We start from the raw sequence: 243,179 nt of genomic DNA on the forward strand, positions 1-243,179 counted from the left end.
TTTAATCTGAAATTCTGTGCGTATTGTGGCACCTGCTGTGAAAATAACCTTCTCCCTCTCAGTGACATTAAAGACAAACGGCTTTTTTTTCTGCATGCCTTTAACACACTTGCTATCATGATAAGGCTGTGTTGCAGGTGTTGCATTTTCGATTTTTAAAATGATCAGCCCATACTATTTTCATAGGTCTTGAATTCATCTCGACATCAGCACAGTTTGCCACTAATCACATGCTTTGCATTGTTTCCCTAAGATTGGATTGATAGTAAAGTGATTTTCATTCACAACCCTGAGAAGAATTATAAACTTCCTCACTAGCGGCAGACCAGACCAAAAGTATCAAAAGATAGGGCCATAGGGATCTAATCAAATGGTTGTATTTTATGGAGGGGCATTTTTGGCATACAGGGATTTTCTGCTTTGTCATTCTCTACAGGATTTCCCTGTGCTTGGGGAAAAGAATTCCTATTTGTTTCCTCCTGAGCAACTTCCTCCCAAAAAGGCTGCTCAAACAATGCATCCGCACAGCTGGCTTTTTATTTTAAAGTAATCCCTAGGTGGGTTTTTTTTTGGAAATACACTGATGACACTGATATGGCTCCATACATGTTTGTATAATATTTGTTGAACTGTGCTACACAGCTATATATGCATTCCCTATCGGTCAAATGCTGTTTGTATCAGTCTTTTGAGTCTCTATATTATATATATGTAAAATAAAATCTTCATGCAAATTCAAATATCCATCAAAAAAGGAAAACCCGGCCATACATATGCTTTTGTTTGTATGCTGTCTCGAGACAGATTGACCTATAATGATGCCACAATCTTGGTAAGGGTTTCAGCTACATTTCAGGGATTGTCATGTAACCCAGGGAATCTGTTTATTGCTGTCCTTCAAATACTGAGGACAGAAAATAAAAATACATCTGAGTCCTCAAATGCCACTAACAAGAAGAAGAATCTTTTCTCATTAAATAAACAAGTCTGTGATGCTGGATAATGTTGGCAGGGTGGACATATTTAGCAAACAGTCGATGGCAAATACATCCTGAAATCCTGAAATACTACTTCTACTGATGAAACAAACCCCTTACAGGAAGGAAAAAAGTACTAGCAAGAAAATAACAATTCTCCGTGTTCAACAGCAAATTCAAAGCTGGAATTAATATCATATTGTTGACTCAATGTCCAAACCAATTAAATGATTGATCAGGTGCGCCTCCTTCCGAAAAAAATGCAGCAACCCTGCATGCCAGGGATGGTAAAGGGAGAGAGGAATGTAAACATCATGTAATTTCAGGTTAAACAGTTTGTGAAGCTCTGTTCAGCTTGAATGAACTTGAAAAAACACTGGAAAAAACTAAAGATGTTAATAGTACGGTGTGACTTGAATCAGTTTACAAACTCTCAAGGCCTTTTTCCGGTTGCAGCAATTCAAGCGATCTCTTCTATAGGATGATTAGTTGCACCTGCCTTCAACCAAACACAGATGTCCATCTAATCTAACAAGGTGGGGAAGTGGGGAAGGTTATAAAAAGTTTCATGGTAATTTTCTGACTGGCTTTAATGTTTTAATTTTGTAACAGCTGAAGTTATGGAATTTGTCATTAAGTAAGTTTCAAAGTTGTTGTTTTTTTTTCCTTTAATAAGTTACAGTACCATTGATTATCAAAGCAGAGACTAACTTTGATGTCATGTCTAGATTGTTGCTGTTTTCACTGGTTGCTGTAGGAAGACATCAAGTAAATGGTAAATGAATGATTCAAATGAGATTATTTCATTGGTTGTATGCATAGACTAAAACATGTGCCTTTTAGCCTACAGCACTGAATCTGAGAATAATGAAGAGAAAGAAATGCTGGGTTTCAGCCATCACCCAGCCATCTACCAAACCTGGTTACCAGTGGAGCCCAGCTACCCTCTTCGAATGCCTCAGGTGCCCCAGCAGCGTGATTACCCCCTCCAGGTCCCCAAGGAGCCTCGGGTGCCCAAGCAAAATGCTAATCCAACCCAGGTGTCCCAACAGCACAGCTACCCAACCCAGGTCGTCCAGGTGCCCCAGCAGCACGGCCACTCGGCCCCAGTTGCTGTGGTCGCCAAGGTGCCCCAGCAGCACGGCCACTCGGCCCCAGTTGCTGTGGTCGCCAAGGTGCCCCAGCAGCACGGCCACTCGGCCCCAGTTGCTGTGGTCGCCAAGGTGCCCCAGCAGCACGGCCACTCGGCCCCAGTTGCTGTGGTCGCCAAGGTGCCCCAGCAGCACGGCCACCCGGCCCCAGTTGCTGTGGTCGCCAAGGTGCCCCAGCAGCACGGCCACCCGGCCCCAGTTGCTGTGGTCGCCAAGGTGCCCCAGCAGCACGGCCACCCGGCCCCAGTTGCTGTGGTCGCCAAGGTGCCCCAGCAGCACGGCCACCCGGCCCCAGTTGCTGTGGTCGCCAAGGTGCCCCAGCAGCACGGCCACCCGGCCCTAATTGCCCAGGTTGCCCAGCAACACGGCCACCCGGCCCAGGTTGTCCAGGTGCCCCAGCAGCACGGCCACCCGGCCCAGGTTGTCCAGGTGCCCCAGCAGCACGGCCACCCGGCCCAGGTTTTCCAGGTGCCCCAGCAGCACGGGTACTCGGCCCAGGTCCTCCTGATCACCAAGGTGCCCCAGCAGCACGGCCACCCGGCCCCAGTTGCTGTGGTCGCCAAGGTGCCCCAGCAGCACGGCCACCCGGCCCCAGTTGCTGTGGTCGCCAAGGTGCCCCAGCAGCACGACCACCCGGCCCTAATTGCCCAGGTTGCCCAGCAACACGGCCCCCCGGCCCAGGTTTTCCAGGTGCCCCAGCAGCACGGCCCCCCGGCCCAGGTTTTCCAGGTGCCCCAGCAGCACGGCCCCCCGGCCCAGGTTTTCCAGGTGCCCCAGCAGCACGGCCATCCGGCCCAGGTTGCTCGGGTCTCCCAGGTGCCCCAGGAGCCCCAGCAGCGTTACAATGTTCCCGAGGTGTCCCAGGAGCCCCAGCAGCGTGGCAATGTTCCCAAGGTGTCCCAGGAGCCCCAGCAGCGTGGCAATGTTCCCGAGGTGTCCCAGGAGCCCCAGCAGCGTGGCAATGTTCCCGAGGTGTCCCAGGAGCCCCAGCAGCGTGGCCATGTTCCCGAGGTGTCCCAGGAGCCCCAGCAGCCCCAGCAGCGTGGGAATGTTCCCGATGTGTCCCAGGAGCCCCAGCAGCGTGGCCACCACCAAAGGCCCCGCTACCGAGCTAAGAAACCAGGGTACATGGGCCAGTGGCCCAAGAGGCCTCGATACCTGCCTAAGAAGTCAAGCTACCAGTCAAAGCAAACTCGGCAACCCAAACAGGTCAGTTAAATCAGTTTGACATTCTTGTGAGTAGACTCTTTGATTATCCAATTACAATTTTTGAAAGAATTAAATATATATATATATATATATATATATATATATATATATATATAAATAAATTAAACTTTTTGTCTTCTAGGCACAGGAATAGTGAAGAAGTGGAACCTCTTCATTGGCCTGTTGAATTAAAATGGCTTACTATAGTTTTGACTTGTTTCTTTTTTTTTAAAGGAATAATTATCTAGCTTGACATTTAGCATTGAGGTGGTTTTACTGTTTTATCTGAGTAGCAAAGTCCTCAATTGTGAATGGGTGTGTTATTCATAGACTCCATGTTTGCTGTGTGCCCCTGTGGAGAACAGCTTATTTACCACAGGACTGCCACCAGAGAATGTGAAACTTGCATCATGTAGTGTGGATTTATGGGTAATTTGGGTCATTAATTTAGTTACATGTGCTGTGATCCTGCTAGCACCAAGGTATATTTTGCATTTGGAGCTCTTGGATACTTGTATTAATTTTAGAGATGCTAATAGACTAACCTTTTATTAAGCTTTTGTCATGTAACCAGTTAAAATGGTTCTTTCAAATCTCATCTCCTGAACGCATCAAATTACAGAAGTTTAGTGAAAAAGTGCATCTGGACATGAAAATCACATTCAAAGTTGAACAAGGCTAATTGAAGACTGTTTAAGTTCATATGCTGGAAAATGAGACGTATCTTCCAGTTAGATACTGGATTAAGCCGCTTTCAGTTGTCCTGCAGAGAATGCAAGTGGTCAGTCACATTTGTTCCTGGTTTTACTTTACTTTAGCGCTGTATTTAAGTTTAGCTAATTTCTGTGCTTAAAAAATGTTTTCGTTTTTCTAAACTTCAGATGTTCTGGTAAACTTTGCTTATCATTTATTTTTTAACAGCTGCCTCGAGTCAACTTCTTGATTCAATTGTGAGGGCGATTAATAAAGGCATTCATTAAACACTAAGTTTAGTTTTTTTTATTTTTTTTTTATATAAACACACAAAGCACTCATGACATTTGAACACTGTGCTTATTCATACAAGTATTTCGTCAAGATGGTACAGTTGTCTATTGATGATTCGTTTTTCTTTAATGTTTCTTCCTTCCGTATTCCAGTTCTTCACATTCTAAGATTTAGCATAATTTAGATGGTTTTAAAAACCCTTGGTTTTTGTGTTGAATATTTTCATATTTTGCAAAACAATGGGGAGCATTAGGACCCCGAGGCGTGGAAGGCGATCTCCCTCCGTCTCAATACTGATTTGACGGCTTGTAGTAACATTAGTGAGAGGGGGTGTGAGACGGAGATTGTGAGGCTGTGCGCTGTTTGGCAAAATTGCGTGGTTGTTTGACAACAGGTCCACTGCGATGTCTGTTAAACAGATCCGCTCACCGAGTCGTCTTTAACTGGATAAGCCCAAGATAACGTTTGGATTGTTCCACTTTAGTGTGTTTTCGGAGGTATAGTAAGGCCATTAAGTTCTAAGAACATCCCTCGACTTACTTTACTGCCTGCCTGCATGTAGTCATACTGCACTGGAAGTCGAGACGCGCACACGTTCCGATTTTTATTCCTACACTGGCTCAGGACTCATCAACCCCATCAGCTCACTGAAAAGTTGGCCCTTACGTTGTGATTCCGTTAGTAATCGCAAAAAAGTAAGAGAGACGATATGTCTCTGAGCAGAAGTATCGAATTTGAACACTTTGAGGAGCGAGAGAAACTACACCGGACACCGAGGACTAACTCGGGCTCTGGGTCTCAGTCTGGCTCCAGAGGCAACGGTCTGGTCCCCAGCCCTGCGCATAGTGCACACTGTAGTTTCTACCGCACACGCACTCTTCAGTCTCTCACGTCCGAGAAAAAAGCCAGAAAGGTGCGGTTTTATCGCAATGGTGACAAATACTTCAAAGGACTGGTCTATGCCGTGTCGGCCGACCGGTTTAGGTCGCTGGATGCGCTGCTCATGGAGCTCACGCGGTCCCTGTCGGACAACGTCAACCTTCCCCAAGGAGTCCGGACCTTGTACACATTGGACGGAGGCAGGAAAATCGGCAGCCTCGATGAGTTGGTGGAGGGTAGGTTTTTGGTGGATGTAACGGCCACAGTTTATGATTCAACAATGCAACTGATGTGTTAGATTAGATACAGATATAATCTAACACAATAATACAGATTATTGTCTGAATGTCCAATGAAAATGAACAGGGCAGATTTAAATTTGAAAGGTTTGCTGTTGATCGTGTGTTTTGACGGAATGTTGGTACACAGTCAAAGTTTTAACTTTGAAACTACAGTAGGCTATTGACACATATAGTCATCTTTTTCCTTTATGCTTGCAAGGCAGATCCTTTCATGCATCGTGGTAGATGCATTGACATAACTGCCCTGACATGTTTGACCCAGTGCCATGCATGCAGACAAGCACACAGTGCAGCTTTCTGGACGGAGTTCTGTCGGTGTGCATGGCTGTCAGTTGGACTGGACTCACCCCTCTTCCGCTCTTTGCATCTGTGAACTTATTTGGGCGTGAAAGTGCTCTGTGTACCACTAAGTACGTGTATGCCTGAAAATGAATATGTGTGTGTGTGTGTTGTTGCAGGGTTTACTGGTTGTTTAAAGCTTTCATTTTTATCTCACCCTTGAGGCTTTAGAGATTAAAATGTCTCTCCCACATCCTGTATGTGTTCATTGTTTGCAATTCAAATGTGAATACATAACTTGGAAATATGACTGGACATGTAAATTATTTTGATGGGTAGTAAGAAGGTTGAGGAGCCTCTAAACAAATTTTATGACAAAGACAGTTGTGCACCTTTTCTACTGTGGTGTTCTCTCTTCAGTCAGTGACCTCTCAGTAACTGGTTAATTGTCAAGTCCAGCCATTCAGCATCTGTCTGCACCATAACCTGCCTACAATCCTTTTAACACAGGAAGGGTAGGTCACGTACTTGGGTCACACATCTATGATCTGGGGACATCTTAATGCAGTCATCATTCTTATGTACTGGTCTATTATTGTCATTTTTGATCTGGTCTATTTTAATCTATTTAATCTTTAAAATCCGCCCAAATTTCAGCCTCTGGGTCATACTCATCCTTCCACCTGATTACCAGAGAAACCAGCAAAGATTGAGGCCAACTCCTGATCTAAATTCATCACTTATTTGGCAGAAAAAGCTAAAACTTGTTTCCATGTGCCGCCTCTTCCTCTTGCTGACACTGAAGTCTTTTTTTTATTTTTATTTGTTTTATTAATTGGTCAGTTTACCTCGATCACAGAAAAGTTCTTCACATGACACCAGAACATGGTTACAGCAGATTCATTAAAGCTGGATACTTTAAGAGATGAGCTGAAAAATTCTGTTGATCATTAGCACGCTCTATGACAGAAACATCGGTTTAAATTATCGATAGGATAGTGTACAGGCTAAACTCGTGTGTAGGATGTTAAGTTTGTTGCAGAGCCCCTCAGTGTGCAGGCGGGTCCAGCACCAGTGACTTGTCCTTGTGTATTCACCCATCTAATAGACTGAGATGGAGAACATTACTGTGCTGCTCAGCACTCTGCATCCATTCATTGATTTGAAGCCTGCTGGGACTCTTTTGTGTGAAAACCTAATCAAGCACTATTCACATGTGTACCCCTCATGACTGGATGGAATTACTGAACCTACCAGTCAAATTGAACTGTTTTGCTTGTGGAAGAGAACACATGAGGTATAGCCAGTCTGGGGCTTTTTGAAGCCACTCATTCAAGAATATCTTTAAAAACCTGTAATTGCAGAAGTTCATGCTGTATGGCTGAAACGTGGATTTATCGTGGTCTGCTGTTGTGCATGCTAGTTCATTGTCACTGTTAATTTGGGACAGTTAACAACTTAGCCACCATTATTGTTATTTGTTAGACCTGTGCTTTTCATGCAGTGACACGTCCGCATTTAAAAAATGTGACTGTTTTGCAGACAGCAGCCTCGTCGAGTCAGAATATCAACACAAAAATTGTGGCTGTTTTCTGACGCGGCTCTGGTTTTGGATTGGTGACAGCTTTGAGAACAGTGCAGTAAAAACTGCCGGGCAGGATTAACGGCCCTGTTAACGGTGACCCCATCTGTTCCCCACATGAGGACAGCAGCCAGAGACGGGTAGCTAAGGTTCCTGTCACATTTACTGAGAGACTTTAGGGAATAAACCTGTCACCAGTCACCATCTGAGGGCAATTTAGTATTCTGTCATTTTCTCTCTGATAAATGATGGCCTCAGTTATACTTTGTTTTCATATACAGCCACAGCTCTGTCCCCCTCAGCTGTGGCCTAGGCTTTTAATTAGCTTTTGGTTAATTGCAGGCTTAATAAAACCTGGTATCATGAGACACACTGCTTCAGTTGGCCCTCTTATGCTGCAGCTCATTTAGTTGTCCTGACACACATCGAGTACCTGTTTATTTCACTGATGAGATCACATTCCTTTACTTGTTGTGGGGAACACTTTCGTGGGATGATATTAAATCTAAATATTTGCCTCTACAACTAGCATTTGTGGACAGCTTGATTGTATTGCAGCTCTTCTAGTAGATCTACAATATGCAGAGTTCTTACATTGACACAGAGATACAGCCATGAGTAATGTAATGACTATTTCAGCGCTCCGCAGAACATTGGCTCCATTACATTTTTTCCAGTGCTGGAAAGACTTAATTCAACAGTTTTTCAGTTTCATGCTTTTTTTTCTTGTCATTTTCTTGGTAAGGTTTGTCTAAAACTCTGTGATTTATGGCCTGTAATATTTTCAGTATATTCAACATGAATATTATATGGAATATGATTAATTTCATATCTGCAAAGTAAAAGTTAAGTTTGATCCATGGACAGTTAGTTTTATAGGGTTCGTGGCGTGGTGAAAAATAGTTTTTCACTCTCCTCTCTGTCATCCTGGTGGAACACAGCGGCAGAGTGGATACTGGTGTTCCTCATTTACAGACCAAGCCCCTGTGCATGTCACGCAACTTTCTTCTTTAGGGGAAATATTTGAATGCAAGTGTGTTCAAATGGAATGCTGGCCGATAAAACAAAATGCTTTGCTTTGGAGGAAGGCCAAAGCAGCAGCTCAGTTGCCAAGAGGGAGAAAGGACAGTATTACACTGCCTCTCAATGCGCTTTTTTACTTCAGCTGAAGAATGTCAACTGTTTGTCACTCAACTGATATGTGGAAGCAGTAGGGCAAGCAATGTATGTAAGGTTAATTAGGTGAAAGATGGGTGCTTTTATCGCAACATTTGTTATATATAATGTACACAGTTTAATCAAAGTCCCACCTTTATAATAAAAAGACTGTTCAACTCTATTAGAGATAGCATTCAGTGACATGCAGTACTGTATCATTTTTTTTTAATTCTTTACCACACCAAACTTCAGGTTTTGATAATAAAAAAGCTTTCAGAATTAGTGCAACATAATACAAAGTCTTTATTTATCTATAAAAAAATTTTTAAAAAATTGCTGTAAGTAGAGAAAACCTAAATCAAACGAATAGTAGATGTGCCTGACCCAGGCTGGGTTCATGTACACATTTAATGGTTCATGGCTGGAAGGTTCATTCAAGCATCTAAAGAAATATTCCAGTCTGTGGATTTAGGCTGCATGACTTGTTTCTGTCTATTCGTATAATCACAGACTGAAAATGATGTGTAGATCGGAGCTCTCTGGGGAGCTAGATTCCTTATCTTCTTAACAGTGATAATAGTTCTCATTGACTTTTGCATTGTGAGCTTGTTGTTACGCTAATAGATGAAAATAAATGTATTGTGCCAAATATTTTATTTTATTTTTTTACTGCCCTTAAAGTGGTCACTGTTTGTCTGAGATTTTTTTGTTTTGAATGTCTACATATAACTTACTTATTTCCTTCTCTAGGTGAGAGTTACGTGTGCGCCTCCAATGAACCCTTGCGACGTGTGGATTACTCCAAAAACGTCAACCCCAACTGGTCAGTGGGCAGCAAGACTGGTACATCACGCTCTCTCACCTCTCTCATCCCACTTAAGAGTGAACTCCAGCGTGACTTTATCAAACCCAAGCTAGTCACAGTCATCCGCAGTGGCATGAAACCCCGCAAGGCAGTTCGGATACTGCTCAACAAGAAAACTGCACACTCCTTTGAGCAGGTGCTTACTGACATCACAGATGCTATCAAATTGGACTCTGGAGCTGTGAGAAGACTGTACACCTTGGAAGGCAAGCAGGTGAGTCAGATGTATGCTTGTTACAGCTCTGGTAAATTAACACACCGACTTTTGAAAACCTAGACGGTGAAATTAGGTATTTTTCTGTTCTTGTTAACCCAGGCTGTCACTTACCAACGTTATATTCAGGAACCTTACAGTTGAAAGAAGTTGGACATATCGTTTTCATTTGGATGAAACAGGATGATGTCCATCTGAGAACCAGATGGTGCTGGATGGGGCTTATCTCTAAAAACCACTGTGATTTATACATTTCAGCTGTGTCAGCAGTCTAGGTGATTACACTCTATTCAATCATCCATATATCATCTATATATATATATATATATATATATATATATAAAATGTTTCCCTTTGAAATTCTCATCAAGGGCTTCTCAGCATTCGGAGACTACATCAGCTTGAACACATGGTGCCCCTCATGAAAAAGATTTTCATTCACATCTCATCTGGCAGAGTTCATAGATGATTATTATTAACATAAAAGCGGTGTGGAATGGGTTTTTCACTGATCAATGCTGATTGTTTAAAGACCAGGGCAGATGTCACCTTGGTGTCTCTTTCTGGATCGGATGAAATGCAGCAGTTAAAACATTAATGAGACACAACAATGCTGAATTATTTACTTAACGCTCTTAGGTTTGCATTCCTGCTGTTTACTTAAGTAGATCTAGCCTACAAAAAATAAAAAATAAAAAAAATAAAAAACTTGTGCAGTAAAAAGTAGAGCAACCTCTTGGGAATCATACAGCAGCATTCATCAACAGACAGTGATATATCCTCAATCCTAACTCATTACTAAAAGAGAGATTTTTTGAGGTGAGACACCACCTCCAAATGGCATTGTTCAGTGGCTGTTCAGGATATCCAGTATAATTTGCTGATCAGATATTTGATTATCAATATCTTTAGAATATCAGTTGTATTTTCCCATTTCTTTGATCATGCTGCACGTGTCAGTGGATTTCTTGGTTGATTTGCCTGTTAAGTGCCATGTTAGCAGTAAAATCACGTGTTTGTGGTGTGACAAATGTTAAAAGACAGAAATGGGAAACTTGTGTAGCCAATGAGTAAAGCCTCACACAAGCTGCATTAAAATTATACCAACTCTTTTGACTCTAAAGAAGTTTAAACTGAGAATCAAAGCCTGCCAGCCAAAGCAGCTGATATTTTTTTTATTTTTTTTTTTCCCTGTGAGCCAAGAGGAATCTTTCTGGCCTGGGAAGTCCAGACCAGTGAGTCATGATAACTGTGATCCTTATCACCCCTGACAGCACCATCCCAGCTCTGTTTCTGCCAGGCAAGCACTGCACAGCTTCTGATGACTTTTTATGATTATGTAACAGAAGAAACCTGTATTGAAATGCATTATTTTAGCTTGAAGCTTCCTGTAATGGGTGGTTTTGCATCTCATGTCAATTAACAGGGTTAGATAGTGACACTTCAGGTGGTTTGTTATGACAAAAGATAATCTGTTCAAAAAGAGTGTACTAAGATAAAACTTCATGATTCACAGCTGTCCACATTAATGTTGTTCGACTCCTTTTAAAAGATTCTCCACTATGGTTAATTTGATCTGATATCTGTGACAAATAGTGTTGATGTGTCTCTGTTTTCAACTCGTGGTAAATTCCAAGTATTCCAAGACTCCAAGTCATGCAAAGCAGCTGCCTATCCCTGGCATTTTATGCTCCATATTGCCAGGAGGAATGTATCATTCGACTTTACTGGGTACACCCACATACTGACTTGATGTGTCTGCCCTTTATTATCACTCAGGTTTACATGGTTAGTAATCATTAAAACACAGAAAAGGCAGGAAGTGTATCAGAAACAGAAAATAAGTTAATGAGAATAATTTTATTGGCAATTTGGCTTGTTTTTATATACACTCACCTTTTACTGTGTTCGCAAAAAGATGGAAACCTGCTGCATGTACTGAGCACCTGGGCCCAGTTCAGTCAAGTTGAGTAATATACATGCAGGAGTGATCCCTAAGTGCCCTATCTGGATGTGTTAGTTCAGCTTTCAGAGCTTTGATTTCATATGATTTTGGTCAGACTAGCACAGTAACACTGTTAATTTGTTTCTAATGTCATGTAAACTTGCTTTTTGTGTGTGTGAATATAACTTTGGTTGAAATGGTGAAATCAAAACTGACATGCTCCTTTCAGAGGTAATTTATACTGAATTATCATGATCTTAATTCAGGGATGTTATTCATGTTTTTCATTTGCTACGTTTATCTGTGCATGTTATGTCCTGGTTAAAGTAGTTTCACACAAAAACCCCATCTTTGGCGTGCTACGTTAACAAATTGAACAGATTTATTTATGCCTACAGTTCTGCTTTGCCCACAAATCGTCTATGGTCATGTTGTGTGGTCAGAAGCAAGACTATAAAGTCCCACTATTATTTATCTCTTTTGTTCTTATTGCTTATAGTGATTTGTAAGAGCAACAGCAAGGGAAAAATCCCCATCCACACAGCCGCTTAGCTCCGCTCGTGGTGCTTTTGGTCAACCATAATGTTCTTATATCAGCAATTCTGTGCTCGTTCAACCACCAACATAACACCAAAATTTGTGATATGGCTAAGTGAATTCAGCAGCTGTTGGAGAAAATCGTGCTTCCCTAAAAGGTTTTAATATATCTTAAATAAATCATTTTACTGGTTGTTTACAACAGCACTACAACACAACTCGTGCTGTGGCTGTTTGTCAGTCAAGCTTCTGACGCTATCCACTACAAGATTTTACTGGGTAATCACTTCAGATAGCACATACAGTCCTTTTATTCCGCCTCTTTTGATGGATTATTTCTGCTCTATGCTGGAGAATAAAACCAACCATCCATCAAACAGCCCCAGTGAAGTTTTCCTCCATCAGATGAATGTTGATGGAGCTGAGAGTGTCTGACTGAGCTACATTTAGTGATCAGCATTAAGGCAAGGCAATTTTATTTATAGAGCACAATTCATACACAGGGCAATTCAAAGTGCTTCAGAGCTACATAAAATCACAAGAAGGCAATAAAATCATGAAAAAGAAATAAAAAATAAAATAAAGAAATTAAAAACCCATTAAAATAATCATTAATTAATTAAAAAGCAAACAGTGCAGATAAAATACTTTCAGGTGTCATATGCACAGCTAAATAGAACTGTTTTCAGCCTGGATTTAAACATTGTCAGAGTTGAGTCTCACATCTTCTGGAAGACTGTTCCAGATTTTAGGAGCATAAAACTGAAACGCAGCCTCACCTTGTTTAGTCCTGACTCTGGGCACCAGCAGGAGACGCCTCCCTGAGGTTCTCAGAGCCCGAGTTGGTTCATATGGCTCTAACATGTCAGAGATGTACTTTGGCGCTTGACCATGAAGAGACTTGTACACAAGCAGAGCTGTTTTAAAGTCTATTCTCTGAGCGACAGGAAGGCAGTTCAGAGACCTGAGCACTGGACTAATATGGTCGTATTTCCTGGTTCTAACAAGAACAAGAATTAAATGGAAATGGATATGCAACAGATTTTTTGCTTTTTCTATATTTACATTTAAGGCTTAAATGCAGTATAATGCAGCATTAAAAGCCTGTAATTCATAAAAATGTTTTATCAGCTGCTGGCAAGTCATGAAACTTGTTATTTCAGTCCTTTATTAAGTGAAGCAACAATTATAACAGCAGCAGGATCCAGGAGTGATTATAGTTGCCATCATTTCTGATGCAGTATATGAACTGACCTGCATGTGTTTAGGGTGGCTCAGGTCTTAGTGGGGGTAAAAGCAACTTTTTCTTTCGACTCGTCACGCTCTCTTGGCTTAAATAGGATTTACTCAAAATTGGATTGAATCTAAATTAGAGGTTTAACCCAATAAGCCTGTAACCTGATCCTGAGACCAGAGCTGGACACACGATAACACCCTGTACATCGTGATAGAAGTCAGTTTCAGTGACTGAGTGCTTCCTTTAACTTAAACTGAACCTGCTTGCTGTGTAAAATAAAAATAAAATTATCACCTGGAGAACTGAATTAAAGGGATAGTTTGCCTCTTTTGACATGAAGCTGTATGACATCTCATATTAGCAATATCATTAATTAAATTTGACTTACCCCCCTACCTTACGAAGGTAGAGAGAAAATAGCGGCAAGCGATTGTGAGGTCTGACTTTTTCTGGATGAATGATTTTGTGATGCAAATGTATTACTCTTTTGAATGCATATTGTTTTGAGAAGCAAAACGCTTTATTTTTTAAGCCCCAGCCAACTAGCCTGACTACCTTCGTCAACGCCAAAACTCGGCTGGAACTCGGCTCACAGGACGCAGCAGGGGATAAGAAAATGTTCATAAATAATATTGCTAGAATGGGATGTCATACAGCTTCATGTCAACAGAGGCGAACTATCCCTTTAAAAGATAGTAACTTTTCTCACATGATTGAAGTCGAACTCTCCCAGTGCAAAGAAAATGTGATCATCTGACAACTAGATATGTTTGGAGCATCATAATGGAGCCTCTCCACTTTTTAATATGAATGGGGTGGACTCTCAGTATGATGTATTACACTTCAAGAGTTACACAAGAAAATGATTTCCAAACGATTAAAAAGTTGAATCAACACCACTTTGAAACACTTTAAACTCTGAAAGCTGAACTCTGGGATCACCACGAAATTCTGATTCATTGCAGGACTGTTGTATTTGACTGCATTAGTTTTGGCCAGGAGTGCCTACTGAACTGGCAGCTTGAGTGTACATGGGCAGTTCATGTGAAAGCCTTGGTATTCATCAAGTTTGAACAAACTCCATAGATCCTATAAAAGGAATCCTAAAGCTCTTCACTGTCATTCACACCCCTAGACACATGCAGACTTGCACTCTCCAAATGCCTTCCAGCCACAGCCCACCATCTGCTACTTCAAAATCATATCAGAAGTCCCAGCCACCTGGTCTGCAGGCGCTGCAGCGTCCCCCTGATACACTCACTCATACACACACACAAACACAAACACACACACACACACACACACACACACACACACACACACACACACACACACACACACACAGGGCACACACAGAAGCACCCTGACTGGGGCATTGGTCACCAGATAATTAGAACTATAAGCTGGAAAGAAGGGTTAAAGTGCAGCTGTCAGGTGTGTTTGCGGGCGTGTGTTCATGGATGTGTAAGCGTGGCTGGGAGTGCTTGCACAATACACCTCTGTCCACTCTCTCTTTCCCCTCGAGTTAAAGCTGCTCTTCAGACTGACTATTAATTGTTGATCTTGGTTATCAGGGCCAGCAGAGTCAGCTGCTGCTTTTCAGAGAAAACCCTGTTTTACATCTCAAAGCTGAGCGGGCAGGCAGAAAATGAGATTTCCTTATTTTCACTGTTTCATAGATGCATTCATTATTTGGGAAACAGTCCAGTAGTTGCTACTTTTTTTCCTTCTTTTTAAATGGTAGATTTCACTCTGAAATGGTTCGAAGGAACTGTAGAAAATGTGGCAAAGAGACAAAGGATCCATGTGATAAAACGAGGTGGGGGCATCAGTTTGTTTTTTTCAGATTACATATATTTCTGAGTGAAAGAGGAATATACATTTCTATAAACGTACTCTACATGTTGAGAATGTATGTCATCAGTACTGTTTGTTAAACAAAAAATACCAAATTTGGTGTGAGTAGTGCCACTTTTGCTTGAATTTAGAATAATGCATCAGGCTTTTGTAGAGGACGTCTTCCTAGACTGACATTTTAGTTCACTTTTTTTCTCACATATTTATTCTCTGTAGTGCTGACAGCCTTTGTTTTCTCCATGTAATCTTTGTTGGTTACAGGTGAATTTAATTTCCTTCACCCGTTCGTTATCACTATGAAATTTAATGCTAAATACACACAATGGGTATTTTACACACTCAGGCAAAGGATACATGAATCAGATGGTCAACTTGGAACATGGTCACATGCACCTCTCCTTCAGAGCTTGCTTTTTCAAAAAAACCTATGAACAAATGAAGGGCAAAGCACAGCCCATCCAGTGCCTTTTATTTGTTGCAGCACTCTGATCGGGGAAAGCTGGATTCAGTCCAGAGTTTGTTCCTGCCTTTTACCTGATTTAGCCTTCAGCTCTGTGTGACCCTTGCACGCAAGTAAGGAACGACAGTCTGTGTTGTACTGCTATTAAAACATTCCTGATCAATGTTATATCGTGAAACCGCTTTTTTTTTTCCATGGGTAAATACTCAGCCGGTTGTGTGAGGTAATTATTGATTATTAATAATAATAACATTCACAAAGGTTTAGAGCACAAGGCAGAATAAAATGTCAAAGTGTGTTAAGTTCTTGTGTGTAACATTTAGGGCTATTATTGTTGTGCGCCATTTTTCTACAGTATCCCAGAAGAGGCTAATCAAACACTGGCTTGAGTGGGCCTTTTTCGTATTTTTTATTCTTTTTTTTCCCCTGCAGCCGTCTTTTTTTATTTTTTAGTTTCTCTACGTTCTCGGAAGAAGAGCGTGAGGGGGATGTTGTTCATTTGGTTGCCCTCTGCAACATTGCCATCCTGCTTGTAAAATAAATCATATCATCGTCTGCCTGTTGAAGAAAAATGAACCTCGGTTTAAAAGTGAAGGTTTCTGAGTCTTGGTTTCCGGTACATAATTCATGTTATCATATCAAGAGCGAAACATTCATAGCTGTAGGCTGTAACATTAAGCCCCCTGTATAAGCATTTAACATTTCAATTTACATGCATGTCTAAGCACTCTGGACTACAAGCACTTTGAATCGCCTTGTAGTTGAATTGTGCTATACAAATAAACTTGCCTTGCCTTGCCTTACAACCCTGCCTATTTGAGGAATGAACTTTCCTGCCAACCTGTCCACCTTACCTTTCAAACCTAAATGCCTTTAGTTCAAATTAAATAGGACTAAAGGAGTGCTGTTTAAATAAATTAAATAGCTACAGCTTGTCAAACCTATTTTGAAAAACTTATTTGAAATGCTACGCATTTTGTGAAGCAGTCCCGAAGAAACTGTATCAAACATGGTTTTACAACATGTGCCAGCAGGATAAAGCAGGGAAGGCTGTTACGGCCAAAAATGTTTTTTTTTTTTTTTTTTTTTCCCTTGTTCACATAAAAGCTGTCAACAATGGTGCAAATACAATGGCAGAAAGCGCGGGATAACAAATAATCACTTTGAAAATGTTGACTTTTAAACATATGTTTTTCTTCACTTCTACCCCTCATTAGTGAAAAACGCATTTAGAAATTTAACCAGACTGCAGTTTGATCATTCCATTGCCACATAGATGCAAGACGGATACGAGAGGTTTATCCACAGTTTAGATAAGAGCTGGATTTTAAACTAACTTTCAAGTAATAATGTACTTGGTTTAGTCAAAGATGTGGCAGCTGATCAAATTATTTACTTTATTTTTCATTTATTTTTTACTCCGTCCCCTCCTCTTGATGATATCAGCAGATTTCACCCTCGTACGCATGAAAATTGGTGAAAAATCCTGAAATAACTCTGCCTCGCACAATCCTTTTCACTTATTGATGCTATCGAGATGACAGTCTGTCTGCCCATTAGTGGTTGGAAACAGTACCCGGGTCATTGGGACTGCAGGACTGAAATGTTCGTCCGTCTTAAATCTTTAAAGGCTTTTTCAGTACACACAGAAGCCAGGAACGGGACTGGAAATGGGACTCTGGACTTTTTTGCAGTAGTTGATAAAACTTTATCCTCTATAATAACCTGCAGATAGTTGCATGCCTGAACTGTTCGGCTCGATTTAGTTTTCTATCCCTATGACTTTTCTTCTCATTTCCAAGCCTCAAATGACGGTCCTGTAGAAATGTTAGACAAAGATTTAGCGACAAGTGTATTAGTAATTCTGTATGTTCGCATTGTGCCGAGCAAAAATTGAAGGTCATTGACAGGCTTCAATGCTGCAGCAATTTATCAGGGCACAAAAAGATATTCGTGTCCTTGCTGTGCAAGAACAGCCGACTGATACCTCTCAACAGGCTATAGCACAGTTTTTAGTTTTTTCACATTTTATACATTTTCCATGTTTATCATGTTACAACATAATCCTGTATGCGAGTATGGATTGTCATAGCTTAGACTTTTACCATTTAGGGGAATAGATTTTTGTCTTTTGCTTTAACAAAAAAAAATACACACTGTTGTTTTTTTCATGCCAGTAGAAAACTCTGAACTGAGCATTTGTCTGCCTGTCATGGTAAATCTGAAAACATAATGATAAGACTTCAGTCTATTAGGAAATGAAAGCAATCAGTCAACTGGAAACCCAAATCATTCGGAACAACAAAAGTAGCTAACAAGTAAATAACTCAACCCAGGTTTAACTGTGCATTCAAATGGAGTATTACAAGAGAGTACAAATAATTGAAGGCTGCAAAGAACTGACTAAATGGATAGCAGAGGAGAAAAATGCTGAAATGCTACAGATTAGTAGATTTATGCATTATCTTGACACCACTCGTGAGAATTTGCTTTTGCTTATAAATTTGCTGTTTCCATAAGATTACAGACCGTCAGCTATAAAATGCTGGATAATATCTATAAAACATCCACTTTCTTACATCCACATTCTTACATGCATTAGTGAAGATTACTGACAGAAAGTTTATGAATAGTTGCTCTTATCGTACCATGCAGAACAGTAACTACGATTAAAGAAAGACAAAACAGGTCATGGATTGCTGGGTTTTGTGGCCTATAGACATAAGTGGAAGGTGGATGTTGATTAGTGTGACGCTGATGCTCTTTGGCATCATCTCAAATTACACTCTCCTAATGATGATGGCCTCCTGGCCCCAATTTTCTTAACCAGCTCCGGTTTTACAATACATGTGCTAATGGGGTCGTGCTGCTCTGTTATTGTGTGCCAATAGTCACCTAAATCATTCTCACCTTTTTTAGCATATTGAAGTTGACAATTTCCTGTTGTCTGATTATTCTATTGGCAGGACAATGGTAGTCTGGTAGTTACAGAGAGGCTGTGGATAGTTAGCAAATAGCAAGGCTGTTTCACTCTCTGACTAGCTAAAGGCAAGGCCACACAGGGGCCTCATCTGCTTGTCAGGCTCGAGCTGTTTCAGTGTGAAACTGTCTGGTTTAAATGCAGACATTTAGGTCAACAACCATGAAATTTGCATGCCCACCTATTGTTCTTTACTGTCATTAGCATGCAGCACCAGCTGACACCAGTGCAGGGACACCATCCAGGCAGGAATATTCCCCCCTTTTTTTTTTTTTTCAGTGATACGGTTGTTGTACTCGTGAATTCAGTTGTTTCTTTATGTACCAAAATCTTATTAAAAATGACTGCACCTCACTTATATTCTTCATCCTCTTTATTCAGCGTCTCATGCAAGTAACTGCAGCTGATTATGTCTGCTCTATACTTTGGATCTCTGTTATACCATCATGGAAGGAGGATTCTTTCTCAAATGAAATTGAAGGTCTAAACAGTTTCCCCTACATTGTACAACCCATCTTTTTTCTTTTTCTTTGTTTGCAGTTTGTTTATCGTTTCAGTCGAACCCGTTAAGATAAGAATATTAATGAGTAATTGATGGCCAAAAAATATCTACTTTATTGTATTTTTGAGGCAAAAGTACTGTGCTGCATTGCGCTGGTATTCTGCACTGATGAAACAAACAGGAAAACAAAAAGCTGGCAGGCGACACAGAGCACAGTCAGACAGAGAACCCCCCCCCCCCCACACACACACACACACACACACACACTCTCTCTGCCCCCTCCGGATCTGTCAGCTGTGCAGCGCGTGTGGAGGCCATAGACTGGGAAGGGCATCCATTATATGCAACGTGATCTCAACTGCTTGTTTTGTTTTGCAGTCCCTCGTCTTTTCTTTGCAGCACTTTTTTTTCACTCTTCCAGAAAGAAAGTTGACATCACGGTTAGGCCACAACTAAACCTCAGCCCACAAGCTTGTTTGTCTATTTCAGTTTAATCATGCAAGACAGCCTGCTTTAGCAGACTCATGTTTAGAGTTTATGTAGGTCCTAGAGATACTGACAACAGAAGAGATGGATCTGTCACTGCTATTGGAGTTTAACGCATGGATTGAGAGTACTTTATGTGAAGTTGAGCTGCCAATGGAGGAAAAAATAAATAAATAAAAAAGATTTAACCTCCAGTGGGTTTTTTTTCTAGAAGAAATTCTAGAAGTCACTCCTTGTAATTACTGTAGGTAGAGTTATCTCCTGAAGCTTCCCTGGGCCACTGTGTGTGTTTAGATTTATATGAACAATTTTTTCCATTTTTTTCTTCTACAGCTCTTTTGTGAGCATACATTTTTGAGTACACTTGTATATGTGTGTATGGTGTTTATCACTTCAGAAGATAGAAGGATATGTTTGAATTCATGCTGCTTTTATTCTGCAGAAAACCTCTGCATCTTCAGGTGAGACCTCTTTGGGTTAACACCATGAGGCGTATTAAAAACCTGCAGGAGAGTAACAGTGGCATGCAGAGGTTTTAAAATGAAACCTTTCCAAAATTTCTAAAGATGAGCTGATCTCATAGAACTGTCGGTTAGATTGTTTGAAAGTGAATTCAAAGCCCTTCATTTCACTGCAATAGACCCTCAATAATATTCGACAGACCCTGGAGTGGTAGTGCAAATATGACCATTTGAAGAGTCATCAGAGATTAAAGCTTTCCTGTGTCCTCATAAGAAACGTAAGCAGTGGGAATGCATTTAGGAAACATCTCATGTGGACTGAGGAACACCTATCCAACTCTAAAGCACTGAGGTGGATTGATGATGCTTTGGGCAAGTGTTTCAGCCAGTGGCATGTCGAGACATCACACAATCTATTTTTTTCTTCTTTTTAAAAAAAAAAAAGAAAAAAAGAAAAGTGAAGATGAAAATAAATTGTCTTCTGCAATTTGGATAATGACCCTAAACACACCCCTAAATTCACAATGAACTATTTCATGTGGTGCATACTGAAGGTTTTCCATGTCTCTCAGTCCCCTGACCTAAACATCATCAGGAATCTGTTTGAAGACTTCCACAGAGTGGCAGTGCTTTTAAGTACTTTTCCAAAAAATATCAGTAATATTGTGTTTTATAAATCTGGTAATTTTTTAGATGCTCGGTTATTGACAGGAGCTATAAATTAGAAACAAGTTACTGTCTTTGTTCAGTGAGCAAATCTGGTTTGGTTCTCTAACATCTGTTGGGCTGCTGTGTAATGTTTCTGGAAGGGAAAACATTTGGAATTTGTTTGAAACAAAAAAGCTAAATGTTAGAAGCTGGTCAATTGGCTTGATCTAGAGAATCCACTGTAGTGAATTAACGTAACCATGGTCTTAGGTTTCTCATTGCTCATTTGCGTGCTGCTGCTGCTTTGTCTTGCCTGTTACACGTGTTTGAGATTTACCGCTCTAATCCAGAGGAATTAAACTGTCTCAGGGAGCTGCCTCTGAGTAAGAGTTCAAAGTTAATAACCGGGTTGGCTTTGGCTCAAGCATCACCCTGGCAGACTTAATAGGCATTTCACTACCTACATATTCCTAAGTAAGTTATTGTTTAAGTGAGAACTTAAGCTTATTGAAACCATAGACATTTAATCTATGTGAAAGGTTCTTTTACCTTGTAACAGAATGAGTGTGTTGTGAAGACTTATCCTTCCGAGGCAAGAGGCTGAATCTTGATCTGCTATTTTAATTCTTTCTTGTTGGACCCATCATTGGTCTGGGGGTGAATAGGGTTTATGTATTATAGCGATCACTTCCATTTCGCTAAATACTCAGCCCCTGCCCTTGTGCATTTGACTACTCTTTGATAATTCCATGACTTAAAATCTTTGTGCACTAACTTTAAATTGTGTATACTGTGGATAACTATATGGTTACTGGTTTGTTTTTGTACCTCAAAAATCAAAATGTGTCTTTTTTTTTTTTTTTTTTTTTTTAAAGTGGATTTGAATTTCCCAACACATGTTAAGGCCTTTGTCTTGCGTTTCTTCTGTTGCCAAGCGTAGCGGGGGCAGAAAATTCAGCAGGCTAGATGGAGGACACAGACGGATGGTGAGAGCAAGAGAAGGTCAGACATCTGAGGGGAGGGGGAGTGTCGCATCATGCAGGGCAAACTTCAGTTTAGCCCGAAGAAATGACACTCAGCCAATACAGAGCCCTGGAAACAGTTCACTTCACTGATCGGTCAAGACAGGGCCTACAGGAGAGGGCTGGCAATTGTAGGCCATTGGCTGTTTATCCTGGCAGAGGTTGACATGAGCAAAGGCAATGAGCTCTGACGTTCAGCAGCTCCTTTTCATAGATCCAAATTTCCTGTCGTGCTTAAGAAAATAGTGTGTTTTCATATTTCATTCAGCTCACGTCAGTGTGACTCAGTCAGTTTTCTGGCCTTATTGAACAGACAAATTGAAATGAATATGCAATTTTCCAAAACTACTTGATAGTAATGCTGAATTTGCTGTTGAAAACAGACAGCAGGGCACAGACTGGTGAGGAACGGCAATGAATGAGTCACAGTGCACCGTGCAAAAGTTTGTAGTTGTTGGAATAAAATCACAAGTAACAAACCATGGTGACATTATAAGTTGGTCTGTTAAAAATAATGTGAGAGTCTAGTTAAAAGCACTTAATTTTTTATTAATGCAGTTGGTTAATATAACTTAATATAATATAGGGTTAGTTAAGGTAAAAAAAATTAACCTCCATTTATGTTTAATGCTTTGCTTCATCTGATTGTGGAGCTGGACAGTATGCTTTCTTAATTTAGATGTTTTTGACACTGCAATGTCTCCAAATAAAATGAAAATTTGACATCTTAAGGGAAGACATGAATGCTCACATAATCTATAACCATAAACAGATCATGCCTTGGCTGTCATCTTTGCAACAAGAGCTAAACACGCCAAGTATCTTCTCCACCTAGCTTGTGATATCTTTTTCTCTCATTTCATCTGTTCCCCACAGTGTAAGCAAAGTATCTGTACAACCTAGTAAGAAGTCAGGATTGGTTCCTCCAATAGTCTCTATGAAACACACAGGCTGTCTCACTTCATCTGTCTGAGACTGTTGAAGCAAGACGACTGCTGATTTGGCTTATGATATATCTTGTCACTCAAAGGTTGTTAACTTGATTTTTATCAGATGTGGACTTGATCGAATCACATTTAAAGGCTTGCCACACAATTCTGTTTACACTAATTGGAACCAGTCTCTGTATTTTGCAGTTTACAGCGTTTTAAATCCAGTGTCTGTGGCCACACTGTTTTACTTTTGTTAGAACTGAGGAATGGATGACCTGCAGCAAAGTAGATGGATGCAGCCCTTGGTTAAAAAAAAAAAAAAAAAAAAAAAACCTAGGAAGTGTCGGAGAAAAGTTTCTAATGCTCCAGATAAAAGCTAAACTCTGTTTTTAGGGGAAGGATTACAGTCTTAAAAAGAAAGCAGTCCACGGCTAGGACAAACACGGATTAGCAATGGTGTGGCATTGATCGTCATAAGCATAAGCCAAAGGCACGTGCAGACAGTGTTTGTGTAATTACTCTCTGCCAGAAAGAGACAAAAATTCCATTTATTTATAGAATTAATAAAACCAAAAAAAAAAAAACAAGATCTTTTGCTATAGGGTGACCTGCCACACACTATGTAATGCAAAAATAAATAAAACGGTGTATTACTGGCTACTATTCATCCACCATTACCTTCACGCTCAAAAAGAGCAAAACAGCTGTCCTGGTTCTGTCGGTGTAAAACTGGCCTGTTTAGCGACCGGAGGAGACTTCAAGTACCTGCTGCACTATGTTGAGGACAAGTCCAGCATACACAACCCTAAAAACCTCAAATCAACATTATTACGCTTTGATTTATTTTTGCTTGGATGCATAGCATGCCAGTTTGTGAGCTTGGAAATGAAAACTTTCCACCCGACACTGGGAAAGTGATTTTCCCATAATGTTGAAACTCATCAAGGTCCCCTGACTGCTGATGTCATCCCCGTTTGTGGTGTCCGTGCCAAGGGACACTGCTTACCTCAGCTGTCTCTTGTGCTGCTGTCTCACTCTGTCCTTAATAAAGTGACTCGCAAGCTCCGCATCTCTACAGCTTGCTGAGTGAAAAAGACAGGAGAGTGTCGTCATAGAGGGCAGTATGTGGATACAGGTCAGAGCTCGGTGAAAAACCTTGCTTGGTGTCCGCTTGTAAGACTCTTTCACCAGGATGACTTGAACCACACAGTCCATTTTCAACACATGGGTTGGACTCCCCCTGTGGGCTGTTGCTATGGTGATCCTAACACCTGTGCCCTGACAGAGGAGTGTGTTGATCAGCTGCCAAATTCAAGCCTGCGAGCTTGTCGAAAGAGAGGAGTTCAATCCATCTATGCCAAAGCGGATAATCTGCAGCTCGATATGGGTTCATGCTGTACAGACAACTGTGCCTCTCCTTTCATTGTGTTGTATGTGTTATCAAATTAGGAGGTCATATCTTTGCTTCAGATTTTTAAAAAGGGCATGCTATGGCCATTAAATAGTGTTCTTCATTATTCATGAGAATGCCATAGATACTGAGTGTTGTTTCATATTTAATTCATGCCGCATGAATGTAGGACATTACAGAGGTGCCGTGTGAAATGACTTGGAACAGATTTGTAATTCACTGCAATCGATCAAATACATTTGCGGCTATAGTTTTCACTCCGCTGCCGTCATTTCCCACAGGCTTTACCTGTTAATTGAACTTTTATTCCATTATGGACACTGTTTAATGTTTATATTCCTCAGTAGCCATTTAGCTTCTCTGAACCACTCATCTCCTAATCATCCTGCACACACTCAAAAAGCCCAGTTTTCCCCCACTGTTTCGACCCCCAGTCTCCCCTTGAAGATCCATCTGCCCACAGGCTTCAGCCATACTGTACTCCTCCTCTTACTGTCAAATATATATATGTGTGTGTGTGTGTGTGTGTGTGTGTGTGTGTGTGTGTGTGTGTGTGTGTGTGTGTGTGTACATAGAGTAGATAAGCTCGCCAATGTGAGGGTGCGCATGTGCGTGGTGGGGAGTGGGATAATGAAAGGATATTTCGCTCTTTTGTCTTCCTACTTGTCCACCTACAGCAACAGAGGGATAATCAGCGCTTGTGCGTGTGTGTTTGCGTGTGGGCATGACAGAATGTGGTTTAAAAGTGACTTCCGTTTCCATCTCCAGGTTTTGGGGGGTGGGTGTAAAGCAAAGACCGCACAGAGTTGCAGAAAAATTGACGATCACAGAGTGAGACAGAATAGAAAAAGTGAGACAGATCACTCTGCGGCACAGACTCTTAACTGTACTGCTTCCCCATCATTCTGCATCGACTTCGCAGGATTCTGGATGTCAGGGTGTTTGAGGGCATTTTGTTATACTCTGTGTCCCTTTGCCTATCACTCATATACAAGAATTGCTCACTCATTTCATTCTCGTACTCAACACACAGACTGATTTTTATTGGTCTCTTTGATTAAGCTGACTGCAGATAGCATTGCTACAGCTACACAGCTAAAACCTGAACTTTACAGAACCATGATGCAAGATAATGCAGAATCATTTTTAGTTTACTGGGTCTCGCATGTTTGACAGAAGTAAAACTGAACCAAGCCAAAACAAACAAGAAAAAAACTTCATCATCAATGCATTACAAAGGAAACTGGCGTCGATGAGATGTTAGACTGCCCCAAGGATTCTGGTTCACGTTGACCTAAATGTTGAACCTAAACGTTAACAACAAAGTCTCAGCTCAAGAGCTACTTGCTTGTTCGTTTGTTTAGCAGTAAGACGGTCATTATGTGATTCCGTTAAAAGCTAAAACGAACATTTTCTTTTTTTCCTTCTTCTTTCAGATTATCTGCTTGCAGGACTTCTTTGGGGATGATGATGTGTTCATAGCATGCGGTCCAGAGAAGTATCGCTATGCACAGGATGACTTTCTGTTGGATCACAGTGGTAAGGCTTCCACAGCCTTTAAGACTGGTAGGCTTGACTAACTAAACATCTGTTTGTGTGTGTTTGTGAATAAGCTTTAGTGTTTCTTCCCTCTCCCGTTCTTCCCTTGAGAGTCTTTTCTTTTGCCAATCTGTGTGGAGTTCAACTCTTCTTTATTGGCCTGTTTGGTCTATTTGATATTGTTTCTTTTAATTCCAACTGAAAAAAATCACATGTAATGACAAGGAACAAGCCGAAAATATGGTAGCGAGACAAGAGGGTATACTCGAGAGACGAGTTGATCTTGCTGAAACTATGTGAACTGGTCATGATAACAGACCTTTACATATACATTTTACATTAAACTATTAGCTTGGTTTTTAAACATATTAGGTCTGGATGCAAAGAAGATGTCCTCGTGAACCTGCTGCTGTTCCTCTTTGGTAATAAACAGCATAGGGGGCTCAGTATGCTTAATCACAATGAGCTGTGTTTGTGTTCATGCTCTGTGCTCTATGTTGTCCTACGCTACGCTTACTCGCTGTTTGGCAACACCCCTTTAGTGTGCAGACACCCCACTTGAAAATTTGAAAAAACACAAGTAGCATGTGACCTCTTTAACTTGCAGATCTACTGTCCCTTCACTAAGCTGGAACCACCTCAGGGGAAGGAAAGGGGAGCTTATTATAGTTACAGTCGGATGCACTGACATCCTGTTTAATATTTGTGTTGTTTTGTCAGGTTAACGAACAACAGGGAGGCACATCCTAACACACACTGTGTTAACTGCCTCTGAGGATGAGTAGCAGCAGACTGCTCATATTCAGAAATAGTTTGCCGCTTTTGTCCCACTTAAACTTGGTGCTCCACTTATGAGAATTAGGTCTTTGAAGGAACAAAAAAAGGGACACTGTGCTCCTACTTAAGGTACAGGAGCAGCTTTTCCTTTTGCAGAATGGGTTAAAGTTTACGGTTGAAACAAGGCAAGTGGAATTGCTAAAAGTTTGTTCTCGTCCTTACTTCAAAGATATGTTTGGGTTGTTAATTTTGTAACTATTTTTTTGCCCCAAGTCAAAGGCATCAAACGCAAATCAAATTTTCTAACGGGACATCTCTATTTAGATTGCCGTCGCTCTCATCGCTGATCTTGCCAGTTGTCCCCAAAGTAATTCCAGTGTCTATAGAATAATCTTGTTGGGGGGCGGTCGGTGACGTAGTGGGTTAAGCAGCCGCCCCATGAACAGAGGCTACAGTCTTCGCTGCGGCTGGCCCCGGTTCGAGTACCGGACGGCCCTTTGCTGCATGTCTTCCCCCTCTCTCTCTGCCCCCTGCTTCCTGTCACTCTCCAACTGCCCTATCATTAAAAAAAGGCATAAAAAGCCCCCCAAAAAAAGAATAATCTTGTTGGAGCGGTAATCAAACAGAATGAAAATGTTTTAAGTTCTTTTTGAGTTCAAGAGTTTTGATGTAAGTGATTTCAGGTGGATTCTTAGAGATCGATTTGGTTTCATGTTGTTTCATATGTGCCAAAAATTGTACCACATTGCATCGGTTATGACATACCCTATCACCTACCAATCTGCACAGATCAGACAGGCAGAGTTTGGCTTGGTTGAAGAAAAAAAAGTCCACAAATGTGCAGATATTAATGATCACTTTGCTTTTTTTTTGGTATATTTTCAGTAGCAATTTTAAAAGAAAATTGACAATAGTGGCAGCATATATAATGGGTTATCTATTGTCATGTGCGTTTCAAGGTGTCTGGAATAACCTTGTTGTCTGATGTGTTTCTTTGCTGTCTTTCTCTTACCATAATTATGTGTTACTGTCAGCATCCATGAAATTAACACATTCCTGCAGCCCGTTTTTTTGTGATTAATGCCGCCACATTGGCTCAGTTTGGTGAACCTAAGTGAACTCTTTTTTTTTTTTCCAGAATGCAGAGTGTTAAAGTCCTCGCACAGCCGCTCTGCTACCTCAAACCGGGCAGCTAGGAGCCCTGGACCTTCTCGACGTAGCAAGTCTCCGGGGGCAGGTTAGCAAGGCGCTGTGCTTTCACAAGTTAGAAATCAGCAAGAATGTGTCCATGACAATCATGAAAATGTTATATTTATGCACTGACAATAGTACAGCTGAAATTTATTTGAGTTGATATGTGAAGTCTTGCAAATAGTTAAATCATTTGTGTTAAAATATTTTTCACGTATGGGAAAAAAAAAACTACACAACTCATGGCAAAGTAACACTGTAACCACATTTTTGGTTCGCTCACTAAGCTATATCAGAGATGATAACATTATGCTGAACAAATGATGTTCTACAAGTCACTGCATCAATGTGATTGCCAGTTTGGAAAGGCTGCAGCTTGGTTTTGCATTGTTAATTCAACTAGATTTAAAGTAAATTGAAAGAATTGAAGTATAATGGGTATAATAAGTATATTTTATTTACTTTTTCTGTGTTCTGCTGTGCAACTGCAGCAAGGCGACCTGTCCACTACTCCACCAGTCAGTCTCCAATCAAGTCCCCAGGTGAGGCAAGAACGTTGCTCGTTTGTCCCCTAAATTATCAAATGATGTAGGTTCATTTGTGGTCTGGGGTTAAACTTTAGAGGGCATCTTAGACCAGTGATGGCTTCTCTAAACCATCTTAGAAAACTTTTTTTTTTCTTTTTCTCTGACCAGGTTTGCCCTGTGCACATGTGATGTACAGTCCCTATATTGAAAGCCTTAATGTGAGCTGCGTGTTAGCAGCTCCAGCTGCTCCTGTGCTCAATCTGTAACTACACTGGAGGAGTTGAGGCACAGATTTGCCCTGAAGGCCACTCACTGTCCCTTTTTTGCATAAAAGAACATTGAACACTTGTGTGGACACAAGTGGCATAATGGCCTGTGTGTAAGTCAGGCACAAAAGACACGTGACTGAAAGATGAGGGTGAAAATACTTCTTTGTAGTCACCATTGTCGAGAGAGTGCAAAATAAATGCAGCTGTTACTTTCACAACTATTGATTGAGGAGAACCTTTTAGGATTAAAAGATAAACTTTGACTTTACAACGAAATTAAAAGTCTTGAAAACTGTGCTAAAGACATAGCTGGTAGGCAGAGGGAAATTACTTTTCTTAGCTCAGCATTTCATGCAAATGAAGGACTTTGACTTAAAGTGTAACTTTAAGTCTCTTTATTTGTGGCAGCAAGGAGGAAGGAAGGAAATACTCTGTTCTGTAGAGAATGGATCAGACAATGGAAGCTTTCCTCCATGCTGTGTCTTTGTCTCTCGTTTGAACCACTCAAACAGAAACAGTACAACATCTGCTGGAAATGAAAGACATTTACAATATTCTGCAACTATGATGTTTGCAATTTTATTTCAAAACTTTTAATCTTTAATCTCTTTTTTTCTATTTTTTGCTTACTTTAAGTTCACGTGGTGACTATTCTGTCAGAACAGTGTTGGCCAGAGTTATTATTATTTGCAGTCTAAAAACGACCGTACAAGATGACCTTATTGGGGGAATCTTTAACCTTAATGTTAACTCAAGTTATGAAAAACAGTTGAAATCACAACGTGACTTTTTCTCTACTCTTCTATGTCTCCTTCCTTTTTCTCTCTTCAGTAAATGGTATCTCAGCTCCCAAGTTCTCCAAGTCCTCCACTCCTTCTCCCACCAGCCCCCGAACTCTCAGTTTGAAGGTAGGACAGTGCATCACATTCACCACATACTCTGAATACACAGCCGTTGTGCTCACAAGCTGTAACTGCACTGAAAAAAAAACGATGATAACCATTGGACAGTTGACAGTGCAAAAGAAATATTTAAGAAACTGAGGCTAAGTGAGATATTAGTAATTCTGAACCATTTGCATGCTTTTACTGACTTTTGCTTTTTTTATGTGTAAATCCACTTGAATGGCATCAGCAAAACGAATGGCAAATGACCTGACACAATGCATTATGAATTTACCCTGAAAAAAGATTCTCCTTACATTCAGTGTGATGAAAACTTTTAAAAGTTTAAGTAACCTATATCGTTGACACATTTTCTACCCTGCAGCCTTCTTTCCAGCATATTTCTGGTGCCTCGCTGCTTGAAACGTTACCACCACATCCTTAATGGAATAGCATAAATACATCATTATCAGTCCAGCTCTGCGACCTGACAGACCCACGGTTTCATTTTTAAGTGTGTCGAGTTGGTGTCATTAATGGTCTTGTTGCTAAGGAGGACATAAGGCATGACTGCACGACCCACTTACAAGAAAATAAAATCTGTGTCATGTGAAGCTATCAAGCCACTGACAGTTTTGTCTGACCCATCCCCTGTGCTGTTGCTTTACGATGTATTTTTGGAAGACTTTGAGATACTTATCTGATTTCTTGATACTTTGCTCTGTAAACTGTGTGTTACTCTCAAAATAACTATTTTAAACGATCCAGCCGGCTGGCAAACTTCTCCGCAGTTGCACCATTCCTCTATCAGCCCAATCAAAGACTTATCATTCCACATTAACCTGGCACCATACTATTTTTTTTTACAAGTTACTATTGAGGAAACACAAGAGTGCTAATGACATACTGCGGTCCTCACCCTTGCACTTCACTGAGGCAGACGGGTAAAATCATTTATCAGAGGAAAAAGCTTTTTTATGTATCAAGCCATAAAAGGGACCTTTAAGCAGTGCCACCTTTTCTTTGGTCCTGAGAGCTTCCTTTTAAACTAAATAATAGATCTTTACCTTAAGGTGATAGAGGTTATAGTGCAATAAGACAGAGAAATACAAAGCAATACAAAAATGATAAAAACGATTGTCTGATTTTTGGCTAGCATTTATTGCTGACATTTCAAAATATAGCCATTGTATGCTGAAACTGCCACTGCTGTGCTTTGCAGAAATGACACTCTTAACAAATGAATCATTGATTTATAGCCATAATGGTTTTATGTGTGGTGTAAGTGGATCTGGAGGAGCTCTGCTCCAGTAGCTCTGGCACCTTGTACTTTTTGAAGGGCAAGATTATTTCAGGTCTTCGAAACTATTAGAATGATAAGTGCATTTATTTTTGGAATAACGTGCAGGCCTGGGAAAAATGTTGCGTTTGGAATATGTCCCCATAAATATATTCGGATAGTTTAAGTGGGAAAAATAACAACCGGTAACAATTCAAGCTTAAAACTTGCGAAACTGTTTATTACATCCTTTTTATGCGGTCCAAGCCACTAAAATGGGACCCACCATGAGTGTTTTACCCATGTGCAGCATTATCTGTGGTTGCTGAGGTTGCCGAGGTTATTTTCCCCTCTGTTTTGTATGAGTGTTGATGAGGCCAATTGCTCATCTATATTTCTGTTTTTTGTTGCGTCCCGCAGATCCCTTCATCGAATCTCATCTCCTCGCCGAATGTAAATGGCTCTCTAAACAACCACCAGGAGCAAACCAATCAGCTGAGTCCAGAGGGTACATTCTCTTCTATGTTCTTCTGCACAGCATGTGGCCCATTAATTCAGTCTGAAACCTGGTTGAGTATTTGCCAATGCCTAGTTATATTAAAGCTGTTGCCTGTTGTAACCTCTGTCTCTCCTTGGCAGTTAACGGGAACCAATTCTTGCCAGCCTCAAGCATCTTAGAAAAATACAAGATTGGCAAAGTCATCGGAGACGGGAACTTTGCTGTCGTCAAGGAGTGTGTGGAGAGGTAACACCTTAAAACTGGGAATGTTGAAGGCAGAGTTAGCTGTAGACTTCTTAGAATCCATTGAGTCCGTTCTTACACAGTTAATGAAATATGCTTCACACGTGCTCACTGCCCATTTTGGGGGTCTTAAGTCCTGATGACAGACATTGTGGAGATAAAGATATTGCTCAGATAGAACCATACAGTGATTCATTAGCCGAGTCGATTTCTGCCCAAGTAGACGGGGGTTATTGATGATGATCAGAGGAGGTGTGCAAAGTGTGTGTGTGCTCACATCATGCACCTTCCTGGAAAGACGGCTGAAGTTGAAAACAAATAGTGATGATTACTTTGTGTGTTTCTTACCAAAGTACATTACAGGTATCTTTAAATCCTATTTTCTGCGTGGGCATTAGCAGATGGAGCTTTTTAGTTTTGTGCAAATATTGTGAGTTGATAGGTTTGTGGTTTACAAATGCCAAGAATGAAACTGGTGCTCCTATTTGTTGAACATGGTGTTAACCAATGCGCCTGTTTTATTCCTCAATTCGTCCATTTACACCAAGCAGGTGTGCTCTTGTTTTTGTCTTTTTCCTGGTGCATTGCTACGTCTTGCAATGTGTGTTCTCAAGCCAAGGGCTCATGTTTCTGGTTTTAAAGGATAAGGCACAAATATTACCTCAGCTCAACGAGGAAAAAAAAAAACTGTGGTGAGCATCTTCACACCTTGCTGCAGTGATGTAAACAGCTGTGTTGACTTTGGTTACTCTGATGTGTGGGTGCGGTCTGTACAGCAGGGGAATCACTGCTCCTCAGCCTACACTCTTAACCTCTCTTATGTGCACTTGATTTAAATCAACGATTTTATTGCATCTTCATGCCTGTTTTTATTGCTATTTCTAATTGCACTGTTTCTGCTCAGGTCCACTGGGAAGGAGTTTGCTCTCAAGATCATCGACAAGGCCAAATGCTGTGGAAAGGTTTTGCTCTCACTCTCTCATCCTAATTTACTCTTTCAATATTTCAGAGCTACACACACACACGCACGCACGCACGCACGCACGCACCCCTGCACGGAAGATTGTTAGTGTTCCACTGTGCATTATTAACACCTACACACAGCTCAGTATCACCTGTGTGTCTCTGATCCTCCCAGCTGGTTCGAGTTTGTCATTTGTTATTCATTCCCTGACTCAGGTTATTGTCCCACTTTTAGACACAATGACAAGCAGCGACTTACACGCTCTCTATGCCAGTTCAGATCCCATCAACAATAGCCGCATTCGGACAGAGCAGTTCTAAGAACGGTCCTCCTCGAATTTCGTTCTAATAACTGCCCTTCCTCAGGGGAACTGTTTCAGTTTGCATTCGCACATGAGTCGGGACCTTGATAGGGACTGATGCGATGCAACCGTCTGCGACAGCGACGAGTTACTTTAGCGCCACATTCAACAACAAAACAAAACCTGCGAAAAGTAAGGAGAGAAGAAAAAACACCACCAAGAAGCTTATATGGAGAGCGGAGAGGCCACCGAGTTCATGGTCTGCATGATGGTGATATTAATCATGGACGATCACATCGGGCGTCTAATATCGAGGCTGGAAGAGCTCACAGAGAGAGTCAGGATCGAGAGCAGGCGATACTTCTTCATTTCATGAAGGAAGGAGAGCAGAGCACCGCAGACAAAGGAGACGACGTGTAAGTTTAACTTATTAAACACGCGCCGGTTGTGTCCGTGTCGTATGAGGAAACATTTCAGCCGTGACAACATGACAAGGGGCGTAGCTACCGACCACCAAACACCTACGTCAGATGTGTTCCTATAGAACCCAGAAAAGACCCAGCCTCGGAGAAGGAGCTAAAATGGTTCCAGGAACTGAGGGCGATGGTCCTGAGTTCCTGTATGTCCGAATGCGGGAAAAAACGGCCCCGTTCCTGAAAAGGTTATAAGAACTGCCAAAGGTTCCTACAGTGCGAATGCGGATGATGTAGAGTCTATTCAAAGTAAATATGATGTGCTGCTGTATTCTGTTACTTATTAAACTTGAACCGTTGTGTGTTTCCAGGAACACCTCATTGAGAATGAAGTTGCTGTGCTGCGGAAGGTGAAGCACTCCAACATCATCATGTTGATTGAGGAGGTGGACACTCCCTCTGAGCTGTGTCTCGTTATGGAGCTCGTCAAGGTGCACTTCCAGGCTGAATTGGAGGCTAATACTGGTGCACTCTCATCACCTCTGTGTGTTTTGACATGTAACCTCTGCGTTGACTTTTTCACAGGGAGGGGATTTATTTGATGCCATCACGTCATCGGCCAAATACACGGAGAGAGACGCCGGTATCATGGTCTACAACCTCGCTGAAGCTCTGAAGTATCTGCACAGTATGGACATAGTCCACAGAGACATCAAACCAGAGAACCTGCTGGTAGACATGCTGCACATGCACTCTTTAAAAAAATAAAAATAAATTAAAAAAAAAAAACTTTTTTTTTTTTTTTAAGAAATCCATCTGATCCGTGGGCTTCAACCCAGTATTCCATTTTAGGTGTTTGAGTATCCAGATGGCACCAAGTCGCTGAAACTTGGAGACTTTGGCCTGGCCACAGTAGTGCTGGGGCCGTTGTATACCGTGTGTGGCACTCCTACATATGTGGCTCCAGAAATCATTGCTGAGTCGGGGTAAGTTGGGCTTTTTGGTTGAAAGGGAATCACTGGGGAAAGTGATCAATACTATATATGTTATATTTACATCAGAACTACAGCAGGTCCATCTTTCTGCTATGCTGTGTTGCATTTGGGTGCATGTAAATTAAACATTGTGTATTGGCATAAATGAAGCAGCACATTCATGTGACAGCAGAGAAGGTTGTTGTATACTCACTTGTGAAATAGTACATTGAAAAAATAGTTTCCTTTGTCAAATGCCCCCCCTCCCTTGTTTTATGTTGAGTCAGTGGTACTGTATTTGGAACAACGGGAAGATGGATGATGCCAAAGTATTTTGTACATCCTGTAACCTTTGCGGTCTTAATTCTCTCTCCTTCTCTCCACAGCTATGGTTTAAAAGTGGATATCTGGGCTGCAGGTGTGATCACCTACATCCTCCTGTGTGGCTTCCCCCCATTTAGAAGGTACGTTTTTCTGCTGACCTCTGCCAAGGACGGTATGTGGTTGGAATGGTTTGTTTGTGTCTTTGTAAACAAGATTCCTCAAAAAGTTATGATCACATTTGTATGAAAACGTCACCAAGGTTTGGCCATAGCCTAGCTAAGAGATGATTAAGTTTTGATTTTGATCCAGAATAGGAGGTTTGAAGTCTTTGACTGCTCTTGTTCTTGTTCAGAAAAGCTTTTGTAGTATAAACCTTTTAGACATATCTGCATTATTTGTCCATGGCACCAAGTGTAGTAATAAACAAAAAAGTTGCCTCTGAAATTTCTTATGATCGAGATTTATGCAACATTTTTAGTAAGCCTCAAACAGGGTAATGGAAACTAGTGTGGTGCAAATTTTTTTGTGAAGCAGCCTTTCAAATTGTTGCTAAGACTCACTCTGCTGCTGGATGGAAACACCGGCTAAAGTCTGGTTGGCCTTTGAATTACATTAATGGGGGAAAAAAAAAATCCATATGTTGCACATCATGGTTATTAAAATAACCACAGAATAATGCTTGATTTAAAATTAAAAAAGGTAGACCGTTGGTACTGCCAAACCCAGGATTGCAGACTGCTGAGCTGTTACAGTATATTCAGTTTTTTGGATAATTTGCCCACATAAGTATATATAAGTCACAACATATATGTGACATCCAGCAGTTTATTTCTTTAAGGATTATCTTCATAAATGTTGAAGTTATTCCAAATCACAGACTGATTCCAGGTCACTATCTGCATAACCATAACAAGTAATTCTGTTACTAATAATAATTAATGTTTAAGCCTAACGAATAACTTTGGATTATCATTTCTCTAGTGCGTTGAATTGTTGTGTCGATGCACGCGTGATAAATAAATAGACAAACTCTGGGGTATTCAAATACTGATTCACTCGTCAATTATCTTTGCAACAGCCACATCTTTTGCGTGAGTACTGTATGCCAATAATTCTTGCTATGTGTCTCTTTGTATGTGTGTGTTTCAATATAGTGAGAATAACCAGCAAGAGGAACTGTTTGATCAAATCCTTCTCGGGCAGCTGGACTTTCCTAGTCCTTACTGGGACAACATCACAGACTCAGCTAAGGTTTGCACCGCTGACAACACACTTTTATTCATGCTGCCTTTATTAGCCCTACAGTCTATCGATCCTATTCTTTCTTTTTACAGGGAATTTAAAAAAAAAACAGTGCACGATCTAATCCCAAACATTAAACTATGCTGAGTGAATGCCGTAACCAAAATAAGTCTAAAAGTGGTCTGCAAATGTTGTCCTTTAAGCCCACAAACCATGCGAACACGCATAGTTTACACTCCTTTAATGATTACTGGCTGCTGAGGGCCACAGCTCTAAATTAATGTCATGTGTTAAGGTGACAGCTCGCTCTCAGCATGTTAGACCAAACTGCTAATTAAACCCACTTCTATAACCGTGGCCCTGTCAGTGCCAACAAGTGCACGGTTATCAACTCCACAGCATGAAACGGTGTATAGACACAGAGATATGCTGATGTAAAACCATGAGCTGTTGATTTATCTTAAGACCACGCAGTTTACTTCTTTGATGGCTGATACGTACAAGCATGCTAATAATTTCTTTACACTTTCTGAAGCAATCCAATACAACGGCTTTCTTTTTAATGCATTGTCAACTATTGGCAGTGACGGTGTTTTTCAAGGCTTTATGATATTCAAAAGTGCTCCAGTGTTCTCTCATGTATCTTTAAGTAGTGTACAAAATACCGCATGTTAAGTATTTAAACTGTGGAGATCAGTCATTTTCACAAGCAATGCCTCAAATTACCATAAAGTGAGTGATCACTTGACTCTCTGTGCTTCACTGCGAGCAGCAGGGAGAAACTGTTTTCTGCAGTTATAAAGCCACTGGGCCCTACCGAGCCACTAACCCAATACACACTGAAGTAGTGATGGTGGATGGGAAACACAGCGGAAGATTTGGCAGCAAGATATTTCCCTCAGGGTATGAAGGAGACCAAAACAGAGATCAGAGAAGAATGTAATTGAAACTTTACAGCATACTAAATATTTAACATAAAAAAATTCATCAGGCCGCCACAGAAAATGTCACTGTGTTGTTTACAGCTCATTAAACTGCCCCCATTGGCCATCCAAAAGTTAATGCCGTTTCAAACTCCTGTTTATTGTAGCGATGACACTCTAACACTGTCGCAGCTTTGCAACAGACAAAACTGATGGCGATAAGAGTTAAAGAGCGTTTGGGTGAGATGCTGGGCTGAACTGGCACTGCGTCGTTGCAGGAGCTGATCGGAAAGATGCTGCAGGTCAACGCCGAGGCTCGGTACACGGCACAGGATGTCCTGTCACACCCATGGGTCACGGTACTCTACAGCACTGTTTTCTTTTTGTTTGTTTGTTTGTTTCCCTAAAATATTGTGAGACTTCTGTGCATTGACACAGTCTCCTGTGTGGAAACGGCATGTGCATGCAGGATGATGCAGTCATGGAGAACAACATGAAGATGGAGGTGACAGGTAAACTGAAGACGCACTTCAACACAGCACCAAAGCACAACAAAACCCCAGCTGGAGTGTCGGTCATTGTGGTAAGCAGCTAAAAGCATCCACAGCCCAACATGTGAACAGTCAACTATTATGTTTGGTGCCAACTCTTTTTAGATTTACTGCTATAGATACTACAAAGGTCGATGACCCCGTTTAAGTTTTGACGGGAGTCCAATCAGTGGGTTAGGGTTAGGAAAAGATGCCTGCAGATGACGATGAATGTTTGACCCAAATACAGAAAATTGCATCCCTGTGTAGTGACTTTAATGTCCTTCTTAGTTTCTTTGAATTGCTTATACAAAAATAATCATCCAAAAAGCCATCCGTGACAAGTTATAAGCAACTTATGCTGCTGTAATCATGTCAGATTGGATTTAAGAGATTGAAAAAATGGATAAACTTGGAGACTGGACAGTCTCCTCATCCCCGTTGTAGTCACGTCCTTCCTCCTCGCCTGTTTGCATCAGTACGTCCACCTCTCCTCATCTCATCAGGTCACACCACACCATCCCATCCGGCTCACGCACATTCTTCAGGCTCTGACGTGAAAGATGGGGGGGGGGCTCTGTGATTCTAAAGATTGGTTTGATGCTCTTCTTGATATAAAGAGCCTAATTTTGCTGTGAATCTCGTTTGGCAGTTTGGGGTGTAAATGCGAGCCACATCCACGGCTCCTCCTCTTCCTCTCCATCCTCTTCTTCTTCCCTCATCCTCACCCCCTCCCTCACACCTGAGCCAGGACAACAGGGGACGCCTGGAACTGAGAGCCTGGTACACACTTCATCCTTTTCCTTCCCTTCCCTCCTCTCTATTCCCCACCCCCTTCGCCTCCTGCCTCCTGCCTCCTAACTCCTGTCTTCCTCTGCAGCCATCGCCCTTCCCCTCACCCACTCCTTGCCCTCCCTTTCTCTTCCTCTCCGTGACATTCTTAAGCTCTCGCTCCTCCTCTTTGGCAGCTCGCCACTGTAACTTCTCTTGCTATGTGGATCTTGCTAACATTTATTTGGGTTGAGCTGACTCTTTCCATACTCATCACTCTTCTCCTTCACTTGCATCTCACTATTTGTATTGACCACAAACTTTAATATAACCTGACAAAAACAGAATTTTGAGAGTATTTGTTTAGTTTTATGACAGCATGTTTACACTAATAATGCAAGCTAATGCAAGACTGGTGCAATTTGCCTCCCTCTCTGTTATTATTAATTTAGTCAAGAACAAATTCCAATGGCTTAAAGTCAATTATTTAATTATTATATTATAAATCTGTAGATGGATACTGAGGAGTATTTTGCATTAATGATATTGTGGCACCACCTTGAGGAGAAGAATACAAACTGCACAGGCTCGGCCTTGGAATCTAATTTGCAGCAATGGACGCAAAGTTGCTTTGTTGCCTCCGTTGTAACATTCTCGAGCACGTTTGATAGGATACAACTAATTATTCTGTCTTTTCTTTGTTGACAAATCCAAACGTAGGGTAGAGCCAGACAGTTTCATGAAAAATTATTCAAAAATATATGAAATCATGAGTATATTTCAATGTTGTTTTTTGTTTCTTTCTTTATCAACTACGCATTAAATATGGTTTTGATCTTTATCTAAGCCTGGCAACTAATAGCACAGTAACAGCTGTGCTTTTCATGTCTTACCAGAAAAAGAAGTGTGTGACCATTCATACAAGGCGAGATTTGAAAAGTTTTAAATAAAGACCTTCAAAGTGTAGTTGCTGACAGAGTTCACACTTCTGAAAAGAGACCTGTTGGTGTGTGTCATGCCATGATCACAGCAACTTTCACAGGACTTAGGAAGAAGTGTAATAGGGATGCCTGAAGTTGAAAAAGACAACATAAATCTCTTGCTGTTCACTTGACTCCACAATAATGTTGAAAAAACAGAGAAAGCTCAGAGCCCCAGGGGTGGGGAGACAAATATCGCACCCAAAGCACAGCACAGAACATGCTTAAACAATTTCACATGTGTCCGCTACAAGAAAAATACTGAATTGGTCATTTGTTGATGGAGGGACGCCTCGAATGAAACACCCGCTCTCCAGATAAAAGCGTTGCAGCTGGTCTCAAGTCTGTGAACAACACCTAAATGACAAAAGAGTTCTTAACCTATTCAAGACGGTTTGGCTACGAGTGTGAGAATCCGGCTGCATCATGTGAGCAATCAGTTTAGGTATCCTGGAAATTCCAAAGACTCATTTGTTGCATCTTGCATCTGGCTATTGATAAACAACCCAGTTTATTTTTCCTTATGTCATTACATGGCATTGTTAACAATACAAGAAACTACAGAATATTACTAGATTTATCTCATCTAGTGGATTCCAGCACACATTATGGAAATATAGCATTGCTCTCTGCTTGAAATGATCCTTCATAGATAGTCTTGTTTGTTCCAACTCAGTCCCCTTGAATGTAAAATGTAATTTGGTTTGGAAAAACAAAACAAACGGAAGTAGCACTGAGCTGGAACAACATCTGTCCACTGGCCGTCATGCTTGTTGTGTTGACTTTGTTTTGTGAAGCTGTGAGTAAGACTAGTCTTTGTCCCTTTTTGCTTCTTTTCCTCTCCCTGCATTTCGTCCCTCTGATTTAGCTCCAAGGCAATGGTATGTACTAACACTTAACCCTTTGCGCTGTCTGTTCTGCCGCTGGGATCCAGCAATAGGGCAAAATGACAAATGCAACATTTACTTAATTTTGGCTCGTGGTCTCCAGAATGTATCATTTGAACATTATAATTCCTTATACAAAAATAACAGTTAATGATGCTGTTGAATGAGAAAGTAAACGTTCCCTTTTTCATTTGCCCTTTTCGCGCCGATAGAGAAGCACTTTGATTTTCCTTCGTGTGGTCAGTCTTTGCAGAGCATTGCTTTTTTTTTTTGGTATCTTTCAATTATTGATGTTCATTTCCATTAGCTTGTCCTCATCATGTGACTCATTAAGCTCACTAAAATGACTAAACTGGGTCAGTAGGAAACGATAGGAAGTATGAAAAGACAACATTTCATTACTCACTGCAATAGGAAAAGGAGGTCTGAATTCAGCGTAGATTGACTGTCATATTTGATTCCGAGTAATCATTAACTTGTGGTTTGCCTGTCTGCTTTGTCAGAACACAGCTCTAGATAAGGAGACGCTTCAGCTCACCATCCGCCGTTGTTCAGGACAGACAACAGTGCCAAGTTCACTGGGCAAGAAAGTCCCATCTACTCTCCTGGACAAACCAGCTTCTCCAACCAAACAGGCATCATCTGCCACTTTACCAAAATCTACCGAGACTGCTTCACCTGAGGCACCCAGGACCTCAGAGACCGCTGAGCCTGATGCTCCATCCACCTCTAACCCTCCTGGCTCTCATTCCCCAAATAACAACCAGCCAATAGCTGCTGAGCTCGATCAGCCTCCCTCCGCTCCTGTAAGTTTGCTGCAGTTCTCCCCTTCTCCCTCCGCTGACACACTACCCATCTCCTCCCCTCCTGAATCGGAGATGCCCTCATCACTCTTGGCTGTTCCCTGCTCACCTTCAGAGCCTACTTCACCCTCTGATCACCCTCTTTTCACTTGCACGACCCCTTCTACACCAGCGTCTGGTCCCTCTCCTTCATCTCCCACCAAACCCAACCTAAACCCCTCCTCTCCCACCGAACAGGCATCCCCCTCCCCTGTCTCCCCCATCCAACCTGCTGTATTCTTCCCGCTCTCTTCCCCAACAAAGCGAGAGCCATCCTCCCCCTCTTCCATCCATCCGACACTTTTTCCCTCTCCTCCTTCCACACCTCCTGCCGGCCCTCCTTCTCCTAGCCCTCTACTAGCTGAAGAATTTTAGGAGAAAATCTAAATTCCCAGTTGTCCCAGTCTAGCAGCCGCTCCCCCACCCTTCCCACAGCCCCATGTGGAATGAAAAGGCTAAACCACCACATTGAGCATTTCTTAGAAGCTGTAAACTGAGCCAGTGACTGCTGTATGCACAGGATTTCTGCTCTTTCTCATTTGATCTTTTTGTGAGACTCTATCTACAAGATAGTCTGATTGTATGTATGTTTTTATTTATTCATGGAGGATGAGGACAAAGGGAATGAAGTGAATAACACTGTTCTGAGTGGTTTGTCTTTTGAAGTCAAATATTAGTCACACTGATTTCTTTTTGACAGCCTGTTGACCATTTGTAAATATTCAGAACCAACGCACCCCATCATGAACCCTCTTGCTTTAGTAGACAGCACTGTGTCCCTAACACAGATTTTTAAGCATATCAAACCTGTGTCTGAACTTTCCCCGCTAGATACCAGTATGCATTCAAGTGTGAGGGTATACGGTGGGTGGACAAAATACAAGGGTTGTTAACTGGTAAGTGTAAAGTAGTTAAGTAAAAAAAATAAATAAAAAATCTATTTGTGGTAACCATTTCAGTAAAAGGCCTCAGATGAGCAACACCACGATGTAGTACAAATTGACAAAAACTAAGCCAAAGTGTAGCAGCAGCGTGTTTTAAAAATAAAAAAAATGAAATGATAATTTAATTGACCCCTTTGACCCCAATCTGATTGAAATGCTGTAGCAGGACCTTAAAAGAGCTGTACTTTATGGAGATGCCCACAAACTTTAATGAGCCGTAGCAAAATTGCAAAGAAGAGTGGGCCAAAGTGATGACATCATGCAGACACCAAGTCCCTCGGGTTGCTGCTGCTAAAGATGGTTGTAAAAGAATCTGAAAAATGGGATTTACCCCACTTACAAATCTCCTGTTCATCCTCACCCAACCCTTTAGATTTTACCTTGGAAAGCACTCTGCAAGTGGTACTTCATAATGCGTGAACATGGTGGTGGGTGTCTGAACAATTTTATCTGGAGAGAAGTTAATCATTCAAAATACAGTAACTTGAATACCTATTGTAGAAAACCAAATGCACAGTAAACAGTGTCAGGAAGACTTTATTCAATCGGTGCAATTTTATTTTCTAAAAGTTTATTTGTTGCAGCACTGTTTGTTCATCCACTGTACCACGTGCTGACCTCTTCACTCATAGGATGTATTATTTGGCATCACTACTGTATCTGTAAATAATCCGAGGCAGCCGAGATGTCTGCGGTTTCCCCGTGTGTTTGAGCCGTCCTCCTTTATTGCATTTGTACAGTACATAAAGAGAGCCGGTAGACATTTAACCGAGCCACAGGTTTGCTTTTCATCAGCCATGATTTTCAAATACTTACAGCTTCAGATAAAGCACATAGGACTCGCACTCCCAGTATGCTTAGCTGGCTGCGTGGAACTAGTCAACACTTTCCCTTCAGTATTCAACTTGCGTTTTTTGATGTGTTGGATTCATAAGAATGAGTGTGTTGCTATGGTGATAAGTATACCAGATCACTGGCTAACAGCTCATAGCTTAGTGATCAACCAGCTAGGCTTAAGACTGTCCCATATTCTTCCTTAGTTATTGCCATTTGCATGAACCACCCCCCCCCCCTTCATAAGACAAAACCATCTTACATCTAAAAAGTCAAGCTGGTACAGTTAGTCTCTTCTGTAAAGTAGAGGAAAGTGGATTTCGTATGCTTTGTCACAGCGATTTGTAAAGGGAAATTTGTATGAAAAGACAGTTTAATGTGTCAGACTACACAAATGGTTTGTATTAGGTATAGATCAGCTGCTTTTGATGCCCCACTGTTTTGGAACAGTCGAGCAAAAAGTGATAACTGCAATAAAGACTTCAAACCAACATGTGTTTGTGGTGTGTACCTGAGAGAGCGGGACACTAGAGGGTGCTGTGTCATTTTGCTCACGCCTCATGAGAAAACAAAACATTGACCATTCAAGTTATAAAATTCCTTTTTATTGTCAGAACTCGGCAAACAAAACACTCCAAAATGATTGCAAAAAAATTATTATTGAATTAAAGGTCAAAGTAGTTCCCACATAACTGGAGATTCAAACCAAACTTTAAAGAAAGGAATGTTTCCTAAAAATCAAACATTTAAAGTGGATGCTTTTTAAAACAGTGGACCTAAGGAATATGTCTTTGTGTGATTTAAACATCTGCGATGAAAAGAGAAATGAACAGAGACGGGGAAGTCCTCCTTTTCATGGCCCTAATCGGTTCTTTGGAAAACAGACTCAGAGGACTTTAAGGTGAGACGTCTCAAACCTCCCACTCTGTCCCTCAAACACTTTTTCTTCAGGATTCCTCAAGGTCAGAAAATACAATTCATTGCTTATTCAGTCATTTACGAAAGACATGTGAGAGTTGACTCCTTGAACCAAAGCAGGGTTTTATCACCACCGATTCTGATGTTTTAAGTGTTAAACAGGTTGAATAAACTCATGCATGGAAACGTAATCTCTAGGCAAGCACAGAGGGAGTAGACATCTTAAATATGGAGGACTACATTTAAACATTACATATATAGATATTTATATAAATGTATTTTCCCTCTTCACTTATCTGTCAAGTATATATATATATATTTTTTTTAAGTAGACATTTTGTATCTACCTGCTGTGTTGCCAAAACGGGGAAAAGCATGTTTAAGTGAATGATAGCTTAATAAGTATTCCCTACAAACACACCTACTGGGAAAAAAAAACAACAAAAACAAATCACTCACCCTCAAAGTACACAAATATTTGGATTTTTAAGTCTCCAACTCCCCACAAATCCCTCTTATTTTCTGGAGGAGATGAAAATAGACTCTTACAGCTAAAAATAGATTTGTTTTTAACCGTACAATAACATAAACCCCCACCTTAAGATTTATATGAAAATTTTCTATCAGATCTACAAAATATAGCAATGCCCTTTTTAAAAATAGTTTGATTCTTTTACTAGAACAGGACAGATTTTTTTTTCATTTTTCCTCCTTCCATTGAGTTACATTCAGGATATCAGGTTATAGACAGAACGGTGGCTTTAATAGGAGCTCACACTTCGCCACATCGGGTCTTTGTCAGTCACGTTGCTGCAGTTTTCTCCTCAGTACCTGGTCTGGTACTCGTGATGCCACCTGTTGAAGTCGTTGTAGAAGAGTACGATACTTCCAGATGCCATGCCGGTTATGATGCACCTGGAGGAGACATCAGGACAAATTTCTGTTTTATTCAGGCTTGTGAGCGTTTAAGTACATTTGTTTTGATTTTCACTTTTTTACTTCCGTCTACTTATTCGACAGGTAAGAAAACAAAACTTGTTATCTCACAAGAAAACATTGTATACAACAGTTAAAGGTTTTCATCGTCCTTCTTCTATATTAGGACGTCAGCCACAGGATAATTAATAACCAGGAGCTTCCACACTACAGAGACAGCACTGGAATTCCTTCTAAATACCAGCCACTGTATCCTCCATTACAGTAAAAGGCAAATACGGACCAGATCAAAGTAGAAGAAGCAAACTCTTATAAATATTATTTCATAAAATACTTTATTTGAATTTGTTCAAGTGGTTTCACGCATGAAATACCATAAAAACTTCCTCTGCTGGGACAATATGTAAACCTCTGTTTCAGCTTGTTACTGGATTAATCCGCCTCAATGCGATCTTTGTTGGAATATCTTATTTACAGGAAGTTCTATACAGTGTATAACTTTGATTGATCATCAAATTCTATCTTGGAGGTTCAAACATGTTGATGGGATTAAAGGATCTACATTTGGCTGCTTAGTCATAGTAACCTAAAATTATGAGGCCTCTTTACACACCAGAGTTAGTCATAGAGTTCCAGGGTTCTGTGCTTGGACCTCATGGGGTAATATTTTTCACAGAGAAAAACGCCCTCAGACTTCGAGCTCACTTGTGGTTCAAAGAGTTTCCAAAAGTAGAATGGGAGGCAGTGCCTTCAGTTATCAGGCCCCTCTCTTGTGGAATAGTTGCGTGAGGGCTGATTAGCATAAATCGTGAGTGTAATGGACTCATGAGCAAAGGGCGTGTTTTTCCGTCTTTTCTATTATCTTAGCATGACAAAGAAATGGTCATTTAATGTCCCCCGAGTCTCACTTAATGCACAGACTCCTTTTTTTCTTCTTTTCGTTTTGAACCTTTTCTCTGGTAAAAGATGGAGATTTTACCTTTGGTCATGCGACATGGCCATGGAGCGGATTCCTGCGTCACAGCCAGGGTAAGTGAAGAGCTGTTTGAGGTCATGAACCTGCCAGACAGATACGACACCTCCATCCCCACCTGTCAGGAGATACTGACCATCTCGACTAAGAAGCATAGCCTGCCGGAGACCAAGAAAAAAAAAAAAAGTTCATGATTAACTTGCTTGCAAGTGACATTTATTATAGCTTTTATATTATACGTAGTTCACAGATGGAGATCGTGTACCAATGGTACTGTAACTTCAATAATCAATTATAAACTGTCCCTCAACCACAGGCATGAATAGGCCTGGTGTTCTGTCGTCAGATTATCTGAGTAAAGCTCAAACTATCAGGTTGTGAGAACAAAAGATCCAACATTCTGTACACAGACCTGGACTTCTCAACAAAGATGGCTCCCCACAGTTAGGCTCAGAGATTTACTCATCTCATCTGCTTTTCTTGCAAACTGCAGCAGCTGAATGGGTCCCTCGGGAATCAGATGTACACAAATCAAGTCCTGTGCTGGAGTCTATTATGGGCACTGTGCTTTGTGGAAGCTAAAACTAAAACAGTCAGGAGCATCAATCAGCGAGTAACTGTAGCTGATGAAATGACGAGGCAGAATGTAAGTTCTAAAAGCAGAAAATGACACTAAGAGCTTTTGTCGTTTGTGGTTTTATGACGCTGAGGTCGGATGTCTTTCAGCCGCGGCCCCCTTTGCAGTGATTCAGCAAGAGACACTTCAATCATCAGGAGCATGTGTGTTGAATCAGGCTCGCATTAAATGGGAAAAGGAAAGTTAAAGGTGGAACAAGTCATTTTCAGGAACTTGATTTGATCTTAAAACAAACAACCCTTCACAAACAGAAAAAGTGCAGGCTAAACTAAGCAAATGGTTTTTATTTGGGGGGGGGGGATTCCACACCAGGCTTCTTATTCTCACCATGCACACACAAGTTTGCAAGTAAAGGCCCCCCTCGCACATACAGATACATTAACGTACAACAAAGTGCTCACATGCTGCCTCAGGCAGCAAGTATAGTTTCAGCCTAATTGCTAGTTGGATCATCATTCTTGATGCCTGAGAATAGAGCATGACTGAGTGCAGCGCTGGTTTGATTTGTGTGGTGTGTGTAGCACAGTAACTGCCTGCAAACGTTAAAGGAGAATTCCGGCATTTTTACAAACATACCCCATCTGTTGGAGACCAAGGAAAGTTTGCCAAAGGGAAAAACGCGAGAAATTTTCATGCCCGCTGCGCAAAGTTGTCCAATTGCGCTGATTTCCATGAAAGCGGGCTCTATCGGACAAGCTTTAAACCTTTCCTGGGGCTCTTAACGTGTATCAAAATACTTTTCACCGAATTGGCCGTGGTGTCAGTAGCAATACAATTCAACCCAGGGGCTAGGCCTAACCATACCATTAGCTAGGACAGACATGATACATTTTGAGATTTCAAAAACAGCGCACTTACCTTTCTCAGCTTCCGTGTTCCACAGGCGTGCGCACAAATTAATTGATCGCCGAAGTCATACACTATAGTATTCCAAAATTGTCTTTTTGTCCACCAAAAACGACCCTCGGGAACCGAACTACACATTGCCATGTTTGTTATTGTTTCCTATCGAACAGCTGACTCGTTTCAACACCCATTTTCGCCGTGATGTCATGACGTGTCACATGACTGCTGGAAGGAGCGCACCTTCGCCCATTATTCAGCTGCAGGAGATAAGAACCCTCGGGATTTTATTGGAAGCAATTTCGAGATGGATAGTTCGTCAGATTCTGATGTTGGAATGGACGAGTTTGATGGTCGGGGTTATCTTTTTGAACCAGAATACACAGATGAAGAGTTGTTGGCACAAGATGCAGCGAGGATGGCTCAAACCGATGATCCAGAAACGGGAGCTGCTGCTAGGTTACGCATTGGGGAGACATGGTGGCGCAGATGTGGACATTGTATTGCACTGACCACAGAGGAAGACAGTACTTTGGAATACTATAGTGTATGACTTCGGCGATCGATTAATTTGTGCGCACGCCTGTGGAACACGGAAGCTGAGAAAGGTAAGTGCCCTGTTTTTGAAATCTCAAAATGTATAATGTCTGTGCTAGCTAATGGTATGGTTAGCCCCTGGGTTGAATTGCATTGCTACTGACACCACGGCTCCACTGCCCTCCCTTTCCTTGGTCTCCAACAGATGGGATATGTTTGTAAAAATGCCGGAATTCTCCTTTAAGCAGCAACATATACCATGTTCATTTCAGCCAGTTGTGGGACAAAGAATGCAACTTTGATGCGGCACTGATCAGATGACAGCAGTTAGTCATGTTGATGTGCATCTGATGAGCCCAACGTTTACTCTTCCTTTAGATGTGTTTTTAGTCCTGAGGAAAATATCGGGCTTTTTATATCCCAAAAACTCCAGTCTCTCGTCAAATTAGCCACTTATTTTGTTTGTCTGATGCTTGACTTCAGGGATGCTGTTATATCCAGATTCTAGCTATCACTCCCTGAATGTGTGGTAGAATTATTCATCCATGCCTTCATAACCTGGCAGTTAGACTACTGCAATGAAATCCTTTTTTTTTTTTTTTTTTTTTTTCTTTTAAGCCACACATTCACTGCCTTCCAATCAAATCACTTACCAATGAATCAATCCCTCTGACGTCTTTCACCGTTACACCCCATCCTAGATCCTCAGGGCTTCTAACATTAGCCACCTGTCCATTCCTCACACTGGACTGTTGGTTTCCAGAGACGGAGCTTTCAGTGCTGGAGCCCCAATCCTCTGCAATACTCTCCTGACTAATATCCTTAGTGCCTCTTCCCTGGACATGTTAAAAAAAATGACTCACTCCTCAAACACCAATAATTCCCCTGTGATGATAATCCAACTTAGCCCAGCGTCACCACCTGAGGTCTATCTCGTAAAAGGCGCCGTATAAATTCATGATCATTATCAGCGGAAAGTGCATCCATCTTTTCTGCAGAACAGATACACCTGCAGCGGCCCGAAAGAAGGCAGAGCAACTGGGATTTGGGCCAGGAAGTCTCAGGCTGTGGAAAGAAGGTAGATGTATGCATTGGTTTGTGGACTTCTGTTCTGAAACCTTGAACATGTCATTTGGCAGAGTCGTCTTGGGTTTTGTGCGGTAATAGTGAATCTTACCTACAGTCATAAACGGGGAAATTTGTTCTACAGTCTAAAGCACATTGCGTTGCCTGTGGTATGAAATGCGCTATATAAATAAAGATGCCTTGCCTTGCCAAAGCTCCTTTTTTTTTTTTTTTAAACCAAGCCGTAAGCATGTAAAGAATGGTTTTGTAGTCAATTGGGAATTGACTGGTTTTAGTATTCAGCAACGAGAAGAAATTTGAGGAACTTTTGGCACTTGTTGAATTGAACTGCCTTTACAAAGGAAAAACAGCCAAGACAAACTGCACATGTGGGTGATGTTTTTCATGATGGTCATATGATAAAAATGTTCAGAGGTGCAGCTTTCTTAATGCTTTACCAGGTTGTCAAAGATGGTCATACCTTAGAATTTTTTTGGGATATACACAGTACAGCTCACTATTTAACAGTTAAAAAAGGAGTACAGAATTATTTTGCAGTTACTAGGCAGTCCTAATATACTTGTGTATCTACTAATGGAGTTCGTGACCTTACTGAGCACTGCAGGAGGCAGCAGAGCTGGCAGACAAGTCAGCTCGGCCAGGTAGGAGGCTGCTGACAGACATTATAAATCAGTCCTTAGTCACTGGGCGGTCAAACAAAATGGCCGATGGCTCTGTAGGGGCTAAGATGGCTGCCTCAGCTCAGATGTCTAAAAAATGACTCCAGCAGAAACACATGCACTCTTCATGCCCATATTTTCTACTTTTTTCAGAGAACAGTGGGTGGATTCTGGGGCTGGAAAAGGTAAAATGTTTAATTTATGGCGCTGTTAATCCCTCAGTTACACTGACACAGGCAGTGAAAGAACTGCTGGGATGCTTACACTGCACCAGTTACACCATAACTTAAAAGAATGTAATCCATTCAGTATGGCCTCTGTCACCTGATTCTGCTATTAGACCAGGATGCCGACTGTTAGCTTGTCATCTAACCTCTGACTCCAGACCCCTATAAAGTCACAGTGCATACATTCTTACTCTCTGTTTCCAAATGTATGCTGCAGGCCAGGACAAACACTTATTTATCCCAGAGTCATACTGTGCTGAGACTCCACGGGCTAAGAAGATTGATTCTGGTTTTTTCACGAGTGCACTAAATACTGTTGGACCGGTAGGGCGGAGCCAAGCAGGTTGAGACTCTCACAGCCTCATTTCAAGATGTTAGGATTTTCCTAATGCCATCTGACATGGATGGAATTTACAACAGCCGAAGAGAGCTGCCGAGGCCGGCTGCTGCCTGCCCCGTTCCCAAGCTTCATCTTTAGTGGAAACTCTGGGAAAACTACAAAGCGAATCTAAAAACGTTGTTAGTGTCTTTTAAAGACATAATAAAGTTCTCAGAAACCTTGAAACTAAACACTTGTTACTCTCACAGTGCTGGTAATGCGCTCAATCAGTGTTTCAGTGTATTTGTGGCTTTGTAGACGTGGGCTGGTTGGCAGGTTGAGAGCCAGGGCAGAAAAGGATTTCTTAATAGGAAACAGGCGTGCGGCTGTCTGTCAGAGCTAGCTTACATTTCCCAGGCCAAACCGGAAACAAACGGCCTGGAAACCAAAGGCGGTAGCTGCTATCTTGTGTCACTCTAGCCACCAGGGAGGAAATATGGGCAATGGGGAATGTGTCGTCCAGCGCTGGAGGGTAGTTAATGGTGTTGGTGTCCAGGACTGACCACTCCTCTGGAATGTTTTCCACCACTGCCGCAATTTGACCTGACAACAGAGCTCCGGATCAAAAGAACCATTTCCTCTGCTGAATGTGGGTGAACAGGGAAAGAAAGATGTAAAGTCTCAGTTTGTCCCGAGGCACGCTGACCTTCACCTCACTCGCATCTCAAACCGAAACCGAGCCTTTAATCAGTGAGAGGACTTTCTGCACAGATGTGGTGCAGACATACATATGCAAGTGCACTCTCTAGTGTACGGTCATTTCCTCACCTTGATGCCGTCTTCAACCTCCATGTGTCCGAGCAGTTTCCCATTGACACTGAAGAGACAAAACTGTCCCTTGTCATAACAAATCATGCAGTGACCCTCAGTGGAGGACTGGATGAGTCGTGGTTGCAGGCAGTGCTCTGGGCCCTCAAGGGTTCGCAGCAGGTCCCCATTCATAGAATGGATCAAACAAGGACCCTCTACACACAAACATTAAGAGAAAAAGTTAGCCGTTATAAAATAAACTGTTGTGCACGTTTTATTTCCTGCAAGTGTTACAATTTAGATTAAATGAATACATAAACTGTATACGTGCAATGTACTATATACATCATGTCAATCTACAGCATTTGGCTGAAATGTACACTGTGCTGCACATGTGTCGGCCACACGTATGTTCATTAAACACAGCCCTGTTTCCCAAGGAGTTGAGACGCTGTTTGGAGTGAAAACAGAATGCGGTGGTTTTGCAAATCATTTAACCGAAAACCGTGCATGAATTTCTATTCATTTTGAGTACAAAGAAGTTTAGACAAGCACAGCAATGATTACCATTAAAAAGAAAAGAAACACCTGGTGAAATGTCAAACAAGCAACAGGTCAGTAACACAACTACTGTAGGTACTAATAAATTAAAAAAAAAAAGAGCATCTCACAAACTTTGTTTGAAAACTGTCCCGTCGTCTGACACACAATCAAAATTAATCATGATCACCTCGTCTTTAGGAGTAAAGAGGAGAAGGACCATCGGGCTGGTTAATGCGCACCTCAAAAAGCAGACGCATATTATCAATTTTGAAAAATGTTGCTGTATGAGATACAAAAAGAGCATCTGTTTTTCAAAGACAATCGTCGCTCTTTTTTTCAATAAATGACATATCCTCATACTCCTTCCAATTAATTAAAGTTTAAAGTTTAAAATAAGTTTAAATGCTTTTTTATTATTATTTATAATTCAGAAAATATCCCAGTTTTTAAAAAAATCTTTTTTCTTTTTTCTTTTTTTTTTTTTAGAAATAAGGCCGCACTATGACTGCTGACTTTGCATGTACTCCCAATAGAGTGGCCACTGAAGTTTGTGTGGAAGCCATTTGTCCTCTATCGTGTGTGTCCAGTCATCATTTCTGTAATGGTCAAACTAAGAATAATTTCCAATACATTTATTTCACAATATAGACCTATTCCGAGACACGCCGCCTCACCTTTACAGCCACTGATGACGAGACCCAACTCGGCACAAACGCTCACACAGGTCACCTCGCAGTCATGGCCTGTCAGGATAGCCCTCGGTGTGGTAAATGCTGCTGGGAACACACAAACACAACAGTGTTGCAAACCGTCACATGTGATACTTCTTTATGTTCACTAGAGGGCGCAAAAGACAAAACAAAAAAACACAAAACAAAAAAAAACCCACGCACTGATTGATGGAAATCACCAGCTAACCCTGGCATAAGAAGTAAGATTAACATGTAAAAATAATGACAAACATATCAAGGTATTTGTAAATTATATGTAAAGCATCTTTACATAAAGTCAACACTTTGAGGCTTGTTTGTCATGCACACACAAGCGCTCCCGCTACAGAAGTTGTCCCTGACAGTCTTCCTATTTCTAAAACCTTCTCCCCATGACCGCCTTCACTTGATCCAGATGTTTCTGCATTAAACAGGCAGAAAAACAGAAAACCAGAGCAAGAGTAAGTTATGGTCCAAGTTATGAAATCTGTGTGATTTTTGTTTTGGTTTGAGCTGTCAGGGCAAGTGACAACACGAAATCGGCTGTTATTTCTCCATCTGTCTTCTCTGCCTGCGAGCGAACACTCATGCATGCACAGATACGTGGAGCTTATTTTCGGTGTTGTTACTGTAAATAACATTATTCTTTTACAACTCAAGATGGATTAATGATCGGGGCGGTCGCTGTAACTTAAACATCTGGCCAAAGTGTCAAAGTTTTGAGTTGGATGACTCAAAAGTACACAAAGGTATCTGTGATGTAAAACAGAGGAGCAGAGCAGGTCCGCAGTGCGAGTCTGAATGTATATGAAGTCGAAGACTTCTGTTGTCGTTCAAGGGGTCTTATCTTCACTAACCCCAACCTTTCTCTACTCAAGGTCAGTTTCAGCTCAAAAAGTTGAAAAATGACTATTTGTATGTTTAACTTGTCTACATTTGTGTGTGCACCAACACCAAATGTCTCCAAAGCAACGCGGTTACCCCCGTTAAATCGCTCAAACGTTTTCACCGACGTTTCACCAAAATCTTTGCTTCTAAACCTCTAAAGGCTTATAAACAATGTTTTCTTCTTCAAATTTTTCAATTTGGTTTCTTAATCCGATTTCTTAAATTCTATTAGACGACATATGATTCAATGCAGGTTCACCGATGAGACGGGCTACTTCTCCCAAAAAGCTGCAGCTACTGTAAACTCCTAACCAGATTTAGCAGAAAGACTGTGCTTCCCATATTGCTCACTTAACACTCTTGCAAAAAGGCAAAACAAGAGGGAAAGTTACATAGATGCACCATTTCAAATCAATGTGAACGTGACAGATTGCAAGAGCATACTTAAACAATAATAGATGTAAAATTATGGAGGAATCCTCTGTAGGCAAGTATTGGAATGAACAATTTGTTATGATAGCAGTTAGTAATAATCTACATTTTATCCATTTAACATTGGCACAGAACAAACACGTGACCGAAAAGGCAAGGAGCAACAGAACGATGTTGGACTTTACTCAGTGAAGATCTATAAAGCAAAAGAAAAAAAAAAGAAAAAAAAAGAATAAACTTTATCAGCTTCTAGACTCCACCTGCCATTTGGTTTAAATTAGGACCACATCTGATTACAATCTAATACCTGTACATGACCAGAGCTGGGACATTGAGGGTATCAGCTATCTGTGTGTGTCACTGTTGTGATACGTGTGTGTGTGTGTGTGTGTGTGTGTGTGCGCGCGCGCGCGCGCGCATATATCTGTTGCTCGTGTTGAAGGGATATTAATCTTTTAACACAGTCCCATTCTTCTAACTCAACTTTATATTTACAGGCCTAACATAATCTAAATTTAAAACAAATAATGATTAGGCCTTCGTAGTTACCGTTAAGGTAATACTCCAGTTAATAAATGTAAGTCAAGGTTTTGCCCTCTTTGAACAGGTGAAAACATTACTCTGTTTTGTGTGTGACTGTACAATTCAGCAGTCAGGTAATCATTCAGCCCACTAACCCATTTAATATGGCTCGGAAAACTTGAACATTGCAGCACACTGAGTATTCTTTAAAAAAAAAATTTCAGTCATTAAATAAATACATAAAAACAACTGAATGCAGCAGCACTGCAAAAAAGAAAAACCCAGACAAACAATAGAATTGTGTTTTCAGGCATATAGGAAATCATCTTCAGCTCACGTTTAAAAAATACTCTCAATTTAACTTAACCCTTATTATCTTTATATGTGCATAACGTACAGCTGTGGACGAAGTCTGTAGAGTAAACACAGCGATCTGTGATCAGAAAGGTGTTTAAATGAATAAAACGACAAGGTGGAAAACAGATGTGAAACATGAGTGAATGAATACGGTTTAAAGTAGCAGGCGGTCAGTAATGCATGGAGGTGATTGGTTAAAAAGAGCAGGTGTGTAGCTGATTAAATCCATGCAGGGTATTACTGAGGTACACACAGAGCCAAGGAGGAGCTTGAGATGGTTGATTTACAGGCTCGATCTATAATATAATCATTGGGTTAAACGTGATGACTCATCTTTCCTCGTCACTTTCACCAGTGTTTTAACCACAATTTTAACTCTAAAATTTAACAGTATAAAAATTATCCCATGTCAAGCAGACAACAGCGTTTCAGTGTAGACACACAAGTTAAGATCGCTCTCAGTATGTATGTATGTATACTTACAGCAGTTTATAATTAAAATTAGATGGCGGCAAACAAGGGTTTCACACTCGCCTTGTTCAATAGAAATAGTATCCATAGTTATTTGGATTACATGATGATTTGGCTGGCTGCTTCTAATTTAATGTAGAAACAAAGTGAAAAGTAGATGAAAAGACTCAGGTGGCGAGTGGAGAGCCAAGTCATAATCAATGAAAATCAGCATTTGCATTTTTATACAACATCGATAATAGCACATTTCACAGAGAAGTGTTAATGCTTTTGAACACTATTACCTGATTATGGGATGGGCTTTGTGGCAGAACTGTAGTGTTAAGTCTCCAACAGTTTTAACTAGATAGACCTAAAAGTGTGCTGAAATCGCTGAAAAATATCAACTTTGCACATCACAGAACTACATCGACTGATTTACATTTGTGTGCAAATGTAAGTCAATGCTCTAACAACAAAATACAAATACACTTTTTGTCATTTAAAGCTGTCAGTTCTTTTAAGATAAATGAAACGTAGTTTCAAGCAGAAAAGCCACAATGTACTCGTTTCCTCTATTTTGCCAGCAGATGGCAGTAGCATCTGTGAAATCTTCCTCGCTTCCATCAGGAACCAAGAGTGCATAGGTCAGTGTGGTCATGGGCATATCAGCCATTCAGATACACGCGTGTCAAGCTTATGAAGTGTGTGGGATGTCCACAGATCATTACGAGCGAAAAGAATTTGTGTGTTTTTGTGCGCACTCATTTAAGTTTATGTGCTGATTTTAGCTTTCATGTGTTCGGGTGTTTGGAAGCAGAATAAAGAAAGTCTGTCGTCTGTCTGCATTTTGTGAGCATATATGTGTGCGCGCGCTTGTGTCTGTGGGCGTGCTGCGGAGCTTCATGTCTGGGAGAGCCTTCTGCGGTTTGGGGCAATGTTGCATCATATTGTGGTGGTGAGAGGATGAGATGACGAGTGCATGGTCTGCTCCTCCAGCTTTAGTGTGGTAACTACCACCGAGTCAGCTGATGTCAGGCTGACACAAATGCACTAAAGCATAAATATCTATGGAAAGTATTTTTCATAAAAATCAGTAAAAATTAGACTAGTTTTTAGAAATCAAGATGTTAAAAATGATTAACTATGGCATGATATCATTATCTGTATTTGAGTTCCCACATTAACATTTGTTTCTAGACTGTGACTATAGTTTGGTTTATGTTTATCAACCTGAAATTGATATATATACATACATACATATATATGCGTAAATGCATGGGTGTGTGTGTTAAATTTATTTATTATTTTTTTATTGATTCCAAAATGCCATATCAGTGCAACTGAGCTGAGTCACAATCCTCTTTTGTATGAAAAACACAATGTTGATTATTAACCAAATCACAATTTGTCATAAATTTCATCCCATTTGTAATGGATCACTTAACAACATGTACATCTATCTAAGCCAGCCAAATTAGCACCAAGAAGGTTTAGAACTGAGCAATGTGTGTGCAATGCTTTGATCATAGCTAATGCCATATGTTATGGTAACGCAAGGGAGGCCCATGACATTTTTCACTTTTATCGACTCGCATGACCCCGTGGCCCTCAGATGGTGGTGAACTTTCATGTGCCGGCCGACGACCCCCAACATCACATTTAACGTCTCTAAGTGGCCCTCACTTTCACTCACATTAAAGACAGATTCTCACACACACACTCAGACACACACATGATATCTGAAAGCAGAAACACACACATGCAGTGCAATCTAAAACACATTATCAAAAGCTGTTCCTGGTGTGACAGTGTTGCGAAATCCAATCTGTATGCAGGAGGCCTGGCCAGGTCAGACGAAACTAGTTGTTACTTTACAGAGGGAGGCCGTAAATCACACAGTCACAACTGTCTGGGAGAGTGAGCACTCAGAGAATACCTCTGTGTGTTTGAGTGCGTGCTGCCATATTGGGCTCGGTACTCACTGCCCGGGCTCTCTCCAATGCTGCTGTGCTTCCCGTTCCAGTACCACAGCAGTAGGGTGGCATCCCTGGAGCCTGACAAGACGTAGCAGTCTCCTCCAATGTATGACTCGGAGCGAGCGAGACACGTCACCACATCTCGATGCCCAAACACTATCTGAGTCAGTTTGCCTGTAAACAGCACACAGATGGGAAACATGTTCATCGAAAATAAAGCCGGTAAACAAAGAACAGCACAATGCATCTTAATACGGATAAAACATTTAAAAATACAGAAATATGGTTACAACAAATAAATTAACATCCGGCCTTGACAAAAAGCTTGTATTTATTGTTAAACATAACTCTCAACTTGGTGGAGTATGTTTGACGATCACCTGCCTGCTTGACTGGCTGATCCACATGAGATCAGACTTCTGTTAATCCCAGACAAGAATAAACACTTGCTCCAGCTTCGGGAGTGTGTGTGCGCCTGTGCACATACAGTGTACTCCATGTGTATATGTAAAGAGGCTAATTGCTGTCAGATTTCGAGACCACAACTCCACTGTCTAGCTGTCTAATACTCATTATGCTCCTCATAGTGTGACCTCTGCAGTCAAACAGTGGATAGTTTGCAGCACATGATATTTCTGTCTGGGTGTCAAAATCACCGTCCGCTGGGTCATTAAGCTGTTTCACAATGAAATGATGGGGTTTATTATGAAACTGGGCGGGTCGCCGACTTAACTTCCAAAGAAGAAAAGAGACATCAAAGATGTGAAATGTTTGACATTTTTATAAACAGTGAGAATAAGTAAAGATGGCTGCTGCAATAATAGCTACCATGCACCTCATATTAAACACATGGTCCTCTGCTCACACACATGCATGCACACAGACAAATCGAACTGGATGTGTGCATGCTGGCGTATGAGGCTGGGTTTTGTGCATGTGTACCAATCAAGTCTTGTAATTGATAAAATCCCCCAGTTCTTTAACCTGGGGGAATTAGGGACCTGGGTGGCAGCTGTTGAACGTGTGCGATTAAACTGTGTTCACGTTCCAGTCGCACACCCTCGTGGCAGTCACACAATAGAGCTATCTCTGTGCTCCCGTCCCTCCTCCCCTCCCTCCTCCAGAAAAGACGGGGAGGGCCTGGCTTGTAGAAATTGAATTGGAGGGTGTTGTATAGATGCATGTAGCATTCTGAATGGAGCTGGGGGGGGGGGGGGTTAGTGAGCAGAGATGAAGCTGCAGACACTTTCATTTAGGACCCCTGACCTGATGGTATTTTTCTGTGCAACGTTTGCACTGGATATGTGTACGAAAGAGGCAAATCAGTGGTGTTTGAGCATATATGGTGCTACAGCGGGAAAACCATAACGTACTGTGTATTGAAGTAAATAGAGTATTTCAATGTTTATATGCCATGTATAAATGATAACTAGACTGCAATTATGCAGTACTATTCTTATACATTAAAAGTCATATTCACATTGATACACTGTACATACAACACTTTTGTTCTAGTGAATTCATCCAGTGCTTCTTTATTTCTTTATTTTGTTTTTTTCACAGTTTTCAGTTTTGTGCTTTGCAACAGTTGGACATGCAGACTGCAGATGCTGAAAATTGAACCATCGAATTTCTCACCAGGAAAAGCAGCTGTAACCACACGACTAACATGAAACCAGAGTTTGATATCAAAGCTGAAAGAGGTTTTCATAAATTATGCAGAACAGTGCTAAAATGTACTGTATGGGTGTTGGACTACAAAGAACTGTTGAAAGCTATCATCTGGCAAAATAGGGGGAAGAAATACAGTTAGCCCTACTATGGTGTTACTGTTTTGCTAACTGAAAGGATTATATTAAATACTTACATTCTGATAGCTAAAAGCAGCAGTAAATTTCACTACCATGTGTAATTAAAGTGTTTTGGTCTTTCTAAGCTAAACGTCCTCAGGATGGTGCTAGAGGGAAAGCCGATGGTGGTTTAACTCGCTTATAAAAAGGTTAATTGCACAGTTTTCCAGCTTTTTAAAATTTCTTCATTTTTCTAATGTAACCTGGAAATTCCCAAAGAGCAAATTCTTATTTACAATGATGGCCTTCTGAATATCTGAGAAAAACTAAATGGGAATGGAGTTTACCTGAATAATATGATGATAATTGTACATCTCATTTTGGCACAGATTTATTCATGTTGAAACAAAACTGTAACATGTAAACACATGGTGAGCCTAATATTCATATAATGCTTCAATATGCACCCTCGTTGTAATGTAATATCCCGATGTTCATGGGTTGCTCCGAAATGAAAAGACCTTTGACACCACCGATGCCATTCACTGCCATTCACTGCTTCTCCAGTTAAAAGAAGCGTTTTAAACTGCATTAGTGATGCAGCACACTGTACCTGAGTCAGTGGAGTAGACCCGAAAGCTCTTGTCCCAGAAGCCACACAGAAGGATGAAGCGGTTGTCGGCTGTGATGACAAAACACTGGGAGCTGATCTGAATGCTCTGATCCAGCAGGTCAGAGATCTGACGACGATGAGTGCCCACGTTACTGGCTGAACGAGAAAAAGCAAACAGAGGCTTACGTGTTGAAAATTCACAGATGCGCACAGAAGTATGAGGCTTACAGTGTGATCCAACAAACACTTTGCTGTTTATACAGTATATCAGCTATTTTCAAAGAGCTCACACTTTGATGCACCTCCACTGAAGCTTCAGTGCAAAAAAGATTTGTGAGAGAATACATAAAACATCCCGGAGATTAAGTTTATGTGGACTTCATATTTTCCATGAGAGTCTGAGAGCCTGAGTAATGTCAGAGTGAGCATAGTCTTCACAAAATATGTACACCACTCCAGTCAGAACAGACACAGGAAATTCATCTCGGTTGTCTGATCAAGCACAGTTAGTTAGAAAGCAAATTTATTTGACATACTCTTTTACACAAGAGCTGTCTTTTTCTCCCCTTTCTAAAGAGATATGTCAATTGTCTTCCTTATTTAATGGGGTCAAACACACAGGGGAGCAGGTGAAACCTGGAGCGTCCAGTGTATCTGCAGTAGCTAACATTTCACCCAATTTTTAACATCTCCCAGAGCCACAGATGGTTCAACACTCATCTTCAATTTACTGTGTTTAGCTCAGACTCCTCTTGGAATGCAAACAGTGTAAATATATTACTGACAAGAACAAAACTCCCAGCTATCTCCCCCAAAATGTGCACACGCTCCCACTAATGGAAAAAGTACATTATTTAGAACACGATGATGGCTTAGTGTTAGAATTTATTACCAATGCGCCTTGAGAGTAAATGTCAAATTATGAAATAAATAAATAAAAGATATACGGGAAAATTAATCCTAAAAGGCATGTTTTCATACGTACTCCACCAAATAACACACAGCCACTGAAACGCTCCTGTGAAAACATGCACTGAATGCGTAAATAGTGGTGGTAGGATAAGATTTATTTTATTCTGCCTGAGGGCCACTGAAGCAGAGAAGTACAGCACTGCATGTGTAGATAAAGATGAATATCTGAGTATCAACCCTGGTTATTTTCAAAAGTCAAGTGTTTCGGTGGGGGGGTGGAAATAGTCCTGCGAGGCTGAGAGTGACCACAGCTTTCAGAGAAAAAACAGCCCTCTTTGCAGATGTGCGTGAGATTGCAAGAAACCGCAGAAAAAGCATCGGAGGTGGGAGCAAACAGGAAAAAAAAAGAAAAAAAAAAGGGCTTGTCCTCACTGCACTGCCGGCGCATCCCATACATCACTGCAGCTCGGCACTCTTCTCCTGCTCATCAACAAGTCGTGAAGGATGAGAGGCGCCCATATTGTCCTGACAGCCATCCGCCGTGCATTCTCAATCACACATTATTACCACATTCATATTCATTTCCACTGACACGCGTCCTTTCCCTCCGCTCAAATTAAACCAAAGAAGATGCATTCAGGGAGGGAGGAGAGGGACGACGGAGAGAGGGTGAAAGAGGGGGAGTTGATGATGAAATGCTGGCCTAGGCCACAGCTCATTGCATTCCAATTTGCATGCAAATGGTTTAGTGTGAGAGCATGGCCTATATCATGACGAGTGAACTGGGGTAGAGGGAGGCTGAGAAACAACTCTAATCTACTGTCCAGGGACACAGCCCTGTAGCCTGCCATGAGTCACCAAGACGCCAGCAGGATTCATACACAAATCCACACAAAAACTCATTTCATGCATATATAAGCTCACACTCAAGTGTGTGTAGATTCTTTAACACTCATAAATGACAGCATACCTATCAGAGGGTCAATTTCCACAGGAAGTTGGTACTGCTGCTCTGCTGAGCTCTGATGACCTGACAGAGAAGAAGATGGATTGGATTAATATTGTAATTGAGTGGCCTTGTGAAGTAGATGCTGGATTTGAGGTCATTATACCACACTGAAAACTATAACAATAAGGTCATAAAGTGACGCACTGGCCTAAGAGTTCTTCCATGAATTATATAGCAATTATGCCAAAATGCTTCTAAGGCTACAGAGAACATGAGGCACTAACATAGCTTTTTTTTTTTTTTTGCCCATCAAACTCAGCATTAAATCCAAAGGTATTGGAAAACAAAAATTGGAAATCTTTGTAATAAAATTTGTCATTATTGTATATTTCATATGTGCTATTCTTTTTAATCAATCTATTAGTAATAGTATTGCAATTCATATTAACAATGGATCTTTATGATTGACTAACAGACAAGTCAAGTTTCATCCAACTTATTTACCAGACTTGTTGATCAACTTGCTGCTGACCCATTAATCTCTTACCAAGTAATCTCTTCTGCACCACTTTAATGATTTAGATATCGTAAACAATCATTTTTAATGATCGATAAACACTACAGTGTGTTTATTAGCCTTTTATTACACCTATTCAAGTAAAAAAAAATGTGACTTGCTTCAAACCCACTGACAATTCTTACTTTTATTCCAGCACATTTTACTATGAGACATAAGAAAAAGCTTGAGTCTGCACACCTTTAATTCTAATGGCAACATTATGATAAGTCGAGTCAGTGACGTGCATGAATGACATTCAATTGAAAAGGGATCAGTCTTCACCCATGTGAACTCTGAGATATCAAATTTAATGTATCTTCTAGGGCAGGATGGATGTTGCGTAAATAAGGTTTCGCAAAGTGATCAGCCGATGTATGAAGGTGGACGTGAGCTCTAATCCCGGCTGCTACATGTGTCACATTTGATACTGCTGTCTGGTAGACACAGTCAACTGTCTCCCAAATCAACGTCCATCCGATAGGGATGTGATGGATCAATCCCCATATAAATTAGACATTTAAGTACTAATCATTAAAGACAGATGAACAGAAGAAGTATGAAAGATAGCATAACAAACTGTTAAAGAAAAGAGATTTGTATCTTTTTGAAATACCATACAGATGCAAAAAATAAATAAAAAGATCACAGTTCGGTTTCTGTTTTTGTTAAAACAAAGAGCACGAACACCTCAAAATGTGTGCACGGGCACCAGCTTCTCACCTGACAAGCCATGCCACTTGTTGACGGCAAAAAGGCGGTTGGCAGTGACGGTGATGATGCCGGATGACGTCAGACCCGACTGAGTGTTGGCTGCTATGTGCGTCACAGGAGAATTGGATGGGAACTTCAGCACCATGATCACATCCTGCTGCATCTGCTCCGTGAACATCAGCGGGGTCTGTAGGAGAAGATACTGTTCAGGCCCCCGGGACAGATGACACGATGAGGGGAAGAGAGGGAAAAGAGCACAGATATGGAGTGGCAAGCAAAGAGAGAAACAAAAAGTTGAAGGAGGCAGCCCCGTTTGGATGCAGTGAGGAAGAAAAAACAGAAAGGGAGAAGGTAGAAAGAAAGTTAGAGTTAGAAGCAGAAAAGGCACTTGGCAGTAGTTAAGCAGTATAAGTTTGAACAGAAAAAGCAAGAGGTTGTTTTTGACACAGTACTGCGGCGAAATTAGGAAAGCGAGGAAAATTCATTTTGGATTTCACACACAGTTAAAGAATTCCAAATATAGAAACACTGGAAAGCGGAATGAAGATGAAAAGGCATTCTGTTCAAGTCTCCGTCCACTCAAAAATGTGTTATTATGAGGAGGAGAAGTTCTCCCCTTCTCTTTTCACGTGGAATACATTTTCAACAGTTGACAAAGAACTGCTCAGGAAAGGGGTTGTAAATCTTAAAAGTTCAACTTCAGCATTATTTTATCTGGACATTGAACTGGAAATTGTAAATCAATGGCTGCTCACAGAAACTTCCCATGCAAACCTAAAAACCACAGTTCTTAAACCCCTTCAGAATACCGATGTGAACTATAACAGCATTGAGTAATTTCAGGTCAGTCTCAAATTTACCTTTCATGGGCAAGATCATAGAAAAGTTGGCGTCTGTACAACTCGGCAGTTATCTGAACACGAACTGCATCTCTGAGAAATTTTATTTCACATTCTGCTCCCATCACTGCACTAAAACTAATGGTATAAATAGTCAATGATCTCACAATGACTCAAAGATAACGCATCTAATGCTTCCAGATGTAAGTGCTACACAAGATGATAGCGACATTGTGTATGGACACAATTCCTTCAGTTACCCACAGAGGAAAGGTTTTGAATTTATCTTTTAATTAAAAGGAAACGATTGTGTGGGCCAGCCAAGCACCAAGAGAAGGGACCAGGTAGAGCTGGGACAGTGCTTGCCTAGATAGACTTCTGCAAAGGTGCTATGGTAAAGCCTAAGATATGAAACCAGGAGACTGGCCCAGCTTCGCACCAGTATCAGCAGAGTCTCTATATGTATTGGTGTTGTGGTATGAACTAATGAGTTTGATGAATATTTGCTATTTGCAGAGATGGTCAGTGATACTGACGACAGAGGATACACAGCATACTCTAAAATCATTTTAGGGCTTTCTTTTTCTCTTTTCTCTCTCAGGACAAAGCTTCAGTCAATTTATCTGATATGCTGGCTGAAAACGTGGCTCTGAAATCCTCTTTCAGGCAATCTGATTCAGTGAATACCTTCAGAACACTTTCAGGCTTGCGTTAAGACTTTTTATTCAATTTATTCAGGTTTTATCTTTTCTTTTTTTTTTTTTAAATTGCATTTATTATCCATTGAACGTGGTGCTGCACTTTCTCTCTGAACTTTGCCATAGACATAGTTATTAGTCTAACTAATTACAGCCTATAAAATGTCTTATATCCAAGCCCAAAGGGACTTCTTTACGTCTGTTGTCTTTTAAATAATTTAATCCCCACTGATATCTAATTTAATACAATAATGCGCAGAAAAAAATGTGACTCCAACATTTGAGATGCTGAGGCGACTCTTCTTGAATAATAAAATTTATCGGTTGTCAAGCCGTACTTCTTTGAGGCCTACCATCAGCTAAATAGTCATTTAAGCCAGCCCTCTGAGCTTTTTGGATCAAATTTTATATCGTGCATTGATTTAAACTTGTTTTTATTAATATACTGCAGGAGAGAACATGTCATAACAAACGTCCTTTCATTGACCTTTCAGACTGTTTCCTCTGCTTAGACAAGGTTTAGTACCATTTGCAAAGTGTTTGTACTAAGCAGCTTGAACAGAAAGCTATTTTCCTCCTTGCGTGTAAAGAAGAGGAACATCAGTGTTAAACATCAGGAAAAGACCCGAGTAAATCCAGAGCGTCTGACAGCTAACCAGAAGCACTGACAGTATCATTACCACCAGCATGGGCAGATGCCGACACTCTGACAACACACTTGCGTGAGAGAGAAAGGAAAGAAAGTGGAGAGTAAGATCATGTAAGAGAGCTGAGCATTCTGAAGGAACAGAAAGCTGTGGGGGGGGGGGTTAGAAATGTCTCTGAAAAATGTTGTCTGAATAGTATCTTTTGAAAACTATATGTGGTGGAGTTAAACGTAAAAAAAGAAAAATTCATAGGAATCATTCCATACAGTTGGGCAGTGGATTCAAAGCAATATTCTGAGTTTGTGTATGTGTGTGCGCTGGGTGGTTGTCCACAGCCAGCTGTCAGCGCCGCAGGGACACCACACTAATAGGGACCCATGGGACCTTGGCCCATCAGAAGCAGGCACACTGGCTGTACTCGTCGGCCCTTAAAGGGCCATCACTTCAGAACTTCTGCTAACTGCTCTCTTTCTGATCTCCTCTGTTTCCAGCTCAGGTGGAAAACCTGGCTCAAACCCAGGTTTCCAGCATGAAGCTTTGCCTTTCTCCTTAAAACCTCTTACCAAACGCACATGCACAGAAACGCTTGTGATCTCTCCTTTCACACACACCTCACTAATGATGAGAGAGGGGATGATTTCAAAACCAAGACTGTATTTTCCCACAGTGGGACAAGGAGAAAGGGAGCACAGGAGGTAAAAGAAAATGATGAAAAGAATAAGAAACAAATTCTAAGATGGACTTAGAAGTTGATGGAGAGCAGACCAGAAATCAAAGATGAAATACTAATACAGGAGCTTAGTTGGCTTCCGAGCCCTCTTTTAAAAACATTTCTAGGTTATTTATTAATATCCGATTGTGCAGCACTCACCACTTGCATGGCTGAGCTTCGAGGTGGGTGTGGCTCAATGAGCAACTGACATGGGGTCTGTCCAAAACTCCTGATCTGGGACTCGACAGCCTGAGGAAAACAAAAGGAGGAAAGAAACTGTAAGACATCTAAACCTCATTTGGATGGGGAAAAAAAAAAGATTATAAAATAAATTATCCCCCAGTAAATGCTATAACAACACCAGACTTTTAAACATACTTTTTCATTGTCTTTTGCTCACACACATTAACGCACAACCACAGATTTATCCTCAACAGCCACACAGAATCAGAGGAAGGCTGGGCAGGCGGGCTGGTGTGCTTGGTTAGGTGGTGTTAATGAAGAGGTATAGGACCATAAATGTCAGAGCAGACGCCAGCTGAGCAGCCTCTGGACATCATCACACAGCTCACTGTCAGGCCAACTAACATGGGGTGGGACACACTCACTTTACTGATGTATAAGGCTTTGTTTTGGTCAGGTAATAGATCAATCCAAAAATGTTTTGCAAAAATATATATATATATGTGTGTGTGTAGATAAAATATCCCAAACTCCCTTTTTAAAGCACAGAAAACACTGCAATACATCATTGGAAATGTGTTTTACAACATTAAGTTGACTTAAAACTATCATGTGTATCATGTGACGCAGACAGTACTGATATAGTTCATAAAGGGGACAGGCAGGCAGACAGAAAATGACCAACACAAAATGATGACAGACTCATCAGTATGTTGGTATGCTCTGTGACTGCCTGTGTGGGAGTGACAGCTTGTGTGTGTAGGCTGAGGCGCTTGAGCCTGACTTGGCGTAGACTGGGAATGAGCTCATGGTTGAGGCCTGCATATGGTATTTCCATGAGAAAAAGGTTGGGAAATTAGTCAGCTCTTACCCATTGTCTGAAACTAACCAGAGAGACAGAGAGGAGTGATTTTCACCTTCTATCACATGGTTTCCTCACCAAATTAGGGCTGAGAATCAAGCTCTACATTTATTTTGTTTTGGGTTTTTTTGAGGACACAGAGGATATCATTGCATTTGCAATCAACCATAAAAGTATATATAGTGTATATAACTTTTCATCTGAATTACAGTCAATTATTCCAGTGAATAAAGCTGTAAAAATGTACATCACAGTTAGTTAAATCACAGTTTTCACAACGTGATGAAAATAATTTAGCTTTGCTTTAAAGGTTGTGGCTTCAAGGAACTGTAGGACGGAGTTATTCCCTTTCTTATAATAAAGGATGGTCCAGTGTTTCCTAAGCTGAAGGGGATAGTTCGGAAAGCACTAAAGCTTCTTCAGATTAAGAGAATTTAGAGACTTGTAACAGCTGTTATAATGGCTACCACTTAGAAACGTCAAGGTAATTTTGCTATATTCTATTCAACTGGACCCAAAGTGTTTATAATTGTGTGTTCATGCCAAAAGGGCACTATTCTGAACAAACTCAGATCTGATGGGAGATGCGTTTATGATCCAGTACTGGGTGATTTACATTTTTTAAAACTGGTCTGCAAGAATGAATAAAAGCATTATAAAGAAAGATGCCGCAATGATATCAAAGACCAGAGCACCTCGGAGCGGGATCTTAACGCAGATCACGATGGAGGGTTGTAACATTTTCCATCCCATCCACAGTTAGTGTGAGAACGTCAGTGCATCATTCAAGGTCAAAGTGCCACTCTCCTCTGACTGTGAGCGAGAGCATTTTGCTTAAGCTAATGTGTGGAAGAGACTCCTCAAAGGCACTCAACTTATCTTCATTAAGTTCAGATCTGACATTTACGAGGCTGTGGAACGGTAGAACGTGCCGACCTAGACTCAGCCACTTTCCATCCCTATACGCCAATGCAACGCTCAGGTGATTATACGAGGGGCCAGCCACAAGGCCAATCTCTTTCGGAAGCGCTGGCCCGTGTCTGATGAGGGTTTTCTGAATTCTATACATTTAAATGACAGAGACGCCCTCAGCTGAGATGTCTCACCATGTCCTTTGATTTACTCAGTCAGTTGACAAGATGGATCTCCATGTAAAACATTGTGCTTTTATGCAAATCAAATCCAACAACACCGATTCTTGTGAATAGAATTGAACAATGAATACAGCAGGCTGTGTGGCATCTCAGCTTTAAATGTTGATCTTAAAAATAAGAACATTTAACAGAGTGGAGAGCTCATTATCCAAAGAAAACAAAGTAGCGAGTCTTATGTTGGGTGAGTGACTTTGGCAAAGTGTCAAAGCAGGTTCACTCGCGTCGGCTTATTTCACGTCTTCTGCCGAATTACGCAAACGCTGTACAATTCAAACAGGGCTCTGGGTTTTGTCGCTGGTGTGAGAGGCTTCGGGGTTTTCCATAATCATATGTGAAAAAGAGGGAAGCCCTGTATAAGTTTGAGAAGGCAAGTCAGGGTGTGTTTCTCTTTATACACCAAGAAGCAACCCAGATGTGCATGCAAGCCCTGCACACGAGGACATGAATGAATCTGCACGCAATGTTTTGTTGGATGGGGGGGGGGGGGGCAGGAAGTAATCATGGGCCTGAAAAACATGGCAGTGGTATCCAGAGCAGTCAGTAGTCTGTGCTAAGATATTCCAAACTTTCACCCCGGACTGAAATGCATGCATAAACACACAACTGTGGGCATTTATGCTGATGAGCACATAAATATACAAAAAGAATACACATGCCAATAAATGAATGTATACACACACATGTATGTACAAACATTTTCCCGAATGAGCCATACAAATGTCTGTGTGAGTGCATTATAGCATCAGCAAACCAAAAACATAGATCCCACTAACCCAGTCTCAGTACACACAAACACTTGGATTTACACACATCTGTGAACCATCCCCCTGCCATTGAACTGCCCCAGGGCCTGTCTTAATGCAGCCTAGCCTGGCCCAGGCCACAGCTCAGGCTGAAACAGTTGTCACTCAGTAATGACAGACTCTGGGGACACTTTCAGACCCAAAACCCTCAGTCTCAAAGCCCCTGCAGCCCTCATCCACCCCCAGCTCCCAGGCATGACGAGGCCCAGGCCTGAAACTCTGCTTCCACCTTCTGCCCAGACAGAGCACGTTTCCTTCCGCACAAACACAGTTGACGGAGAGCTTTGGATTAGCTCACAGGGGTAACGCTGCGTTTGTTTATTTAACTAATTAAAGTGCTCAGACTGAGGGTGTTTTGAGAGGTGAAAAGCAGCAGAATGGAATCACAGCACCAGAGAGGGAGAAGCAGGAGAAAACGACAAGCCCTTTTCATCTTTCGGCAGCGGAGCAGTCTTTAACGCTTTATTGATATCTTATAACCGAATGAAGCAGTTGGTAGATTTCAGCTTCTGAATTTCACTGCCACTCCTCTGTGACATGTTAGAAAAAAATGAAACAACACCTTGGTTTTTGTGACCAACAGAGTTACTGAAAGCCTCCCTGCAAAAGTTTCCCCCACTGCACACCAAAGGAGTTTTTATTTTTCTTTGTTCAGAATGTGTTATGCAGTATTAATGTCAGAAAACAGTTAGTAATGATTGAAAATAAAACCACACAACACAACACCAAAACTACAGTTGTAGTGTGTAGATCCAAAATTGCATTCCAGCAGTTAGCAGGGTGCTTGAGGGTGCTATATTAATACAGCTCATATCACGTGCACCTGCCTCTGATGGCTCCCTGTATGCTGGTAGATTAATCAATCCCACAGCTTGGCAGAAATAGTGGACTATCAGGGATCCAATTTTCTGCCGTGTGTGTGTGTGTGTGTGTGTGTGTGTGTGTGTTAACCAGAAAAATGGGTAATGGGATGAGTGTTAAAATGACCGGTGAGCCCAGATAATGAATCTGCATGCGTGTGTGTGTGTGTGTGTGTGTGTGTGTGTGTGTGTGGGGATAAAGGCCAAAGCACATCTGGATGGGAATTAGGGTGAATGAGGTGATAAATCAAAGATGTACCCCTGGTGCCCGCGATGCTCCAGTCACTGAGCATGAAGGGCAGCAATACAGCGGAGGCAAGAGGCTGTTTGGCCACTTGATATACACTGAACTCATCTCCATTTAGATCTGAATGCCAAGAGGAGTCTTATTTATTACAGAACGAGTCTTGTTTGTTTGAGTCTTGGTAACGCTAATATTATTCTTGACACTTTAAAGTGAAGCTAAGGGAACAAAATGACGTTGCTATAAGAAAGTCAGATGGGCAACAATTATCTTGTTATGCATCTGCTCTTGCTTTTTCTGGATTTCGATATTGCAATGTCATATTCCCACATCTTAGCAGTTATGCTTCAAAGCCGGTAGAAATGGTTACAGTAAGAGCCACAATGTAACAAACTGCAATTAACCTTTAATAGAAACGCAGTACAAAGCCTTTTTTCATATGCTTCGACAACAATAAAATAGAATACAGCCCCTCTTGGCACTAAAACTTAATGTCAAAAAGGCTGATGGGAGCAGGGTCAATTGGCCTTGCTGCCGGCAAGCCGCCTTCAACAGCAGATTGGTGAAGTTGTCAGGCCAGTGATTGGCTGCTGGCGAGCCAGCTGTGTTTTTCTTTACAGCGCTGTGTTTTGTGTGGTTGCTTTCGGGCAGGCTGGTGTAGCTCGTGTGTGTGCGGCAGTTCAAAGTGGTGGAGATGAATAATGAATGAAAGCCAAGGAGGAGGCTTTAAGGCGTTAAAGTGGAACACTTGGTGGAGTGCTTTCAAAAGGTATCACATGAAAAAAAGGCTTTGCTCAGCAATACCTGCCAGCAGATTGTTAGCTTAGCTCTCCCGTGCCATTCAGCAAGCAATTTAACATGGCTAATGGCATCAAAAACATCCCTGAAATACAGATGCAAAGAATGGTGAGATGCTTTTATAATACAGTCAGATTAAGTATCCATTTGAGAGAGCTCAAGTGTACTTACTGTAATAAGGTATGACCCCCTTAGTCAGCATGATCTGCCGCAGGAGCTCAATCAGTGAGCATTAAAGAGTCTGTGTACATGCATGAACACTTTCATGTAGCAGCCTCACCTCTCTGAGCATGGGGTCATTGATGGAGCTGAGGTTGACTGCACCTTCATAAGTCAGATAATAGAACACATTGAGGGCTCTGGTAGCCTCAGGTCCCTGCTGCTTGTAGCCAAAAATCAAGTCGATCCACTGGTGAAGCTGGCAGGACACAAACTCGCTCTCCAGAGCCTGTGACAGAAGGAGAGGACAGAGGATTATAACATTGTAAATGTCAGGAGATGCATGCCATTTAAACACCATACTCTGAAAAAATGCTGCCCCCCAAACACACCGTTGATCCAATTAATGAACAGCAGTTATTATTAAAGACCCTCAAAGGTGAATTCCTGAGAGAGAGCAGAATATTCTGCTAATTGTTCTTGTGGTAGAATCTGACGATGATTTCTATAATGAGAGGAATGCACTATGTATCTGTATCTGATCATAAGGGAGCATCAAAACTCTAGTAGCTCATTAGGGAGCCATTTCAGCTTCTGTCTTTGTTCTTTTCTCTGCTGCTTGTGAGCCGATAAGAGCACCGTGCTGCTCGCCTGCGGACGTTTCTGCGTTGCCACAACGCTGAGATCCAAGCCGTTTTCTCTCCTCATTAGTTGGCAAAGGAGGGAAAAAACATTTATGTTTCCTCATAAAAATAGGCAATTGTGTTAATTTGTGTAAAGCTGTCGGCTCACAAAAGCTCACTAAACACAACCAAATTAGAATGAGGCAGCCCTTGATTGTCATTGCTGCCTTGTGTCACATTAATTTGTGACAAAACATTAGCCTGTGCTGCACTTAAATGGCAATTTATATCATTTAAATTTTTTACTGCTGATGCCAGTGCATCCTTCACTTAAATGTGACTTTCTGACAGGTCATTTTGCATCTAATTTGTCCCCACTCGCTTAATTACAACTTTCAGCCAGGGAGGACAGCAGCTCAGGTATGAAGGTGCTGTCAACGCAGCGTCACAGTGCTGACTGAATGTTCGCCCCGGAACTGATGAGTCGCTCAACAATAAAAGGATTTAGCTGATGACACAGGAGGAGGAGGGTGGGGTCAGAAAACAAATATCGCAGGGTCCAATGCATGGAAATGGAAACAAACTGTTTTTAAGTTCACAAAAGGTTTAAAATCCCTCGAGTATATTCAGCTTAATTAAGGATTTTAAAGAGAAAGATTCTAAGCATTTGGACACTTTCCCACGCACAATGTATGATGTCTGCATTCTGAAAGATTTAAAAAAAAAAATCTTAAAAAAATAAAAAATTGTATATTCCTCCAGTTCTTTCATGTATAGAGATGTTTGTCACTCAAGATATGTAGGATATAGAGTACATTAGCCATTAGTGAAATATATATGCATTTAAAAAACTTTTTAACACTTTGATGCCACAAAAATCTGACCAATAAGCGTGCGATTCAGGATTGGGGCGCAGGCAATACTCAGTATTAAGCACCAAAAAGCTGACATTAAACATCTAATTATGTTCTGCTTTATTTATTGCTTGAAGTATTGAAATTTCTCAATTTATTTCAAACAATACCCAGCCCTAGTCTGGGTTATAGACGACCTTGTCTGTAGACTCCATACACTTTGATATGTTGCAATAATTCTCCACTTAAATTCACAAGATGTTCTGAAGGCCTACCATTTGACAAAACAATCAGGGAAAATAGTTAGTTTTAACTTTTACTGTTAAAGGCTTGTAGTTTGGCTACTAATGCTGAACCAAAACAAATCTGACCTTTAGTAAATACAGAGCATCCTTACACAGTCCAGACTCCAGATCTGTCTGCCTCACCATATTCACACAATGTTAGCGTGTCACAAGGCAGTCCTTTCTATCAATGTTACATTATAAGCCAGGAAAACCTTCTTTATTTAAACTCCCTTTAAGAGTGGTCAAAGTGTGGTTCAGTCGTGCATGCAGGTCGTTGGTGTCTGCGTGTGAGTGACAGAAAGATCAGTTCATTATGCACTAGAATTGACCTTTGACGGGCCCTACACCCCCGTTTCTAAAACTAAAGCTGGGACTGATGGGCATTTAATGTGCACTGCAATCAACTGTCAATCAGCACGGGGAAACAAAGAGCAACCATGTTACTGCAGCTCTGTCTCCAGAGGCCCGCGTTATGTAAATCACTCGCATGTACCATTTGGAGAGAGAGTGGGATGCAGAATAAGTAAGCAATGGAATAATACGGTTGTGTAATTGTTGAATCTGTTAACATCTGTCTAACAAAAGGCTCAACACTTCTCTTTGACTGAAGTCTATGATGGAATACAGCCTCAGTGGACTGCTGGAGAGCTTAGCGATTCAAAGAACAACTGCCTCAGCCTGTGGATATGTTGTAACACACCTTAATAATGGTACTTCAAAGCCTTTCGCTCTGGAACATCAAAAACAGCAGTGTTACACTGAGAGACTGGGACAACAAAAGATGTTCAGATGCAAATAAAACAAGAATTTAGATGTCTTAAATCAGAAACACTCCTGACATGAGCAATCTCAATTTAAAAAATATCATTCGGATGGGCCAACAGCCAAAAAAGTAAAATTGGTATATTTGTGAATAATGTACAATTCATTCATTGCCATTTCTTTACGTGTTCAACCATCAAACGGTAAACATGGATTAACAGCTTAGTATATTCCTCTCTTCGAATCAATTAACTTTTATGAAAGATGTTATACAAATTGTAGTGAAAAGTACCAGATTTGCCAAAAGGCTGTAATGGAGTAGAGGTTTTAAGTTGCAGAAAATTAAAACAGTGTAGGTACAACAACAAATCTGGGCTGAGATTAGATATTTTAGTGATGTCTCCTAAAAAACCTACATTGGCCAAATACTGCAGTAAATGACGTTAAAGCGGAAATCTGTACATTTAAGACTTATGTTCAGACATTCTTGTGATTGGGTGCCACTGATGGGGTAGGGAAGTTTGAAAGCACCGAGGAACACACGTCTGGTATTTGCACTTTTATTGTAAAACCCTAAATCATCACCAACTTTGTTCTTTAAGTTAATTTGAACAATTTCACAACAGTGTACGGTGAGATGTGGGTGAACACAATTACAGTATTGTAATGGCATTTCAATAAAAGACGTGATGAAATTATTGATGGTATCAAAATGTTCTAATCATATCAAGATGTATATGGAGCTGGAGTTATTTATTATAATAATTAATAATTATTATCTGTAAAGTCCAGAGATTAGGGGTGTTCCAATTAAACTGCGAAAAAAAAGTGTCAAGTGAGCAGGTGTGCCAATGTTTCCTCGCGTGGTGCCACACTGTAGAAATGTCTGAGCAGAAGGTTGGGGCACGTAGCAGATTCCTGAGGTGGGATCTGGTGCCACTTCAGGAGAACCAGGCTGGATTATTGATGTGCCAATTAGCAGCCAGTGTGTGCGTCTTCCCCAGCCACAGGGGACTCTCTGATAATTAATGAATAATTTAGCATGCTTTTATGTAAATGCTGACAGGGGGTAGAAGTCACTCTAAACCCACGTTTCTATTGTTACAGATTTGACGAAGTACACCTTTGAAGTGCGAGGGGTCCCCCTTTGTTGTGTGCTGTGATTCGGTTCCAACGGCAACAAAAAATTTGGAATATTCTCCAGTGTAGAAGACTGATTCATTTATCCTAATCATTTTTCCCGCATAAAAGCCAACATGTATTCAAATACACATAACTACATACGCGCTCTCTCTACAGAACATGTTTATTTTGCTTGTGTGCCAATTTGACGGGCTGTGATGTGAATTCCGATGAAAATGTATCATAACGAACAAGCCTCATCTGTGTGTAAGTCTCAGATTACTTTGGTTCGCTCCTTTGTGAGACATCTGTAGCTTGAGCGTGGACTTGAAGCCTATAAAGAAAACCAAAATCGCTAAGAAAAAGTAGTTATAATTAAAAAAAAGACAGCTTGACTATGTGTCTGTCAATATGTTTTCGCTTTAAAGGGAGTTTTAAAGACACATTATCCCAATTTGAGACATCACACAAGAGACACCAAGTGATTGCAATTAACCAGCTGGTGGACATTAAAGCAGGATCACGGAGTCCTGAGAGGCAAACCGAGAATGCCTAATCCCAAATCAGTAACTGGAATAAGGTTTTTTTGGTTGCAGGTGGGAGATTTATTGTTACTATTTATATAATTCACCTCCTTTCTGCTTGTTGCAATGATCTTTGTCTGCTTTAAAGTAAAAAACATCTTCCCAGGCTAAAGGCCTGCACTGGACCCATCAGTGAAGTTTCTGTACCTCGTTGTGGTTTGCGGTTAGCTTTATGATCTGGATTGAGCTGGATTTCACTTCACTCTTAACGAGGTGACAGTGAGCGCTTTCCTTCTCCCCGCACTGGTCCTAAAAAACCCTTTTAAAGACTTATGGAAAGCTGTCTGTAAGGATGTTAAAACATCACTTAACAAATCAATCCTCTCATTTGCATGCCATTGCCACGAGTGTCTGTCACTAATGGTGTTTAACTGAATGCACGTGTTCAATGCAAAGTGTCGTCAGTGTCACTTTTTCCTTTCTTTTTTGTCAGGTCTGTATATATTAGATCTTTTAAAGAACAAGCTGGTCAAAACATGGATCAAGCCATGTTCTGTCATGTCTTTCTGTTGTGGCTTTTAATCCATCTAATCCGTGCGCTTCCAAAAATACAAGTTGTTCACATACATAAAGGGTAGGTGGGGAAAAATACGAGGTGAAACTAAGTTGAATGAAAATGATTTATGTAGAAAAAAAATAATGAACAGGAGTTTGCTGATGCCAACATCCTGACCCTTATTTCCCTAATTCAGTTTGGATCCTTTGTTATTTACTTCTTCCCCCATGGTTATCAATGAGTGTTTAAAATCGCGCATGTGTTTAGTATACGAGACATCATTATCTTTAATGGAAGCCAGACTATTCTTCCTACTTTAATACAACTTTAATATCTCTCTCTTGTTTAGATTCTCTTTTCATCATCCAAGTTCAACAGCCGCCTTTTATTTTCCTGTCTACTTATTCTCTCACTTTTAATGCCGCTCCTCTTTCCCTCGTGCCTTCTACAAGTCATCCGATCCTTTAGATCAACTCCTCTGGATCTGCTTTGGCCTGAGGTTGACAAGCACTCTGATTAAAGGGCTTATTTAGCTCGCTGCAGATGAGAAGCCGATTGTCATTTTGAAGCAGACAGAGGGAGGCTGGAGAGAGAGAGGGGCCCAACATGCGAGAGGAAAGAAAAAAAGCAATAGATGACGTAAGGAATGAGATCTTTAGAGCAGCCACGCAGCTAACGAACCATTTCCTTTATTCTCATATTCGCACACACCAACTCGAGCCCAGATGTTACTTCAGTTCCATCCCCCTTCCTACTCAACTAATTAGAAAGGTCACAACTGTGAGAGTTCTGGCTGAGGTTCAATGGAGGCGCTCGCTGGCAAGTGGAACCTGAAACTCTAACCCCATCTCCTCCCATCTATCTTCCCCATCTCTTGCCCACTCTAAGAGAAAGAATATCGTGTTATCGGGTGAAAAAAGAAGTAGAATGAGCAGAGATTGTGAAACAAAACAAACACGCCTTTGAGGATTTTGTCTCATTTACAGCTCAGACAGTGAGGCAAACGTTACCGGTTGCGTGAGCTGCTTTACCCAAAGTTTTTGGGTGCACTTCTCTCAAAGTGAGGAGGAAATAATGATGCGGTTGTTTCTTTTCAGCTTCAACACATGATAGTAAGAATGCGATGCATTAGAAAGGATAATCTGTAAACATGTAAATGTGTGAAACATAGGACAACTATTAAAGCTGCTTTCTGATGGAAAATATACAATTAAAAAAATTAGGAAAATGCTTTCACGAGGGGGAACCGAGAATAAGTCCACTATGATTTAAAAAAAAAAAAAAAAAAAAAAAAAAAATGGCAACGGAGAGAGACAGAACTGCACTCAAAAAGGCCCACAAGCTGGCAAGTGCCATAAGACAAAAGCATCAGGTAAGCAAAAGCTTAGTCAGCCGTCGGATCTGATTCAACACAGAAACAGCGTGAAAGGCTCCAAGTGAAGTAAAGTAATATTTGGTTTGCTGTTAAGAAGAGCAGAATTGAGTCGGCTTGTAGCCCTGAAAAATCGGATTATCAAAGGTGTTTGCTCACGTAGAGCTGCAGCTGTGCCGTATGAGGAATGAATAAAAGGCAAAAATAATCATCAGATCCTACAGAAATCTTAAAACACTATAAAGTCTAAGGTTTGGACACAGAGTACATACGCATTCAAAATGAATATCAATGGAATAAATTGGGAAATATACACAGAAACAATTACATGTGGAAATATTATAGATTAGAATATTATAAACAAATGACTGAAAATAGTAATTTTCCTTCATTTTCACATTTACTTTTTTTTTTCCATTTCTGTACATTGTGTAATAATAAAAAAATATATATATTTTCATACATTATACATAGAAATACTTTTTACTTTATTTATTTATCTTTTAATAATGTCATTTGTAGCTCCTTATTTCCCCCCTTATTATTTTACATTTAGTTTCTCATTTTCTACCATTTTCCCTTTTTGATCCGAGTTACAGTTGGCTTCCACCCCCTACCCGTCTACTACAACTACCAGTACTACTACCGCTAAAGAAAGGATAAGGGGGAAAAAAACAGGATGAAAAATACAACACATTACATTCAGTGAAAAAATAGAAGAAATCAAAATAAAATAATTTCCCTACATTTTGTGATAAATTCACTCTTTTTTTTTAACTCGTCTATATGTCCGTATTTATCAATCTTCTGTATATATTTCCTCATTTATTCATCCCTTCACGGGTTCAATCTTTTTTGTGACAGTCCTGTTGCTTCATATTTAAAAGGGCATCACAGTTAACTTTGGCAGATACTAAATGATTCACTGTTCGGAGGAGTGCAGCAGAAAGGGGGAAGGACAACATTAGTAAGTATTTCAGCAACAGTAGATCATCCAATTTCTCAGGCTCTTATTAGCCTCCTCCATTACGTCATTGAAGAGGAGGCTGAAGAAGAGGAGGGGGAGAAGAGCAGGATACAGGGGGAGGCGAAGAATAAGGGGGGACAGCTCATAAAACACTGAGCACACAGTAAACATGTCTGGTCTTATGCATGGCAATACCCCTACAGTGAGCGCTGTTTAACATTAGCCAGATAACCCCCCCAATGCTAGTTTTCATCCTAAAACACAGCTTTCAGTGGAGACACACCAGGGGAATGGATTAGCGCTAGCCTAACATGGTAAACCATGTTTTGTTATATGAGGCCACGCTGGGCTAGGCGACATAAAGATTTTCACTTACTCAGTCATTCACAAGTGAATAAGTACTCGCAGTGGTTTACCTCAGCTCACACATGAGCTCCACTGGGGTTACATTGAGAAGATGCGGAGGCTGGTGGGAACAGCCTGGTGTAGCTCCCAGTGGCTGTCTGATCTAAGAGTGCTGTGGGGATGAGAGGTGAAAGTAAACAGTCATGATCTTTGACTTTGTATAGCTGGTGGTCTAAGCTTCGGATCCATTATGGTAGCTATACGTCTTGTGGGAAAAAATGTGGGACATGCTTTTGTCCTGTGTATCCCACTGTCAGTCATATTTCAAAGATAGAGTCGCTGGGTGAATGCGCACATCAACAAGTGTCCCACAGTATTTCACCACCGCCGATAATACTTTTAAACTGTTCTCAATCGGCAAAAACAGCATGTGTAACAGCCTCTCACAATGACTTAATGGTGTTCTGGTAGGGTGATGGACTACTGATTATGACTAAGTTTGTGTAAGTGTGAATGGCTGTCAGCATATAGAGCTGACGAACTTCAGAGAAACACCTTCAAAGTGCTGGAGTGTGGAGCTTGGGGGGTAAAGGTGATTTTGCTCCTGTTTATATGACACTTGTCTTTTAGCAGCCGTGTTAATGTACCTCTGCAGGCAGGATTATTGCAACGCACTACCGCAACAGCTGTAAGGTCAAACGTGAGACTCCATGAAACAGACTTACGTCACTGTTCCCTGCAAGAATAACTTTTGAACACAAGTGAATTAGTTTTATCTGAAGGTACAGGAAAACGCATACAATCACGGAGCAATTAGAACCTGTCATCCGATTGCAGCTAAACTAAGTTTAGGCCAAACCCCTCATTTGAGCCTCTAATCAATTTTTTCTTAAATTTTTCTGTTGGCTGAGCGTCAATGATACATCTGATCATGAATTAACAAAGGGTGATAATCCAAAAAAGATGCTCTCCATAGTAAAGAGTAGTATTAGGAGACATTTCATGGGAAAGCTTCATAGGTTGTCAACTGGCCGATGACTTAAAAGCAGTAGTATCAAGTTCCACGCTGCCATTCTGGTCTTAAAAATTTCAAACTCCATATATAAGTACCAGGCATCACCGAGCAGTTACAGATAAGACCGTTAGGACTAAGCTACATTGCATATTAGCAGCCGTCAGACTGTGTGTTCTGCAGTGTGAGAAGATTATTTGGAACATGTTAATGCAACACTGTCCCATACGGTTAAATTGTGTTTTTTTTACTTACCGAGAACAAACATCAATATCATCGTGTGTGTATTATTAAAAGATCCAAAATAATGATTTTTAGCTTTTTTAGGAATATTTTCATCATGGTCATCAACACTGGTATATAGAGTGTTGGGTCTTTATTCTCCGCAGGGCTGACACTACATTTCCTCGTTCCACTGTTAATACCTTATAAGATAAATAACTGTCAGCTTCGTGTGCAGTAAAACTCGCTAACATTTTGATGGAGGCGCAGTGAATGGTTTTCATTTCAGCAGATTCCATTTTGATCTTGCAAAGGGACACTTAATTAGGATGCAGCTACAGATGAAGAAGTCTCTACAGCAGATACCAAACTAGTTTGCATATATTTAGTATTTACCACATTCCAGGCATATGCCGTCCCTTCCTGTAAAAGGATTGATCTTGCATGTGTATGTCACAGCACAGGCATCAAAGGTGCATGAAAAAAAGATTTAAAAAATAAAAATCAAGAAAAGTTAAGTCTCCTTTGTGTTTGCATCCTGACTTACATTTACCTAATATCACCCCAATGCAACAATAGGGTATAAACTCTACACATAATCACTGGGAGGCATTTGTGTTCTTGTCTGAAAAATTACAAGCTACTCTGGCATCTATCAGCCATAGAAAAGAGATGTGCTTGCAGTGAGAGCACATGTGGTGCAGACCTGTGGTCAAGCCACTCAGAATCAGCTTGTGACCCATCACTCAAATGGCTTTGCCCATTCCATGAGAAGTAGTTTTGCTGGTGTCTCTGTAACTGCTTTGAGTGAGCAGATGCTTTATTGTGGGGAGAAACAAAAAAAAATCAAATAAAATCATGTGCTGCCTCTCAATGTGTGTGGCTGGCAGCTCTGTCAACAGCACTACAGGAGCACAGATGACTGAAAGGAACCAAACACGCGAAATATGGCCCAGCAAATAAGCACAGTTGAGTTCAAATGAATGAGACGGTGCTTTGTTCAACTTTGTACAAATCGCTGCATTACTTGACTAAATCCAACATTCAACTTCACCCAATAGCAGACTGCTACCATAAGAGAATGTGGTTTAAGCTGCTGCTGATCTACAGCACTGATAAACGACTGACACGTGACGACACAGACACACAGATGTGCAGACAAATAACATAACATTTTACGCATGTAAACGCATGCTGTTGCATTAATAGTTAGCAGAGCTGAGAGGTTAGATGTAGTTATATATAGTGGAATGTCACAGGGGATGACAGAGCCTTGAGAAATTTAGTTATCTGTTGGAGGAGGGATCAAGTTCTTAACCTCTCCTACGACCTCCTGGTAAAGACAACAAGCAGCCCCTGATCTCTGTGGCATGCCGCCTCAAGACCCCAGCGTCTCTTCATGGATGTGTGTGTGGCTGTGTGATGGACCAGGAAAAAGGGAGCGTGCCTTTACAAGCAAGCCTTTAAGTATACTGTAGGCACTTCAGTGTAGTTGTGGTGCACGCTTATCTCGAAGCGCTGAGGTGCTTAGTCTCCAGCAAGTCTGTCTAAAATCCAGCTATTCCTCAGCATATCAAACTTGTGGTTGTGAAGTGGAGCCCACGGTGTTGTGTAAGCTGTGTAGATACACACTTGCAGCTAATCTGTTGCCACGCAACACACTTCTTGCTAAACATTAGTGATGAACTATGACATTTCCACCAGCAGAGCAGTATAAACCAGGCTACAGTTTGATGTAATGTTTATATCTTCAAGATCTTTTTTTTTATTTAAAAAAAAAAAAATAATAATTTATTACCAACCACACAACTCTCCCTCACAACAACAAAAACAAGCCGGCGTTTTGCACGGCAACCTTTACTGAGAGAGGCTTTTAATGGCCTCTCCAGATTGAGCCCTAATTAGCTGTTAATCATCTAAGGCTCATAACCAGAGTGGAGACAGCAGGCATGTGTGTGTTTATGGCATCCGCGCATTAGTGTGTGTTTGCGTGTTCTCTCCTGCTGTCTATCCTTGTGTTGTGAGGCCATTAGCAGAAGAATTGCGAAGAGAGCCAAACAGTCCATTAACTCCTTCGCTCTTCCTTTCTCCCCTTCACCATGCTCATCTCTCTCGCAAACAGCACCACAGTTGCCAGCTGACACCCTCTAATGTCAGCTATCTGTCATGACCAGAGACCTGTCCACCCACACATGCCTCCCTACACCTTGTCATTGGTCTGTGATCTCTACAACTATACAATTAGGATTCTCATGATGGTAAAATTAACAGGGTGAATGGAAATTCACAGCATTACTGTATGTTAACTGATCAAAGTCAACGTTTTCATAGAAAATATTGCAAAGTCTGTCCACTAATTGTCAGTCTGATGAATAATTTGAATAATTTCAATTGGGCTTGGCTGCATGTAGGATCAATATGTCAACTTGCACAAAATAGAGAAAGAGGCTGCAGACTGAAATATTATCAGCCTGGGAGCGGCATGCAGCAGGTATCTAGTATGAGTGCAGACTTCTTGCATCAGACCAAACTGCCTCAGCAGTAAATTAGGCACAGAGGAAAGGAGCAGAGGAAATTGTGGGAGCGAAAGGAGACGAGACTGAAAAGCCGCTTTGTGCTTACAGGAGCCAAGCGCATATATGCAGATATTCTATCCGTTAGATTTCTGCAGAGTTACTGTGATGACTGATCTTCAGTATATACAAACAAATTATTCGAATGATGTTTTGTTTTTTTCAAAAGTGAAAGAATTTCACCACAGTGTAACTTTGATGTGCACTTAAACATTTATGGCATAACTATCATACTAAATAATAGATATTTCTTATTGTTGAATGTTCTAGCCATGACTCTGTTTTGTTTATAGAGGTTCAGGATAATAAATGCAGAGAAAATGTTGCCTAAGGTGAGTAAAACTATTACAGGAAAAAAAAAGGACCAAGACATCGTTCAGAGTGCTGAACAAAATGAAAGGCAGTATTCAACATAAAAATCATTTTACCTTCTAAATGAGACAAAATAACTATGAAAACTGTGTAGAATGAAATAGAGCTGCAACTAACATTTAAAACAATATTCTTCTATGTCGGTTGATTTTCTTCAATTTATTGTAGATTTGGCACAACTGACATACTGATTTGTTTCTGGACTACATGACAAGTCAAAATTCCCAACATCCAAATATCTCCTAATCTTTTGCACCACAAATTACACAAGTCCTCAGTCCCTAAAACAGCAAGCCTCTACCACAAGGGTCCCCTGATACATCCACATTAGCCTAGAGACCGCTCTGACAGCCAGCAAGAGAGAGGGAAAGTGTGTGATTAATGATCGAGTCACGGTCATATCAGCAGGCTGGTTAACAGACCCCACCACAAGACTACACAGGTCATAGAGCACAGCCAGCCTCATCAGCACCCATTACCACTGTGGGTACACATCACACCCAAAGCTACAAATGTTGTTACCCGAGGAAAAAAAAAAAAAAAAAATGAATGGAAAGGGAAATGTAGTCTCTGAAATGTAAAGACAAACACCAGATTTATTTGGATATTAATTCACACTTAAGCCATTTCTTAACCCACGCAAACAAGACCAACTCGTCCTTTGAGTGTCATAAAAATGCACAAAATCAACAAATCTGTAGATGAAAGACTAAGAGTACAAATGATAAGCAGTGCAAGACATCAGAAAAAGGATTTTTTACCTTCAAGAGCAGAACATTCACTTTGATCCAAATAGTTAAGTTATTCCAGAGGCTAGCTTGTACGTGTTGTGTATGGCAGAGGAGAAAACATCTAAATGGTAATACAGTACACAATATGCACAAATATGCACTCTGTTTGGGACTTGAGCTGACAGGAAGAGGAGATCAAAGAGACACGGTTGCAATCACACACAGCAACATGCTCCAGCTGTGTCTCTGAGAGATGGTGAGGTGGATAGGGATACTAGGTGAGGCACTACTGGATCACTCTGCCCACAAAGCAAAATCTGAGAGCTCGGGTAAGTCAGAGAAATGTGAGGGCTCAGGTAACAGGAAGAACTGAGTGGCTCAGGAAATAACACTGTCTCTTTAAATTAGCACTCCCAGCTAAGGTTGAAAAGAATGAACTTAAGTCAGTCTGGGTTATGTGACATGAAAGACACACAGGTGCATGTAAATGGAGTGGGTTGAAGCTAGCAGTAATTCAAGTCCTGCTCTGCTAAAAATCAAGTTTTAACTTCATCAGTCGTCCATCAGTCATCAGTTCTTGACCGACTGTTTCTGCTTGGGATCTGTGTATTTTGTGTGTCTTACCTGTCGGTTAATGCGCACAAACTCCTCTGGGTTTTTGGCCCAAGGTGGAAGATCCACATCAGAGACTACTGTGCCATCCTCCATCAATCCCAGATTATAATTATTGGTGTTGACAAACATCTCAGGTAGATAGTAGAACTCTGGAATCAGCTCCTGAGTTGGCACAGAACAGGGACACGAGGGAACTTGCTTAGTTGTTAATTACAGCACAACAAAGAAAAATCAGATGCGAACATCCTAACTGTGATACGATCTTCAACAGTTATAGAATACACAGGTCACACAGGTTAAGTAGTAATGTTGAAGGAGAGAAGGAAATTCCTGGAAGTTCTGAGAAATCTGTAAAAGACTGGAATGCTTATTCTGACCTAAAAACACATTTTTGCCCTTTTTGGAAGGGGGGGGGGCATATTTAATGCAGATCTTAAAAGGGAAAATCACAAATTTACAAATGAGACCAGGCCGGCTGCTCAAATTAGATTTTAAGGTGTCCTTTATGTGACTTACAGACACAGAACAATGTAAAGGTTACCCCGAGTAACCGAAGTGATGAGAAAAATCCATCCTGCTATCAGCAATTATCTAGAGGGCAAAACAAGGAATAACAACACAATCTGCGAGTCCAGTGGCAATTCAGGGGTGAATTTCTGAGCAGAGAAAAACTACTGTAACAAAACGATTTATCAAGCCGTGTCACCAGCAAAGCCACATAATTATAGAAACCAATGTATGTACCACGGCATCATTTACAGATGGGCTGATGACACAAATCAGATCAGTCTCAAATTGCTGTGAGGACAGTCTGCCTGAAAAATATGACCTAATTAATGTATCCGATTTGTCTGAAAAAGAATTACATTTTTTAATGCGTCATAATGGTCAGACTGCAATCATTTCTCTATTGAGCGATTCTTCGTAAAAATGACATCTCGGGTAAAACCCTCCAAAGAGTGTGCTCGTCTGTAGTTTTTCAGTATTTGTATATGTTTGTGTTCTTTGTATTAAAGAAGCAAACAAAATAAAAGTTTTTCCCCCTAATTTCCCCCCCTTTTCTTCTTTTTAAACTGACAGAAAAAAGAAAAGAAAAAAAAAAGTCGGTGAAATTTTGTAAATGTGCCGATTTTATTTGGCTGTCCCAAACAATAAAACATATTTTCAAACTGCAGGGAAGCGAAGAGAAAGGCACTTATGACAGAAGATGTAACCTTATATGTTTAGTCATTCGTCATTTTCAACAAAGCAGAACTTGCGGCAGTGAGTATAAACATTAAGATTGAGTTTGAGCTTCCAAAACATGGAGATGAATCAGCGTTGCCCTCCAGGCTCTCACTGTAGTGTTACTGTTGTTTCCATGTTTCTCCAAACACAAAGCAATCAGCATACAAGGATGCTTCATTTCTGGCTGCATGCAAGTCATAAAGCAGAGTGAACACTTAACATTGCTCTCCTAATGTCTTTCTAAGAACTTTACAACACATAGAATTGCTTTACTCTTACATTAAAGTGGGGAGTATATATGCCTGAAAATATGGCATAAACATAGAAGTACAACACTCAACTGAGTTGTATGGAATAATTAGTCCAACACTTAGACACAATAAGATGGATTAAATGATCAATTGACAGTATTTGTTTTGGAGACCTTGTATAAAAAAAAAGCTCCTTTGACCACATGTGATGACTGACTGTTCCACACAAGAGACACAGTCATGCTCACAATCCATCATCAGACAACACACACCTCGCCTCCCTCAACAGGCTGCAGGGGAACATTCAAGCGCTTAACACTGAAACTTGAGGAAGCAGGGCATGTGCGACGTGCTCTCTAAATATACAAAGAGACACAACTCAATAAGAGGACTGGTATCAAATTAGCTGCTCAACATTTCCACCTCTCATTAATGGGGTGAAAACATCCAATCAAATGATCAAGCAAACACACAGGTTTAAAACAACACAAGACTTCCTCACTTCTGAAATGTCTCCACTCCACAAAACTTGACCTAAAACTAAAGGTCGACCTCTTAACGAGGCCTCTGGCTCACCCAGGTTCACTGGCTGCAGCCTGCTGTAAATTTGAGCAGGAGGCAGCTTGACGCACACACACACACACACACACACACACACACACACACACACACACACACACACACACCCCAACAAAACCTCGTGGGCTTTACTCGCTAACACTCAAGCCTGCCTAGCATGGACCATTATGTGCAGTGGCCCCTTTGCTCCAGCCTGGTCAGAGGCCAGCCCCTCTGATCCCCAATCCTGTCCTGTCATGGGTCACTGGAAGGGGCTCTGGCCCCTGGGCTCTCCTGCTACACTTCCACTGTTGCTACCTCTAACCCCTCTGATGCCTTTGGGCTGAGGCTAGAGGTCAGGGGATTGGGGATGAGAGGTCATTGCAGCGTCACCCAGGCTAGAGAAACATTGAATCTGGGTGTTGTAACCCATTATCACCCCTTCTTTAGCAGTGGCATATGAAAACACAGGGACCTTTTGCCCTCTGGCAGGGACAGAGATTTGCCATCAATGGCCCCAACACTAAAGCTAAATGGTGTACTTAGCATACCAAATTGATACATCTCATCCCTAATTCCTCTGGTGCTTAGAACATGAATGTGTGCATCCAAGTAGATAAAGTCGACGGACTTTCATTCAAAAATGTTACAAATTCAAACTGAACTAGGAAACAAACTGATGTGGTCCAGATTTTCCCTTTGTTTTGATGTGAAGTTGAGCTCTCACAGTTTGATCCACATTGACAGGTCTAGACTGAAAGAGCAAACGAGGGCTGTTGTTGGGCTTTCGCAATCAAGCATTGGCCAGCTACAGAGTAACACAATCCATATGTTTTATCAGAGCTAACTTGAGGGGGGTGGTAAATGCAATCAAGCGTCAAAGCCCCCAACACCACTGCTGTTCCCCTATCCAGTGACCCAGTGCCAGGAGAGCAAGCAAAACCCAGCTTTGACAGCAAATGTCTGACTGTAGTTGTAAATGTTTTAGGAGAGCAGTTAAAGTGTGCACTGGGGGTTCGAAGGCCTTCAGTATGAGAATGACCTGTGCTGTTGCAGGGCAAATCCAAAAGCTCAGCACAGTTTGGGGGCCCAGTGGGCAGCGATTCAAGTCCATGTTATAGCTGGCTGAATCTGAGACAGACGGCTGAGACAGATGAGGATTAGTCTAATGCTTTGATCAGAAGACCAGGAAGCTTTCATTGCATGGGGACAAAGATTGGTACTGACTGGACACTTCTCTTTGGAAACCTTTTTCTTCTTTGTAAGGATGCTGAATGGGGATTTATTCTCCTGCAATTTATCTTTTCCAAGTACTCTTTCAGGAATATTTTTAAATCACATGTGTGCATGGTTACATGTGAGCAGTACCTTTACATCAGATGTGTCTCTCTGGCAGTTCCTCCAGGCCCTGGAGACTGAGGAGAAAGTGCGGTCAGCGTGGTCAAACTTCCCCCCTTGGAAGTTAAGGAAGAACGTGGTGAAGGGTTCCTGTAAAATAAATAGAATAGGCTATGAATCTGAACTGAGCAGTCTACTGCTACATCAGGCATTGCCCAGTTGTGGGAGTTTGCCCTGCAATAAAAACAGGTGCCAATACAGCACTCAGTCAACAGATTAGACTCAGAAACAAGTCTTTTTACACAACTTCAAACAAGCTGGAAAGCAACAATGAATGAGGAAAATAATAATCCCAGTGAGCATATTAAGTCAATACATGTGTTCTACTAATGCATTTCTAATCATGTATAACCTTGTTAGGACAGATCAATAACTATCTCTCTGACGCAATAGCCCCCAAATGACATGGATACAATATGCCACACCCCAGCTATAAATGAATACAGCAGATAGCTCCTGGAATGACGTAAGCCCCATTTGTTTAAAAGTGATTGACATTAACCACATGGCCTCTCATTACATTGTCAAAACATCAAAACAGGTTTACATGCGTGGGAGTGTTCCACAAATTCCACATATAAGCACAAATTTTTCAGAACTTTGCAATTAAATCTTCATTGTTATGGCTGATCTTTAAGTGAGAGTTACAAGTGAGGGTTACTGATCAAGTGGCTTAAGAATAAGCTGGCTAATGATGTGCAGGGATCAATGTGGTAACTCTACTGGGAGTCGCTGAGACAGTGAGCTACTGGGACAATAACAGCAGAAAACTGCATGTTGGAGAAACTTAGTAACCTCCCTCTCCCTTGAGTGCAGTATGGAAAGATTGATTGCATGCATTTAACAAAAGGTACCAAAAGAGAGCAAAATGTGCACTGCACTGCATGCTCTTCAAAAATTAATCAAAGCTCATCCCAGATCTTTTGTTTTTCATGCTGAGAATGTGCTTAACATGAAGGTCAGATATTTATCAGATAGAATTTTAGCTCATTCATCATCATTTGAAGGTAACAGAAAATGTGGTTCATATTTGACAACAGATGAGCAACATTAAGGGCATACAACATTAATTTCATATAAATACATCCGTTTATGGCAACATGGGCCTGATTCAGAGCAGTTAAATGACAACATGGATATTCATGAGTACATTTATTAAACTATGTGAATTACTGTTGAATACTTATTATTATTCAAAAAACAAAGTAGAAATAAGACCTTTGTGTTGGTCTGTGGTATTTGTTTCTAAGGGTTTTACTGCAATCAATGTAGGAATGCTGCCATTAACAATTGCTCTTAATTACAATATGTATTTGGATAAGTGTCAATATACTCTGCACTTACAATACGCAGCAGCCACATCAAGGTGAAACTGGAGGTGGAGTAGTGTGTGCCATAGTGGAACTTGGGCACTTGATCATCTTCCCAGGACTCGTATCGGTCTGAAAAGAATGCTGCCCTCTTGGGGTTCAGTGCACCAATAGGCTGTAAAGAATAAATATGAAACAGAAACACATTTTCAAATAAGAAAACAGCCCATGACCTTGTCTGACTATAGCTTCACATGAAAGCACTGATGAAGGCAAACTAGACTGTGCAGGCGGAGGAGGAAGGCTGCACGGAATTTTACTGTGAACACATTTAGGGACCACTCCTCGAAGCATAATAGTTGCTCTGGAAATGAAGCTGGCAACCGCTGTGTAATTTCAAATGAATATTAGATGATGTTTCCCTTCAGACAGAGATCAATCCTTTCCCTCAGAGTGCTTTTTAGAGGCTGTGAAACGGAGCCCTGCAGCTGTAGTCTGTCAGAGAAAACTAATGTCCTCCAATGAAAGAGTGCCTACAAGGAATATCAATAGTAAGGCTGTAGGTGCCTTTAATTTCTGCTTTTATTAATCTGGAACTAATACACTGGTCACAGGGACGATTTTCAGTACAGAAAAATGTTAAGATTGAATTAATTTTCTATCGCTCTTCAAAAACTAATAACCCTGTGCTTGACTATTATTTAAATGCTCATTTATAGAAATCACTTTCAGGCGGGCTCAATTTTTATTAGTCTTGTGCTGGATGTGCCTCATTCTCTCCATCCACCCTAATCCCCCCACCAACCATCATTTCTTTCTAACACACACACACACACACACACACACACACACAGATCAATGGTAATGGAATGAATGGAATGATGGCTTTTTGAGGATGAGAGCCTTGCAGGGTGTGGATCAATTGGATCTCTTTCATATTATAGGATGCCCGTCACCAGCAAGTCAGGCCAGGTCTTTGATATTGATCTGTGCTATTGCTACTGTTCTGTGTGGGTGTAATGTGCATGCATGTGAACATGTATTTGTGGAGCGGCCGTGATATCGTATATGCAGCGCTGACTTGTTTTTTTTCCCCTTCCTTTTTAATAAGTGTGCATATTCTAGATTATTTCATGAATAAAGCTCTTCAATGTGTGCAGTTACAATGTGAAACGCCTTGTGCTTCCACACTCTGCAGCTATATGTTGACATTGATACACTGTGGGCTTCCTCAGGGCCACTGGGGTGGGTGAGTACACACAGTGAATTATACATCACACCCATTGGTCTGATTTATAGCTCTAATAACAGTCGGCTCATTAAAAAAAGAAAAGGGAGAGGAGGCATATAAAATAAAAGAAAGACTGAAAGTGCCACAGTGACAGAGAGAGAGAGAGAGAGAGAGAGGGAGAATTGTGTGCGAGTGCATGGGGGGGGCTGTTGGTTTGCTTGATCCCGACATTGTTTACTGCTGTAAATTACTGTGGGGCCAGCGCTCTCAGCTTACAGTAGCTACAACTGAGCGGCATTGACGGCGCCGTACATCAGGGGGGCGGCTGATGGACCGCCTGCTGCAGCTCCACCACAGATTGGCTTAATATGTCGCGGCACACAATTGCGCTCTGATGAGCGCACAGACAAATGAACCAATCTCATAGCTTTAATTAAAGCAAAGAGCAAGCCACAGAACAAAATTGGGCCATTGTTTTGAGGAGGTAAACATCAGAAAATTAATACTGGATTAGTTTTAATCAGTTCTTCATCAAGAAGGAAGATGATGATGATGCTCTGATGAGATATTAACAGGAAATAGTTAAGTTCAATGAAAACAAGGAAATGCACAAGGTCACAGAAGACCTCAGATATATCCCTTAACAATTCAACACTATTACTCTATATAGTCTGATTTTTTGTTTAAAACTGCTGGTGTACAACACCTACAGTAGAACTAATAATGTCTGAGGAAAAAAATCCCAATCCCATTATTAAAAATGAAACCATAGTATTTCTACTGTAAATTTAAGTATGCATCAGGACCTAACAAGGTGTTGTAGAGAGCTTCATGCTGCCTGTGTATTAACATATACTAAATGCCTCAAGTGATATATTTGTTCAATACATATCAGTCAATTAAGTTAATTAAAAAAATGTTCTCAGTTGAAGAATAAAGATGTATTCATAGAAAGTCACTAAAGAACAATCAGCAGCTTCCTGAAAACTATTGTAAGAGCATGACGCAGAGCCACTTTACTTATAAAACAATAACGTGTCACCTCTGATGAAGTCTAATGGTTTACCAACAGCATCACTTGGACTCTGAGTCATAAATCAAATGGGCATTTCGAACAGTGTTTATGTATAATGTCCTATTTAAACTCTGAAAATAGTGCAGAGGGCCTGAGGGATAAACACATGGGGCACGTATGGCAAGATCAATACACCATTAGCCAATATGGCTGCGAGGAGCAGGTTATAGCACAAAAGGTACAGAGAAAAACTCGATACGTTCTATCTATAGCTGCTGCTGTGTAAACGTTGACTACATAATAGATAAACTATTATTTTAATTGTTTGTTGTGCTTCATTAAATGCCATTCGACAACCGCAAGGATGACAATGCTTTTGTCTTTTAAGCGCCATCGCTTGTAGGGGACCTCGGCTCTTGGACTGAACTACTCAAGTAGCTCTGGCTCATCAAATAACCATCCTCTTGCACATCAGTTAGACTATAAGCATACATCTTCTTTGAGTTTTTGCAAGTCACTTTCTAGCATTCGTTTGAAGTGATTTAGCTGTTATTATTGTGTTCTGAAAGGTGCTGAACACGCATCGGCTGCAGGAATTCAGCTCCATGTCGCTTTGCATTCCAACAGCTTTCCATATGTTGGACAAACGCATTTTTGTGGAGAAATGTATGACAGTTTAGTGAAATGGGGTAAAACTAGGTGGAGGAATAAAAAAGAAAAAGAAAAAGAAAAAGGGAGAAAAAAAAAAACAGAGGAGAATAAGATCACTTGGTTCCGAGCGCTTATCGTGACTACAATGTTATCTCGGGGGTCGGCGTTTGATGTCAGGTTGAGGTTAGAGTTTATGATAAGAAAGTCCCTGGGGTCAGACTGGCTCTGGTAGGAGGGGGATATAAATTCTGTGTGGCCTCTGTTGTGCTGGCAATGATGACAGTGTGTGACACACATGCATTCATGGCAATTTGGCTTCTCAATGTCACCGGAGGCTTCACAGATGACCTGTTTCTGCAAGAGACAGCCAGCAAAGTGACATACTGTAGGACAGGGATAAGAGAGATGTGGAGGGTGTGAAACAAGTGAAACATATGAGACAGAAAAATGAAACAATGAGAGGAAACAAAGGGGTTGAGGACAGAAAACTAAGCTGCATGTTGGTGAGTGGTGCAGACACACATTAAAGAAAACTGTAGGCAGCAAAGCAATATCTTGCAAGGAAAAGAAACATGGTGTACAAAGGATTGTAGGTGGAGGGGGTTGATTTTGGGGGGGGGTACACAGCACTGCTTGCCCTTTTCCAGACACGGCCCAGTAGTCATACACTGATATCACACACGTCAACAACATGAATAAAACAGATGTAATAAAGATTGGCCCTGTTCCCTCCCCTCCTTCTCTCTCTCTGCCGCAGTTCTTCTCTTTGAAGAAGAAAGAAATGCAGGAACGGCAAATGATGATGTTCTTCTTTTCTTATAGTCTCTCCTCCTCTTTTCTTTTGCTTTCTGATCGTCTCTGTTTCTTCTCCTTTTACCCAAATCTCCACCCCCCTCAGTCGCTAAGTCCCCGAGGCTGCGAGGCTCGACTGAGCACAGAGACTGAGCTGTCCAAACTCTGTGGCAGTGCAAAGGAGAAGCGCAGGAAGCTGAAATGAGCCAAGGAACCCAAAGAGGGCTGCGTGTTTGAGTGTCTGTGTGCGTGATGGTGTGGCAAATACGACTGTCACATTTCAGCCTACTGGGCGACATCAAGGCAGATAAACAAAGGAATTACGCAGCCTCGTACAGTAGGCAAAGCTACGCAGGGAGGGATAAGACAGAGGAGCAGATCCAAAGTGAAAAGAAGACTCGAGAGAACTAAGGGACAAGGTGTTGACAGCCGAATCTGTATGACAGAGCAATGTGAAAGAAGTGTGAGAGGATGGTTCACTTTTGTTTCATATCCATGATATTTGTTTATAATCTATAATAATATTGTACTGTATCGTTTGCTAGAGATTATGTATCTTATTGCCAAAGGACTTCCATGAGAGTTTACCTACAGCAGGTCTGTGATTATGGTAATATCAGAATTATAAGCCCTAAAGTTGTTGCCTGAAAAGAATTCATTTGAACACAATTCATACAATCGATATTTCTTCATGGGGGAAAAACTACATTTCCATTCATTCTTGTGTAGGACTGAGTCCAAAACGAAGGGGCAAATTCAACTGTATGACAGCATATGAATAGCTGCAAATGGATATGAGAAGGGCCAAAAACAAAACAATTATTCACTATCGTGCATTTTCTCTAACATATCTCTGGTCCATTACCGCAGGCTTCTCTGTTTCCAAGGCTGATTTATTTAGTCATTTTGGTTCTAGCAGCTTGACAGGTGTTCCATCTTATCACTCCAAAACTAATCCTCTGTCCTCCCACCGACGGACTGTTCAATCCAGCGAGAGGAGCTGGTAAACTGGGGAGAAGATTTTTTTGGCTCGGTGTCTGCATGTGTAAAAGTGAGGGAGTTAATGCGCGTAAATAACTACATGTCCACCTACAATACGGGGGAGAATCTTTTAAGCAGTTTCAGCGGCCCAAGTGTGTGTGCAGTATTTATGTGCCAGGGAGCATCTCATGGCAGGTTTCATTGTTTCAAACCCGATCACTTGATGCCTGGAGCTACCAGGGAGTAAACTGCACCTCCTGATGTGTTGTGAAAGGTCAAACTTGAAAAGGTTTCAATCATGAACTTTGATTTATGAATAGCAAATGATAGCTAAAATAGAAATTGGGAGTTAAAGACTGTGAGCACGAGGGGATAAATCTTTCAACTGCAGCTGGTTGGGATTGTCTCCACCAACAAATTCAACTACTTATCATACAGATGACCCAAAATACAACTACAGCTCGAAGAAATTTGCCACTTTATCACTCAAATTATATGTACACACATATAAATAGCGCAACTCAGAAGTTCTGACACACTGCTTTTTTATTCAAATCTATTAGGTAGGTGTGTGCAAACTTTTGACTTGTACTGTATATACCTGTGTGAATTACTACAGATTATCATCATAGATTAGCAGTGATACAATACTAATTGATCGCAGTGCCTAAAAAGAAACGTACATTTTAACTTTGCAGAACACCCACAATGCTTCAGTGATTAGATGATATGCACATATGCAGCAATAGCTATTAGCCACCAGTGATTTAACAACTGCAGCAAAACTGTGATCAATGGCATTTAAACAGCAACTTAAGTTGCTTTAGGAAATACACACACACACACACACACACAATATTTGCTATGTTTTATCTGCCTTCTCTGTCTAAGCCCAATAGAGGAAGAGAGGATGTGCGTTTTACATCTTACCTTCGACAGATCTCTGAAGTTGCTTGGCAGAGTGAGGTCAAGTTCTGATGAGTCATAGTTGGTGATGACCCAGGGGAAAACCGGGTACTGGTTGAGGTCATTAAAGGTGCGACCTACACAGAAGACAGAAGAGCAAAAGACAAATATTATTGGTGAGCATGTGGCACACTCCATAATAACATGACACAGGGATTGGGTGGTGTCCTCACCAGAGATGGTGTTGAGAAACATCAAGTACTCGAAGTTTGAGATCTCACGCCGTTGCCAGCGTTGAGTCATGTTGGATGCCTTGAAGAGCTGCTTGGGAGTCGCCAGAGAAATGCGTCTACAGGGAAAAAAAGACAAAAAAACATCAAACTGTTGTATGATCGACAAATAGAATGAAGCAGAACAAAGACAGTCGCCATTTCACAAGTAAAGCAGACTGCAAAAAAAAAAAGCCTCGTTGCAAACAAAGGTCTTTGAGTGGAAAATCTACTAAACTCACAGTATTGCTAATTAAGAAGACAAATGTGCATTAAACCGGGTTCAACCACATGATTGTGTGCATGTGCGCGCACACACAGCCCAAGAGAATGATGTATGCTGTAGGACAAAAACAAATGACCCCCCCAATCCAATTAGAACAAAGGAAAATGATGGGATTAATCAATGTCAGGGTGTGAAATTATAGTCATTAAGGCTCTCAAAAAATGTGGATAATCTTACTTTTCAAATACAAATATACTGCAAGACAACTTTTATAATGTTGCCATCCAAAAGTGTGGATTAACAAACTTTTGAACAGTTTCCTGTTTAAAAAAAAAATAATTTGAACATTTAAAGGGGAGAAAAGATTCCACACTATACTGAGGGGTGTATTAAAAGCACGGGGATTTCATTGAATGACAATGGCCATACTCGTGGATAATGAGAATAGTTGTGGACATGAAATAAATTTGTGCTGTGTTGGCTCTATGAGCTGATGTGTCTGCTGCTCTGTACCACTGGAGAGGCAAGGTAGCCTGCAAACTGGCTTGATTAATGAGCCAAACAAACACACACATACTCGTGGGAACTCCAACTCTGTGTGTTATACATACAGACACGCACACTCCTACATCTACACTGGCTCGTTACTAGATCCCCTTTCTCACTTTCATTTGTTGCCGAGGTCCCACTGTTATGTTCCATTTCCCAAATTTTGAGTCACAAATTCGTCACATCCACTGAAGAATATTCCCAATCTAATTGGGTTGATTACAACAAATGTATTTTGTCCTTTAAATTAACATAAACGGTCTTCATCGTGTCCTTGAAGCGTTGACATTGTCACAGCAAACTCTGTGGAATTTGTATTACCGACAAAAATAAAATAATAAACCTTTATGATGATATAATAGTAGAAAAATAATAGAAAAATAGTCTGCAAGTTAACAACGCCTTAGTCACAACAATGTAAAGGCTACATCTTTATTTTCCATATATTCCGTTTTTTAAATCTGCTCTGATGTGGAACCATGAATAAAGTGTTAGAACTGGGAGAGTCAGCCAAAACTGATCTAACCTGGACTGTGGAAGGCCAAAGTTGGTGCCCACCCCAATACGAGGGAGACTGTGAACCACCTTCTTTACTGTGGCTGCATCTGGAAAGTTGAACATGACTGCGGCTGTGGAGAAGCACAAAGAAAAGTCCGGTTATAACAAGGATTACCTTAAGGGACACAAACCAAAGTCAATAATAAAATAGCAAAAAAGTGCGTGTGCAGATACAACACTATTGCAATAACGAGGTGAAATGGTCACATATAATTATGGGTACTGTCTCACTTCTGTTTGCCATGAACAGCTCCAGAGCCGTGTTCTGCAGCAGGTACCGTCTGGAAAAGACGGCCCGAATCTCCGTAAACAGCCATTTTCCATGAAGACCCTCCGTATAGGTTAAAATCTGGTAGACAGGAGAGGGAAAGAGAGGGCAATGAACGGGGGGTGAATTGAAAATTATTCATTAAAAAAAAAAAAAGAGTGAAAAGCAGAAAATTAAAAAAAGTGAACGTGGAAGATTAGAGGATTGAGAGGGAGGGGAAGGAAGAGCAGACAGAACGTGTGGGTTTGCTCATTTTTCACACAGCGATGGCACGGTGGCCTCTACAGCACGATTAATGTCTTATATTGATCAGCCTCAATGAAAAAGAGATCCCTTTAGCAAGAGAATGGGCACAATTCAGCTGGAGGGACTGGAGGAAATGTTCAGTTGACTAAAAGATAATAAATTTTCATGTTACTTTGATATGACAGAGTTACAGATAAGAGTCTATTTCATGCTGAGCATCCGATCAAAACTTGTGTATTTCCACAGAGGTAACCAACACAGAGGTCAGACAATATTACGCAACCTTGCTTCACATTTTAAAATGGTCGGATGATTTGGGCTTAATCTGTCCCCGTGGAGATCGCAGTGGCTGTCAGAGTGACTTGTTCTGATGCCTTTCAGTGCCTGACAGACCCAGATGCTTAGCCCTGCCCCTGTGATTCTTGCTCCTACTAATCCAGCATTTAGGTTTGCTACTAACCTACTTAGCACTGCTTTGTTAACTAGGCTTTTATTTCACCCTCGCTTTTACTTTCAAAGGCGTCTGCTGGCAAGGGGGCATGAAGTGATACGGTAGGAAGGTAAAACACTTTGGGCTGTCACGCTATGGTTCAGAGAAGTGTTATTAATCAGAAATATTCAAATATGAGCTGGCAACCAAGGTCTAGTGTTAAGTTAAAGGAGCTCATTAAAAGGTAAGGGACAGCAGAGGCAAACAGCTGAGACCCTTAACAGGACAGCATCATCCTCCCCGTCTCTCTGAGGAGTAAGACCTGCCTGCATCACAGACTCGCTTCAAAGTCTCTGGAGTTCAATTAAATGTGGATTAGTGGCTTGGAAAAGCTGGCTGGGGCTGCAGCCACTGCCCTCCCATCTTCAGACAGCTGTACCAGACACATGAGGGTCTTGCCAGCCCGGAATCAAGGAACAGGAATTTTCATTATCACGGAGAGGGTATTTTGTGATACAAGGTGGTAATACTTCAATGATTTATTGTAATGCAAATAAATGGAACATTATAATGGACTGTATTTTCTTGGCAAGAAAGCAAACAAGTTTACGATGCTACGTTATCTTAGCATAAAGACCAAATGAAAAGAGCAGCAGCTCTTAAAGTCCATTGCCCTTATACTGTTTGGATTATTTTGGAGAAATTATTCTCTTTCAAAATGTAGGTGCAGAGATAATTTTACTGTTACTAAGACGACATGGAGACAAACTTACACAGGCACAAAAAGACAAGCAGATTTAAAACATAATCAAACAAACTCCGAGATTAGCATGGATATGTACAGGAGATCCAATAAGAATGCAATAAATGTGACAAGTTGCAAATCGTGAAAATATCTAAAAAATATGTATACTCACTGCAACAATTTAAAAGTTTGGTCCCATCACGAGTCAAATTATGTCATATATTTAGTCTAGTTTAAAAAAAAATTGTGTTGAGCCAACACACAAACTCACAGCTTGGTGGGGGAACGCTGCTATACAGAAGAACTGCAGATACATGCAAACTAACCTGACATCAACCCATTTGCTTTTATTTTGAAATAATCTCTCTAGATTTATTGGTTACAAATAAAGTTCTTGCTCTCAGCTGTGTAATGAATGAGTGCTTGGAGTGTAACCTTCTGGGAGACTTATTTTATCCCTGGGACTACACCCAGATCTCACATTGGATGTCTAGAAGATGTCCACCGCTGACCTGATGAAGCTGCTGTCCCTGATTCCGTGGACAGATATGACAGCAGAGGAGGCAGCCAGATATCATATTTCCCCTACGCCCATGAATCTCCTGGATCGCTGTAAATAGCACTCTATGTTCCCAAGATCATTGTCCCCATCAACAGTACCCTTTCCATTGCAGATGAAAAAGCTGAGTGGGCGACAACCAGCATGACAAACTATCGGGGGTGTAATGCTTTAGCTGTTCTGACCACGTCTGGACAAATTACAGTGGTGTGGAGGTTATTGTCCGAGATGGAGTTATGGCTGCCTCAGATTCCTCTGTGATATATTGGAATGGAGGAACTGGAGCGGTCAGGTTCACAGATATGACAAAGCCACAGTAGCTGAGTGGGAAGGCCACGCCTGTCCTGCATCACATTTGAATTTATATGAAAATGAGAAAAACATGATAAAAAAAAAAAACTTAAAGAAAAAGGACGTGATAAGAGGGAAAATATGACAAACCGTTCCACAAATGGCCATGTTATATTAATCAGACGCTCCAACCTGAGGGACTGGGTGAGTATGAAGCACAGTTTTATTGATGTTTTATTTCAAGTGGAACAATATCCATGGATTCAGCTCTTGTGCACTCCAAGATCAATTTCCGAGCGTCACGCGAGAGGACACAGCCAAACAGAAAACAAAGGAACGGCTCTCGATTGCGAGGCTTTCTCTCTCAGTCTCTCCCTCCTCCTCTCAACCTGTTTGTGCGGCGAGCTGCTGCTCATTTCTGAAGCACTGTCGTTTGTCTTTGTCAGACACCCAAAAGACTGCAGAATGAAGAGGGACATATGAAGAGGGGTCGGGTGACTGAGGCTACGGTGTGTAACCACACACACATGCAAAAAAACTGTCACCACTGGATCTGGTAGATAGTACGTGCCATTGAACCCTTTCCATAACGCCTCGCTTTCCAAACCGAGCCGCCTTATCCAAACACAGGTAATGTCACGTGGTTAGCGATATTGTGACACAGACGAAAATTTAATTGAAACTGAACTGGATTAAAGAAGAGTAAAGGAAGCAACTATCAGGAACGTGGTTCAAGATAGATGAGGCTCTCAACTGCCCGCGCTGTTGGGCAGACTGAATGCGCGTGTGTTTCTGGGCTGATAAGAACCTTGGATTGGAGAGCAGAGAAGCCACTGCCAGTTAGCAATGATGCTTATTTGTCATGAAGTATGAAAAAGTACAATAAAAATAAAAAAATAAAAATCAATTGTGCCGCTTTCATGCGTATAAATTATAAAATGACGCATAAACAGTGTTTGATGAATGGCATATGCATATTTGTGCGTTCTGCTTAATGTGCTGTGCATCCTTGGGAGGAAAAAAAAAAAAAAGGTGATTGAAGTTCAATTTGTTGCCTGTTATTAAGTATTTCCGCATGAGTGCCTCAGTTAAAGGATAATGGATGAGGGATTTATTATTACCTTTTGGTCAAATGAAGTGGTGTGGGAGATAAGGTGATGAAATTAATGAGCGGGAGGAAGAGAGGTGATCCATCAACATCAGAACAGAGATGAGAGACAAGTGTATTACAACAACTTGAAAGAGTTCATAAAAAAAAAAACAAAAAAAAAAACACATGGACTTAGTATGTAGGGTTGCATATTGCCTTTCCTTTCCCTAAAGTCATCTCTGACGCACTGCCCAACATGCAACAATGCACTTGCGCACGTCACAAAATTACTGCAAACAACAGAAGTCTGCCAATTTCGAAGACTTCCATCGAAAAAAAATAAACTGACCTTTTCCCCATTCAAAGGCCACATATACAAAATAAACCAACGCATATACTTTATTTATATCAGTGCCACGCTGTTTGTTACAATTTCTCAATTGACTGAACACAGAATCAAGCAATCTGCAATAAACAGAGTGTCAGTCAACCGAGGCACCAACAGCACTTTTACTATAGCAGCAAATGAGAAAGAAGGAGCACACCAACACACGCTGACATTTAATGGCTTTTTGACACACTAATCTATAAACTATAACTCTCATAAACTCCTCTACTCTTTCCCTGTTCCTTACTCATATTCACCCACCCACCCACCCACCCACCCACACACATCTTATCCCCCACCTTCCTCTATTCCAAGCTGGTAAACAAGGCCTTGTCACCCCCCATCAGTAAATGAGTTCATCGGACTAACGAGCAAGCAAAGGGCCCTGACACACTAACAAGGGTCTGTTGGCTATCTGCGCCTCTGGACCAATCAGGACTCTCATCACCGTTGACACAAAGCCTCCTCGAGCCCTCTGGAGCCAATTAAGACAGATTTTACTTCAGAGATTGAGTGAAGGCAAGAAAGAAAAAAAAAACAAAGATAAGAGGATGGGAGGAGGACAAAAGAAGAGAAATTTTCCTGGAAAGAGAGATGGAAAGATTCACCTATGCATTTTCCTTTTCAAGACTTCTGCAGAAACAGCACATGCTTCAGTCAAAAGCCATTGCTGGTACAATGTGTACAGTTGGTGGGGTGTATCTGTAGCTATGTTAGGTGTGAGTTAATCAAGAGCTTCAAAAGGAAACAATGCTTCCTCACCATAAGAAGCTAGAATCATATGACTTTAAGACAGTGGAGTCACATGACTGTGGCTTTCACACTTCAGCAGCTCTCCTTAAGCCCTAGTGTCCAAAGCAAGTTTATGTTTTAACTGACTGCTAACAAGACGACGAAATATGCTTGGGTTTGATCTTTGAGTCCAGAGAAAAAGGCACATGTGCAAGCATATAAAAATTGGAAATAAAAGTACCTTAAAAAAGTTAAGAAAATCATACAGAATTCACCTAAATATTACTTTTCCATTATTCTGCATTTTCAGAAATAAAGTCGTTTAGTTTTGTGAGGTAAGTTAGGTAAGGTCATCAACACCATACTCATGCAATATCTATTCCTGGACACCATTTTGCTAGCCTACAGCTTCAAAGTGATGAAAAGAAGTAACTGAAAGAAGTCAAACTTAGAAACTGGGATGGTGCTAAACCAGCTCATTCAGATGTTGGTTACTGAATCAAACAGCTTTTACTGAGTATTTCACTGTCAGGCAGCTTATGACAGTCAGAAAGGACATTCAAAAGGGTTAATACAGAACACCGAGGTGATAAGTGCCATTAGCATCATCAGTCCACACGTACAAATATCAGGGTGCTTGCTCTTTTTCCAAATGAAAATTCCAGACTTTTTTAAAACATAGTTTTTTCCCCCAAGACCTTAACTTTATGTACTTGTAACTTGTGTGCCTACTGCCTACTTCATTGGTTGAGATTGTACCAACTGTGTTTATTAGAAATGTTAATTTTTATAGGCTAGTATTCAATGAACAAATGCATTATTCACAGTAAATTATGCTTTTACTGATGAAAATGTTTCAAAACATGAAAATCACAAGTACATGAATTTCACATCAAACAAGTGTCACAAAAACTATCTATAAAAAAAAATGAATGGATGGATGAATGTATGTAGAATTCAGTCTCTTCACTCACATCTCATCCCATTAGGCTAATACAGTACGTGAGCAGTTAGTAAAATGATAGTTTTATAGCCTACCTTCCTATTTATTATTTCACAATGCCTTTGAGCATACTGTAAAATTCTACCATACATTTATTTTCCATACTTTATTAAGACTGTCACACAAAAGTTCAAGACTTTTTAAGGTCTGGAAAACAGTGCTTCAAAATTCCATACTTATTAAGACTTTCAAGACTTGCGCAAGCACCCTGAAATATCTATGCAAAAGGATCCATTGGACCGGACTGGTGAGGATACCAAAACACAATCCTTGTGGGCAAGCAGGTGGGAAATAATTCCTGCTTTGTCCATCCAAAAGTTCTAGTGTCTAAATAATCAAAATAAAAAAAAGAATTAAAGGCAGCCAATTCATACATTTTGGTATTCATAAGCTTTGATACTTTGCTAACCGTTTCATAACTATCCCAGAAGTTTGTAATACATTGACAATAATGTCCCTCTGAAATCTAGAGGTATGAAAGTATCACCTATCGAAAGAAATGAATATTGAAGAAAAGTAAAACTACAGATAAATCAGAACAATTAAGAGATTTTGTCAGTACAGTCGGGGATTTAAATCAATTTCAATATCAGACACACTGTCATGGCTCCTGCTTTGCAAAGCAAAGCAACGCACCCAGAATTGAAGTCAGCAATGCAAGATGTCACCCAATAAAAAAGGGAAAGAGAAACAAATAAGTTTAATGCCTGAAATGTGTGTGAGATTCCTGCCTAAGTCTGACTGTAAATGAGAGAAAACAACACATTTTAGTACAACTTGTTTTAGTACAACTTGTTTTAGTACAAGTTGAAAGTCCCACGATGAGAAAATTTAGTTACTACCCATTTCTTTTTGTCATTGCTGTGGCTTTTTTTCTCATCCCAATCTGCAAGGGTAGTGTTAGGTGACATACCGTTAATAACAAAGCCAACAGTTGGCGAGCGTTCTTACAGCTAATTCAGGCTAGCATCACCCCCAAAAATAGGTTTACACATAGGCTACCCCTGCAGTAAAATTATTACACTAGTTTTTATTTCTTAAAAAAAAAAAAATACACAGAATATGCTGGACTAATGAGCTTAAAATTTTGTTTGTGGAAAAAGCCAGACTAATACACTTCCTGCTGGCTATAGCATCCTATTTACAGCATTTAAGTATTTTTAAAAACAATGTTTTTTTTAAATCATTGTAAAAATCTTACTTTTAATTTTAAATTTCTATATTAATATGCAGTCAAACATATCTATTATAGTGAGTTAATATAGTTAATGTTTCAACACCAGTAGCTCAGGGAACTTGCTTCCCCCAGTGATTGATAGGCCCAATTGTTCGACTATCATGTAACTAATTCAAGATGTAATCACTGGTCACACATAAAGCTCTGTTTGTCTTGAGGGAAGTAAAACAAACAAAGGTAGAATAAAAAAAATAATAAACACAACTACGAAGCAGTGCTGGAGTGCGAGAGAATTAAAGCAAAATAAACAAGCCCAGCTTGCAGCAAGTGTAGGGTAATGAAGCCTAAAGGCTCAAAGTATTCAACTCCAAACATCACCCAGCAAGAGTTTGCACTCCCTGAAGAAACTCTCCTTTGAAAGGGTCTTTGGGGCCACTTAGTCTGAATTTAGTATAATAAGGATTAAACCCCTTTTTGGCCCTTTTCACTGTTTGCTAACAGGTTAGCCTTTTTTTCCTTTTTATGTCTGCTTAGCCTTTTTAAAGTAGGGACAAAAAAAAAGGGTCTTGTGTGGATTTAGGGAAATGCTGCAGTGGTCTTGGGGTTAATTGGCAGTGAAGTGAAAACTTCAGTGCATTAACTCATTAAACATTCAGCCCTGGGCATAAGCTGTGAGGACAAAAGCCTTAGAGGAGCCCGAACACATAAGATACCAGAGCGGTAAAATACAGAAAAACACCAATTGTGATGCTATGATGGATGTTTATGAATGTAGAATTCATAATGAAAAATAGAAGTTACGACTTAAAAGGACTATGTCGCAGGTTTGACACCAAAGGACTGCATGAAATACAGCATTAGCTTTCAAGGAATGCTAAAGGTAAAAGACTAATAAGTTCTTTATAGTTATACTTTGTTTTGTTTAAATCGTTTAAGATTAGGGTTCCATTTTGCGCACCATCACAGCTAGAACTGGGGTCACAAAGGGCACAGTTGGTGGCTCAAAGGTGATGGGTAACAAAGGACGGATAAGGCTACATAAGAGAATGGAAAGGGAGTGTGAAATTCAGGAGACATCCATAAATTGACAAGGAATCTTTCTGTTGTCTTTGAGCTATTTGAGCCAACACTGTGTGAAACTTTTAGATTAAAAACACATTTAGGTTTGAATCAAATTCATTTGGACTGTTTAATTAATATGACAAAAATAAGCAATAAAAAAATATCAAGTTTGTGAAAGGATAGAGCGCATACGGCATCTTAGACACCAGTGAACCTTTTGAGATGGGATTAAAAGAGTTTAAATACATTCTTTGATTTGTCAAGCACATCAGTAAACACTGGAACATCAAGAAAAGGTGGAAATGTATGGATATGCTTTTCACTGATATTCCGAAAATCAAGGAGACAGCCCAGAGCCACCAATGAAGCTCAGGAGCTGTCCGGGACTCACTGCGATTGGTCCCCTGCCCGACCATAAGCTACCATAGCTAACATCCGACAGGTTAAGATCGCTGACCGGTTCCTATCACATTCTCCCCGCTTTCCCTCAGTCTTCCATTTTGCCATTTAGTGATGGATAGGCTTTTCTCGGGTCTGTGTGCTAGAGTAAATTCTTTTCTAATCCGACTATTGTCATCAGCTTAAACGGGTGTGGGGTGAAGAGAGCAACCCTCATGGGGAATTCAGGGCTGGTTGTCCAAAGCAAAAGAAGGGGGACAGAACAGGATTGTATAAGAGAGGGAACGCTGAGACCTCTGAGAATTTGAGTGCGTCTCAACTGGAGCTACATGTTTATCAGCGACACACAGTTTGAGTTTGCTGTTGGTTTAATTATTAACCAGATTATAGTAGATGTCTGTCTACCATCTATTTAGTTTGGAGCCATCTTTCAATTGGAAGCTATGGATAGCGATGTTATAAACTATCATAGTTACATATTCTAACCATGTGAAGCAAACTTCGCTGATTATTATTCAAATATCTCAAAGCAACATAAGCTTGGGTTTGGAATAATACTTGAACACAGCTGGGGAATTTTCAATTAGTCTGCTTTTATCTCTCCATGAAATCTAAATGAATATCTGTGACACTTGTGGTACACAGTAGGCATGCTTAAGTGGCTCAAGAAAAAAAAAAACACTTATTATTGTGTTAGTCTGACCAAAGCCGGACTTTTAAAATGAATGGAAACGCGTCCGATTGAAAAATCATACAAAAATCGAGCTTCTCAAAACGGGAACAACATGCCAACCGTCACAGGGTTGGGGATCTGATCACTTGTGCACGTATACGCTCAACAAAGCATTACAGCGCAAGTGTAATACAGTAACACAACCGGATTCAAGCCGAGCTCTAACCATCGCTTTACTTGGCTGTAACCATGCTGTATTTTAAATGACTAAATGACACAATTTGTGCAATTTGCTACTGGTGTCGTAAATTTGTAAAATAACTGTTTTCTGATCGCGTACATCTGCTTCATCTGGAAACAAAGCATTAGAGAGTAGTAACAGGGGGAAAGCAGAAACTTCAATCATTATCTGACAGAGGCTAAAACACAAGATACACTGAGGTGGGTGGCAGTTAACGATAATTACAAGTGCATTTTTCATATGAAGTAGGCCAGTGAGCCCTTCAAAGAAAATGAAATCATCTAAGAGGCTCGAATGCTTTATTATTCAATTTACTTTGCCTCAGCATTTTCTTTTACCAGACAGATGAAATACATTTGTAATTGCTGGTGTGAAATGTTTTTTTTTTTAATTTTTTTTTTTTACATGAGCCATAAAACAAATGGGAGGGAAAATCTCTGATGCAAGTTAAAAAGGTGTGCATCACGTTTATTTAATGAGATGTTAATTCAGCAGGATGGATGCCTGTAATCGGAAGTTATTTATCAGTAAAGACTGCCTGCGCATTAGAATTCTTTTGCATTTATACTGCGTCTTATTTTACAGTCACTCTCCAACAGAGCAGGAATAAAGCTGCACCACGGTAATCAGTCTCGGATGAGTAAGTTATAAACAGAATATCCTGAGCTATTTCAACTGGAGTGAAAAGGTCATAACCAAAATGGATCTGGAGGCACCAGAATTCCCCAAACACCGTGTTCTCCGGCACATGAGAAGTCTTAACAGAGCACACTTGAATATAATCAACTTACCTTAGAAAAACAAACAGGTCGTTAAAATCATTACTTTTCTGGGGAAACAACCATCGTAGTGAACACGATTTCCCAGATGAGCCATTTTGCCTCTGTGTTTATGAAGCACTAGAGAGGAAGCTCAACAACACATTGACTCACATTTTATGACTTGTGAATGTGGTCTTATCATTGGAAATGCAGCAGAAAACTCTCTGACAAAACAAAACCACATTAACAATTCCAATATCCAACACGTGAGGCTGGACATCGATCTTTCAATCAGAATTCACCTGACCTCAGCTGAATAACACAGGCTTGTGAGAACAGCAGGTACACAGGTGCCGATTGTAATATCAGTCGCCTACCAGGCAGACTGGCATCCATAAACAGGCCTATCCATCAGGCTGGTGTGTTGCCTTTGACACTTGTGTCAGAGGCAGACGAAGGGAATAAATGATGGAGAGAGGGGATCAATCATGGAAGGGAGGGGAGGCACCTGCCCCCTGACTGGCTCAGTCAAGCCCAGAGATGGAACATGATGGAGGGGCTAGGCTCAGGTGCAAAGAGGGGGCAGAAGCTCTTTGTCTGGAGATGCTTGGTTAAGTGAGAGCCAGGTCTTGGTCGTAGTGGTCTGTGGTTGTGCTAAGGTCCAAAGTCAGGTCACATACAGCATGGTTGTTTGTGAAAAAAGATGGGGGGGTAGTTGTGTGTGAGATGGGAGAGCAATTGGAGGAGAGACATTAGTCATCATTAAGCAGTGAGTCTAATGGTTCTTTATGTAATTACCAATGTGGTAGCTGTCTTTCCCTGACCTGTCCTTCCTGGTTACCACTCCTTGTTGAGATTATTTGGCCTGCTTTGCTCAAGATTTACGGTTTACATCTTTGAAAGCGGGAAAAAAAAAATAGTCAAATGTGAAAAGGAAAACGGTTCAAATGGATTAAAAGAGAAAACAAGAAAAAGACAAAAAGAAAGAGGTTTAAACAAAAAAAAAAAAAAAAAAAGACAATGCATGTGACCTGCAGTAGCTCTGTGATTATTTAATTAGGAAAAGTAATGCATTTAATTATATGCTACAGTGGGCAGGTTTATAGAATATTTCATGGTAATCCACCCAATACTTCAATCTTACTGGAAGTCAACCCTACTGTGGGACTACAAGAACAGCTCGGCAATCAGAATCGGCAAGATCAAACCTTTGATTGCATATAAACATTACATAGAACCAAATTTAACATCTGATGAGATATTTTGGTCTGGATCAAAACAGCATACCAACACAGCCAATGACAATAAAAGCTGTGCAGTAATTAATTAACGAGTTTTTGTTCCATTTCTCGTAAATGCTCTACATTTAGCCAAAATAGCCACAAACGATATCCCTACAGAATGAGCTCAACATCACGAATATAACCTCACCTGAACAACTGAACTGTAAAATCAGCAACTACATCGAAACGGTCTACGTGGGGATTGCGTCTCAAAGGTCGGGCAACTAGAAGTGCAGTGCATGTGCACTTTGAAAGAGAGAGCGAGAGGGAGATGAAAAGAAAACAGGAAATGAGCAACTGGAGAACAGAAATGCACATCAGGAGGATTGAAAGCTTTAACAAGGACTTGTCTCGTATAATTTACTAAAATTATTTCTACGTTTTTTGGGAAATTGAAAACAATCTAAAAGGATTTTGACAATCCATGCTATCCATCTTTTGCAAGGAAACATTTCAAGTCTTCCAGGTGCTGTATTTACTGTACTTGGAAGTCAGGGAGGGGAAAGAAAATGGGACAGAAAGAGAAAGGAGGTCATCGTAACCTATCACTCAACTAGTTGTTGCCGTAGTGTGGCTGAGCGATTTATTGACCATCTCAGGAAGCGCTCTGTCAGCGTGGACCAATAGACTAGAACAGAATGAAGGAGGGATCTAAGGAGGGAAGGAGGCCAATATGGATGAGTGAGAGGATCTGTTTCCATGGGCTCATTGATAATGACATACCTGCTCAGCCTGTCTGTTGGTTCTATAGCACACACTACTTATGTTCTAACTGGAAAATCAATAGACTCCTCTCTCAGAGACCCCTTACTGCCATGGCTCTTTGTGATTGGCAGCTCCAGTCGAAGGTCGTCCCTGGCGACCATGAGGGTTTGGCGGAGTGAGCAGCGGGGGTGAAGGGGGTGTGGTCACAGCAGTTTGACGCTTTAGGGAGAGCTTAACGATATGGGGCTGGTAGCTACATAACACCAGGGTGGTTTTCTTTGACTGAATGACCATCCATTCAGCCACTCGGACTAACCCTGGGTAGCTGTCAACGCCCCACTAATTAGAGTTACCACTGTCCTCTCAGTGGGGTTTTTAGCACTGTATATTCTACATTTCCACAACCTTTGGAATGAATTCCTGATCATTATTTCATGGTGCTTCTCCGACTGGCTCGTGGCAGAGACTTTTTCGCAAACACAGTGAGGATTGTCCACTGCACATCACACACTGCTGAAGCTCTGATACTATCCCATCCTTACTCGATAAAGGATTTCAGCTGCTCAGCAGTTCAAGGCCTCCTATGTTGTATTTTTCATTTTAAAATGGACCAAATGTTTTGAGTGGGTAAAAGGTCTGGACTGCAGACACCAGTTTAGCTTTCCTTGAGTTCTCTGAGCCACGCTGTCTGAAAATTCCAAGAATTTGCTGACAAGCAGAAACTTTACGTGAAAGAAAAAAATAAATGCTAGTTGGTAGCATGTATGGGACTCAGCATTTATAATGTTATCCAGCATGTGCAAGTTACCTCTCCCTTGTTGATTAAGGTACCCACATATCATCAAAAACGTTGTATTTAGTTCAATATGAATTGTTTTCAGAAATGTTCCTGAGCACTTAGTGATTTTTTTACCACAGAATAATACCTGTTAGTAAAGCAGTGTTGCCCGAGGGCCTGAAGATTAAAGACGTTCATTTGCTGGGTTTTCACTCACTTGTGAAACTCAGACACATTTCCGTAGACTGGTTTAAAGCAAATAAATTAGGCTGTGAAGTGTCATTCTAGGCTACACTGCAAGTGGCTGTGCTTCAGTAGAAGAAGTCTCTGTCCTAACATGAAGTTAGACGAAAAAAAAAAAAAAAGAAAAAAGAAAGAAAGCTTCCTTGGAGAGCTCCACCTCAGGGATTACTTTGGTCTCTGGGAATATCTGAGATACTATATCATATCTGGGAAGATGTCAGTTAGTTACACACACAGTTAATTGTCTGCCGGCTCGGCTCAGACCATAAACAGCGTGCGAGTCACATCATTTTTTTCTTTGACACGTCAGACGTGATTTGCAAAGTAGTTTCTACCCCACCCCCCATATAGAGCCTTTCTTTTTTTAAACAGGCAGAAAAAAAAAAAAAACCTCAAGTGAGTGTAAACTTTGTTTGTCAAAATTAGTGGAATCCACCCATCCATCCATCCATCATCTACCGCTTCTCCGGGGATTGGGTTAGATTAGTGGAAGTTCTTTTCAATTTCAATGTTTCAGTTGTAGAATCAATCCACCAGGTTCGCCTCTACCTGAATATTTTTTTTTTTTTTTTTTTGGGGGGGGTTTTCATGCTTTGAAAGAAAAAAATATTTCTCACTTTCAATATTTGATCGAATATGGAATTGAAATGAACTGCAAACCAACGTATTCGTTATTTATTTAGACAATATTTTCAATAACAAGCTCAAGTTGGCACGATCGTCGCCCTCAATCTGTAAACCTCAGATGCCAACTAACTTGCTGTTAAAGTACAAATGGAAAACACATTTGTATTTGTATACTTTCATTACATATGTTCCAGTTCTCCGTCTGTTGCCGCAGCTCTTAAATCAGCGCTTTGATAATTTCGCAGCTTATTATATTTTCCAGCTGCTCGCAGCTTTTTCGTTACGGTGAGTAGTGAGTTGTGTCCACGGAAAACTACAAGCATTACTTAAATGTACCTGCTGCTACTCCCAAGTATCGATTTGACATGTCCCTACTGTAACAAAAGGGTATCCTCAAAACACAGACTAACACTGAGATAGTGTGTAATACAGTCCAATTGTACTGAAGCAATGGGAGGGCTATAGATATCCTCCAATAAGGTTTTTTGCAGACACTTCTTTTAACCAATCAGCTGGAGGGATCGAGCAGGTTTCACTTCCTCATACATGCAATTTTAGCAGTCTCGAGAAGTGCCTCTGCAACAATAACTCCACATTCAATATTGATGGCGTGTGTCTAAACACAGAGAGGGTGCTGCTAAACACAGACTCGCACACAGGCAGGAGCACATCTGCTGTGCGGCTTCATCTGTTCTGCTATCTGCCGAGCAGATGCAGAGGTCTGCCAGGCAATTAGTTGCCCGAGATGATTTTCTTTGAGTCCTCTGTGGAGCCGGCAGCTGGTTCCATACGGGTATGGGGGACATCGGCGAAGTGTGTGAACAAGAGCATAAAAATGTACTCTGCTGGTTCACACGTGTGTGTGGATGTTAGTTGATATGTACACATGCATGCGTGCGTGCGTCTGTGCATGTCTGCCTCTCATGTTCCCAGAGAAATGTGTAATCTGCAGTAATATTCCTTTGTCTCGTCCTGCATGGGAAAGCACAAAGTGGCACCTGCTGTCAATTAGAGTTTTATTTTGTGCTCGTTTCACGTAGACCAAATTCCGTTTACTGGAGATTCATGTTTAAGATTCACCACTCACATAAGGTCAATTTAACCATGCCACCCATTCCATAAGATCCTCTAAAAAGTGCTCAAACGACTCATTTCTGACTTTGAGATTGTTCTAATAATTGTAAAGGTGAAGTGTATGAATTCAGAAAAAAAAAACATGAAAAAAAAAGGAAAGACAAAGAAAAGTGCAGACAGAGGGAAAAAAAATGAAGGAGTGAGGAGGCTGTTCAAGGGCTGGCACAGAATTGCAAAGCCACAAACACTCATGAGGGGATAAACTGGAGTCACGCAGGCGTAGATCAAAGAAACCCCTTTGACATCATCCTGATCTTTCCTGCAATCAATATAAACGAGAAAGAAACTTCTCAGCAACCACAGATAATGCTTAATGTTTTCAGGACATTTTCAGAGGAGAAGACGAACGAGCAGCCACCGGTTGGTCTTTGTCATCAGCTTCTACTCATGGTGTCACTAAAATATGTGACAAAAAAGAAATGGAAAGAGATACAAATGCTAAAAACCTCTGCTCCCAACATTGTCCCAGCAGGGTGCCAACTTTGCTTCCGTTTACCACCATTAATCTGTGGTGGGCAGTCAGCCACATGTTACCGCAGGGATGTGCATTTTATACAGATAATGTAAATATCCCTATCTGAGATATGGCAGACCTTTGCTTATCTACCTCCAAAATGTATTTCAGAAAATCCGAGCAATTTGATTCATTCCATTAATCATGATATTATACAAATGAGCACAGCGGCCCAAGAACATATTCGGATCAAAGTATCTTGTAAAGCTGTGTTTTTATGTTGCCATATATTTCATTAAGCTGCCGTCAGAATGTCCCTCATAATATTTGGACACTTGCTCTTCAAGCAGCGCAGATTCATCTCTCGGGGGGCCATAAGTCTGATTATAAACAGTCATCCTGAAATCAAACAGCCTGACATTTTTTCTCATTTATTTCATCTTCTTTTTACATTCCAAGGCCACATTAGGGTAAAAAATGAAAAATAAATAAAACTTTCTTCCACTGCATGCTAAAGGAAGAAATTCCAAATCTCATTTCACAATGAATCAAGTTTTGTGGAGCCAGGTGTTCATTTTCTCACCAGTCTCTGTACATATTATTTTAGTTGAGGACATTGCACTGAAGTTCGAACTAGAGCTCGCATCAAAATCAGACGTCTTGACATATCAGATATGTTCCCTTTTAAATGTTTTCCTGTTGAGGAGGAGTTCATCTGACACTTAACCTCTTCCTTGACCCGAAAGTTCATTTAACTGTGTAGGAAGTCATAATGAACATAAACTGTGTACAGTGCTCATCCCGAAGTCATCGGAGCAGCTTTCCCAACCACGCAATGCCTTTCTCCTACATAAAAACGCATTCCTTTTGCAGTCTCAAGCAAAACCAACAAGCCTTATAATATTTCACACCAAATAACACAATATAAACATGTAAGCTGGAGTTACTTTGCACTCCTCAAAAGCCTCATTCCCACTGAAGGAAAACGCTGCTTGACGAAGTCCAGAGGATGTGGCAACTATGAAGAGGGGAGTCATTCCTCTTTCCTCTTTCTGAAATGTTTGTGGCTTCTTTCAGACTCCTTTGCATAGTTGGCTACATCGTATCAGTAAGTAGGCTTTTTTTGGAATTCATTACTGAATCAATATGCGTCCTTATCTAAAAAAAAAAAACGAGTTTGGAACAAGTGTCAAAGTTTATTATGTGGTTACACATTTTTTAATTCACGAGGAGCTTTAGAGAAGCCCGTTTCGAAGTTTAGAAACCTCAGAGAAAAATGCTGCTTTAAAGCAAGTGGCTGAAAAACATTCAGAGCACTTCCCACTGCCAGTGTGTGCAGGCAGCTTTAATAGGCCTCACTGTAGGAGAGCAATGCTCACACCACGAAACTCAACGAGATGCAACTTACTGCATTTTCAGATAATCATTTCACAGGACGCGCCAACAATCTCTGTCATTTTATTGCGTAGGAAAACTATCCCAGTTTCAGCCTAAAATGTAATGTAGTTGAGTTCTAAACAAAATAAGTAAAAAGCGTATCTAAATTACAATTCCAAAAACCTTTTGCACAAAAGAGACATCAAGACTTCCAAATGTCCCCTAAAAAAAATAAAGAAATAATTACAGCAGAAGCTCAGCGACCTCGGCAACATTGACTGAAATAGATGATGCCTGGATTGCACAAGTAGGGCTCATGCAGACTGTCACGTGTGGCTTTCACTGCAGGATTTTATTTTTCCACCATTCTCACACGTGTAAATATGTCTCACGCCACTGCCCCTTGTCTGTAGGAGGATGTAATGGCTCCTTTAAGTTCTCCAACCTGAAGTCCGTCTGACATGAGTGACTCCAACTACAACCTAGAAACCCCTGCTTAAATTATTCAGCATAGACCAGGTTAATGGCGAGAAACTCACGAGCAAATTAACGGGTGTGTGCGTGCGAAGGAGAAAGGGGTGGATCTGTGGTCAAATGTCATCTGAACTCAAAACAGTATGCGACTACTTATTAATTAAAAAAAAAATTAAAAAGCCAACATTTTCTCAAATAATCTATTTGGTTTTTAAAAAATGATATTCGGTGGATAAAACGTAAATTCGTTGGATCAATTTAGCTGATCGTCTAACGCGATCTGAACGCGTACTGAGGCTGGGCTGCAGGTGCATTCCACACATTTACCGTTTTATACGCACATCGACAAAACTACGTTTATCGGCGGCATTCAATATTCACTCTTCATTCAAAATAAATTGCAATTTCACGTGGATTTGGTGCATCTCTGGATGAAAACGGAAATAGTCATCTCATTCGAAAATGAATAAAAACAGGTGACATAAAGGCTGCATTGCTTTCTTTTTAAAAAAAATTTAAAAAAAAACAAATAAATGGACTCAACAGACGATACCTGGAGTGAGACGTCTAATTGGAAAAGCAGAAAACGCACTGAAATCCATAAACGCACAAGTGTTCCTAAATAAACCAACGCAACCTTGGTTTGTATAATAACTGAAGAGCCCCATAAACCGTAGGGAAGAAAATCTGAATCTAGTCAGCGAGGGGAAAACGTCACTATTATCGGCCTTTCTACCGGTGGTAAAAAACGAAATTAAACAAGTTCATTTAGGAAATAGAATACATACAATTAAAAGACAGACAGCGAGAGACTCAGCGCAACACGAGCAGCTCTAAACTTTAGGATCGCAGCTGAAAATCTCACAATCTTCACAACGGGGCCAGTTGAAACGGTGCGTATAGAACAACACTAATCTTCAAAAGACTGTTTTGTTATTAGCTTAGAGACTGGTACGTTGTGCCTGTAAAAAACAAATAAAAATCCAAAAGGTTTGTGTTCCCCTGTGCGGACTTGGAAACAGCGGGCAGCGCCGCGCGCTCAGCCGCGCCTGAGCCGGACTGGAGCTCCGCTGCAGGACCGTCTCAGTCTGCCTGCTCCGATTGGCTGCCCGCACTGACAGCTCCGCACATGATTGCAGGAACAGAAGCCCGACCCCCTTTCACTCTTCTAAAGGAACCATTCATAAACTACACAAGTCCACCTCAAAGCTGAGTGAGGAGGAAAAGTGAGCGGGGGCGCAGAGGAGAGACTAGCATCAAGAAGACATGAGCGCTCACACACGGCGTTTTTAGTCTTTGGCGTCTCCCACACAGGACACGGATGCTAACCAAGAACCTGAATATGAATCGTCTATAGTCGCGCTGGAAGTGCTCACGAGTTGGACTGATATTTAGCAAGCTACTACGTTGCATCCCTATCCGTTTCCTCCTCCTCACACTGACGTCCATCCGCTGCAAAAAGCAAGAAGGGGAAAAAAAAAAGGAAAAAAAAAAAAAAAACTTTGATTACACATTTCTCCTGTACGGGAAGCATTTGCCTCTGGCTTTACCGGTAAGCATTGGATCCGTCAACTTACTGCGACTCTCCGGTGTACAGCCCGGACCTCTGCCCAAACATGATAGCGACGCAGGCAAAGCTGGTTTACCAGCTAAACAAGTACTACAACGAGAGATGCCAAGCGCGCAAAGCGGCCATTGCGAAGACTATAAGGGAGGTTTGTAAAGTGGTGTCGGATGTCCTGAAAGAGGTGGAAGTGCAGGAGCCCCGGTTTATCAGCTCGCTCAGTGAGATAGATGCGCGCTACGAGGGGATGGAGGTCATCTCCCCAAATGAGTTCGAGGTGGTGCTTTACCTCAACCAGATGGGGGTGTTCAACTTTGTGGATGACGGCTCTTTGCCCGGCTGCGCGGTGCTGAAGCTGAGTGATGGCCGCAAAAGGAGCATGTCTCTGTGGGTCGAGTTCATCACCGCCTCGGGCTACCTCTCAGCCAGAAAGATCCGATCGAGGTTTCAGACTCTGGTGGCACAGGCCGTGGACAAATGCAGCTACCGTGACGTGGTAAAGATGGTAGCCGACACCAGCGAGGTCAGGCTGCGGATCAGGGAGAGGTATGTGGTGCAGATCACCCCCGCCTTCAAGTGTACTGGGATTTGGCCCAGAAGCGCAGCTCAGTGGCCCATGCCCCACATCCCCTGGCCCGGTCCTAACCGGGTTGCAGAAGTCAAAGCGGAGGGCTTTAACCTTCTCTCCAAAGAGTGCTACTCCTTAACGGGGAAGCAGAGCTCAGCAGAGAGCGACGCCTGGGTCCTGCAGTTCAGCGAGGCCGAGAACAGGCTGCTCATGGCCGGCTGCAGAAAGAAGTGTCTGTCCATCCTGAAGACTCTCAGGGACCGTCACCTGGAGCTGCCGGGACAGCCACTCTACAACTACCACATGAAGACTCTGCTGCTGTACGAGTGCGAGAAACACCCCAGAGAGACGGACTGGGACGAGTCTTGCCTCGGTGACCGACTGAATGGTATCCTGCTGCAGCTCATATCCTGTCTGCAGTGCCGCAGATGTCCTCACTACTTCTTGCCAAACTTGGACTTGTTTCAGGGAAAGCCTCACTCAGCCCTGGAGGCTGCTGCGAAGCAGACTTGGAGACTAGCGAGAGAAATCCTCACCAATGCGAAAAGTTTGGACAAATTATAAACCGGTCATCGAGGCAGCGCCGAGGGACATTTTTGGGATAAAAAAAAAAACCAACAACAACAAAAAAACTTAAGACTATTCTCCAACTGAGTCTCCAAGAAATGTGAAAAAAAACAACAACAACAGCGTTGACACAGCGATGCAGCAGCAAACCACGAAGCAGATCTTTTTTTCCCAAATGAAGCAAATTGGGCCACTGCCACAGAGAAAGTTAAAGGTACATTTTCGATAAATGTAACACATTTCAGTTGTTAAATGTTTTCACAAAGTGAAGAGACTTTTATTTAAATATATGCACAAAAAACCGTTGAGTCAAAAGAATAAATTGTAGCGTGCCAAGTTAATTTTTTTCATGATGTGACTTAAGAAGAAATGTTAATAAAATGTTGCAAATTAAATTAAAACTTGGCCTCGTGTTTTGACGTGTTTTGACAGCTGAGGGGACGAGTAGATCTGTTGCTTGGTCCATTCTCATGGTCTCGTGGAGATAAAAACAGAGGAGCTATTAAACTATGCAGAGGATATTCTAACTAATGTCAACACTGGCACAATGCAAGGGGAAAATAGTTTTTTTTTAAATAAATAAAATAAATAAATAGAAAACAAAATAGAGCCTGCTGGGCCAACTTCAGGTCATAAGTTATTCGTACAGAGCGCCACATGCTCAACAGGATTTTCAGATGAATGTAAATCAACAGACTCGTGTTAATGCACAGGCCTGCGAGCAAAGTTTGAACAGCAGAAGGCCCGCAGCAACAGGAGCTTAATCTGATTCATGCATCGATTTTCGATCAGGCAACAGGACGCATTCATGCCACCAAGTTCATGTCGGGGGGGATTTTTGCGACAACTCAAAATGGATTTGATCATAACGACGTGTTTAAAATATATATACACACACACACACACACACACACACACACACACACACACACACACAATTTCATGGAGCTTTACGGTGCTCCCACAGTGCACGGACACCTGTAGAGCCAGCAGCCTTCAGCTGTTTCAAACTATCTGTCGCGTTTTTACTGGTAATTATTTCAAATCAGGGAATATTACTGAAATATTACTTCAACTGTAGAATTAAGGGGGTGAAAAATACATAGTAGAATGGAAAGCCTGGTAGATTAACGTTATTGTTTATACCCCCCCAAAAAAACAATTTATTTAAATTAGGTAAAGACATAAAGATTATTTAAGCAATGTAAATACATTGATGAATAAAAAGGTTTTGACATTCAGTTAAAAAAAATAAAAAATACTCCCAGCGGTACATAAAGAATAATAATAAGTCTGAAAATATTATGCGGAATAACTTCAACGCCACCTGAGACCCTTTAAACACATTTTTAAATATATACACAAAACTCAAGATAGGCAGTAAAAAGCAGCTGCAGTTTTTGTTCATTTCTAAATGGGCCTAAACTGGGAATAAACCACGTGTCCGCGCTCGTGTCAGTGTGAAGCAGCGTTGGAAAAGTGGCGACGATTCCAAACGTGATCAATGGGAGCCGGAGCCTCTTACCTTCGGATCGATGGCCTTGAAGCCGGGCTCCTCTTCGTCCACCTCAAAGAAGAGCTCGGAGGCGGTGATGGACAGGGTGCCTCTCGCCACCACAGCCGGGGCCACGAGCTGAGCGCTCGTGCTCACGTTTACAGGGCCTGGAGGACAGAGGAGACGCTCAGAAAACAAGCGGTCAAACGTAAACACCTCCCGGTCCTGCGAGAAGAAACCTGCGTCTACGAAGCTCAAAACACCAACACAAATTTGTTTGCATTAAGGCTGCAGTATGATCAAAAAGTTTTTTTTTTTTTTAATTGAATTGAATTTTTTTTATTATTTTGCATCAGCATGAAATGAAACGGTTCAACATGAGCCCGATGCAACACAGCAGATTACCCACGGCATGCAGCCTAAAACTTTAGAAAACACGGAGCGTCTTGTCGGAATTGACTGTCCATCAGAACACATTGATTGCGGGCTTTTGGGAGAAGCTCTTTCATCTCTCATCAATCTTAATTTATGCCTGTATGACAATGAGAGCCCGGCTCGGGGGAGCTGTGGGTGGAAGCTCTGCCCAGCCGGCTCTGCACGGATGAGGCATTGTATTTGCAGATGTGAGCCGCGGCTCTGATTTCCCCGAGCACCATGACACGCGTGGAAACGGATGGTATTAAACAGATATATATATTCATTCCTCTGCCTCTCGTGAATCCCGTGAGTACTGACATGTTATCCGTGGGTTGAAATAACAGTTTTTGTTCCTTTCACTCAAGACATTCAGCTGCACCTGGAGCAGACAGTTGCTTGAAAGGACGAGCTGAACCCCCCGCGCGCACACACACCACAACTTCTGCGCAATTTTCGCTGTATATGACGCTATTAAACAAGACTCAACGTTTAATCCCATTGACGCCCAGCTGCATTATTTTAACAGCATTCTAAACCCTTCTTACTGCAGCTTCACGCGGATTACGCTGCAATCCGATTAAGGGACTATATGATATTTTAATCAAGCCTAAAATATTTTAAATAACAAGGAATGATCACAGGCAAAACAAAATGGGTGACATCAATTTGGAACAAACTCAGTCTGTGCTGTAGGAATCTTATCAGGCCTAATTGGCTCGTGCAGAGGGGAGAGCTTCGTTTTTATTCAAAGCAAAACAGCTTTTTTTTTTTTTTTTTTTTTTTTAATTCAGATATTGCATTATTTCGGTCTGATATAGCTGCACTGCATTGTGGGGGGAAATAATTGTGAGCCTTTATACTGGGGCCTGTGTGCACGTTTGTGAAGCAACTTCCAGTGTCAGAGACGGACAGCTGGACGCAGTGTCTGCCTCAGCACTCTGCTAGGATGCCTTGCAAGTGATTTAGGCTTCAATTAGTCAGCCCGTTTTGTGTGTTGGTAAGGAGTCTGTGATTTCAAACAACCAACCAAAGAATAGGTCTTACAGAAAGCACAATCACATCACAGGAAAACAGCAACTTCAACAATCAGTCCTTCCTTATCACAGAAGAAAATGAAGCCAGCACACAGGAGTGAGATCCAAATGACTACTGAATGAAGCGGAACAATCGTTTTGCATATAGCACAGTTCATTAAGGTAAATCAGAATTGCAGTGATAGGAAGAGGAAGATGAGCCGCTCCTTTACCTGTTAAGTTCTCCAGGTCCTTCTCCTCTAAGGACGACAGTGTGTCATCGTCTCCGTCAAGTGACGTCTCACTCTCCGAGTTTTGATTTCCCAGAGCCTGACTCCTGATGGACTGCTTGCCTTTCAGAATATCCTCCTCAGATGCTACAAAGGGGAGGAAAGGCCTTCTTATTTCACACTTAAAGCAGAATACAGCGCAAGGTTGCATGCGGCGTTAAACGCGGAGTTTATTTAATTTCAAACTCAAAGAAACAAACAGTGTTGCAGTTTATTGGACTGTGGAGTTTGATGAAACACAGACGATCATGCGAGGTACATTCTTTAAAAACTAAGAACATAATGCAGACTTTTTACAGTTTAAAAAAAAGTTAAAAAAAAGAGCTGGAAGCTCTCACCAACTCAGTGAAATAAAAGAAAATAAAACGAATGATGGCCTCTAATATTTATAATAATTAAAAACCTCTCACAAATTTAAGTACGGCCATAACTTTCATTTTCAGGACATCAATCATTCATAGCATTTCATAAAATGCTCAGATTTTCAATGGAAGGCTGCTTGGGATAGATCACAATTTTACTAAATGAAGTACAAAGGCATTTCGTTAACTGGGAATAAACGTAGTTGACCAACAGTAAGGGGAACACCTCTGAGGTGCATCCCCTTTTAAATAAATCTGCTTTCAAGGTTGACCAGCTTCTTCACTTTGAGCTGTGATTTTTCAAACAGGCAGGCCAACTGAAGATGGCAAAATGTGACAGATCAAAGACGTAATCCCAGCCCTAAAACCCAACCCCTAATGCACGTTGCCCTTTTAACATGCCTCATATCAAACACCAGTGCGCACAAAGATTATCCAAACACATTTAAGCGAGATGAGGGTCTCGCACCAGTTTGATTTCAACAGAGCATGACTTGAGGCTCCATGAGGATTATTTAAGAAAAATGCTAATCTGCAAACATTTACAGAGTCCTGCAGTTCCCCAGCGGTGTAGGGGAAAGATCCACAAGTCTACACACACTGGCTGGCAAGTCTTCCCTGTTTGTAAACACAGCTGGCAGCGGCGTCTGAGCTTCCTCTGCCGCTAATCCGGCATTCTAGTAAAAGTAACAATGCTTCAGTGGAGCAAGTCCCTGAAATCTACTGGATTTCTTTTTGTCATCATCACCTGAGACTGAGAGGAGATCAACTGCTCCATGTAACTACTCTTTGAAAGTGCTGGAGGAGCAAGTCTAAAAAAAAAAAATCTCTTGTCATGGAAAATATGCAGCTCACTGATATTTAGAATGGCCTTCCTGTAATTAAGCCTCCCTGGAGGATTCTTTAGTTAGCAGCACTGAAATTACTACCAGCTCTCCTAATACGTACCACATGCCATTGTATTCGCACCAAGAAAGGGGACTTATTAGATTGGTTTAAAACAGCGGTGCAGTTCAACGTCAATGCTTGCGCATCAGTTTTTGTCCCAATATTAGGATAGTACCAACATATAACACTGGACCCTTAAACACACAGTCTCCTGTAACTAAACCTCACACAAATGGCTCCGCGGTATAATTTACACTGAGGTAACAGCAGCTAAAACGGTGACTGGTCAGCATTTTAGTTTGGCCAAGTCTGTTAGAACAGCACAGGCGAGCCATTCTGACACAGGGTTGTGTCACTTACTACAACATGCAAAAAGGAAATGGGGATGGAAGTGACAGGCTGTGTGCTAACTCGCCTGTCTGCTACGAAGGTAGATGCGGTTGATTTTTTTTCTTCTTTTAATTTGACAACCCAGGTTTTAATGAGGTCGCACGTTTGTGTTGTGTACGTCCGAAGTATGTGTGTGTGTGTGTGTGTGAGGCTGAGGAGTCATAAGAAACGTGCCAACTCAAGAAACTCTAGCTCAGCTTTAATGTCCAAACATTTATTAGCTGGCCTTCAATTATTTAAGTGTGAGTGTGTAAAATACAGAAACATATCAACAAATTAACTGAAACCGCTATAAATCACCCAAATATGGATGACCCGAGCCAAAAACAAAAAATTTGAAAACCCAAAGAACAAATTAAAAAGTGAAAATTTTAATTCGTATCTACATGCATGTTGAAATTTATTTGGTTTAAATTACAGTATATTTAGCATCATTTAAAACGTGTCCCGACGACGAACAATTTATGCCGAGTGCCACATTGGGAACAATTTTTTTTTTTTTTTAAGAATCTACTAAGAAACTCGAGCCTCATCACTCATCGGAGGCAACAGAAACGTGAAGAAATCCCAACAGTTTCTGCTTTTTTCCAGGACCCCTTTCACAACTGCCAACAGAGGTTCGGCTACCTGCTTACACAAGTCGAGGCATGCACGGTCACAGCAATTAAATTGTCAAAATTAACAAATTTGTTTTTAACGGGAGCGCAGCCAGGAGTGTGGTCATGAGGCGAGTATTGATTACCAGAACAGAGACATTAGTCTTCAGGTATTTACTCTGCCACCTCTGGTACACGGGCCCCGTACCAGACCAAATCAATCCCCAGAAAAGATGGTTCTTTCCAGCCGTAAACACATAGCAGCCTACTCAAGCCTACTGGCGGCACACGCTCTCCTGTGGAAATCATCTTGGCACAGCATGAATGATAACAGTTGTCTATGTCTTTAACACAGAAATGCATGCTTCTCCGTGTTTCTTTTTTTTTTTTTCCTTTTGAAGACAGCATTTTTTTCTTCACTCCTCTCAAAGAGCAAACATAAGAAGTTGCTACATTACACCATATCTCGACAACTTTTAAATGGACGATCGGGCGTGAGATTTGAAAAGAACAGCCACGAGTAGCCAGTAAATGAGGATAAGCTGAGTGCTCGATCTCATGCTAAATATTTTCTAAGAGAGCGAGGGTGCATTTTTCCTTCTGCATCTGATGAATATAATTACAGCCAGATATGACCTTTGTGCTCCGTTTGAGAACTTAGTCCTGCATTCTAATCTCGAGCTGCACTTCCGCAACAAATGTCGGGTCGACTAAAACAAGACGAAAGGTTACATCAGAAAATGGATGCCGTCAGGCTTCAGTGTCAAGAAGTTATTTTAATGATATAGTCCCATAGTTCAGCCAGGCAGTATAGCCCTGTGAGCCACAAATGGCCGCTGGCTATTTTTACACACTTTTGACTTCAAAACCAAATTGTTGTTTGCGGGAATTTGTCCTCCTCTGCCACCGATGATTAAACTCGGCACACCGGCTGAAATAATTTGGAATAAAACTAAACAACAAACGCCGGCGCACAGAAGTCCTTCGACGCATTTCCCCCATTAAAAACGATGACAGAGCACATGCGATGTGGCTGCTCTCTGACAGCACCCTAGCTGAAGGGAAAACATGGAAGAATTAAAGTGGAAAGTGAAATTCACAGGCTCGCTGCAGAGGAACAGCGACCAGCTGGACGCTGGCCTCGCTCCACAGCTGCCTCCGCGCTAAAGCCATTATTTGAGACCAGAAGTCTCCCAGGATCTCCAACACTTATTGCTTTTAGATCATATTCTTATTGGCTCCTGTCACACCTGCCATTTGTCTTTGGGAAAGATGAGACTTTTAAAGGGACATTTGCAGGTGACGCATTGAGGACATTTTTGGTCCTGAAGTGTTCTTTTTTTTTGGGGGGGGGGGCAGAGTAATTGAATGTGCTGGGTAAAGTAGGTCCAGCAATAATAATTGCAAAACCTGGGGTGTGCTGGATATTTGCACACATGAATGATTACATGCACTTCAGCAGAGACATGAGACTCCTGGTGTTGATGCTGAGACATGTCATTTAGATATTTTACTTATAAGTGACTGCCAGAAATATACAGTTGTGACCAAAAAAAGTACACAGTCTTTGAATTCCAATGTTTTATGTATGAGGTCAGACTAAATAAAATATCATCTGGTCCTAACCGGGTCTTACAGCATGCTAAATACAACTGTAGATAAAACAAAACAAAAGACAAGTCATTACTTATTCAGCTAAATCCAAGCCAACATGCAGAAACGGTGAAAAATTAAGTACGCCCAACAACGAATAGCGTATAGAACCTTTAGCGGCCATAACTGAAATTTCTTTGATGTAAACACTTTCTGTTTAACGTTATCAGTCAACTCATATTGCGGTGGGTGAATTCTGGCTTGCTCTTGCTTCAGTTCATTGAGGTTTGCAGACATGCATTTCTTCACATCTCTCTTTAAGCCCCACCACAGCATTTCAATCAAGCTGAGGTCGGGACTTTGACTGTGTTTGACAGTGCAACACCTTGATTCTTCCCTTTTTCTGTCATTCTGTTGCTGCGTTTGGGATCATTGTCTTGTTCAGACAGGCTCACATTTAACTCTAGAATACTTTGGTATACAGAGGAGTTCATGGTGCACTCAATGACTGCAAGGTGCCCAAATCCTGTGACCAAAGCAAACCCGGGTCATCACGCCTCCACCGTCGTGCTTTACAGTTAATTATGTATTTTTGTTCGTAGGCTATGTTTGGTTTCCACCAAATATCGAGCTGTGCATTATGACCAAACAGCTCCACTTTGGTCTCGTCTGTCAAAGGATATCTTGGTTTGTGTAGAAGCAATTTTGCAAACCTTCGCTCTGCTGCTATGATCCTTTTTAAGAGAAACTGCTTTCTCCTGCAACCCTTCGAAACACGCCACACTTGTTCAGTCTTTTTCTCACTGCTACATCAGAAACTTTAACATTTAACATGTTCAACTGAGGCCTGTAGAGCCTTAGATGCAGCTCTTGATTTTTTTTTAATTTCTCTGAGCATTTGCACACTCTGAACTTACTGGGACACCCATTCCTGAGGAGATTGGCACCTGTATTAAAAAGTTTTCCACTTGTGAATGATCTTTTCTCACGATAGAATAACAGACTCCAAACTGTTTGCAAATGGCCTTCTGATTCTCCCAAATTAATGGGGAGCACCGATTGCTTCTGAAGGATGGTTCCTGAATTCTTTCCTCCTTGGCGATGCGTTACTGAACTCGAATGCTCCAAACCAGTAAAATGCCAGCACTTCTGCTTTTTTAGAGGTGCTCGCTCTAATGATGGTCAATTACTCAAATGCACTGGCATCGGCTTACTGCTACCTACCTTCTTAATTCCTTTGGAAGCAGTAAGGGTGGACTTAGTTTTCAACAGAGTGCTTCTGCAGTTTGTCTTAGTTTTATTAAATAAATAATGATAGCCGTGTAATATGTCACATGCTATCGAACATCTGCGGTATGAGACCTGGTTAGGACCAGATACTAAATGGAAAATAAATCAATCGTGTTAGTTTTTGAGTAAAAGTAAGGCCTCTGTCTTTAACAGAAAAAAACTGCACCTTCTGTTTTGCTAACATAACATTTAGCCCGGGGGACCAATGCAACTTACATCCAAGCAGTATAAGACATGTAGAACGCATCCTAAATCTAAATAAATGGAACTTTGACCGCAAAAATAATGATCTGGCAATGATACCTGTGAGAAAAAGGGAAGCGAAAGCTTAAAACCTTGAATCACCCCTTATTCAAACACAAAAATCACAAGGGAGGGGGTATGATTTCTACTCACCAACAATATCAGCCACTGTTAGGCAGCCATGAAAAAAAAAAAGCATACGTTACATTACTGATTTTCCAGAAGAAAAAAAATTTATAAACTACTAAACACTGTGTAATGCAGCTTTTCATAATGGTACACAGCGCTGAAATTACCTGTGTGAAATTCAAACGTGGGTGTGATTTTATGATGTGTTGTGGTATAATAAACCTTTTACTGCAACAGGAAGACTAATTTTTATTGCCTTGTACGTGAAGCACAAAAAAAAAAAAAAAAAAAAAAGGTGCACAAACAGCAGGCAGTGATGTGGTGGATGGGACTGACCGTGTTCGGCTGCCGCTCTGAGCGTAGCTTCTGAGTGACTGGATCCAAAGGGGTTCCTGATGAAGCGACGTCGCCTCCTTAAATCGTCCTCCCAGCAGTCCAGGCGCCAGAACTCTTTCGGCCGGCTGCAGCGAGACAGAGGTAGCACATGTGTTAGCAATTACCAGCCAGCATGGTATAGCAGCCCAGCATTAGCACTTGGTCCGAGCAAGCATACATAAAGCCTACATTGTGTTTGAGTTTCTTTTTCGTATAACCCCCCCCCAAAAAAAAACTTTCACTTAAAAAAACAACAACTCTTAACATCACTTACACACGGACTGAGACGCAAATCACTGTACCCGGTGATTTCATCTCCATCTCAGAGATAAAAGGTGCCCCCTCTCCCCTTTACCTTTGTTTTTTGAGGGGCACATGACACCGAGATCATTTCCTACACACTTTTGGGACACATGCTTCCATTCTAGGCTTATTTTAAGCCCAGCAGGATACCTCTTGTCAGAACTCTTGGCTTGCGGGATAAGGAGAGGGCCATTATAGACACAAGGGATGTGGTGGATAGCATTACCAATATTAATCAATGTCTCATTTTTTCTTTATTTACAGCTCTTTTTACCAAACCTGGTCAGCAAATCAGTCTCTCAACTAAACAACACTACGAACTTTGTACTGTTTAAGATTACGCTGTGCATGTAAAGTACACTGTACTCTGGTAACTTGAAGGCCCAACAAAGCACAGGAAAAAATATATATTTCTTTTTGCATTTAAAAAATGACAAAGTTTTAGCTTGGCACACAGCAATTCATTTGTCAGTTTGGTGGCATGAAACTTCACATCTTTGTTATTTAACAGCTCAGATGGACATGCATGAGATGCCTTCACTGCGATTAAATCCTGACTGACTCGGGTCAAATAACTAATTGAGCTAAATGTTGTCAAGAGAAAAACACTTTCCGGGAAGTCTTGTCTGATTTTGGACCCGGTGCTGAAATAAAATTGTGTTTTGATCCACCAGTATTCGTTTGTAAAACCGGCTGCAACAGTTTTTTTTTCACTATTGTGGTTAAAGTGAAAAGTACATTTACCCATCATCAGGATCCACTCTCGTTATGCTCTAAATTTAATATGTGCCACCTAGAAAAACAGTTTTTTCCACATTATTCCATAGATTAAACCTACACATTAATCTCCATCTTTGAAACCATTAAGTAAAACAAAACAAGTTGGTTGAGCTCAATGTTTAAAAAAAAAAAAAAAAAGAAAGAAAAAAAGAAAAGAAAAGATTGATAAGCAAATGTAGAAAATAAGACCAGATGGTTCATAAGTGAGTGGCTGCATTGCATCCTGGAAAGGCAAACATTTTAGGAAGACACAGTTTATGGTTTCAGTGGCACAGGCTATGACAGGAGAACCCCAGCATACTTTATGTGATCTGTTCTTCAACGCTGCTCTAGCCAGGGGCTCCTCACAAATCTTAACTCCAACACCAATGATCACACAGGGGCCTCCAAAAGGGAAAGAAGCTTTACGCAAGAAAATAAATACAATTTCCATACGGGTCCTTTAAAACCCTGAATGCCTTGGCCAATGAAAGCCTTTGAGTGTCTAATTTATTTGATAAAAATGAGTTTTAAAAAGCTTGATGAGTGCACGATGAACTGCTAAATGTGAGAATGTTGAGTAGCAAAATATGTGTCCGTGAGGAAGTGGGAAAGTGCACATGTGTGCAACGAATTGCAAGCTGGAAAGACGCAGACGAGAGAGGTCTGTTCAGGACTAGATTTCTCTGCAGTGACAAAGACGGCGCTCTGTGTTTGCATGTGATAGTCTCACGACACAGATGGCCACTTCATCATCCTGCCTGCAATGGTATTCATCTATGAAAATAATTATCAAGGTTGTGCGTGGTGTACAGCTCAGAGTCAGGATGCCCTCATCTCCCGTCTCATGGAAGGTGGGGATCTGTCCGACTCGCACAATGCACCGTAATCCATCAGGAGGGGAGGCATTGCTTGGAGTAATTAGTCACAGCATGAGGGGGGGGGGGGGACCACCTCTGCCAGTCAGATTCATCCTGTGTGCCACGAACAGGCGACGGTGGAAGTCCTAATGATGGGGTGCTGCTCGCAGTGGTGGACGGACGATGAGAGATACCTCGTCATCAATCCCTGATGAGACTGCCGCCACAACAAGAATGGAGATGCACAGCGCTAGGCAACCCCCATACTGCACACTGAGTGTGTTTCCACAACGTTAATAAATTATTCAGGGCTCATCCATCCTCCTAGGGCATCCTGGGCAGAATTTACTGGTGCACCATTCTTCAAAACAACAACAATTAAAATAACAAAAGGGGCCAGTGTTGTGCTGTGGCTCATGCCAGCCACTTGTGTAATTAGTAATTAGTTCGGTCATAAAAGGTGTCTGGAAGGCCCGCTCGATAAGCTCGCAGTGACTGCTGATAAAAGTGGTGGAGGGATGAAGAGGTGCTTCATGTGTGGCTTTTTTTTTGTTAAATCACAACAGTACACGCATACAGAAATGTGTATATATATATATATATATATATATATATATATATATATATATATATATTACACACACATGCATAGATATAAACATATATAGATATGTGTGTGTGTGTGTGAAAGTCAAATGCAACACTTTAAAGAGAAACCGCTGACAAAGCGTTTTCTAACGTAGACCACATTGGGTACTGGTGAAACAGAGTCCAAAAGAGTTTTATGTGAGGTTGTGAATCGGAATTTATTTTCCTCAAACATTTTCTGGATGTCGAAACCATGAGTTGTAAATCTTAAGGAAGTTTACCAACAGAGAAATTGCATGTTTCAGCACAAGTTTCTCCTTTTATGCGGTCCTGATCTCCCCCCCTCCCCCCGCAGTTGTGCCTTTAATTCAATAAAGCCAACATATGCCATCAACCTTTACGGTCATTCTATCAATCAATCATCGTCATTTCTGACCGACGGCCCAAGATTTAAACTGCACTCTGAAATTCTCCATTTCCATCAAAACAGAAGAGACGCGCACGTAGATCTGGCATGGTGGTTAAGGTGAGACAGAAAACAAATGTTGACTTGTGAGGCATGTTCAGGACCAATTCAACGCTTATTTGGAAAATAAAACATTCAGTAAAGTGCAGGGCCAAGTGAGCTACATTCGATGCCTATTTAAAGATATTTAAAGAATGACTCAAAATGAAAGAATGAAACAGTTGACAACTGAATATTCATTTATTTGAATATTTTTGAGGCAACAGTCCATAACACATGCAGCTAGCCAAAATGTTAACATTAAAGCTCAAACAAAATTTGTTTCCTTTTACAACTTAATCCTACATTTGTTTATTTTTTTCCAATTTGATTATTTGCTTGCTGCATAAACTATATCTGCTTTCTGCCACATCATAGCTCAGGGATCCTCGGGGTATTTCCACACGTTTACAGGGACATGGGGCTGCAAATGTAATCTTTGTCCAAATAGAACACAGATCTGGCGTTAAAAGACTAAAACAATTTATGCAAATTGAGCCGTCTCAATTAATCATCGTACTGGACATGTCTGGAATTAGCAGGTTTCAAAGGATTTGTCTCTTGTTCAATTTGCTGATCAATATCAAATGAAGAATTTAAACATGCTAATAGATTTCATCTGTCGGACCTGAAAGTTTGATAGCACTTCTGATTCAATGGCGTCATTGTTTGTTTGCCGACGAGGACAAATGACGGCCATCCATCAAGATTCACTCATGGAGGAGACGCATGCATAGCGATTTTTCTCACCATTTTCAGTCTTTAAAAGTTTTTCTTTGTGCGTTAAACCAGTTGCACGAGAACCTCATAAACAAGAGAAGCAGCCCTTTCTTTTCCCTGATTATGGTTGAATAAAGTTATTTTGAAAATATTCCATTTTAATTCAGCCTTTTGGGAGGGCAACAGGGACCACAGAGGTAAAGGAATGATTGCCGTTTTGCGTGGGTTTCCATTTGCAGCATCTGATAGCGTGGAAATGATAATATGACCTTTATCACAGTGAACAGGACATGTGGATATGCTTTCATATATCACTACAAGCGACTGCACTTTGGCACAAACAGTCATTCATAACCTTTCTGCTAAATTAATTTGGGTACAGTCAATGAGACCTGCATATGCACTGGAGGACCCCCCCCCCCCCCCCGCCCTGCTTGCTTTTTTTTATATTAATGCCAGTTCCTTTTGGCAGCCCTCAAATTGCTCAAACATTGCTGCTATCCCCAAGATCATTTTGCTCTGATTTGCATAAACCATGTGTTTAGAAGAAACGGGAGAGCAGAGGCAGATTGAGGATTTGTCATGTTGAGGAGCGGTTACTGGCGTGTCGGCTTTTTGTCAAACGGTGGCAGCGATGGCTTCGATGGGATCTCCGGGCTCAAATTAAAATGAAACGGGACCAAATACCTTCCCGCTGAAATGGTTTGGCATGATTAAGGCATGCAGGGGGGATTTTCTACATGTGCATTAATGCCCACCCTTCCTCCACCAATGGAGGTGTACAAGAGACCTTCTGTATGTGTAATTCACCTCAGTTAATGTTGTTTTCAGGGTTTAACCAAAGGTGATGCTGGGGTCACACACGGAAACATTTCCATCTTAACCCATTTAAACGACAGCCCACACGTAATTTTGTGCATCCTTGTAATTAATGGAAGAACTGATGCATTTCATTAGTCCATTTCTCGTAGGAATGTAAATGCAACAGCACCTCAGATGTGTCGCGTGAAAAATTAAAAGTCCAAAATGAAAAAAATATTTAATGCTGCAGAGAAATACCACCAAAAAAATCTAAATATGGGCAGTAGGAAAATGAACTTGTTAGCTCCCTTTTCATTATCAAGACAACGTAAGCACTCGTCACTCCTTGCAATTAACTCCAATTTATCCAACAGCTTTCAAAAAGCGATCCGAAAAGGAAGAAAACGTGCATCGCATGACCAGGGTGTGAGGATCAAAGTAGTCCCGGGGGTGGATGGCAAAAGGCAGCAGACTGCCCACAATGCAGTGCAGCCAAATGAAAATAATGCAAATCAAGGCCTAATCACCACCAGCTTAGCGCAATGTTTCTAATTAGCAGCAATTACACTCGGCATAAATTCACCAACAAAAGAAAGACGCTTCGCACCAATTATAATCAGATTTTATGGGAGAGGACAGGAAAGGCAGTAAATACTGGACAAAGACGGGAGTGTTTAACGTGTTGTGAAAGAAAATGTTTTTACCCTTTACTTTCACAATATCATCATTTATCGCGTGTCCGTAATATGCAAGTATCACGAGCATAATAAAATGTAAACACAGCCTTATACTGCGACAGCACTGAAGTGGTACCATCTGTATTTATGATGAAGAGTCACATTTCTCCTGTGATTTTGACAACATGCATTTAAGGCCATTTATCACCACTACTGCGAGGTAATGAGGGCATCCACTGGACTGGAGTTGCATAATTCCGCCATTACCTGCCCATTGTAATAATCCTCTGACCTCTAGCTTTCAGAGCTGATCTTGAATGGTGTGACAAATCTCAACACATACACCCACGCTTCTAACACACCACCAAAGAAAAACACAGCGGAGGAGCTCAAGGTCAGCTGAGATGGGGAGTCTTGGGAGGTTTTGTTTTGGGGGGGGGGGGGGTTCTCCCCCTCCACTCTAAAGGTTCCCATTTTTAACACAAATACGGAACTGTGTTTAACCTCTCGCCTTGAACGTCAAAACCAAGTAACAAGTCTGACGTTAAAACTAAATTTTCAAAAAGCAAAACATTATCCATTTAAGGTTAGTTTCAAACACAAAACTCCATAAAAATGTATGAAACTAAACTGATCTCTCCAGTTAGGCTAAGGGGGTTGCTGCTATTCCAACATAGTAAACGAATCCTTTTTGCCTCCTCTCTTCTCCACCTTGTATATAGGGCTGCTGAGTTACTTGCCTCGTGTGCCACAAGGCTAGACAATCTAATGTGGCCTGTCTGGTATTCATAAGCACCTCCTTCATTCTCGTTTCATGGCAGTGCCCATTACAGGACTGAGTTTAGGTAGTGCAGAAGTAAACATAAATCCAACTATAATGACGTTGCAATTCTCTCATCCACCTACATCAAGGTTTAAATGTAAATCTGGATTATACACACTTCGTATTATTCAAATACAACAAATCATGTTGGAATATACCGCTGTTATAATTACTAGCCCAACACTATTATATATTCCACTTCCTGTTTTCTAATGTGTCCTCCTTCAGTCCCTCCATTATTTTTTCCCTGCAAGATCACAGCACTCGCACTGCAAACTTCCCTTGGTCTTATTTTCTGGGGTGTTGCTGAACTTGACCCCACGAAAACAAAGGAGGGGTACGAGGTAACTCTACAGCAAGAACACAAGTTCAAGATCTACAAGTAAAGGATGGCGCTCCGTCTTCACAGCGCTGTGCTCTCAATAGCAGGGCGGGCACAGGTGTTTTATGTGTCCACTCTCCAGTGTTGGCTGCACAAGAAAGTGCTGGACTCGAAAGATAAAGGCAATTTTTCTTTTTGGAAAATGTTGAAAGTAGCAAAATAAATGACCTGCTGGTCCCGCGGTGTAATTACAGTGGCTAGAAGCGTACCAATCTATCAAGAAGAAGAAGGGGGGGGGGGCTGACACGCTGCAAAGGGGTTAGTCAAAGGAGATAGCCTTTGACTAACTACTGGCCCCGGACAATCGATACTCTGCAGATATTGCATTCAGGCAGAAAGAAGAGAGAGAGAAAAAAAAAAAAAAAAAGAGCCCTAAAAACTTTCCAAATAGCTTTTCATTCAGATATTGATCAGCACCCTTTTATCGTGACCTTGCTCCACTAAGGCCATATACATTCTTAAGGGTATATGAAACACATAAATCTCAAGAGTTGCTACAGAATCCTGCCTCGCTGTGAGCAGCCAGGCGGGGAGGTACGATGGTGCAATTGGTCTTTCTGGGATGGCGGCCTCCTTCCATGTTTCATAACTAGCATTCCATTACACTCCTGGGCTGCTGTGAAGAAGACAGGCAATGCTGATGGGCTACGGTGAAGAGCGGGTATTAAAGATGGAAATGAGTTACCTCCAGGGTATTAGCTGTAGCATCTTGCCCGCCCCCCATCATGATTAAAAGTGCCAGTTTTCACTGAATCCCTTTGCTTTCTGTTGTCATTTTAAATGATCAGCCAAGTGTAATTTTTTTGGAGTCTCGGTCTTTGCTGCAACACTTAACCCTGCTAACATATGGACATCATCAGCTGTTAATATGTTTCCCCATGACACTTTGTTACTGTTCCATGTAGGCCCAGCCACTGTACTGTATATACAGTCGAGGTAAATGTTATCATTAAGGCTATATTCTAATTCATATCCATGAGCGGCGCTGCATGGTAGGGCCCTTGTGGCATGTTATTTCATGTAACCAATGGAACGCATGTCTGTCAAACTTGAACGGTCTCCGCAGAGATTTAAGGAACATCCTTTTTGTCAGAGTCGCAACTTTTCTGTCCCAGACACATGCCAGTGAATGATTAATGAAGCAGAAGATTTTACGATAAAGCCGTTTAAGGACTTTGGTGCAGGGGATGTGTGTGTGTGTGTGTGTGTGTGTGTGTGTGTGTGAGACACACAGGGGGGGCTGGTTTACAGAGACAAACATTACCGAGGGCAGGCCTGTGTTACTCTGTGTATGTTTACGCTACATGTTTATGGCCGTATCAAGGCAGATGGATGATCACAACTCAAGCCCCAGCTAATTGGTTTTGAAGTAGTCAGAACCTGGACTAAAAGAAACAACCTTCTCTGAGACAGAAGCTGCGGACTGCTGCAGCTGCCAGTGCTCGGCACACTGGGTCGTGTTTGTGTTTAGAGTATTTATAAGTCAACCAAACAGCCATTGCCAGATAAAAATGACAAGTTAAGCTCTGGTAAAAGTGATCAACCAGCCCCGCACAACATAGTTTTGCTCCACTGTCACCTGAAATTTTTGTCAGTTTTTGATGGCGTCTTTGTGGCCTCTCCAACATGAAAACAAATCTGTGTGTGTATGGCTCACACAGATTTGTTTTCATGACAGGGGTATTATGTCCCACAACTGTAGGCAGAGCCGAAAAAGCAAAAGATTCGCCAAATTCCCCAAACAATGTCATTTGTTTAGATGAAATGTGAAAGTTGATTGAAACAAAACTATTTAGCTCCAGAGTTTATAGCAGGAATAGTAATCCACTGTTCTGAAGGAAGGTATGTTGCTCACAAATCTGTGTCTAAAGGATGCAAGTACAGTATCCGTGTGATTCCCAAGGAAAGACAACAAAGGTAATCTGAAGTCAGGAGCTGCAGACTTTTTCATCTAGCGAACAAGATACGTCCTTTCCATTTTATATACAGTTTTGCACACTCACTCAGTGCATACCTGCAGCTTGAGGAAAGGATGTCGTGCAAAAGTGCCCGTCTCGTCTTAGTCTCCATCTCAACTTCTGATCCTTCAGTAACACATATCTCTCCCTCTCATCCTCCGTTTCATCCATCTCCTCCTCTTCCTCCGTCTTCCTGCCCCTCTCAAGTCACGCATTTCCGAGGTCTGTGTATTCTAAACTGTTATGTTCTTGTTTCCTATGGTTATAATCTCCATTGACATGCTGGAGTCCCATTTCCTTTTTCAGCCGTGCATCCACAGTACCAGCGCAGCTGTAATGTACAGCGTGTCCATAAAACACACACGCGAGGCAGCACAGACACTGTGCAGACCTCGGCTTTAGCACATGCATTACATTCAGTATTATGCGCCATAATTGTGATTTAAGTCTGGAATGAAAGTGTGCAAGGAGATATTTATCTGAGTGCCGCAGCTTCTCATGCAATCATTTATTTTAGAAAATACTATGCGATGTGACGTGAATGTCCTCACTGTAGTAAGCATGACCCCACGAGGGGGAGGGTGGCGCAGCTGCAGTCTTGTAAAGGTGGCTCTACGTGAGGGACAAAACCAAGCAGGCCAACAAAAAAATATATTCAGCATTAAAAACCTCTCTTAACATAATAAACAGATAGTGTCAGTGGTTTCGTAGTGAATTTAGCATTGTTTCTTACATTTGATGACAAATGGTGGGCTGTTTGCTCATGTTGGCAATGAGATGTTACTGCCAAATGAAGCGTCACTCCAGTGCTGGGGAGAGTTTTTCTGAATATTGGTAGCTCTGTGAATATGAAATAAAGCAAAGATTTCTGATTTGGCTCTTAAAGTTTAAAGGGATAAATTAATTATGTGAATGAAAAAAATCCTGGGATAAGATTTTTTTGTTTGTTTGTTTTTGTTTTTTTTAAATGTGATGAATTAGAAAGAAATTGTACGACAGGTCCTCCGCAGTATTTTGTACAGATTCCATTTATGGCATCTGCTGTTTTACTATAAAAATGGGAAAAACCTTTTAAAGGGACAAACTGAAACCTTTGCTCTGCTCCCCCGCCCCCACAAACTGTGTACTGGTGAAGTGACGTAGCACAAGATAAAATAGTAATGCTAATATCAATAGTTTGTCCATTACAGGTCAGCTAACTGTCCAGTGGAACAGTTACAAAGCTGTTGGTTTTCGATCTCGCAAGGCCGATCAATACGGAGGCATACTGTTTCAATTTTGCCAGAATTGATTTTCTCTATAACACTGCAACCCTAAAGCATTTGTCTTTCTGAAGGAAGGAAGATTTGATTTACTGAAGAAAAATTGGAGTGCACATCACAAAGATTTTTTGCCGGGCGGGAGTGTGACATGCCAAAAGATGGATGTCCCTTGGCTGGGAAGCCTCTAGCCTAAGGGTGTCCATTAGAGCAGCGCTGCAGCAGAAAATGAGCTGCTTATATGAGGAAAGAGGAGCAGAGGGAGACGAGCTGTGTGTGTGTGTGTGTGTGTGTGTGTGTGTGTGTGTGTGTGTGTGTGTGTTTGAACAGAGTTGCTGTGGGTGAGCTTTGTTGGAGTAACCTGAAAATGAAAAGGATGCTGATGCAAGCTTGCATTTACAACTTGAATAATGACTGCATTTGTCTCAAAGAGATTGGTTACATCAATAGATTGTCAATAAAAACAGCTCTGGCAGGAAAAAAAGAAAAAAAAAAGTATTTCTACAACGTCACACCTCTGCCTTTTTTTTCTTCCAGGTGCAGTTACTTTCTCTTTAAATTCCCAGCTTTCTGCATCCAGAGTGAATTTCCATGGTACATTAGTCAGCCTTTTAGAATGCAATAAAGAAAGCGTATGGGAAAGAAAAAAGGGGAGAGTGGAGTCTGTCCCCAGAGACTTGTGAGTTGGCATCTCCATCATTCGCCCTCATCTTCTCTCTCAGTCTATCAACTCTTTTCCAGGTGTCATATACATGAGATATGATTCCTGACCCAAATAAACACTGCAGCAGGCTGGATGCTCAGTGGACCAAAGCTAAAAAGAGTTAAAAAAAAAAAAAGAAAAAGACACATGGGGTCGAAAAAAAATACCTGCCAGTTGTTTCATTTCTGTCCATCTTTTGCGAGCTATTCATTTACTTTTTGCTCTTAAAAAGACAGCAGGCTGGCATGTTGTAAACCTGAGTCTCAAGTTGCTGGGAAAATAAATGCATGTATGAACGAGTCACTCTGTCCAGTGATTTAACCGTCTATGTCTTAACACTGGGTGACAGAAAAGGGCACAAAAATGATAGACATCGCCTTTGTGCGGTGGAAGGAATATTCCTTCATCCCTCAGTGATACAACTGAAATAGATAGAGACAATAAACTGTAAAGGACAAAGAATGAAGAGAAAAAAAAAGGAAAAGGAATTGGATGCTGTGACAGAAAAACAGAAAAGAATGAAAAAAAGAAAAGAAAAAAAAACACAGACCAAGGAAAGACGAGGCCTGGAATGGAGAGGGAGAAATCACCTAACACCTCTTTCCTCTAGAGGCCAAGCCCACTGTAAGCTGGATATTAAGACACAAATTGCATTCAGGCAGGTCACATAGTGTCAGAAGATATTAGATGCCTGCCGTGAGGAAACAACAATTCCCATCAGCTCGCGAGAAAATAATATTTTCATTTTCAGATTCTTTATTGAATGGAAACTTTGGGGAATACGCTTTTATGGCGTGCGAGCGGGCAGCCTGGGGTTTTACACTCCTGCAACCAAAGGACGAAATCCTACTATTGTCTCCGTGTTTCCTGGATTTCATTGTCACATCTGGAAAAAGGTTGTGGGTTTTGCTGTGTATATCTGTTCCTATTTATAGACAAGGACGTTGCTGCAACACGTCTTTTTTGTGTGCGTGTGTGGAATTAGGAAATAACCTTTTTTTTCCCCCCCTTTTAAATGCCTGCAGGTATACAGGTGTGCCGTATTTTTGTGTCACTGCGCATCTTTTATTTGTTAGTTTTCAGAGAACTGCAGCACCAGATGTTTCTCCTATGACTGCATACCAACGGGCTCTGGTGCGAAGCTGCACCACCTGACCTTCACAGTAATTGACCAAAAATATTGATGTAATGGCACAAGACTGATTGTGATTTATTAAAAGAGCACTGCACTCCAAGGCCCGGTGCCAATGCCTCCATGCGCCCATCGGCAGCTATTAGGAAAACCATCAATAGCCCAGCGGCATAAAGGACCGGTAATGGGAGGCTTTTCTAGCCAGGGCTCGTAGAACACAATATTCATAGTAAATGGCATTGCCTTGTGTGAGTATACATGGAGAAATAAGAAAAAAAAAAAGAAAGTGATGGGAGGAAGAGAGGGAAGGAAGGAAAATGCATCAAGGAGTGAAAAATATGGCAAATAATGCACCACTTCCAGACCCACGAAACAAACAAGGACGGAAAACAAAAGGCAGCCAAAGACAGACTCCTGATCCAACAGCAAACTAACCCTCACCAGACGAGTCTCTGGAGAGTCGGTTCAGCTTAACAAGCGTGAGCCAGCAGCCGTCTCTCCAGCTCACTATTACACACTACCTGCACAAACAGCCATCATTAGGGAATAGCTGCATTGGATTCTGCTGCCCATTTGGCGAAACAAACACAGAGGATAAGGCTCCTTCTGTTCTTAATGGGAGCTGAGCTTGTTCAAATGGCTTTCATCTCGCTCCAGATTCAATGCATCATTCAACCCAGAGTTGACATTTTCACCTTTGCAAATCTAATTTCATCAAAGTCATGAGTACTGGGGGATGAAAAAGATAATGAATACATTAAAACCATTACAGCGATTTGAATGACTTTTTGAGGCTTAGAACGCTTTAACTATGGAGCATAAGAAACAAAACAGGTGCCTTTTTTGGGGTAAAAGACGTCATGATACAATGTTCCCCGTCATTTGCTGCTTCTTTAAAATCATCCTGGCAGGTGGGGATAAACTAAGTTTACTAGATTTACAAATCTGTAAAATAGCCCGTGAATAATGTAAAAATCATGAGATTTAATAGTGTACAAGCCGTCAGAATAAGCACAGCTTTATTACTGCCCTGTTTTTTTTTTTGATAACTTCTGCTTTACCTTATGGAAGAGTTTCCCCAGGCTCCGTGCTTGTCGGTCAGGATGTTGACTATCTTCTGGATGAGCTGTGTGGCTGTCATGTGGTCGCGGTACTTGGCCGCTCGGATCAAGTGGTCACACATTTTCTCCTCGTCTCGTTTCTCTGCCGCATACTGAGCACTGTTGGACTGGAAAAAGAAGGGAAAATTAAAGCATTGAGGATGCTGCAGGTGATGGTGTCACACGAGCGCAAGTTACAAAGTTACGCATGAACGAACAGAATGCGCTACGCCAGAAGTTAAACATTTTGGCATCGGTAAATGACAAACAGAAAAGCAGGTCTGGCACAACAGCGTTTCACATATAGAAATTCCATTCTGAGTGGAACCAAAGGAAAAACATAGGGTCATTTCTGATCTCGTGTCACGTTGATTAATAACAGTGGACGTGTATTTTCTAATGCCCTCAGGCACACCTAATCACACGATACCTACAATGCACAGGCAGGACATTTTTCTATGTCAGAATTCGTTATCAGAATGGCCCTTTGAACTCTGCAGTGAAGGTAAAAACAAAGCACCTTCTGAAAATAACTAGAATTTGAAAGTGTTTCCGTTTCCAAGATTATTTCATAACATATCTATGTCGAATACTTACACCGTACTCATGGCTCACTTTGTAAAATCTGTTTCAAAGTTATCTGTATTGGATGCTGTGTGAATCTGCCCTTATCAAATACTCTACCATTTCTACCATTGGTCTAAACTGGTCCGGTTGCGTTACAGCAACCATTAACCCCAAAAGCATGTGAACAAATACAACATGCATTACCAAAGTTGGCAATAAATTGCTTTATAATGGGCCCTTCTATTCAATTTGAAAGAGAACATTTCATATGTGACAGAAAATCTATAGGTATAAATCACATTAGAAGGGCTTTTCTGCAGGCTGCTCGGCCTTAATTATCAATCTATGTCTCTTTATGTGGCATTAAGGCGGGTCTTGACCTTCTAGCACGATGACCTGAGAAACCGCAAAGCCCAGGGACTATAGAAGAAGAATCACTGGGTAAGTGTTTCAGATTTTAGACCAAAAGATTGAACAGCAAAAGAGGAAGGAGGAAGCTTCATATGTGTGCGCGCTGCAGATCCATTAATCTTGATCAGTGAAGGTAAAGTCGAACATGTATGTGACATTGAGGACAACAAAAGGGGAAGGAAATGACTCAGCGGACGATATCTAAAATTAAGCCATTCTAGCTGTAGTTTTGCCACTTAGTGTGTAAGATAGTGCGCGTTATTCTTTAGGACAACACGTGGGCACTTATAGGACAGATCGTTTTTTACAAACTGAATGCGTTTGTAGATTTCCATCATTTCAGCAGATAGCAAGTAGCAGAGCCCATTTCCATCTGCGCCCGTCTGAGACATGTAAAGTCTGCAGTACTAATCAACGGTGCTGGGTTCAAACTCATAACCATAAACAAACACTTCATCACCTGTGTGTTGAGCCTGCCCAAACACCCAAACCCTCCATGCCGTAATAGGCTTTTCTTACATGCACAGCCAAAGTCGACTTCGGGAGAAAAGGCCAAATTCGTAGACTCTCCCCTAAAATAACAACCAAAGAAGCTGAACATATAAGTAGCGCCATTAAAATCCAAAGCTGGGTTTGCTTGTAAGTGGAAAAGACAAGTCACAGTTAATGCCGGAGGTCATTCCATTGATGTGAAGTCAGAGAAAAATGCCTGAGTATTATGAAGGACTTATTATGTTATGTTATAATGAAGGTTTAAGTAATTAACCAAATCTCCCATGCTTAATTCACTTCCATACTGACACTGATAGACAGGACAGACACTAAAAAGGGATTTTTATAAGGGTGTCCCTAAAACAAACCGTTCTTTCATTACTTTTAAAAAGCTGTAAAGGTTTCTATTTCCATGTCAATGGGAAAAATAGCTTGTTTAGAGTGAAGCACGCAGCACAGCCCTGTTTTAAAGATGGCGATGCTTCCATTTCCTAAGCTGAAAGAGCACAGCTGAAGCAAAAGGATGGCAAACTATGCACCGTTAGCTTCCCTAATAGACAGCCACAAGGGCACACCTTGCTGGCAGAGAGATCGTTATGACTTGCGACACTGTAATCATGGGCAGCACCTTCTATTATATGGCCTGGCTGACAGGGTCGTGCAGCATGGATGCTGGCTCGGCTTGGGGACACAGCTCAGTGAGGACAAAAATGATGATGGCTGGTATTAATCGAGTCAATTACACTGAGTTGTGTCTCCCACAATTTATCCATAGTTCAACTAAATAACTGCGGATGTGTGTTGCAGTTTGGGGAGGAAAGGGGCAGCTTGTGAGATGACTTGAGTCACAGTAATCATGTCTGAAATCCCATAACGGCAGAGAACAGCAACATCCACCTAGAGACAAAAACAAAGGCATTCTAGCCATAACAGAGCCTTACTCGAGACCAGAAAACAGCACATTTTTTTGTGTCAAAGAATTTACATTTCGTCTCCAACTGTCACTCAATCATGTTCTGCCCTTCTAGCTACACAAATAATAAGCAGGGAAAACAAGGGGAAGAGTCTCAAAGCAGTGATGTCAGCTTTATCTAAATGCTGAATTTGTTGTCAGATCAAGCCTTGGCTACCCCCCTCCTCTCCCTCTGTGGGTTGAGAGGGTTAACCAGTATAATAGGCCAGAGAGTGGAGGCTCATTACAAGATATCATCCCTATGTTTATCAATTAGTGACAGAAAAGGTCTAGTGGTGTTGCCATGCCAGGGTGAGCCTTCGACACAAGCCCCTGACAAAACTGCAGTCCCAGAATTCTGTCGAAATACATGAGGAAGAAACGAAACCAGCAGAGATGTTATTAAAGTGCTTGATTTGCAATCTCTTGACAATGGTGGCACATCATGGCTACATGCTCTCCAAGGGTGGGCTATCGCTTTACGAGAATCTCCAATTTCTTCCATCCGTCGACAAGCACTCCCTGAGGGTTTCATTTACAAACGGGTAGAGAAACTGTCCAGAGGAAGGCGAGACATCATGTCCTTGTCTGGTATCTGAGAATGCAAATGCACAACAAATAAATTCCTCCTGGAACACAATGGAGGTCGAGGCAGACGAGAGGACGGAATGAGGAGGGAGGATGGGGTCGCTAAACAAAAGTAGATTTTCAACCAGTCCACCAATTGGTTTCAGAGAGATTCTCTTGCACTTGATCTCTTGCCCTCGAGTTTTCAAATTGCAACATAAAATGTCACCAGGGGAATTCAGACAATGGGCTGGAGAAGAAACGGGTGAAAGGAAGAGTGGAGAGAAAAATGAGGGCTTAAAAGTACAATGGCGAACAAAAGTCACCAAATGACAATGCCTGACAGCCACTTCAATTCTGAAATGATGTCCCTGTCATGCAGTGCTCCCAAGTATTGATTTTTTTTTTTCTCTCTGGAAGCGCCAGTGGAAAAAAAATAATCTAATCCAGTTGAAACAGATCCCTGCTGCTGGCAACAGTCCATTGCTAGCAGCCATCAAGGTTAACGCAGGCGCAACACTTATCAAAGTATCTCCCTCCTCCTCCTCCTTCTGATCCACCCTTCACACAGTCTGCAGCCCATCTTTAATGGACTGGTCACCATGCATGGATGGCAGCCTCTCCATCTTTTCTACCATGAAACCTCTTCTCTCTGCTGCGCCCTCCTTTTGCCCCATCAGTCTGCGGCACTGCCATTTTTTTTTTGGATGATTCGAGCAGAGCTTCAAGGTCATGCCATGTGAAAAATCGTACGTGTTCAATTTTCATCAAGAGATGACAAATGGTAAAAAAAAAAAAAAAAAAAAACACCAGATGAAAAACACGTGTCCTACAGGGCTCCGTATCTCCATAGAATAAGAGAATAAGGGCTACAAAGACTTATTAAAGCCTAAAAAGTACATAAGGCAAAAACAATGACAGAGCTGCGCACTGCTCGTTATTATGATGACACTCTTATCAGCACGCTAAGCTCAACTTCAGGTGCTCAAATGAACAAATAGAAAAAGCAACAGAACACAACTTCCAGTGACTACAGGGACCATGTCAAAGTGAAACAAAGGTAAGTGTGGAGTGAAGTCATATTTCAGGGTTTGCTGGTCACATATAATGATGGGAGCAGTGGAGGGGGTACCTGGGGACTTCATTATGTTGACAAGACAGCAGGACTGAGACTACAGTTCTCCAACCACCCTCTATAGCCCACTTTTGTTTCTGTCTCTTGGTCACTTAAGTGAAGTCGTCAATACTGTACGGTGAAAGAAGACAAAGCAATGCCAAGAGACGCGTGCTTGTTAAATGTTTCGACAATAAATTCAGACCACATTATGCTCTGTGGTGATGAAACTGTTGTTGTCCAACCTTGGGAGAATTTTGCTCTAAGATTACATGAAATTTCTGCCTTCCCTCTTTGAAAATATCCCCCTATGCAAAGGCTGCTGTGATACCATCTTAGAAATAGGCATGTTGCTGGGTTTTTTTTTCCTTCTCCTTTTCCCATTCTCCTGACAACAGATCTGCCTATAATGGGATGCTCAGGCATTCAGCCCTGCTGACATATTACATTACAGTTACGACAACTACATGACAGCGAGCTACAGTTGGTGGCAGCTATCAGTTTGAGTGCTAACATCAGTTTAATGTGGTGAAAATAGCCTCGGGGAGATGTGGTTTTCTGACTGTGTTTGAGTAATATTTGTTTAGCAAATCTGTGCTCTTTTTATTTCTCTCTTTTCTGAAAAAAACAAACAAAAAAAACAACTGTTATCTGACAGACGTCTTCGACAAGTATATTTTAAAACAAAGTTCCTGGATATTACAAAAGAAATCCGATGCAAAATTAGGACAAAGAAACAGGTTTCTGTAGAAGAAAAACCTTTTAACAGTGCAATTTCTTGTGGGATAAATGCGAAATGACTTAATTGAGTTGCAACAAATAAAATAACAAAACAGTATCAAACTCTTAAACATACAGATATTTCAGTCAAATACTTTTAACAAGGAAAACACAACATTTCAACCAACTAGATACCGTAAAGTCTTTTAATGCTATGGAAATAAATGGAACAAACTGTCCCCAAACAAATCACTAACAAGAACTGTGAGCAAACTTATTACACAATTAATCCCTCATAAACAAGAAACCTTAAATGAGATGCACAAAAGGGACTAAAGATGGATGGGAGAGTTGTTAAAGTACGAACAAAACAGACTCATCATGATTACTGATGAAGCTTAGTGTGTGTAAGTATTCTTTAAAATGTGTTTTATTGAAACCAATGCTTGACTGAAAGGCATTTAGCCCAGTGTGAACAGAACAGCTTTGACTGGGGATGTTGGTTGGTTTGCTCGTATGCTTCAGGTTCTTCTAAAAGATTTAGATTGGATAAGTGTTTCCATTGTGTTGCATGTCCAATTTTCCCTTCAGCACAACTGTCACGGACAAATGTCTTGATGTCTTTCGGTTACAATTTACAGCCATTATTAAAGATTTCATTGCTTCAGTGGTGACGAGCTGCTCTGCAAACCAGTCCCAAACCATGACACTGCCACTAATCATACTTCTAATATGAAATAAAGTGCTCATTGCTGTAATGTCATGGTTTCTGAAAAAAAGACTTCCCACCAACATTTCTCCAGCAGGCCTCTGGCTTGTTCTTGTGATCTATAATAAACCACAAGCAGGAAGACTCATTCAGTAGCCCTCTTCTTTTAGCTCTGCATGCACACTACTGTTGTTCAATGTTCTCCTGGAGTTCAAATCCTAAACCTTAACATTAAATAGTTGTTTACATGCTGCGTTTCTTTTTGACTTTTCTAATCATTGCACACCTTGTTCCTTGATAGTATTCAGTGGTGTGAATCATCATCATCACCCTACACCCACTCCAGTGTAGGGGGACGATGGTTCTGAATTTCTTCCATTTCTACACTTGACTAACTCTGGACAAGTCCAAACTCTTTAAAGATGTCTTTTCATTTCGCCCCAGCCTGATGAGTGCCTACGTCTGAGCTCCACGGAAAAAAAAAAAAAAAAATCTCATTGGGCCAAGAAATGCTTACACAAATGTGTTTAAACTCTAAGAATTGTTTTTCTTGACATAAAAACAAGATCTCCACTAACACCTGATGGCCATCTCATTAAACTGAAAGGCTTAAGTCTGTAATTCTGTGCCAACTCTAAAGGTTCTCATACTTTTGTCTTGTATCAGATTCAGGTATTTCCTGAACACATAAATTACCAGGAAGAAAATTTCTCTCTCTTTTCTTTCTCATTTGTTTAATCCAATTTGATTTTATTAACTTTGTGGTAACTGTGTGGAAATCTGATAATCTTTGAAAGTCATATTTATGTAACCTTATTGTGAAGCACAAGACAACAAGATAATTCTGTTTGAGATAAACTGTGACCTGTTGAACTGGTTTCTGCAAGATAGTGTTGTTAGGCAGCAAGTATAGTATTTGTGTTTTATGAAAAGAAAAACAAAAATCAACAACATCTCTTGCCTCTATGCAAAACTCCTTGCTTGTAGTTACATGCTGATCATAAAACTGCTCTTTTCCTCCTCAGCACTGTCTGATGGTTTGTGATGCAGACTTCGGGGCTATGATAATATCATATAATGAGTTTCAACTCAATGTTAATGTCATTAACATGGGAGAAGGAACAGCTCATTTTACAAGCTCAGCAGAGGAAAGACAAAGACACCATGCACTAATTAGCTGCCATCGTCTGGCTTTCACGGGGTCTCTGGAACGGTCAATTCAATTACTCCAATAACAGCAGAAGATGCATCAAGGCGTTATATGAAAAAAGGAAAAGGCCGAGCAGAAGGAAAGGAAAGGAAAGGAAAGAATAGAAATGGCTTGGGTCTTGCTCAGTCTTCCCTATCTGAACCTTCTTATCTGCCCTTGTGCCCCTGAGCCCACCACATTTCATCCCTAATGAACAGCCCCATAAAAAAAAGAGGGAGTTCGATTTCTCTCCTCCTTTCCATCTCTGGGCTCCGTCTCCTCCTCACTGCTTCTGTGGAAGATATCAGTCTATCATTTGCCGTGCTGGGCAGGAGCATCCAATCTGCAGATCTCCTTCACATTAAGGATCCTATTAGATAGAGAACCCTAAAAGGTAATTGAATTTCCCCCTAGTTATCTTCATCTCTGTTTCACCCTAAGCCCACTGTAATAACTTACTCTCAGGGCCAAAGATAACTCAATTCTGTCCCACAGAGAGCCGGCGAGAGCATGAGCAAAAGAGAGGGAAAGACAGCAAGAGGGGAAAAGCATATGTTATGTCTCTGAGGTAAACCAGTATCTAAATCTAAAGGCTCCTCTATCACCACCTTCAAGGATTTGAAATCTGACAAGAAACAAACATAAATTTGTTTTTATGCTTTTAGAGTTTTTATGCCTAAGTCAAAATGTTGTTGCTGCTGTCTAATTACAGCAAGCTTTCTCAGATGCTGTGTTAGCAGATCATGTTCTGGTAGTTGGTGCGGCATTGCTCAGCAAACATCCCAGCATCAAAACAAGACCTCACAAAGGCCTGGTTTGAGGTTTATTTCTGACAAAATAATAACCATCCACCATCACTGCAACGCATTACAGAGAAACAATGCTTTAAAAAACAAACAAACAAAAAAAAAAAAAAAACTGGGACAAAGCTGAAAATCATTTCAAAACCCTCCAACCCCACCCTCAGGGGGGGGATGTTTCATTGGCCTGTTATTTTTATTGTGGCAGGGCAAAATGAAACCGTTGGCTCCAGCAGGCTCTAACGGAGCTTGTATGGAGGCAAAAATCAATACGGCAATATCAGAGCAAGACTTATCAGGGGCTCACTTCTTCTCAGAGGTCACAGAGGAGCAACCGCATTTAAGTGGGGAATTCAATTGTGAAACATAGTTTGAGACAAGCCGTGCTGGATATCTGATTGGGGACGTTTGGAATGCAGGTAGGAGACGTTAAAAGTTACAACCCAAACACGAGAAAAGGAAAACTATAACCTTTCTTTGGATGGATTTTAGACAAAGAAGCAGTTTGTGTAAAAATGAGCTTGTGCTTCAGCTTTAGATCAGCACAAAGCCTACACAAGAAACGTACACTACTCTGAGCCTTCATACCTGTGCACTGCGGTTGCTTTGTTTAGTTTCTTTGTTGACTTTAACAGGTGGGGTATTGGGGTTTCTCATCGTATTGCAAAATTCAAAGTTATGTTTTACTTAGAATCACAGACACACAACAATTCTGTTACCCCGTTTATTATCGAATTAAGAAAAAGATTAATATGGAGTCACATGAAGTGAAATTCTTGATGGTGTCAGTGCAGTATAGATTCTGTTTTTTCTGGATTGGAGATCAAATAATCCATCATTCATTTTTATCTATTTAAGGCCTTAAAATGGCTTTGATGAAGCGACACACTTGACTCATTCTGCATTGTGGGGTATTTGAACCTCTCCCCACTGCCACTTGCTGGGTTTCCAGAGCAAACCGGTGCAGTTTTTCAGAAAGCTTGTATTCACTGGAACGTGACAAGTTCTCCTCTTGTCAGCTCCATAAAAATTCCAACATTCCCTTCTTGCTGTGCTTGTGTCCGCTTTAATCTGTTCAACTCTGTGTTTTATTTATTTATTTTACTATTATATGTAAACCATGTGGTTTTGCAGCAGGGAAAACGCACACTACTCTGGAAAGTCACTGAGCCCAGACGGTTGGGGGGGGGTGTTTGTGTAGCAGAGATGGGATACACCGAGGAGCTTCAGTCGCTGCTCTGCTCGTGTTCAAAGAGCAGGGAGCACATCCAGGCAGAGGAAACACACAGCTAAGCTTGCAGGTTGAGTACAGAAACAATCTTACTTTAAACAAACCCAGCAGGCTACATTACATTTGAATCCTTGACGATCTGGGATTCAGACACCGCCATCAGTGCACTGCAGTTGTGAGACAAAAATGCTGTGTGACGGTGTTGACCGAGTTCTAACACATGGAAAATACCATTTGAACGTGTTAAAAGGTTAAAAATACATGTATTTTTTTGCAGAAGCAAACAGCAACACTATAAATAGACTTTATTATCTAAACTTTACTTATGAGGGACCACAGGCGCAGTTAGATCTAAACATACTTAGATTAGTCTGTGTCCACAGAGTAAAACATAAGTCTTGCAAGATCAATGGCTCACTCTTTTATTTATAGCACTTCCTATCGAGACACAAAAGTGCACATTTCAAGGGATCAAAGGTTTCAAAGTAGAGGATTTCCCCACAAGAAATATGGGACAACAGAAAAAAAAAAAAAAAAAGAAAAAAAAGGTGTTTGGTGGAATTCCTGTTTGCCAAAGTGAGAGCAGCAGAGGTTTTCCAGTAAAGTTAAAGCAGAGCAGGAGCATTTGGGGCTGTCGTGTGCAGACTGACAAGTCGGTCGGTCAGTCATGCCGTTCATACTCAAAAATATTTCTACATGTGCTTCCTTTTGTCCGATGAAGACAGATGCCTAACTTTCCATTTTGCAAGAGCCCACATGATGTATGCCTTTTCATCAAGACGTTACACAACAGAATAGAAGTTTGACTACCAGCCCAGTAGAACTGGATCAAACCCCAGAAGTCTGTCCTGATGACAAGGTCAGATCACGTTAAATGACTTCATGCAAACGACTGACACTTGGAGCAGGGCGAGTAAGAAGGGTTGAGCTTTAGTTTAAGATAATAATCACACAAAAGATCAGTCTATACATGGAAGAGAGCTAAACGAAGCAATGACAAAACCAAGAGCCCCGACCCTTATTACAGTCTTGAGGGATTCCACATCACTCAAATGTAAGAGAGCCCCTTGCTTTAAGCTTGAGGGGAAAAGGGATGATATTTTAGTAAAGTGGGGACAGAGGCTTGGGGGTGGACATGGTGGGTTTACACAGTCAGCCCTTCAGGCCAGCACCTTTCAGGTCTGTCTGCAGCTTTTAGTTCTGGCAGATTCCTGAAAAATGAAGGAGGGAGGGATGAAAAAAAAAAAAAGGGGGAGGATGCCATATCCCTGTCACTAGCAAAATACACCCCCAGTGGGAGTATAATGGACAGGATCTTAGCAGGACAGGAAAGGATTTTGTGAGATCTAAAAAGCACAGGGTGGAGTGCAGCAGAGTTTGACTAAGAAGGGGGCAGCGAAGGGTACCCATGGGTCAAGACAGAGTTGGCCCTGCAGCTATTTGTGAATGGTTGCGTTTGTGCTAAGAACTGGTAGGAGGAAGAGAAGGATAAGTTATGATTCTGGGACATGCCTGCAGTTAGACTGAGACGCACAGGGATAAATTAACACTACCCAGTGTTTGGTTAGCGATACGCGCCAACCGTGATCTCCATCATCAAACTACGCCCGTGTGTCTGCGTGTTCATGATTAGACACAGTAAGGTCTGAAAAGTGAACATTTACCCTCTAGGTTTGCTGTGACAGACCATCCAACCTGATGGACAAGCCTGGAGTAGTCACTGGCTTCTCTCCATCTTAACCTTTGCTTCTTTTTAGTGCATATAGTCACAAACCGATAAGAATATCAGGCCATTTTTTAATCGCAGTAGTTTTAGTAATACAACATAAAGCTCAAAATGGACTATTGTCTGAGCAAGTTCACACATTTTTCTCAGACTTCATCTTGCAAATGTAATTATTCTAAAGGGGAAATCAAAATCCCATTTTATCACTATAATCTTCAGTCTATATTGAAACATCTAAGACGCTTCTCTGAAGAGAAATGTAACGAACATTTGTCAGGTGACTGACTGAGCCATTCACTTCCATTTATTTATGCAAAAGTCATTTTCCAAGGCAATAATCCAAGGCAAAGACTCAATTTCTTTGTGTGATCAAAAAGGATACCAAGATAAACCAATACATTTTGGGTGCACTTTAATAGTTCTCTACATTTAGAGGCTAATCATAATGCTTCATCTTACCTCGAATTCTGCGTGTTTGTGTACGTCTTCAGCCCTCTGTCGACTCAGGATAAACTCAGCCTCATTAGCCACACGAACCAGGTGGTCCTTCATGGTATGACTGAGAAGCCTGTGAAAGAGGGGCAATGGTGAAATCTACATTGATGTCAGTCACTTGAATAGGCGGGGGGGGGGGGGGTATTACAGGAGGATATTACAGTATCCTACTCTTCAGAATATTCCAAACATGTGTTTAAACACCGATATCTGCCAACCTCAAGGGAAAGCAGCCATGAAACATCCATAAAATGGTGAAAAAGAACCGTGAAGAATTAGCAGAAAATCTAATTTGGGAACAAAACCAAACCAGATTTCCACTTCAACTACAAAGCAGGTGCTAATTGATTTTTTAATGATATGCATCTGACAGGTGGGAGGATCTCTGCCCATGTTACTACACATGTAACCTCCTCTTATCAGCGTAGATGAAACGTGCATGTTGTGCGAGTGTCTGTGTGTGTGCGGGTCAAAGAAACCGAGCTGAAGCCCTGCAGGTCAGGATTCTGCAAAGTGGAACAATAACAGACCAGGGACAGACAGAGAGGAGAGGTGGAGGGCAGGCTGGGACTGGCGGCGGGGTGGGAGTTTAGGACCAGGGAATAACTGTAACCCAAGCCTGCTGTTTCAGCACTGTGCAGCAGGGGGGCGGAGGCGCTGGGGCCTCTAACCTCCACGGCCCTATTCATGCCCCGCTATCAATAACCCAGCCACTTCCCTTCTTTATGGTGCTCTGTGTTAATGAATGCACATGTGGATGCTGCCTGAAGCTGGAATGTGCACTAAGCTACACAACAAACTCTTTTTTACTAAAAAACTAAAGCATGGAATTATGGAATGTGAGGCATTTTCCCTTAAAAGAAAAGTAGAAATAAATAGTGATTAATAGAATGTTTTTGATTGATTAGTTTGGGGATTTTTAAAGGAACAAATACGATGATTGTCGTAATGGGGAATTTAGACTTATATTGTTCAAGTTTAATTACAAAGGTTTTGTTTTAATACAGTCTTGCAGACAGCCATTTGTGTTCACATGTATATATACAAGGGTGCATGACCTTCGCTGTAAAGCTCAACTTGAGTTAAAGTGGGATAACGTACAGCTCTTTAAAGTTAACTACAAATCCCCTCTTACATAAACAAGTCAAAGGACTACACTGCTAATCTTTTTAGCCTCACAAAGGATTAGCATCTGCCAATTCTAAATCTCAGGATCAATAATAGGAAGTGTTCTCCTCTAAATCAGAAATTGATAAGAGTCGAAAGACTACAGGGAAGTGAAGAGGGAACAAGGATCACTTGTTCGGAAGGGAAGGGAAAAACAAGATATAGAAGATGAATAGCAAAAGAGAGTTGAGCAGAGGAGATTATTACAAACAGATAAAGGCTCAGCCGGGAAGGCATAAACTGACAGACGGACAGTGAGAAATCAAGAGTGATTTCCTGGGTGTCACAGAGGAACCGGCAATCAGAGCTCCTGTCACCTTCTGCCTAACCTCGCTCCTTCTCCCAAATCCCTGTGGGATGAGCAGGTATTGAATGGAGCCTTGAACTCACTGGTCCTCTATCCTCACTCTCACTTCTAAGCCCCTCTTCTCCCCCCAATCATCGATTGTTGTCCAGAATCTTGAATAGCCACACCATCACAAAGCCCTTTGGGATCTTAGAGGGCCTGGGAGGTTGTGCTGTGATCCAAGCATGGGGGGGGGGGGGGGGGAATTGGAGAGAGGCCAATGGGAAGATGTTTGAAAGATAATGAGATGGCTGCGCCGAGAAGAGAGCGTAGCACGAAACGGGTCAGGGTGACCTACCTGCCTTCGTTGACCAACTCGATAAAGGCGAGTCCTGCATTCTTCTGGATGGAGTTCTGCCACTCCTGGAAGCAAAAGCAAAGATCATCAATGCAGAACTGATGAAAGTGAACTGATGCCAAACATCTGGGGAAATTTAGCACATGTTCTCATAAGTTTAGCAGCAATATTTGACTACAGGGAGCCAAGATATCCTGCGTCATTAAAACGTGCTTATCTTTTGGATGGATAATTAAATGATTCGCCTTTAAGGACACACAACTCCTCAAATGTTTTCAAAAGCTTCCACATCACTGGAGGCAACTAATATCAATTAAAACATGATCCGAAATGTACAAACTATCAGTCAGCAGAGGCTACACAGTCAGCGAGTATGCTGGTGGACACGGGTGAAAGGCCTGTGTTGACAGTGCATTTATCACAAGTAAATACACAAATTTCTTCCTCTCTTTGACTGGCGTTATGGTTGAAGGTGTCAGTCTAAACAATCCGACCGCAGCCGTGTGCGACTTTAAATCCTCAATTTGGAAGGGACAACGAGGGAAGGGAAACTCAGCGGTCATCGTCTCTCATGTTCTGTTCAATATTTCAACACCTTCAACACAAGCGTCAAAAGAATAATAAAGCAACAAGGTCATGGGTCCTGTCTGAACCTCACCGCGCTTTTTCCCCCTCTTCCTCTCAGGGGAGGGGGAGAAATATGCACAAAAAATTTCATCTTAGAGGCCTAAACTGCCAAACTGCTCTTTAAAAAAAAATAAATAAATAAAATCATAAATCACAGCTTAAACGCAATACTCCTCACATTATTCAACTCTTCTTAAAACGTTCACACATTTTAACAGTAATTTAAGTCGAATGAAGTATAGACTTGAAGTATTTTATAAAAAAGGGCCATTAAACTCTGTTTAGCTACATAACCTATTAATTAAGTTGCAAAACATCTATACAGTGAAAGAAGCAAAGTGCATAAGACTAAACGTTTTAAACTCGGCTGTCATCTCTTCAGCTGATAGAGGAAACTGTGTGTTTACATAGAGACTAGCTTTTCAGTAAACCTAGAGATCCCAAAGGGAGCAGGATATCAGCGCTACAAGGAGGAAGGAAAGATCCATTTACAAGAATTCCTAATACACATCCAGACATATTTGTACATTTGTGACGTGTCCCCGAAACCATATAGCCTCTCTCTTTTCAGCACAACAAGTACATACCCATCAAAACCAATCACACTCAAAGCCAAGAGAACCATTCTTCTGGTGCCTGCTCACCATCACTCTGTAACCAACTGCACGTCCCACAGAAAACAGCATTACACTTAACCTCAATTCATAACCGCTTTTTGTCCTGCAGGGCCATATTGGCATTGACCGTGTTTACAATACATTCCAAATAAAGAGGGCACACTGGGAATAGAAGTCTGGGCCTGGGAATGGAAACAGTGTGGAATACTGGCAGATGTTTTAGTGGAAGAAGCCTGCTTTGGAGGAAGCGTGTGAGAGCAGTCTCGGGGCCTTAGCTGAAGCATGGACTGCAGTTGAGGGACATTTACCATGAGTGTAAGCTTGTGGCTGTGTGGATATTTCAAACCAGAGCAGGTTGTACTAGCCAGATTTCTCGTAAACACAACAGGAAGTGAGGCTCTAAATGATAGATAAAAGCAGTGACATGAAATTTCTTAGGATTTCAGTGCAGCAGACTTGGGGATCTGAGGTACAAAGTACCTTTAGAGGGAATAACTATAGCGAATTGACAGCCCATGATGGCTTTGCCTCTAAATTTCATTTGATGAAAGGCATAGAGGCAATTGGCATTTTGTGGACACGGACAAAAGGTGATAGCAAGACTAATGGTGTAATTATGGGCAAAGGAAGGCCTTTTCTAGTTGAATTAAAAAAAGCAATGACCCTGATCTGAGAGACATCTCCCGGTGACAAAAAGGAAACGGGGACAGGTCAGTGATAGAATATTGGATTTTGGCTGCCCTGGTCAGCGATGTTGCTGCTTTTATGGCTGCGATAGGGGCCATGACCACAGCGCTCCTGATGAGAGGATACAAGCACCCATTTGTGACCTCTCACCTTTAACCTGACCTCTAAACAGATGACGGGATGGGGAGAGGGCTTTTCCTCGATTCCGACTTAAAACTGGTCAACGGAAAACAATTTTGCAGATTGCCGAATTTAGTTGACAAGGCTGCATTTTGGTTTTTTAGTTTTTTCTTTTCTGCATGTGTCAGAGTATAAATGAAAGTTTAACTATTCATTGAAATGCCTGTTTAAATCTGAAGGCAATAAGACAGCTCTGTTTGGTCTGCGTTCCATGATGATGGCATTGAGTCTAAACACACATGCCATGCACTTCCGTCATTACAGCTGATTATCCATAATCAACATCTAAATATACCACTACCACTGGTGAGAAAACACAGACCTCCAGAGCAAAATCGCCTTTCAAACATCGGGCTTGCCCCAACACAAGGACAACATTTTCCAACACAGAGTAGAGAAATGTCCCGGCCCTCCCAAAATAATAAATAAGTCAGCTGTGCTTTTTGGCGGCATCACTCATAATCACAAGTATTTGTTGATCCGAAAGGCTATTTCGATGGGACGACAAAAGCATAAATCCTCATGTCAAGTGTGGCACTGCAACATAGACAGAATGGAGAAGATTTAGAGCTACCGATTTTTTTTCCTTTTCCTCTTCCTTTGACGCCTGGAGTTGCGTGTGCGATGCACGCCTTTTAAATCTAACGTGACAGAGAATGGCCGAGGAAAACAGAAAGTTAACCGACACATACAAAATGCCAAAGTTAAATACAAATGAAAAAAAATAAAACAACTCAAGGCTCTCAATGTTATGGCAGCATGTCACTGACTGCTAGATGGCACTTCTATAACAAGTGGTCGCAGACTTTGGTGTTTCAGATTAAACGTTTGTGTGTCGATGACCACAAAAGAAAACAGACGAGGAATCAATTTACTGTTGTTGTGTGACTTAAATGTCCATGAATAGCAACCCGTTTGCATGTGCCAAGGAGTAAGAAAGAAAAAACATGAAAAACCTTTGGAATAAATTTTAGATGTATATTATTCATCAGTGTCTGATTGATTGATTGATTAATGCTGAGGCAGAGCAGCTTGTTATCCACGCGCTTATATCTGCAACACCCCTGTGTATGAAACCTAAACACCAGAGCGTGCTCAAGGGTCCAACATGTGTGTGTTGGGATGGTCGCTGCTTAAAGAAAAACAGACACACTCGTGTTGGTGTTTGCCTGATCAAATTCACAACTACAGGAATATTTACCGACGTCCAAATATTTATACAGCCACGTCTCTGATAGCTTCACGGACTCGCACTGTCAAGAATATACTAACAGAGTGAGAGGTCTGGACCTAAAGCTTCCTAACCCAAACACTTAAACCAAAAACATGCAACAACACTTAAACCGTGCACGGAACATCATTTGAAGTCTAAATGCATACAGAACTTTTTTTATTTTTCTTATTTTAATTTATCCTGCAATTTAACATGCTGTTAATTCAGGTTAATGTCAGTGGATTGTACCGGTGAAAGGAGAAAAGGAATATTCAAACAACATATGCAGCTGTTTCAGCTCCAAATGAAACAGATGTTGAAATGAAATCATCACCTCATCCAACAGAGTTTTTTCTTCTTTTTTTTTTTTCTTGCCCCCCCCCCCCCCTCCCAGTGCAGCAAAACATATTTTATCTGGGGGGGGAGGGGACAAATAATGAGCTATAATGGAGAATCCTTTTCTTTAAAAAAAAAAAAATAATAATAAAAAAATAAATTAAAAAAAAAAAAAAAACACTGCTTTTAATTTAAAAAAAACAACAAAAAGGGTTATACTAAAAAACAGCTATATATACTGTGTATAGACAGGAAACCCCTCCCCCCCTTCTACATGACTTTTTAAGCTGAGTAAAAGTGGACTTATAACATGCAGTCCAACCATTACATTTGCACAGTGTCCTAATTCAAGAAATTTCAGCACTTTCCAGAGTTTCAGAGTAGTCCTGGCAGCAGTGATCAATCCAACTAGAAAAATAACATGTGCGCATTTTGAATCATTGGTATTTGGCTTCCATCCCTTGACGGATATAGAACAGGAGGGGAATTAAATACTGACAATCTACAATTCTGACCCAGAATGGCTCCTCTGATGTAGACTCCATTTAACACTTGCAACATAAAATCATCTCCATCAGTTTCCCTTCATGCAGTCTAGTTAAAGAGTGTTGATCTGTGCAGAAACTTTTATTGTGTGGACATCCTTCTTGCGTTTTTATAACATTTTCCCACCCGCCACTAAAATTACAGCCAATTCCATAATTTGCTGTTGGGTTTCTGCCATAACAACTTTACAGAGATTTCCGTAAAATCAGAATAGTTGGACAGGTTATAAAATTGTGAAGTTTGACATTTGGGTGGCTTTTCCAGGGTTCCGTAATCTCTTTAGTCTGGAAGTTTATTTGTAGACGTTTAAATGTCTAATTATCTTTTCATAGGACACAATTTGACCATACTCGCACAGATTTCCTAATGTGGGCAAGAGTCGATTTCCAAATAGGTTGTGCCATAGTACAACAAACTTTGATCTACCAACACTTGCGTTGCAAAAAGCAGATAACGGTATAGCCTCAGACTCATTGCAATTGACTGTGCAGCCTGAACATTTAAATTATAACTGATGTGTCCAAGTGTGGCAACAACGCGAGTGGGTTAGCCCCAGCGGCTAAAATACAGTCTAATCTCCAATGAAGCAGTATAAATAGTCCATTGAGAAGCGGCAAATCTCAACACTGGGTCCAAACTGCTATTTCATTTGCACAGATTTAAAGCACATACACCATACATTTTTACAAACATTTACAATCGGTCCAATATGTGAGCAAAACAGCCATTTTTCTTCAAGCCCTATTCTGCAATACATCCTCTGAGGAAGCTTTTTGTGGTGGTGTACAAAATGTTCAATGGGCCTGTACAGAAGCAGTCCATGAAAATAGATGATTAAAACAAAAAATTATATATATATATAATATATGTACAACTACAGGCAAAATGACTTTTTCTAACTCCAGCTTCTAGGTTTGGCCTCTAGGATATGACTGGGATAAACTAGATTCAAGTGTCCTATTTTTTAAAGTAAGTCATGTCCAAGATATGAACCTCTCTTTTGCCAGATTAGAAAAAAAAGAGCAGGAGGATGAATTTCCACTACAAATCTGCACAAAGACGCCAAGGCTCGATTCTTATCAGCGGGACGCCTGAGCGAGGATAGCAGGGGGAGAAACATTGGAATACATTCCAAGGTCTTATAACAAGGGACCTGTCAGGTGAAAAAACATCACATTAACAGTGCCTGCCAGGAGGAGAGGTCTGTGTCAGGAAAAATTCATTTATTTGAAACACGGCTATATGTTGCGTATAAATAACCGACCATTCGTGCCACTTGAAGCCAGCTCACAGTAAAACCGACTGGGAGCCAAATTAAAAGCCACTCAATATTTTTAGGAGTCTCCTGTCTGATTTTCTCCTCTCAGCTAGACTTCACTTCCTGTCAGGAAGCCCCCCTTGACCCCCAGCTCCTCCAACACAACACACCCCCACTGCCCCCTCTCTCCGGCTGCATAGTTGCCAACGATGGAGAGTCTTCAGGATTAAGTGCCAGTTGGTGTTACTGTGTTTTCTCTGCGTCTCACCGGAGACGATATTTTCAAAGAATATGCTGCTTTACAGAGTGACGGTGTGGGACGCTGAGCCGCGTGGCGTGGCCGTAAAGGGGCATGGGAGCCGAGTACAGGGCAAGGGCGAACAGGGAGGGAGGGAAAACAACACTTTGATTTTCACTGATCTTGAACCTTGCGTGCCTGTTGAACTGCACAGTGGGGCGCAAGTCTGACTGCGAGGAAAATGAAGGCGAGAGTATTTTCGTCCCTTGGTTTCATCGCATTCCTTGCCACTTCTCTCACCTCTCTCAGCTCCCCGAGTGGTTTATTCAACATGGTCTGCATTTGATCTATCACGTATGAGAGAGAAGAAGAAATATGGCCACTGACAGATATGAATGACTGTGGCCCCACTTTAACCAGCATAGCTTTCAATACAAACAATTAAGAAAGCAACTTGTGAAAACCTAATAAAATATACAAAAATTGTACAGCTCAATTTACAAATGCTGTTTTTTTTTTTTCCCCCTGCTTTCAAGTACTCCCGACTTCCAGAATGGTTCCATCGTTTCTCGGATCAGGCTATTGATTGTGCAGAGAGTGCGATGGCCGTACACTTACGACCTGTTCCCTGACCACGGGGGTTTAAACCTCCATGCCTCAGCCGCCCTCTACTTCTAACCTGGAGGTCAGAGCGTCAAGGGTCAGGGGGAGCCAAGTGTTTGGGGAAGTCAATGTCTTTCTCCCTGCTGACTGAGAGAGAAGTGCCCATCTGTTAAACAGGTTAACTTCGGTAAAACTGGCTGGGAACATAAGATACAAGCTATCATTGGCTTAGTGGGGGTAACACTGATGTTATTGAATTACAATTAAAGGGACACTATGTAATAAATTAAGTCATTTATTAGCTCAAATCAACATATTCATTCATAAGTTAGTCCTCATTGGTGTAAAATGATCTCTGTCAAAAATCTCACTTATCCTCCTGAGTGAAGAATAACTTGTCTGTATCTACATAGAGCAGGTAAGCTCTATGGAGGCTGCCATGTCCTTCCGGTCTATGAAAAATGACGAAGTGCCGAGAGGGACATAAAGCACTTCGAATCGCGATTTCCCCACCAGGCCTACAAGCAGAAATGACGTCATTGTGACGTCATTTCCGCCAAATGGCTTACAGCCGCTAATGCTAAATAGATTTTATTCCTTGGCACATATGTCTTTGTGTTCATTAGCTTTCTTTTTGTAAGTGCATCATCTTCTTCTTTTTATTATTATTCCTATGCTCCCCCTGGATATCTTCTTTTTGGCGTTATGCTCACATTTGTAAACTGTTATTTTGTTGATTTACTAATAAAGTTTAAAAAAAAAAAAAAAAAAAATGCTAAATAGATTTTATCTCGTAAATGATCCCACTAATAATGCATTGATTGTTACCAAACTTCTGCCGTAGTACACATAGGCTCTTAACTCACAAAACGAGGCATTAGAAAGTTTGTAAGTTTACCGGGAGTTTATTTACCGCTGCTAATGCTCCTATTGCTAACGCAGGCTAATGCTAACGCTGCGTCGACGTCACTTCCGGTAACTCCCGGAATATGACTAATTGCATTGCTTGCACACCAAAGGAGATGTTATGTTATCTGACATGTTATCTGTCATCTGTATTCATAGTGTTGTTGTATGTGTGTTATGTAATCCTTTGTACTGTGTGTCTTGATTTCTTTTTGTTTGTATGGACCTTGAGTCTGAAGCTATAGCTTCTTGAATCTTGACACATTCCGCTTGCCGTAGTTCAAGAAGTTGCAGCGCACATTTGAAAACGTGAGGCGCTAGAGAGCAAATTCATTCAACTTTGCAAAATAAAATCGCACCACTAGATGGGGGAAGAAATTACATAGTGTCCCTTTAAAGGATTATCTGCATCAGTGGTCACAACAAAATGTTGTTTTGCCTAAATCAAAGACAGAGACCCATCCAATAGTTAATAGGATATGTTAGTCGGGACCAAGCAACCAGCTGACTTGAATATCTCTACAGCCTGGTTAAACATTTAGCAGTATGGCTGAGCTGTGTAACCCATCCTTCTAAAAGGAGACATTAGCTAGATTTGAAACTGCATCATAACCGTTACTACAGGAACATTGTTGCCTCTGACAAACCATTGTGTAATAGCTTTACAATTTGGGGAGAAAAGGGCTGCACATAGGAGAAGTTTGCTCTCAGGGTATTCTGCCTCAAGGTTGTGAAATAGCTCGTTCTAACACAAACCACAATCTTTTGCAAAAGCTAAACAAATAGTTCTGTTGCCCAAACCTAATCACACAGTTTAGAAATAATATATATGGTTGTACAGGCTTCACAGACCTGAGAATTAGTTCTGTATCTGCTACAGTCTTGTCATTGGTCAAAACCGCAGCATTTACAAGTAACAAAAATACATAAATTTAAATAAATTAAAAAAAAAAAACTCTACAAGTTTGAGATTCTTACAAACATAACAGAGAGTGTCTTAACATCTAATTACACTTCAAAGAGTGCAAGAGCTTTTTGCCTTCCCTTTGGTTTTGACTGTGAGGAAGCATCCGGGGCCAGATGCTTAAACAGTGCGCACAGAATCTCACGCACACCTTTACCTCCACTCAGACGGATATTTTCAAAGGAAGAATGTGCTGTGAGAATGTACATACCCAACACATTCTTCAGACCACACTTACACAGGTTTTTAATGCAGAGCAACCCTGATGTGAGGCGACGCCTGAAAAGAGGCAACATAATTCAACATGAAACAACAAATATTTTGGTTGTCCATTTCTCTGGATAAAAAGAAGACGAGTATTTAGAGACTGTTTTGAATTTCTTACACGAGACTGTCTCATGAGTTTCCAAGGACTGTTATCTATTGCGTAATAAAGCGCAGCCACGCCCCTGATGTGACGAGCCTGCAGAGGCGGATATTTTGGCCTGTAGTTTATAATCCAACCAGCCTTGTTTTACCTGCTTTTTTTTTTTTACTACTCCATTACTATTACTTTCCTTGTTGCATCTATTTAGTTGTGTTACAAACATGTCTTGATGATGTCTGCACTAACTCATGGCTAAAAATGGGAATGGAAATCGGGTTCATGCACATGCATATAGTTTCACAATGACTGAAATTTACAAACAGCTTTATGCATAGCTTTAAGTTTTTCTCACAAATCCACACACATTTTCATGCATCTGGCCCCTAGTATTGCCGATAACGTAACCAGCATCCCTCCAGTCCACAGAGCTGTCTTTCTCCTCCTTACACTTCATGTACAGGATGCACCTCTGATAAATGGCAGAAGGATGGATGGGCTGACACAGGAGCCGGACAATAATGGCTGATCTACAGGACACAAATGCAGCTACTGAGAAGATTTATGGGCCTCTGCACATCGAAGACCGTCCAGTATCCAATGAGATGATTTCTCAAAGCACTGGACCGATGGCAGCATGCACCGGAGAAAGCCCTTTCTCTTGTTCCATTGCATTACTTATTAATCACCTGTTTTGGGTGGAAGCTAGTTTGAGCACTGCAACCAGAAAACAATTTGCTGGCCGTAAATATGGTGTGGGGAGAAAACAAGTGGACAAGAGGACACGGGAAACTGTCAGAGCCATCAGGGGCGATGAAAGGAGGGGGGGGGGGGGGGGGGGGGGGGGGGGAATGGCTCTTTACATGTAAAACATCATCATGTGGACACCAACGTTAGTTAATATCAATTTCATGTAAAGAATGGCATTTTTTTAAGAGGATATCCCAATGAATAATCCCTGACACTGCATTATGTCTTTATATTAAGCTTTTAAAATCTCTTTCTCACCCTTCTGAAACCGCCAACTTGTGTGGGTCAAATGACCCCCACTGGGGCCTCTAAATAAGACGAACCCTTCTCAATGGGTTTTACATTTGATATATAATCATTGCCCCGCATCTTGTATTACTTAAAATAACATCATTCTTATTCGCACAATGTCACAGAGTATCCCTATGTTCAAACAGACCAAAGCTGAAACGATTAGCAAATTGACATAAATAATATTAAAGAGAAATCATTTTGATGACAAATTTTTGGGAAATATTACAGTATTTCTTAGTGTTTACAACTGTTGTCACAGGTGTTTATGAAATGGTTTCACTATATCACTGTGTGGCAGAATAAAAAGGGATATTCTAGCAGCCTATTTTGACATTTTAGATAAATTGGTTAAGAAACTGTACAGAAAATTAAACATGAATATAAAAGAGGTGTCAAATGCAGCCCAAAAAAACAGCTCTTTTTGAATTGACAACAGCACGGCTGCAGAAGTCTGAGGGCATCAGCTCCATCTTTTTATCTTGAGTAGTATTTTGTAAGAGCTACAGTTACAGTATGATCATTAATTCTCACTTTGTATAGTCAGAAGTCCACAAGGATCAATACTACAGATGTGAACAAGGCAGCTTGCCACCCCAACAGTTAATGTCTGATCAAAATGGTCCTTTAATTGGGAGCACTGTTGTACTCTGTTCCAAAAGAAGCACCATCAAACAGCGGTTTACAATCCCCTCCTCAATGCCAAGCTGATGTGGCTGCCAATGCAACTTTCATAGGATCCCTGATTAAAAACTGCTCTGTAGTCCCCAGCCTCCTGACCCTTCACCCTGGCTCCACTCCATCTCAAAGCTTGGGAAATTAATTAAAATTTCACAGAGATGGTATCACATCAAGTCTCTGATGAAGGTGTGGGGGTGGGGGTGAGGAGGGAAAAGGAAAAGGAAAAGGGAAAAAAAAAATAAATTAAAAAAATAAATAAATAAAATCAATCAAAATCATCTCCATCTAATCCATTCACTGGCCGGTTTGAAGGCAGAAAAGTCTCAAGATGGCCACAGAGGAACTTCCTGTGTGAGAATTGAGCGTTTCCTGTGCCAGAGGGCCCAACAAAACTTCACTAAATAACGTCATCAATCACAGTACTGGCTTACTCTCGCTGCCTCACATGAAGAACAAACACACAAATAATTATACATTGTAATTTAGCCCAGAGGAAAGTCTGTCCCTGTTTTCCTCTTCTCCCTGGTGGGAAGCAGCGTATCATTCCCACCTTCCTCCCCCTCTCCGTCCTCCCTTCACACAACAATAAAATTACATTTGCATTAGCTGTGCGAGAATTTGGTTGGATGATTTATTGAAGCAATCAACACTACACTGGCCAATCCCTGGTCCTCTCACTTGAAGAGTGTGTATGTGTGTGTGTGTGTGTGTGTGTGTGTTGTAGAAATTGGGTGGAATAGCTTGGAGCTTGGAGAGAGGAAGAAATAGCCTGGGCTATGGACCAAAGGGGGAAGTGAGGCATGAGCTGTGCAGTGGTGCAATCACCAAGATTCTGCCTTTGATTAGATTAGCATTAAACAACACCCTGACAGATATGACAAATAGGTGCATTAGTGCCTGTCATTCTTCTCTCTTTGGTTTTCTATCTTGCTTTCACTCCTGCTATTCCTCGTCTCTCGACATTATGGGGCTCGCATTCCCTTTCTGAGTCCCACTAGCCCAAATCTATGCATGGCCACTGACATCCAAACAGATGTGTAATCCGGCTGTATTACCTTTTTTTTTTTTTTTTTTGTAGAGAAGAAGAAAAGTGTACGATGGGAAACGAACAACATGTGGGGGAGTTTAAAGGTGGAGGAAAGAAATGGCAAAGATTTTCTCTTCGGGATATGAAGCCGATTTAAAAAAAAAAAAAAGCAGAGAACAGTGGCGAGAGGTGTCAATGATTAAATGCACATTTTATTATGAGAAAACTTTTTAAGATGCAAACGAAACAGGGCAAGAGGTGTCCGTGTCACAAAGAGGGAATATTAGGGGAACTGTGTGTTCTTGCGCTGAATAAATACACCTTTTATTCAATGCACATTTTAAAGTAGACTATTTTGATCCACATGCTGTAAAAAGCCTTCAGCATCTTTTTATCTTTTAATGGTAATCACCCATCCTGGAGTGATCTATCGACAACTCTGATCATTGAACTGCCCACGCCTGCTTATGATCCCTGAATTAGTATTCATGAATCCGGCAGCAGCTAAATAAACTTGGCAACAAAACACCCACAAGACAACAGAGAAGAGAGGGGTAATCAATGCAAAGCACCATCAAATCTACATTATCCCTCCTCATCAGTTTGGTCCAGGCCACAAGGGCCGGCACGTGGGTCAAAGGTGACGCGGACAGGTCGTCCACCCTTGACCCTCAAACCAATATTTGCAGCTGAAGATGCCTTTTCCCTGATTTCTCTGTTCTCGCTATAGGTGAAAGGGGTAAATGTGGAAAGGTAGACAAGGCAGAGTGGAGGAAAGATAAGGCTCTGTGGATTTACTGCACTCAAGGTGAGCCTTATAAATCAGAATGGTTACAAAAAAAAAAAAAAAAGAGGGCAGGGTAAGAAAAGATAAAGATGCCAGACTTGCCTGAGAACACAGAAGCATGACGAGCTCCACCACTGAGCTGCTGGACTTCATACACACCAGGCCTGGAGGAGAGCACACACACACACACACACAAAAAGAAGTCAGGTAATATGCGTTTGATACAGAATTCTTTGTGTGCGTTTTACCACATGAAGCTTTGGAAATGCATGCACACATTTACACTCCCCACAAACAGGGATAACCTAACCTTGTGCCATCTGCAAGGGAGCAGATAGTATTGATAGGCCTAATGAGCCGACATGATGTTACTGTAAACTAATACATATTTGGGCCTTGTATTACAGGCCTGACATGGCCAGCATATGTCCCATCGATCCCTGAAGGCAAGCCCTGGGCTTTTAGAGGGCAGGGGGCCACTAGGGTGTCCAAAGACTGCTGCTGAGGCACAGACGGGGGGGGGACAGGAAAAGCCTTTGGTTTTTCAGTTTCTCTTTATATGACACAGACTCATGCGGCATCGCATTCAGACAAACACACATGCATGCACATACACACCCCCTCCCCTGCAGATATCAATCAACTTTCCATTTTGTTTGGTGGCAGCAGACATCCCAAACACTGCTATTAGTGGCCTGGCCTCTGACCTGGCCCCCTGAAAACCTTCAGCACAGCTACCCAGCTCTTGGCCCAATGCAACTCATCACACTAGTGGATTAACAGTCAGGATATGTTATTGCATTTAAATAAGAAACCTTGCATCCCGGAGGTTTTGTGAGGTTGCAGTAAAACAACGCTGTGACCTTTTTTCTTTTTTAAAAGAAAACTGCAGTGAGCATTCAATTTCTATTATGTCGTACTCACTGGTGCCCTCAATAAGCAGCTCTTGTCCGTGGCTGCCCAGCAGCGTGCGAGAGAGGAAGGGGGCAAAGTCGACAAAGATCTCCCTCAGCAAAGGAGCCGCCTTTTCGAGAGCATGCTCCAGGCGCTCCGATATACTGAAAAACGTACACGGGAAAACGTGAAATTAGGACGACATTTTTAAAAATAAATATCAGAAGATATGCAAAAATAACAGATTGGGTAAGCTGATGTGCATAAACAGCTGATAGTGCATGTGCATGCAATAGAGAAGGAGAGAAAAGAAGATGAATCACCTCATATTGGGGGCTGTGTTCTGGGTCACAGGGGAGAGTGGGGGGACAGATGGCAGGCTAGTGCTGGCTGGAACCTGGCCGCCTGCTGTAGGGAGAAACCAAAGAACTCTGTTATTAGTCTGGATGTTGGACAAGAACACGCACACATACACACACACACAGACACACACAGCAATACATTATAAGAACAGGGTCGCACCATAAACCTGTGCGGAAACATGCCTCTTATGAAATAACACAATGGTCTCCATTCAAATGTATAGAATAGGGAGATTTATGGCTGAAAAGGGCAAGTGGGGGTAAAAGTATAATTTTATGGTTAGATAGTGAATGATCTACTCGGAGCACAATATGTCTTATCAATTTACTATTCATTTACTGGGAAGATGATTATATTTCACTGTCAGCTTCAGTAAAACCGTGTTTTTTTGTGGGTTTTTTTTTTAAACATTCAACGTTTTACGTTCAACTGTTTCTTTATATGAAGTATTTATTGTGAGAAACTTTTTCAATCAAAAGTCTGCATATGGATGTGAAATGATAAAAGCTATCCCTCCATCTTTTGCATCGTCTTTTTTCCCTAATTAAGTCATTACATACCAATTTACCCCTCCGGGCTGTTTTTGTGACTGTTAAATTATACAACTAAAAGGTGCTTTATGACTTAATTCTGGAGACAGAGGCACACGAGCTACAAAGTCCACGTGTGATTGATCTGGCTGTAAATTCTCTTCCCAGTGGCTCATAAATAAGCTAATGCCCAGCTGAATATGGAGGAGGGGGATTCCTCTGGTGTTTCAGCGGGCTTGTTTTTCCAGCCAGGACAGTCTCCAAGCAGGGATAACTCTTCAGGAATGACAGACAGTGTAATTTGTGCTGGAATGTGTGTACATGTGTGTATGTAAGGTGTTAAACAGCTCCATGTGGGCCTGGTGAGAGTATCCCTCTCGAGCTGAAGTAGCTCCTTCAAACAAAAAGGAGTAAATGAACGTCTCCATTAGTCCTCCCACTGCCCCATAAAGCACACACTCACAAAGCATATTTACTCAACACTGCTTACTGGCTCCGAGTGCCCGATGGATACAGCAAAAGGTAGCATTATTTATAACAAGCATACGAGACGTACAAAGATGCCCACTTAGACTGCGTCAAAGCCGCCTCTTAAAACACACACACACACACACACACACACACACAGATTACTGAGAGAAAATATTACACTTCGTCACAGTTACGACACGCATAACTGATTTAATATCACTTCTGACTCACTGATCAACAGTTTAAGGTTGCTTTTAGAATAACAAGAAAATGACTTAACTTCAATCTGTTACATTTTCATCTTCTACATTATCTTTTTGTATGATTGGGCATGATGCATTCATGGAACATCTTTAGGCTTTAGAAGCTTGTTAGATGTCATTTTCCTTGACACACCCTCTTCTCTCTACCTGCATATCCCATCTCTGCCTTCACAACCAGCAGCAGAGAAAATATTTCCCGACTAACAGATTTGTGAAAAATGCGCTTCAAAGTTTTTTTATTCCGTTTTTGTAAAAAAAATAAAATAAAATAAAAAATAAATAAAATAAAAATTTTAAATTGTAAAAAAATACAGCTGTTATAGCTATTACAAGAGAATTAGTATTACTCCAAAGTTTTAAGGCTATCCTTTCTGCTCTTAAGTGGATTACATTGTAATAACACAATACTATTCCAGCAGGCACACCGAGGAGTACACTCTCTAAATAAATATTGACTTTTTCTGAGAAGACTCATCCAGGCTATGACTTAGCGCTGCCCTCGAAACACTGCCCTCCCACTACTAGAGCTTTACAATTGTATTAAAGATGCTTTGTGTGCGATTGCACGTGCATATGTGTGTGTGTGCTCACAGGCTGCGGAGTCTGCAGAGGTGCCCTGGGAGGCGTCACCAGAAGATACCACGGAGACGCTTTCGACTGCTGTCCCAGACACGGAGGCAGCAGTGGATGTCGGCACAGAGCTGGACGCGCCTGGAGATGGCGTCACGCCCACTTTCTTGGGTGCAACCACGACACTTCTGTGGACAGAAGAAGAAGCTTATTATTTTATTGTTACCCTGACAGAACTACTGTGAAAAATGCTGATGGTGCCATTTCACAGCAAAAAAAAAAAAAAAAAGTCTTTCATCCTTAAAAAACTTAACACTTAAGACAACATAACGGAAAATGTTGACCCTAACATTTATTGTTTTAGCATTTATTTCCTGGTATTTCTTCTGGCAGTTCAGACCATTTTTAACATCTATTATAACAAGTAACCCTGCTAATGGAGAGTTTTTACATTTTACAGCTGATAGAGCTTTACAATAAGATCCCAAATCCAGACGAGTTGAAGAAGATCCATCCAAGATGTGGCACAGGAGCGAAAGTATGGAAGTATGAACCATTGCTTCCCTTGATCCTCATGGGAAATGTGAGATTGCTGGCAAAGCAGAGAAGCTTCAAGCGCTGACAAGTACACAGCAGGTATATCGAGAATGCAGTACGTGTTTCACATGGTTTCAGGAACATATTTTGGACTCCGAGGCTTTCAGACTGCACAGGTCGACACGGCGGTAAGAGTAAAGGAGAAAGAATTGCAGTGCTCGGTAATAACAGATGGTGTAATCCTGGACATGCCACTGAGAAGGAGCATCTCTGCACCCAGACAACTGAACAGTCGTCTACTGAGAGTTGACCCGAGTTGTCTGCTGATGCTGTGACATCATAAATTTAGTTGTTGCCAGGCTACAAACACAACACCCCAATGCATTAATGGAAATCTTGGGCGATTTCGATCATGCTCCTCTCTCTGCTACACTTCCAACTTTCAGTTTCTGAACTGACTTGTAATTACTTATCTAGTCTCAATCATATTTTCAGCAGTACCATATCAGCAATATCACATGTACCCATGTGTTTTGGGTTATTACCCATTTGTGAAGTTCTGTGAAATTAGCTCTGGCTGAATCCGAGTAGACGCTTTATCTTTGTACTCTTCTGTCCGCCACCACATCAGTAGACACTAGTTACACCAGGTATCATCCGAAGCTATGTTTGCTTATCTGTCTGCTTGTCCACACTAATTTGTCCCCTTCATTCTGGCTCAGGTTGATCTTAGTTTCATCTGTCCAAAGGATGCAGCATCCACAACTGAAATAACAAGAATACAGCCACGATCAAACTTATTCTATATCAAAAGTTAGAGTAGACTGAAGCACCTATTCTTAAACAATTGCACTCCTCAAAGCTTATTATTCACCAGTTTAGGAGAAAATAAATGAATAAATCCCTGCCAGCTAGATTAAATTTGTACACACAGTTTATCTTCTTATTAGCACTTCTGTCTCTTGAGGGCCCTCCCTGTAAAGTAACAAGAAGTGTTTCTCATTGCGATGTGGTATGAGCAAGTGGAGTTCAAATTTCCATCCGGCGAACAGACGAGTGGAGGAGAGCAGCATGCAGATAAGCTGTCAGTTTAGACCAGGGCTCTGACAGACCACTGGCCATATCAAAGAGAGCCTGGCCCTGCTTATCAGTGCTGACACAGGGGAATCAGGGTCTAATCACTGGCTACTGCTACCTCTCAGAAACACAAACCAACACAGGCTCAACAAGATATGCACAAATACATCAAACGCACACATTTGAGTACCGTCTATAGAGACGAGAGCAGAAACACACAGGCTGATTCCTGCCACATTCAGTGTCAGTGTGAGTAGAAACGCACCTACATAACAGTATATTGGGATCAGGGACCCTGCGGTGCAGACATACACCTGGTCTCGGTATCAAAGGCTACTCTGAGCTGATTTAAGAGAGGTGATCAGATCCATAAAGAATTTCCATACATGTAAATCTGCAAAAAGATCCACCTTTGACCGTGGTGTTGACAATAAAAGCCTACGTTGAGAGGCTTCAACCAGATACATGAATGAAATCAGAATAGATGGCCAGTAAGAGTGGGGATAAAAGTATCTGGTAACTTTTTTTTTTTTTTTTCTCAGATAGTGACTGAACTGGATGGCGGTATCAGAGAGCAAGGGTGGCGCTGACATGAAGCACCCCGGGTGTCAACAGCAGTTGAGAGGGACAAAGAGATATCGGACCCCTGGTGTGTGGAGACTGGAAGTGTGCGTGTGAATCTGCCCGCAAACATTTTAATGCATGCATATGTGTCTACAATTAAGTGTGTAGGAGTCTGGTGGTGAACATGTCTGTGGATGTGTTTGGCCTTCCATCTGCTCCCCTGCAAAGGCCCGGTGAATTATTCAGCAGGTCATTAGCCACACTTATCATGAGTGGGCCGCCCCAGTCGATTAATCAGCCGTCAGCGGCCCCACTCAACCCACAAACAGGAGCCCAAAGCAAAGTGTGTGTGCGCACCTAAGCTGAGGCTGAATTATTTAAAGCCCTTGACACACAGCGGATAAGTACAATGAACACCATGATTCCAGTAATCTCTGGTATTTCAGGTAAAACAACTGTGAGCGTGAGGAACAGAACGTCTTTGGGGGGTGGGTGTGTGTGTGTGTGTGTGTGTGTGTGTGTGTGTGTGTGCGCATGTAAATTCCATTCGCAACACTGTTTATTTCAGACTAATGTAAGAGCTCATCACACCACAGTTTGATCTCTTCTTCATGGTTGTTCCATGAAACCTCATGCATGAGAAGACTTAAAACAGTATGAACAGGCCACACACACACACACACACACACACACAGCTTTAAAAATCAGCTCCAGTAAACTCCAGAGCATCAAACGCTCCATCAAGCTGTGATTGGAGTACAATAGCTTGTATGAAGGCACATGACCTGATGATATTAGAGATTAATGAGCTAAGGGTCCACAAAAAGTACGTAGATTATTGCATTGCATGTAGATATATGTGAGCAATGTAAGAGTAGATTTTTCAGAAAGTTAGGTGGAGGAGCCACCAGAAAATGTTGAAATCTGAACTGAAGGGGCAGAAGAAGAAAAAAAGAATGATTTTGTTAATATTGTACCATATCCTACAAATAGTTTTTACACATTCATTCTACAATTTGACATGTGCTTTGATATTTTGGAAAAATCATTTCATTTGCATTTTCCTATACATTTAAAAAGGAGATGAATGAGAAAGAAGTTTTAAGTCATCTTGACCATTTGTGATATGTATTGAGCAACCTGTGGATATGCTGATAAGTGTAATAATATTCATTGATTTATTTATTTTTGTTGCAAGAGTAACAAGTGAGAAATTATCTGGATTACTCTTTAGGGTAAAAAAATAAATACTGGTTGAGATATAGTAATTACACTACATCTATTATGTATACTATAACAACATGAATCTTTGTAATTTAAAGTGATCAAGTAACATGTAGGAACCACATCTGCTACTGGGACAGTAATCCAAATGACACAAATACACGACTGACTGAAAACTGATTTTTAATCTGAAAAATTAGGGCGTAGCTAGAAGCTGTGCTCATGTCTGACATGCTTACCATCAACAGTACATTGACAGCACTTCACCAACAACACAACTCATCTGCACATCAGCTCACACATGCATACCGAGTCGGTTAGCAGGAATGCAAACAACTGAACCATGTATATCCTAGTGTCTAACACTCACATATTCTGCTGAACCATGCAGTCTAAATCATAGACTTGTACAATGACACTGTTTAGCTCTGGTTAGTATCAGCAAATATTTGCAGACTGGCTGTCATAACAGGGGCATAGCTGAGAAATGCATGGGAGAAATCCAGCAGGTCTTCACTAGTAAATAAATCAGTTTGGATACTTCACCCTCTGACCCACCCCCAGTTTTTATCTGGGAGATCCCTGCTTTTTTCATGCAGTGGTCTCATAAATCCAGCCCTCTGGGCAAGCTGAAAGTTGCCATGTTTTGACAGGAGATGTCAGTGCAGAATGTCAGCTCTGGCTTGGAGAAGTGTCACTGAAAGACTTAGTGGTTAGTGTGAGATGCTGAGCTGTGATAGAGTTATTAGAACTGGATAGTAAATACCTTTGGAACTTATCTCCATGTGTCATGAGGTAACTTGCAATGGTAAGAATTAACAGGCAGTCAATCTGATTAAAAAGTGGTTAACCAAGGCTAAATGTTGGCTTAGAGCCAGCGAGTTACATGGATTATGGGGTTGCTTTGACAAAACATGGAAATGACACTTCAGCAGTGAGATTTAAAAAAAGTTAAACATTAGAATTTTGGGGGGGAAAGTAGGCCTGTATTGAATGTTGATGAACTAAACAACTTACCACTGAAGTCACCAGATTATCACCAGATTATCACCATTTTGTAATCCTATATGAAATGAAGTGACATTTCCTGCTGATTCGGTTGTTTATTTAAATAAAGTTTCGAGTTTTAAGGCTGGTGACTGTTGGATCAAAGGGCCACATCAAGGAGCCACATCATTACACTGTGTGACATGTTCCTTCATCTGGTGGTTTATTTGAGTCGTTCTACCATAAGTCATCCTGCTGCCTACAATATAGCACTAAATGTGCATGAAGGTGCTGGCATGGTGCTACAATCTGTTCGGAAAGTGCTTGTACAGAGAGCTGCAACAGTCTGCCTGTTGTAGCTGTATGCTGTCACTTGAAGTGAGTGCCAAAAGATGTGTGGAATAATGGGAAATGCAGGTAACTCTCGCATGTGTTGTGCTATTCCCAATCAGTTTGCTTCGCCTTCGACAAAGGAAAATCTACATTTTTAGCCGAGTATGAAAAAATAATGCCGGAGCATTGTTACTCACTCGCCTGTTGAATCAGTACCCTCATGACATAGGCTACTTAAAAAACTAAGGGAAAAATATCTCCATTCCAGTTTAAGCCAACCTTTCACCAAATTAGCATTTAACCCAGTCATAGCAGCGGTGTCCAGGGGTGACGCACTGTTGGCTTTTTGGAGGATTGCAGTCCATCTCTGTGGAAACATCCCTGGTCTCACATGACCACAAAACGGCCTTTAAAACATGATTGAAATAACTGTAAATAATGTACAATTTACTGATGGATCTCTGCAAAAAACTACACTGCTCAGCTTTTACACGGAACAATCTTTGAAAACATCAAAACATTTTCACTTCTGTTTTTAGAAGATTGTTACGCCATTTGTTGGGGTGTTTTATATATAAAAAAAAAAGCTTTGAGAACTATCATCCTTTTATTCTATTTGACTATGAAATGATTATTTTGTGCAGGTGAGACAAACACCATCCAAGCTGCTTTCATGTCTTTCTAAAAAAAAAAAAAAAAGTAGCTGTGGTACAGTTCAGTGTCTGGGATTGCATGAAGAGGCTCCCATAGGCATCGAGTGAGCTGTTAGTCTACGTTCTCCAGCTCTCCTGACGTCCTCTCTTCCCACTGAGTGTGCTCAGCGGACAGGAGCCAGTCTAATCCCCCTGATATGAGGAGCGCCCTGAGACCTGACAAAGCATTCCTCAGATAAAGACACGCGATCAGAGAGATGCCATGGAATTCCCACAGTTGGGGGCAAGCAGACTGACTGTGTTTGTGAGTAAGAGGAAGAAAAATGTAGAAATATTTTCTTCAAAACTCTACAGAACTCTAACTTGACACCCGTCCCCCTCCCTCCCAGCTCTCTTCTTCTCCCTTTAAACTCAGAAACCCCCCTCTCTGCTGTGTGTAAATGTCTGAGAATCAATGCTCCAAATGCAAACCAGACCAATAACCATCCTCTCTCACCTGGGCCTGTCTGAGGCTTTGGTACCCTGCTTTGCTTTTGAAGCCCAACTCCTGAACAATCACTCTGCACCACCAGAGGTAACACAAATTATGATTTTTTTTCTTTTTTCAAAGTAAAGAGGTGAAACACTATACGGATGTAAGAGAGGGCGAAACACGCAGCAGAGAAGATGAAAAAGAGCTGTTAACTATCCGTGGCAAGGTGAAAACAAACAGCTTCCTGTCAGCTATGCCTCCCCGTCTCTTCTTCAGACAGGACTCCTGTCTTTTTTTCTCATTCCTCTCTCTCTTTTTTTTATTTGAAAAAGGCAGGTTTCTTTGTAAAGCACTTTGTTTGGGATGAGAAGCTGCATCAACTCCTACCAAAGTACAATGGGAGTTCAAGGGGAAAAGAGTCAGACGAAGATCCTGTTTAGAAGGGTTTCAAAGATCCACCGTGACTTCCTCTGAGAATACCAAGCTGAGATGACTTCAAGGTCTGACTTTCAAAAGTCCCCTGCAGTTATGGTGGGATAAAAGACATGAAACTGTCGACAGGACTTAATACCATATGGGATTTAAGAAACCGACGAAGATGGTCAGATGTAAAGTAAAGTCCCCACAGGCGACAAGGTGTAGTGCAGAAAAACCTTATGTACTGTGTTCAAGCGAGTGTTTGAACCTCAGCCCTCACCTGTCAAATGAGCGGAACTGTAGGGATGATTCTCTGGCCACGTCCCCGATGGGTCCGAGAAACGCTGGAGGCAGCAGACTTGGATCTACAGTGATATCATCAGCCGGGGAGCTCACTAGGCTCCGCAGAATGTCCTTCACATTCTTGCCCTTTGAGTCAGCAGACGGAGCAGGTCTGACCTCGGATGACAGCGTAGACAAGGCCTCCGAGATGGCGTCCGGACCGTGAGTTACACCAGAAGATGACAGATCTGCCTCACTCGCCGCAGTTGAGGTGTGATCCTCACCAATACCAGAATCATACCGCCTGAGAGAGAAGCCATTCTCTACCTCTGCTCCACCTGAAGCGCCACCACTGTCTGAGAAGACATTGATAATAACGAAAAGTGTGGGTAATCAACTTTTTCACACCATTTTTATTTTTTTTTTATAGACTACATACCTGTGCTTCTTGAAGACTGAGAGCGATTAGGGAGTTTCTTGTCATTGTGGGGCTCCAGGATGTCCCGGTATTTTGACACCATGAGGACAGAGATGAAATAGACAACAGCAAGAGCCAGAAACTGAGCCTGCTTACTGTCCTCCTGAAACAAACAAAACCCACTAAAGAAAAACTGTATGTGTGTCCTACTCAGAAAGCAAAACAAATCAAGAGGAGCAGTGTTGAGAGTGAAGTACATCCATGTCTTTGTTGTACAACTCACGATATCTCTGAAGACAACAGCCCTGAGTCGGTTAATGTCCATATCTTGAAGGAGCCGGTCCAAGTCTCTGACTGGGGACATGCCACCTGTCACTGCATCAACAGGACTCTGCGTGGATTCATGAAATTCCGTCCGTTACCGCATGAAATGTATCATTATCATCTGCATGTGAAGTGCAAATATTGCATGCATTTTTGCACCAATCAGAACGTCTATTGTGTCAATCCACAAGCAGTCATGGAGTAGGGTACGGTTAAACATCTTTGGGAAGTTATCCCTCCTGAGATCATGTCCTTAAAGTAATGGCTTTTCTATAGAGCCACTGCATTATAAATGAGCTTTAACACCCAGTTCAGGGAAGAACAACATGGCTTTACTGGAAGTCACTGTATCAAATCAAAGGGGCAATGACAAAGGGCCTAGTCTAGTGTAACAAATAGCGAAGCGTGCTGTAATACAATAAGATATGAGCTAATACAATAACACTTGGTTGCTACCAGTGAGGTGGACAAAGGGCAAAGCTGCTTGTGGTTCACTGCTGAGGACAGGGAAAGAAGTACCATTATTTCTACTTGTGAAATATGAGGAATTATCAGAACAAACCAGCAAGAGTGGATTTGTGAAACTTGCAAATTTAGCATTTTATGGGGAGAAAAATTAAAAATAGAAAAAAACAAACAAAAAAAAAAAAACTCTAAACCAATTATAAACACTATAATAAAATAAAAAGTTGCATATCTAGGGAAAATAAAAAAAATAAAAATCTGAAAATGAAGGCTGATGGTATATTTGGGTTACTTGCCTGTGCCGATGCAGACTTGGCCGTTCCAAGCATCGTCCTGGGCATGGCTGTGTAGCCGTGAGCTGAGCCTTCAGCACCATGCTTAATCTGGGCTTGCTGACACTCCAGGCAGTTTCTCACTGCCATAGCACACACTAAAAAGGGTGAGAGAAAAGGATGTTATGCGACATCATAAAAACAAAGTCACTGCCAGAGAAACTTGCTCTGAAGGGGAAAAAAATAAAAAATAAATTTAAATCTTTCTAATGATGCTTCTATGCAACAAAAGAGAAACCAAAGTGAAAATCCGGAATGTGAACTGGGAAGACCAAGATAGAAGCAGCTGAGAGAGACAAAACGAAAGAGAAAAAGTGGGGCCATGACAAGGTCAGTGCTCTGGCCAACTCTGGCAGCACCGCTCACTCTTCCCTGCTCCACCTCTCCTCTCAAGGTCATAGTGCAGAGGTGTTGTCTTGAATCATATCCACTGTGCGCAGCTCCCATAACAAATGACACTGTTAGGGTGTGCACATGCTGAGTAGGCAGCAAGATGCGTCCTTCGCCAGAGGAAAAAATATATTATTGTCCGATAACTTTAGGTGGGCTCAGAAGTGACATGCTTGCCATGTAATTTAATGTACTGCTCCTCTTCGGAGCCCCTCCAAGCCCCCGCTGTTCAGTGCTTGACAACTGACAAATGTTAACTCTGCTGCATTAAGATTACGAAGGAGGGCATTATTCCGTCTGGAAATGGGCTCGCTTTTTCCATTAGGACCACTCTTTCATACGACCATTTATAAAAAGAGAGGCAGAGGGAGACGCTAAAACCTTGTTACAGTTTTCCAAAATCAGATTAGGTGCCAGCAATGGGGAGCGCATACCTCATCAAATATTCATTTCATAAGGGCTGCCTTCTAAAACCTGTGCTGTGGCGACGGCATTTTCCTGCTAAATCTGCACAGCAGCAGTGAGATCAGAGAGAGGAGGTGTGCTTCGGATAACAAGTTTACATTCTGACAGCGCTTTTGTTTGTAAGGGGGGAAAAAAATATTTTAATTGCTTGAGAAAACATTGCGCTACTTTGACACTGTGTGTGTACATTGTGTTCATCTCCGTTACTAAAAAGGTGCAAAACAAAAGATAAATAATTGAACATTTCCTGTTTCTTTTATTCAGCAATTGTGAATCTGGGCTTTGGATGCTGTCAGAGGAAACTTAAATAGCCTTGAACAGAAGGCAGAACAAGGCTTCAGGCTATGCAGCAGTACCGCGCAGCCAAGGCCATTATGGGTGACTCACTATATCATGCTCGCAGCCATTTTAAAGTGTTGCCATGCAGTAGGGTTAGAATAACATGATAAGAGAGAGCCGATATGAGCAAAGTGAAAGAGACGAGGGGATGAGAGCAGCAGCTGGAGACTCCGAGGAAGAACGCAGAGAGGGGAGAATGTAGAAGGGAGTGTGAAAAAGTAGCAAGGACTGGAGCTGATACAGGAGGCTGCTGCCGGATGCAGTGGTGTGAATCAACAAGCGAGTCCAGAGAGTGAAGGTAATGGGAGAAGACAAAGCAAGGAAATTCAGTGAGAGGCCACAGATAAGGAGAAAGAATGCTTAACATGTGAAGACTTACCGGTATCATTTTCATATCAACTGAATTAGGGGTTCCCATTTTACATTTTTGATTTTCTTCATCATTTTTATTGCAAAACTTATATCTTACAACCATTTTCAAAAAGCGTGCTTGAGATTTTTCCAACAAGTTTAGCAGTTAAAAGCCCAACTGAAATCCTGAAAAACTGCCAAAAATACACCGACCAGTATATACCTGTCCCCATAAGAAACAAAAATAATTTTAATACTTCCTGCATAACATTATTCTACAAGAATTTTCAGTCTAAACTGAATTTTCTTCCTGAAAAGATTGCGTTGCGTGGAGCAGCTGAGCAATAAAAAGGGAAAGAGAACAACAGACAAAAAAATAAAAAAAATAGCTTGTTTCAAAGAATAAATGACCAAATGCGCTTACCAAGGCGAAGGCACTGTCGCAGGATGCCCCCTGAAGACATGTTCTTCTCAGCTTCTATCTCTGTGAAGTGTAGCGAGCTGGCAAAGATGAGAACATCTGCGAGGTTGATGAGGCGCTGGAGAAAGGTGACAGAAGCTTCCACCGCCAAGCCCTGGGATGGCTCAATGTTCTCCAGTTCGTGCTGGTATTCAACACATTTGGAAAAAAAACATTAACAGCAAGCAATGATAAGAAAAAAACAACAACATACAAATGAATGAAGGACTGTTTCGGAGGGGGGGCGGGGGGGGAAAACTTAGGTCAAAGTCAACATCCACTCCAGACATTTTTCCTGTCAGTTTTTACACCGATTCAAAGACTGAATGGATTTTTCCAGAGCTATGTTAAATTAAATGTTAAACTGATTAATCACTGTGCGCTCCTACGCGTACATGGCAGCTATACTGAAAATAGACCAGGACATGTAAAAGCACGATTTTTCACATTTAAGTCCAAATTTAGTTACAGGCCTCACACACAGCTGAATGTAACTAATCTGTAATGGAATTGAGCATCTGCCCATTTCTCTGAGGTCAGACAAAACAAAAACAAACTAACAATGTTAGCAGGCAGCTAACTGTAGTCTAATGGAATTGGAAAAGGTCAATGGGGATTGATAACGTCCTGTGGCCGCTGCCATCAGCCACATATCCAGAAAAGGGAAAAGACATTGACAGAACATTACCAAGCATTAAGGAACTCACAGAGGAAGATGTGGCAGCAGAGAGCAGTGGTAAAATGCCTCCACAAGCCATAATGAGATTGTCCACCACCTGGGAGATGAGGTGTATGCTGTTGTGGACAAACACAGTGTTCTCGCTGCTGTTCACAAAGTCCAGAATTGTCTTTGTGGAGTGACTAAAAGGCAGAGGACAAAAGCACTTTGGGGTTAACAACAAAGTATTGAGAAAAGCATTAAAACTCTTAAAATGACCCATAAGCATCTACTCGACCTTACAATGAAATGCTTACTCAAGCTTATTAATTAGCCTGTTAACACCTTGCACTCACTGCAGTGATTTCAGAGGAAATTACAAAATTATTCATCCATCTCTGCATTGCCACTGGTTTCCTGTCCATCTCACCTTGGCAAAACTCCATGAAATCAGGGCACCAGGCTCTCATACTCCAAGCAATACTTAAAAACCTGTAAATTCCTATAAATTCAGCTAACATAAAAGGTGGTATTTGCATAGATAACCTTCTTTTTCAATAACTTTGTGAAGAACTCATTAGGACACATGCAACGCTTAATTATCAGATAACTTGCGAGATTAAATCTCCCGCCTGTTCTTAGAAAGCTTAAGAGGTCGAACAATCTTTATCCAAATAATCAATATCATTGTTTACTGAAGTAATGGTAAAAATCAGAGTCAATTAATGGTTTCCCTACCTCCTCCACATCTGCACATCTGTCTCAATAGAGAAGAGCAGGTCAGTGAGAAGGCGCTGATGCATATGGGACCAACGGAATTCTGGGATACGGAACATGGTGGAGCGAGGGGCCGAACTGCTGCTCTCTCTCGGCTGGCTGGACGAACTGGCTGCTTCTCCGGCTCCCGTTGCAATTGTCTGGCCTTGGCTCGTTTCCTGCAGGAGCAAAGCATAGATAGCTTTAACATGGGGTAGGCCTGGAAGATTTGGGTATTAGGTTTGGAACACTGACTGTCAATTTTATCGCTTGCATAAAAAGAGATTCTACATGACCCAACTGCTACAATGTAAAGACTGAGAGAAAGCAAAAACAGATGCATACTACTGTAGATGTCTCCTTCAGCTCCAGTCGCTCTGTGTCCAAGGCCACATTGGACACATCCAGTCGGGCGATTCTTATCTCTTTGGTCTTGCTGACAGAGTCGGTGGCCTTGCGGGTGTCAGAGCTGGAGGAGGTAGTGCTACTGTCTGGGGCAGCAGACAGGGTCTCCCCTGCAGAGGTGCCCCTGGTCTCTGAAGGCTGGCTTAGTGAGGGGGCATCTGAAGCTGCTGCGACCTCCTGGGCTTGTGGGGCATCTGAAGCTGCTGCAACCTCCTGGGCTTGCGTGGCATCTGAAAGCTGCTGCTCTGTAGTAGCAGTTTCAGTTATGGAGGAAGACTGCGGTGCAGTAACATCGTCTTTGGGTGGTTCGCTGATGCTTTGTTCAGGCGTTTCAGCTGGAGGAGTCTGACCTTCCAAACAAGCCACCTGCTCCTCGACAGAGTCGCTTCTTTCTTTTTCTTGTATTTTAACATCTTGCTTCACTTCTTTTTCATCTTCCATCTTAATCTCCTGTTCTTCCTGATCATTTATTTTGCTCTCAACATCCTTTTTTACTCCATCACTTTCCTCTCCAGTAGCAGCAGAAGCATAAGAGGATTCCTCTTGACTATCATCAGCGTCACTGGGGTGGACCTGATCGCTAACAGAGGACACGTCAACCAAGTCCTCGTTGAAGACCGAGGCCCCGCCCAGCACACTGTTCTCCAGACAGGCTGCAGGCTCAAGGGACATTTGGGCAGGCTCATTTCCTTGTTCTGAACCAACTGGAACTTCAGTGTCTCCTTCATTTAAAGAGTCCTCTGTTATGAAGTTTGATGATTCACTTTTGTTGTGTTCACTCTCTGATTTTTCATCATCTGTTGCAGGTGTTTGAGAATCACCGTCCGCAGATGTCGTAGAGTCTTCCACTGCTTCTGTGTCAGCTGTTTCAGGTCGGTTGCCATGGGCAGTTTCAGGCTCATCCCCACTTTTTTTAGACGAAGTCTCAGTGGCTGCTTCCTTGTTGATCTCTTCACTCTGTTCCTCTGCATGCGTTCCTTGAATCACCGCAACTTGAGGTTCTTTTCCAACACCCAAGCCATCTCTGGAAGACTCTGCCACCACCTCCTGCTCTTCTTCTGCAGCCCTGGCCAGAATGTTGGACACAGTGATGGATGTGTGTCCCCTATCTTCACTGGCCTCCGGTGGCCTAGAGGTAATCGTGGAACTAGATGCTGAGTCAAGAGATTTCTGGGACAGTTCGTCCACCCTGAGCTCAATGACAGTGGAGGGCGCCGTCTCTTCAGCAGGTGGCCCATTAACGCATTTCATAGTTTCAGAGCTTTGGCTTGCACCAGAAATTGTGCGTATCAAGCTGTGAGAGCCTGTAGACTCCTGATGCTGGTACTGACGAAACATGCGCGACAGATTCTCTTTGTGCTGCTCAAAGGTCACCTGCAAACACAAAATTTGTGACAAAGTTAGAAACATTAATATCAACAAACTCCACCTGGTTATGTGTTTGTGTGTTTGCATGACCAAACTCAATTTGGTCAGACCTCTTTTTTGTTTGTTTGTTTCGGTCATCATTTCTACAACAAAAGAAAATATTAAATCAACCCTTTCTGTGGATGTCTAGCTTTTTTATTTTGTAATTAAAAAGAATAAAGTCACAGATGTAACACAAAACCATTCTGTATAACAGATGAACAGTTTGGCTTTGGCAAAATCGTTGATTCCATTCAAAAGCATAGAAAACTGCTCAACAATGGAAAAGGAAAAACAAAAGGGCAAAAACAGGGGTTGACGTTTGAACAACTGAAGTAAATCGGATTCATATCCAGAAAAGCCAAACACAAACCATCACTAGCACCTGCGCAGAAGAAAACAAGGTCACAGCTAAAGAGAAACAGTCATGGACTGTGGATGACATGCAGTGATGAATCATGAATCTGCATTGGGCAAGGAGATGATACTAGAACTTTGGTCTGGTGCAGGTCCACTGAAACATTTAAAAGATCACTGCCTAAAGAAAAGAAGCAAATTTGGGCTGATGTCAAGTAAAGGAGGAAGAAGCTGCTCGTCATCATTTCTACATTAAATGCACAGGGGGACATTGAGAAAGTCGTTTTTTTTTTGTTTTTTTTTTCATTTTTCTTCATTTTTCAGAACCGTGATAGAAATCGTCTCCGAACAAAAGGGTTCGAGTTTCTTAAGGAAAGATGTATAAGCTGAAAAAGCCAGCGAATGGTTCATTCCTTTAAAAAACAAACGTCTTGCTTTTATGAAAGCTTGAATTTTTAAAGAAAACAAAAACACAGCTAGAGTTAATCACTCCTTACCCCCCCTCTTCTAATTCATCTGGAAAAAATATAGCAAACAATGCCTGAACATTATCCAAGAGTGGAATTGAGTTATTTTTGTGCCTTTTTTTGCTAGCGGTTATATGTAAACACTGAAGTCAAAGTAAAACAAATAATAGCAAAATAACATGGATAACAAACGAGTCAACTAAAATGTCAATAATTCATCATTGTTACTATGTATCCATATCAGTAATGGTAAGATAAGAGCCAACATGTGATACAGACGTCTTATACTCTAATAAATTCCCTGACATGTGAAGTAAAGAACATTGATCATCTGTGGGATGTGTGAAAACAACCCTGATCCACAGAGGCCCCATCAAAGAAGCCAAAAAGCCCAATGCTGTAGGTCTGTGCTGTTTAGGGGGGGGGGTACTGGTACAATACTGGGTATTTAGATTAAATGTTGGAGCTATACCCCCCACAAAAAAAGAAAGAAAACAAGAAGACTTGGGTCAACTTACTGCTATACGGCTCTTTTTTACAATGTTTCAGCAGTTATTTCATGGTATCGAGTCCAGCTACCAGCATGCTTTTCCATATTGTTAACCTGCCTCCCAGACCCTTCATGGGTTTAAGTCTCATTTTCAACTAATCCTCTCCATGTCCCCCAACTGCATTTTGAAGATGAAACTTCATATAAAGATAGTGAGATAGTCTCAGAATGTCCTTTCATTGCAACCTCATTACAACATCTAACCACTGGGACCATTTCTGATAGTTGTGCCATATTTAAAACTTCTCTCTCACTGTATTTGCAACCTTCCAAGGCCTATTAACCTCTATCAGTCTTCTTACCATCTGATACGGGTCGACTAGACTGCTAGTCTATACCGACAATGGTCTGCAGTGGCATTTGAGGAAGAGCCCATCCATGTAAGCAGTCATAGATTAGCAGTAGATACTATTAGTGTGTGTCTCCTTGCTGTGCTGAGTGCGTGTCCAGCATTGGCAAATCCTCCCACGCCTAATTTAAGACCCTGCATTAATCACTGGGCTTGGAGGACAGAGAGTCAAAGATGGGTCTGTGGTGGAGGGGGTAAACTAGGCCCGCTTTGCTGCTTTTTCACCTGAGGCTATTTGGACAGAAGGGGGGAGAGAAAGAGGGGAAGAGTGAAAAAGTAGCAAAGAAAATGAGAAAGCTGAAAGATGAAAAGGAAGGGAAAAAAATAAAGGGCAAAGAAGCCAAAAAAAATAAAAACCAATTGAGTGAGGAAGAAAGGAAAGAAGGAGAAAGAAGCTGATTATTTGTAATTAATTAGGCGTTATTGTTCTAAATTAGCCTGCTACACGGGTGCTCATTAATCTTCTGTAGTGGGAAACAGTGATTGGTAATCCATAGCTGTTTTCTGAGTGCACAGCCTGTTCTAAATGCACCGATGGTCTGTCTCTTTCTCTCCTCCTCCCGCTTTTCCCAGTGATCACACGGCAAGACCTTCTGAACCATTAGTTTCAGCTTAATTTGACATTTAGCATTTTCAGCAATTAAAAGGCAGCATTCAGAGTGCACCGCTATGGACATTATGCAGGAAAGCAGTGAAGCACAAAACATCATAGATTCAGGATGCCATCTGTACATTAGGATGATGTATGCTGGCCTTAAATGGGGCTCTGTAACAGATCCAGTTACCATTAGACAGAGGTAGTGTATGTCTCTGTGGTTTTTAAAAGAGCATTTAACCCTGCTACGATATATAGAAACTGCCTTGGGTGGCTAAGACATCAGTGCTGATCTAATCTAATTTCAGTCTACTCCATGACTCGGTCTGGCCTTAGTGGGTTATGGAAAAATGTTATGGTAATGTAGAGAAGCATGGTGGGCCTTTCTAAAGTGACAGGTAGCATGGTATTAACTGGGTGCAACAGGGTCATATCACACAAGAGATTCTAAATGCTTCGGAAGGGGACCCACTGTCAAACTACTGGAAGAGACGATGCAAAAATTCATTGCGTGTTTGTGCCGTTTTATACAATAGTTTGGCAAATTAAATGATGCACTAGTAAAAAACAAGACCTATATTCCTGTAATCAAACATACCTTCATCAAATGGCAGCAGATCACATTCCCAAATAAGGCATATTTAAAAAACAACCTCAAAATGTCTGGGATTTTTTTCTGCTGTACAACAAATCCAGAATAAACATCTCAACCTGTTACAGTAGGTGAGGGACAGACTAGCAAAGAACAGATTTTTGTGAGCCCCCCCCCCCCCCCCCCTTCAATAGCTGGATCCCACATTTAGAGCAACCATAGCAAGCAACTACTAAACAAAGGGGAGACGGGGAGGGCAGCACGGCCCTAATCCAATTAGCTAAATGCAATTCCTCCTCTAAAATCAATGTCATCTGCTACTGCTGCTCAGGTCGTGCAGTTTCGCTCTAGTTCACAATATCTCCCCTTCTTCTCTATCACTTCTTGTTAAAACTTTTTTCTGCCAAGTTATCTTCTGCCTACCTGCTCTAGTGGTGTGGAGAGTCTTGTTTTCTATAACTGCATTATAACCATAGGAACACAGACTTGAAACAATACTGAAGTTTCCTCTTGTAGATAATTTACTATAAAGGCAAATGAATGTGTCCACCATCAGAATGTGTCCACCACCAACTTTTTAAAGATATTACAATATGGTAGAACAAATATTTTGATGTTGCATAATAACTGCTGGACAGCAGAGACCAAAATCTATGTACAGACTTTATCCAATGAATCGACCTTGAACTTCTCGTCCTGAACAACATCTTGAGTCTTGTTAGTTTTCTAAGATTATCAATATCAATAATCTCAGAAAATAACCATTTAACCCCAAGACTTTAAATTCTTTCTTGTACATGAAATTTTGTCAAAAGTGCGCTGGCTCATCTGGCTGTTCTTTGTGGTGTTTAACATGTTTAATGAAGGTAGTTTGAAAGTGAAAGAGTGAAGGGCACTGGGACCTTCACACCTCAATCTTTCTCTTTTGGAGATCTGCTTTTTCTCAGACTGATTTGTGTGCAGAGAGGGGTACCTTGGTTAAGTTGTGTGGGCTGCGAGTGGGAGGGCTGTTGTGTCAGCATGCCCAACTGCAGGAACATTGTCTATTCACTGAAACATGCATGCACATACACTTCCTTGCTAAGGACTTACATAAAGATCTTCCCACAAAGCAGCTTTGCAAGCAACAATTAATTTCTTCTTAAAACACATCTCATCTCAATGTTATCACCTTAAAAACTTGAGTCTTATACCAGAAATAAGAAAGCTCTTCTTTTTATTTGGAACTTGACGCCAATTCCTGCATCTTTGATCCAGGAAATGCTGCAGAAAATGTATGCATGCACGTAATGCAGCCTTTGACTAACTCGTAATTGACCGAAGGAAAATGCAATACACATAATTTGATTCCACGACAATTTGCCACAGAAATGTGAAAACACATGTTCGGCTTCGGGCATATTGTCCCTGTACGCATCGAGCTGACAACTCTGCCATGGTTGATGCAAGGCGTGCTAAATCTTTGTAAAGGGGAAATGTGAAAATATGTATTTGTGAATGCATATATGCACTTATCAAGAGGCTCCCAGTGGGCTGGTTGTATTTATGAGGCCTTGTTTCTCCGATTGTTCTTGCGTTCCGATGAATATTCAATGTGCTCTGAGAGAAGGGCTTGCTAGAAACCCAAGAGAGAAGGAGGGCAAAGAGAAAATGTGGCTGGTAACTCACATTCACTCAAACACACACACACACACACACACACACACGGCCCTGCAGCAGTGGGAGGAGAGAGCAACAGTGACAAACAGCTCTGGTGCTACAAAGGTGGCAGGAAATCTATCAAATGGGACAATAAAATTGCAATTGAGTTTCTTTAGCTTTTTTTATAGCAGATGCATGTATCTTGGTGGCTAGCAGCTATCCAATGCACGGGCGGCTCCAAGCACTGAAGGGGTCTTTGTGTATGCACGAGTGTATATTGCATCTTACAAGTGCATGGGTTCATTTACACACATTGTACGCATGAAATGCCTCCGAACGGCAACGCAACTGCAGCCAAGAAGAAATGGCATTGATCTTGCACAATTCCGGTGGAGAGAAAAAAAAACAAAAAAAAACAGCATAATTTTCGCACTACTCTGGACATTAGTTTTGCCGGAAAGAAAAATGCCAAAACAAAACCTCTCTCGTGCACACGTTTATAAGACGTCACAATAATCTCAGATTCATAAAAAGGTTTTCGCTATTTTCATTTATCACTGCACAGTCAAATATCCAAGTAGTATTGCTTCCACAACTATCCCTGGCAAAGAATGTATTTACAAGTTTTAATTTCCCCCTTGTTATCGCTGCATCCTCTGTTCTACGATTGTTTGGAGGTTTGGAGAGACATTGTGAGTTCTGAACATCCTGCATATAACACACACACACACACACACACACACTTAATTGCTGCCTTCAGTCTGCCCCTCTCCCCGGCAGTCTGTCTGTGCCCCCTGTAGGACAGCGGCTCTCACAGCAGCACACGTTACAGTGAAGCATCTCATATCACAAGCACTTCTTTAACTCAACTTTCAATCTGCCAGACTTAAAAACCCCCCAGACCACAATCTGACACCAACCTCAATTACTTCACTGTTCTGGAACAGAGTCGCGTAACATGATATCAACAGTGAATTTCTAAAGCAGCATTTCGAATTCAGCTTTTGGAAATAAGAAGTGCCAGAAGTTTATTTTTATCTATGCAACGTGAAAGAAAGAGACTCTTTACATAAATAAAGAGAGGAAGGGCAGAAGGGACTCATTCCAATTGGTTTATACTGCAACTAGCTTTTAAATTATAATCACTATACAGCTTCCATAGGTTAATCTGATGGGCAATGAAAGGCAAGATTCAATTACAATGAAGACCTGAGCTGGAAGTTAAAGGGCCAGACAATAATGCTCTATAACTATCATTTGACGAATATCACTTTGTCATTCTCAGAAGAAGAAAAAAAAAAAAAAAAAAACATGCGACAGAGCAGATGGCTTTAACTGAATACTGCTCTCTGTTTGGCTGAAATCCAAGTGGGGAGGACAGTTATGGTTACAGTTATGTGACAAGTGTTTAGGTTGACAATATTGCAGCAAGATGTGAGTGTGTGGGGTAAAATGAAGATAGGCAGAGACTGGACACAAAAATAAGAAAATCCATGGATAGAGTTAAAAGTAAAAAATAAATAAAGGAAGAAATAAAGAAAGCTGAGTTTAATGTGTGTGTGTGTGTGTGTGTGAGTATTATTCAGAGCATTGATATAATGACCGCTCTGACCTTGGAGTGGGTGATGGACAGGGTGTCCACCCAGACGCGCCAGCCTCCCCACTCGTATTTGATAGCGTGGTAGAGTAGGATGCGGAAGATGGCATACACCATCTCTGTGATTTTCTGCTCCTCGTTGTTTCGCGGGTTAATGAAGCACAGAGAGAGCATCCACTCCTGCCACACCGAACACTGCAGCAGGCTCCTGAGACAACAAAGTGTGCCGCTATGACAAGGCGTTGTGGTGCCGAATGGAAACATTGCCTGGACTGATGTGCTTCTCTAACATGTTAAGCGCTGGAATTCTTACCTGCGGTTCTCCCTACTGTTATTGAACAGTTTGATCATGTCTGACAGAAAGACCCGGCGCACCTCCATGCTCTCGGGGGATGGGGGAGAGTTCTTCAGGAGGGCAGCTATTACCTTTAGAATCTCTGGAACAGAAAAAAAAACAAAGCCCAAGATGAAAAAAAAAAATGTATGCATCACTGAAAAAGGGGGGGGGGTATAACAGTGCCTGAAAATGTCAAAATGCTTTGGCTGCTTTCTCCATTTTGAGATATACTGCATGATAACAAATTGTATTTTCAAAGCTTATGACAAAATTTTAATTTGGAGGCATTCAGCATCGTCTATACAGATCAACAACCATAGCATACATTGGTCTCAACATGTGCAAATCATTGTGTCACAAGCTATCTGAACTCCCAGCTTTACACACATGAAAATCTGTAACCTTTGGCATTTAAAATTTAAAAAAAAAAACAGAACTGAGGAACCTAAAAAGTTCAGGCCATTGATCTTTATCATCTGTAATGGTTTTGGTATCGTTTCAAACGAGCAGGCCAGGGTCGCAAACACTTCTGGAAGGCTCGGCTTTGGTTAAACCAAAGAGACTGACTGTTTAGATGAATTATCTAGACAGTGTCAGTGTGCATTTGCTCTGAGTAGATAGATGGTGGGGCTTGGATTTCACTCGTCTTTTCAAAACCTTGGTGCTAACCGATGCCCCCCCCCTGCCCCAGCAGAAAGTTGTGTTGTTTCTACGCCTTAGTCACTCAAATTATGAGTCGCTGAACCTTTACCGCCAGAAAATTACCCCAGCATGTACCGGGAATGAGGATGGAGGGATGGCGTATCCCCTTGTTTTTTTCCATTTGGCCCTTGGTTCTTTTCCCTAGAGTTAATTTGAGGGAAACGCTACTTCCTCGGTTTGTTTGATTGGCTCCGACATTACTAAAGACTGCAATCAGGGGGCCATTTTGGGAGTTTGTCGCAGATTAAATCAAGAGAATACACAGCAAAGGAGAAACAGACCACGGCTCTGAGTTTCATAGCATGAGCGCATATGTACAAATCCCTGCAAGGTTTCCATGTTATATATACTGCCTGTCTAAGATTGTTGGGGAGGAGAGTTTTTAACACAATAAAGGCCTAAGATAATCAGTGTGTGACTACAGCAAGACCTTGTCAGATTAAGGCTGGGTGAACGTAAAGCTTGGTTGTGATTATAACAAGCACTTGAATTTCTAATTGATTAAAGCTGTTTAGCCCATGTGTGCATTAAGATGCATATGTATGCGTAAAAGCACCAGTTTTAAAAAAAAAACTAAAAAAAAAACAGAACAAGTTTTCAGTGTTTTCTTAGCTGAAACAAATACTGAAGATTTCAACATTTGCGAGCTGACGTGAAATTGGACATAAGTAATAGCCTGAAGATATGAGAAAGGAACAAGAATCAAAGCCACAATTTCTGTCTGTTGGCAACAGCATAAGCAATATGCAAAACGTCTGAGTGTTGAGCGATAAAGCTCATTAAAAAACGTATATATATATATATATATATATGTGTGTGTATATTTATATAAGTTGTATACTATTGTATCAATAAGTCGTTTTAAAATCCTGTTAAAATGTATTCAAACCCATCCAAAAATAGTACTGATCCTGTAACAACATTAAGATGACCGTATATTTCATACTGAAATAATTCGGTATTCATTTTTAAGAGTTGTGAAAATGTTGACAAAATAATATTTATAAACAGGTCTAAATCTTAAAAAAATTAAAATAAAAAAAATACACATATAAACAATTTTCAATCAAAAATAATAATAATTTGACCACATCTTTCTCACCTTTATATGCAAATGAATGCAGGTGAATAAGAAATCCAGAGCTTCCATAAAATAAACAATGTGTGTATATGTGTCACACAAAGTGTTTGCACCATTCCCGCATTAAGTTTACATCTGAGGTTCAGAAGTATGAATACACACACTTGCTGCAAAATTTATGTCATTCATTTGTTGGACGGTATATAGAGATGGTGCTGTTCCACGGGGATTATCCTCCTGCAGCACTGAGCCATAGGTATGCTGTAGCGGATGATTTAGGAGAGCAGTGTGGCGCAGAGGAGGCACTTACGTGGGTTGAGAATCTTCACAGTGGAGTCGGGGTCCGGATGCTGTTTATGGACCACTTGAGTGCAGATCTGCTCTGTAAGAATCTACCGGGGGACAAAGAGGAGACTCAAGTCTATAAATGTCGACATTATTCTGAAAAAATGAAGAAAGGCCACTGCTCTCATTTCACATGTCAACTTTTTATTGAAATATCAATTCTGATATCTGAAGATGGTCGGCTGATTCAGAATTTCATGTGGATAATCAAATCCACACATGACGTCAGAAAATATTACTTTAGCATACACACATGTAATACAAGAAAAGCTACCTACATGCATTACAGACGCTATGCTACCACTGTGTTTAATTACTGTTTTCTATGAGGGTTAATTCAGTCCTGCTCTGTAATCACAAAGAGTCAGCGTAAGCAGACTGACCTCAAAGAGCACATTGTAGGTCGTCATGGTGAACTGGCCGGAGTGGAGCATCAGGCGCTCGGTGAGCAGCGAGAACAGGCCATGACTCAGCATGACCTCAGCTTTCCTCCTGATCGGGATGTCAAAAGGTCAGCGGCCATTAAGTAAACATGGGTATTTGCTAAAACAGTTATTGTATGAGAAGATCGCGCAAAGCTTGTGCTACACCGGTTTTTGTTAAAAACTGAATTCCTGAGTGCACAGAAACACCACAACTTATAATGTTAAAGACACAGACATAATGGAAAGGCATGAATATACTTTGGAAGAAAATACAGAGTTTTGTGATCAAGCGTATGATAGCAGTGACTGAAATGTGTTTTTGTAAGAATCCGTTCAAATTTTGCTCATCTTTAACAACGACAAAGTGGAAAAGACCCTGCAGACTAATTCAAACCAGTTTTGCAGAGAAAATCATTTGTCACTTTCATCTCTGATTACGCATCAACTCCAATTTTAGATTTTCAGCTTTGCTGCAAACTCTGTCAGCTGTTTAGAGATAGTTTAAACAGGCATTCTTGCACATGGCCTAAAACCCTTTACCAAGAAAGGGGAAAAAGCTGCATCTTGATCTCCTAAATGAGCATCGAGCGCACACCAGAAAACGGTGCTTATGAGGTAAAATCAAATGGTGAACAGCTGGCAATACGAATTTGAATCTCATCATGTATTACCACACAAAATTACATAATTTACTGCTCAGTAGATAAAATATACATTTCTGTTGCTGCTCAATTTTGAGCCAACTTAGTTTATTCTGACATCCAGGCCTGCATCTAAGTAGAAAATCTAAGTTGACATAAGTCGTTTTCCACGTTACAATCAAGCCATATAATCTGCATTCTTCTATATTCTACAATATTTTACAAATGTTTCGTCACCAATACAATTCTATAATATGATTACTGTGGGTGAGCTTTCCTTTAAAAACTATAACAGCTGTGTAACACTAAAATATATCAGAAGCAGCTAGAGGAACACATATGCTGTTTGGTATTTTTCTTTGACAAAGCAGAGAAGAAAAACAGACAGGAATCGCGGGGAGTGGGAGCAGTGATCAATCCAACCAGCCTGGAATCATACAGGGGAGTATGCTGTTCAGGGTATTAGCTCATGTGGTGCACACCCTTATCATTTATCAAAATGTAGCATGTAGAAATCTTTGCTGGAAAGTGTATTCATATTTCTGATACATACTGAAATAGAACTTGTGTAATCTGGAAAACCACTAAAGAGAGATTCAACTACTTACTTTGGTGACAAGCTTTTCAGAAAGTAGCCCATGACCTTGAGCGCCTGGACTCTTATTCCCTCACTCTTTGAGGCCAAAAGCTTATAAATCACACTGCAGATGAAAAATACAATTGAAGGGAATAGCATGTTAAATAAATACTGATTATTCTATATTCAAAATACAACAGAATTGTGTGTTTAAAATAGTATATTATCCACATTTTAAATGTTGCATATTTTTCTAATTATAGAAAGCACAAGTAAGCGTAGATTAAATATGCATTTCGCAAAGCGATGATTACCGAATTCCATTTCGCTGGTCAAAGGCTTGGACCATCGAGCCGGGATGTTCAGACATCAGAGCAACCAACAATTGCAGCACATCCATGAGGTTGTCATCCTGTGGAACACAAAGGAAACACTGTTGAAGCTGCTGTGGTGTTAAAAATGAGCAGTGACCACTTTTCAAAAGCGTGATTTTTATGGTCCCATTTCAAAACAAGACAGAAGCAAACCTACTGTATGCCCCTTCACTCTGAAATTTGAATTCCTACACTGTAATATTTGCAGTAGCAGCAGGAATACTTTAAATAAAACACAAGCATATTAATCCAAATAAAAAAAATAGGGGCAGCATGATGATGGTTTCTTCTGGCAGCACTGTAATCACCCTTCATGTGCCTTTCTGACTAATCCGTTTTAAAGATTTGATGAGTGTCATTTCACAAAACCCACTTTATGTCAGAAGCTCAAACTGACAAACTTCCCACTAATGCTGCCTTTAGTCACGGTAAATGTTTGTTCTTGCTTATGGGACGGTAGGGAGACAAAGTGTGCTGCAGCAGTATCACATTGCCATCTTGTGGCGAGTTCTGTCGTTGCTGATCACTGCTGCCTGGACCTGTGGTACACTTACCTCGTGCATGGTCAGGAGGTAGTTGAGAATGCTCTGCAGCTCGTCTTCCTTCACTCCGTGATCCTGTAGCAGAAATGCACAGCTCATCTAACCGTTCACAACATTAAGTGTCCTCTACATTAGCAGAGAAGGAAATGTTTCAAATTTAAAAAGATAAATTTTAAAAAAAAATTTAAAATGGTAAATGATTTTGAGAGTTTAAGACATCAACCAAAAAAATAATGGAAACTATTTCACATAGTATGGATGTGTTGATATTCAGGCTGATGCATATGGTACTTAATTCAATACAATGATATTATGAAGATGGCATTACAGGACAAAAATATAGCTATATTTTCCTGAGACATTTTGATATTTTCATATGGGATTCCATTGTTAGCTACATGAGATTACCTTCATAATGAGCTGTTTGACAAACAGCAACAGAAAGGCTCGCAAAGACAGTATCTCCTTCTGGTTCGGCCTTGGACCATCTATAAAACACAAAAAGTGTCAAATGTCGGCTCAACCGTTCATGTATTACATCACATGTACAATGCTTTTTTACACATTTTTGTGCAGTCTTACCAAGGCCTTTGGGGATGACTCCACTGCGGTCCTGAGGGTTGCTAACCCAGTAGTAGTATTTTAGTGTGTGCATGACCTGAAGCACAGTGCCCACCCTGCGAATGGCGTTGTAGATGGTAACTGTGCTAATGAACTCCGTCGCCAGGTAGGTGTAGAGTGTCAGCTGCACCTGCACAGGTTAAAGCAAACGCATGTGAAACCACATGAAACACTGACGCTGTGAAATAATCCCGTTTTAATATGTCCTTGCTTCAGAAAAGAGAGAGAGTGCACCCAAGTGTCTCAGGGTGAACCCAATCAGACCAGAGAAAACATATGCATGTGCTGGACTCTCAGACACAAACCAATGTTTGCATGCTTTTAACTTGTATGCCCAATATGCAAGTAGCAAAAATTAAATAAAGACACTTCTTAAATGGGGTCCATTTCATACTTACACTTACACAGACTTTTTTGAGTTTCAATTTTCAAACAATAATCAGGTCTTAGAATGCTTTAGGGTTTTTAAAATCAATGACTTAAGTCTGAGTGGGTTAAGCAAAGCCATCACCATTTATTTAGCCATTAGAGTTAAAAGTGAGGGGAAAAACCTTGAACTATGCAATGCTGAAATTAAAATCTAGGGCAAGACAATACAGAACAAGGAATCTGTAAATCAGCCATCTGCGTGCGATACTTCATTTGTGCGTGATCAATCTACAAGTGCATGTGTATGCATTGTGTATGTGTGTATTTATGTTACCTTGGCAGGGGCATGGATCCAGATGGCAGGGTTGAACAGAATGTGGTCACACAGCTGCTTAAGCAGCAAGATGCCATTCTGCAAGTTGCTAAGGTATCTGGAAAAGGCCAGAACAATGTCCAGGACGGGCCGCGTCACGTGAACCTTGGATGACTGGAGCAAAGGGGGGGATAGCATAAATTTAATAGATAAGGAACCCCAAAAAGGTAAATAACATGTTATACAAGAGATGAAGGAAAGGATGCATGCAGAGAGAGAAGAGGAGGAGCTTCTCTTCTGCCTAACGAGCACACAAACCAGATGTGACCTCCAAAAACAGCCAAGGGAAAAGAGAGTCTGTCTCATATCAAGTGTTACTCTTGCTGTGGTGCCTGTTAGTATATTTGCAGCAGAGTGGAATCAACATAAACCTTATTTCTGAGCTGGGGTCACTACAAGAGCAGCTACTGGACTGGGAAGATGGCTCCCTTGTGTATTCCTCAGCCAGCTGCGCTAATTTGCTTTGTCTCACCTTCTCCAATGTGTATCCGATGACGAGAAAGCCTTTGCAGGCCAAGACCTGCTCTTGCATAGCCACCGAGTTCCTCAAGAGCTCCATCACAAAGGACAGCAAAGTGCAGCTATCCGCCAAACAGACAGACAAACATTGACAAAGCGAGAGACGGACAGCAAGTGAGACAGCGACAATAATCTATGTAAGCTGCTGACAAAGCCCTGACTGTCAAGGGTATACCCGACATCAAGTGTGATTGAATGAGCGTGTTGTGTCCCCATTGTGCTAGTTAGCATCACCTTGAGGGCAGATGACACAACCAAACTACAGTTAAAGGCTGGCCTCAAAGTGACAAAATATTATTTCAGCTTCACATGATTTTCATTTTGATTGGTTTGAACTAAACCAATCAAAGATGTGAGGATAAATGATCTGAGAGAAAATGCTGACAACAATTAAAAGATGCCTTGTTTGAAGTTCCTAATTCATAAAAGGCTAAATGTGATAAAAAAGAATAATCGAAAATCATTGCAACATAAAATACATTGGTCAAACTTGTTCATTCCCCGGAGGGAACTCTTTATAGCCATTTAACTGGTAACCTACACATTAAACTATGCGTGTCAATTAGAATCACAACTGTGAAACGATAAAGAAAAATCCTCCAGGTTGCTCTTTGCTCAGTGTAATATTACAGTATTTGGTGTTACCAAACAGAGGTGTCCAGCTCTTGGCTGGAAGGCTGGCAGTAATCCAGCTGGGCAAACAGAGGGAAGAGGACCTGCACGCCACCGATGGAGTGTATGCCACTCTGGACTGAGTGAGTCACCACAGCCTTCACATCCTACAGAAACAGACACAGACATGTCAAAAATTTGACTTCTGATAACTTCTGTATTTCCACAAGGCAAATGTGGTTCATTCTGATAACGACGGTCAATAAATAACGGTAATAAGCAGTAAATTAACACCAGTAAAATATCTATTTTACAAACGGACTTATTGGAAAGTAACGACACTTAAAGAAAGCTTGTACTAAATTGTACACCATGAGTTTAAGTGTTAGTTTTCCTAAGTTTTGATCCTAGTGTAAATCTGGTCACTATGTCGGTACGCTGAACTGAGTTGGGTCTGTAGTGTTGCACGTTGTGGCCAACACTGGCTTGAAAAACTTCCACTTTTATTGGATTGGAATTTGTGAGCATGGCAAAGCAAATCTGTAAATATAGGTCATGTATTCATTCATATTTCACACAAAGTGCGTGCGTGCGTGCGTGCGTGCGTGCGTGCGTGCGTGCGTGCGTGCGTGCGTTATGCTGTACGTTTGTGTGGCAGCAAAAGCCTCCCCCACAAAAGAAGCAAAGCTTTTTCTTTCTTTGATGAGAGGCCATGAGAAAACACTCAATTAGTGCTCGGGAAGAAATGTGACATGACTAAAGAAACTGTCCTGTGAATTATGTGCACGTATGTGCCACGCGGGAATGACGCACATGTGTATATTTCAAAGCAGCATATGGATAATTTTCTACCACCTACTGCTAAAAGGAAAAAAAAAAAAAAAAAAGAAGCTAAACTAAACCTTCTGGAGAAAACCAAGTTTATAATTAGAACATGAGAGGCTGGCATTTTTTTTTTAGCAGCTGCAGCCATGTGGCACATTTGTGACTTTGCCCTAATGAGACAATTAAAACGAATAGATGCCAACAATCATTGTGCACATTAAAAATATGAATTAACAAGCGTTGATATCCAAAAGTCAGACGAAAAGAGGAAGCATAGGAGAAGTGAACGAATTAGCATTACTTTAATGTTGGTGCTGTATGGGACTTCAGGCTGAAGTAGAACAATGGTAATACACTAACTTAAGACTGAGGGTGTATAATTACCTGCAACATGAGTGCATGAGGCGAGTGGACGAAAATCGAGGCATTGTCCTTGGGAGAAGACTCAAGGCAGAGCTGGGCATCTGTGGCTCGAGGGTTATAAGCAAAGGCAATACTAGAGGACAGCTTGCCATCATACAGTAATGTCTTGTGATGCTCCGCAAACAACAGGTCACTCTCAGCCTTGTGCTTGAATGTGCCCTGTGCAATAAGACAAGGAAAGGAAGGACAGAGTTGTAGAGAAAAAGCTGAACAAACACACTGCAAGTTTGTAAGAAGGCTCATTTCTAAGATGAGATCTTTATATAACACCCCCGTCGTGTACATGAATCTTATGGATAAATCAGGACAGGTTTGAAATATGAATGCATCCACTTGAATCATTTTAACAAATGTTAAACTTGCCAAGGCCGGTTTGGCTTTCCCACTGACCAACACAAAGGGCAGTGGGAAAGTCCAATGAGCTCAGAAAAAGCATTGCTGATTTACACGAGTCAGGAAGCGATTTCTAAACAACTGCACATTCCAAGATCATCAGTTCGACAAGTTATGGGAACTGTGACCAGTTAGCAGAAATCTGAAAGAACACTCAAGCTATTACCCTCCTTTGAAATTAAATTACAAACCACGTTCAAAAATAAATAAATAAAAAAGTTAGGATGCAGTGTGAAAAACAATTGAAACAGGCATTAAACACCATGAACACTGCTATAGCTGTTAATCGTGGTAGTGGTAGCATCATACCCCTGGGCTGCACAACCATAATGGAATAATAAAGGAGGACCATTTCAAAAGTCTTCAGCGTTATCAAAAAACCATTAACTTAACAGTCCAAACTTGGACACAAACACAACATGCATTAAAATTGGCTGTGGAATGAGATAAAAATCAGCCTAACGTAATGCTTTTATAGACTGCCCTTAAGCCTGTTCTAATCCAGGAGACCAGCAACTTTATCTGAACTCAGCCAGCCCTGCAAAGAACAGTGGTACTGTATCCAACTACAATTCTGGCAAAAGCTAGTTGATGGTTGTATTTTTCCATCTGCAGGTACTACTCAACCATTGTTGATTTCAGGGAATCAAAGATAAATTGAAAACTGAGGACGAACTTGAGGCTTTCACTATAATAAAGACGGGTGTTAAGGAGTCATTTAGCTCCAGAAAAAAAGATCACAGACTTCAGTTAAATTCTGATGACTAAAGTTAATCATTAAAAAGACTAAACTTGCCAAAGTTAAATTCATATGTACTTATTGCAAAGGAATTTCTGATTTGATTGCTCTGGACAGTGAGCCAAAGATCACAGAACCACTGATTCCATTTATGGCTTATTGCACAATAAGCTGTCTGAGCAGCGTTTCTACAGGACAAACACAGGCCAACGAAGTAAATAATAGTTCCTCATCTGACATAACCAGGGCCACAGAGATACGTGGCGCCCCTGTGCTCCTGTTTCATGTCTAAAGAGTAGATTTGCTTGAGAATGTGATGAGCTCTGTTTGGGTTTATATACACACTCAGCAGGACAATCTGAATGATCACTCATTTCATTCTTTCCTTTTAGAAGTAAATACTTGTGTTTTTAATGATTTATTTTAGTTTTTCCTTAAGTCGATTTCATTGATCTGCATCAATTCAGCAAACAGGAATTTATTGTGAAAGTATATCTCGGAATTGCTACACAGAAATTTCAGGGTTTTGTGTTTTTTCCGTTTTTCTAACCTGGTAGCCTGGACCCAGCTGATAGATGGCAAAGATCTGAGCAGCGCTGAGAGCTTCTGCAAAAAGGTAAACTGCCCCCATCTGTCCACAGAACACACGGTTCACATCTGCCGTCTCGGATGATCCAAGGAAACACTTGTCAAATGTCTGCAGGAGAAGGATGCAGGGAGGTATTGAAGATGTGTAAAAAGGAAAAAATTAAAGATCAAACATGGGAATGAAGGGAAGGGAAGAAGGGAATTAGGTACACAGACAGGAAAGGGGAATAAACAAGAATAAAAATAGAAAGAACACTCATTGTAACACCTGCTATAAATGGCAGCTGTCAGCCTCCAACTATGAGCATGCTGAAGCTAACTTGATAATGTCCCATCTTCCTCCGGTCATGGTCAGTAAGGATACAGCAGAGTGTCAAGAATTGTGAGACGATGTCTCAGCTAATTTGCTTCCTGACACATTTAAAAGAAAATTGCACCACACCGTGGAGGCATTTTCATTCCGGCCAAGATGTAGTTTAACCATCTCACATCTCAGAATGACAGAAAGCAATTCTGTAGACTGTGACAGAGGTCGTGTGGTGATGTGTGAATGGTCCGGGGTATACATTTATCTTTATTCCACTGTATTTTTTCTGCTAAAAGACGGAGAGAGCGTTTTCACCTCTAAGCCCTCCAAGTGCATGCTGTGAGATCTGATGTGCGGGAGCAAGAATTAACATGACATGGAGGTTTGTTGTGAAAACTGACATTTGTGCGCCCACATGTCTAACCCCAATATACAGCACAAGAGAAACGCATGAAATCATGGCAGGACATCTTCCCAGAACATTCAAGCAGTAATTCTTGTGATTTGCAAACACACACTAGGCACAACAGATATTATCAAATCAAAGTTGTAGCTCTCAAATTTGAAAAAGACAGTATGAAGCAAAAATCTTGAATCACCCATCATTTCTTTATATTTTCCTTCAAAATAGTCAAACTTTCTTGCAGTCTTTTTAAAGTGGTCTGGAACAATAGCTACCCTGAGCTTTCTAAAGTTCTTTCAAAATGTTCCTTTGGACATTTGCGTCTGTCCTAAACCGTTAACACTATCGGATATCCATAAGAAATAGTAAAACTAAAATAAAAAGTCTGACAAAGACCTAAAACGGGACCTGAAAGATGCATCTGGCCCTTTAGTTGATCCATCTACTGTTCACTGAGGCCTCATAAATGGTCTCCATGGAAAACTGTTTGTCAAGAAGCCATTCTTAAAGAAGGCAAATTGAGAGAAGAGGCTGAGGTATTCCAAATGACAAGAACTGGACTGAGGGTCAGTGGCAGCATGTTTTATGGAGTGATGAATCCTTCCCAGACCCTAGACTTCAGAATTACTGAAGCATTGTGGAATCATCATGACAGAGAAAAGGCGGCCGAGATCCAAAGAAGAGTTTTGAAATGTCCTTCAAGAACCATGGAAAACCATTCCTGCAAAAACTATAATGCACATTTTTACAGTTTTCATGGCAACATATAAAGAGAAATGGAGGGTGGTTTAAGACTTCTGTACAGCTCCGTCTATAAATGTGTTGCATCTATATGATGAAACTACAATACTGCAATCAGGCTAGACAGGAAACAGTGGGGAAACATGTAGCCTGGTTTTAAATGATAAAATCATCAATGTACCGGCATTTCTAAAGCTCACTAACTAAATTCTACACTGCTGGCAGAGGCCTCGTGTTTACGGTGTCAATCTTCTATTGCAACTCCGATGTTCCAAAAAGCCTCATTCTTGTTCCAAGAATTATCCAAGAGAAAAGCATAACATTCAAATAAATTTTAAACTAGACAGAAATATTTACAAGAATTTGAAGTAGCGACTACTGCTGGCACATTTAAAGAACAAACTAAACAGAACGTTCTTAAATTGATGCTACTCACGTCACTGGTGTTGACAAACCAGGCGATATCTCCAAAGGAGGCCAGTTCTCCGTTCACATAGCAGCTAATTTCACTGTTTTTCCAGCGATTGTAGATGTGAACGAGAGTCACCATGTACCACTGCAACAACAAAAACAAAAAAAAAAAAACATGACACCGGAGTAGTATTACATTCAACTGAATTATGGAGTATCAATCAAAAACACACACATAATATCACTGTATCAGCATTCTGTGAGATCTTTGTGCCTCTTCAATTAGCCTACTTCCATCACATTTCAGGACTAGCTCCCCTCAAGGTATAATTTCACCTACTTATTCTCCTCAGTTTTCTAATCAGTGAAATAAAAAAAAATTAAAAAAAAAAGGTATAATAGTTAACTCGAGACATGAAAGCAAGTGCGTTAAAAATAGCGTAAAAATCAACTAAAAGTAGCTTGGAGAGAGTCCTCATGAGGTCCTTTTGCTCTAAAGTGGTGCTTTCATGCCCAGGGGAGAACGAGGAGGTTTGAAATTGTCCACAGGCGAAGTGTGTCTCTGAATAATATGGTCAGTGTTTGCAATGACTGAGAGCATTGGATGATCCTTCTCCTCTATTGCCCTCATTGCTCCGTCTGCTAGTTCTGCTTTTCCCTCGAGTCAGGTAAGATGCAATTTATTGTGTGCGCACATGTGCGTTTGTGTACGTGCATGGGATTGATTATGTGTGAGCCGACGTGCCATTTCTGTGATCTGTGTGCACGGATTTGTCTTTTTATATGCATGAACATTTGGCTTGTCTGAGTACACGTGTTTCTTTCCTACCTTCTGTGGTTTGAAGTCATACTTTACACAGTGCTGGAATCCTTTGCTCTTTGATTTCAATGAGGTTACTATCAAACAGCCGCCCACAAAGTGTGCAGAGTAACCCAGGCCTTTACTGGTGCGGAAACTGAAAAGAAAGCAGGGGGGAAAAACTGATGTAGAGCTTTTGTTTCCTGTGGGAATCTGCGCATCTTTAATGAGACTACATTTAAGGGTAGCATGGGTTATATACCATAGACTTTAAAAGGGATCTCTGGAGGATTATGACTAACCACAATAATTTCTCAACTACATTGACACTTCCAATCATACTCAGTGAGATGGAGCCCAGGCATATGATCTACAGAGTTAATCTTTTCTTAAAAAGGATGCATGGCTTAAGAAGAGCTTTCAGTACAGATTCTTTCAGAGAGATCATTGGCTGCCCATCTTGGGGATTTCAACAATGGGCCAAACAGATCACTGTGGTATAAATTAGATTTGGGCAGAAACTGATATCTGGCTGAAAATAAAATCATAAGATGGCTTGTTTTGCCACCTGTGAGACTGGAAGCTTTGGTAGTGTAGTACTACAGAAGGTTTCAAATACATCATCTTGTAGGGCATGTTAAAATTTCCTGTTTAAATTTAAACAAGTGGACATCTTTCACATAATTTTCCTCTCTTTCTATTATTTTCACGAAATATTTGCACTGTCTTCAGGAAAATGTTAATTCAGACTTCCATCTGTTGGATATTCAAATGAAAGTTAACATTTTAAATGATGTTTAGACATTTCAATCAACTAGTCCGAAACACAACACTGGATTGTTCCCGTGTTACCTACCAGTACAGGTAAGGCTTGTCTTTGTCTACATTGATGTTGTTGAGAGGATCCATTCTTAACCACGTGTGGAATGTAAATCCATTCTGATATGGCCATTTGGCTACGGGGGGCAGAGCAATTGCCTGTCAGGAAAAACAAAAATAGCAGAATGAAACAAGATGACACAAAGAAGCAGCAACCTGTGGGGGGGGGAAATGAAGCTCTTTAAAATAATCAAAAACCATTTGCTTGTTCTGAAAATCTTGTCAATACTAAACAAAAAAAACAATGCCCTATGACAAAAAGACCATCCAGCTGTCCAAAAAGAGGGCCTGCTACACAGTGGTAAACATGGCCCTATCCCAACTTTGAAGACAACCCCCATTTTTGTTTCAGAATGTGGGTTGTGGAAACCGTGGGACACAGTTTACAGAGTGGGAGGGGCTACTTTGTCTCTCACAGAAATAAATTCTCATAACGTGTCAGAAAGACTTCATCTGTCTTTAGAACTGATCAATGATGCGGTTACAGAAAAAGACAAAACACTTTTGTCTTCACATTATCAAGATCTGACATAATCATCCTGAGATTATCATACCACTACACCACACCGTAACATGTGGCGGGAAGAGGAAATAAACAGAGCAACTCTCAGTGTATGTGGTAACAGTGCATGCATGAGCAAAACACTGCTTCTGGGAGGATTCGCTGCAACGAAAACTTAAAGCGCTCATTCAAAGTAGAATGCAGACAAAATACCAATATCGATGACATGAATGAATACGTAGTTACATATTTAAATGGTGCCATGGGTATGTTGTCAAAAATGGCTGATGGGTCAGTTATGGAACAAAGAAAAGTGTGCACAGCCTGATTTGCCAGAATACAAATTACAAGGAACAAAGGCAGCGGTTTAATGTGCAGGCAGCGTACATCAAAATTAGTCAACACAATGTACAAAAAAAAAAAAAAACAGCTCAACATCAGAAATGGAGTCGACACAAATTATTCTTGGGGAAAAAAAATACGATGCAACACTATTTTGCATACTATGCATGCTATTATCATAAAAAAGCAGGCCATAAGATGCCTTCACTTCTTGATATCTTTACACTTCATTGAGCACAATTGCTTTTGTGTCTTCTTGATAAGGGCCTGAGTTGTACTGTGTCAATTAGAGAAGAATTACATGGGACACCGGAGGGCCGGCTCAATGGAAAGCAGCTTAGACAGCACATACTATGAAAGGGATACAGAGATCTGTGGCCATCTTTCACTCTGTTCAAGTAAAGTATGTCTCAGTAATGATTACATTTGCAACTTTTCAACACTGGTAGTATCCCAATTGTGGTGGCTCAGTCTTGGTGAATACATTTATAGGAGCTGAATTCACTGATAATGTAGTTGAACAACGGAAAGGAAAGCTACTGTCCTTAAATCGGCTAATTATCCCCGTACCGTAGCTGCAGTATTATGGAGTGTACTCACGGCTGCATTTTTCCCTGGAAAGCTGAAGAACGACTCGGGACCATTCCTGTGAGCCATGTACTTAAGCACCGACAAAAGCTTCACTGCATGGCGCGGCTGAGGAAAAAGCACAAAACACGCAGAACATGATCAATTTTCGGCTGCTGACAGAAGTTTAGCGTGAATACGGAAACGCTCTACTTAAAGATACAAACCCTTACACGCATGCAGGTAAATACAGGCAGCTGCTCAATTCAACTCGGCACCCTCTAACACTTCATTTTTATTCTCAATCATCAAATTCTAAAAGTGCAGTGTGCATTGCAGTGTCCATTTAAAAATGTTGGCCGTGGCACCAATTATCACATGAATAACAGAATGATGGCAATAATCTTTTTTTGTGAGGTTACTCACATTTTGGCAACAGAATGCCCAGTGGCTCAAGATTCTTGATAGTAGGTTAAAGTTTAGAAGCTTAAAATAAACTTGCCCCATCTTTTTTTTATCCCCAGAATCAGGGATTAATAGATTACTCTTTTTGTCTTCATCTGTCGTACCTTCAGAGTCACTGCTTCTTCTGTACACATGTATTTCATCTGTCAGCCAACAAATCAAACTAATCATCTCCGATCAGGTAAATATTATTATTATACTACAGTTTGTGTTTCGGCTTACACTGTGTTCATAAAAAAATAACTACATTTCTTAGTTTGTGTGTATTCCAATTAACTAGCTTATATAAATATCATATTGGTGCTCTGGATCAAAAAATTTTGAACACCATTTGTCTGGTCTCACGTGATTTATGTCAGGTATGTGCTGAGGTTACTCCCTGTGAGATGGCAGCAGTTTAAGTGCCATGAGCACATTCCTCATGCGGGTCCAAGCAACCAAGACAGATCACCATCTTATGACTCCGACTCACCCACTGGCCTCTCTCCCCTTGCAGCTTGCTGAAGAAGAGCTTCAACTCTTTCACTGTGATGCTGTAGCTGGCAAGCACGCCCAACATGTCCACAAGCAAGTCTGCAAGACAGCCATGCACACACAGAGAAAAGGCTAAATGTTACACACAAACACACAAACATACAGGGATTAGACAAGGATGGTTGAAAACAGAGACATCACATAATCATTCATGTAGTTTTTCTTTATTTCAAAAACAAGCTATGTTTACCAATGGTTAATCCAGTTTTCTCATTTCAAATAGTCAGAGAATAACAGTGATTTTTTTTTTTGTTTTTACAGCTCCAAGAAGCTGAGAGATTAGGATGCATTTCAAAGAAAAGTAGGCTGAGCAGGGCCCAAGTTGTCCTAGCTACTGTGCAGAATCTCTCATTAATTATAATTAACTGATCATGAACTCCAGGATGAAAGATCATTTTGAAGTGAGCCTTGTATTCATTGATTTACAAGATTAGATTTTTCAGATGATGAGTGTTGAGTGATGCCGAGTATTATCTAGCAAGCCTTTTTCCACATAAAAAAAATAAACACTCAGTTTTCTAAGATTGGCCTTTTCAGTAATTATCATAATATCTGCACATAAACAATGTGTAAAACAAACAGTTTACAGGGTCTATCTTAAAAAATGCTAATCTTAAAGCTGTTCGGCTCACCTCCCCACCCCCACCCACCGATGTAATATAATTTTAAACTTCATAGTATCTGCTGGGCTATATCAGTCCCGCTGAACAGCACAAATGCTCAAGGCCAGCTCTGTGCTAGTGGGAAAAAAGTTCACTGAGCCGAAGATAAATTCATCCCAACTTGCAGATGTGCAACATGCAACACGGAGACTTGGAACTGTAGACTGTGTGAGATAGCTCGCTCATGTAATGAATAAAAGTGTCTGAAACATTGGAAGATGCAACAATAGGAAAGTCCACAAATAATATTTCAACAACACAGGGGTTAGAATATGCACTTGCTACAACACCTCGACGAACACAAAGGTTAAAGACAAATCTCAGCAACAACAACGCATCACTTCAGTAAGTGGGGACTTAATTCAACAGCACTTGCTGTAAAGCAAACCATCCACATATCCCATTTCCCAAAACATATGGTTATCTGTGTCCATTGCACACACATTCACAGACAATAACACACACACACACACACACACACACACACACACAGTCCCCTCCTCCTTCTGTCAATTCAACATCCCTCTCCGTCATCAGACTGAGTCAGACTTTAAAAAGGTTATTATTTCCCAACCCTTTTCTCTCTCTTAACACCCAACATTAAGGCCACATTGTCTTTCTTCTGTGTTCACTTTTTCAGGCTAGTGCCAAAGCAACCTGCTTCATGAGGTCTGAAAAACCCAAAATAGGTAATAGACTGGATAATCGGGAGAGAAAACCCTATTTGGGTATTTTTAGACATGGTGATAGTCAATTTGTAGTAAACAAGTTTTTTTTATAAATATCTATGATTATTAAAAAATATTACAATATCTTACCTTTTAAAGCAGTTTATGCCCCCTATTCCCACTTTTCTGGTCTTTTATTGTGTCTGGGGTTTTTTTTTTTGTTTGTTTGTTTTTTTAAAAGAACGATAAATTCAATCTTAGGATTGTAGAAGAGGGTGGCCATATCTCAGGGGGCTGAGTGGTCAACTTTCAATCAAAGGATCAGTGTTCAGTCCCCATTCCCTCGACATGTGCAAGTGTTCTTGGGCACGACATTGAACCCTGATTGTGGAGAAAAACACTGTTGCATATATAGAACACAATTTTGTGAATGTGTTAATGAGAAACACTTTGCAAGTGTTTTGTAAAAGCTAGATAAGGTTAAAAGGTGCACTGTATACAAGTTTAGACAATTTAGAAGGGCACTAGTGGCCCAGACCAAAGCACAGTGAACCCACTATTTAAACTCCGGAAGATAACTGTAGGGGGACGGGAGTTTGCCAATCCAGTCTCCAGGTGATTTGTAAACTTGAAGGCGTATGTTTGGGTTCCCCAAAGGATTCAGTGACAGATGCTTCTTCTAAGTTATGGCAAGTACCTGAACACTAAGAGTGACTGAATTCTTAGCACCTCGTGTTTAGGATTTTTATGGATAGGACTTTAATACACACGAGGGTGAAGAACCCATCTGGCATTTGAATCTGGGAAAAGTTCTACTTCCCTCCCCTCATTTCTGACCATGAACTTTGGATAATTACAAAAATAACAAGGGCTGAAATGTTTTTTTTTTCCTATGGAGCGGCTGAGCTCACTCTATAAAATAAGATAAAGGTTTGAAAATCCGAGATGAAGTCAGAGTAGTCTTGCCCCTCCTCAACACTGAGCATTGGTCACCTGAAAAAGAGGCCTCAGAGAACATTTTCTCGATAAAAGTCTCTTCCCAGTACCTGCGATCATGCTGTCAGTCGTGGATATACGCTGGAGCACCTGCTGGATAAGCCCCACATCAGTGCATGCCTGAAGGTTACGGACACTTTTCTTTAGGATGGCGGTAAAGATGCTCCAGATCTCAGCCTGGCAGTTGGGTTCGCATTTGTCCAACAGCTCCACCATGCACTCAATGCTCTCCGGCTCCTGGATAATGAAGTTCATCTCCAGGTCAAACTGCCCGCCGACCAGCTGGAAGACAGGTACACAAAACAAAACAAAAAAAAAAAAAGAGAAGTGAGGGTGAAGTTCACAAAACAATTACTGATTTAGAGTTTTATCTTATGCAATTTATAAACAGAAGTCATGCGAGTGTGCATGTGTTTTCCTAAAACAAGTGATTAGATGGTAGTGTATTAAAAAGAGCATGACAGAGCTTCTGTCAGTGTATCTGTATGTCTGGCTGACAGTAGACTAATGTTTACAGATATCAATGTGAAAAACAAAACGCACCAAATATAAGTAGCCATGTCGTTGAAAATAAGCCAGAGATCCAGGCAGACACCAAAAGTAAAAGGGAGATTTTAGAGGTCTTTTGCTCCTGTGGGAGGCTGTGGAATACTAATAGCATCTGACGCAGCCTGGCAGACGCAGCCCAGGGCTTAGAGAAATCTTCGGATAGGACATTCGTAGGAACACAAACTGTGATGTGAAACTTGTCCTGACATCTACGCGCTGTTTTCCATTTAATGTTTTTCTTTTCCAACACACAAACGTGTTAATGGAACCAAATGAAGAGGGTTTTCTTTAGGAGCCACAGACACAAGCTGTCATTTCAAAACAAATTTTTTTAAAATCTGCCATAAAAAAGTAAATGTCATGTTAGTCAGCCTCAGCAGAGCGCTCCAGCTGAAGCTTAGTCGGGGGGCAGCGAGGTAGACTGCTAGTCTTATTGCACACGAGTAATGCGTGAGCCATAAATGTCATAACTTGTCTCTTCGCAATAGCTGAGATGACATTTTTATTATTGAACCCTGCTTAATAGAAAAAGGATAGGGAAAATAACAATGCAGTTGTCAATTTTTTTATTTTTTTTTATTTTTTTATTTATTTATTTTTTTTTTAGAAAGGCTGTCATGTTTAGAAGCAGGGACAGAAAAAAAAAATAAAAAGGAACATGTGATAGTCACACTCACTGTGAAAACAGTATGATGTGGTGCAGGGAATGGAACCTGTCCTATTAAAATGAATGAGGTAAGACCAACCGTGTGTGTGTGTGTGTGTGTGTGTGTGTGTGTGTGTGTGTGCAGAAGATAGGAAAGGAGACAAATAATGCTGCTGCTGCAACATCTTTAAAGATGGAAGAAAGTGACGATATCACTTAACACACAGTTAACCCACTGTCCCTTTGACCTTCCCTCACAGAGGATGTAGTTACTCTTTTATGCCGAGTGTCTACATTAAAACACTGATGCTATCCTTTACCCTCGAAGAGAATTAAATACACAAGGGTCATTTCCCTCATCTTACTGCACAGCCTTGTGTGAAATTAAATGTTAAAACATTTTCATATCGACATGTAGCACCATCATACACAACCATTACAAATGGCTCACAGAATATTAATGTTATAATAAGTTACAGAGGCTTATGCTTTGACCCATACACTGAATGGGATGTGGTAGCTCCGTTATGCTCTGGAGGGCATTCTTCTACCGTAGATTGGATTTACTCGTCTCCTTTGAGGGAAGGATCATTGCAAATTAGTACAAAGTAATCATCTTTTTTCCTAAAAATGAATCATTTCTATCTTGAGGAAAACAACGTTCCATTAATAAGACATAAGATTACACTGAATGGTGGGAAGAATAATGCACATTGGACTTAACTGTTACCAGATTTCATCCCTATTTTATTACAACTGATGATTTGGGGCCTATGTGTTAAGACCCCATACGTCGGTGGGCTCTCTGCGTTGGGGTTTCACGAACACGTTATTGGTTATACACATGTTTTGCGTCTCATATATGAGCTGTGTACTGCTTGTGCTTAAGCTTTTAGTGAAAGTGTTCAATAATGACAACCGTCTAGAGCAGCTATTATCCGTGCCTTTCACCTGCGTTTCTTTGCTATTGAAGGTGTTTGGTACTTTGTCCTCTTTCCTTTGAAGTTGGTTGTTGTCGGCCCTTCTGGCTCAAGGTAACTTTCTGCCAGTCGGCATTCAATCAGTGCGTAGCGTCATCACTAAAGCCGACATGCTGTTAACTTTTTGAGGGACTGCACATCTGTCGGATGGACACCTTGGTGAGAGTACAAACAGGCTCTCCATCACCATCATTGCTTATTAACTTTCTGGCAAACCCTGGGCAAATTGAGCCAAAATTTTCTGTATCAACAGATTTCAAAAGAACAACATTACCTTAACTGTAATTTGGATGACTCGAGCTTTTAATCAAATCAGGCTTTTGCAAAAAATAAAAAATAATTCACGTATCTACTAGACCCAAGATGGAGAATACAAAGGCAGCATAATGAAACATCAAATATAAAAAAGGTACAATAAATAGCATTTGTGTTCAAAATATCCACATAAAAACACCTAATACAGCGACAAACCAGTGTTTAAGAACACTTACTGTAAGCCGGAAAAAATGGCATCCAACCTGCTTCCCCTAACCAATCCCTCTCCTCCCAACTCACCCATAAATCACAAAAATCTCTTGTTGTAACTTGGTGGTAAAAGCTTCAAATTGCAGCCAGGGCTGTCATTACCAAACGCTGGGTGCCATTTTGCCACATTAACTGATTTATGAGCCTGCCAGTGTAGACGAGTCATCCATCTATCAGATTCAGCTGACCGCGGGATGACACAGAGTGGGCTAATATGAGGATGGCCCTCGTGTCACATTGCAGTGACATCCACCTGGCACACATCTCAATATAACAGGGCTGGACCCAATTTATCACTCCCTGAAAACGAAAGTGAGGAAGGTGAGTTTAGGATGAACTGCATCGATTGCTTTTGTTGGATGATCTCCTGATGCGAAGCACCATTTGGAGAGAACTAACCTCTCTGTCTCCCTGCCAGCACCACCAATATTGTACCACTCTACCTTGCTCTGCATAGTCCCGTCCCAAACATCAATACTTACAAATATGCAATGTATTGCCTGACATCTTCACCATTTGCTTTGTTAGCTGTACATGAATATGGACATAACTGCTTTGCACAAAGTCTTACATTATCAACAGCTGATGTACACCACAACTAATAGACCTAACCGCGATGTAGACTGCATGTCAAACTCCAAAAGATTTTAATTTCACTGTGACGACAGGCTCATGTACTTTACAATATTTACAATAGTTCAAGTCCTTAAATCATTTTAAGAATTCAATAACTTGCATGGCTCTTTTTCAGGACCAGGTAAAAGCTTCCAACTCGAGCCTCGACTACAGCCAATGAGAGTGCTGCACCTATAGCTGCCATAAAGGCACCGTCACCAGATCCCTGGCTGGGTAACCCTGCCTGGATGCTCTCTCCAGAGGTCTCCCTGAATTAATCATGGCTGAGTAGCCAAACAGCCACTGGGCTGGAACACAAAGCACAAACAGGCTTCTCTGGTCTCCATGGAGAACAACACTGGATGACGGCAGGACTAAATGGCACAGCAGAATTTCAAAAGTCAACTTTATTCAGGAGCTGAATATAAAGCTGTGAAGTGAAACGGTTGCTGCAATCTGTGTTTACATCAACTTTCTATAAGGCATATTTTTTATTTGCACTTGAAAAGCTGAGTGATAACAGAAATTCTAAAAGCCTTTATCCTGTGAAAAGATTGGCATGCGTGAAAAAGAATATTCAGTAAAGGCTGACAGAAACTGATACACCCGTTACCTCATCATAGTTTAGATAGAGTTGTGCCACCACTATCTCTTTTAAATATCTATTAAAACCTTGCTCGAGAGAACCAGATAGAACACAAACGAGAAAGAGTCTAAGAAAAGTACAGATTTATGTACACAAACCACAGCTATTATAAGTCTATGCTGAACAAAGCTGTCCCTTTTGAGTTATCACCCATTGCCATGTGATGGTGAAGATGAGTGAAAGCAACAAATGATGGCCACTTTGTACCAAGAAAAACACCCAGTTTAAAGTAATAGGCAGAAACAGTGATGCTGCCAAGCCATGGCTGCAGGGCAATCAGTCCAACAGTGAGTAACACTGGGGTAAGAACACTATGTGTAACATTAGGCCTTCGTTTGAATTGAATCATTTGAATATCAAGTGTTTTGCATGTAAGAGACAACAGCACAATACACAATAGAAGAATGCCCATGAAAAGCATGCACTCGTGTTGAACATGTCTGCAGCTTTTTAGATGGCTCGAATCAGGCTTTTTTTTTTTTCTTTTTTTCCTCTGAACTGCAAGAATACACCAAATCTTTTTTGAGGACCTTAAATGTCAGCTTATGCAACACCCTTTTTGATTACAGTTTACAATCTATTTGAATGTAAATCAAGGCAGCAAAATACTTAACGAATAGGCTGTAAGAGTGAAACACAACACTGGCCTACTTTTTGAACTGCTCTCTGAAGCGGATCCATTTTAACAAGCCATCTTCTCAAACAAAATGCAGTTTGGTCTATTCTTCCATAAGAGCAGTAGACCCGCCCCCACCGCCATCAAACCCACACACCCCAAACTGAAATCATCAATCAAAGTAAACGAAAAACATGAATCGTGATGTGACAACATGTTACAGTCCAGCTCACCTGACTGCTGATTGACACGCGGACTCTCAAAATACAGAGGTAGCTTGTTGAAATGGCTTTGGCAGACACCACTCAAATCCCTCTAGTGCTAGTCGTGATGTCGTGAAATGAGCCTCTTATGGAGCAGATGAGGGAAAACAGTGAGCCGAAGTCTGTTCATGAAAGGTGGTTTGACTCATCTAAAAACATTCTAAATAAGGTTTATCAATATTTTGAGGACACGGATAATGTGATGTGCACAAGCGAAACGGTCACATCGCAGGACATATGATGGGAAGAAGGACTTATTATGTGGAAATTCTTATCACTTCTTATCGTTTCTTTATACTCGTTATTCAGATTCCCTGGATACTGCGGTGCATCTAGTGCCACGCCAACACTGCAGTATCAGGGAAGCGTGGAGTGTCACTGCCTTGTAATATGGCTTTGCAGTATGTTATCAAAAATATTCAGAGGGCACTCAGTCAAAATCATACCTGTGTTTTCCCAAAGAAAAAACAGAAGGAGGGGCAGCGAAAACCGTGCATGTGTTCATATCTTCATACACACGGGAAAACAATTTGCTTTTACAAATCCAAGTCATCGATTCAATTTGATCTTTTTGTGTGAAGGCTAAAATTGAAATGAAAGAATTTTAAATATTCTTCCGTTTATATTCGTTACAAATCTGAATGCCTTTGAACTCAGAAGTGTGACTATGTGACATTAAGAGCCGCCGCCGCCACCCCCCAATCAGGGCTGAGACGCTACCTTCCCAACACAGACGAGCACAATGAGGGACAAATCAAAGAAGAAAGATATTTTTATAGCTGAATGTCTAAGAATATCTTCAGAAAGGCAACCTGCCAAGCCTTTGTTTATAACAGCTGCCCACATTCATATTTACAAGTCATTAAATGGAAAAATGCCTGATAAACTCATTTCTTTTAATATCTCAGTATCTTTACGTATCAAATTAAACGACTTTCATAATACGAATGTACACTGTACTCCATTAACATTCAATTATATTCTTTCATGCCATCACATAATATATTTTACATGAAGCCATTTTCACTGTCTGATGGAATAATGCTGAGCTAAGAAGAAGACAAGAAAGAGGAAAGCAACTACTTAATAAAGGCCTCATAAATAAGAACACCCCATCTGTGCTGCTCCATCCTATTTCATTTGTTCAGATGTGCCCGAATAACAAATCCCGAAATTCCTACTTTAACTCTACTACTCATGCAGCCATTCGACAAACTGTAACTGAAAGGACATAAACTCCACAGCATTCTTGTTATAATGATCTGCTCTTGCCAAGAGCTTAAAATAAGCCAATGATATCAGTTTTGGTCTGAGGTTTACATACGTCCAATCAATATGCCTTAACAAGACACTTTTGGAAGGCATCGGAAAGCCGGTGGCAGAGTTCTGTTTGGTTACTTGACACTCTTGTTGGATGAAATAAATTGAACTGGTTGGTTTCCAGACACAGACCTAACTTCTCAGCAGTCCACATTTTTCTTAGGACGGATCTCAACACTGAGAACTTTGTTAACAATGGCAGACCTCTGCCTTGGTGGTTTCAGGAATCTCCATGACAATCTTAACCAATTTTCTTTAAGCTCAGGGATGTAAATTGTTTTTTTTTTTCTAAATTCTGGTAAAGTAGCTACACATCATAACTTACAACACTTATGTGCAATTATTTCCAACAAGAATGGATCTTGGACCCAGTTCTGTAAAGCAATCCTGACTTCTGCAAACCAACAAACGCACTGGATGGTTGGTCCACCTTATGGGCTTTAGCTTTAAAGCACGTTTTACCATCTTTGACGGGTTCTACAGACGCATACAAATGCTGACCTCACACACGATTGCAGCTCAAGTTGTTTCTTTTCTTTGTTTTTCACACTCACACTGTATGCAACACTACAAAAATCAGGAGGTGCACAACCAGCAGACATTACAGTCAAGTTCCTGCTTTATTGGATATTGTGACAAATCAATTAACTGCAACTGACGAGCTCGAGAACAACAAGGATAAACTCTACTTAATGAGTGCGACCTTTTTGTGGGGTGGGGGTTGTTGTCAGAAATGATTGCTTACAGAAAGTTGGAAAACAAAACAGACATTTTGGAACCATGACTTAAACATGTGGTTAACCATTTGTACAACCACTTGGACAAAGAGTACTCGAGTAAATAAATATATATGTGCACTCATCACACAGGACCATGTGCAGTACAATTCATTTCTTCAATACATGCACTATCTGGCTGTCTAGTTTGAGTTGAAGGGTGGCTGTTATTGTAAACAAAAGGAAAAGGCTTGTCCGGAAATGGCTCTCATTAGACATCAGAGTCTAGGCCTCAAGGCAGTCGTGTAGTTCTCTTGGACAACTTTGACCAAACACAGTCATTTGACCCAGGACCCACTGAATTAAATGTTTTCTGGTACTGTGAAGTGCACCGTCAGTAATCAGAACTGGAAAGAGGCAATTTGATCATGAGGTAAACAAAGAATTTCACTGTGTAGCACAGCAACGCCTAGGATGTTAGTTTGCATAGTGGCAGAGAAACACATTAAAAATAGCAGCTGGATCAGGGAGGTGAAGAAGGGAAGAGATAAACATTAGTCATTAGTGAGGAATTTCAGCCTGACTTGGTCCATGAAGGAGTGAAATAAGAATTTAAACATGATGGATCCTCCTGTTATGGATCACTTGTATACAAGACGGAGCCTGTGACGTTTTCTTTGTAAAGAAATGTAGTTTTGCTCATTTCAAAATAAATTAAAAATGTACAAAATGGATGATATGTACCGGTACCTTAAAATCATCTAATTTTTACTCATTGCTTAAAATGTTCAGAGAAAATCTTTGCACCCGTTTTTTAACAATAACATTTGAACTGGATTTGGACTAGTTTGAACAACATCTGAATGCTATGATTAGCTTTGTAAAACATGAATGCTTATGGCTCAGGACAGAAATAACCCAACACCATTTTCTGTCTTACTGTCCCCCCTTTACATGAAATATCAACATATGCAGCTTAATAACAAAAGGTAAAAAAGGAAAAAAGATGTATAAAGTGTTAATCAGGTCATTAATGGAAAACCATGCAAAAACCATAAGCGTTCAATATAAAATCTGACCTGCCTAAAGTTACAGCAGGGTTAACGGCTGTGTTTGAAAAATGGGAAATCCTGACTGGGGAACCAGGAAATGGTCCACACTCTGCAGCATATCCTTACGAAGCAATTCCTCCACCCTAACAGGCTTCCTGTAGTTCGTACTCAGCTGTGTCACCATATCTTCCCTTTGACAATTCTGGTCAACAAACAGTTCTTAAGGGCAACTTCAATCAGCACCGACTGCAGCCGAACCCATTTACCTCCAAGTACATCACTTTAGTTACTTAAGTTTAATGAGGCCATTATATCCCAATGTAGAATTCATTTCATTTTTTCCCCAAACATGGGTACATGGTTGTCTAGTTCAAGCATGTTATGCTAAACTGACATGTATTTTGCATTTTATGCTGAGTAAGCAGTAGCGATGTGTAGGATTCGTATCTCCCATAAAACATACCGGAAAATGAAGACTGTAGGCTGGAATTGTAACCAAAACCTGTGTTTTTGTTCTTTTAAAAAAAAAGAGCAGCACCAGAATCACAGACATGTCTATGGATGGATGGATGGATGGAGACAGTTGCCTCTGGGACACCAAATGGTTGAGCCTTGATGTTTTGGGGGTAATTCAATGAAACACCTGCGATGCAGCATGCCAGATTGATAACACCAGCGACGCATCAGCATGTACACGTGACCTTTTAGCGGGATTTGGGAGCAGGTGCTGCCTGCCTGGTGGTTTGGTGTATGCTTGATGGAATCATACAGCATAGTGTGCAGTTCACCAATCCATCAGTCAATGCTGGGATGTTAAAGAGAAACATGCCCCCCTTAAAACAATGCAAAGGTAAATGTTAAATATCTATGTTTAATTATACGGTATCAGCACCTCTGGTTTGTCTTCAGAGTTGCTGTCAATGAATAACACTGTTCCATCATCAGTGTCTAAGATGGATATGCCTCTTGGCAGAAAAAAGATGTGACATTACCATTTAATTACCATTTTGTTTGCATCAAAGAGAGTCAATTTATGCCTCCTCCTGCCTCACTCCTCCATTATTGGGAAAACGCTCTGCCTCCATCATGGTCGAGGATGGATCAGAGGAGAGGAGGCTCCTGAAGGAGGAGTGAGTGAGTGAGTGAAGTGAAGTGAAATTTATTTATATAGTGAGTGAGGAAACACAGGAGGCTTTTAATGCAGATTTTCATGAAGAAATGCCCCTCCATAGGAAGTCTACTGATTGGTCAGTAAAATGAAAAGTCAAGACAGTATACATCTCAACTGTGACACCATAGAATTATTCTAAAAGTATAAGTAGCAAATAAAGTTAATCATGTTAGCTTACATAATGAAAAGCATTGTTATGTGTAAAATATGAATCATGAATGGATCTTAAAAACATTCTTTGTACTGATTCTACTCTCTTGACAAGGCCAAGGAATAACTTCCATTTTTTCCCCCATTTTTCCACTCCTTCAAACACAGTACAGTAGAAAAAGTACATAAAATAGATTTATATAAATTATGCAAGGGGGACTGAGGATATCCTCCACCCTTGCTTCTCTGGTTGTGAGATGTGAGGAAGAGAAGGAAGGAGACATATTAGCCAAATGACTGTATAATCAGATACATTAAGAAAGTGTTAGGCCTTAGGTTTATATTGTTATACCTGCATACATCATCTGAAATATACCAAAACGTTTTGATGCTTCTCACAAGGAAAATATCAGATCACACAAGGACCAAACGCGCCTGTCAGAGGGCCAGATTTGGCAAACAGCCATCTTTCTGTCAACACATAATGCAAGTCATCAATCAAAAGGTCCCATTCTACTTCTGTCATACTGATTCATAAGAGTTTGCACAGCAACCATCTCCAAACTTTTATTCAGCACTTGGACAGCAAAGGTACAGCCTATGCAGGTTTGATCACACACGCTCAAGCTGAGAGATACACAAAATGTCATGACCAACCAAAATACCCACGTCCTTAGAGGCTGAAGGAAAGCAGATGATTCCTTAAGAGGGGCAGAATTATAACTTAGTCTTACTGACAATATTCACCAACAGTGCTGTTACACAAAAAGATCATTTGTTTTCACATTAAACATGGCTGCATTTCATTACTGCCATCCGACTCTGGCTGAGTATCAGGAGTCGTTGGATTTCTCTTCTGTGCCATTGTCACATGTCTGGAATAATAGCTGTGAAACACCCCTTTGGACTGACCCCTACATGCACAAGTGTTGTAGGCGAGTCCAGTTGTCGCCTCACCTGTTCTAACTGAAACATATCAGCCAGTATTTCCCCCTTCACACCCTGTTTGGTTCAGTTTGTCTTTATAATATTTGTCATTTTAGTTAACTTACTTTAAGTTACATTTTATATGTGGACCTTCTTCCTTTGCCCAGCTGTCAGAGGGGCTGTAACAATGCAAAAAACAAGATTCTCACTGATTCTCCGTTACTTCTTTGTGGCGGGTGTCCCTCCCCAAATAGGACTGACAAACTCCTGACAGCACATGACCCAGCTGTATCAACTCACAATAATGATGTGTTTGTAATATAACAGATCTCTGCACTGGTAGAACCCAACTGCAAACACTGTTATTAGATGAAACTGGATCTGAGGGGTTTTAAAGTGATACCAACTCGCCCTTAGATCAATTGTGAAATGCCCATTGTAAAAGAAACTGCTTCGCATGACGAAGAAACAAAATTGAGTAAGCTGCATCTTTTCCATCAAATCGACACTTTTATTTAACCTTCCACTGTGCTTAAACTGCTTTTAAAAATTTTTTTAAAAATTAGGGAAACTGTAGGAGCCACAAAGCAGTAGAAGGATAAACATATCTTCATTTAGGAGCGTCACATCAAACCTGTTGAAATTTAATGATTGCATTTAATGATTGCATTGTTTACCCTTAAGAAATCATCCTCACTGAGACTAAACTGTTTAAAATAACAGTGCATTGTTCCTTTTACAAAGGTCCAATGTTTTATCTCATTCTTTAAAACACTGTTTTTAAGGCAGTAGTAGAGCGTGATGCATTAGACACTGGGAATCTAAAAATAAATCTTGGCTGATTATCTCACCAGAGCTCCTTACACAGAGTCAGTGTAGTTAATTGATCCTACTGAAATTCAAGGCCACATTCAAAGGTGAATTTAAGTGAGCCAGTTTAAAAGCTACGTCTGTCGGCGACTACAAAGTCAAAATATTCATTGGTCTGCAATTTTCCGAGTGTAGTTCCCACTAAGGAATCAATGAGCTACTGTCTGATGACTGTACATCATTGCTCCTTACCTTAAGCAACCAAAGCCCACTCAAACATAACTAATCATTTCTGCACTGGCCACAAACAAACAGCTTTCTGCAGCAGAAATATTTCCCCTTTCCTGCAGATCCTGAAAAATTATAGCAGGACAAATATTGGATCGCATTCAAATAATGTTGGTCACAAATGTAACTTTGAATCCACTTACTAGTTTATTTCAATGAGGGTCGTTCAGCACAGGCTAGGTCTTAACATGAAAAACAAACATCTCACATGCTAGCTCTAGTGCGTGTATAAGACAGGAAAAAAGGCAGGACTGTCCATCACATCCAGCTGTGTTCACTACAACAACATTACATTCAAATTTGTGACTGCTGGTTAGCGTGTGGCATTGCCAAGTTATTGTAGTTGCCATTTCTGGTTCACTGTGTTGTCTAATAACAGCAATGAAGAAAAAATAAATAAATAAGATCAGTTTAACTTAGAATTCCCACTGCATATGTTTGGAACTCGTGACTTGTGTACAAGTCTACAGGAGGCAGGACTCACAGATGCAATTCCAACTGTGAGAGAGTATCTCCGGGCCATGACGTTTCCCGTGAAGTGCATGTGAGAACACCAACTGTGTAAAAAGTACCAAGCTGTCCACACATTCTCCAAAAACATCTGCAATGTTCCTGTTATCTGTGCGAACTGGCCAAGTCGATGGCAATTACAGCTCTGGCCCACATACAAAAAAATTAAAAATAGTACAAACAACAGAGAGTGCACCTGCACCCGACTCTTGGGCACAGTTTAATTATTACCTTTGGTCTTTGAGCGCCTCCACCAACAGTTTCTCTACACGGTTTCCGCTATTTTAACCAGTTTCATTTTAACCAAGGCTAAGTCTTCACTATTGCCCTTTTTCTAAAAGCAGGCAGATAAACAGCAGCAAGTACAGACAAAAAGAGAAACACGTTTTTACCAATTACTATGCAACAAACCAATTACTTCACAAAATTCAACCAAATTAATAATTTAAGCTGTGCTCACTGAGTTGAAACGTGCATAAACAATAAAGTGAACTGATTATTCTGAGCTGCTGTTTTCACGATTTTTTTGACAGCCAGAATAGCTTGAACATAACAACTGCATTCTCCCTTTGCTGTTAAACGGAGAAAAAGACTGAAAACATTTGAGGCATTTAGGCACTAAATTGCTATATGAAACAAACATACACCTGGACTGTGACATGAGCCCACAACAACGCAAGTGGTAAACATCTGGTAAGCATATCTGGTCACACCAGGTAAATTAGGGGAAAGAAAAACAACATCCCAGAGATATTTCACATCTTAAGCTTGTTACAGGCATTTTAACTTTCCCCATTTCCTTTGTGTTTTACAGCCTCTCAGATGATGCGCATCTCTTTCAAACATCATTAAATCCTGAGGCTATCTGACTATTTGTCAACACAGCGCGGCAATCAGACATGCTGGGCGCGCTATCTGATCATCTCGAGGTGCTCAGCAATATGCTCTACTTAAGAGGTAAGCAGAAAACAGGCATCCCAGCTGCGGCCACTTGGAACCAGTTAAACCTAAAGCTCATGCTGGCAAACTACACCTGTGTGTTCACCCTGACCTCACTTATAGAACTGTAAAAAAGACGTTACGATCAAAAATGTCACTTACAGAAACAACAAGCATCATGTCTGAGGTTTAAAATCAAGCATCTCAGATGATAAACAGACTTGGCCATGCTTATTTAGACAAATCTAAATAAGCTTTCAGCTCTGTGCAGAGGAAGGGAAAAGGTGTGACCGTGGAATTGGGCTGATGCGACAGATAACAGAGAGAAGCAGATAGGATTTCATTCATGTGTCAGATTAGAAGGCTCTTCGCTGCTGCCAGAGCGGGCAAAAGCATGCCTGGAGATGAACACGGATGACCCTCAGTCCTCTGCCACTTCTGTCGGATTTTGTGCGACTGGGACTTTGTGTATGTGCTGCTTGCCTCTCTAAATCAAGCACACTGGTGAGGACATAAAAGGACTTATCTGTCATTTCACTGTTCATGGATCTGATTTTCCATGTATTCAACAACTACATGCAAGACTCAAACATCATTTTCAAGAATATTCCTCAAAAATGGCAAATATAAATGCCTTGGGGTTTCTCTAGCTGCACCCACACTGAGCTTGTATCCTGCATCTGCTGATAGCAAAGATAAAGCCACCAATTCAATTTCACAATTCTAATACCTCATCATTATAGATTCCGAGCACCAATGTTTGCCATGATTGTTCTTGCAGTGATAGGGGAAAAAAGTAGAAGACCATTTAAAGAGCATGCAGTTTAGTTATCAATTACTTTCACTTATGACAGCTCATCACAAAAGGCAATCCTCTGTGCCAGTTTAATAGATGACGAAGAGGGCAACGGTGCACAGTCAAATAGATACTGCACATACTCAGGTGCACAAACGTGACACTTTAAAATAGCACAGAACAAACTGAATAAAAATGTCTTCTTTTTCTTCAGCTGTCCCCTTTACAAACAAAACTAAACAGCTACGGTAATTAACATGACATATCTAAGAACCTGAAACAGAGAAGGATTTTCAAGCTATGGAATGAATTAACTGCATTTCAGCATGTAGTTCAAATCGAATTTATCAAATCGAAATTAGACTACATAAAGACACCCCTTCCAGAATTAGATATTCAACTTTAGGAATTGTGTGATAGGTTATTTTTAAGATTTTTCTTTTCAGCCATATATTTTAAGTTTCCCAGGAATTATTCATTTGTTCTATAAAGTATTCATAATCCACTTGTGTGGTGAGGCATTAAGGCCTGGATTTCTTAAAAATGAACATATGCTATATCTAAAAAAAAAAAATTTAAATTAAAAAAACCTTAATAATACTGTATGATCAAAGACTTGTGTCCAGATTTAACATCCACGGCTGTATACAAAGCTACAGCCATATTATCGCCTTGCATTGGAGTAAAGTCAAAGTATGATTTCCTCCACATACTCACTCCTGTGTGTCACCTTATGATCTCTCAAGGTAGCCCTTACTTACAGGGTACTACATCAGTCTGCAGGCGAAACATTCTATAACTGGGATGATCACAAAGACCTTGATGGGTGCTTGTTTCTTTGATATCAACTACTATATTTCAGAACCCCTCAGACGGCATAATGAGCATTTAAAGATGTTCATGTATCCAATGTTGGCACAAACAGACACTCTTAGTATTGTCTGCCAATTATTCACTGGTTGAACTTGCCTCCGGACCAACATCACCTCGAAATGTGTCACAGACAACCCGACTGGGAATAGACACCCTAAGCTGCAGCTACCTTGCAGCTTTCTGCATATTGTTTCAGTTAACCAGATCATAAAAACAAAATAATGCTGCTTCCTGTAGAGCTGGAGGCAGACACCTACAGCACAGGAGCTCACACAAACTGACTATGTGCCGTCTGCCTGTAAAAAGCGAGTCGACTAGAGGTTACTGAGGAAAGTCAAACATTTACCCAGTTGCAAGAAACACACTTTTTCTTTTTTCTGTTTTTTTTCCCTCAAGACCTGTCAAGGGGCTCTAACGTCAGTTAGACTTCACTTTTAACAGGAAGACAGACATCATTCTCAAGTGGTTTCTCTGGCTTAGTAGATGTTAAATATTATTCAGGAATGACTAATCTGTGACGTTGTGGACGAGGGGCTGTTTGTTCAGTTTTAGCTTTATTTTATTTCTCATCTAAACCAGCGGGATGTGTGACTTTTGTCCTTCCTGAGCCACACCCTAATCAAGAAAATAATAAAGTAGTGCTCTCTTATTCTCAGAAGAATTGGCAGTAACCCTTTTTACATTAGGTAAAATTCATTGCTTAGTTTTGCTTTAAATGCTTGCAAGGGTAAACAGATTAGATTGTAAAGTTATTGCACAACCAAAAAGGTTTTACTGATAACAACAAAAACCAAGAGAATTAGGCTACTGCTCACATGTGTTTCTAATTACTCTGCCGTTACTGAAGTCAGAGGTGGGTGGAGCTGTGCTTTAGGCATACCTATACAGACATAAAAAAAAGTCTAATAACATAATTGAAATCATCTATGTGGATTTACTGTTACACTTGAGGCTCATATCATTTGCCTAATTTCAGCTTCCAAATCTTTTTCCTCCATTGACCTGCCCATGACCTGAAAAATGATTCCCAACCAAATATTTTTGAAGGATATCTCAACTCCTAAAATGTACCTGGAGGAGAGAGGATCAAGTAGAGAGGAGGCTTGTCATATATAAGTGGAGATACATTAGTGCATCATTTGCAGAGGGGTGTGACATGTTGATCCTGCGTCGTTAATGGAATTAAAATGTAATATACACATTGTTGAGAACGAAAACAATGCTTGTCTGACAGAAATAATACAGAGGTGGGCTGCCACAGTAGTTTATTGATGCATCTGTGTCACTCTGGGTGTGTGCAAATTGGGAGATGGTATAAAGGATGGACTTGAAGGAGTATAAACCACCAAAAGTGCCTGTGAGGATAATTCAGTTAAAGGTCCTATGGCATGAAATTTTCACTTTTTAAGGTTGTTTAACATTAATATGAGTTCCTCTAGCCTGCCTGCGGTCCCCCAGTGGCTAAAAATGACGATAGACCTAAACCATGCACTGGAAATTATTCTCCGCCTTTGGAAATGTGACCATGCAGATGGCCTCATCGGGAAAGCCGCCGCTTATGACGTGGGCGCCTCTTATGACGTGGAGGTTGTTTCCACCCAGGGCCAATAAACTGCCTTTCCCCGCCCACAGCTCTTTGGCCAGCTCATTGTGCTGTATATGGATGTAAAAAAACTGTTTAGAGCTCCTGCATCAGAACCTCTAAAGAGCCAGTGGACAGATTTAGTTTTTTCTGGGAAAGTGACGACAGAACCGAAGAGATTTGTGTATGTGTGCACCAAATATTTCACAGACGAATGTTTCCAGAACTTGGGCTAATACCGAGCCCAAGGGAGAGCCCAGACACCCTACGGAGGAAACTCATTTCAGCCGCTTGTATTCACGATCTCATTCTCTCGGTCACTACCCTCAGCTCGTGACCATAGGTGATGGTAGGAATATAGATTGACCGGTAAATCGAGAGCTTCGCCTTCTGGCTCAGCTGATTTTTCACCACGTCGGGCCGGTGCAGAGCTCGCATCACTGCAGACACCGCACCGATCCGCCTGTCAATCTCCTGCTCCATTCGCCCCCTTACTTGGGGAAGGATCTCATTCCCGACTAAGTAATTTAACGCTCTATTATTGTGTTGCTTTCCTGTATGTACAGTATAGTTACATTGCTTGTTACCAAAGGAAAGGGTTTGTATCAGTAGCTAACGGTTAGCTACGCAGCTAATAGCATCTGCAAGCTCTTTTCTCTGTCAACTGGGCTGTTGGAGGTGTTCGCGTGCCCATGAGATGGTTAGCTCGCTCATTTTAGACCAAAACCCCCTACTTCAAGCATCCTGAAGAAGAATGAATCCGCAAATTCAGTGCATTTAATCAGGATAATGATTCATTCATGGTTCCAGTAAAACGGTCAGTCTGTGTCGTTAGCTCTGCAGCTAATAGCTCGGTCACTGTCGCTAATGTAACAGTAAATAGCATGAGGTATGCGAGTGGACACCTCATTTACTGTAACGCGAGTGTTGTGTACTTATTTGTTGTTTTGATAGCCGTCCTGCTGTTGGTGTTATGGCGCGCACGATATCTGCCTTTCGCCTGATTGAAATGACTCGCGCTACGTGCATCTTTGCAAACCAGAGCAATCGGCTGAGAATGTCAAAATCCTCACTCCTGCTTTCCCCTTCACGCATGCCTTTTTTGCTGTGTCTTGTGTAGCACTTGCTTGATGTTTGACTGTGTTAGGAGAGTTGTTTAGTAACTACTTCGTCACATTGTCAAAGTAAGCTCATATAAACAGGTTTCGCTAGTTTTACGGCATAGGGCTGCCGCACCATCTACGTGTATAGCGATTCACAAAACATTTGCGCAAGGTACCACGGGCGTAAGTAAGGCCACACCCCCACTAAACAGCTCATTCTGGGGATCCTAAGGAAAGATCATTTTTGGGACTGGCTGTAATTCTGCACCAAGGCAGAATTTTGGGGAAAAAAACTCAGATACAGTATTAGGGGACCACTAAAGCCTATAAAAATACATAAAAGCCATTTATTTTCATGTCATAGGACCTTTAAAGCTAGTCTATTTTCATCTGCATTTTACTCTCCAACAAGGACAAAAAGTACTGAGGTGGAAGTTGTGTGCAAACCTGCTGTCTATTTGAAGACAATAAATGATCAAAGGGGTGAACTAGTTTCTTTAAGACTACAGATTGTGAGCTAAGACAGGTGAAATCCAATCAGCAATGAAGTTGTGATTTCTAAAAAAGCAAATTAGCAGTTAAGGTTGTTTATATATAACAGGTTACTTGATTTAAACAGGCCTGAAATTAAACTCCTAATCATTTAATCTCACATTTACCTGACAGTGATATCCTATAGTGCCTTGGATCCAGATAGACTAGACCTTGTATACAAGCTGAGAAAGAACAGGGTCAGAGCCACAGAGTGGAGTGAGACTCATTCTTCTTCCCTCTTCAGCAAATTCCTGACTCCAGGCAAAAACACAGATCCTGGTGTTTGTAACCTTAGCCCACGTGTCACAAGTCATCACAACCACCGCTGGGGTGACTTGTGACAGAGATAACCCTCATGCAGAAACCACAGTGTGTTTGTCCATATACGGCGAGAAGGCTCCAAAAGAGATACTACCAAAGGGAAGACTCTGACGTCTGTGGCAAATGAGGTTATCAGCTAATGGAAGGGTGAGCCGAGGGAATGAGAGAAAGTGTGTAATGTGGCAATGATAATTAAATGCACAGCATCATCTCTCAAAGCCCTGAAATGACAGTGATCACTCTAAAATTCAAGTCCTTGGAACGCTTGCTAAGCTGCAATCAGATAAGTCTGTCAGATTGCATTGTATGTCTGTGTAACGGTTTCTGCAGACTGTAATTGTCCGACAATGACATTTATACTTGAAAGAAACCACAGTACATCTTATTCGAGCCATATTTCCCTGCGATACCGTCTTCACATTCTCTGCTTCACAGATTTGTGATACCAACCAACTACAAGTCACTCGGTCCCTAACTAATGACAGCAACAGGACGGATAGCACGTGAACGTAGACAACATTTAACATCATTGGAAAAACAAATATCTCATCATACATGAGCTGCTCTCAAACTTGACATTATCTCTGGCCTCATAACTCATTTTAGCAACAGCCGGCAATAAAGTTCAAAGAAGTTTAATCAGTTCACACAAGTGGAAGCAAAAAAGTCAACCGGGTCTTTGCTTAAAACTAAATGAATCAGCAACAGTTCCATCAAATGTGAGGAGTGACTGTTTGTCTGTGTCTTATAGACTAATAAACCTAATATTGTTGGACAATACCAAAAAAAAAAAAAAAAAAGGAAATGAAGAGAAGATAACTGAGCATAAATACCCTTTTTAGTTAGTGTAAAGAAGAAAACTCACAGTTTATGATGGTGATGCACATTTGTAGCTACAGCCAAGTTTAGACTACTTTTAAAATGTACTGAAAGCAGTTGGTTAGATGTCTTGATGGTGTATTTATGCATTATGGTGTATTTAATAAAACCAGTCACATGGAGAAAAAGTGTCTCTACAAGCCCACAATTAATTTGTCTCCGTGGTGTGGGTTGTTATTCACTCAATGACAACAGAGATGGAGGATGAGCTTTCCTCTCTAATCTCTAAAGAACTCCATTGTTTTGCCACAGTGACGAAGCAGTTCTGCAGGTTCCACCTTCACCTCTCCTCCCACCTAACCAGCAGAAACTCTAGTTGAGCATGCTCGCTCTTTAGTGCTGCATTTCCTTGTTACTGGTAGTTTCATTCATTCTCACGCAGGCAGTGTAAAGTCATCTCATAACTCAGGCAACCAAGGGCTATCACTCCTGCAGAAAGCTGGATAAGTACTTTAGGGTGGCCAATAGGTACCAGACAGATAAGGCACCCGCTCTGACTGACCTGGATATGTCACAGCTGTAGCTTTTATGCCATAATGATTCTAGGATTGTTCTTCCTGTCAGATTCAAACTGATGGGCCTTTCTTATTTTTCAATCCAACTCTGATCAGTGCAAGTTGTAGGCTATGTGCTGGGACACGGAGACAATATATCTACTCAAACTGTAAAATATGCTAGTTTGAATAAGGAAATTAGTTTCCACACAAAAACTTGTCTGAGAAATTAGAGTAGGATGCCAGCTATCGAGGACAGCATGGCTACTAAATGGAACTAGAAAGAGGTCATTTGGCTATGACTCCCTTTTCGTAGATAAAGACGCATCTATCTTTAAGTGCCGCCGGGTCATCGCCGCCTTTTTACGCTTGTGTTTATGTATATAAGGCTTTTCTAAACATATAGGTGTCACTGTACCACAGCGTGACAGTGCTATCTACGGCCTGTCCTGAGCTCCAATAATCAGCTTACCAGGTTGAACACGGTCTCCACGATGTCTCGGTTGGAAACTTCCCCAACTTCCAGCAGGCCGGCAAGCACTGCGAATTTCATCCTTATCCCTCTGATAGGCACTCCGGGGTTGAGCGCCACGGCGCCGGATCGCCCGTCGTTTCCATCACCTGGCTGCGCAGCGCGCGCTGTCTCCGCGCTAGCCATTGCTAAAGGAAGGACGGGACAGGTGGCGGTCACAGGTAAGGCACCTGTTCACCTCCGACGACGAGAGTGCAGCCGATGTCGGAGGAGAAAGGGGGCTCTATCTCCCCTTCAGCTGAGTTGTGGACTCTCTATAGGCACATAAGCAAAGCTTTTCTCTCCCCATTCAAAACTGTTTAGCGAACGAGCCTCGAGAGTGGGCAACAAAAGCCCGGAGAATTTGTTGGCGGTGGACCCTGCGAGGCTGGAAATGTCACCGCTTCTCCCCACAGTGAACTACTCCGCTGCCCCGGTCCGTAACTTGATACCAGGTGGGGGGATTAATGCCGTTAAAAGCCAAGAAGAACTGTCCAGCCGGCAAGAAGGAGGGAAGCGGGTGAAGCAGAGTTCTCGTTTTACCTGTTTTCTCCCCTGCTCGGTCAAACGAGGATACAGTCACTTTAATGTCCCCGCACAGCAGTGGAAGTTGCCATTATCACAGAGTCCACACACTTGACAGGTAGCGCGCTGGGCAAGACCAAAAACTCACAAACTGGAGGGGGATAAGTCCGTCGGCAGCTCTAGTGGAAGCAGACAAAGGACGGAGGTCTGCACGGTGCTCAGTGCGAAACTCCGTGGACTCGGTTAAATGACAACGCTGACCCAGCTGCGCTGGATTTGCTTCCTGCTCTACCCCGGTAGCCTCAGCTCGTCACCGCCATGACAGTGTAGCCCTTGAGTGAATAACGCATGCGCAATAGAGAGCACGGTCTGCTCAGCTCGGTGGCAGGTGTGCCACTCAGGTGGCTTTCACGGACGACACACTGGGATTCTGTAAAAATTAACTGGTACTCGATATAAATTCAGTTACTGCCACTATGACTAATCACAGGGGCAAAACATGAGCTGATTCCTTCAAGTATCCTTCATGTACATTCAACAAAACACAAAATTCCAGCTTCATTTCCCAGCTCACCTCATCAACACACCACACACGATGCGGGCAAAACAGCATACACCGACAACAACCATTATGACCTTAACAATAAGTATAATGTACAAAAAGCTTACATTTACAACAGCGCAGATGAATTATGCATGATTGCATTGGCGTTCCCGATAAACTGCCTGGTGGGTGTGGACTGATATCTTTAATCTATATTGCATAGTTTAGATTGCGAGTCTATTTTGAAACCAAACAGCTCCATTAAACCCGGCTCCAGGTTTTCCGTGATTTAAAGAAACTAAAGATTTCAAGAAAAATGCTGCCTTTAGCACAATTTAAAGGTCAAATAATACTGATGGAGAGGTTCTTCAGTTTCACATTGCAAAAACACAGAGAAGCAGACTTGCCAATGTGCGTTTGGAAATCAAGCTTTCACTATGACTTTTTCTGTCATCTTGACAGGGATTTAAAGGCTTTGGTGCACAGTAACGTGCATTAGTAGTCTACATGAGTAAAATCCCAGATAGATGAACTCCAGGAAATACATTTACTATTACTTTGTCATAAGGGAAATCCTGCAGCTTTACTCCTGTGCATCAACCTAACGTTAGTTTTAAGAATAAGTTGAGCTCATATAATCTATTGCATCATTAAAAACATTAAAATATAATATCTAGATATAAATCACAGTCAAGTGAATACTGTACAAACCCAACATAAACAGTAACTATAGTACAAGATTCACTTTAAACAAATAGGTCACAAATCAAGTCAAAATGATAATAATAATGATAGCGATGATAATGGTTATGTGCATTTATTGAAGTTAAGGTAAGAAAATTAGCCTTTAACGTGTTACAGAATATTCATGCTTGTGTAAAAGATGCAAAAAAAAACTCTCGCCACATACAATGAACCAAGAATTGATATGTTTGTCTTTTATGCTCTTGACAAATTCAAATTGTCATTTTATTCAAAAAGTTGTCAGTATTCAACCCAATATATTAATCATTCGATGAAAGCTGGACCAGAATGAAATTTCAGTATTGTTTATTCAAGGATCAGTTACTATAGAAGTCATTTCATCATAACAGCGTCCCTTGTTGCGGTAGTAAAGATACAGATACTGAACATGTTCTGACATTACAAGCCACACCAACAAACTGCATTCTGTAAACCTCTGTGGGGAGCGATGAAGTCTTACTGTGTGCAAACACAGTAGGAAGATATTATATTAGTTTAGAAGATGTTCACAAACCAAACATAAAAATCAAACATTAGAAGGCATTAACGTGTCAGAACACCAAGCACAAAAAACAGGTTAAGTCTCTTACAGAATGAAAGCAAACAGAGAAAATGTCTTTATAACTTTGTTTTTTCTGTGGCTCAGCACATAGACAGATGTCTACATCCTTAGGCACCCGAAACCAAACATTAATGCAAAGTGACAGCTCCGCTTTGCTTGCCTTTTCATATCACCTCCATCATCATAACCTATGGCACGTGAAATGTTTTCAGAGCTGCAAAGATGAGAGGGTCCACTTTCGTCTACGCCTATAATTGCACGAGGAAAATCTGCATCAAACTCATTCTGGACCGTGATAGCAGATACTCTAAATCTGTCTTTGCCTGCTGCTAATCCTGGTGACTTCATACTTCCCCTGCAGTGTGAAAGAACTGTGAGTGTTACCACAGAGGCAGCTGGCGTCACTGTTCCCTCTGACCTCCCAATGAAGTGTGGCTGTGCCCTCAGAGATCCTGGGAGTCATGGAAGCCAGCAGCACCACCCTTGAGGCGCATCTCTTGTCTCCAATGTAATGACCTGAAATCAGCAGACTTGCTTACTGAACCCGAAGGTAGATTTTCGGAAGAAAAACATTGAAAACTTTCACTGAACTGAACTAAATGAAAACTGCACCAAGTCGGCTCGCCCACATGGCAAAATACATGCAAAGAGAATAAGATCATGACATTCAGTGGTACCATAATAATCCCATTCTGCCAGCCTGTTGGAAACCTTTTAGAAATGACCTGATGAGAGCATAATTCCTAAAAATAATTTGAGTCAAAAACAATTGAACCAGTGAGTTTTTGTTGAGAGTTCAGATTGTCAAATATAAGCTTGAAATATTCATTTTAAATACACTTAGAGCAGGGGAAAAGTGCATTAATATTCAGTCCTTCATTAATTTCCCATGCCTGCTTCATGGGTCAGGAGGCAGGGTACATCCTGGACAAGTCAGGACTCCATCATAGGACCAACACAGATGCATACAACAATGCACGCTCACATTCGATCATCGATCAATTTAGAATTCTAACAAGCATGTTTTTCCTGACACAGAGAGGAAGCTGAAGCCGAAGTGCCCAGAGAGAACCCACAAACACCTGGGGAGAACATGCAAACTCCACACAGAAAGAACCAAGACACAGACCAGAGATTCAGACCAGGAAGCTTCATAGTGCAAACCACCACAACACCGTGGGGCCTCAGTGCAGTAAGAAGTCAAAGGAAATTTCCAAACCCGTTAAACTTATCATTAAAGTCAGAAATGTAACCATACTGCATGTACAGACAGTGTGGTGCGTGATGTAGATTAAATAAGAACTTCACTGCAAATGTAAATGAGTTTAAGAACAATAAAATACTGCAGATAGAACAACTGTATTGAAACACAGTCTTGTGCCTTTGAATGTTATTTGTGAGGTTTTCAAACATTCACAGATGAAAATGGCTCAAGTTTAATTTGCACCAGCAGTTGTATAAAAAGACCAAGAACATTTTTGTGACACTTTCTGTCTCCATTTTCCAAATAGCCTCGCATGCAATACGACACAGGAGTAATACGACAAAAGAAACATCACTTAACTCACTGGTGTTTATATTATTTGTATTATTTTGTCAATCGCCGTCATATCAGTGAAGGCATCTCAACAGCTCTACAAATCTCTGTATATCATATGCAATGAACCTTCAGTTCATTTAACAGCACACAGCATAAACTGGAACAGTGTAACCCTCAGGAAGCCATCAATTATAGGACTGTTTTTTTTTTTAATCAAACTGTATTTACTTTCAGAGAATAAGCTGGCAACAAAGAGTATTTAACCCGACAGTGTGGGTGGAGGCAGGCTACACACCTGCATGACCTGTTAACAGAGAAAGACTAGTTATTCCTGTTCAGAGTTCAGGAAAGTTCGCTTTTCAATAAATCAAGGAATTACACACAGTGTACGTAGTGCACATTATATACATTTTGTAAGTAATTATGGTAAAACTTTACTGTTCTTAAGGAGATTATATCTATTGATTTTGAAACATAATAATCTCAGATTAGACAGAATTAGCGAGGAAATTATTTTCATATATATTCATACATTTTTCATACCTATTTTGCTTACATTTCTCACTGTAGACATTTAGATTAAAATTTTTTTTTTTTTTTTTTGCTCTGTGGCATTCAAGCAAAGCTGCATGGATTTGAAGTTATCAATATTATATAGGTATATATACTGATTACCCATACTCAGATTTACTTTAAGTCAATGCAGCAAAGTCTGTTGTGTTCAGTGGTAAATAAGTTCGTAAAGTCAATTTATTGATTTGACGGGATTTGGAACGCTTGTGGTTTTGTTTTAACTGGTTTTCAAATTTCAATTTCAATCAATGGAAATATCAACAAAACGGTGATAAGATTTCATATCAGTTTGACTATGTACCTCGTATTCAGTATTGATTTCACAACTGTTTATTTCTTTGCTAATAAAGTGTAACAGCACTGAATCTAAACAAAACATTTTTATACATGGAGCTCACGTTAGGTGTGATTTAGTCTTTCCCCAGCAGAGGGTGCCAAAAAACAAACATTTAGAAGGACCCGCGAGATAATAAAATCTCACGGCTTCCGTGGGTCTCTTTTAGTATCGCGAGATGCCCTATTTCCTCCTCTTTCACTCCCTGTAGCCAACATGGCAGTCGGCAAGAATAAGAGGCTGACCAAAGGCGGCAAAAAAGGTGCCAAAAAGAAGATGTAAGTTGAAAATTCAGACACCATTATGTGAAATAGAGCTTGCATTTTTCCTTACTGTTCTTTCGTTTTAATAGAGATGTCGGATGAAGCAGATATTAAGTAGATGTTGGAGTGTCAATGCTAGTCTCATCACCGCCGGCCTCAGTGGCGTTGGACCGAGCTAATGACATGCCGTGTCTCTGAATTGTATCGTAACGGCGTTCCTTTTAGGATGAAACCCATATAACTACTTTTATACTGCTCATATAGATAATTCATAGTATGTTAAGAGAAAATAAAGAGCATTAAATTTGTGTTTACGGGCCTAAGTAACGATGTGTGCTAAAGGCTACAAAATGCTAGCACGACTATTAGAGCTTCTCGAGCTGTTCAGCACTAAAACTCACGTTGTATGGATGGTAATATTGCATAACTGAAACGAGTAACCTAACGTATTTTTAAACCTAACCCATTATATACATAGGTACGAACCTTTTTTTGAGTGTTTCTTACTGCAATTGTTTAGTGAGTTATAATTTAGCTTTGCAAGCTCACGAGTGTCTCAACTTTCCTCTGAGTTATGGATGGTGATGTGTTTGTCACAAATCTGCCCCCATGTGTAATTTTGCTGCAGTGTGGACCCTTTCTCCAAGAAGGACTGGTATGATGTTAAGGCACCAGCCATGTTCAACATCCGCAATCTTGGCAAGACCTTGGTCACCAGGACTCAGGGAACCAGTAAGTCTGCATGGCGTTATGGCTCAACATCCATGTGCTTTTAAAAAGGGAAAAGATTGATTGGGGAAACTGTATTGAATGTTTGTGAATGGAAAAAGTTGTTGTAATCATGAATAAATTGAATTTAAGTAATGTTCTTGCAACATTTCTATTTTATTTATTTTACTTGGTCATGCATTTTGAATAATTGGCAACTAACTTTTGGCCCCAAATGATGCCTTCTGATTATTTCTGCCATCCCCTCGTTTGCCATTATTAAGAGTTCACTTTGGTTCCTGAGATTTTTGTTACGCTTTGATGACTTATACACGCTTGTATCACCCAGGAATTGCCTCTGACGGTCTTAAGGGCCGTGTGTTCGAGGTGAGCCTCGCTGACCTGCAGAACGATGAGGTGGCTTTCCGCAAGTTCAAGCTCATCACTGAGGATGTTCAGGGCAAGAACTGCCTCACCAACTTCCACGGCATGGACCTGACCCGTGACAAGATGTGCTCCATGGTCAAGAAGTGGCAGGTAATATCCATATAGTTTTGGCACATCAGTTATAGTAGGCTTACAAAGAACTAACAGATTGACCTGTTCAAAATGAGCATGCTTGTACATAATTGACGGGGCTTGTCCTGAGGGGCTGTGGCTGTGCACTTAGATGGCGATTGAACAGACAGTTGTTCAAATGTTGGACTGTCTTTTTGAGTGTGAGATGAACAGCAGTTGTCAATTGGTTTCAATTTAAAGTCCTCGGTCCATTACTGAAGAAGCAGCCAACAGATGAAAATGCGCATGAGGGAGCATCTGCGCACAGCTTATTGGGCATTACAAAATGAGAGCATTCGTAACCAATGTAGGCTCCTTGTAGAAAACACTAAAAACAATTTTACTGTGTTGCAGTGGCCCTGTCTGACTCTGGGCACAAACATATCCCCTTAAAGTGTACGGTTCAGTCACTCCTCAGTGTGTGATGGAAATGCACCATGTATTTGCACACTCTGTTTTCTGGAGTAGTTTGGCTTTATATCCCAGTGTGATATTAGTATGATGATTACTGTCCAGATACTCTGCTATTCAGTAGCAGCAAAGATTAACTGTGAAAGTCTTGTTTTCATGTGTTTTTCTCCCTCCAAAGCTTTAGTTTGGTTAGATTTTTCTTTGGTTGTCTCTTACTACAGTAAAACTAAAACTTGTAGTTTGTGATTTAGCTTTTTCTCATTCTGGAATATGCCTATGCTATCATGTAGAGAGATGCATGTGTATAAATGGAATAGAAAAGTAAGTTTTGTGGGGGTTTTTTTTTTTTTTGGTTACCTTCTTTACATTTTTTTTGTATCAATCTACAAAGCATTTGGTTACAAGTGCCTTTGAGTGTGTTGGAAGAATTTCTGTAATCACTACCAACCCTTTTATTGATTTGAATGACTACTTTTTGTTTTATTGATTTGCTATTATTCATATCACATTTGTGTCAAAATCCTGTTTATTTGCAGGAGATTAAATAAGTGTACCTATACAATACAAATTAAGTATATTATTAGTAAGGGTGATCTTAGTGTACTTAGTTTGTAAAACTGCCATTTTGCTTGAAAAGGTAAACGTGGGCACAAGTGCTTTTGTTGTACTAATCTGCAAACAGTGGATGTCCCACATTGAAAGATGATGGGTTTAGGCTTATTTAATAAAGATTGACTCTTATCTTTCCACTCAGACCATGATCGAAGCCCATGTGGACGTGAAGACCACCGATGGATACCTTCTGCGTCTTTTCTGTGTGGGTTTCACCAAGAAACGCACCAACCAGATCAGAAAGACCTCATACGCCCAGCACCAGCAGGTCCGTCAGATCCGCAAGAAGATGATGGAGATCATGACCCGTGAGGTTCAGACAAACGACCTGAAAGAAGTGGTCAACAAGCTGTAAGTTGTACCCTCACTCCCCGTTTCTATTTCTTTTTCAGGATAGTGATTTGCTACTTCTGCACATTAATCTTCTGTGTTGTATTCCAGGATCCCCGACAGTGTTGGCAAGGACATCGAGAAGGCTTGCCAGTCCATCTACCCTCTACATGACGTCTATGTCCGCAAGGTCAAGATGCTTAAAAAGCCCAAATTTGAATGTAAGTAATACACAGCGGTTTCATCAGATGAAAGGGTCACAGTTCTTTTCACAGGGGATGCACGATGACCTTTCGGGTCCCATATGATCACCTGATTACAACATTCTGAGATCAGCTGATGTTCCCTTGTGTAAATGAATGTTATTTTAAAGGTGATATGTTTACAGAAGTCACACTGGTTCTTTCATTCACTTGATTCAAGGGTCTTCTTCTGTTTTAAATCTATACATTGAGGCTCTTTGTCACATTTGGTGAATATTGAAAGTTAAAAGCTTTCCGTCTCTTGTTACAGTGGGCAAACTGATGGAGCTCCACGGTGAGGGTGGTGCCGGCGGTGCTGCAAAGGCAACTGGTGACGACACTGGAGCCAAGGTGGAGAGGGCTGACGGCTATGAGCCCCCCATCCAGGAGACTGTCTAAAATCATCCCTACAGATAAAATAAAAAAATGTAAATTACCACCAAACTGTATTTGTCTTAACTTTGTCAGTAATGGAACTGAGTTTTGTACCAGTACTGTGGGTGGACAAAATGGCAGCTTTTACAAACAAATAGTTTAGCAGCAACTTAAAAAAGCTCACGTGATCGATCTGACAGGACATGAGACCTGTAATTCAAAGTTATAATTATATAAGTCACTTATTTACGGAGTGTTGAAATTTGTCTTGGTACGACCCATTACTGACTACAGTTCTAGATACATGCAACCCCTCATCTTGCAGAAAATTGCTTCATGCTGAAGGAAAACTGATTTGTTGGATTTTTGGGAACATTGTAGTAAAACTAATTGGTTGTTGGCTGGTATTTTGACTTTGATTTAAAACATAACCAGATCTTCAAACGATAGACATTGAGTGTCACTTAAAACCCTGTTGAAGACAAATGAACAGTAGGTGGTGCAATTGTACAGGTGAAGGATCCAGAATGAATGAACAAACTCAACCATCTTTATTAATAACTCTTAACAAATTACTCGGTAAACAAAAGATAATGCATTACTTGGAAATAAAATACTGCAGTTAACTTCAAAGTTGTCAGACTTGGACTGTTAAAAAAACATCTCTAAATATCAGTTCAGGTATTCCAACCGTCTCATTACAGTAGTTGCACGTAGTTTTTAGGGACCAGAGCTCGTTTTCCCCTCAAATCCCCCAAAAACCATTCATCATCAATGGACTCCAGATTGGTTACTGTGTCCCCAACCTATGAAAGGAAAATGGGAGAGATCATTAGGTTATTTCGGTTCAGGCTTTTGATTGCAAATTTGTGAAGGCATTTGACACAGAAGTTATGACCAACCTGCAATGAGAGCTCCTCGTCACAGTCTGATGTGAAGTCAAACAGAGCCCTGGCTCTTGTGCCTCCTGCACCTTCATTGTGTTGGTTATCAGATGTCTGCTGCACTGTTGGAGGCATTCACAGAAAGTCTCGATCACTTCAATTTGAAAATTAAGTTAACAATTCAGCTGAGCAAATTTATAAATTATTTTCCTGACAGATCCCATAGAGAATGGGGGAAATCTTTTTTTATTTTATTTTTCAAATGCAATGTTGTACAATAAGACTGATGCTTCATCTATGAATAATAATAAAAACAAACTAAATACTATTTCACAACGAATCAATAAGGCCACACAGTGAAATCTTTGTACCTGTTGTGGCCTCAACAAAAGACATAGGGAACATGCCCTCTCTGCCATTGAGCCGGCCAAAGCTCCACTCCTCACTTAAATGCCGGGTGATGAGGATACAGTCACCCTGTTGAAAGGAAAGGTCATCCACCGTCTTTGCAGCGTAGTCATACAGCGCCACCACCCACTCCACACTGGACTCGGGCGCCTACAGAGGGAAGGAGGAGTCATAGATGAGAATAGAAAACTTTATGTAGCCTACTGGGTCAGCTACAAAACCAGCATCATCTTTGTTGGGGTTTGAGTTTATATAAATATTAGCTACCTGAGCAGGTTTGGTGACCACAGATTGTTTGCTGGGAGCTGCAGCAGCCATACCTGTGGAAAAAACATAGCAAGCAATAGCATTTTACTCTTAAGAGCTTACAAAAATTGTAGGCTTATTCCAATGTGTTCAGTCTTATGCCCTGTATAAAGTATACGCTTGTTTGTAGGACAGCTGTATAGATGATCCATTTGGTATTAATGTTTATAGTATTCAGTATTTATTCACTTCACTTGGACTATAAACTTTGGATAATTCAACTTTTAAAACTGATATGGAAGAACAATCTAACCTGATACAAATTATGGGGAAATCATAGCAAAATTATGGGTTCATTTTTATGCTAAGTCTGTAAGCACTCGTAGGTTTTATTTTTTGGATAAAACCTAAAAGAAAATAAATAAAAATGTCAAATTAAAAGAAAACAACAGAAAAAGTAGGAGGCGAGGGGGTTAGTGGGATGGGACAGCATGCCATAACCCATGTCCTACAACCTGCCTTCATTAAATCCTCCCTATGGACTGAACTAAACAAATCTTTGATGAAACAAAAGCAGAGGCACAAATTCCTGACATGCCACAAAGAGAGAGGCCAGCCGGCCACACGGGAATAGGATAGACTATAAGGCTTTATAGTCACAACAGTTTGTTTGATAGTTAAAAAAAATCAACTAAAAAAAAAAAAACAAGCGCATAAATTGTGACATGTACTCAAGGTCGTCTCACCTGGCAGTGCTATCCTGTTTGACTGCTGCTGACATGGGGGCAGAGGCAGATCTTCAATGACCTCCACAAAGTTAAGGGGGAAGATGCCGATGGAGATTCCGTTCTGTCCCTGCGCCCAGTCATCTCCCACGTATTCCTTCAGTTGGATCACTTCTCCCTCAGAGAAAGACAGCTCATCACTGTGCTCCCCCTCAAAGTCGAACCTAGCCACACACCTCGGACCACTTAAACAGATATTTGAAAACATCAGGTTAAGCTCATCGGGTTTGGTTTGTGAAGGTCAAAAGTAACGATCCGAATGCCTCTTAAGAGCAATACCTGACTGGTGCCGATTTTGGTCTGGCTTTTCTTTCAGGGAGGGGTTTGGGTGAATTTGACTACGTTGGAAAGGAATTTGCCATTAATTTTCTTTATTATTTTCTTATTCGAGCGATGTGTTCAGTAAAGAGATAACTGGTTCATTAAAACTGACCAAGACTTTGACGAAGTTGATCGGAAAGAACCCAGTAGAGCCCCTGCAGGTGCCTCTGTACCACTGGCTGTCCACCTTCTCCACTTCTGTTGCAACATCTCCTGCTCTGAGACCCAGCTCTCCTGGACCCTCTGTGAGAAGAGCAAACATTTTTCAGTGAAACTACAACAAGAGCTGTTTGAGACTGCATACCTCCTCTCAGGCTGAGTAAAAAAAATATTTCCAATGCACAAATCCTTTGACCTAGACTGAAATCAAAAGTGAATCATTTAGGCCAGCCATTTGGCTCGGCACGATGGATGCATTACCTTGGATGAAGTCACACACAGCCTGCACCTTCAGCCCATTACCGTTTCCACCTGAAGAAGCTGGAGCAGTTTCCACCTAGAAGCGAATAAATGTTGATTGTATTGGAGCTGACTGAGCACAGTAGCAAGTAGGGCTCAAGTAGCAAAGGTTTCCTAAAAGATAAACTATCATTTACCTGTGGTGGAGGCGAGTATGATCCAAGAGGAGTTATGATCTTCATACGAGACTTATGGACTCTGCCTCTGATTTCTCCAACTTGACACTCAAATTCGTTTTGGTCGATCTTTTCCAGAAGCAGAAGCACTGCGCTTTTCTGCAGAAAAGGCCGAAGAAAACAATAGATTCAGCTCCTCAAGAGGGGCCGCACTGATGCGTTGGTCTGTAGGGTATTATGTGGTGCAATTCATTTTTATGTAGGAGCAATGCGTTTCTCACCTGAAATGATAGTTCTCCTGTATTGCTCCCATTGTAGTCAACGGCTGCAATGCCATGAGGGAGTTGAAGCTGATGGAAGAGAACAATTTCAAACAGATGCACGTGATGTTGTATTAGAATCATAGTTTGGGCACTCAGGTGTGTGGTGGGATCCCTCTCACTGTGTATTTGTTGTAGAGACGGTGGCCCGGGCTGGGCCTCGGAGGCAACACAAGTCCTCTCCTTTGGGACTTCTGTTCCTGGGGTTTGGGGGAAGGCTGCCGTGAGGCTGCCTGAGATCGACCCGCGGACTCTCCTGGTGGGGGAGGTCTTCCGGGGCCTGTCTTGGCAGGAGGAGGACGAGGGGGGAGGGTTTTGTTCACACTGGGCTTCCTGAAATACAAACCCATTGGTGATTTAAGTGAGACACTATCTATACAAAAATTAACCACAAAATGAAAATTTTAATTTCCACGATCGTCTTACCGAGGTGGTAATGATGGCTCCGGCCCGGTGCTGAACCAGTTCTGCAAAAGAATCCCATTGTGTGTTTTTTATTAGCACAACAAACAAAAAAAGACGCATGGCAACAGTGTGGCACTGAAACCATAGGAACCACGTGACAACACATTGCATTCACAGGCAGTGAGTTCATGAGGCTACAACGGTCTCTTTGTTTGTGCAAAGCAGAGGAGATGAAGCAGGTAAGCTGCTCAGTAACAAGGGAAGATAAATCTGATGGAGAATGTGCCATTTCAGAAGCAGTGCCACCCTGAATTCTTCACCCCCAGGTGGACTCTTAGGAGTTCATTTTATTGAGTTTCATTTCTTTTGAAGTCTTTTTTGGTCTTTAAGAATATGTTAACAGTTTTTGCGGGCGTAGTTGATTTGAGGTTTGTGGCTGCACTGTAATGCAAATCTTACCTGAAAGGGGACTGGAGGTGTCGAGCTTTCTTTGGGGTTCGCTGAGGAGTTTAAAGAGCCTATGGGCTTCTGAACCGGGAGAGGGGGAGGACTGTCCTGAAAATGATCTGACATTGAGAAGAGTTTAATCTTTACCAAAAAGTACTGTAAACTCGTGTTCCTTTATAATGTATCTCTATATAGTTAGAATGAGTGTGTGGACAAATACCAATGTTTTAAGGATTCCTTAACTCACCTAAACCAGTTTTGCTCGGGACCCTGATGGTGGTTGGTCTTCTTGTGACACTTTGTCTGGTAAAAGAGGTTCCACTGCTGTCCACATTATATTGAGTTCTGACTGCAATGTTATCTGAACAAAGGGAACAAATTGGCCACGGCGTAATTATGTAGCATCAGCCAGAATTCAAAGGTCTGGAGTTGTTTAATGGCAAAAAGTTTAGCAATAGAGAACCTCATTTTAACATCATCATAGTTTCAGCTGAATCTATGGCAGGAAGCTTCCCATAACTGATTGGACAATGTTTTTTTTTTTTTTTTTTTAAGATAATGTTTAAGAATGGCTGCATCAGAGTCTTGATCTTAATCCAATAAAGATGTTATGGAGGGACCCGAAGTGAGCAATTAGGCTGTAGTTCCTTCAAACTGATGTTCAGGACTGATCAACAGCAAGTGGAAAGATTTAGCCACAGATATTACATCACACCAGACTTAAAGCAAAAGCTCTCAATCTTTTAGCATACTTGGTATCGTTTTACTTGATAAATAAATGACCAAGAGGAAAATTTGTTAATAAGGTCCTTTAGAGTTGTTAAAAAATCCAGTTATGTTTTTGTTATCCAGAGGACTTGAACTCGCCTCAGAATAAATCAACTGACAATGTTAGCTAATTAGCCATTAAAGAACTTGTAAGATATTTTGGTAAATATACCTCCGAATCGCAGGAGATCATGGTTGCTTGGTAAAACAAAGATCATGTATAACTTATAATAAAATCCAACTTACTTGATGGACTGTCCTCAAACTTATTTTCTCTGAACATGGAGGCTGAGTTGTGGTTGTTTATATTCAGGTTGGGTTTGAGTGGCTCTTTGGAAGGCTTCACTGGAGGTGCAGGTGGAATCGGTGACGGTTCCTCTTCATGAATGGCGTTGGCTCTGGTCAGCACCGAAGGATGTGATCGAGGTGGGAGAGCCCCCTTGCTGTGTAAAGTCTCCAGCTCCTCCCTTACAGAATACCCCACAGGTTTTTTAGGGGGCTGAGGTCGAGGGGCTGGCGTGGGGTTTTGAGTGGTTGGTATGTTTTGATTGTTGTCATCATTTCGTTTGGGTTTAAAAGCTACAGAAGGTTTAGAAGCAACTGGGGGTTTGGTGGTGGCTTTTCTGGGTAAAGGTTCCGGTTTGGCTGATTCCAATCCATCTCCCTCTTCGCTGCCAGCCTGGCTCTCAAAAGCCTGGATCCTGGCACGGATATTCCGTTGATTGTGGTTGGTGCTCATCTCGCCAACAGCATTTTCACCCTGGAAGCTCTCGTCTGATTGCTCAGCTATATCACTACTCTCCTCACACTCGATAGCTCCACTAAAGACCTCCAGTAATTCCTTTAGATACTTATTTGTGGAAATCTCTTGGAAATCAGACTCAGTATTCTCACAGTCTTCACTGAGTTTGACCAAAGTTTGAACTTTGCCCTCCTCTTCTTTTGTCTGCTTGTGTGTTTTTGTACGTGGACGTGGAATGGGTCGTTGACCGTGTTGCGAGTTTGAAGATGTAGTTTCGATGGGAACAACAGTGACAGAATGATGATTTGTTGGAATATCCCAGTATACAGTGACAGATCTGGTGCAGGTGTGATATTGCTCTACGTCAGATTTAGCGTCACTCTGGTGCTCGGTGCTTGTTAATGCCGATGTGTTTTTTGCAACCTCACCGCCTCTATCAGTTGAAGGTTTTATGACCTTTGCTTTTGGAAGTGAGGGTCTTGGTGGTTTTTGTGGCTTTTTACCTGGAGACAGACAGAATCAGAGCGTGTAGAGCCAAAAACACCCATAAATGCCCATCAGTTTTTGACAAAAGATCCCTCACCAGCAGGTTTCCTCTCAGCTGGAACTGGACTTGCACTGCTTTGTGAGGCGGTGTTTTCCCCAACTGACTCAGTCTGTGTGGCACTTGAAGCGGTGCAGGTGGTACGACGGGGGGCTGCAGTGGGTTTAACAATATGTACCTCCTGGGTCTTCTCTTTGATCACCTGGTCATAGGATGGTGGAGGCTGAGTCATGAAAGAGAGAGATGTTCACACACGCACACATACGATTTTGCCATGCACTACAGTATTTTCACTTATTGTGCCTGATGAGTGTGATGTAACAGGTGACATATCACACATCGAGCCACAATTTGCATTGAAAAAACAAAACAAAACAAAACAGTTAACTTAAGCTGTGCAGATCAGATGAAGCCTACCTGGGAGACAGCTTGGATGCCTGCAGACCAGCCTGACTGAGACGGATGGAAAACCACAGAGCCTCCTGAAAACCAGTTATTACTGACCAGAGGTTCTGCTGAGATGATGGTGATCTCTGGCCGCCTACAACACAAACAATAAAGGCACCGTAAAGAACCGAGAGACAATTGAAATACAGGAAAACAACCACTTCCAGTCCATCGTGAACATGAGTCTCTTACAGATTACTATATTTTTCTTGACATTGCTGGCAAAGCAACATGCTTTCAGCCACATGCAACAAATCTGACATTTTCACACCTCCATAATGACCAAACAACACAGTTAAAGTGGAAATAAGAACAGGGATTAACAACATCTTTACCTTCTCTCTCTGGTGTTGTCGCCTTGAGAGTTAGTTCTTGCTGAAGAAAAAAAACAAAAGATAAAATAAACTGCCTATTTTGCATATCTCTCATACAACTGTACAAACATAAAGCTCAGTTCGAGTAAACTCACTTCGCTTGATTGCAGCTCGTATAGATGACAGAGGTCCTTGGCTGAAAAGAGAGCAGAACAAGAATCTTTGGAGCACAGATTGACAAGAGCCAACAGACCCTTGTGTTTAAGAAGAAGAAGTCTCTACACTCGTTCCCTGACAGGAGCATATAATATAATCTGACCATATTGCTGACGTCTATTTATGACAACAGCAAAAGTACGGGAAATAATTAATGAATCTTTATGCTCAATGACACAGAGAATGATAAAAAAAGAGAGGAATAATACAGAGAGTAACTCCAAAGAGGGAAAGTCAACGGAACAACTCAAGCTAAAACCATTGGAAAAATTAAAAAAAAAATTATACAATGACTTTTATACGTGCAGCAAGTTACACCACACAATGCAGCCTAATTCCTAAAAACACCAATTGTTCATCATTGTTTACTGAGAAATAGAAGAAGAAAGAAGTAGCCCATGTGAGCAAACGAGTGGGAAGTTCAATGAGAACTTACATCGGAAATGAATTATTTAAACATACGTTCCTGAATTCTGTTGAAATTTACCTCCCTCACAAAAACTCGAAGCCCAGTAAATCGCACCAACTTTCAGAAACACTCTACCCAAGTACTTGCCTGCACCTGCAAGGAGCTCAACATGCTGATTGTCATCCTCAGATTGTTTAACTTTCTGCATCCCTTTCTCATCCCCATAGTCTTTAAGCTTTCCATGGTGAAAACTGTTGAGTTGATTTCACGTTTACAGTCTCTTAAAGAGAGCAACGGGAAAGTCTCACGATAGAGGCAGGTTCATCATTAACGCACTGCTCAAAGACCAGATGGGAGATGAATGCAAACCACCTGGGGAAAAGACCAACACTCCTCCCTACTGTAGCACATGGTTTGCTTTTTTTTTTTTTCCAACAGGAAAAGTTGTAAACACAAGGACCTCAAGGCTGCTAATAACCAGGGTTATCTATGAAAACTGTGTTTTTAAACTGTTAACCGGTTTGTACAGGTCACTGGTCTCCTCAGTGTCTATAAACAGCAACTGAATAGGCAACATGATGCGTTTGTCTCTGTGTTGACCTTCTCTCTCTGAGCGAGCATAGATCACTGCATTGTTTGGTCCATTCACAGCCTCACCATCAGCAGATCTCACTGTTAAAGAGACACTGCTTCCAGCCACAGATGCAGTTTGGTGAAATCTGCTGGTACTTGTAAAAACCTGTGATCAAGAAGCAATGACACACCTGGAGTATAAATGTTCCGGCTTGGTTCTCTCCGGATCTGCGGAGGAAAACAGAAAGATACATCAGAGTACTTTTATTTTGTTAAAATTACAGAGTAATTTTGTTAAGATTAATGCCATTTTTTAGGGGAAGTCGGTTACTGGGGTGAGATTAACGGATAAACCCTGTATCAGCATGCATTTTCTTTTTTCCCCCCCAATACATTTATGCATCCTAACGTCCCACTTATAATGAGAGTAAAGAGTCAAATCAGAATCTAAGAGAATTTTCTAATCAGATTTAGATGGGTGGTGTAAATCTTTGAATCCAATTAACAGGAAAATGTAACCGTGTAGATGCTCATCTCTAAACTTACACAGTCTGCAGAACTGCTGTCATGTCATTGTGCAATCTTGCCTCTATTCAACTCTCTCCAAAAACTTTTTGCTTTGGGCTTTAATCAACCAGCTCCTGGTCTTTGTAGGTGGAGAGTACGCCACATATTCACAGTTTGCAGGCATAAAAATGTGCAAGGAGCTTAAAGTGCAGACTTTCAGTGTCTAAGGGTGTTCAGATCAATATTGAAGAAGCAAGATGATTTTTCCACAAAAATACACATTCCACATCCTTTCGGAAAGCTGCAGCTCATCAAGGAGATTCTAGGCAAAACAGTGGGATGTTCTAAATTAAATGGGTGATAGACATGATGGAAAACATAGCCCGCAGTTGATTTGTTTCAGTCTGAAACTCTTTGGTTTGAATGACTCTCCTACTTCCTGAATGGACTGTATAAACTAGAAATACAAGAGTATAAACTTAACTGGCAGGATCAGTCATTGAATCTTGTTGAACCAGTTAGTGACTGCTACTTTCAGGCACTATTTTACAAAGACAATGCACATTCCTTTGTACACATTGAAACTGAAGGCTGAGTTATACTTCTTTTAACTGCCCTTGCGCTTGCGTCTTGCGCGTATGTTAAACCAGGCTTAAGCCTGGTTTATAGTCGGTAACGCAAGACGCAACGCAAGACGCAAGACGCAACACAAGCCCTTGCGCGGTTGCAAGCCCCCCCTTGCGTGCTTGCGTGTGTCACCTCAATTTTCTAAACTTTACGCAAGACGCAAGCACAAGCCACTGGCTGTGTTCGAAACCGCCTACTACTAGAAAACGGCACTCATCGATCTGACAGTATGCAGAGCGTTTACACACAGTGCACTTCACTCCTGTCCGAGCCCAAATCAGCCAGCCTGAAAAGCTGATTTCCCTTAAGCTATAAACTCTGTAAATATATAACTTTAGCAACATTTGAAACATTTTCAGGCGAGAAAGTAGTCGTTTAGACCCCCAAGGTGTTGAAAATCTGACAAAATACCGGCTATTTACAAGAAGAAGAAGCATGAATCCACTCGAAGAGGTCCTGGCGGTGAATTTGCTTTCATCATAGTAGGCTTGTCATTGAAAAAACCCGCTACTCCACCTACTGTCCTGGCGGTGAATCGCCACGCAGCACACGCAAGCGCCGGCAAAGCAAAATGAAGTTTAAACGTCTCGAGCCATTAACATACGCGCAAGCGCAAGGGCAGTTAAAAGAAGTATAACTCAATAGTGGCAACAGTGGAATCAAATAAGGGCTCATTTGTCTTTCAAGGACAGAGGTAGAGATCTGTGCATTGGGTTAATGTCTCTAGCCTGAAAGCACGATGAGACTGGCAGCCAAATCCACCTGTCACACCTGTGACTTGTTATCTGTTAGAGAAACATTGCTACAGGCTAAAGTTACACTTTAACAGCATGTTTAAACAAAAGCCTCTGCTCTGTCACTTGATGGGGAAGAAAAAAAGTTTTGACTACGTTTTTAGACATCATTCCTTTCTTTCAGACGGGCTGTCCAGCAAACATTCAATCTTAGCAAAGACTTTTGCTCAGCTGTAGTGTCATCAACTGGAAACGATGTCACCCTGAAGTTCACATTGTATCACTTAAAATACCTTTCCAAGATGCCCTACCTGTGAGGAATTGAAGGAATGAATGTAAAATCTTCAACAACGAAAGGATGTTCCCATCAAGATCTTTCCCTCCATGTCCTCTGAGTGTGACAAAAAAGTTTGAAGCTAAGAGTAACACAACAGAAAAGAGAGGGGCGGCCCCATTACACCTCGCTGCTCCTCTGTTAACTCGGCCAGTCAGGTGAAGTGGAATGTGGTCATTCAGGAAGTGGAGGTTGTGCCACATAACACTTCCATGTCATTGTCCCAGCAAAGTTAAAAGTCACAGGGATTTTCAGGTCCCTGTGTGCCGTTCGCAGCATGAAGCAGCGTGAGTAAAGTCAGCAGCTCTGTTTGCATAGTAAAATAACTATTGCCTTTAAACTGGTGTAATATTTGATTTAAAGCATCAGTCATGCTAAATTCAAACAAAACAAGAGAAAAACTGAATAAAAGAAGATTACTGTTTACCGAGACACTTAAAAATGTGAAACTAGATAAAGAAGTTAAAAAAAGAAAATCTGAGATATGATCACTGACAACAAGTTTACGCAAGTTAAATAATAGTTTTAAACCATCATAGATACATAGGACATAGATACATCATAAGAACATAGCCATGTGGGTCTTTGGTAAATGTAATACAGTCTCACAGTTAGTATTAAGTTTGATGACAAACCAGTCTAACAACTGTAAATGTCATGTAATGTTGTTCTTCCAATCAAGTGTCCCAGGTTTACCTTCTTCAGTCTTTTTAATGTCAGTGATGGTAAAGGGCTCATTCGGCCTCATTTAGTGTGCCTGTGTGCACCTTAAAACATTACAACCAAACCAAAAACCTCTAAATCTCAGGGTTTTCTGGGTATTTTAAAGCTGTCCTCTAAAACCTTATATTACTCAGCAGCTGAAGACACTAGAAACATAAAATAAAAACCTTTTGAGATGATAATTCATAAGAACTAACTTTACTCTCATGTTTATCAATATTTAGAAAATATACATATAATATTACTTGAAAATGTTAATGAGGCGTGTGTGACGCTCCAGGCTTCAAAAGTAAAAACACACGTCACAGGTTACGATGGGCTAAGGTTTAATTCAAAGTCTTACACTCATGATTAACCTTTGAAAGCTTACTTAGAAAAAAATAAAACATACTCAGAAAAATGTTTTTGTGTTTTCAGTCAAACACAAAAAAAACCCAGCAAACTCACATTCTATATAATCCGTCCATACATTTTCGATACCCGCTTAATCCAGTTCTGGGTCGCAAGGGGGCTGGAGCCTATCCCAGCTGTCATTGGGCGAGAAGCAGGATACACCCTGGACAGGTCGCCAGTCCATCACAGGGCCACACAGAGACAAATGAGACAAACAACCATGCACACCTACACTCACTCCTAGGTCAATTCAGAGGCACCGCTTAACCTAACATGCATGTTTTTGGACGGTGGGACGAAGTCGAAGTACCCCGAGAGAACTCCCGCATACATGGAGAGAACATAGAATGGCCCCAGCCGGGATTCGAACCAGGATATAAAAGAAAAAATTCAAACCGATTGCGGAACATATCCACTCGACTGTGCTATGAAAAAAAAAACCATGCAGCAACTCTCACATTTTAAAAGCTGCAGCAGAGAACAGCTATCATTATGTTGCATTGTTTGTTTAGCAAAGGGTGGCGAGTGAAGGTTTGGGTAAAGTGCTACTTTGTACATTCGTTCATTCATTTTCTATACCTGTTTAATCCAATTCAGGTTTGCAGGAGGTATGGAGCCTATCCCATCTATAAGTGGTACTTGTCATGATTAAAAACTATTCTGATGTTTGGAGCTGGCCAGGAATAACAGGTTTTTGCTCCCATTTAGCATCTGAATTAATCTATTATATAAATTGAATTCCAAGGGAAACTTAAAGTAGTGTAAATAAATATGAAATCCATTAAAGCCTTTGAGGATCCAACATATCAAATAAAAAGAGAAGATGTGGTAAAAGTCTGCAGATTCATATGATCTAGATTCCACTTCTCAAATACTAGATGTTCTGAGATTTTACTGATGCACAGCTTTGTGAAATCCAACTAAAGCAGACGATTAGACTACTTTGAGCTAAATGCTAACATCAGCATGCCATAATCTTCAGAGCTACGCTGTTAATTGGATGAAGTTTAGCAAGAAAATGTGTGGCATGCTCACTTTATTCCAGCCGCGACTAAACAAATCCGAGCAACAGACCTGATGATGTTACTGGATAAAATATCGGGGATCACCAACATATGTATCAACCAATATATGTAGACTGGAATGTACAGCAGTCCAACAGATGGGTAAAGCTGTGGAGCAACCGGTTGGCTGACTGACCAGTGCTATCCCAGCTAAAGCATTCAGATCATGTGGCATAACATTCGCAGTGTGCTAG

The 243,179-nt window shown here is 41.1% G+C and overlaps 5 protein-coding genes across 13 annotated transcripts; 3 read left to right on the plus strand and 2 right to left on the minus strand.

The window, feature by feature from the left end:
• Positions 1 to 4,706: 4,706 nt before the first annotated feature.
• Positions 4,707 to 42,455, plus strand: dclk2a (doublecortin-like kinase 2a). Of its 3 annotated transcripts, none has more exons than XM_075463156.1 (17): positions 4,707 to 5,439; positions 9,275 to 9,603; positions 25,518 to 25,647; positions 27,536 to 27,634; positions 28,080 to 28,130; positions 29,216 to 29,292; positions 30,968 to 31,055; positions 31,187 to 31,292; positions 32,194 to 32,251; positions 33,339 to 33,458; positions 33,553 to 33,699; positions 33,820 to 33,953; positions 34,328 to 34,405; positions 35,420 to 35,516; positions 36,709 to 36,789; positions 36,900 to 37,013; positions 40,102 to 42,455. In XM_075463156.1, the coding sequence occupies exons 1-17, from the start codon at positions 5,034 to 5,036 to the stop codon at positions 40,813 to 40,815; spliced, it is 2,829 nt and encodes a 942-aa protein (XP_075319271.1). In that variant the 5' UTR covers positions 4,707 to 5,033; the 3' UTR covers positions 40,816 to 42,455. The 3 variants fall into 3 exon arrangements, with proteins under 3 accessions (XP_075319271.1, XP_075319272.1, XP_075319273.1); XM_075463157.1 differs by having other exon boundaries at positions 25,518 to 25,620; XM_075463158.1 differs by lacking the exon at positions 40,102 to 42,455 and adding an exon at positions 37,613 to 37,702.
• Positions 42,456 to 42,801: 346 nt separating this feature from the next.
• lrba (LPS-responsive vesicle trafficking, beach and anchor containing) lies at positions 42,802 to 222,740 on the minus strand. Of its 7 annotated transcripts, none has more exons than XM_075463161.1 (57): positions 221,840 to 222,740; positions 202,113 to 202,344; positions 199,675 to 199,775; positions 198,771 to 198,866; positions 197,304 to 197,425; positions 196,478 to 196,604; positions 195,674 to 195,793; positions 193,749 to 193,895; positions 192,028 to 192,225; positions 190,852 to 190,985; positions 190,160 to 190,268; positions 189,649 to 189,801; positions 188,907 to 189,075; positions 188,733 to 188,812; positions 188,337 to 188,399; positions 187,723 to 187,820; positions 187,440 to 187,532; positions 186,149 to 186,257; positions 185,731 to 185,812; positions 183,614 to 183,737; positions 183,316 to 183,508; positions 175,686 to 177,119; positions 175,323 to 175,519; positions 174,634 to 174,787; positions 173,891 to 174,071; positions 171,886 to 172,019; positions 171,084 to 171,191; positions 170,822 to 170,960; positions 170,381 to 170,738; positions 163,858 to 164,024; positions 161,963 to 162,047; positions 161,670 to 161,803; positions 160,848 to 160,909; positions 148,671 to 148,735; positions 146,824 to 146,932; positions 135,848 to 136,014; positions 123,278 to 123,402; positions 122,966 to 122,980; positions 117,394 to 117,537; positions 115,761 to 115,897; positions 94,628 to 94,745; positions 94,365 to 94,467; positions 93,028 to 93,143; positions 92,819 to 92,931; positions 87,253 to 87,393; positions 85,879 to 85,998; positions 82,484 to 82,636; positions 69,659 to 69,826; positions 64,634 to 64,723; positions 61,588 to 61,780; positions 60,330 to 60,389; positions 58,448 to 58,603; positions 56,051 to 56,218; positions 51,381 to 51,482; positions 50,182 to 50,378; positions 45,052 to 45,203; positions 42,802 to 44,051 (listed from the first exon to the last, which is right to left on the minus strand). In XM_075463161.1, the coding sequence occupies exons 1-57, from the start codon at positions 222,023 to 222,025 to the stop codon at positions 43,961 to 43,963; spliced, it is 8,892 nt and encodes a 2,963-aa protein (XP_075319276.1). In that variant the 5' UTR covers positions 222,026 to 222,740; the 3' UTR covers positions 42,802 to 43,960. The 7 variants fall into 7 exon arrangements, with proteins under 7 accessions (XP_075319276.1, XP_075319278.1, XP_075319277.1 ...); XM_075463163.1 differs by having other exon boundaries at positions 61,588 to 61,765; positions 170,822 to 170,963; XM_075463162.1 differs by having other exon boundaries at positions 51,381 to 51,479; positions 170,822 to 170,963.
• On the plus strand, positions 112,744 to 114,615 carry mab21l2 (mab-21-like 2). The gene has a single exon (XM_075464441.1). The coding sequence runs from the start codon at positions 113,153 to 113,155 to the stop codon at positions 114,230 to 114,232; it is 1,080 nt and encodes a 359-aa protein (XP_075320556.1). The 5' UTR covers positions 112,744 to 113,152; the 3' UTR covers positions 114,233 to 114,615.
• A 4,145-nt stretch (positions 222,741 to 226,885) lies between the features above and the next one.
• rps3a (ribosomal protein S3A) lies at positions 226,886 to 230,268 on the plus strand. The gene is made up of 6 exons (XM_075463167.1): positions 226,886 to 226,978; positions 227,592 to 227,695; positions 228,021 to 228,208; positions 229,395 to 229,603; positions 229,694 to 229,803; positions 230,096 to 230,268. The coding sequence occupies exons 1-6, from the start codon at positions 226,917 to 226,919 to the stop codon at positions 230,221 to 230,223; spliced, it is 801 nt and encodes a 266-aa protein (XP_075319282.1). The 5' UTR covers positions 226,886 to 226,916; the 3' UTR covers positions 230,224 to 230,268.
• Positions 230,269 to 230,727: 459 nt separating this feature from the next.
• Positions 230,728 to 241,008, minus strand: sh3d19 (SH3 domain containing 19). The gene is made up of 21 exons (XM_075462367.1): positions 240,783 to 241,008; positions 238,795 to 238,831; positions 237,561 to 237,601; positions 237,427 to 237,466; positions 237,062 to 237,185; positions 236,684 to 236,867; positions 235,605 to 236,603; positions 234,838 to 234,951; positions 234,603 to 234,709; positions 234,165 to 234,205; positions 233,861 to 234,071; positions 233,700 to 233,768; positions 233,440 to 233,577; positions 233,264 to 233,339; positions 232,956 to 233,086; positions 232,802 to 232,860; positions 232,484 to 232,707; positions 231,759 to 231,811; positions 231,455 to 231,641; positions 231,102 to 231,205; positions 230,728 to 231,005 (listed from the first exon to the last, which is right to left on the minus strand). Exons 1-21 carry the CDS (start codon positions 241,006 to 241,008, stop codon positions 230,898 to 230,900), a joined length of 3,273 nt encoding a protein of 1,090 aa, XP_075318482.1. The 3' UTR covers positions 230,728 to 230,897.
• Between the last annotated feature and the right edge of the window lie 2,171 nt (positions 241,009 to 243,179).

This window comes from Odontesthes bonariensis, chromosome 4, assembly GCF_027942865.1.
Source record: "Odontesthes bonariensis isolate fOdoBon6 chromosome 4, fOdoBon6.hap1, whole genome shotgun sequence".
NCBI classification, from domain to species: domain Eukaryota; kingdom Metazoa; phylum Chordata; class Actinopteri; order Atheriniformes; family Atherinopsidae; genus Odontesthes; species Odontesthes bonariensis.

Excerpts from the sequence above, each read along its gene's own strand:
- dclk2a (XM_075463156.1), top strand. The coding sequence starts at position 5,034 with ATGTCTCTGAGCAGAAGTATCGAATTTGAACACTTTGAGGAGCGAGAG. Across the intron at positions 5,440-9,274 it reads CCTCGATGAGTTGGTGGAGG|GTGAGAGTTACGTGTGCGCC; the intron begins GTAGGTTTTTGG and ends TTCCTTCTCTAG. Across the intron at positions 27,635-28,079 it reads TAGCAAGTCTCCGGGGGCAG|CAAGGCGACCTGTCCACTAC; the intron begins GTTAGCAAGGCG and ends GTGCAACTGCAG.
- mab21l2 (XM_075464441.1), top strand. The coding sequence starts at position 113,153 with ATGATAGCGACGCAGGCAAAGCTGGTTTACCAGCTAAACAAGTACTAC.
- lrba (XM_075463159.1), bottom strand. The coding sequence starts at position 222,025 with ATGGCTAGCGCGGAGACAGCGCGCGCTGCGCAGCCAGGTGATGGAAAC. Across the intron at positions 94,746-115,760 it reads TCAAGGCCATCGATCCGAAG|ATTTTAACCTATACGGAGGG; the intron begins GTAAGAGGCTCC and ends CCTGTCTACCAG. Across the intron at positions 82,637-85,878 it reads GAGACACATCTGATGTAAAG|GAGCTGATTCCAGAGTTCTA; the intron begins GTACTGCTCACA and ends GTGCCAACTCAG.
- rps3a (XM_075463167.1), top strand. The coding sequence starts at position 226,917 with ATGGCAGTCGGCAAGAATAAGAGGCTGACCAAAGGCGGCAAAAAAGGT. Across the intron at positions 228,209-229,394 it reads CCATGGTCAAGAAGTGGCAG|ACCATGATCGAAGCCCATGT; the intron begins GTAATATCCATA and ends CTTTCCACTCAG. Across the intron at positions 229,804-230,095 it reads TAAAAAGCCCAAATTTGAAT|TGGGCAAACTGATGGAGCTC; the intron begins GTAAGTAATACA and ends CTCTTGTTACAG.
- sh3d19 (XM_075462367.1), bottom strand. The coding sequence starts at position 241,008 with ATGTGGCACAACCTCCACTTCCTGAATGACCACATTCCACTTCACCTG. Across the intron at positions 231,642-231,758 it reads TGGTCACCAAACCTGCTCAG|GCGCCCGAGTCCAGTGTGGA; the intron begins GTAGCTAATATT and ends TTCCCTCTGTAG. Across the intron at positions 231,006-231,101 it reads ACGAGGAGCTCTCATTGCAG|GTTGGGGACACAGTAACCAA; the intron begins GTTGGTCATAAC and ends TTCCTTTCATAG.